Source organism: Protopterus annectens, chromosome 2.part0 (genome assembly GCF_019279795.1).
Source record: "Protopterus annectens isolate FY-2018-M chromosome 2.part0, PAN1.0, whole genome shotgun sequence".
NCBI lineage: Eukaryota > Metazoa > Chordata > Ceratodontiformes > Protopteridae > Protopterus > Protopterus annectens.
This window is the reverse complement of record NC_056728.1, coordinates 136,934,406-137,182,651: the sequence shown is the minus strand read 5'-3', so window position 1 is coordinate 137,182,651 and position 248,246 is coordinate 136,934,406. Positions and strand designations below refer to the sequence as shown.

Below are 248,246 nucleotides of genomic sequence, written 5' to 3'. Positions count from 1 at the left end.
AAACCCCATTTTTTCCTGTTGCAACAATTATTCATGTAACTAGAAGCAGAACATTCTCTCTATACCTGATTAGAAAATTCTCCTATATCGGTCTCTCTCCTCTCTGTTTTTTACTGAAGTTTATGCAATCCATACCAACTTGTGTTTGATTTAAAAATATTATTTTAATGTAAGAAAAGATAACTGGATTCTGCTATATATAGTTTTTTTTTATATTGCTAAATAAAAATTCTCTTCACTTTCTCTGCAGCATTATGGTTTCATAACACTGTTGCAGTAGAGTTTGGAGTGGGTGTTAATGTCTTCTGGAAGAATCTTCCCTCTGAAGTCTATGATCGGACAGATACATATGGTAACAAGGACCCAACTGCTGCCACCCGAGCTATGCAGATAATTGACAGAGCATTAAAAGCATTGGAAGAGCTGCCTGAGGAGTACAGAGATTTTTATGCAAGGCGTATAGTTCTACGAATCCAAAGTAAAGCTTATAGAACCAACTTAGAATAGAACATCTTGCAGAAATCTAGATGCTGTCAGCACGGAACGCCACCAATGGCATTGCAGAACTTTAATTTGATATTAAAATGTGTCTTTAATGTAGCTGCTGTATTCTGAATTCCAGCCTGTCAGAAGCCTGCTTTTATCAGAAGCCATTTCAAAACTAATGAACAGCAAAATGGTTTTACTCAGAGGAAGTAATCAAAGGTTGTATTATGGTGAACATACTTTTTTATATTTAATAAATGACTTTCATACCTGATGAATGCTGTAGTTTAATCCTCCATTCTTGGTGTAGGAAGATATTTGGCACCTTTGCCCCACACTAGCTTCTCTGCTGCTTCAGTTTAGTGTCAGTAGGTTGCAAAACTGTTACCCCGCTCTCTAAAGTTCTTTTTAGTAATAATGATTGCATTGCTTCCATTGTCTAATTCTAAAGTCGTACAGTGACCTTTTTATCTTAACTTGTAACATCCTCCATGCTTTTATTGATGCAAACAAGTGCAGCTTCTGAATGGGTGAAAAGATAAACCTTGCATAGTATTTAAAGGAAATGACAATTGTAATGCTTGTAAAGAGGCTCAGTAAAGATGTATAGTAGATGGGTCACCAGCATCCATGAAGTATATACTGCGACTGAAAAGCACTTCTGAGATCAGAGCTGTAGCAATGCATTTTGGTGCCTTTGGCTATACTATAGTTTGCCCTTCCCCTGCTGTCTAGAGCAGCTTGTAAACAGACATTTAAGGGTATCAACAAGTTGTTATGGAGCAACCTAACAAGATGTACGTTATAATATACCTGAAAATTCTCTACTACAGCTGTCATACATGACCAAGTCCTAAAAGTGCTATCAAAAGGTAAAAGTACTGCATCAGTGGGTCCTGACAACATCCATAGATGTATCTTAAATAGCACAAAGCATAATTTGGCCACACCCTTAACAACACTGTTCAGTCTCTGCCTCCATACAGGTTTTGTAACAAGAGAATGGAGAACAGCTACGATCATTCAATTACATAAAAGAGGAGCTTCACAGACCCAGGCAATTACAGATCCACAAGTTCAACCAGCCTCATATGCAAACCCATGGAAATGCTTATGAAACTAATCGACCAGGACATGGGGAGCCTCCAAACACTGGACCCATCTTAGTTTGAATTCATCAAGGGCAGGTCATGCTTACTCAGCCTTTTGGAATTTCTTTGAAAAGGTTACCAGTGTAACGGATAAAGGTAAAGTGGTACACACTGCATGCCTCGACCTGGTCAAAGGTCTTATTCCCCACTTGGGCATAGTAGCAAAGCCAGGTAAACTTGGAATAAACCCCTGTGTCACCCACTGCCAACTGGCTCAGGATGCAGGAAATCAATATATGTGAAGTTACCTTCACAAAGAGACCAGTCACCAGTGGAGTCCCCCCCCCCCCCCCGGTTCTGTTCTGGGACCTCTCCTGTTTGGCATCTACTTTTCTGAAGTAAAAGCTTCAAACAGCTTTAGCTGACTAAGCTTGCAGATGACTGCAAGCTAGGAGCAGTCATTGAATCTCCAAATGACTTGACCATCCACCATCCTGCAGGAAGGTTTGTCCCAAATAAATAACCAGTGCCAAAATCATGGGTTGAAACTAAAATGCATTTTTTTATCCTTTGGGAGGTCATCTACCCCAGGGAAATACTACATTGACTATATGTTATGAGAATAGTAAGATTCATTTTTAGAATCTTCACCTCACAAGATGCTTTTTTTGTCTATAATGTTTGTTGTGTATATGAAAAATGTGATAGAATATAATTTAATGTTTTGCATTTATAGTATGATATGCTTATTTTGGAAGGCATTAAAATTTACTTAGGTTATTGAGCTGTTGCAGTCTGATTATTCTCCAGTGTGTAAAGAGTACTCATTTAAAATCAATAGATGTGGAACCTCATTCAGGTCTAGGTAAACTTCTCACTCCATGGTTAGCTTGTGGAATAGGTTTTCTCTATATATGCAGTTAGCATATTCATTTAACTGGAGTGTTTGTTGTAATTGATCTTCTGGCCCCCTACATATTTATCTTGAACTGTAAACTACTAGTAATTTGCCACACTTTGCATACATCCACAACTTTATATAAGGCCAAGTCTGTTTCTCTTAAAAGTGTGCCCCTTGTCTGATTATTGCTATTACCACAGACTGTTTTGTCTCTTATAAGCCCATCCTGTAGCTCACCAAATTTAGTCCTTGGCTATGTTCTATAAGTATGTAAAATAAGTATCTATAACTTCCACTGAGTGTTGGCTCTGTATACAAAATAAATGGCAAACAAGTTGATTAGATTTTGTAGGCTGAGATTCTTGAATTATTTTTTCCCATTTGTGTCCTGACAGGTAAAAATATTAAGTATCTGCAAGGTTTCTTCCCCTACTACATGTAGAAACACTACAAACAGTGCCTTTTTCAGGATTCTTGGCTATCCCTGTCACAGTGGGACACTACAGAATTTCTGGATACACATTATCCAGATGTTCTTCGTGTTTCACTGTTGCAGCCATTACATTTGGGTAATCTGCTTGCAGGTTGCCCTCAGTCGGCCTGATTAACAGAGTCTTGGGTCCTGTGTCAATTGCTGTCCCTTCTTCCATGACGTCAGGTCATCAGGGGTATAAAACATGCAGCTGACGCCATTGCATCAGTCTTTCTTGCCATGCGGTGCCCGAAGCAGAAGCAGTTCGCAAGTGCCAGTCGGCCAACTCCTGAAATTTTCGTTTTCGAGTTTCAGAACCAAAGTCTTCAGCTTAAAGCTAAGTATCCCATTGGGGAAACTTTTTCTTGCTACTTACCAATGTCAGTAAAAGTTAATAATTGCATTACTTGTGGAAAGCAAGTACCTCATAAAGATTTTCATTCGTACTGTATTCCTTGCCTAGGCCCTGACCACGACGTACCTTGCTGTCGGTTTTGTGTTTTATTTAATCAGCGCACTATCCATCATCAGTATATTTTTGCCTCTAAATATTTCGGTTCACAGTTTAATTATCCAGAAATGTCGTCTGTTAGCCATCCGACTACCAGGATTCTGAAAAAATGCAAAGATAAAGACAGAGACAGGCAACCGAGGTCCAAAACTGCCGACAACGCTTCTCCTAAGCCAGTCGCCAGTTCGCCGGTACTCAGTGAGCCGCTTTCGCAGCCCCATGATACCAGCTGCTTCTGATTCACAGGCCTCTACTGAGACTCATTCGGAGTCTGGTATGCCGCGAGATACTTCAACTATGGAACCTGCGGATGTCTCTACCTTGGACTGGTCCGGAGCTGCTGTGCAGGTACCGGCTTCTGAGGGTGTATTCAGGCCTATAGACTTGCATATTAAATCCACACCTCCTTCATTACTAAGGCCTAAATCTCGATCCATGTCTAAAAAAAAACGACGACGCTCAGACCACATGTTCAGGCCCCTATGCCTAAAAAACAAATGATAAAAATGGCTGAAGATCTAATAACTCTAATCAGGGGTAGTCAAACCCCCCCCCCCCAAGAGGCCTAGGGCTGAGCTTGATTATGAATCTTCTGATAAGGATTCTGTTTCTTCTGACTACCTGGATTTGTCCATACCTACTTATGAGGATTCTGATGCAGAGGATTCTATTCCCTCTGTTTCCCCTCCTGGGGATTTTTCTTTACGGGAAACTTTACATACTTTAAGGGAGCATTTTCACTGGGAAAGCCAGGAATTTTCTGACTCAAAAAAGAGGCTTGGGGATTTCCTTCTTCTACCTCAGCATAGGCCTTTGGCTATACCTCCTGTACTAGACATTGTTGATGATGTCTTCTCGGAATCCAGTTTGGCCCCTGATTCCCTGCCTTCTGCTCCTAGTAAACCTGACAGATACTACAGGGTTCCTGAGACCCACAAGTTCCTTTTCAAAAAATCCTGTTGCAGATCCAAAGACTATTTCTCAGGGGCCCAAGGGCATTAAGGCATCTACTGCTAAAAATCCTACCCCTTCTGATAGAGACTTCAGGGTGCTGGATAGATGGGGTAAAAGGTTTATACTTCTGCAACCTTGGCAATCAGAGCTTTAAACTGCCAATTTCATATGTTAAAATATCAGCAACATGTTATTGGACTGCTTAAACAGAAAATGATGTTGATTCCTGACTGTGTGGAAAATAAAGATTTACAGGACTTAATGCATTCTGCTGAACAAGTTGGAAAACATACTTTGCAATGTAGTTTTGATTCTTTAGAGACCTCTTGCAGGGCTGCTGTTACTGGGTATGGGCTTAGAAGGCATGCTTGGCTTAAGGAGCAATCTTTGCTTGATCATGTTAAAGCTAAATTGTTGGATACTCCTTTAAATCAGGACCGCATGTTTGGCAACAAGGCTGAAGAAGTTCTTAAAAAGATGGAAGATAAAGCTAAATTTATGCAAACTGTTAAAGATTTTTTACAAGTGCAAACTCCTAGATTTAGTAGGCACTGGCCTCCTGAGAATTGGTCTTTTCCAGTCCCTTCCAGGTCTTCTCAAGCCAAACCCAAACACAGCAAAAACCCCATGTTTCAGTCCCAAAGGACTCTCAGAACTAAGCAGTAGGGGGCCTCCACTTCCAAATCTGGAAATAACAAAACACCCCCCTATGGTAAACAGTCTCAATAACTTCCTTTTAAAATTCCCAAGCACTTATCTTTTGACCGCACCTTTGGGGGGAAAGATTGCTCTCCATGCAAAGAACTGGAAACTCATAACCCAGTACAAATGGGTTTTAAATAGTGTCCCAGGGATACAGATTTCATTTCCAAATGTTGCCAACACCAAATGGGTGGCCAGACCTGCCCCCGAATCATGGGTAGAAGCTCAAAAACAAGTACTTTCCCCTTTAAACATGGGGGCTAGTCAACTAGTACCAGAAGAGGAAAAGGGACCAGGTTTCTACTCCAGACTTTTTCTGATACCCAGAAAAGACAAATCATGGCGTCCAATCCTGGACCTGTCTACTCTAAACACCTTTCTGGAGATTCCAAAATTCAAGATGCTGACTCTTCACCAATTACTTCCTATGCTAGGCAAAGACACCTGGTTGGCAACACTAGATTAAAAAGAAGCATACATGCACATCCCAATCAGGGAATCTTGCAGAAGATACCTACGCTTCAAAGCAGGCTGCACGCATTATCAGTTCTCTGCACTGCCCTTTGGCTTGTCTGCTGCGCTCAGGGTATTCACAAAGTGCCTGGCTCCAGTTATTGCATTTTGCAGGCAAAGAATTATTCAAATATACCCATACCTGGACGATTGTCTAATTCAGGCAGAAAGTCAGGGCATACTTTTGAATAATCTGGCGTTTGTAAAAAGGGTACTAACTTGTCTGGGGTAAACCATAAACGAAAAGAAATCACAACTTGGTACCCTGTCAACAATTTACATTCCTGGGAGCAAGCCTCAATACAACTTCCCAGATGGCTTACCTCACACCAGAAAAGCAAATTCATTGGGTAACCTATTTCAAACAAGTGGCCACAAACAACCCTGCTATCTGCAAGACAAATACTGCAAGCCTTGGGGTTCATGGCCTCCTACATTCTTCTAATTCCATATGCAAGACTGCATATGAGGACACTACAGTGGTATCTAAAAAGCCTATGGAGTCAATTTTCTCGCAGCCTGGAAACAATGCATCTGATATTGTTAATCCTCGTTCATTCCTTACTTATGTTTATCAGTTCCGAGCTCTGAACCGAGCCGACCATTTTCCAAGCTTGCATCAGCGTCAAACTCTCGAGCTAAACTCTTGCCCATAATTCCCCTCTCGCTGTTACCTCAGATTTTGTTGCCGCATTGCCACCCAGTCGTGTCAAGCTACTTCTCTTGAGCTAAGTACAGTCAATTGTTGTTTAATTGCTTTACAAATTACTTTTCTGTCAGAAAAGTTAATATTTTATTGTCTCTTGCCCTATCGCATCTAGCGTTCATATTTTCAGATTTTCTTCTCTGTCCTTTACTTACCCTTTTTACCGCAAGGTAATTTCTCCTTACCATTGTTGGTAATCCCTTTCCTTTCTTTTTCATACCTTCAGGTACTCTCTTGTACCTTTGTTGGTACTTTTCTTTTGTTAATATGGCAGATAAAAAGGGTAGTCCCGGGTTTAAGCGGTGTTCTGATTGTGGACACAAACTGTCTACTTCTGATGCACACTCTATGTGTTTATTGTTTGGGAGCGTCCCATTTATCTGTTGAACCACCTTGTACTATATGTAAAAACTTTTCTAATAGAACTTTGTTAGAAAGGAAAAATAAGCTGATACTGAAGGGACTTCTAAAATCTCCCTTTTCAGAGGCTATTTCTGGGTCAGAGGTCTCAACCCCTCCTAAAGCCCATAAGAAAATGCATGTTTCTACTAAGGCTAAATCCTTGCTCAACAACCAAAGGCTAAAATTTTGGCTCCAGAGCTCTCTGTCAGCCCCAGTGCTTTCGTTGCCCAGACATTCGGCACCAAAGCCTTCTGCTCCATTAGTGATTTTGGCTCTGTCCTCCCCTGCAGCCTTCTACATATCGGCACCGAGGGGCTCCTCAGTTCAGACCTTTACCACCGTATTGGCACCGACTGTTCAGTCGACGCAGACCTTGACCGCGTCGACTCCGAGATCTTCCTCGGAACTGAGGCCTTTATTACTGACTCCAGTTTTGTCAGTTCCAGTTTTGGCACCGACAACCACTTCAGCACTGATCCCTGTGTTGGTGCAGACAATGACGTCGGCACCGATGACTCCTCCGTTGCAGACTTCAGTAGTGCAGTCTTTCTCTGCACCGTTGTGCGATCAGATGAGATGGGCACCAAGTCTGCCTCTTTTGTGGACAGGCCTATTTCCCCACTAGATGTCTTTCTGAACATGATGTGTTGTGTCTTGTGCACCAGGCATTCTTGGCCAGAGGTATTCCACCCCCTAGGAACTTTCCTTCCTTGGGAGGTGATCACCCATCTCCAAAGACACCTTTATATTCTCCTCCTTCATTGCCTTTGAAGTCCATGGATATAGTACAGTCTCCCCCTTCTGCGGTTCCCTCTGTGTGTCTCACTAAGGAACCGCAGTTGCCTTCATGGCAGGAAAGATTTGCTACGACCCAGGATATCAGCTGTGATATGCATAGGTTGCTGCTCCACAGCCATCGAGGGACTCCGAGTTGGCAGGCTGAGTTACTTAGGGGAGGAGTGCCCTCTGTCCTCCACATGCACTCGTCTCCGGGTGGACCAGCCTTCCAACTGATGAGAAGGCTTTCGCTACTGCTGGCGATACTGGACTGTCTATACCTCCACCCTCCTCTGGTACACTGGTTTCACAAGTCGCACCTAGCGGACACCGGGTGCAAGGGCCTCAGGACATATTCCCTCAGGAATCCCTTTTTCCATTGTCCTCCCCAGCTTCTCCCGCTGAGGAGGTCCACCAGAAAAGTTCATGTAAGAGGAAGTACATAGACTCCACAGAAAAGTCTCTCACCGAAGACACAAATTTCGAAGAGGGGGAAGGATCCCTCGGTCACCCTCTGAGGTATCCTTTGGCAATATCCTGGAAATCCTGAAACAGAGAGGTGACTGGCAGCCCTCTATCTGACCCCTGAGGAATCTGTGCTCCTGCAAGTTTTTCACGCCTGGCCCCCTACCTCCTGGGTTACTCCACCTGCCGATGAACTTGTCAGATTCATCGTGCAGCGTGCTTGGAAGGCCCCTGATACTATTGAAGCTATTCCCTAGAGACCTGATGAGATCTTGGCCCATCCTGCTTCAGATCCCCATTGGTCCAAGGGTCTTCCTGTAGATGCTTTGGTGGTGGCGGCCACAACAAAAAAGGATCTGGCAGAAGAAGAAAGCCAGACTGTCCATCCGCCTAACAGAGAGTCCCGGGCCCTGGACAGAATAGGGAAGCACACATTTACTTCAGCGACCTTTGCTATCAGGTCCCTGAATTATATGGCACATTTTACCAGGCTTCAAAGGGATCTGGTCTCTGAGCTCTCTGAAACCTTGGCTGGTGCAGTGTCTGATGAGGTCCATTGCAAAGTGGCCTCTCAGCTAGCTACCCTTGAGTCTGTATCTAACTCCTCTATGTGATTGATATTTCATGCATCAGAAGGAGCAGGTAGAGTGGCAGGTTCAGCTGCGGTCTTGAGATGACACGCCTGGATGCGCTTGTGCAACTTTGCAGAACCTTTTAAGTCTTCCTTTCTTAATGCCCCCATTGAGCCCTCCTCGTTGTTTGGGCCCAAAGTTAAAAGCACACTGGCCAGATGTGAACAAGACGGTAAGACCCTTTCTGCCATAGGTGTCTGTTATTCTTCCCTTCAACGTGCTTTCTCCCAAAACCAAAAGAGTGGGAAGATATGGTTCAAGAAATCTCAGGGTACTTTCCGTGACACACAGGCCGAGGCAGAGGGGGAAACTCAGGGAAGACGCTCCTTTCCGGGGCAGGGGGGGACCGTGTAACCAGGATTCCAGGGATTCTTTCCCTGGTCAATCCTACCAGTGCTCCTGAAGAGTGGCCCAACTCCTTTCCTCTGGAGGTGGTTGGGGGATGTTTCTCCTTGTACCCTTCTGCCTGGCCAACCATCACTACCAATTCTTGGGTACAAAGGTTCATAACCAAAGGTTATCATATCCCCTTCGATATTTGTCCTGTCCCATCAAAATATCTTCCCGACGTTCCACCCAGTCAAGGGGAAGAAGCAGCACTACAGATAGAAAAGCTGCTAAGAAAGAATAGTCCCTCCAGACCAGATAGGATCCGAATTCTACTCGCCTATTTTTGGTGCCAAAGAAAACCGGGGACGGGAGGCCAATTTTGGACCTCAGTGTATTGAACAAGTTTGTGAGAGTACAAAAATTCCAGATGGTCACTATACAGTCTATCCCCCCGCTTTTGGAAAAAGATGATTGGATGTGCTCTATAGATCTTCAAGATGCATACTACCACATAAAGGTAGACAGTCCATCAAGAAGATTTCTGCGCTTCCGTGCGGGAGCCAGTCACTACCAGATGTTCATCGTGCATACAGCTGCAGTCATAACAGATGGGTTCTCCTGCCGTCAGGTCCTCGGTCGGCCGAATTCCAAAGTCTAGGTCCGGTGTCGGTTGTCGTCACTTCTTCCCTGATGTCAGTGCGACAGGGGTATAAAAGAACCAGCCGACGCCATTTTCTTCAGTCTTTCTTGCCGCGCGGTGCCCGAAGCAGAAGCAGTTCGCAAGTGCCAGTCGGCCAGTTCCTGAGATTACGAAAAATTTGGAAACCGAAGTCTTCTTAAAAGCTAAGTATCCCGTTGGGGAAACTTTTCTTGCCTCAGACCGATGTCAGACAAAGTTAATAATTGTATTTCTTGTGGGAAGCAAATACCGCATAAGGCTTTCCATTCCCTCTGTATACCTTGTTTAGGCCCAGACCACGACGTCTCGGTCTGTCGCTTTTGTGCTACATTCAACAAGCTCACTATTAAGTGTCGGGTGGAGTTTGCCCAGCATTTTTTTGGAAAAGCATTTAACTATACCATGTCGTCGGATACTCCGACTCTGGTTTTGTCTAAAAAACGCAAAGACAAGGACCGACACACGAGGTCCGCGGCCTCTACCGACACCACGCCAAAGCCGACTACACGTGGTCCGGTTCTCAGCGAGGCACCTACGCAGCTCCTGATTACCGACGACACATCTTTGGCGGTGTCTCCTGTACCCGAGGTCGCAGGCTCCTCGGCCCACACCCCGTCTACAAATACTGAAGCCACTCTTGGCGTTGAAACACAGAATGTGGACAGGTCCACCTCCACTCAAGGTGTCTTCAGACCTTCCTCTTCTTTCTCCATCAAGGCTTTCACCAAGTCTAAAGCAACCTTGCACCCTAAGAGACCAGCTACACAGGGCCCATCTCCAGGCCCCATGCCTAAGAAACAAATGCTTAAAATGGCTGAGGATTTAATTACTCTAATCAGAGGTTCTCAGCCACCTCTGGACAAAAGGCCCAGAGTGGAGGAAGATTCCCCCTCCTCTGATCAGGGCTCCATTATTTCAGAACACTCTGATGATCAGGAACAGTCTTACTCCCCCTTTGAAGATTCTGATGCAGAGGAGTCTATTCCTTCTGTATTCCCCCCCCCCCCTGAGGATTACTCATTGGGGGAAACTTTGCATACCTTAAGGGAACACTTCCACTGGGAAGGCCAGGATTATTCAGATTCCAAGAAAAGGCTCAGGGAATTTCTTTTGTTACCCCAGCACAGACCTCTGGCTATACCTCCTGTCTTGGACATCCTAGATGATGTTTATTCGGAGGCCTGCCTTAACCCGGACTCTCTACCTCCAGCTCCAGTTAAGCCTGACAGGTACTACAGGGTTCCTGACTCGCACCAATTTCTATACAAAAGCCATGCTGCTGACCTAGAAACCATCTCACAGGGGCCCAAGGGAGTTAAGGCCTCCATTGCCAAAAATCCATTGCCTTCCGAGAGAGATTCCAGATCCTTAGAAAGGTGGGGAAAAAAGGTATATACCTCGGCTACCTTAACCATGAGGGCCTTAAACTGTCAGTTTCATATGCTAAAATGCCAACAGTTTCTGTTATCTCAATTGAAAAGTAAAATGTCACAACCTGAACAACCAGATTTGAAGGAGTTGCAGGATTTGATGCATAGTGCAGAACAAGTGGGTAAACATACCTTACAATGTGGTTTTGATGCTCTAGAGGCCTCATGTAGAGCTGCTGTTACAGGCCCAGTCATACGTAGGCATGCCTGGCTCAAGGAACAAGTATTGCCTGATCATGTCAAAGCTAAATTACTAGATGCCCCTCTTCAAAAGGATGTACTATTTAGGGCAAATGCTGAGGAAGTATTACGGAAAATGGAGGAAAAGGCTAAATCTATGCAAACTGTGAAAGAATTTCTGCAGGTTCAACCCCCACGTTTTAGTAGAAATTGGCCTTCCAAAAACTGGTCCCTTCCTGCCACAGACAGACCCCAAAGAGGCAGATACAGGTGCCCGAGGGGCAGAGGACAATCACAAGGATCGTACAGAGGCAGACATTGGCAAGCTCCTACACAAAGAGGTGGTGAGGACAACTCGCAATCTTTCAGAAAGCAAACCCAATGACTTTCCCCTTTGCATGCCAACCAGGTCTCAAATGGCAGCCCCCTTAGGAGGAAAGCTGGCACTATTCTCAAAAAATTGGCATGTTGTCACAAAGTTGTAACAGCTAGCTTGCTGCTTCATGCAGAAGTACTTGTGAAGGTAGTACATTCCCATCATGTCACTCAAAACTGTATCCTTATCAAGTTGAGCAACTCAGTATTAATACTAGAGAATGTATAAAATGAAAGCATTTGTGCAGGTATTTTCCTCAGAAGGACAGTAGAAAAGCTCTAAATGCAAACAGTAGAATGTGAGGGGAAGAGCAAGCTTCAGGTTGTTTTTGTAGTCGGGGTAAAGTTAAAATTATTTAAGCTGATCTTGACACTGAAGATGTGGCCTGCTGCCCTAGAGAGGGGCTGAAATGGACTGGATTTTAAATGGAGCAGCAGCAAATTCAGGATGTTGTGTTGTTCTGAAGAAGTTTCCATTTTTTTGGAAATGAAAGCGCTTAACCTATGCTCTATGTTTTTCGTTCATTAAATCTTGTGGAAATATATCTTTGGACTGAAGAGTCTGATTTGTTGAACTGGCACTTTGGTGACGTTTTTGGGACAGCCTTCATTGAGTCTGTTACGGGAATACTTTTTTCATTTATGTTGTCACAAAGGACAAATGGATCCTGGACATTATAAACAGAGGCTACACATTCCATTTTCATACCCTTCCAAAAATGAGAGGCATGCCAAACCTGCCGCACAATCAAAGGGCAGAGGCACAAAAGCAAATTTCAGATCTTATAAACATGAAAGCTATTCAAGAGGTGCCTACACACGAACAAGGTCAAGGTTTTTATTCCAGGCTATTTCTGGTGCCAAGGAAGGGAAAAGATTGGAGACCTATTTTGGATCTTTCCATCCTAAACACATTCCTACTGCACTAAAATTCAAGATGCTCACTCTACAGCAACTTCTTCCCATGCTGGGCAAGGAGTCTTGGCTGGTAACATTGGACCTCAAGGAGGCATACCTGCATGTCCCAATCAGACAAAATTGCAGAAGATACCTCAGATTTCTTGCAGGTTCAACCCATTATCAATTCTCTGCATTGCCCTTTGGCTTATCTACTGCGCCCAGAGTATTCATGAAATGCCTGGCATCAGTAATTGCCTACTGCAGACTTCAAGGGATACAAATATACCCTTATTTGGATGACTGCCTGATCCAAGCGGACAGCAAGCACATTCTTCTGAAACATCTGGTTTATGTAATAATGTTATTAAACTCTCTGGGATACACAGGCAACAAAGAGAAATCAAGGCTAATACCCTCTCGGAAGATAATTTTCCTGGGTGCCAATTTGGACACAAACACCCAGATGGCCTACCTCACGCCAGAGAAACAGGGGCAACTAATTCAATATTTCAGAACACTGGCAAATTGCACCAGGCTGACTGCAAGGAAAATCCTGCAGGCTCTGGGATTCATGGCATCTTGCATCTTACTAATCCCATGTGCAAAGCTGCATATGAGAAAACTACAATGGTACCTAAAAAACATATGGTCTCAACACAGCCACAGTTTGGAAACAATAATACCACTAATTCCATGTCTGCAAAAGGAATTTCTGTGGTGGGCTCAAGCATGTCAAACAAACACAGGTCTTCCATTCAGCAAGCCTCAAGCAAATCAAGTCATCACAACAGATGCCTCGGACTACGCCTGGGGGGCGCACATGACAGACCGGTGCATTCAGGGCAAATGGTCCCAAAAAGAAAAGCACCTTCACATCAATCAAAAAGAAATGCTAGCAGTAATAAATGCTATTATAGCTTTCAAGGACCTTCTACAACCAGGTCAACTATTGATAAGAACGGACAACACCACAGTTATGTGGTACATAAACAAGCAGGGAGGAACACATTCTTATCCCCTATGCAGACTGGCCATGTCACTTTGGAACATGGCCATGGAATTACAAATGGAACTACAAGCACAGTACTTGCCAGGCAAGGAAAACACGCTGGCAGACAACCTAAGCAGGAATATGACAGATCCACACGAATGGAAGTTGCATCCAAAAGTTTTTACAGAAATAATCCAAGAATGGGGAAGGCCAGACATAGATCTCTTTGCCTCCCACAAAAATGATCAATTGACAAAATTCTGCTCAAGGATCTTCCATCCAGAGGCCTGGAGAGTGGACACTCTCTCTTTCAGTTGGACATCAATGACAGTTTATGCCTTCCTGCCTCTTCCTCTGCTGCCCAAAGTCCTATTGAAGACCAGAGAAGACAGACCAAAGATGATCCTCATTGCTCCAGACTGGCCAAGGCAACACTGGTACCCACTCCTGAGGAGCCTGACGCATTCCCCACCATGGACCCTGCCTCTAATGCCTCCTCTTCTGACTTGGCACAGCTTCAAAACTCTTCACAGTCAGCTAAAAACACTCAAGCTAGCCGCATGGAAGATTCCTTAGCATCACAGCAGGTCCTACTCCCCAAGGAGGTGCAGGATGTCATTTTGGAGACCAGAAGGCCATCCACTAGAAAAGCTTACTCCGCAAAATGGAAACGTTTTTGTGTCTGGAATGAGAAAAAGGGCCAGAACCCTGGAAAACTGAATTTACCTCAAATACTACAATATTTGGCTGAACTGCTAAGCAGTGGACTTTCGTTCTCCTCCATCAAAATCCATGCCTCAGCCATTTCTGCAGAATACAACACTGATCCACCTTTATTCTCTCACCCTCTATTAAGACAGTTCCTCAGAGGGGCTAAGAATTTAAGACCTCCAAGGAAACAACCAATACCTGCTTGGGATCTTAATTTCATTCTGGAAAAACTGACTTTGCCTCCTTTTGAGCCAGCTGCCTCATCAGATTTGCAATATTTGTCCTGGAAAACAGCTTTCCTTCTGGCTATCACTTCAGCTCGTAGAGTTTCAGAACTACAGGTTCTCATGGCTGTCCAGCCTTTTATCATCTTCCATCAGGACAGAGTTTCACGAACCAACCCGTCCTTTATGCCTAAAGTGGTATCCAGGGTAGCTTTAAATCAGGCCATACATTTACTTACTTTTTATCCTAATCCTCAAAACAAAGGGGAGAGATTACTACATTCCTTGGACATCCACAGACAACTGCGTTATTATTTGGACAGAACAAAACCTTTCAGAAAATCAGAACAGCTCTTTGTGGCCTATGCGGTAGGAGCTCAAGGAAAGCCAATTTCCAAACAGACAATCTCAAAATGGATAGCCCACTGCATACGCTTTTGCTATTCCTTTCATGGCAAAACTGTACCTACAGGCATTAGAACTCATTCCACCAGGGCCACAGCCACCTCTGCAGCCTTCCTCAGAGGAGTTCCTACCAAGGATATTTTGGAAGCAGCCACTTGGAGTTCTGTGCATACCTTCTCCAAGCACTACAACCTACCATTATACTCCAAATCTAGAGCAGGCTTTGCCACTGCAGTCTTGCAGGGCATTTTGGCTCCTCCTAGTTCCACCTAGTGCCTACCACCCCTTTCTTAGCTTTGGGATTCTACCCATCTGTTATGACTGCAGCTGTATGCACGATGAACATAGTACAGTTTTGTACCTACCATAAATGTAGATGTTCAAGTGCTAATACAGCTGCAGTCCAGGTTTCCTCCTCCTTCCCTCTAGGGGTATCCTTTTATGGTGTATTTGCTTGCAACTACTGTTTTTTGATTATATTGCATTGCATTACTACATAATTTTATGTATTGCCTTCCTTCTGGGGGCACCTGACATCTGGGGCAAGAAAAACTGAAGAAAATGGCGTCGGCTGGTTCTTTTATACCCCTGTCGCACTGACGTCAGGGAAGAAGCGACGACAACCGATGCCGGACCTAGACTTTGGAATTCGGCCGACCGAGGACCCGCCTGACGGCAGGAGAACCCCCGACCGAGGACCCGCCTGACGGCAGGAGAACCCATCTGTTATGACTGCAGCTGTATTAGCACTCGAACATCTACATTTATGGTAGGTACAAAACTGTACTTTCAGAGTACTGCCCTTCGGACTCTCTACAGCCTCCAGAGTGTTCACAAAGTGCATGGCAGTTGTCACAGCTCACTTGCGACTTCAAGGATTCCAGGTGTTTCCGTACCTAGACGACTGGCTCATTTCTGCCCCCACCAGACATCTACTGGAAAAAGCCCTGGCATACTCTATCCTCGCTGCTCAAAGGCTAGGCATAACCATAAACTGGCAGAAATCCAATCTCACCCCATCTCAGTCGACAGAATTCATAGGGGTCATCTTGGACACAAACTGCAGAGCCGCTATTCCAGAGCACAGAATTTTAAGGATAAAGCAACAACTAATTCTAATCCTTTCAAAGAAAAAATCCATGGCTCACTCTGTTCTACAGCTGTTGGGTTCCATGGCAGCCTCCATCACCATTGTTCCCCTGGCCAGGTTTCAAATGAGGCTTCTACAATGGCTACTGCTCACCCAATGGTATCCTTTTCAGCATCCCCTTTCAGCCTTGATTCGAGTAACCCACAGGTGCAAACAGGATTTAAATTGGTGGATGACACACAATCTCTCTCAATGGTCTCGCCCTTTTCCCCCCAGCAACCCAAGTCCACAGTGACCAGGGACACCTCCCTGATAGGGTGGGGGGGCTATGTCAGGGACAGACAGTCCAAGGCACTTGGCCCCAACCCGAGGCCCATCTGCATATAAATGTTCTAGGGCTGAGTGTGGTGCTTCTGGCATTGCAAGCATTCCATCCCCTGCTGCCGTCTGGGACAATTGCAATTCAATCAGACAACATGGCGGTGGTCTGGTACATCAAGCAAGGTGGAACCAAATTTTACTCCCTTTGTCGAGAGGCCATGAGGATATGGCAATGGGCGATGGCTACCAACCGTTTTCTTCTAGCAACGCACATTCCCGGGAGTTCCAACGTGATAGCAGACAAACTCAGCAGGTGCATTCTACAACCTCACGAGTGGTCCCTGAATCCCTTGATAGCAGCGGAGATCTTCCACCGTTGGGGCCGTCCTTGCTGTGACCTCTTTGCATCTCTGGCCAACTACAAATGCAGCAACTACTTCGCCCTGATTCCCCACCCGGGACGCCCTAGTTCACGATTGGCCCTCAGGTCTTCTCTACGCATTTCTGCCCTTTCCTCTCATTCCCCAGTTTCTGAAGAAAGCCCGGCGGTTGAAGAGTAAGGTAATCCTCATAGCACCATATTGGCCTCAACAGATTTGGTTCCCATTCCTTTGGCCTCACCTACTAGATCGACCATGGATCCTCCATCCAATCCCGGAGTTGATCTCACACCCAGAGAACCTGATTCATCCCAACCTGAACAGCTTGAAGCTAACGGCTTTGTTACTCCAATTCCCTTGATTGCCAGGCAGAATGATCCATCTTTACCAGTACGTGATATTCTTATTGCTTCTCATAAGTCCTCCATTAGAATTACTTATCTGAGCAAGTGGAAAAGATTTACCTGTTGGCTGAAAGATAAACAAGTAGATCCCTTTTCAGCACCAGTGTCGATAATACTAAACTATCTGGCCAACCTTTTTCAATCAGGTCTTTCGGCCTCTACCATTAGAGTTCATTTGGCTGCAATTTCTAATTTTCATGAGGGTGTCCAAGATTCCTCTCTTATGTCCCATAAATTGTGCAAGACCTTCATAAAAGGTGTGAATCATCTGAAGCCATCTTTTAGAGAACCTATTCAACCATGGGATCTATCATTAATTCTGCAAGCTCTGACAATGGCACCTTTTGAACCAGCCTCTTCTTGTGACCTCAAGTATTTGTCATGGAAAACCTTGTTTTTGGTCGCTATTACTTCTGCCAGACGTATTTCTGAACTTCAAGCTTTATGTATCAAGAGTCCATACTTGATTTTTCATAGAGATAGAGTGTCTCTGAGAACTAATCTGCCATTTATGCTTAAAGTGATCTCTGAAATGTCCATTAATCAAGCCATTGAATTGCCAGTTTTCTTTCCCAACCATTCAAACAGAGGAGAGTATTGTCTACATACCCTTGATATTCACAGGCAAATCCGTTTTTACCTAAACAGGACTAAACCCTTTCGTAAATCTGACCAGTTATTTTTTGCCTTTTCTGGACCTAGATTAGGATCAGCTGTTGCTAAGGTCACATTAGCTAGATGGTTGAAGGACTGTGTGACCTTTATTTACACACAAAATGTAACATTTCGTTGCCTACTACCATGAAAGCTCATTCAACAAGGTCGGTGGCAACTTCTGCTGCCTTCCATGCCAAAGCTTCTTTACATGACATCCGTGCAGCTGCAACTTGGGCTACGCCTTGTACTTTCATCAATCATTACAAATTGGATTTGGCCTCCAGGGGAAGAGCATATTTCGGTTCTATGGTGCTCAGGAATGTCCTTCCATGAGAGCCTCCCAGGAATAGAGGTAGCTGGGGACTCCGTCCCATACATAATGAAGGAATGAGGATTAGCTATATCAGATAAAGAAGTCATGTTCCATCTGTATTGTTGATCCTCGTTCAGTCATTATGACCCTCCCTTCTTCCTCCCTCCTGTGGTTTCTAGTGGATCTCACCATCCAGTTCTCTTAGGTTATTTGACCAGAGGTAGCCTGTACCTTCTTTAACTTGCAAACTCAATCTGAAGTAACAGGGAGAGGGGAATTGTGGGTAAGAGTTTAGCTCGAGAGTTTGAAGCTGACGCAAGCTTGGAAAATGGCCGGCTCTGTTCCGAGCTCGGAACCGATACCCATACGTAATGACTGAACGAGGATCAACAATACAGATGGAACGTTATGGTAAGACGTAACTTCTTTTTCCTATCATAACTTGCCTGCGCGTAGAGTTCCTCTGGTGGGCAGAGGCCTGCCACCAAAACAAGGGACTACCATTTACACTACCCCCTGCCACCCTAACCCTAACAGATGCATCAAACTATGCATGGGGGCTCACCTGGCAGGAAAGTGCATTCAGGGCAAATGGAACCCAAATCAAATGCACCTACATATCAATCAAAAAGAAATGTTAGCTGTACAGAATGCTCTGACAGCCTTCAGGACTACATTCTTCCAGGACAACTAATGGTAAAGGCAGACAACACCATGGTTATGTGGTACATAAGCAGGGGGGTACACATTCCTACCCCCTCTGCAGACTAGCCATGGCATTGTGGAACACAGCCTTGGGCTACCAAGTGCACCTAAAAGTTCAATTCCTGCCAGGAAAATTAAATACACTGGCAGACGGACTAAGCAGAAACCTCATGGACCCACACAAGTGGAAACTGGAACCAAGGGTTTTTAACATGTTGACAAGCGAATGGGGGAGCCCAGACATAGATCTATTTGCCTCACCCCAGAACTACCAGTTGGATAAGTTTTGCACAAGAACTCTCCACAAACAAGCCTGGAAAGTGGATGCTCTGTCCTTCAGCTGTCTACGCCTTCCCCCTGCTGCCTCTGCTCTCCAACGTTCTACTAAAAGTCAAACAGGACAAACCAAGGATGATCTTGATTGCTCCAGACTGGCCGCGCCAACACTGGTACCCCCTCCTGCACAATGTGTCGCAGTTATCTCCATGGCACCTGCCTCAGACCCCTTCCCTGCTGTTTCAGCAGGAGAACCAAATTCTGCACCCTCAGCTTTCAGCATTGAACCTTGCAGCCTGGCTAATCACTTAAATTCACCCTTGACATCCATCACAGGTTTGCTGAGGGATGATATCTTAGATGCAAGGAGACCTAGTACTATAAAATCTTATGCTGAAAAATGGAAAAGATTCTGTGCCTGGAACCAATCTCAAGGGATGAGCACAGCAGCGCCAAATTTACCTCAGATTTTGCAATACTTAACTGGGATGCTTCACAAGGGCCTGTCTTTTTCCTCCATTAAAATTCACGCCTCAGCCATTTCAGCTCATTATAACACAGAACCTCTTCTCTCGTCCTCTGCTCAAGCAGTACCACAAAGGGGCCAAAGATTTGAGCCCACACAGGAGAGCTCCGACCCCTGCCTGGAACCTTAGCTTTGTATTGGAGAAACTCACTCTACCTCTTTTCGAGCCAGCTGTTACTGCAGACTTAAAATTTCTTTCTTGGAAAACAGCTTTCCTTTTAGCAATCACTTCAGCTAGAAGGATATCTGAATTACAGGCCCTTATGGCAGTGGAGCCTTTCATCATCTTTCATGCAGATAAGGTGTCACTCTGGACCAATCCATCCTTCATGCCCAAAGTGGTATCCAGTGTGGCTCTTAATCAGTCCATTCTTTCCCAACCCACAGAACAAAGGGGAATGGATTCTGCCTTCCTTGGATGTACACAGACAACTTAGATTCTACTTGGACAGGACTAAACCTCAAAGAAAATCTGAATAACTGCTGGTAGCATTTGCTGCAGGGGCAGAGGGGAAGGTTATTTCAAAACAAACCATTTCTAAATGGATAAGCCATTGCATTCATTTCTGCTATAAGCACCATGGGAAACCTATCCCCCAGGGGATCAGATCTCACTCCACCAGGTCTGCATCTACTTCTGCAGCCTTCCTCAAAGGTGTTCCTACCAGGGACATCCTAGAAGCTGCTTACCTGGACTTATGTACATACTTTCACCAAGCATGATCATTTGCAAATTTTCTCTAAATCCAGAGTTGGCTTTGCAACTGCTGTCTTGCAGGGCCTTATTGCTGGCCCTAATATTATATAAACTCCTCCTCCCAACCATAGCTTTGGGAATCTACCCAAATGTAATGACTGCAACAGTGAAACATGAAGAACATAGTACAGCTGTGTACACTTACCATAAATGTAGATGTTCGAGTGTATTCACTGTTGCAGTCCTGGTTACCCTCCCTCCAGCCCCCTAATTTCTTCTGGCCATACCTCTACTTTCCTTTACTATGCTTTAAAGCCTTTTTGGTGTATTTGCTTTTTTGTTGGAGGTATATCTTTTTTGCTTTTATGTGTAATTGCTTCCCATTAGGGGGGCACCTGACATCTGGGGCAAGAAAAACTGATGTAATGGCATCAGCTGAATGTTTTATACCCCTGACGACCTGACGTCATGGAAGAAGGGACAGCAACCGATGCAGGACCCAAGACTTTGTTAATCAGGCCAACTTAGGGGAACCTGCAAGCAGATTACCCAAATGTAATGACTGCAACAGTGAATACACTCGAACATCTACATTTAAGGTAAGTGTACACAACAGTACTTTTTCTGCTAAGTTTTCTTGCAGTGAGAATTTTTAGTAGCAGCTGTACAGTCTTCTGTCTGAAAGAGCAAGTCTCTGAGGATTTCTCACAGGTTATACGAGTGAATAATCTCTGAAAACAAAATTGAACTGAAAATTATATTTGAACACTACAGAATGATAAATGACTGAAGAACAACTTGTTCATGTCCAATATTTCTGACAATAGCAATATTTGTAGTGGCTGTTAGTGTGCTGAGTAAAGACATTTGCTGTGATTTCTCACTTTAACCTAATTTTGTCAACTTGGTCATGTAATTTGACACTGATTCAATAAGATTTCTAGTAAGAACTGTATATTGTTATTATCTCACCAGGTTTAGGATTAAAATGATAGTTTACCAGCTGCATACATACTTTAGTTCAGCGTTATACATTGTTAGGATGCTGTTTATGAAACTGCAGATTATATCCCACACGTAATGAAGTATGGCTTTGTCTTAATTTTTACTGTTACAGTAATGTTCTTAGGCTTGGGTGTTCATATGAAATGCACTAATACTCCTCACATTATCTACTGTTATTATTTCCTGCTTTTCAAACTGATGCATCTGTTTAATTTTTGAAAAATTGAGGGTATTCTATACTGACCTTAGAGTCCAAACCCCTTATAAGTGACTTTAGAGGTTTAAAATAAAATGCAAATCCCAGTCTGAAGAGCAGCAGAGCAAACCTAAGTATTTCATAAATACTTTTTTTGGTGCAACTTTGTTCAGGTAACTGATCTAACATGAAGGGAGGAGGTCAGAAAGAGCTTGGATGGAAAGTAACCAAATTTACTTCTCGGCAGAATGTTTACTGAAAATGTGTTTTGCAAGCTTAACTTTTTTTAGTGGTAAGATGCTAAAGCTGCTAAGAAATGGTTTTGATTTTTCAGCACAAACTCCTCTTTAGAATGGCAACATTTGTTGTATTCCAAGCATTAAGGAGTCATAATCTACTTCAGAAATGATTTAGCTAGAAACATTTTACTATCATTTTTGTCCATGCAGATGGGGCTTTCATATGAGGTTTGATTATTCCCAGTGGTACTTTAATGAGATATTTATGGAACTCTGAATGTTATTGCTGTTTATGTAAACAAATTTACAGATTGTACTCCAATTCCTCCCTAGTAGTACTAGCTTGAGGTCAAGTGTTAGTGACGGTATTAGTCACATAAACTTTAAACTAATAGCTTCTAATTTATGTTGTAGTTTTATAAATGTAAGTATGAAATCATTGCAGGTTTTTAAAATAACCATATGCTTATATATTTTTGTTAACTTTAATAAAATTATTTATGAATGGCAGTGACTCCTGCACATAGTCTGTAATGACAGTAGATGCTAGTAGACCATCCCTATGCACCCCCCACATATTCTACCAACTATATTACTCAAACGTAAAGCATCCCTACAACTTAACATAGTAACCCTCCCACCATACCTATTACCCACAGAGAACAATCATAACATTTCCCTTATAAACAAACACATTCAAAAACTGAGAAAACTAATAATCTCATGCATATCAAAACTAGCCCTAAGTGGAGACATCCACCCCAACCCTGGCCCTACCATCTCCAACCCCAATCCTCATAATCAGACTAGAAACCACAACTTCTCCCATATTACAGCCAGTAGAAAGCCAAATGACTTCCTTCTACTAAGCCTAAATATTAGAAGTATATCCAACAAAGTCCATGAACTCCATGCCACCATAGACTTATACTCCCCCAGATATAGTCGTCCTAACAGAAACCTGGCTAAAACCTCACATTACCAGTGAGCAAATACTCCCTACAGGTTACGGCATACTAAGAGTAGACCGGCTAAACAAAAAAGGAGGTGGTGTAGCTATAATATTTAAACAACATCTAAACATCCAGATCTTAAAATCATCAGCTCCACAAATAGGCAATGAAGAAATAATATATACCAACCTCAAAATTAACCGAAACAAAACCATCAACATAATTGGATGCTACTTCCCACCTGGCCAAAACATCCCTCCACTAGAAAACCTCCTCAGCTGGTCTACCCACCATCTCCCCAAGAAACTATCATCTTAGGTGATTTCAATATTGACTGGCAATCCTGTTCTGGCAACAATCCAACCCATCATGTACACCTTCATGGCTTCTAGTCCAGACACCAACAAGGATAAATAAAAACTCCAGCAAGCACTCTACCCTGGATTGGATACTAGTCAGTAAGAACCCCCAGTCATATATAACAGGCTGCTTATCAGATAGCCTCAGTGATCACTCCCCAACATTCCTACTCAAAAAATACCTGTACCAAGCTAAACCTGTCATCTATCGTCAAATACATAAAAAAATAAACTTTAACCCACTCACATTCATCTCATCCCTCAAAGAATGTAACTGGCATGCTCTAAAGTACCTCAGTCTATATGACGCAGTTGAATCTTTTAATACTACCTTCCTGAACATCCTTAATTACCATGCCCCCATAAGATTTTCCAGAACCAAAGCACAACCCTCCCCATGGCTACAGAAAACCACTGTCAGAAATTAAAAACAGGGATAAAACCTGGGAGCACTGGCGCAAAACCAAAACCCCCGCAGCTAGACAGAAATTCCTAGAATTACGCAATAGAGTCAAAAAGCTAATAAAACGGGACAAATTCCAATACTACCAGTCTGCCCTAGACTCCTCACAACACAGCCCCAAACAATTCTGGTCCTCCATAAACTCCATCCTCCACCCAGGTAAAATCAGTACCCCTCCTCCTAACATCCCTCACTCCTCAGAAAATATTGCTACCTCATTCAACACACACTTCACCCAAACCATACTATCACTAGCTAAACAACACAACCCCTCCCTCCAACCCACACCTTCAACTAGTAATCTCCCCACTGCCTTCTCTTTTTCTCCTGTACCTACCTCCAACATAAAAAACTCTTAACTAAACTTAAACCCACCAAATTAGCAGCAGACAACCTCCCAAGTGAATACCTACAAATCGCAGCTGATGCTCTGGCCTACCCAGTATCCATCTTGATTAACCGATCTCTGTCAGAAAGTTACGCTCCCACATTGTGGAAAGTCTCACATATAATTCCCCTCCACAAAGGCGGACCCTCTGCAGAACTAACCAATTATCGCCCCATAGCTATTCTCTCTCCACTCTCCAAAATACTAGAGAGATGTATACACTCTCAGGTCTCACACTACCTCCTTACTAACAACCTCCTTTCCAGTACTCAGCATGGTTTTCGACCAAACCATAGCACCACCACTGCCTTACTCTCCTTTACTAACACTAACCTTCAGCATAATAACAATGGCTATCTCTCCTCTGCTACTTTCCTAGACCTATCTAAAGCATTTGACATGGTCCCACACAAACAACTTATCTCTGCCCTCAATAACCTATCCTTCTCACAATCAGTCACCAACTGGTTTCAGAGTTACCTGTCTGACCGCCAACAATCCGTTGTATGGCAGAATGACATATCTCCCCAACTACCTGTCTCCATAGGGGTTCCCCAAGGATCCATCCTTGGACCCCTACTTTTCTCTGTTTACACCAATAATTTAGCCTCTGCCACCAAACATGGCACACTCATCCAATACGCAGATGACTCTACCATCATCTGCTCAGCCCAGTCCCTACCCAAACTGCAAAAGTCACACAGGAAGCCTTTTCCTCTGTTGAAACATGGTTATCCGATGCCCAATTAATACTCAACCCAAACAAAACTAAACTATTCATCTTCCAACCCACCAAACATACTCAAAACAACTCTCACTTTAACATCACAGCAAAAGACAACACCACTATATACCCAACTGAACACACCAAATTGCTAGGAGTGGAAATAGACAATAAACTAAAATTTGACATTCACATATCCATGACCATAAAAAGTCCACAAAAACTAGGAGCATTATACAGAAATAAACAATTTCTCACCAAAGCAGCAAAGATTTCAATAGCAAATTCCCACCTTATCTCCACCCTACTTTATGCCTCTCCAGTATATACCAACCTAAGGCAATGTGATCTAAACAAGCTAGAGACCTGCTACAACAAAATTGCAAAATTCACCACAGGGCATCCTACCATAGTCACCACTGTCTCTCACTTGCTGAACTGGGCTGGCTTGAACTCCCTCACCTCCTTCAGTGGTATCAACTCTCACTCACCCACAAACTAGTAAACCATCCACTAAATGTCCCATCCCTCCAGAATCTACTCCAACCCTATCGCACCACCAGACCACTAAGATCCAGCAACAAAAATCACTTGCAGATCACTAAAGCCAATAACTCTGCTGGTGAAGCACTATTCTCTTACGCCATAGCCAAATTATGGAACTCACTCCCACCCACAATTACCTCCGTACCATCATGCACCAACTTCAAAACTTTATTAAAAGCGCACCTAAAAACATGCTGGCTATGCCCTTGCAACTCCCACTCTAATATCATCCACCCCATCCAACTACTACCTTTCTTTCACCTCCACTAACTACCTTGATGATAGCAAGCTCAGATGCTCATAAGCCTAGTACTTATTATACAGCAGGAACTTCTCATTGTTACATTTGTTAATGCCTGTTATGTACTTCGCAGATAAAGATTCTAGTTGTCTACTGATGTACTATGTTCTTCATCTGTAAATATGTTGTAAGCAATTTCTATGTTAAATTGTTAATCACTATGCAATCCAATGTAACTACTGTCTGTTTATTTTACTGTGGAGCTTTTCTCCCCGGGCCTCCGCTGAAAATGGACCCACGTCCAGTAGGACACTCACGGTCAATAAATTTAAATAAATAAATAAATGCTGGGAGGTGAGAGGCATGGCAGGAAATGTTATAACTGTATCAGTATGAAATGGTGACAGCCAACATGGACAAAGCATTATAATTGTATTTTCCCTCTGGCAGTATTGCAAAGTGCACAGAAACCATAGCATTTCTTAAAGAGAATACAGGTTATGAATTTTATAATGCATTCAAACTTGGGTTTTCTAGATATGAAATGTTCAGTATTGTTTGATAGTGGTTAACAGGCAGTAATGGCTACTTAGTAACATCTGACTGATTTTACTAAAAGAAATTAATTGCTTTAAAGGAACATGATGGAGACTTGACTGTATCATGAAAAGAAAAATGTGCTCTTTCTTCAAAAGTCAGTTTAAATCAAGAAGGAAGTGGAAAACATCTCAAGAACAGAGGACAGTTGCATCTGGTTAGTGCAGTCAGCTATTAATTGAAAGGCTGCTGGTTCATGTCACAGGAAAGGGTAATTTTTGCTGTAAGGTCAAGGATAGGAGTCATGATCTTTAAGTGAGCTTAAAGTATCAGCAGACATCTAGGTTTTTCACAAAGTCTGCCCCATATTATGAGATTTAGAACATACTCATATAAGCCTATTCAGTGCTATTTGCTAATGCCAGAAAAATAGGCATTTGCATCTAGATCTCACCTGACTGACCAATAGAAAAACAGTGTAAAAGTACAGCAAATTGATACTAAGCAGATAAGGCAGGTCTGATGTATTCTGTTCATCTTTATTGTATTCTAAGTTACACCAGTGATCTATACACAAAATAATCATATATTAAGAACACGTTTCTCATAAATTTGAAGCACAACCTATATACAGATAGATGTGTATATAATATGTATACACACACATACACACACTAAGCATGACTATTTGTAATAGTGAGAAAGAGGCAGCCAGCAACCATATTATAATGTTTTCTATTCTGAGGCACAGAGTTGTGGTTTGGCTATTGGTCCACTAGGAGTTCGTATTGGCACCTTAAATTATCAGTGTGGTGCTTTTTCAGCATTTACATCATCATCATTATTATTAAAAAAAAACTTTATCTTAGGAAAAGAGCTGATTTTAACCTGGGCAGTATAGTCCTTGGAGAAATGGGAAATTGATTTTCAAATGACTCCACAGAAGGAATGAATGAGCCCTTGCACTGTCATAGTATATTCAAAGGTTATGCCCGAAACTAGATGAGATAGGATGTTATTCCTAAAAAAAAATTTAAATACTGTTGCATACAAAAATACAGTTCAGCTTTACTCTGAATTAATATTTTACTGTGAATGTTTGCCTAAGGAGACCACAGATATGAATACATTTCATACATCTTAATTGAGCATGTACATATTTCCATATGGTATGATACATGGGATATTTTGGAAAGGACTGAGTGGAAGATGTGCATTGATATGCATATCTCAATAAAATAATTTGCCTCAGTTTAAGACACTAGGAACCTGTTGAACTCATTTGCATACCTAGAAGTTGTGCTGTCTGGCAGTTGATGCAGAGGATTAAAGCTATGAGCTATTAATGAGCTGGTTTATGTGGTCCAGGGTTGATTCCCTCAGATTCCATTAGCCTACTTTGTAACTGTGAGCAAGTTACTTAACCAGACACTACTGCCAGGCTTAGTCTGAAAAAGGTCCATGTGGATTAGTGCTCAATCCAAATTAACAAATACAACAACAAATAAAATAAAAACACAAATAAGGAAGGGTTAGTACCAAGTCATTAAAAACAGTGGCAGCATTTTAAGTTGCATGCTTTAAGCTGGTGACACAGTAGTCCCTTTGTGTTTGGTGCACATCTGAAGCAACGTTCATTAATGTATGTTTTGCTTAAATGGATAGGTATCTTAGTTTTTCAGTTTTAGAGCCATGTAAATCTTGGTTTCTTACACCCATAATAAAATGTCAGGAACTGTGATCACAGTCTTGTAGAAATTGGTCTTTCCAACACTGTGCTTAGCTGCCCTAGGTTTTCTCCTCTGGCAATTTTTATATTTTCTCTACATGAAGTTAACACTTCAAGGAAGAATGTTATTATATATACAGAATATTATTTTAAATGTATTTTTTCTTTTATTGTTTCATTAGATATTAATCTGTAACAGCAGCACAAACGGTCACAATTTGGGGAAAGATGGAAGACCATTCGTCTGTAAAATATTGAGCACATTTTCCATTTTGAAATTCTTCTTGCGTTTCACTTGATAAGCAGTTGAGATACTGTTGAAACATCTCTCTGCAGAGTTTCAGAAGCTTTTTCTGAGTAAGTGCAGCTGTTTCTGGGTTTTGTTCCAGTAGCTGGTAGTCTAGCATTTCTCCATTCATTCCCTCTTCTGATGTTTGCTGAGCTTTCTTGTACCAATCAGCTAAACTCGCCATTGTCTGTAAATCTGTTGTGGAAGGAGGAGGTTTTGAGGTACGCTTCCCTAAAGTTAAGATGCCAGCAGCATGCTTCCCAGAGCCAAAAAGGAAATCATAGATTTTACAATAGCATCTACGTTGTAGGCAACAGTTTGGAAAGTTCTGACCTTCTGGTAATATGAAAAGTACAAGTACAAGAGACAGAACAAAATTCTTTAGAGCCTGCAGAGAAGGAAAATGCATGTATTAGACTTCTGTTTATCCATTCATTAGTTCAAAGCTCTGTGTTGAAGAGGCAAAAGTTTGCAATACATTTAGGCACAATTTTACCTTGAACCATAAAATTTTAGGATTTTAGTTACCAAGAACCAAATAAAATGATATAGTAATTTCAAAGTAAATCCTGAATATATCTGTATGAAAATACATGTCTTGTTATGTGACTGTTTTTCTTGGTAATTCTTACCTTTATGCATAGAGAATGACAGACACTGGAATGTTGACTAGCATGTGTTGTATACCATCGGTGATGCTGTAAAAGTAAGTAAAACAGAGTAATTTACGGTGGATGGTAAAATGTATATTACCACTGTGGGTGCCTGTATTATTCTGAATTTTGTTTGCTACATACCCTATTCCATGATGCAGTCATGTGTCAGCAGCTGCAGTAGACTAGTCTGTCCTGTAGCAGGATACATTGTTAGCTTAGCTGATGATCCCATAAGAGAGTGAACTTGCATGTCTTCCATGTTGATCTTTGCAGATTTCACTGAGGCACCCTATAATACAGTATAATACTGCTTCTAGCTGAACTGCACATTTTTTCTCATAGGGATCAACAGATGTTTATACTGATGCTGTACATTGTAATACATATTGTTTTTCCTTTAGAATGTTGCTTCCCATCTCTAAGCTAAAATTGGGGTCTTTTAATTTTTAAGTTAGGGTTTTTTGGTCATCACGTTTGCATTAGAAAGAGCATAAACATTGATGGGTTTATTTGTGTGCACAAAATTTTGTAGGATTCTAACATTTTAAGTGACTTTTTTTTTTTTTAGGAAAGGTCAGTGCGACAGTGTGTCAAAGAGTGAAGGAGGGAACAGCAGTAGAGTGCCGTTAAAATGAATAAAACACTTTGCTGACAATAATAGTGGTTTTTTGCATTTTAATGGCACTTTGCCTCTGTTAAAATGAATAAAACATTTCACTGACAGTAAATTAAAACACTAAAACTAGGCAACTCAGAAGTTCATTAGGTTAGTTGCCCTTGTGAGACATTTTAAGACTAGCCAATTTCCCTTTTTGTGCTCAAAATAACCTATTCCTTTTGGTTATAGATTGGTCTTGCCTATCCCTTGGTCTGTAATTGTATATTATCCATAGAGAATGACTGGGATCATAACATAGGTAATTTGAGGGGACCCGTGCATGAGATAAAGTATTTTGGAGATGCCGCTGTCCATTAGCAATCCTGGGGTAAATTTTCTGTTTCACAGCTGTAGATCTAGGTTGTGCTTGAATGTGGACAGGGATGAACTTTATTTTAATGTGGAGGGGGAGTCTGTTCAACAACAGTGTTATCCACTGTGAGTTAGATATTGCAGAAGAGGTTTAGATCCCTAGACCATGTATTTCTGATGCCATTTGACTTGCTGATGTGCAGTAAATCATTCAGTAATGGGTTGCAGGATGCCTTGTGTGCCAGACATAGGTCGCCTCTTTGCAATTTTCAGGATACTGAGTATAGGGACAGGACTTTGAGTCGGTCAGTGTAATTGGTAGTTGGTGTCCTTTTAAAACATTTTTTATCTGTTTCCTACAATAATTTTATAAACTTTTCAAGCTGTCATGCATTTTTCTTTTCTCTTCTTTTTTTTTTTTGCCAACAGTTTACTCATTCATTTAAACAGAAGTTTGCAATGCCTAACTGCAAAAATCTTTTTGCATTTTTGTCAATTGCCACCATGCTTTTCATTTAGCTCAAAAAGTGTTACATATTCAGTATGAAGTAGTATGTAAAAACTAACCCATCACTCGTATTGCATCAGGACGTTGTCTTCCAGTTATATTAAAGTTCTATTACTTAACATGCAGATTTTTTTCTCCCTATTACTTATTGATCATTGGTTTCTATGCTGGGAGAGTAATTTAAGTAGACATAAGGAAGGGGTTCATCTTGGCTCTATCCCTTGTTTTGGAGACTGTCATTACTTTCTAAAGGAATTTGTGTGTAAATACTTGTGACATTTTGTGTAAAATTTTCTGTTTTTAACCAGATTTTTCTTTTGGTCTGGGGTTTGCATGTCTGAGGCAGAATATTGAGCTTGAGGGGGATTGTCAATGGTTTACTTACCTCAGTACTACTTTTTCTCTGTCTTGCATGTTACAAACTCATTCAGCCTCCACTATTCATCTGTGAAGCATTATTTTTTGATTAAGTGACAGAGCAGCCACTGATTTCATTGGGTCTTCCTTCCCCTGTCTGCATGGCAGTGAGTCTTTGGGTGTCAGGCTGGCTTGGCTTCTTAAACTACTCATCTTTTTTTCCATGGTCCCTCTAGTGTTGCACTTACAGCCACTATGGACCAGGAGATAGCTGCATCCTCTGCAGCTGTAGAGATGCCCTTGGTGGTAAGGGAAAGCCCCTCTGGTTGGTGTCAGGAGGAATGGACAGGTGGAGGTTCTTTACATGAGCCTGGAACTAGTATGACTTCCAAGGGTCTGTTATTTTCCAAGGAGTTTTACAGAAAAGTAGACATAAGACATTCTTCCCTTTTCCTGTTTCCATTTCTATGGACAGGAAATATTTGCCTAAGGAACTAATTTCATCCTTTTCTTTGCTTACTCCTTCAGGCAAGAAAAGAGAGTTCCCTCATTTTCGTGCTTGGATTTTCAGTCAAAAGGACAGGCATTGCAGGGAGATGGTTGTACTTCAGGAATTTCTTCTCACACAAAACATTCTGATTCTCAGGAAAGTGTTGCTTCCAATTTCCCTCTTGAAGATCTGTAATCTTTTTCTGTCCTTTTGCACAGAAAATGTATTAGAATTTGTTAAAATCGGATTTACCCAAGTCTGCAACTATTCTTCCTGTTTTGTCTATTTTAAAGAGTGTTTTTCTCACTGCTCCTATTTTATCTGACAGTCCACCTCCTACCCATAGGATGTTTGCCAGGTTATATGAGGTACTTAGTATTTTTTCTCTAACCCTGAAGTACATAGAGCAGTGGTTTCCTTATCCAAAACTGCTTGTGTTAAACAGATTGCTGCTGCTAATCCTATTTGTTCTAACAAGGATGGGAAAGCTTTTGATGCATTAGGTAAGAAAGTACGTTAGTTTTCACTTTTATTTCAAACATGCAAACTTTAATGGTTACCCTTCCTTCTGCTGTAAAAAATACTTGAATGCCTCTTTAAAACAGTTTTAATAACATAAGAAGCAGATGTTAGAGCATGCTTATGATGCTGCTGACATCGTTTCCAGAGCTGCTTCTAGGTCAGTCATAGGAAGATTTGCTTGGTGGTGGTCTCAAAACCTTCTTGGAGATGTTAAGGCTGAAATTTTAAATTCTGCCTTAGACAGTGAAGCTTTTGTTTGGCCCTACTATAGTTGAGGTTCTCAAAAAGATGTCATGAAAGGAGAAAATGGATTCAAGGAGTTACTTTCTTCCTCCTCAGCTTCCTTTTTCAATAAGCAATTCAAGCAGCAAGGAGCTGTCAAACCAGACTGTAAAAGGCAATGGCAAGGACTTCCTATAAAAGAATGGTAAAGCTTCTAAAAACCAAGGGGATTCCTCCCAGTCACCATGTGTTTGCAGCTGTTTAGCTCCCACTACCACCACAATCATCCATCCTAGCAATCTCTCCCTATCAGTTTTCATTTTCCCTTGTGGCACCCGATTGTTTCAGACAAATGGGTTGTAACTGTGATTCAGGAGTACAAATGACAATGAGAACCTTTCCCATGGTATTTCCCTTGCCCAGTAAACAAAGTCATACTGTTCCCTCTGATTCTGCATCAGATGTTTTCTTAGGGAGTAATAACAGTCAGTGCCTCCCTGCTGGATGGGAAAAAAATTTACTCAAGTTTTTTTCTGGTACAAAGAGGGAGGAAACTTGAAGGCCTTTGCTAGACCTTTCCTTTCTAAATCATTTTGTCAAGATTCCAAAGTTCAGAATGTTACCCCTTCAGTGCATTTTGACTCTGCTCCCTTTACTACCTTTCATGGTAAAGCTAGACTTAAAGGATATCTACTGTCACATTCCCATTACCAAGCAGTTCAAATGTCAAGATTTTTTTGTGATTGGCATACATTCAGTTCTCTTTCTTACCATTTGGACTTTTCACTGCACTAAGGATTCATTACAGACTTCATGGCCTTAACATTTTTTCCATATTTGGACAATTGTCTTATCTTTCTTGACATGAGGAAAAAGTCTGCAGTCTTTTGCAGCTGTTCAGAATATTTTGCTTAGTCTGGGTTTTCAAATCATTTTACAGACGGACTCTTCAGTTAACTTCCCAGACCATACAATTTTGATATCCTTTAGGCACCATTTTTCTAAGGACGTGCAGCAGGGACTGAAGGAGAGAAAAAAATTGCTACTAAGAAATCATATATGTGTAAGTAGAAACCAGTTTATGCCAGTCAAAGACTGAGGACTCAGATTGGGCCCCTGCTGCCTCTGATTCTTGATTATTTGTGTGAGCTCCTGCCCTCTAGCTTTTATTATTCCTCTGAAAAGGTTTGTTTGGCATTTTTGCTTGCCTGCCCTTAGATTCCTCTTTCTAAACATCCACAGGCTAAGTAGGTTTTAAAAAGGATATTATGTTTGTCTAGAAAACCGGTGGCGCCGCCTTGGGATCTTAACTTTGTGCTTGGAAAATTCACTCTTTTACCATTTGAATCCACTATCAGGCTGACAAGCTGGTTCAAAAGGGAAAAGAGTGAACCAGCTCACTAGCTTAGGCTGCATTGTGGTTCTTAACATGGAAGACTTTTTCTCATTAGCCTGACTTCTAGGAGAATATCAGAGTTACATTTGCTTCCAGTAAGTCAACTCTACCTCATTTTTCTGAAGGACAGTGTTTATTTGAGAACTCATCTTTCTTTTATGGCTAAAGTTGTTTTTGAGTTCACATTGAGCCAGACTATTAATCTCTCTGTATGTTTTCTTGACCACCCCCCTCCCAAGAACAAAGGAGAAAAGATTCTTCACACTCTAGATGCCTACAGGTAGCTGGTATACCTAGACAAAACACAGACCTTCAGGAAAACTGACCATCTGTTTATTATGAAGTTAAGGGGAAAAGACAACCAGTGTCAAAGCAGACAATTTCCAGAAGGTTGTCTCATAGCATTGTTTTTTGTTATTCTCACCATAATCATCCCCTTCCAGGCAGTGTTATGGCCAATTTCACCAAGACTTTGGCTTATTCTGTGGCTTTCTGGAAAAGGGTGGACATGAAGTATTATAGAGGCAGCAACATGGTCCCCCCGTACATACATTTGCAAAGCACTACAAACTGGAATCACTTTTTCAGGTCCAGAACAGGCTTTGCTATGGCCATTCTCCAGGATTCTTGGTTTACTTTTCCTCCTTGCTTATTTTAAAGTTATGGTAATCAGCTGAAATAGGTTAAGGCTACTGCAACAGTGATCTAAAGAGGAACACAGTACAGCTGTGTAAGTAAACTTACCATAATAGTAGTTTTAATGGATCTCCCTCCAGTCCACTTCTTTTAGTGTGATTTCTTTTATATACTGTGAGGTTGTGGATGCATATACCATTAAGTATATAATTTTACCTTTTGGTATGTTCCATAACATTGTTTCTTTTGGGGCTCTTGCCTCTCTTCTAGGCAAGAAAACATATTATTTTGGTGTCCTTTTATACAGAACTCCAGGCAGAGCATGTGCAATGTGTCTTTTAGCTTTTAAAGCTGACTGGTGAGTGGTGGTAGGACCCAAACAGCTTAGACTACTGCAACATTAATATATTATAATATCTACTGTTATGGTTAAGTTTGCTTCTACAACTGTACTTTTTTCTGTAGCTATAAATTATACTGAGTTTCTAGAAGGAGCTGAGCAGTGTCTTTCCAGCAAATTGGCACAGCAGCTTGTAATGTGTTGGATGTTTTGGGGATTCTGTCATTCTGAAACAGCTTTCGTTGTTATTGTAGTAGCTATAGACTTCATTAGCACCCCATATGCAACAAAACTAATAAGATAGTCTCCGATTTAGTATATGGTATTATCTGTGTAAGAAAAGGGAACTAAGGATAATGGAATGCACCTAATGTGGTCTGGTCTTCTGCACTTGGCAAACATAAAAACCTCCATGAAGCTGACAACACATCTGTAGATTCTGTGCTGATAGTGAGTACCATGCAAATTGTTATATGGTGTCAGAAGTGGATAATAATGTAATTAAACAATGAAAAGTTGAGAAATATAATATGAAAGTCATACTAGTTAATTTCCAAAAATAGTCACCTTTTGTATTTTCCATCACATAGCTTATGAGAAGTTCTCTGACTGTTGTTGTGGAAAGATAGTCCAACTGCAGCCACCTAGAATTATGCCACTGCAAAATAATAGCAGAAATCTGGAATTAGCAATTCTAGAACTATGTTAGTGGTATAGTCAGGAAGCCTGAAAAGGTCAGTGTTTTTCCATGTCTGCATGTTGCAAGGAAAAGAGTACTTGGGGCATTTTAAGAAGAAAAGAACAGAAATGGGAATAGAATTACTATGTACTTGAAAGAGAGCTTGCCTTGTATTAAACATTTATCCTTCAGAAAACAATCTGGGTAGGAACTACTGATGCTTATGCTATTGAGCCAAAGAATGGAACAAAAAACAAATTCAAGGGGTTGCATGATTTGTTAAGACACAATACATACATATATATGTTATTTATTTTTACATTTGTTTACCAGGATAGTTCAACTGGGTTCAAGCCCTTTTTCAGCGACGGCCCAGGGAGAAAAGCTCCACTGGTCATATACAATAGGTTACAATGTAATACAAACTTCAAAAGTTACAAGAAGGTTCACTCAAACATGTTTACAGAGACATAACCAAGTTGCAATAAGGTTCACAGTCATACGGTTGGTAATGTTCACAACCAGTTGGTGTAGAATTATTTTACTTAGTAAAATAAAATATTTGCAGGAGTAGCTATACATACATATAATAAAGAAATTGACTGAATATGTTATGGATTGTTCAAGAAGTTGGGAGATCAATTAAGTAGAAGGGTGAGTTAGACTAGGGTGGGGCTAAGTTTGCAAGGATGGGAGGAATGAGTTGTGGGGGGTAGAATGCAGTTATGCTGGTGTATTGAGAGTGGAAATTGGAGCGGGTGTGTTTCTGGCCAAGTTGTGTAGTTAGGAGATTTAAAGGTTTTGGGAGTTAGCCTAGGCAGATACATGAGCAGATCCTGTTGTTTCACAGGTATTCTCTTAGGAGTTTTTTAAATTGGGGTGAACTGGAAATGTTAACAATATGTCATGGAATAGAGTTCTATATCTTGGAAATATAGTTAGAATAAAAGGAGTTTCCAGCTTTGTTGTTGCTTTTAGTGACATTTAGGAGAGTTTTATAAGAGAATCAGAGTTGTCTGTGGAGTAAGGGAAAAGCAGGAGTTTTTTTCAGGTTGGAATACAATTCTATGGACAGAGATGAGTTGAGATGGGGAAGTTCTAACCATTTTAGATGGTGTAGGGCAGAGCAATGGTGGGATTTGTGAGGGGAATTGCTAGCAAAGTTTGCTATTTTGTTATAGCGGGAGTTAAGTTTGGTGAGGTCAGATTTGCTTTCGTTGGTGAATATAGGGGAGGCATAGAGAAGCGTGGAGAGGAGATGAGTTCTTGCTATATCTTGTTGGGTGTGATTAGTGAGAAAAGGCTTAATTCTATAAAAAGAGCCTAGTTTGATGTGAGTCTTTTTAATGGTCTGAGCCAGATGTAGGCCAATTTTCATTTTATTATCAATTGTGACATCTAATAACTTTGAGAGATGGCTGGTATAGCGGTGGTGGTGGTTGTGGAGTGTATCTGAAAAGTTGGGTGTTTGGTGTTTTGATGGGATGGAAAAGCATTAGCTTGGTTTTGGAGAGATTATGTATAAGTTTGGCTTTGGTTAGCCAGGTTTCTACTTCAGTGAATGACTGCCGAGTGTTTATTTTTAATTGTTTAACAGAAAATCCAGTATAGATGAGGGTCAAATCATCTGTGTATTGGATGACTGAGGCAAAGGGAGTGGACTTTTGTATCTGGTTAGTGAAGATGGAGAATAGTAGGGGCCTAGTATTGGACTTTGGGGAACACCAATGTTGACAGGAAGTAGAGTGGAGAGTTCCTGTTGCCATTTGACAGTTTGCTGTTGGCCAGTAAGGTAGCTGTGGAACCATGTCAGGGAGGAATGGCTGAGGTTAAGATTGGCAAGCTCGATGAGCAGTTTCTGGTGGGAAACTGTATCAAAGACTGGAGAGATCGAGAAAGAAAGATGAGATAAATTTACTTTAGATTCTGTATTGGTTTACGGTGTCAGTGAAACTAAGGAGTGCAGTTGTGGTGTGGGCAAAATCTGTGTTGGGTGTGAGATAGGAGGTTGTTGGCAAGTAGGTGGCTTGAGAGTTGGGTATGAAAACATTTTTGTAAAAATTTTGGAGAGGTGAGAGAATGGCAATGGGTCTATAATTGGTCAGTTCAGTGTTGCTGCCCACTTTGTGCTAGAGAATAATGTATATCTTCCAGTTTACTGGAATGTAGTTTTCAAGGATAGATTGATTAATCAGGATTGAGACTAGGAAGGTGATAGTATCTGCTACTATTTTTAGAAATTCAGCAGGAAAGCTGTTTGCTGCTAGGGTAGTGGGTCTGAGTTTTTTAGTAGTTTTTAATGGTATGAGTTGGAACTTGTTTAAAGGAGAAGGAGTTACTGGCTGGTGTTTTAGTGGTTGGGATAGTTGGAGATAGAGGTGTATTTTGGTGAGAGTTGATTCGGGAGTATATTGAGCTTGTAAAGAAGGTATTAAATGGGGAGGCTATGCTGTCAGTTGATGGTGCTATATTTGGTTTGAGGGTAGTGGTGTTAGCTAGCTGGAGTATTTTTTTTTTTTTAATGGAAGGCCAACATTTTTGGGATTATTGTGGTTTACTTGCTGGGCAGTTGTGTAATACGTTTTTTTTTTTTTTTTGTTAGATTTTATTTGGGATTTTGCTTTGTTTCTTAGTTCCTTGTAGAGTTGTATGCTTCTGAGACTTTTGCGACTTTTCCAGTGTGACCAGGTTGCAGCCCTTTGTCTAAGTAGGATTTTGGTTTCTTTGGTGAGCCGTGGTGTATCTTGGTTTCTTAGGTGAGCAGATCTTCAGGGGGCTAAGCTATTGAGGATGTTTAGAAAGGTGTCATTAAAATGTTGCACAGCTGCATCTAAGGGTAAGGTTTTGAGGGGTGCCCAGTTACATAGTTGTAGCATAAGTATAGTAAGTTTGGAAAATAAACAGGTAGGCCTTTAAGACATGCTGTGGAAGCATGCAAAGTGACTGAAATTTCAAGCATAACTTTGAAGGAATTAAGTAAAGATATAGTGGTTAAATTAAATGCACATCAATAAAGGAAACTTATATCAACAATTCATAAAACAGTTGTGTGGAGTGTTTAGAACTTTAACACAGTTGCAAACCAAGCATTCTGTATTACACTGGGCTAGAAGCACAGCAGGAAGACATTTCCAGCATGTAATCAGTTTTATAGAAGGTACAACAAAGATACTAGACATATAAATGAAGATGTTAAAAATCTGTATATAACTGAATCAGGAGAGGAAAATCAGCTGTTTGTAAGTATTCTAAAAAGGACAGTAGCTGATATAAAGTCAATTAAAGAGACAGTGTATCAAGAAAGTCATAATGTCAAGAAAAGCTTATAATTAATTAAGGTGCAGAATTTAATTTAGATACAGGTGCAGCATGGAGTTTGTTAGAAATACTTGTGAAGAATTGGGGCTGAAAATGACAGATTCCTTTGTGACAAATCTCACAAACCTGAGATGTCACGAACATATACAAAGGCTAGGTATGTTACTCGATTAATAGACAGGCTCTGTGCAGACTCCTTTGACCCATCAGATGTTGTGAGGAGTTGTACGCATGAGAAGGGAATCAAAAGCAACCCCAGTATTATATAGCACTGTCAGCGTATGTCATATCCAGCTGGGCAGGAGTGAGGAGAGCACTGCTACTCACACCACAGGCAGGATATTACCAGTGGGAGTAACACTGTTGATTTGCTAAGTCTACTTTACACACAGAGGGTAGTCCTTAGTGGGACTACCCAAAAATTGTTAGGATGATTGGCCATCCGACCATTATGCAAGCAATGGCAGGTATGTTCAAGGACTAAATGGTGGGAGAGCCTGAGAATACATGGGTTAGAACAACATATGTGTAGGGCCCCTAATGCTCGGGAGAGGGCAATGTGTGGAGGTGTGTCATGGCTGCAATAACAAGTGGGCAATGGATGGTATGCGTGTATTTTGAACATGAGTGGGGTGGAGGAATTATGGGTATGAAATTATGGAGCCAAGCGTGCCAGGGTTGGATGGGCTGGTTCTAATTGGACCACCCCGTGGAGGTCAGCGAGTTCGTTATAAGTATATATGCATACACACATGCAGAAGTACATTCTCTGTAACACGTTCATTTCACTTGCAGACATAAATAACATGAATATGCCCTTACAAACTTTGACAGTGGATAGAATAATAGGTTGCGCAGAAGAGGTACGGGACGAAACTGCTAAAACGCAGAAGTGTGTATAATGTCCGAAGTCAGTGCTATGCTGAAAATAATCAAATGTGAGGACTTTCCCACAATTACTAAACTGGTCTACTTGTAAAAGAAATATGCCGAACACATATATAATTAGGCTCTCATGTGTAACGTGTGCATTACCACATAGTCATGCATATTAATTTATTGTAGTGTCATGTTAACGGGAGTAAGGATGTAATGAAGTATAGAGTCTAATCTTGACATAAACACATGCGTGTCCCATGTGGGACAACCCAAAAAATTGCATATAGTATTCTTTTGGTCGCTCATGTCACCAATGTTTCTGGACGAAACGTTTGGGAGTTCTGAGGATACTTGGAGTGAGTCAGCCGATGGGATGGGTCTATAGGAGTAAGGAGTGGCCAATGTGTAGTGGTGTGGATACACCGCAAATCTGACTGGAGAATGGATGACTGCAGTGTTAGGGAGGCGTTGGGGTGTGTGTTTGGGGAACCAGGAGCCATGGGTATATATGCAAATGAAGCAGCACAGCAATAGTGTATTGGTTAGAGCAACCACCTAATGAACAGACATTCCCGTACTGAATCCCACTGTACCACATACCATTTACCATCGGTAATCTGTACATGAACATATTGTGACATCTGTCTGCTGTATAACCTGCAAAATATCAATTAAAAGTTAACTAGAGTGAAGTGTCAGTGTCATAATGAATAAGGCACTGGTAAGCAGGTCAAGCATATATAAACACTAGTAAGCATGTGTAAGTGCATTTGCGCGGGATATGTATTGCTTTACAGACACACACACACACATATATATATATATATATATATATATATATATATATATAGTTGCAGACATATATGTATACTATATATATATATATGTATATATATATGTGTGTGTGTGCGTAGATATACAGCTATGATAGGAAACAGCACACAAGAATGACATATGTTCACAGGCTATGCCAATGGAAGTGAGGAGCCCAAGCAAGAAACATGAAACATGTAGCATGACCTTCCACCCTCCCAGCCGGACACGGGAAACATTCACACAAACAATGCGTGTGTGCGCGCGCGCGCGTAGATATACAGCTATGATAGGAAACAGCACACAAGAATGACATATGTTCACAGGCTATGCCAATGGAAGTGAGGAGCCCAAGCAAGAAACATGAAACACGTAGCATGACCTTCCACCCTCCCAGCCGGACACGGGAAACATTCACACAAACAATGTAAAGAGCCCACTGCTCCCCAGACTACAGGCAGGATACAACCGGAGGGGTACACAGTGCACCCGTGAATTCTACTCTTGGAACACAGACAGGAGCTTCCCTTGCGGGACACCCCAAAAATTTCCAAGACCAAAAGAAGGTGATAGACTGACCATTCTGGCTGTGGTGTATACATACTCGGAATACAAGGGTGGGAAACCCTGATGACCCATGGGCCGAGACAATTGTATGAAATGGGTCCCATGAAGTGGAGAGTGGGCAGCGTGTAGTGGTGTGTCCAGAACAGACCAGGACCCAGAGTAAGGATGGGTGTTGTTGAGGAGATGCGGGTGGGGGAACTATGGGTAGCTACTTATGGGTCTAGGAGTGCAGGTGTTGGCTGATGTGGGCCTATATGGACAGCCCCAGGGATGTAAGCGAATGTGTTCATTGGGCAAAGGCGTCGCCCAATGAGCAGCCACACCCACTATGAGTCCCACTGCAGCAAAGGGTAATCTATATGGCAAGGAACGGAATAACCAGATGTAGATGTATATATGTAGAGGTATGTGTGTGTATATCCACCCATAGCGACATAGAGATAAGCCTCTCCCTAGTACAAATGTATACATACAGAGACAGAATACGGATACATACCCACATATAAATATATACATATGCAGACACCCATAGACCCATATGTTGAGATATATATATATATATATATATATATATATATATATATATATATATATATATGGTACTTACGTATTATCGCAACCACATTTCCGCGATAATACCACTTGCTTCTCGATGTAGGAACCTGGCTGTTAATGTTGTAGAAATTTCAGGAATTGTCTTTTCTTTCACAGTGAAGGTTGTTTTAAGACGAGGTTGCAGGAGCAGTGGAAAAAATTAGTGTCGCTGTGGCTGTATGCACTTTACTGCCAGCATGTGTGGAGCTGTCTCATTTGTGCATTAACAATGCTTAGAGCCACACCGACGCTAACTTTTGCCATTGTTTTTGATAACCCTTCTTAAAACAACCTTCACTGTGAAAGAAAAATCAATGTAAACATAACCATAGCTGTGCTGCTAATCTCAGTCACCCTTCCCTCTCTAACTTTGTTTGCCTTTTCTTAATGGCTAATCCATACACTTACATGCTTTCTTCCGGGAGCTGCAGTAACCAACACAACGACAATACAGTTCTTGCAAAAAAAAAAAAAAATACAGTACTATCACATCATAAATCATCAAACAGCATTTCATTTAATTTGACTGCAAAACTAAGCAGACACAAATCATGTAAAAGAACAGCTTAAGCTACTTGAAACACTCATTTTCAGGCCATCATGTGTATTATCGCAACCGCGGAAATGTGGTTGCGATAATACGTAAGTACCATATATGTATATATATATATATATATATATATATATATATATATATATATATATGTGTGTGTGTGTGTGTGTGTAGAGAGAAAGAGAGAGACAGCAAAATATAAATATACATGTATATTAACTTCACTCTAAATTCTTAACTATCCTAGACCAACATGCACCTATACGTAACATAAGAATTAGGTCAAAACCAGCCCCATGGCTCACCAAAGATACCAGGCAAAAAGTCCTACTTAGAAACAAAGCCTGGACTAGGTGGCGAACTACCAAAAGCTCATCTACTCAACAGACATTTAGACAAATAAGAAATGCTACTAAAAAAGCCATACTCTTAGACAAAAAAAAAACTTTTACTACAAAATACAGCAAACACACCAAAATAACCTTCAAAGATTCTGGACAAATATCAATAGACTCCTTTATCCAGGACACTCCAGTACACCAACACCAATAGGAGCGAACCATGACACTCCCATCCAAACTGCTAATGACTTTAACTCCTTCTTCACAGATGCCATCCAAACTCTAGCCAGTCAGCTATCTCCTGACACCTCTAGCATTCCCACCCACATAACAAGCACTCTTCCTACCTTCCTATTACAACCTATATCCACTAACTTTATTTTCAAACTCCTAGAAAAACTAAAGCCTTGTACCCCTTCCGCTGACTAAATCCCAGGTGAATACCTACAAAAAGCAGCCAAAGCAGTTGCTTATCCTGTATCCATCCTGATAACAGAACCATCAAAGAAGGATATATCCCTACTAGTTGGAAAGTCTCACACATTATCCCCCTGCACAAAGGTGGCAACTCCAAAGAATATTCTAACTAGACCCATAGCCCTTCTATCCCCCTTAGCAAAAATAATGGAAAAATGCATTCACCATAAGCTAATAGGCCATCTAACTCAACACAACTTACTAGCTAAGAGCCAACATGGCTTTAGGCCATTCTATAGTACCACTTCTGCCCTTCTATCCTTTACAGACACCATTAATAGAAACCACAATAACAATTTACTCTTTTCAGCACTATTTATTGATCTTTCAAAGGCTTTTGATATGTTAAACCACACATTGCTTATCAATATTCTCAAATCGCTTTCCCTGGATATTCAATCTATAAAGTGGTTTACTTCCTACCTGAGCAATAGGCAACAAGCAGTGCGCTGGGAAAATAATCTATCATCCCACCTGCCAGTCACACTGGGAGTTCCCCAAGGCTCCATTCTAGGTTCTCTCTTATTTTCAATTTTTATTAATGATTTCTACTTGGCTGTTCCCACTGCAACTTGTATACAATATGCAGATGACTCTACATTAATCTGCACAGCTAAATCTGCTTCTGAACTGCAATGCCAAACCCAGAAAGTATTTAGCATAGTTGAGACGTGGTTCTTAAAGTGCTGCTTTCTACTGAATCCCAAGAAAACAAAGCTCCTACTCTTTACTCCTACTTGTAGGTCCACACCAATAGATATCTCAGTCATTTCTAACAATGGTACCCTCATTTACCCAGACTCTACCACCAAACTCCTTGGTATTACAATAGACAACAACCTTAACTTCGACACCCACATTAACAACACTATAAAATCAGTTAACAGAAAAATGGGCTGCCTGTACAGAGTCAAACCCTTCCTTACTCCAATAGAAAGAACTACCATTGCCCACTCCCATCTAATCTCTACTCTACTCTATGCCTCACCAATATACACTAACCTATCCAAAAAGAATCTTCTCAAACTTGCTACCTCTTATCATAATATTGCCAGATTTGCCACTGGTAAACCCTTCAGAACCCATCACTGTCAGAATCTTAAGCAACTCGGATGGCTTGAACTTCAAAACCAGCTTCAACTGAACCAACTTACAATTGCCCATAAGGTCCTTTACCAGCCAAACAATACTCCAATACTCTCAGACCTCATAACCCCCTACAAAAATCTTAATGCCTTGCGTTCTTCAAATAAACTCCTAGTTAACATCAACAAGTCTCACAACATGGCTGGGGACTCTATTTTCAAACACAACTGGGAAAAACTGGAACCTTCTACCTATTGAACTTACTTCCCTTCCTTCCTTACCACTCTTCAAACAAAAACTTAAAACCTTCCTCAAAACACACTGGCTATGCCCTTGTACCAACCTTGACTAACCTATCATTAATACTACTAATATATTTTCTAACTGTTCTCTCTCCACTAATTTAATCTTCTTTAGTTCAATGATAAGCATCTAGTAAGAACCTGGATACTATTTTTTAGCCACTAGCATACTTATATTATCTTGCTCTAAACTTTGTATATAGTTTTATGTTATTTTACTGTTAAATGTATATAATATATTCTATATCTACTTATTGTTTTTTTTTATGTAACAATTACTTATTGGCTGTTTGTATCTGTCTTGGAGCTTTTCTCCCCGGGCCTCTACTGAAAATGGACATATATCCAGCTGGACTAGCCCGGTCAACAAATGTAAAATAAATATAAAATAAATAAATGTATGCATACATATACATATATATCTGTATATAGTAATGTAAATAGATATATATATGTGACTAAATACATATATATATATATATATATATATATATATATATATATATATATATATATATATATATATAGCTAGGGTATGATACAGCAGTTACGAGTAACATATGTTCACAGGCCGTGCATATGGGGGTGAGGGGTCCAATAAACAAACATGTAACACGTAGCATCAACCCCCCCCCCACCACCCAGCTAGGCCGGTGAGACATACAGACACACAATGAAGGTAAACACACCACTGCTTCCCAGACCACCGGCAGGATACTACCAGTGGGAGAGACCTGCCAGGTCTAATCTTGAAACATAGACATTGATGTCCCTTGTGGGACACCAAAAATTAATGATTGGAGGCAGACCCGGTAATGACTTATCAAACCAGGCTGGAGATGTACATGGACCAGTAGGCTGTGCAAGCCTGATAACCCATGGGTCGACACAGCATACGACATGTGTCCCGACACAGAGAGAGAGTGGGCAGTATGTAGTGGTGTGTTTATACCCCACCTGCACCCACAGTAAGGATGAGTGCTGTAGAGGAGTGGCAGGTGGGGGAACTATGGGTATGCAATTATGGGCCTAGGCGTGCAGGTGTTGGCTGGTGCAGTTGTATTAGAACCGCCCCAGGGATGGAAGTAATATTCCAAAATGGGCATAGCTGATGCCCATACCTCTCAACCCCTAAGAGCACATCCACTGGACAGGCCATAAACAATTGGGGGAACAAATAGGGACCATACCTCTGAACTGTCCCCGATTTCGACTCAGTTTCTAACTCTGTCCCACTTAAACCCTCCTAATACTAGTGACATTTGGAGGAAAGGTGGTGAATTACATGTAATGAATAATGACAATTAAGAGTTATAAACATCATTTACCTCAGAAAATGTGTATGAATTCATATGCTCTGAGTCTGTCAATGTGTCAGGTTAATAGCACCAATAATTTAAATGTGTCCCTGATGTTGTTATGCCGTGTCCCTGATTCAGTTTGTATTTTCCCCAATCGTATGAGAGGTCTGATAGGGACAGAAAGCACATATTCCACTGACAACCTTAAAAAGATGATAGAATATTAGGTATGCAGTAGCATGACTCGGCTGAAGGCTGTGGGTTCCAAAACCCAATTACTTGTTTGTATTGAAGAGTGTCAGTTCCCATGTATTAGCCAGATGGGTGCAGATTGTAAGAGGAACACACCAGTAATATGAATCAAACTCTGAATAGGCCGTGGATTCCGTACAGTCAAACGGCATGCTGTCTCCTAATGGGCAGCCATTCCAGATACTGTAGGCATGTAATCCGATGTAATAGGCATCACAAGGTAATATCGTAGTCCTCACTCCCACCCAGGGGTGTGAGTGTCAGATGCAAACACCAAATGCAGTGCATTTGCAAGTGTGGGAGCAAGTGGGTGTAAGCCTGTTTGGCCGCCAGTATGCGAATATTACACTGGTAAAGCAATGTAGAGGCTGAGTGTAACAACTGTAACCAGAGATTAGCATTGCTTAGCACCGCGCAACCCCACACACACCTGCTCACAACTGCTTTAATGTGCCTTAATCACTCCTTATCCAATGGCCTTGTTCTGCCCTGCAACAAAATAAATGGCCTCTGGAAGGCTCGAAACCAGGACCCTGCACACACAGCTATTGTGATTTACCACTAAGCCATGGCAGATATAATAAGACCAGACCTTATCACAAACATATCATCCAGCGCAGTCATTCAACAGTATAGGAAATGTATTCCATCATGTAGTTGTATGTGTGAGTGTTTATGTCCAGCATATAGATACATACATATATATATATATATAGATAGATATATCAGGAACATCCCATGTGACAACAAAGCATTACAAAGGAATGAAAAGGGAAACACCAGCAACGCCTGTATTATGTAGTGGTGTTGTCCTATGTAATATCAAGACTCAGACAGACGTGTCATTCATACACGCAAGCATTTGTATATTGGCCATATACATCACTCTGTGCATGTTATTTACATTAACACAACAGTTCCTGTCCAATCATTATGTGAGAACAGTACTCTTGCAAGGTTCTGTGTGCGACATCATCATGATAAAGGTAAATGGGGTAACCATAGAAGGACCGGTAGTGTGTGTACAATGGGGTCGTCCACATCATGTGTACCTGGAACATTTAGGAGTCATGTGCATACTAGGATCATGTGCCTGAGAGACAGGGGTGAGGACAACTGGATTATGTTGTAATGCATATTAAAAGGGTTACATGTGTCCAATGGACAGCTATGTATGGGGCAAATGTTCTAGGAACCGATTGACCTTTTGTATCTGTAGGGTGAGAGTGGGATGTGGGGGAAGGAGAGTAGGTATGCTTGTGGAGGATAGGTAGGGTAGGATGGCAGATAAGACAGCATACAGGGTCAGTATATGACACGTGGGGGGATACACCTCAGACGGGGGTGTTTGGCATTCACAAGCCCATGAGCCCCAGATGGAAACAGTGGGACAGAGGTCACCAGCCATGGGCAACCACCACTGCATCAAAACAGCGGTAAAGGTGGCAGTGCTGGGGGCTGTCTAGGAGTGGCAGCCTCACTCTGTAAATGTGACACTCTGCCCTTCAGCTGGCGTATCTGGCCTCAAAACCCCTTACTGAGCCCCCTACGCACCACGTCCAGGATTGTACGACAGCGGACATGTTCCTGTCTGGACCTGCTCCCAGGGGGGACAAGCCCCATCCTTAGTGGCGGTACCACCAGAAGGTGGTGCAGAGCCAACAGAAGTGGAGGTCCAAGGCTGGGCCCCATATGTGCTGGTGCCCGGTGCCATGGCCAGCCAAAGTGGGACAGGAGTAGTAATAGTCAACAGTATTCAGGATTACTTACAACAGCATGCATAGATATGACCATCAACCCAACACAACAGATGGTATACATTTGCAGAGGGAGCAAAACACATGCATATATACTACATGACATCTGTACAAAGTGTAGAAGACTTGTGACTCCAGCTATGAACAGTGGCCTATTATTGGCATGTCACTGAGAACCCCAGACAATGTATGTCATACCACTGTTTCATGTGACATATGTCAAGTCAGGGATGCAATGGCAGTAACTCATCACTATCACCATGTACTGGCTGCAATCCTCACACTATACTCCTGCTGTTCACAGATGTGTGTTCAGTGAGTAAGACAGGAAACAAATGGTTCCACACACTGACCAGTCCACAGATGGCCCTACAGATGGGGGTCCCTCACAAACAGAGCACTGTCTTGTCAGTTTTAAAACATGCAGAATAGGCATTACCACACACAACTTGTTAAACAGGCAGTAGTCTCAATGAAGCATAGCTACACTTACATGCTGTAGTCATGTCTGGCACATCACCCTCCTGTTTTTAGGCTATTTCCCACTGTGTATGTTGTTTGAAGAACATCCAGATATCATCTGTGATGCCGTTTACCAAACACCAGAACCAGGTACCACACACAGCGACTGTCATGGGCAAACACCAACATGATGTTCCTAGATATTGTACTGTGGTTTTCATGCAAATGGCTATGGGAGCATCATCACAGCTGTTCCACATGCAATCAGCTAGAGGAGGACTGCAATAGGTGCAGAGGCCATCACCTGATCATGACCATCACTTACAATACAAAAGCTGCTGCTGAGCAGGTGTACACCTCCACATCCACCAGAGAGTGTGTGGGAGGGACAGACAGAGGCAAAGTACATCAGAGAAGGGCTTGGAGACTAAAACTAAGCATCATCTGTCACACACCTACCAGTACAGGGGTCAAACCCCTGACTGACTAGTCATTACTATAACAAGTGCATGCAGTTACTCCATGTGCCACAAAGTTGACATGTTGGTGTGCTGTAAGAACATATATGTGTGTTGGTGAGCAACATCTGCAACAGAGATATAGTAGACATACATTAGGTGTAGCACACATGGCTGTCCACATGAACAGATGTCATTGTCAACACAACCATACTCTCTAATGTACTCACATTGACACTTTTTGCCAAGCCCACAAATACACTCCCAAACTACTTAGTTTGCCACACTGCAGTAATGCACAGGTACTACATGCACCACAGGGGATATCCGGAAGTTCTATGGGCTAGGGCATGTGAACGTGTTTGACATCTGTTTGTATGCCAATGGGAGTTATACTGGGAATGACTGTGGTTGGGAGCATCATACTCCACACAAGGTGCCAGTACTGACATGCTTGTGTGCATTGCTTCATGGGTGTGTTGTGGTTGGCTGTGCAAGATGGCTGTACAAGGCTGGGTGAGGGGTAATCCTTGGCATCATGCCACCTGACAATGGTGTGCAGTGTGGTACAGGGGTGTAGTGTCTGCAATGTCCCACACAGATGGGTATTGTATTTACTGCCCTGACATCCTGGTTACCATTGTGTATGGCCATAGCTTTGCAATGCATGCCATGTCTGTGTTTTATAGTCCTTGACATGGACATTGCCTGGGATGTGCATGTCCCACAATAATGTACAGTGACATGTACAGGTGTACCTGGTTTGGCTGGCACATGTTGTGTACACAGACTATTATCCTCTGATATGCCAATACTGGCCTGGTGTGGCAGAACCTGCTTATAGTCAGCAGGTTGACCCTGCACCTGCATTGATAGCATGATAAAGGTATTTCCTGGTGCCAGTGGCATCAGTCCATACAGGGCATATATGTAAGGCATTGTATGTCCTCTGTGGATCACATTTGATGGCACCACATATGTTGCAGGCATCCAGTGGGGAACAGTGTCCACAATTTTGTGCCTATTGTACTGCTGTACAGGGTGCCAAGCCCTCTGCAGCCACACCACCGCACCATGCCTACTATCTGTCATCAATGTGCAGGGATATTCTAGGCAAGTGTGTTTGTGTATGACACATGGGTTCAGGATGTATTCTGGGTAATAGTAGGGTTGCATACTTTGTTCACCAGGCCTTTTGCCAGATGTAGGGGTATGGCTTGCCAACACAGTCCCATGGTTGACTGACATCTGTACTCCTCGTGAGGTGGACATTGTGACATATAAGATGGACACCATATTGGAAAACTACAAAATCTGCTCACCAACATGTTCAGTGGTTAGACACTCACGGCCACCTCCACACAGGCTTTGACAGTTAAACACACACACCTGCCATGTCCTGGAATAGGACCCCTACCTAACTAGTGTATCACACTACAGCAGTACGCAGTTACAGCATGCGCTATGGAGAATACTGGGTTACAGCAGTCCTAGAGGTGTATTCCTAGGTGGGTGACAGCAGGATTGCCAAAGGTGGTCATGTGAATTGTACAGAGTGTGCATACTCTAAAAAGCATTGTTCTTGTCTCAGGCAGACAGAGACACACACACATACAGTTGGTCTCTCTTGGAATGGAACCCCTACCTAACTAGTTTATCCCACTACAGCAGTCCTAGAGGTGTATTTCTAGATGAGTGACATCAGCAGGATTGCCAAAGATGGTCATGTGGGTTGTAAAGAGTGTGCATACTCTAAAAGCATTGTTTCTTCCACAGGCAGACACACACACACACACACACACACACACACACACTTGACCTATCTGGGACTAGAACACTTACCAAACTAGTTTAACACACTACAGCATTACGCAGTTATAGCATGTGTCATGGAGATTACTGGGTACAGCAGTCCCAGAGGTGTATTTGTAGGTGGGTGACATCAGCAGGATTGCCAAAGAAGGGCATTCCAAATGTACTGAGGGTTGCAGATGTCTGGTACCTGTGTGTACCCGCTGCTTACAATCACAAAAACACATTTACACCTGCTTAAAAGTGTCTTCTGCAGTCTTAATTGGCAGTATCAACAAGGCTTGCAGGTCTTGCACCCTAGACCGTGCACACTGAGGTCACGAGATGTACCACTAAGCCATCTGGGTTGTACACATGTTGCATATATCTATAATGCACATCCTACTACAGGTATTCCACAGTACTGAAAACAAATGGGACAATCCCTTTGTATACATATGTACAGTACCCTTGAATGTACTATACTCTGTGAAACAACAAAGACAAGTCTACATCTGTACAACTGTCACAACTATATATATATATATATATATATATATATACCTACGGGATGTGTGCACACACACATATATATATATATATATATATATATATATATATATACATATACAGAGACACAGCCTTAGCCATATATACACACGTCTGAATGCCCTTTGTGACACAGAAGGGTTCCAAAGGAACTGACGTGTACACAAAACAGAGGCATCTCTTGTGTTATAACATTTAAATCATAAGCAGTTCACCAGAGAGGGGATGGTTGTTGTGTATGTAGAGTTTGGGGTGGGGAATGATGGCTAATGTAATCTACCCCGGGGATTGTGGAGTTAGGATGGGGGAATGATGGGTATGGACCTATACCCCGGCGACCACTTCTGTGTCACTGCTCGACAGTGGCACAGGAAAATAACATACCCAACTGTAGTCGTGCTCAACTGTGTATTCTTTACCATTCCTAACTACATAATACTTTGTAGACACCAGTCACCACAGATGGCTACCATGGTGTGCTAAAAGACATTACACGTGTATGCCTGGCTACAGGGTAGTCACACACACAAACATGCACACACTTGCCAGTATTGTGCATACATGTTTTGCCTATGTAAAGGTAACTAGTACAGTGGTATGCAGTTGAGGTATGTGCCACAGAACACATACAATTACACTTATTGATTCCACGTCTAAGCTGGGTGACATCACAGGCCTGATTACCTGCAGTAGGGAGGGGGAAGAGAGAGGTTTAGTGGTTGACAAGGATAAAGGCCAGTACAAAAGGTGGTATCACTTTGGAATGCAGCAAAATTCGCTGCCATGACAGGATGCAGACAGAAATACAACCACACTCAGCCATTTGCTGACACACACATTCAGGCTTTTGCTGAGACACACACACACACACACACACACACACACACACACACACACACACAATCAGCCATTTGCTGACACACACACGCACACAGTTGCCAGTGGTGGGATCAGAACTCCTGCCTATCTAAAGTTCACTATTACAGTACTACACAGTTACGAGACACACCACAGAGATTACACATTCCAAGGCAGTCAGACTGCCCTTCTACAATTGAGGACAACAACAGGGAGACTGACAGTCATGAAGTACATAGCTGTAGACCTGTGTGTTTAAAGTAGGTGTCCATTACAACCTGTATACAAAAACAAGACAAATCATTGGCAGGTAGGCCTGAGAGGTATAGTTGTAGCACAACAGGAACCTGAACTGGAGTATAGCCATCTGCGGAATGGACAACTACTATCACTATACAGGGTTACAGTGGGCATGCTCATAGACTTAGGAGCACTGGGCCATTTAGGATGCACTATGACTCCAACTACACAAGCTTATACTGGGCATGCTCATACACTAAGTCACAAAGGGCTTGTTGGATGCACTGACTCAAATTACACAAGGTGGCAGTGGGTACACTCATACACTTAGTAGCACAGGGCTGTTTGGGATGCACTCCAATTCTGACCACTGAAGGCCACAGTGTGCATGCTCAAACACGTACATGTACAGAACACATTGTAATGGGCTCCTATTATAAACACACAGGTTTACAGCTAGGTACATCTTACCTGTCAGTATATATGCACATCATACTGGTTTACTACCTGATACCTGTATGTGACCTGTAAATAATATATCTGTGTGCTGTGTGATACACATGCATACATGTACATGAAGTGCTGACATATATATGTTACGTATACACATTCATACATGTGTGGACGTGACAGACAATAGGTTACCTGGGTTGCACAGATGGATGCTACCTACAGAATGTGTCACACACCTTGCTGCCCTGAAAGGAATACATTGACAGCAGGTTGTGGACAGTGGCATTATATGTGGAACAGTGGCATGTGCAAGCATAATGGGTGAGCCTCCTTGTGTAATGGTACTTAAGTGCAGGTGTCAAGATGACCTCTCCTGGCTGTGTTAGTAGTTGTCATTATTAGCAGGACTGCTACCCTAAGTATATCTCACATTGGTCATATACACAAGTTCTGCCGCTGTCTGTCACCTTACATGGGGCATTTGCTACCAAGCACATTAATGCCATGTGCAGCGATGTCATGGTATGGGTGACAACTACTAGACCAAAACAATGAGCCAATGTCCTGCTGTTATTATGAGGTTGCCCAGTGTATGTCATTCCGGGCTGTCATGACCGAATGACGAGCCTTCAACACAGAGCAAATGCATCCATGTTACATGTGTGTGTGGATAATACCAAGGTCGCATTTACCCATATAGCTGCATTCCAAGGCAAATGTCCTACACACAGAAGTAACACCCTGACACATACATGACAATTGCATTGGATGCTTATGCTAACCCATGTTAGATGTGTGGCTTTGGTAATCCATTTCCTCAATGTAGAACCTACAATGGGGAATACTGACATCTGTACATTGAGGAACACCTGGCTGAAGGCTCTGTAGTGCACAATTGCACTACAACCATATAACTCAGATCCAGACATGTGGGCCATAACAGTGGTATGGATCATACCAGTTGGTGATGTACACATATTCATAAAGGCTACTCACATGTAAAGACCACTACTCCAGCATAACGCATCACAGATGAGTCAGGTACAGGTGAGAGTGGCAAATGCTGCATTCTAGGTTGCATCCTCATATACATCCACCACCTTTTTCCCAGACTACTAGCACACATCCATATGTGGTATGACATAGTATGGTAGACCACCAGATAACCCTTGATTGGTGGACTGTACCTAGGCCTACATCAACTGTGCAAAGTACCCATGTACAGACACAGCTGCAATGCAATGCAATAATACCACTGCTTGTAACCAGCTCAGTTGTACACATACCAGGGTCCCTCGGATGTTGTCAGCCTTGACACGGTCGACTGTTGCTGTACACCAGTAAACTACACCCTCATGGTTGGATATGACTTAACCGTACCTGCCCTGGATATGTACATCCCACACTCATACAACATAAATTACATTACCATAGCTTTTGATTACCTTTCTACATACAGGTGGCTACAGTCATTACACACATGCACATGGCAGATAGCATGCTAACAGTACATAAGGTTCGATATCTGTGTTGACAGAGGTAATATCCCCTCTCTTCTGGTCACCCATGACACCTATCATATCATACAACACCCCATGTGGCATGTATGTCTTTAGACGTGTACATCTAATGCAATGCCTACAAACATACCCAAATAACAGGACCATAGGACCTACACAAGGCCTGTATTGACAGATGAGGGAAATCCAGCTCTGCACTGTATGTTCCTGAGTAGTCACAGGTGATATGTTCATGACATGTATAGCCATGTGTGGCCACAGCTCCTACATATACCCCATGTCAACAATTGCAAGCCATGCATGCTGTGTACTGTCTGGACATTAGCCTTAGTACCACAATAGCCAGTACATGCTGGGGTGAGATGTTTACAAGCCACAGACCTTGCATATGCTTGAATGAGTGTACTGCCTAGCTCTAACAGAGCACATTACTGGCACTCTTCCAGTACACATGGGGTGTGTGTGTGACAAATATGATGTGCTCACTGTTTACCATTACAGTGCCATGGCTTCATCATGGCACTGTCAAGTAACAGTTTGTAGGAGCATGACATGGAATAATGCTGTGTGTGTCATGCTGATATGTGCTGTTGTAATATATGTACACTTGGCTACTCAGTGAAAGTGGTGGTGTCCTACCAGTACATGAATACAACATCCATTATGGTGTAATGCTTGACTATGTTTCACACATGGCGTGGGGAAGGTGTGGAATTTATCCTCTTGACCTGCTAGTGCATGTACTGATGTAGACCACATATGTGTACATGTATTGCTGTTTGTGTAGATTCCATGTGTGTGCAGTGTCTGATGTCTGAAGGTGACTGTTGTCTTAGTACATCATGCTGTTGCAATTCAGCCTCAACATTGCCACCTGTATATGGTGATATGCTGTAAGTACAGTAAGCCATACATGAGGTATGGACAGATGTTTGGACATGACTACTAAGTGGTGGGGCTTCTTTGAAGATAAATGATTACTGAGGACAACTCACTGGTGTGTTACAACCAGTCTTTCAATAACCTGTTTACCTGCTAAGGTCAGGTTTTGTTAATTGAAGTGGAAGACAGACAATGTAAAATGCTGAAAGGGTGACACCGAAGGCAAACCCCATGACTCCTGTAACAGTAATACCTCCCATGTGCGGGTCCATATTAGAACACCAAACATTTAAAATGTTGAGTGTTCTAATATTGACCCGTTTTCAGCGAACTCTGAAAATATTGAAGAAAAAGATAACCAAATTTTTTCCTAGGGAAAGAATTTGGTTGTCTGTTTCTCTTGCTTTAGTATTTTCAGCACTCTGGTGCAAAGTTACAGGTCGGGTTCAGGTAAGTGTGCGATTGAGTGTGGGTTAGGTTAGTTAGGGTTAGGGCGCGGGTTAGGTATGTGTGCGATTGTGTGGACATGAGGGTTAGGGCAGGTTAAGTAAGTTAGGGTTAGGGTGCGAGTCAGGTAAATGTGCGATTGTGTGGATGTGAGGGTTAGGGTGGGGTAGGTGAGTTAGGGTTAGGGCGCGGGTGAGGTGAGTGTGCGATAGTGATGGACCTTAGGGTTAGGGTTTGGGTTAAGGTAAGTGGATAATTAGTGGTGTGTGTATAGTTTAGTGTAGGGTTAGGTGAGAGTTTAGGTGTATGTGTGTGGATTGCTGTTTGTTTGGTGTGCTTGTGTTGTGTGTATGTGTTTTGGAATAGCAAATTGTTTCCCTAGGAAAAAAATTGTTGTTCTGAATGTACAGTGTTTAGTATTTTCGATTGGTAGGGTTCGATATTAGAACACTCGACATTTTGAATATTCGGTGTTCTAATATAGACCCCCCTGTGCATATATTGTGCATATATCAGCACAGTTGTCAAAGGAAAGATTCCGTAAGCATTGTACCGGATGCGATAGTGCTGTACTGCTGTAGTACCTATCATGAGATAGGCAGGTGTTTGATTCACAGTACTGGCACGTGCGGGTGTGTGTCCATATATGTCACGTATGGTTGGTAATGCATCCCACATGTTATCACTCTCCTGAACACTGTTGTTGACACCAGTACAGAGTGAAGTGTAGAAAGAAAGGCATAGGCAGGTGGTTAAACCTCACACATGTAAAGTGTCTGTATGTGTGTGACATAGGTGTATATCTTTGTGAATGTCAGTGTGTGTGTGTGTGTGTGTGTGTGTGTGTGTGTGTGTGTGTGTGGCTGTCCTGTTCCCCCTGTGGAGGCTGTATTTTTAATGTTAATGCCCCATCCACCCCATCCATCAAGTCAGTCAGTTGATATCACTAATCATATCATCAATATCATAGACCTGCATACTAACCACCTGTTAATGTGTACACCCTGTATGACCTGTAACCTATAGCCTACTAATGGACCCTACTAACACACACACTCACTGCACTGTAACTCCACTGTATATCCTGATCCCATGTCCTCGTCCTTTATCTCAGTCCATTCCTCTACCTGTACATGTGTAATGTAGTCTTATAATGACAGTAATTAGTATTAACTAGTACTATAATGATGATATATAATGATGATACCATCTCTATAGGCATAGGCATAAAAACACTGTGTGTGTGTGTGTGTGTGTGTGTGTGTGTGTGTGTGTGTGTGTGTGTGTGTGGCTGTCCGTGTGTATGGCTGTCTGGTTCCTGGAGTGAGGCTGTATTTTACCATAGTGAAATGTTAATGCCCCATCCACTCAAAGCAGTCTAGCATCCCTGTTGATATCATCAATCATAGACGGGCATACTAACCACCTGTTAACATGTACACCCTGGGGTATGACCTGTAACTGTACTGACCTATAGCCTACTAATGGACCACCCTCCCCACATACACTCACTGCACTGTAGTATCCCTGTTGATGTCCTCGATCTTAGTCCATTCCAGCTACCTGTACATGTGTAATCTCTGTGGCACGTCTTGTAATTGCGTAGTACTATAATGACACGTCTTGTAATTGCGTAGTACTATAATGATGATATGCACATAGGCAGGGGTTCTCATCCGAACACTGGCAACTGTGTGTGTGTGTGTGTGTGTGTGTGTGTGTGTGTGTGTGTGTGTGTGTGTCAGAGTGTGTGTTACTGTGTCTGGAATCCCGGAGTGTGTGGGTGTGTCTGTGTTTGCATGCTGTCATGGCAGTGGGTATTACTGCTTCCCAATGAGAAGCCACTATTTCCACTGGCCTTTACCCTTGCCATCCAGCATACCACTCTTTTACCCACTCTGTGCTCCAGGTAACTATACCTGTGATGTCACCCACTATATATGTGACGGCTCTGAACACAGTAGCTTACTACACAGCTATCATGCTCTTGGATCATTAGAACAGTAAACATAATTGAAATATGGGAGAATATAACTGTGATGTGGAAGCTACAAAGTGCATGCAGGTATTGTCATACTGAACTGTGGATAGTCAACATGTACATATGGGACTCCCACAAACACTAACATCCCCTGGCACATGCAACTACACCTGAAATAAGAAGGCAGAACATCAAGATCAACATGCTGTTAGTGTTGTTACACATGATACATACTGTCAAACTTACAAAATGCATTCTAAAACTGCAATACATGGTATGTCTGCTGCCTGTCAACACTACTCAACAATATTAATCTACAATTGTCTACCTAGTATGTTCACCCTGTGCATCAGACCATATGAACATGTCTCTGCACCGATGGTGTGGATGACAGGGATGCGGCACAGGCATCATCATATGCACAGGGTGATAATGCTTGCCAGAGGCCTAGGCTGTGCCATTGGATGACATCATGCGTGTGTTTTAGGGCCTGTGATATCATTGGGCATGTGTGGATGTTATGCGTGTGTGTGTTGAGGTGCCCTACATTTGTTTCCAGTGTGTGTGTATGCATGCACACAGGCCTGGCATGTGGCTGGCCTACATAGGGGTAATATTGACAGCTGTAGACTGTACAAGGCAGGTTTCCCAGTTCACGGTGTCCGGCCAAGGCCACGTGACCTGCACCTGCTAGGTAGAGGTCCAGATTGGGTACCGTCTGATGACACATGTCCACTGGAATCATGTCCCTGTTGGGACCATCCAGGACCACGTGGCCTGCTGTGTCCTGGTGTGGACTGCACAGTACCAGCAGCACTGCTACTGCTACCACCACTATGGGAGCGGGCATATGCAGTAGCATGTTCACGTAGACCTTCAATAGGTGATGTAGCTGGCCTACATCCATGTGCCCGAAGCCCCACTCCCACCAGATGTTCCAGCAAAGACATTCTACGCTCGAGGATTGACATGCCACGGTCAAGGACTCCCACCATATCACCCAATCATCTATCCAAAACATCTGCAAGATGATGGAGAGCATTTGCAAGTGCCTGGATGTTGTCAGTTAATGAACGGACAGCAACCCTCTGAAGCCTCAGACTGCCTCTGTTGTGTCATTCAGTGCATGCCTGTGCCTCCATTACAGCCCGAAACATGCATCTGGTGACTCCAGCTGATGTGCTTGGTCTTGCAGAGGCATGTTGGCCAGTGGTTCTCCTATGAGCAGTGCTGGGCACATGCCTGTGTGGGACATCACCAGTCTGTTGACTGGGATCATGGCGTGCAGGCACACCTTCCATAGTCACCACACTTCCCTTTTTCATGCTACCACCCGCCAACTGTCCTATGGCCGGTGGTGATGGGATATGTGCAGGCAGGGGAATTGTGTGCGAGGATGAGGGGGAGACAGGTGGAATGGCAAACAATGGCACAGATTCAGCCCCTGACAACCCTGCCTGTGCTTCAATCATACTATCATCATCACTGCTAGAGTCTGTGGGGACACTAACATCAGGTGGACTGCAGGAGGGCAATGGACATACATCAACACCTGTGAGGGGAAGAAAAGAACTGTACATTACAAGTTATACCAGACACAGACAGACAGAGACACAGGCAGACAGACACATACAGACGCACATGCTACTTGCAGGTGATATGGCAGATGGCATTCAGCTTAGACAGTTATAGTTTCAGCTTAGGCAATTATAGTGGTAGTTATACATCCCTGAGTTGCACACAATAGCATGCATGTGGTATAGCAGATGGCATGCACCTTACATAATTATAGTGGTGGTTAGCATACATACCTGTATTGTACCATTTCTGTTAGTAGCCTATGCCCCATACCTGCAACACAATGCATGCACTTTGCACCATTGCACTGCACTGCTATGGTGTGTGCAACATACACCACATGTTAACAGACCATTGCTGACCTTTGTACATCTGCTACTGATGCTTTGTGTTGGCCACTGCCCCTATGTGTGAGGACATGAGCAGTAGGGTATGTCGACTGCATACTATGTTTGCCTGAGCCCTAGCTTGCATATCTCCTCCAAAGCAGTGCATGTCTGTTCAACATTATTCCGCCTACCCCTGAGTTGAGTGTAGACATTGTGCATGTGGCTGTACACACGTTTGACATGGCTGTCCCTACTTTGCAATGGTATCACAGACCAGCACAGGTTTACAGTACACCGGCCTGCTGTGTGGTGTATGACCTTGCCAATCCCATGTAGTATGACATGTCTTCTGCCAACGTGTTGAATTATATGCATACATGTGTAACACAATGGTGTCCTTTCCAATCTACAGTACAGTAATGGTGTCCCAATGCAGGGATGTGTTATACTAACATGGGACTTTAGCTGATGCAATGTTGTCTGTCCACCCTACAAATATGCAGGGACATACTGCACACTGAGCTGATTTGCATAGCCATTGCAGGGCATCATGTGGCTTCACAATTGCTATACAGTGTGAGCTACTGACACAGTTCATAGCCATGACTATGTTCACATACAATACATATCTAATGTGGAATGTGACCCACGTCACCGAGGTGTATACACAATAAACCCTAATGTGGAATGTGTGACACAGGTCACAGAAGGGTATACAGATGACACCCCTGCACATCTGCAACCATATTACTGATACCTGGCAATTATGCCCGCACATGGCTAACTTACAAGTACTCAATGTCTCACATGACATCTGTGTACCTCACACACATGAGGAGCAGGCATGGCAGTGATGTCTGACACCAGCAAGGTGAATATACTGTATCTGTGGTTTGATGTGGATGTATATGTATGTTGTGCAACACATGTATGTATTTCGATACTGTATAGGTGAATGCTTCCATGTCGTGACACACTCCAGATGTTCAAGACATGTTATATGGTGGTTTCATGTTATGCCTACACAAGCTGTGCACAGGCCTGTATGATGTTTAGTGTTTCACATCTCCAATATCACCATTACACAAAGGCCATAGTTGTATTGTGTCGAGCCAATGTACAACAGGGTGTACACACATGTACATCACTTCTACTGTGTGTGTTGCTTCATGTCTCTGGCCATCCTCCATGGCCATGTGTACACATGTTCAGTCCAATGGTTGTGATGGCTATTTTATTTCACATGTCAGTGTTATCCCATATGACATACACCCATAGATGTCATATGCTCCACTGAGGACAGGGTTATGCAGACAAAGGGTGGTATGTATGGGATGTGAGACATGTTTTGCAGAACAGTTGAGCAGTGTTACAGTCAGCCCACTACATGTCATGGACATGTCTGATAGCACATGACATTGTGTGACATTCATAGCAAGGGTATACTCCACAAGGATGTATCCTGTGGGCCGGGCATACTCCAGCTCCAACGCATTTAGTGTGTATGCACACATATGCTCTCTGTACAGTACTGTTCATATTCCCAACATGTGTAATGCTGATATGTAGTACCTGTCCCTACAGTGGAACACACCTCCACCATTGTATTCACTGTTGTTCACACATCTGGCAATGACAGTTTGGAAGGTTTAGTGTAAGTGTTTCATATAGTCTTCAATTGTTTCACATAGGTAAACAGTGTGATGCAGTGCAGGTCTGACCAGTGTCCATTACCAGGACCACCATACATTATGTGTACGTGTGTTATGGCAGATAGCATGCAATTAATATGTTCCGTGCATTATCAAGCCGGTAAATAATAACAATCTCACCTAACACAGGCTGCTGTCACTGCAAAATGCCAGAGGTACCTAAACAGGAGTGTCACAGCAGTAAGATCATTATCCACACCTGTGTGGTAGCTACAGGGTGCAATGTCCATGTTAGCACATAAGCCAGTACAATACACTATACTATGGAGTATGCACATCTGTGCATACATAGAGTAGCAGACTATAGTATGTGGCATGTGTGCATACATGCCTTGCATATGATGTTACATTACATATTGTACAGTAACACACATAACTATGTGATATATAGTTGTGTTTTATGTGCAGTAGTGACTTACCAGGCAACTCAAGGCTCAGTGGTTGAGAGACACACACCTCCACAATACCAGCTAAAGCTTGTGGATGGAGGTTTGCAGGTGTCCCCAGGTTGGCCAGTAGCTCCTCGGTACATGTGAGTGGGGGCTGGGTGAGTGGCCCCCCATCTGTTGCACCTTGTTTCCTGGTGATTGCATTAGCACGCTGTTTCGCCCATCTTATCAGGTTAGTGCAGTGTCGGCGCACCTGCTGATAGGTGCAATTGTGACCGCCAATATCATTTACCCTCCTGCAGAGTTCCTCCCACAGGGCATCCCGCTGCTGTGCATCCTGTGGCACATGACTGAAGAGCGTTGTGTAGTTGTCGAGGAGGTATGGGATGAGGACCTCATCCTCCAAATGGCTGTACAGCGGCAGTCTTCTACATGGCATACCTGGAAGACATAACGATGGAGACAGGTCACAGTAACTCACAGAGAAGTACAGCTGAACATACACGTGTATCACATTTATTAAGATTACAAATACATCTTTGTAAATCTACATGACACTAACACTACTGGCATGTAAAAGTCACACACATTTGACACCTACTGATGATGTGATGTTATCTCCATATATGTGTGTGACATGTGATGACATTGCTCATACACCATGTGGATGTTGTCTTGATGTGGGCATGTCTGTTTGCCTGTAGTGGTGTCTTTACCTACCAGCACATGCCTGGATGTGTTCACATTAATGCAATCGATCTTAATGCTGTGTATATGCCACATATATAGTCATACATAGCAGTTAGGGACATGACCTGTGACTCTGCAGACTTGCAAGCATGTATGTGTTTTGCAAAATACATCAACATGGCACTGTACAGCTGTGTATCATCCTGCCATGTATTGCCTGTGATTCACATGTAACACATGGGACAATAGCTAGCCTGATGGTATTTACAGCATTGGATATCAACTATAGCATGTATGGTCATAGTGATCTAGTAGGCTATATGCCCTGGGCCATTTATGAGCCTAAGCAGACAGGTTACCTAGCTGTAGGCAACAGACAGGTAAGTTTCAGTGTCCAGTTCAAGCAGTGCCACAGAACTGATACACATGGTTACTGATATATTTGGCATGCGGTCATCACACCATGTCACAGAGAGGGGCGATGTGAAGCTTTGCTGGACAGGGATGCATAGTATGGGAAGAGTATGTTAAGTGTGTGGGACAGGGATCTCTCAGGCATGTTGTGATCCTTGTACTAGAAAGGTGGATGTCCATGACATGTGTTTATTTGGGATCAGGATGTGTTAAGTGTAGCATGTCCAACACCTCTGAGTTGGACATGGGTTTATTCAGGGTAGGCTGCATGCTACATAGTGCAGCTAGGGATTTTGAAGGGAAGTGTAGGCCATCTACACATGGGCAATAACCCTTAAAGGAAATATGTGATCTATTATGGGTCACATGAGTGTTGAGTATGGCTGAGCAGTTACCTATATATTCCTGGATGACACCCTGTCATGATTAGGGGTGCCACATATGAGAACCTGTCTTTTGTGGTGACGTAACTCAATGGGAAGTGCTCTCCAGCTGCATCCCATACACACAGTTGCCATTATGTTGACTGCTGCCTAGATGGTAATTAATGGGTGCAGGGTTTGTAACATAGGGGATGACAATGCAATACTTAGCTGTCAGATTGTAGCCATATATCACACACCACACATCTGACACACTAAGGCCCTTCTGTATGTTGAACGCAGCACACAATGAGTCAACTACTGCTCCTAGTTCATAGTCATTTGCAAACATCAGTAGGCTGATGCCTTCTGTGTTAGTCTATGTGGTATAGATAACAAAGAGGGGGAGTACCAGGAATGACCCCTGTATTACTGCGGCTGGCACTGGTTTGATGTGCATGTATTCATCAGACACCTTCTGTAGTGTGGGTTCTGCCAGCAGTCCAGTTGCCAAGCACTCCTGTGACATAGGAATATACACTTAGTTTGCTGAGAGTAGCTGGAACACAGTATGGGTGATGGTGTCCTATGACCTGGCAAGGTCATGATATGCAGTGTGAATCAACCCTACTGTCATCTACATCTGTACCAAGTACATCAATTACTTTGACCATGGTTCATGGCCGTACAGACCAGACTCAGCAGGGTAGTTGTGCACTATGTCCCATTATCAATGGTATCTCCCCCTTTGTGGGGTGTGATAATTGTTGCTGTGCACCATTTGGTGTGTACACAGCCTGACATGGAGCTATGATTGAACATGATGTGTATGTGGATAGCTGAATGTTCTTACATTTGTGTAGGATACACCCTGGGATGTAGACAGGTCCCATGAAAGCTGTATGTATGGCATTAGAGAGTGTAGCTTGTAACTGCATAATCATTAGTACAGGGGCCCTGTAGTGTACATGGATATATTACTAAGTGTACCTGTTGGGGTGGGGGGAGGTGGGAGTGGGTTTAGGTTCTCTGAGACCCTATCTGGATGAACGGGTGCTATTTCTGTAGGTGCAGTACTTCCCATATCATAGTGCTGTGCAGCACAGCAGATCTTGTCATTGCCATTACGATTAATGACACAGCTATAGAATGCTCTGTGCTTGGCTTCATAATATGTGGCTGATTAGTTTCACAGTAGCTTTGCGTGGTTTTATATGGTGTATCTGCATCTTACTGAGGCTGACCAGGGATCACCTACACTCATATGTGTTCACTCTTGCAACAGTTACTACCTTCTGTGGTACAGTTTAAAGCATGGTACCACCAGTTTGTGTTGGGTTGACTCCTGGTTCTATTTCAATGGCACAATCACTGCACATATGTGACTGCTTAAGGTTCATTTGTGTAGGATTCAGCATTTGCACATGCATTGATCATCTGCATGGGTGCCGTGGCACTCACCACTCTGCTCTTAGGAAACATAACATTGGCATTGGAGACTATGTGTAGCATACTGTTAGCCCTGTTTGTGTAACTACTGTGATCCAGGTCAGTGGGGTTGATGGAATCCAACATGCATTGAGTGCAGGTGTTGGTACATGAGGAGTCTTCCCAGTTCATAATGGAATAGTTGAGAGTAGCCAATATTATGGTTCTGTCTCAGACTTAATCTTCCCCATTACAGCACATTATGACAGTTGGGAAGTCCGCGGCCTGGTGGGTGATCTGTCTCAAGGTGCATTTTGAATTCCACTGTGGCACAAAGGTAGTTGCTCAGCATAATGCATCTGATGTTATACAAGTGCAATTAGCATGGAGGTGTACATATCCTTCAGGAATATGGACACACCTGTGGCCCATGTGTTCCAATAAAGGATAATGGGCAAGAGATGAGGTATGAGTTATAACATGGTCATGCAGGTGTGCTCTCTGGAGCATTGAAACATGTCTCAGCCACTGCACAGATATGTTCTCTATGTTAGGGATTAACATATGTATGTCAGTATAGTGTTTCTGACATGTATCATTGTGTAGTAAGACCTGCAGTTTATTGCTTGGCTGTCCCTGTAATAGCAGTGGACCCTCACCTGAACCTTGCATGATGAAGGCACTATAGGGGAAGCATGAGCCCTAGGCAGTATCCAGATTCCCAGGGGTGACAGGTGCAGGCCCTGTCTGGCAAAGCATCATGGTCTGTCAACCATGTTATCCCAGGCAGACAGATACTGGATACCCTTTGACTTGCACTACTACACTAGACAATTGTGGAAAACAATCCTTTTGTCCCTGTACTGCAGTATCATTCTGGCCAATGGCAGAATGCTACCCAGGCCTTGGGACATACCTGCATGGGCTACAAGACCTGATAGTTCCTACATGTGTTTCCATGCAGTCCAGGCTACTCCATCACAGGTCCTGCACAACAACATGGAATATGCCAGAGCCATGTGTATAGTTCAAAAGATGGTCTCAGTGTATGGGTATGTGGCTAATCATGGCAGACAGGCAGCTGATAGAATGTATGCCCTCGTATAGGCTGGTGTGTAACATAGTGCTAGAGTTTGCATTCACAAATGAGTACTGTTGGGCATGTTTCCGGCCAAGTGTTCTGAGGTGTGGCACAATTATGCAAACTATGTCATACAGTTTGTGGATTTCAGTGTCTGTCTCTTCCTGCTTGGGGGGGATGTGTGTGTGATTTCCAGTAGTGTGTGCGGGTGTCCTTACTGTGCTCTGGTAAGGGTATGTGTTGATTGTGTTGATGAGCTGCATGTGTTAACCTACACCTCATGACTGTCCAGTCCAGTCATGGCCATAGACTGGGATGCCTTCCAGCTTACCCCTGTAGCTGCATCCCAAACAATGTGTGGGGCGTGGTGTTAGGTGGGTCTGGCAGTGTACATGGCATAGAGATTACATTCCCCCAGGATGGCCACATACACAAAGCTGACATTAGGAAACACCAGTAGCTGATTAGTGGATATGCCTGTATGAGCAGTCAGTACTACAAGTACCTAGTACTGTATTTAGTTTACGTATTGCCTATGAAGATGTTTTAGGCAGTGATGCTCACATGTAAATATTTGTGTTATGGACATGACAACACTGGCTATTACGGAAGCATTGTAGCTACCTTTACAGCAATCCTCCTCTGAGGAGCACATCACATCCTGTTAGTTGATTACAGATGATGCAAGTGTCTACAGGCCTGTTTCCTTCTCTGGGTATATACTCACATATCCACCAGGACCATGAGCTCTATTGGGCACAGACACCCACTCTCCAAACAGAGTAATGTATCAATAGTCTCTGATGCCACTATCAACATGATCAGGACATAATCAGATAGTGTGAGCCACCACCTATGATGCTGCTATTACACATGGGCAGCTGTCTCCTACATCTTACACTCCTACACTAGAGTTAAAGATGATATGCAACCTGTTTCATTACCAGTGCTGTGCACTACCTTACATACAGTATGTGCAGGCGGCTGTTAGGTTGGCAATGAGAGGTTGGGCTACACAAACATGGTAGTTCAACCAATGTGTCTGTACTCTCAATATCCACTCTATGTAGGTGTGCACATGTAACAAGGGTCACTACACATTTGCATAACATGTACACATGCACAGCTGTTATTGCTTGCAAACGATAGTAGAGAGGTGGATATTACATGTGTTATGTGCATGGATAGTTACCTGGCTCTTCCAATTATCTTTGCTATCATGCTGCTAAACTGTCAGATGAATACTAATGCTATGTATCCTGCCATTGAGTATTGTAATTGCCAATAGACATAACTACTGTTTGCACTATATATATATATATATATATATATGTATTAGTTTGTAACAGTAATACATCTGTAGACTGGAATGTGTTGGTTCACAAACTACAGTACATTACAATGTACTGTACATAAGTATGCAAAGTCACTGTCCCATTTGTGATCATTACAGTGAAATGCATATGGTATAAGGTGTAGTCTCAAGACCATAAAACATGTGTACACCTTGGATGGCTTAGTGGTACATCCCATGACTTTAGTATGCATGGTCCAAGGTTCGATACCTGCGATGCTTTATGAATGTTTTTTTACTGCAGAATAAGACTCATTTATGCAGTTGTAAGCATGTTTAAAAGTGTTTTTGTGACATTATAGCAGCGGTTAAACACAGTTAAACAAGCGTTGTAACGTATAACCTGTGCGTGCAAACACGGCCACATCCGCTAACTACTCCGGATATACACCTGTCAGTGACGTAACATCTCACTATGAGCTGACATGACATTACATTCTCTGTTGGCTGTACTCTCCTGCACTCATGGATTTATATGGGTGATTCACATGTTTATTATACAGATGATTACTACCTATATATGCAAGCTGTGGTTAAGGTACACTTTTGTACATGATAAACATCCCTGCCTTTATCAGGATTGTAAACTCGAATGCACAGATACTATGCAGATGCTGTAGCCATTACACTGCTGACATTAATGTTGCTTCTGCCTATTTCTTATTTAGATGATTTCTATGTATAAGCTAGGCTAAGCAAAGGGCGGGAGCCCCCAAACTCACTGAGCTTCACGTACTCTTGAAATAACAACATATAACAAATGTACTGTGAGACAATACATTATATTCCTAACTACATTAGGCATAGCCCCTCAGTGACACACTTCAAGGGTAACAGACTATACACCCCTGGGATCATGTGTCCCAGAACCATACAGCCAGGGGGTGGGGAAGCCCATCTAGTTTGATAGCTGCAAGACCTGTTGGGGGAATTGAATGGTGTTGAATTGCCACATTAACATGCCCTGTATAGATAACTAAGTGCCCCTATCACCCTCCACAACCCCAGTCTTCAACAGCTTCCAGCAACTCTGCCTGGAATTGCTTCATTGGTTGCTTGACAGAGGCTCAGTTACTTCATCAATGGTGTGGGGAAGGCCAACACACTGTTGCTATGTTTCTAATTGCCCTTGGGCAGATAGATAATAGGCTATCTGTGAACCTCTAACGTGCAGGCCATCACAGCTATAATATGTAAGTAAACAGACCTTCAGATCACAATATACAGTGTGAACTCACCATGTAGTCAGGAAACAGTTGAGTACAGCAAGAACATACAGAACACTGATACATAGTCATGCCAAAAGCCTATCTTGGAAGCTAGAAGACTTGTATAAGTTTAAGGCTTTCTATTGCTTACCACTAGGTTACCTACAGGGGAAATGAAAAACAAGCACAGATGGGAAACATGCATGCAATGATACCATACCGGCCTATGTGTCAGCCTTATGCTTTGGAATACTGGCCAAGGCTATTGGCACCCCCATGATGCCTTATTTAGGAGAGTCTCGAAGGTGAATACCAGCTCTGTAAACAGCACAATAGCAGATTCAATTATATTTATGCTACTCAACACCAGGGGTTGTGATCACAACATGCATGCACTCACAACACTCCTCAGGATGGACAACATCAACATCTGTGCATTAACTGAAATCTGTCTTAAGGCTCCTGAGAGCACACCAGCACTACCAGACTACAACCCATACCACACATTTCAGCCACAGAACATGGACTGACAGACATGGAGAGGCTGTATCCATATTCATCGGGGATACCTACACCTCCAGGTTAGTGGGGCAGCATGATACTTCTGTAATCATCCATGTGAAACATAAATCAGCCACAACTGCAATGTGGAATGTGGCCTGCTACGGATCACCCTCCATGACCCAGGACCTCCACTCCACCTACCTGGAGACAGTGGAGAACATGACAGTCCAAACACACACCCTAGCATTTTTCAATGTCAACTACCATACCATTAACTAGGAAATGTACTCCGGTACTCACTTCCAGGACCAGCGCTTCCTGGAATGTATCACCTCATATGCCCTGTATCAGGTGGTAACCTCCCTAACGTGGGGTGGAAACTACTAGATGTGGTCATCACCAACATGCGCAACAGGCGCACCACAGTGGAGGTTAACCAGTCACTGGTTAGATCTGACCATGAACTATTCACTGTTACATACAGATGTGGTCATCACCAACATGGGCAACAGGTGCACCACAGTGGAGTTTAACCAGTCACTGGTTAGATCTGACCATGAACTATTCACTGTTCCACACCCTAGCATCTCCCCCACCCACGAATACCACAGTGTATACCTTTCCTACAGCTAAATTTACACTACTAGTGACAGGGTGGGGGGTTTCACAGCCCCTATGCTAAGGGGAAACACTGCTCAAGATATAGACAGATTTACAAATGCAGTCTATAAGCACCTACACGGATGTATGGATCGTGCCATCACTGGTAAACCAAGACTCACTCCTCCTAGACAAGGACACCGGTCTGGTGGACCACTTCAATAAACAGGCTATACTACATAGAACAGTGTTCCAGACACACAGCAAATCCAACAAAGGCAGACATCCATGACCACTATTAGTATGATACATAGGTCCCTCATGACATTATTCAAGGCTAACATCAGTGGGAGAATATGCAAGGATTCGAAAGATAACCAGAAAGCCTTCTTTGGCTATGTCAAAGATCTACGTGGTGACACACAGATTTACACTGTGCCGGTGAAATATAGCACATAGTATGCTGACCCTACTGATATCGCCAACATCCTTGCAGATACATTTGGTGCATACTTCACCCCATAAAGAGCCCACAACACTACCCAAAAGGTACAGTATCCCAACCATCAGAGACACACGTGGAAATGGCCCTTTCTAACAGCAGAACACAGCATCAATGGAGGCACATGTTGACCCAGACTGCATCTTGCAAACTGTACAAGACAAACTGCCCCCCACCTAATTAAGCATTCCTACCTGAGTCTCTCCACAGGCTACATGCCCATACAATGGCATGTGGCAACAGTTATTCCATTCCATCACAGTGAAATCACAACTGACCATGGTAACTACCACCCCATAAGCCTGGCAAGCCTGGTCTGCAATGGTATGGTTCACATCCTCATGGCACTCATTAACAATGACATTGGTAACCTTCAAACACATGACCCAACTAAGCTCAGCTTGGTTGAGTGCAGTTCATGCCTACTGAACCTGTTTGACGTCTTACATACAGTCACCAAGACGTTAGATGACAGGGGAGGTGGTTCACACATACTACCTGGACCTCACCAAGGCTTTGGACACCATGCCCCACTCAGGTATTATTGATAAACCCACCAGCCTGTACATTCACCCATACATCATAGGTTGGGTTGCCAACAGACTTACACACAGAACCCACATGTTACGACTAGCGGTCTCCAGGTCCAACTCTTGAACAGTCACGACTGGTGTCCTGGGAGCCCTACTGTTTGGCATATACATCTCAGATGTACAGGCAAACACAGGTGGACTATGGCAGACCATGTTTGGCAATGACTGCAAACTGGGAGCCATGATTGATAGTCCAGCTGACACACACATCCCTCAAGGGGCCTCACAGAGAACATCACAGAATGCCAATGACACGGCCTCCAGCCAAGTGCCACTAACTGCATAGTCATTCCATTGTGCAATTGGCACCCACATATTAACACATGAGTGGCAGCCACTTTAATACAGATGAGGTAATGGGGTATCTGGGGCTAAGGTAGATAGTGATCTCCCCTGTGACAATCATATCTCCACAGTAGTTAGGACATCCTTCTATGTAGGCCATCTGACTACTAAAGGATTCCCTTCTAGACATACTGGGGTTATAGTGCCCCTTTACTCATCACTCATCAGTCCCATCATAGGGTATAATAACCCATGTGTGATGTACCTCAGAGGTCATGTCCAACAGCTGGGGAGTCCACAAATGTACCTCACCAAGGAGAATACTGGCCTCCAACATATGGCCTATGCAGCCGGACTGAATAAACTCCTGCTTTACTCAGTGGCATCTGGTTTACCAAGAGATGATCTCCGCTGGCCAACACAGCCAAGTCAAACTCAGGCTTGATGGATATGCTCCACCTATGGGAATCCATGTCACAGTGAGCCACACATGGTAGTGAGCTGACCTTGCCACAACAATAACTGGAAGATGCTAGAGGGACAGCTTCCTGTCACAGACACTCCCCATACTTTGGAACAACATCCCTAACTACATTATACAGAGCCTCTCACTAACACTCTGCAAGAGAAACCTTGAAGGGTGAATGGGGAACAGTAGATGCACCCCAGGGATCCCTCCATTGGTGCTGCTCCACAGAGGGACAGTTAATGAATCAATGGGGTGGCAAAAGCTGACACATTTTTGGCTGGCCTTATGAATGGCCTCTGGCAGTTGGCCAAGTACCTACCTATGAATCTGTATATATAGTATCTGCATATGCTGATAGCTTAAATTACTGTTCAGGTGTTGACTTACCTTGTGCCAATGGCTGTTGTGTGTGCAATAGTTGAGGGCTGACTATGTTGGATGCACACGGTAGACTGCCTATACATGACAATTTACAGGTAGTCTTGTATGTGTGCCATCCATTTTTACTGTGTGTGCAGGTGGAGAAAGGTGTCAGTCCCTAGGTGCCTACACTGTTAGTGTGTGTGCTATACGTTCCCTCTTTGCCAAGGCATGGGCATACTCCATCTGCCTACTGGAGCTGGCTCAGGGTGCTCGTGGTCTGAGTACTTCTGTGCCTCTGGAGCCCTTGGCAATGGTGGTGGGCTATGAGGGCCTTCACCATTCTGTCCCTGCTGCAGCTATTTCCACAAGACCATATTGTGTAGCATGGCACACACTATGAAGATGTGGGCACATGTGCCTGGAGAGTACTGCAAGGCTCCACCAGATTTGTCCAAGCAACGGAATCATGATTTCAGCATCCCAAACACACGGTCTATGATGATTCTGGTTTGTGCGTGTGTCTCATTATGGCATTCCTGCATGGGTGTATGTTCATTTCTGATGGGAGTCATCATCCACGGTTCCAGTGCATAGCCAGCATCCCCCACCAGGTGGCCATTTGGGATGTCCCACCTGGCAAATAACTGATACAGCTGTGAGGCATGCCAGATGTGGGAGTCGTGATAGCTTCCACGGCTGCCAGCACACACATCCATGATAATGCCCTGGGCATTGCACACAACCTGGTAGTTGATGGAGGGGTATCCCTTGTGGTTTATGTAGTGCCTACCCTGCTCACCGGGTGGTGACTTGATGTGCATGTGCGTGCAGTCTATTGCACCCAGTACCTCCGGGTATTCTCCCACACGGTGGAAGAGACGCATATTGCTGGCCAACTCCTGCTGGGTTCGGGGGAAGTATATGTGCTCATTGGCATGTGGTAACATGGCATCCAGGAACTGGTGTAGTACTCTGGATGCTGATGTGTGTGAGATACCGATGATATCCACAGTTGGTCTTTGAAAGGTACCTGTAGCTAGTAAACACATACCTTTGTATCCACTGGGATGGGTTCCCCTCTGTTTGTTCTGAATCTGAGGCATGGCCGCACAGCTCCACAAGTTGCTGTAGGGTGTCCCTGTCCACCCTGTAATGCTCTACTGTCTCCAGATTATGTAGCCCCTTGGTAGGTTACCCTGGGTCTGAACACTCTCCTCCTCCTCTGGTACCTGCGGTGGTCATGTGCATCATCCTCCACACCACCTTCAGTCTCCAACACATGCTGGTGGATCAAAGTTATGGCAGCCCCTAACATGTACATAATAAAAGTTCCCTGTCTGCATACACCACTGGTGCAGAGTGTATGGGAATACACAAATGTGTGTGAGGTGCCTTCAAACTCTATAGTATTGTGCTATGGATGCTGCTGTAAGTGGGTGTGTATGAACTATTCCAGCTGCTGCATGTCTTAATTATGGGTTTTGCAATGAGTACTGCAAGTGTGGAGCCATTACTGTGGAGATCTACTTACCTGCCTTGATTAATCTGTTACCCTTTAATTCATTTTTAGACCTGGATCCTCTCCCATTATCAGGCATGCATCTACCTGCCATCTTTCTTGTTTTGTACTTACCCTACCCAGTCATGACGAAATGTGTCTTGTAGCTGATATACTGCATATCGCCTTTGTTCTGCATTGACACTTTGCTGTTTTCTTTGCAGTACAGCCCCTCCCTTTCCCTGTTCTGCAGGTAGCTGCTTGCCACCTTGTTAGCTGTTGTTAATGGCCCACTATAGGCTCCTAGGTGTTAATTAGTCATTTGTACTCCAATTTCACTGCTGCAGCATTTTCTTATTTCTTTCCTATATCCTTCCTGTTTCAGCTGCAGTGCGCGATGCACATACCCATTTACCGGGTTTACGCGCTTTTCATCTCCGTTCACATGCATACTCGGTTACCTTGTGTACTCTCAGCTAAGCATAGCTGTGGGCAATTTGACACACCCCTATCCTGCAGCTTTGCCTAACTAGAGGCAGACCGGTTTAGCAATGCTCCAATGTGCTTACAGCAATGGTGACATAACCCTCTCTTGATGTCATCTTTATCTCAAGGGCTCACCTCAGTGTTATAACGCTACGCTGTGAAGTGCATCCTTACACCAGTGGGGAATCTGTGATTCACTATTACTCCTTTCATTTGCATGGCATTGCCTACTAATTCCTAGCTACTGCGCATAACACTGTCACTGCCCCTTAGCAACCCTTGCGCCATGAGTATGGTGTAGCATGCCTGCCATTGACTATTATGGGGAAATCGTGATATGTGTTTCATTGCAGTTTTATTCTATATTTTTATATATTCCTTGCGATCCCCTTTGTGCACCGCTGCCCTGCGCTTCCACGTCGCGATAGTGCGACTATATATATTAAATGTTAATTTTACATTTTGTACATGTTTTTTATGCCAATAGCTATATATTTAGCCATTGGCATATATTAACATTATAATACATGTGTTTGGTCGGCTGTCATGGCTCTGATTTTATGTTTGCAAAAATGTAAACCATTTTCTACGGTTTACATTTCTGCATGCTTACACTACGCCTGCACCACTTCCTGAATTGCTACATACCTTCATTTGCATGTTACACTGCTGCTCATGGGGTAATTAGCATACAAGGCTCAGGAGTTGTGCGGGCGTAGCGTACGCAGGTAGTGCACTTGGAAACAGCTGGTACCTGAATCGCTCTGCAGCCATATTTGGTGTTAGAACGCCGATGCTATGCCTGCACCTGATGCAAGCTTCATGTATCCTGGGGAAGGTCTTTACACCTAGTTGATGTCCATAACCATTAAAGTGTCTGCAAAATATCCCAACTAACAGCCAAACCAAAGAGTAAAAAAGTCACACTGACAAACCAATTAGTAAAAACCTACAAGAAAAACTAACTAAGCTAGAGTTTTCACTGTGTGATACCTTAAACCTCCTGTAATAGCAGTCCAAGGGATATATGCAAATGGCCCCTTAAGTAAAAATAAAAAGTCAGGGAGATTCAGAAGCCATACAGCTGAAACATTTGATGTCCTTAAGAGGTCATTTGCATATATCTCATGGGCCTTTATTACAGGAGGTTAAAGATTCAAAAGAAACTTTGTCATTTTGGAAACACAAGTGCTACCTAAACGAAATTACAAGTGTCAGCTCTTTTACAGGAAAAAAAATGACAAGACATGATGAGTATTAAAGAATAAACAATAACTGTAGTACAAAAGTAAATTTCTAGGTAGCTGATGCACATGCTTGTACACTATATGCACTAGACACTACTACTAGATGACTTACATGAAAAAAAGCACACTATACACAGAGGTGAGACTGGGTGATACTGTACATATGAAAGTAATTGGAATTGCACTTGAATGAGAATATATTAAATGCAAAGTTGTTCTATCTTGCCGTTCATTCTTTACTGATGGGTTTGGAGCCAATCCCCGGCTCCGACTCAGCCAACTGCAAAAGCTCAAGGTCTTCAACCAGCTCAAGGCCAATTCCCTATCCCATGATACACCCTGATCTTCCCTCAGATGTCATTTGACGCTGCAACTTAATCGGATGTTCACCAGCTCTGGCCAGTGAATACTTTTCTTCTTCAATATTATAGCTTTAGTTTTTGGCAAACATTTAGTAAATTAGCATTAATAATAGTTAGGGTGTGTAGGCTTGTCCTTATAGTTACATTTGCATTAGATATTTAGTCTTTAAGGCCGTTTTTCTGTGGTTAGCCCTTCTATTCTCCCTATCTCTCTTGAATTAGCATAGTTAGTATGTTTAAGAGGAATTAGTGGCCGCGTTTTTCTTTTAGGCCCTTTAATTCTTCTTTCTCTTAGTTTAAAGTGTGTGTTAGCTCTTTCGTAGAGCATATACATAGGTATTATAGCATAATTAGTGTGTTTAATAGAGTTAGCCCATAGTTTTTATAGGGCGCAGAGGTTCTTCTCTATCAGAGTGTGTATTAGCCCTTTCTTTTTTACAGGGCATATACTTACATTTTCTTCCTATTTAGTAAGGTAGTGGCCGTTTTTTTAAGCCATTAGATTTCTATTTCTTACTAGTGTTAGCGTGGTGTGTCAGAGTACAATTGCAACCCTTCTTTTTACAGAGGGCGTATAAATAATTTCTGTGTTTTTTGATTAGTTTAAGCCCTTTTATTACAAGGCTTGAATAGCTGTTGTGTAAATTGCTTGTGGAAGATGTCACACCAGGAGAAAGAGATAGCCAAGTCTGGCTTTAAGAAGTGCCCTAGATATGGGCAAAAGATGTCCATAACAGATGGACATATTGAATGTGTTTACTGCTTGGGTGAGGTTCACCTGCAAGAAAGCTGCTCTGTGTGCCACTCCTTCAGCTCAAGAGTGTTGCATGAGAGGAAGAGAAAGTTGATGGATAAAGGTCTGCTTAAATCATCTATTCAGGAATCCTTGGATAAGCCAGACAAACACTCAAAGAAAACGGACCCATCAAAATCTCCATCTACATTACAGTCATCTTCCAGTAAAGCATCAACATTCATTCCATAGCCTTCAGAACTGACTGTCATTATGGTTCAGAGCCAGTCCTCGATCTGGATGTGGACCGTGTGGTGAAGAAGCTCCTACAGATACCAGCGCTAGCAAAAATTTTATCGGCACCGACCCAGGGGGATTCGGAGCCGATCTTAGTTCCTCCAACAACTTGCATGGACGTTTTGGAGCCAGAGAGCGTAGAACTGATGATCATGGACCCTTCGGGTCTGACACCTTCTATAGGTTTGTCGGCCCCGACTGCCCAGATACCCTCAGTGCCAACCGAGGAATATCGGGGCCGACACTCACCGGTTGGGTCCGGGGAGGATAGTCAGACCGACTTGTCGGTGCTGACTTTACATCCGGGAATGGGTGAGCTTGGCCCTGACCTCTGGCTTGGAGTGCTCTGTACCAGCACAGAGAATTTCCATCGGATCTGAGGGATTCTTCTCTTCAGAACCGAGGGGCCTTAGAAGCTATGAGGAGGACTTTGTCTGCCCCGACAACCACTCCATCAGTTTGAGCAGCTCCCTCCCTGAAAGCATCAGTGTCTGCCTTTTCATCACACGCTCCTTTGAAGAGTAGAGATCCTGAGCTTAAGGAAGCTCCACTGGGTGAGCCATGTTTTTCCGAGATCTCTCCAGAAGCCCCCACTGAAGAACTGCCTAGGAAGAGACTCTGCAAGAGGAAGCATTTGGACTCCCCACAGGAGTCAGTCACTTCAGATACTGACTTAGATGAATCAGAAGGGTCCCCACAGTCCCCCTCAGAAGATATTTCCTTTGCAGATATCTTTGAGATTCTTAAACAGGGGTGGCTGGAAATCCCTTAACCCTTCTGATAATGAAGCAGTTCTCCTGAGGGCTTTCGGATCTCAACCCTCCAGCTCTTGGGTGTCTCCACCCTTCGATGAGTTGCTGGAATTACTCACTCGAAGGGTGTGGGAGTCCCCAGACACCATGAAGCCTGTCCCTAGGAGGCCTAACAAATTTATTACCAGCCCACAAGACAGGCTTTACCTTACCAAAGGAGTACCGGTTGATGCTTTGGTGGTGGCGGCAGCCACCAAGAAGGAATTATCGGAGACGACTTCTGTTCATCCTCCTAATAGGGAATCTAGGATTATGGACAGATACGGGAAGCGTATGTTCAGTTCAGTGACCTTTGTCCTTCGATCACTGAACCACCTCACACATTTTACCAGATTGCAAAGGGATCTCCTGAATGTGCTAGGAGATACCCTACAGAGTTCAGTAGCTGCGGGAGTTTTGGACAAAGTAACTTCCCAGCTCTCCACTCTTAATTCAATAGTGAACTCTTCCATGCATCTGTTGTCTTATGCAGCTGATGGTATGAGCAGGGCAGCGGGTACAGGAATCACTCTCAGGAGACATTTCTGGATGCACTTATGTTCCTTTGTGGAACCCTTTAAGTCTTTTTTCATTAACACCCCCTTTGACGGTTCATCCCTTTTTGGACCAAAGGTTAAGTAAACTCTTACCAGGAGAGAGAAAGATGGAAAGACATTCCCCCGGATTCACGAATCCTCTGTGTAAGACTTAATAAGTCTTACTCAGAGGCTGCAGTTGAACGGTATGATGTCAGTGTGCCATGAATATTCATGAGGGCACGCTGACTCAACCGTAACTCTTACACGGACTGAGTATGAAAGCAGGGGGCATGTCCGACTGCCAAGCAGTCTAAATGTTCACTCCCCTGCAAGTTAGTAAAAGCAAAATGTCAACACACAAGAGCGAGTTCTCTCAAATGTACTTGCACCCAACACCACACTCCCTGACACTGTAAACCCCCATCACAGTTATAAAAAGTAAAATATTTATTATTTTTTTTAAAATCCACGATATAGCTGCCCGTATTTGCACGTGTGTGCACGGGTGTGCCCATTGCTTAGCTATAGTTAGCAATTCCGACATGGAAGAGCATAAGAAAGAATGCTTATGCAAATCACACCAAATTGCAATAGCGTAATGGTAGAGCATATGCACAAAGAAGAGACATTCACGGTTCGAGTCCCACCACTCCCCTTCTTATTTATGTTTTAAAGCAGTATTTGAAATAATACCAGACATATATATGATGAAAATATTATTAAAAGCAGTGAAATGGCCAATGTATCAGTGAACAAAATATATATTTTTAAAGGATTCAGATATATAATAGCCTGCCATTAAGCAATGCTTTACCCAGCTAAACAGAGGTGCCCATAGTTTAATAGCGTTTTACCCAGCTAAACAGAGGTGCCCATAGTTTAATAGTGCTTTACCCAGCTAAACAGAGGTGCCCATAGTTTAATAGCGCTTTACCCAGCTAAACAGAGTTGCCCATAGTTTAATAGCGCTTTACCCCGCGCAATGTGTTTGCGCGGACGTGCGTGCCGCGCCTACCTGGGCACAATAGGGCACCGGGGAGCAATGTAGAGTAAAGTTGCTTAAACGCAGCCACACCCCCTAGCCTGTCTAGACAGTATTAAAATAAAAGAATGACAAGGTTCGAACCCAGGACTCTGTGCATCAGAAGCGAAGTACAGAGCCACTAAGCCATGACAACATAGGGGAAACATCCACTGTTAACATTCATATACTTATGAATGATAGTTTAACCATTACTAAGCAGGTCTGCAGTCAGCCGAGAATTTTACAAAACAGCCAATCACAAAAAAGTGCAGGAAATGAGGCATATTTAAGCCCCACAGGCGGGAATACACACCATAACTGATTGTAGCTCACATCTGCAGTTAGAATGTCTGGTGTCGGAGAGGGAACACGCTTCTGAGTGCAACGTTGGGGCATCGAGGAGTCCAAATACATGGTTTGGCTCCTTGTCCATCTTCACGAGACAAGACTCCTGCAGTGCCAGTTCCAAGGGACAAGAGTACAAGGCAGAGGCTTGGAACCGGTTAGCTCATGACCTTACCAGTGCCACAGGCGTTCCTCGGACTGGTGAGCAGGTCCATCACCACCATGCAGACCTGAAGAGATGAAAGCAGGACCACCTGAACCAGTGGATACAGGGGGCCCATGGGATGCGGGATGCCCCACAACTGAGTATGTAGCCATGGAATGCAGTATGTAAGAATTGATAATGGAGTATGTATAACGGATAGGTATGTCTCAATATCCCTTCATTTACTTTACAGCTGCAGGTGACCATGCTATGAATCAGCAAGCCTATGCTGATAGGCTGCTAAGGCTGCGCCACCAGGCAGGTTAGTGATTATTTTGCATGTATTGTTATATAAAATATGGGAGAGAGCATGAAAGAAAGTGTTGTAGTCTAATAAAACAGCCATAAAATTACCTGAATAAGTCCTCTGCATGTACTGTCAGATAAAAACGTCAGAGAGGCAGAAAAAGAGTGTAGTAACCCATTAAGAAAGGTAACATATGTCTGGAATAATATCTCTGCAGGCACTGTCATATAACATAAGTGAGTGAGCCTGAAAAAAGATTGTTCTAACCTATTAATAAAGGTATAATATGTCTTGAACATGTCTGCCATATACACCGTTAAAACAAATAAAGGAGTGAGCCTGTGGAAAAGTGTGTAATGTCATTAATAAAGGTCTAAAACCCAGAGTGTGTCTGTGTCACAAAGTCTGAAATGTTGTTGTACCCTTGCATTATACAAACAGTACTGTTTGAAAAGGTGCTGGAAACCCAGAGTTATGCAGTCCCATATAAAGTGGGTGATGGAAGTCCTAGTAGCTGTGAAACATATATACAGTCCAAAATAGTCAGTTACTGGCTGGCATGAATAAGTAAACCTGGCACACATGTAGCATGTAATTTTTCCCCAGAAATGTGAGTGTGTGTCAAGAAATGCAGGGTTCTGTACAAATCAAAGTGAAAATGTCATGTGAAAACATTCCAGATATGTAGATAAAGAAATATAAATGCAATCAAGAAATATGTAGCAGTAACATCTGCATCCTGGACAGTTAGTATGTCAGATATAGGTCAGGCATACATTGAATTAGCCAAACCCATGACACAACCTAATGTATGGTGGCAAGTGTAATAATACAGGTAGGGAATATACACTTGCAGTCACTAGGAATGTAGTGTAGACTAAAAGGTCATTATAAGATGTTAACCAAGGTTTTTTCTACACTCTACTGTATGTGCATAAACCATGCAATTCCACACCTCAATGGGTATGTGTAATATTAAATATTTGTTGTGACATATGTCCTATTGTTCTATAAATATTTGCATTCATGTTGCTGCATGTGCCCTGTTTAAACACCACAATCATGCTGATGGAATAACCACTGTGGTTCAATATATGCATGAGTTATGCTTGCTGTTCAACTGTTGTACCCTTGGTGTGTTGGGTTAATGGGAATATTATTACATGCTGTTACAACTAATCTGGAATGCTGTTTTGCTTCTGTTGTAATTAAACACACCTAATCACAGAACGTATGGGAAGGCCGGTCCCAGTGGACCCACCTGTCCCTCCTCAGCCGGCGAGTGCACCTGGCACCAGCAGGTCTGGTGCCCAGCCCGGGCTCCCCTCCTCCGTTGGTCCTGTGCCACCTTTGGGTGGAAGCGCTGCAGAGGATGGGGCTCATCTCCCCGTGCAAGCGTGGGCAGAGAAGGGCCACCTGTCACCTTTCAAAGGGTCCGGGCTGTGGTGCGTAGGGAGATCCAGCGTTCAGTCGCTGATCCCCTACACCAGCTTGAGGCAAGAGTGTCACATCTCTCGGGTGAGCCTGCCCGTCCTACTCAGCCCCCAGCACAGCCACCCTCGGGGCTGTGAAGGTGCAGTGGTGACTGCCCATGGGTGGGGATCTCAGTTCCACTGTTACCATCTGTGGGCTCATGGGCTTGCGATTTCCAAACAACCTTCCCCGTCAATTGTGTTCACCCACCCCATGTGTCAAATTCTACCCTTGTATGCGTCTTGTTTGTCTTGTCTGTTTACCTCCCCAACCTACTTCCCCAAATATATCTACATCCCCTACCTCACATTCCACTCTCACCTGAAAAAAAAAATAAAAAAAAAGGGCAATCTGTTCCCACAAAAAAATTACGTCCCATACATAGCTGCCCATTTCGCACACATGTCCGCCAGACATGTAAACTGATAATTATAATTGGCAGTACAACATACTCTGTTGTCCTCACCCCTCTCTCAGGGGTGGAAGGTTGCAAATTTCATACCAAATTACGAACATATGCACAGCTGTTGCTGGTAAAGAAATGGGCAGCTATGGGCCTTCCCTACACCCTTCCTGCACATCCCAGCTGGTTTCCCTGCTGTCTCTCCCTCTTTGTGCCCCCTTTTTCACCACTTTCCTATCTCCCCATTTTCTTTTCTTTCAAAGAAATTAGCGCAGGGGTTAGTGGGAGTAAACACTTTTAAGCAGTAGTTAGCAGGGGTACGCGAGTGTGAGCTTGTGTGCTCTTAGCTAAGCATCACTAAGCATCGCGCAAACCCGCGCAAACCCGCTTACAACTGCTTAAAAGTGCCTTAGTCACTCTGTATGACAGGGCCCTTGTACTGCTCAGCAGCAAAATAAAATACCCTTGTCAGTCTCAAACCCACACCTTGTACTCTCCAGTCTGCATGACGTACCACTAAGCCACAGCAGATATACAATAACTTGGTGCTGAAAGAAATATAACATGCATTACAATGAGTGAATGTAAAGGGAAAATAGGAAAGCCATAGGAATACATTGCAATAACTACTGTTTTATTCCAGTTAATTCTCTAATTCAGAAAGAAAGTACATACTCCCATGTATCCAGTGTTAGCATTAGGAGGTGTGAGTAAACCTACACATTCAGAAGAGTGTACTGGAAGAAGCAACAGTCAGGTTTCAGTACAACATGCTTTTCACTGGCTACAACCCAGCTTCAGATATGAGACATATACCAACCTACTGACTGCGACAAGTGTCCACAGCAAACAAGCATGGTCCCCACCTTGCAAAACTGAGAGGGCTATGCCTACCTAACCTATCATTTTATAGCAGTGTCCTGAAATCACAGTGAGAACTGCAATTACCACACAGCAGGCTGCATGCAATTACTAAATGGTGGGCACCAATTGGTGCAGAGGCCATCACATGCACATATGCAGATACCTAGAAAAGCAGCCTGTATCTGCTGTCCAGACATGTAATAATATCATTGCAACAACTGGGAGATAGAGAAAACACAAGCGAGAGAAACAGACAGAGACAGACAGATGGATACAAACAGGCAGTAAGAGACAGACACTGAAAACAAACAGCAACACACAGAGGAAACCAAAACCAAAAAAAAAAAATTAAATACAACACCTACAACAGACCGAGGTGAGGAATACAAAGGTAAGGTATGTAACAGATATGTATTTGCTGACATCCAAGAGATGTGTCTGAAGGGTACTCTACATACTGTGAATCATCCATATGTGGCAGCAGTCCGTATCTATATGTACATGCCCATTTGCATAGGGCAAGGGACATACTGCAACTGTTAGTGAAGGCTGGACATATGTATGTTGTTGAAGGCTGCTATGTGCACATATGTATGTAGGTTGTGGTGTGTGGCATTGCAGAAAGTAAGCAGTGCCAGTATATGTCATGTGGTGATTAAATGCTGTGGGACTGAGCTACAGGCAGTGAGGCCGGCTACAGCTATACGGCCTGAGGACAGCAGAATGCATTCTGCACAACATTGTGCAACAGTATTACATAACCGTATGTCTCACAACTGTTGCATAATTGACATCCCCACCATGAAAGGTGGGCAGTATATGTGCCAATATGTGCAGCTATATGTACAGCAATGGATGTTTAGATGTATGTGTATATATATATATATATATATATATATATATACATGTATAGATATATAGAATTATAGATATATAGATCTATATATAGATATATACATATATATATATTATTTATTTTATTTATTTATTTATATTTCTTGACTGGGAGTGTCCAACTGGACGTAGGTCCATTTTCAGTGGAGGCCTGGGGAGAAAAGCTCCACAGTTAAAATAAACAGACAGTAGTTACATTGGATTACATAACGATTAACAATTTACATAGCAATTACTTACAACATATTTACAGATGAAGAACATAGTACATCAGTAGACAACTAGAATCTTTATCTGTGAAGTACATAACAGACATTAACAAATGTTAAAATAAGAAGTTCCTGCTGTATAAGTACTAGGCTTATGAGCATCTGAGCTTGCTATAATCAAGGTAGTTAGTGGAGTGGAAAGAAAGGTAGTGGTTGGATGGGGTGGGTGATATTAGAGTGGGAGTTGCAAGGGCATAGCCAGCATGTTTTTAGGTGCGCTTTTAGTAAAGTTTTGAAGTGGGTGCATGATGGTACGGAGGTAATTGTGGGTGGGAGGGAGTTCCATAATTTGGCTACGGTGCAAGAGAATAGTGCTTCACCAGCAGAGTTATTGGCTTTAGTGATCTGCAAGTGATTTTTTTGCTGGATCTTAGTGGTCTGGTGGTGCGATAGGGTTGGAATAGATTCTGGAGGGATGGGACATTTAGTCGATGGTTTTCTAGTTTGTGGGCGAGTGAGAGTTGATACCATTGAAGGAGGTGAGGGAGTACAAGCCAGCCCAGTTCAGCAAGTGAGAGACAGTAATGACTATGGTAGGATGCCCCTGTGGCGAATTTGACAATTTTGTTGTAGCAGGTCTCTAGCTTGTTTAGATTGCATTACCTTAGGTTGGTATATATTGGAGAGGCATAAAGTAGGGTGGAGATAAGGTGGGAATTTGCTATTGAAATCTTTGCTGCTTTGGTGAGAAGACGCTTATTTCTGTGTAATGCTCCTAGTTTTTTTGTGGACTTTTTTTATGGTCAAGGATATGTGAATGTCAAATTTTAGTTTATTGTCTATTTCCACTCCTAGCAATTTGGTGTGTTCAGTTGGGTATATAGTGGTGTTGTCATTTGCTGTGATGTTAAAGTGAGAGTTGTTTTGAGTATGTTTGGTGGGTTGGAAGATGAGTAGTTTAGTTTTGTTTGGGTTGAGTATTAATTGGGCATCGGATAACCATGTTCCAGCAGAGGAAAAGGCTTCCTGTGTAACTTTTTGCAGTTTGGGTAGGGACTGGGCTGAGCAGATGATGGTCGAGTCATCTGCGTATCGTATGAGTGTGCCATGTGTGGTGGCAGAGGCTAGATTATTTGTGAAAATAGAGAAGAGTCGGGGTCCAAGGATGGATCCTTGGGGAAACCCTTATGGAGACAGGTAGTTGGGGAAATATGTCATTCTGCCATACAACGGATTGTTGGTGGTCAGACAGGTAACTCTGAAACCAGTTGGTGACTGATTGTGAGAAGGATAGGTTATTGAGGACAGAGATAAGTTGTTTGTGTGGGACCATGTCAAATGCTTTAGATAGATATAGATATATGTAGATATATATATGGATATATATATAAATATAGATATATATCAATATATATGGATATATAGATATATATAAATATATATTTATATATATGGATATATATAGATATATATAGATATATATGGATATGTATAGATATGTATAGATATGGATAGATATGGATAGATATGGATAGATATTATATATATATATATATATATATATATATATATATATATATATATATATATATATATATATATATAAAGAGAGAGAGAGAGGGAGACACAGAGTCATATGTACTGCAACAGGTGCCTGTTGTCCAAGGCATGGACTGAACACCAGTGTTGATACTGCAGTGCCATACCCCATTCCAAAACACCTTACGCAGTAACTGCCACATAGGTGGTAGCCTGCCTAACACTGAAGGTGTCAGAAGGGTACACAGGACACAGGTGGCCAGTAGGCTCCCCTTTGATAATCACAGTGCCACAGTAGTCATGTAATCTGTCTATGTGGTACGTGTCATCACAAAAGGTGTGTCATCTAGGGAAATATAGGTCGGTGTTCCCCTCTACTCATCACAATGCCCTATGTGGTATGTACCTCACATGACAACTACAGCAAGTGGAAAGGCCACAGACATACCTAACAAAGACTAATACTGCCCTCAAACACATGCCCTATGCAGACTGACTCACAAAACCACAGCTAGAGTGCGTTGCATACCGCCCACCCAGAGGTTACCACTGCCGGACATACAGAGGTATGTCACACCCATAGCAGTCGGCCAACTACCATGACAACACCTCACAATCCCTCCAGATACATGACCTAGGGCCCTAATCCTTGTCACCTCACTAAACAACACATGCTGGAGGTGCAGGTTCCTATCCACAAATATGCCATACTCTGGACTAAACCACCCAGCATTAACAAACAAGGTTCCTCATTAGCAGATGTCATACATACCCCTGATGATCGTTATGTAGATAGGTAATATGCCTTGGGAGTCACCTATGTGTATCCGGTTGACAGGAGCAAGTGAAATCACATTACATGTGTGTCAAAGGGCAGGGTAGCATATGGCTAGGCTGCTGTAGGCCCTAGGGCCAATAGTGTATTACCTACTTATGACACAATGCACACACACATGTATTCGGTGCAATACCTGCTATGTGAGGTGGAATGAGTGTGACAGTCACTGTGTGCAAGGTTTGTAAAGGTGTGATAGCTTAGTGTGAGGTTGTGTCTGTCATGGTAGTTTGTGTCCTAGGTGTGAGGCTAGAGAAAGATGTGTCAGTTATTGGGATGCAGACATAGTAGGATGGCATATTTTGTGACGTAGTTCCTTGTGTACGACTGTGGTGTCCCATTGTAGGCTGAAGCAATACATGTATGCTCAGTAAGTGGTACTGCTGGTGAATCCAGCTCACATATGAACTGTAGTACTACCTGAAGCTGTAGGCCTAAACAGCACAGTATGATGTACGTTCACAGTCCCTGGTAACACAGTCTTGTATGTTTCCTGTAGTCTGCACAGATTACAAACCTCAGGCATAGGTATCTGTAAGTAGGGGCACACAGTACTATAAGGTACACAGGTAATGCTCATCTGTGTCAGCATACATCTGTGTGTTGTATGTATGTCTGATGTGTGTGTAATGATGCCTGTACCATGCCCGCAATCACATGTGTGTTACAGGGTATGTGTGTGTACCTAGCAACATGTATTCTCTGTTACAACAGTATGCCAGCTATATTAACAACCGTGCACATATGTTAGGTAGGGGTATGGCATCAAAGACTAGGGTGGTTTACTGGTAATACTGTAAATGTACATTACATTCATTGCATTGGATGACATATTCCTTCATGCATTAGCTTGATATATACCCCTGCGGCGAGGTTGTGCATTGTATCCCAAACAGTGTGCCGAATACTGGTGTATACTGGTTTGTTATATGGAGTGTGGCAGGCACTGTCAGCCAGTTGTGGGCTGAGCACTGATATGTGGTATTGAACATGTGTATCCTCTGATAGACAGATAGATGCTATATATGGCAGTTAAGTGATATCTGTACTTCATAATGTTGTGTGCCACATGACTTGCTCACACATATCGTTTAATTGTCTTCCAGGGTTATGGCTCATCAACGTAATCCATCGTATACAGCTGCAGAGGAGCAGGAAATTCAGAACAGCCTGGTGCAGCACTATAACCTTCTTTTTTCCAGTGCCAGCCAGCACCAGTATGAGAGTACTGCACTGTGGCAAGTCCTTGTTTGCCAGGTAAATGACGTAGGCATGCATAACCGGACATATGAGCAGGTACGCCATCACTGCAGTGATTTAATTAGACATGTCCAGCGGTGTGCATCTGATATTCATAGGTAACAGCTTACAGTTGGCATTGACCAGGAGAGTGTGGTACCCATGGCACTTACATCCCCTCACAGCAGCCATAGCCATATTCCTGGAACGGTACCACATAGGCAGGGGTCCAGTGGTTCTCGGGGGAGCACCGCTGGTTTTATTGCCCCTGGCAGGCGTGCCCTCACAGGTCTTACAACGTCCAGTATGTTCCAGGCTGTAATGCAGGCTCAGGCATGTATGAAATGGTACACCGCGCAGGGACTTAGGGTGCAGAGGGCACATTACACCGCTATCAATGACAGCATCCGTGACCTTACCGGTGCCATCCGGACTTACACCGAGGTCATTGATAGACATTGGGGGGAGACATTAGATGCCCTTCACAATATGTCTTCCATGAGCCAGGATGTGCGGGATGGTTGCGATGTCGACATGGACGCATGCCAACAACAGCAACAGCTAGCAGTGGTCGTGGACAGCCTCAGTTCACAGCCGCTCCCGTAGTGGCAGTACAAGCCCCGGCAATGCTGGGGCTGGCCTGTCCATTGACCGTCCCAGTAGACCACATGCACGTGGCTCTGGCCAGTCCCAGCAGGGACATGGGTCCAGTCATCATATCTCTGCCTCTGATGACCGTACCCAGTCAGGGTTGTTACCCGATACTGTCTGTAGCGCCCCTGCCAGGCGTAGGTACTGTGTCCGTGGCTGGAGACAGTGATCTGTACAGCCTAGCAGGTACAGTCTGTGGCTGTCCCACAAACTACCGTATATGGCAGCCACATGGTGAAGCTGTGTGCATGCAGACACACACACATTAACCAAACAACTAGGGCTCACACATACACACACACATTACATCAACATTGGCCCATGTTGTACTGTTGTCCCTCACACACACACACACACACACACACACACACACACACACACACACACACACACACACACAGACATGTCGATTGGATGGGTCAATGTCAGGCTCTGGCAAACAACAAAACGCCCTGTGCATATGATGATACCTGTGTCGCCTCCTGTCATCTGTAACATTGACGGAGGAACAGGCTAACATGGTGCTGATGCACAGGGTGACGCTATAGCAGTGTAGCAATATTAGCAAGTTGTCAACAGGAAAGTGTAATGACATCCTTGTAGGTATATCTCAGCAGACATTATGCATCAAAGCTTTGATTGTCAATGTAGCATTGTTTACACCACTGTTAGGTCTGAGTATGTATTGTCCACCCATGTGCCACTTGGCTGAAGTGTAATGTGTTGCCAGCATGTGTTAGTGAGTGGACAGTACGTGTGTGATTTGTGCAGTACAGATTAGCAAGTGTACATCTGTGAACATGGTGGGTGCGCACTGTCTGCATGTACGTGCATAGTGGAAACATGGGACGTGTGGCATACCCTGTTGTACACATTGTTAACATCTCATAGTATCTTTCAATGGACAGTATGCATTCTACTACAGTTATGTACCAACATGGGTAGACATGTGTGTATGACATGGGTTGACACCATGCTGTGGGTGATACCATTAATATCTGTCAATGATTTGCGGTCTGGTAGTATACACAACCTCAACAGCATAACTATAAGCAATCATTGGATGATGTCCTGACAAATGACACACAGTCGTAGGGAGCTCAGTAACAGTTGGATCCTTCCGGTGCTACACTATAACACTGACCAGTGGTAATGACCACCACCCATTCCTGTGACCACACCTGTTTGGCATATAGCCCCCTTAGGTACATGCAAACACACTAGGGATGTGTCCATCCATATCTGGAAATGCATGCATTGGCCTACAATGCATTCCCTGGATGGGACGCATATCCTACACAAGGGTATAATACAGACAGATACCTGTTGTCTGATACATGCTGTATAGTAGTAAGCCGACTATGGCATAGTCATCCACATATACTATACATACTATCTCGTCAGTACCACACAGGTGGTAGCCCTCAACATGTATGTTGGGTACCCATGTGTACATACAGCCACATGTTATGTCATGTGTCCCTTGGTATCCACATATCCATAGGTATTGTGGAGTCCCAAGGTGTATCACATAAGACATTAGAGGCCTGAATGCATATCCACAAGGCAGTTGTACACCTATAAAGACTATCCATTATTGGCAGTCGTTGTTGTGTATGAACATGTCTGACATATACCCCAGGCATATACCCTCACTCACACTACTCTTAGGTAACTGTCATGGGTGTGTGTGACACAGATGACCTTGGCCACAGATCACGACAGTGGATGGCCTTGTCACATACATACATATGTGACCTACGATCTGAGAAGCAGCGGCACAACCTGTCAATGGAAACAAATGTATTCATGTAGTATGCAGGCTTCACAGCTATGTACTGATTGAGGGGACATGTACACACATATTTTTGCACTGCAGATACCTGATGTGTGCAATGCACTTACTATTGCAATCATAATATGTCATACCATAGTAAAAGCAAAACCCACACTGCATTGACCAACAGTGACACACACACAGTCAGCGTTTGCAGGATTCAAACCCCTAACTAACTATGTTATGATACCAGAGAGAGATGCATTAACACAGCGCGCTATTTGTTTTACTGGGTGGTTTCACTTCTCCTGCTGTATTTATAGGATGGTGACATCATCAGTCTTTCCAAAGAGGAATGCACCTCTTTCAGTGTGTTTTCCCAGTCTCCAAAAAGGGCACTCCTTTCAAAGACAATTGCACACATACACACACCCCACCCACACACAGTCAGTATTTGCAAGATTGAAACCCCTACCTAACTATGTTATGATACTAAACAGAGATGCATTAACATGGTGCGCTATTTGCTTTACTGGGTGGTTTCACTTCTCCTGCTGTATTTATAGGATGGTGACATCATCAGTCTTTCCAAAGAGGAATGTACCTCTTTCAGTGTGTTTTCCCAGTCTCTAAAAAGGGCACTCCTTTCAAAGATAATTGCATACATACACCCCACCCACACAGTCAGCATTTGAAGGATTCAAACCCCTACCTAATTCTGTTATGATACTAGAGAAAGATGCATTACTATGGCACATTATTTGCTTTAGTGGGTGGTTTCACTTCTCCTGCTGTATTTATAGGATGGTGACATCATCAGTCTTTCCAAAGAGGAATGTACCTCTTTCAGTGTGTTTTTCCAGTCCCCAACAAGGGCACTCCTTTCAAAGACAATTGCACACATACACCACAGTCAGCATTTTCAAGATTCAAACCCCTACCTAGGTTATGATACTTGAGAGAGATGCATTAACACGGCTCGCTATTTGCTTTACTGGGTGGTTTTACTTCTCCTGCTATATTTATAGGATGGTGACATCATCAGTCTTTCCAAAGAGGAATGTACCTCTTTCAGTGTGTTTTCCCAGTCTCCAAAAAGGGCACTCCTTTCAAAGACAATTGCACACATACACACACCCCACAGTCAGCATTTTCAGGATTCAAACCCCTACCTAGCTATGTTATGATACTAGAGAGAGATGCACTAACACGGCTCACTATTTGCTTTACTGGGTGGTTTTACTTCTCCTGCTGTATTTATAGGATGGTGACATCATCAGTCTTTCCAAAGAGGAATGTACTTCTTTCAGTGTGTTTTCCCAGTCTCCAAAAAGGGCACTCCTTTTAAAGACAATTGCACACATACACACACCCCACCCACACACAGTCAGTATTTGCAGGATTGAAACCCCTACCTAACTATGTTATGATACTAGAGAGAGAGATGCATCAACACGGCTCACTATTTGCTTTACTGGGTGGTTTCACTTCTTCTGCTGTATTTATAGGATGGTGACATCATCAGTCTTCCCAAAGTGGAATGTACCTCTTTTAGTGTGTTTTCCAAGTCTCCAAAAAGGGTACTTGTTTCAAAGACAATTGCACACATACACACATCCCACCCACACACAGTCAGTATTTGCAGGATTCAAACCCCTACCTATGTTATGATACTAGAGAGAGATGCATTACTACGGCATGCTATTTGCTTTACTAGGTGGTTTCACTTCTCCTGCTGTATTTATAGGATGGTGACATCATCAGTCTTTCCAAAGAGGAATGGACCTCCTTCAGTGTGTTTTCCCAGTCCCCAAAAAGGGCACTCCTTTCAAAGACAATTGCACACATACACACACCCCACAGTCAGCATTTTCAGGATTCAAACCTCTACCTAGCTATGTTATGATACTAGAGAGAGAGATGCATTAACACGACTCGCTATTTGCTTTACTGGGTGGTTTTACTTCTCCTGCTGTATTTATAGGATGGTGACATCATCAGTCTTTCCAAAGAGGAATGTACCTCTTTCAGTGTGTTTTCCCAGTCTCCAAAAAGGGCACTCTTTTCAAAGACAATTGTATACATACACCCCACCCACACAGTCAGCATTTGCAGGATTCAAACCCCTACCTAACTCTGTTATGATACTAGAGAGAGATACATTACTATGGCACGCTATTTGCTTTACTGGTGGTTTCACTTCTCCTGCTGTATTTATAGGATGGTGGCATCATCAGTCTTTCCAAAGAGGAATGTACCTCTTTCAGTGTGTTTTCCCAGTCCCCAAAAAGGGCAATGCTTTCAAAGACAATTGCACACAGTCAGCATTTTCAGGATTCAAACCCCTACCTAGCTATGTTATGATACTAGAGAGCGATGCATTAACACGGCTCGCTATTTGCTTTATTGGGTGGTTTTACTTCTCCTGCTGTATTTATAGGATGGTGACATCATCAGTCTTTCCAAAGAGGAATGTACCTCTTTCAGTGTGTTTTCCCAGTCTCCAAAAAGGGCACTCCTTTCAAAGACAATTGCACACATACAAACACCACACAGTCAGCATTTTCAGGATTCAAACCCCTACTTAACTATATTATGATACTAGAGAGATATAACGGCTCGCTATTTGCTTTACTGGGTGGTTTTACTTCTCCTGCTGTATTTATAGGATGGTGACATCATCAGTCTTTCCAAAGAGGAATGTATCTCTTTCAGTGTGTTTTCCCAGTCTCCAAAAAGGGCACTCCTTTCAAAGACAATTGCACACATACACCCCACCCACACAGTCAGTATTTGCAGGATTCAAACCCCTACCTAACTCTGTTACGATACTAGAGAGAGATGCACGATTACGGCACGCTATTTGCTTTACTGGGTGGTTTTATTTCTCCTGCTGTATTTATAGGATGGTGACATCATCAGTCTTTCCAAAGAGGAATGTATCTCTTTCAGTGTGTTTTCCCAGTCCCCAAAAAGGGCACTCCTTTCAAAGACAATTGCACACATACACCCCACAGTCAGCATTTTCAGGATTCAAACCCCTATCTAGCTATGTTATCATACTAGAGAGAAATACATTAACACGGCTCACTATTTGCTTTACTGGGTGGTTTTATTTCTCCTGCTGTATTTATAGGATGGTGACATCATCAGTCTTTCCAAAGAGGAATGTACCTCTTTCAGTGTGTTTTCCCAGTCTCCAAAAAGGGAACTCCTTTCAAAGACAATTGCACACATATACACACCCAACAGTAAGCATTTTCAGGATTTAAACCCCTACCTAGCTATGTTATGATACTAGAGAGAGATGTATTAACACGGCTCGCTATTTGCTTTACTGGGTGGTTTTACTTCTCCTGCTGTATTTATAGGATGGTGACATCATCAGTCTTTGCAAAGAGGAATGTACCTCTTTCAGTGTGTTTTCCCAGTTTTCAAAAAGGGCACTCCTTTCAAAGACAATTGCACACATACACACACCCCACAATCAGCATTTTCAGGATTCAAACCCCTACCTAGCTATGTTATGATACTAGAGAGAGATGCATTAACACGGCTCACTATTTGCTTTACTGGGTGGTTTTATTTCTCCTGCTGTATTTATAGGATGGTGACATCATCAGTCTTTCCAAAGAGGAATGCACCTCTTTCAGTGTGTTTTCCCAGTCTCCAAAAAGGGCACTCTTTTCAAAGACAATTGCACACATACACCCCACCCACACAATCAGCATTTGCAGGATTCAAACCCCTACTTAACTCTGTTATGATACTAGAGAGAGATGCATTACTACGGCACGCTATTTGCTTTACTGGGTGGTTTCACTTCTCCTGCTGTATTTATAGGATGGTGACATCATCAGTCTTTCCAAACAGGAATGTACCTCTTTCAGTGTGTTTTCCCAGTCTCCAAAAAGGGCACTCCTTTCAAAGACAATTGCACATATACACACACCCCACAGTCAGCATTTTCAGGCTTCAAACCCCTACCTAGCTATGTTATGATACTACAGAGAGATGCATTAACATGGCTCGCTATTTGCTTTACTGGGTGGTTTTACTTCTCCTGCTGTATTTATAGGATGGTGACATCATCAGTCTTTCCAAAGGGGAATGTACCTCTTTCAGTGTGTTTCCCAGTCTCCAAAAAGGGCACTCCTTTCAAAGACAATTGCAAACATACACACACCCCACAGTCAGCATTTTCAGGATTCAAAGCCCTACCTAGCTATGTTATGATACTAGAGAGAGATGCATTAACACAGCTCACTATTTGCTTTATTGGGTGGTTTTACTTCTCCTGCTGTATTTATAGGATGGTGACATCATCAGTCTTTCCAAAGAGGAATGTACCTCTTTCAGTGTGTTTTCCCAGTCTCCAAAAAGGGCACTCCTTTCAAAGACAGTTGCACACATACACACACCCCACAGTCAGCATTTTCAGGATTCAAAGCCCTACCTAGCTATGTTATGATACTAGAGAGAGATGCATTAACATGGTGCAGTTTGCTTTACTGGGTGGTTTCACTTCTCCTGCAGTGTTTATAGGATGGTAACATCATCAGACTGGGCATGGTAATGTGTGTACACTTTGTTTTATGCCATTTCAGGAATGGTCCATGTGGGTCATCGGGTGTCAATAGCTTGAACAGGAACTCATAATCCTTACCTTGTGTGATCTATCTGTGGACACAATGACATTCCTTCATATGTCAATGCATATTTATGCACAGCTTGTTGGTTTTGTGGGTACTACATGTGTCTGGGATGTTGATAACGGGCTATTCAAAGTCTATTTGAGATATGTGTAACTGTGTTCAGTGATGTATGTCCTGGGTGGCTGCCTTGCAAACAGTCTAGCATGTTTGGGAACCATGATCCGCACATGAACATACCACAGTTAGTGGGGTTGTGTGTATGTCAGCTTCCAATAGCTCTGTTTATGACTTCAACCATGATGGACTATATGGCCTTGCAGATCAGACTTCATAGGCGTACTGGACTGTAATTACCATGGTGTGTTGTGCACCAACACTTGTGTGTAATGTCATATGTTGCTGTAACACATTCAACGGTTCCACATCCTGTGTAGGGGGGCAGGCTCAGCTGACTGTTCATGTTCAGAATCGGTTTGTTCTGTAGTTTATGCATGACACATATTGTGAATCAATGTATTCCACTTGCTGCCATGCTTTTGGCATTGGGGGTAGCTGTTCATCCATTCTACATGTGATATCTCCTGGTATGTTGATATGGACTATCGTCAGTGGGAGGTGGGTCTGTATATATGGGCCTGTCTGTCAGGATGTCAGCATTGTCAGTCAGGTACAGTTGGCCCTGACTCATGACATATATGGGTGTACATTGCTATATATGACATAGCTGTCGGAGGTGTCATGATTCAGTCTGGACTCCTTCTCAGCTACTCTTTACAGAACACCAACGAACCTGAGCACTAATCCCTGTTATACTCTTTTACACACTTGACACCCTGCTGATCCTTTGTGATCTGGCTACAGTGTATGTCATCATAATATCCCGGCATGTCCAGGGGTCAGTTTCGTGTGCACTTTCCAGTCCAGCTCGTGAATATTGTGATGTTGACACAATGTCACATCTGCCTCATGTACACAGACAACCCTCTCCTCCTCCTGGCAAACTCAGCTATATGTGTGAGATGCACCTATAGAAACATACAGGGTGCTGAACTCTCTCGACCCATGACTGGCACAGTCTATCAGGTGGTGAAGGTAACCACACACAACACATATCAGTCTCACATATCCTCCGGCGACAGCACTCAAACCACATTATCACACATAGACATACTCTGATGCTGTGAATTAACTGTGCCTAAGCAGCAGAGACCTCCACAGCAGGCACACACACAACTGCTACCCCACTACAATACCCACATATCACATAGTTCACAATGTCAGTGTGCCACACAGTCACTGCCCTTCAGGGTAGACAACTCACCTAGTACACTTGTAATAGGCGACACTTATTGTCAGACACACTGACATACCACTCACCAGCCCAAACATGGGAATAGTCACTTTGGGCTGTCTGTCGGGTGCCAAGATCTGCCACATAACACATGCAGTCAGGTCACTCCAAAACAAGTACAGGACTGGCACCATCATTGTCCATGCTGGTGCATAAAACATCGGACGTTACTCCCAGGACCACATGACATGGTACATGGAGGAACACTCTGATCATGTAGCCCAGGCCAGTATTACCCTGACCTTGTCTAGCATCTTACACCCACCAATTATGATGTCAAAGTATACAGACAAACATATCACGTTTAACAGTTGGCTAACAAATTGATGTCATTCATAGGGGATACAGTGTCTGTCAGCCTGTGGTGACATGCTCGACATGCCACGTAGCTTCAGTATGGACAGCTTGCACCTGTCACACTTGGACCTTCGAATGCTGGCTAAGGCTCTTGCTACCACCATAGTGCATTTGTTGAGCAGGGCTCAATAGACAAACCCACCTCCATAGACATTACAGGTTATATGACACTAAGGGTAATTCTGCTCAACACCAGATGTGTTACCCTCCTATTGCGGCCACTCAGGACTCTCCTCAGTATGGAGGATAGCGATATCTGCGCACTAACAGATGCCTAGTTCAGGCTCACATATGCACACCAGCACTACCAGGTTATGTTTCATACCATGCTTTCTGGCCACAGGACTTGGAACGGTCAACACAACTAGGGGGAGTATCCATATACATCACAGATACTCACACCTCCGGGTTAGTAGCACTGCACAAAGCATCACAGACCATGCATATACAACTACCATTGTGCAGAACTGCGTTTCAGTTTGTTGCCTGCTACTGACCCCCCTCCCATACTCAGGAACCACACTCGGCATTCCTGGGAACAGTGGGGAATATGGAGGTCTCCACAAACCACATTATATTGGGTGACTTCAAATAAACTAATATTGACTGGGGATACTACTCAAGCCCCAACACCCTCGCCCTACAGTCGCTACAATTTGTTAATTTATATGCTATGGCACAACCAGTCACCACAGCCACAAGGGGGAATACATATTGGACCTGATCATCACCAACATGGGGACTCTATGTTCCACACCAGCAATATACCCCTCATTCGTAAGGTCAGAACATACATATATCTCACTGGACATACATATACCCTCCACACACCCATCCTGAGTATTCTTGGTGAACGTCTCATGAGCCAACATCTTACTTCACCAAAGCAAGGTGGCATCCTTCAGAAACCCTGAGACAGTGGCAAATATGGCTCTGACTGCTGAATCCTTAACATACACATTCTATGGACACCTAGTGGACTGCATGGATTGTGCTATCCCAAATAACAACAGGACTCACTCCTCCAATGGCAGGGGACCTGTCTGGTAGACCCCAGCCATTAATAAGCTGTTCAACATCAGGAGGAAGCTACTACATGATAGAGCACAATCCCAGACAGGGAAAGCATCTGTGATCTGTACTAGCAGACAGCTACAATCACTCATGAACTTATCTAATGGCTACTTCTCACGGACAATTGCACCAGACATGTAGGACTGTCACAAGGCCTTCTTCAGTTATGTCAGGAACCTGGGTGGACACTCACTGATATGCTGTGTGTTACTGCATACTGACTAAACTTACCCTGAACCCACTGGCATTGCCAACATCCTGGCAAACAGGTTCAGTGCAGATGTCCCCCCCATCCCTAGGAGCAACTATCCATCCCAACAGAGTGTAACCTCCCTGACATCACACAGTAACAGGTGAGTGCTGCCCTCCCCAAAGCATACATCACAGCATCAATGGGACCAGATGGTGTCCCGGCATGCATCTTACACGAGCTTCATGACAGACGTAACCCTCACATTACATCACTGTGCAATATCGGAGTTACTACAGGATATGTACCCATGGAATGGCGTACAGTGACAGTGGTCCCACTACCCAGAGTTAGTGCCACAATGGACCACAGACAATATTGCCCTTTAAGCCTAACTAGCCTGTTCTGCAACACTATGGAGGGTATTGTCATGGGTCTCTTACACATACATATCGGGAACTTACAGACACTGTGTCCTACACATTTCAGCGTTGTTCTGGGTAGATCTTGCTTCTTGAACATGTTTGTATTCTTTACACGGTTAACAGGTTCATCGAGATAGGGACAGTTGTCCACATAGCCTACATGAACCTTGCAAACCCCTTCCACACAATAACCCACTGGGCCATTATGCATAGGCTCACCAGTGTCGATATGGATACATATCTCACATGGTGGATTGCTACCTGGATCAGGGTTAGCACCCACATGGTCAGAATTGCAGGTGCCATGTCTGACTATACACCAGTTACATGTGGCATTCCACATGGCTTGGTCCTGGGACCTCTCTTGTTCAGTATATATTTGTCTGACGTACAGGCTACCACAGGGGGAATATGGCTGACCTTGTTCGCACTTGACTGCAAACTGGGTGCCATAATTAACTCTCCGGCTGCCACATGCATACTCAAACAGGGTCTCACAGAGATGGATGACTGGTGCCTGAGCCATGGCCTACAGCTAAATGCCATTGGTTGCATAGTCATCCCCTTTGGGAATAGCAACATGACCACACATTACCACATTGGTAGTACTCCATTACATACGGTAGGAGTTGTTAGGTGATTGGGGACATGACTTTTTTGTACTGTCGCCTTTGACATTCACGTTGCCAAAGTGGTTGGACAGACCTTCTATATAAGCCACCTTATACCATATGGTTTCACATGTAGATCGAGTGAGGTCATTGTGCCCCTATACTCATCACAACCATGCTTGGTTACAATGCCACGTTTGGGGTGTACCTTACTCAACACCTGCAGCAACTGTACTGGCCATGGAAGTTCCTCACCAGGCAGATGTAGGGACTCACATAGATGACCTGCTCAGTTCGGATGCAGTAACTCCAGCTATACTCAATCGCTTACCACCTACTCAGATATGATGCGTGCCTGTTGTTTACGGAAACACCCAACCCAGAATTACTGGACATGCTCCATCTCAGGATATCCGACTCCCTTGGAGCTACACACTCCAGGGACATATACCTCAGCACAGATGTTAATTGGACATGCTGGAGGGACAGATTCTTATCCCAGGGCCTCCACTCACTCCGGATTGTGATCACAGTTTCACATAGGCAGAGCCACCCACTGACCACCTACAGGGGACATCTTGACGGCTGTATGGGCGATCATATGTTTACCCCTGGGATATCTTGTGTGTCCCTGCTAGACAGAGGCACACTAGCCTAGATGTACATGGGCTATCTTGTGTGACCTACTATTCACTGGCACAGTGTAGTAATCTGACAGGGTTGCAAAAGCCAAACACACTCTGGCTAGGCTTGTACATGCCCTAGGGTAGATAGCCTAGTATCGACCTCTGAACCTATACTTATGTTCGGAATGCACAATAGTTATTGCTGATAGTGTTTGCAGGTCTTTATTGACTTTGCTTTCCCAGTTTCTATGAACAACTTAGGTATCTGCTGAACATATTTGATTATGACAGGGTTCCACTATATTATATATGTGTCTGTTGTCATGTAACTGTGTGCATAGGGCAGATTGATGGATAATGAGAGGTTCCTGGGTTTACACATGCAACTGCCTGATATGTGTGGCCCACTGCTGTACTCAGACATGGCCTAAGTGTGTGAGCATGCCCAGTTCAGGCTTTCCATGTTTTGTTGCCTGACATTTGTCTCATTTATTCGTGTGTGAGCATGCCCAGTGTGACCTTTCAGTATGTTGCGATCTGAGGTCCACTACATTTGTGGATGTGTGTGAACATGACCAATATTAACATTTATACTGTGTGTGTGTATGTTGGAAGTCAAGTTCTGTTCTTACTGCAGGACTCACCTTTGTGTCATAATTCAACAGGGATTATGCTGTGCCTGCAGGGTTTCCATGAGATACTTTGCATAGACCTATCAACATTCCTTCATACTGGCTGACCAGTGCAGTACTGTCATGGTTTAGTGGTTCAGTACTTTAACTATAGTGCACAGTATCCTGGGTTTGAGGCCCATCACTGCTTTATATTTTAATACTGAGCAGACCAGAGTGCGGGCCAGTTAAGCAAATATGAGCATGTTGGCTATTGTTCAGCTATGCCCTACTTAGACCAGACTTGTCCAACATTGCTGAATATTCACCAGCTTTGCTGGACGTTGCCCAATATTACTCAACATTGACCACAGTTGCACTAGTTGGTGTGTGCGATTCTGTTTGCAGAAACTACATGGTGGTAAATGCTGTTTAGCACTGATTTACATTGCTTAATACATGGCAATCATGCCTCAGGTGGTGCTGCAGGGCTGGCTATGTCGGATGCACATACTACACTCCCTGTACATGTTTGAAAGCAGGTCGTGTCAACTTAGGCATCCCTTTTACTATATGTGCGAGTCAGAGAGAGGTATCATTTCCAGAGTTCCTACTGAGCCAGTGTATGTGCTATGCGTTGCCTCTTTGCCAAGGCCAAAGCATACTGGGCACGCCTTCTTCTGCCTACTGGGGCAGGCTCAGGTTGTTCCTCCTCCGAGTCACCCTGTGCCTGTGCAGGCCTTGGCAATGGTGGGGGGCTGTTTGGCCTGCCCCATGCTGGTCCTGCTGCAGCTGTTTTCGCAGGATCATATTATGTAGCATAGAACATACCATGACAATTTGGGTACATGTAGTTGGTGAGTACTGCAAGGCTCCACCAGATGTGTCCAGGCACCGGAACCATGACTTGAGCATCCCAAACACACACTCGATTACATTTCGTGTTTGTGCGTGTGCCTCATTATGGCATTCCTGTTCAGGTGTGTGTGCTTGATGGGTGTCATCAGCCATGGCTCCAGTGCATAGCCAGCATCCCCCACTAGGTGACCATGTGGGATGTCCCCATTGGCAAATGTCTGGTACAGCTGCATCAGATGCCAGATATGGGAATCATGGTAGCTTCCAGGGCAGCCAGCACACACATTCAGTATTATGCCCTGGGCATCACACACGACCTGGCAGTTGATGGAGGGGAAGCCCTTGCGGTTGAAGTAGACCCGACCCCGCTCACCGGCTGGTGCTTTGATGTGTATGTGCGTGCAGTCTATTGCACCTACTATCTCAGGGTATTCCGCTATTTGCTGGAAGAGACGCATATTGCTGGCCAGTACCTCAAGGGAATTGGGGAAATATACATGATCACCGACATGTGCTGACATGGCATCCAGGAACTGGTGCAGTACCCTGGATTCTGATGCCTGTGATATCCCCATCATATCACCAGTTGGTCTCTGGAAGGTACCTGTTGCTAATATTCTTAGGCCAACACATACCTTGGTTTCCACTGGGATGGGTACCCCTCTGTTGGTTCTGTGTGTGAGGAGTGGCCTGCACAGCTCAACAATTTGCTGCAGGAGGTCTCTGTCCACTCTATAGCACTCCACTATCTCCTGCTCATCTAGCCCTTGGTAGGTTACCCTGGGCCTATACACTCTTCTCCATCTCCTCACTGTGGGTTTTCCAGCAGCATTTCCATTGTCACCACCCTCAGCATGTTGCATATGTCGCCTTATAACAGCAATGGCAGCCCCTAACATTTCTGTCTCAGTAAAGAATTTATCTTTTATAAGTATCAGTCCTGCTTCCTAGAAAATCTCTTGTGAGAAACATTATAGACTGTTGTTTGCAGAGTTTTAATTGCCATTCCCTCTGGGCTAGTGTACTGCCTGTGTAATTGTCTGATTCTGATTGTTTTCATCTGATAGCTCTGCTAGTACTCCCATCGGATTGTCATACAAATTGTGCTAAGAAGAACCTTCAATGGTGGCTGACATCTCAACATGTATCTCAGGGACATCCATTTTTTCTACCCAATCCCATTGCCACAGTGACCACGGACGCTTCCTTGATTGGGTGGGGGGCATTTTCAGGGAAGAACAGTGCAAACATGAAAGAAACACTTTCAACTGCCATATAAATGTCCTCTGGATGAGAGCAGTACTTCTAAGCGCCACAAGACACTGTCTTACTGGTTTACAGGAGCACATTACAATTCAGCAAGACAACTTTGGTGTTATTCATGGTACATCAACAAACAAGGAGGAACCTAGCTTACCTGTTGACACACCATGAGAGTATGGCAGTGTGCAATCTCCTCCCAGCGCTTTCTGTTAGCAATGCACATCCCGGGGAAATCCAACGTGCTAGCAGACAAGCTGAGCAGGGCAATCTTACTGCCTCATGAGTGGTCCCTAAAGCAACAAGTGGGGCCAGCCTTGCTATGATCTTTTTGCAACCTCAACAAACATGAAATGCAGCAGCTACTTTGCTCTAATTCCCCAGCTGGGGAAAGCCCCAAGGGATGTACTGGTGCACAATTGGCTCCTGGGTCTCCTTTATGCATTTCCCCCCTTCCCTCTGATTCCCAAGGTATTACAGAAAGCAAAACTACTGGGAAGAACCATGATACTAATAGCCCCTTATTGGCCTCTACAAATTTGGTTTCCCTTCCTCCAGCCTCATCTTTTGGAAGAATCCTGGATCCTGGACCCAGTTCCGGATCTGTTGACCCATTCATTGGGGGCTCTTCATCCTTCACTTCATTCCCTCAAACTGACAGCTTGGCTACTCCAATTCCCACAATAGCCAGGATTTACAACCTCTCAACTGAGGCCCAACATATTATAACATCCTCTAATAAATCATCCACCAGAAAGTTATATTTTAGCAAATGGAAGAGATTTTCTTTATGGGCCTCTCAGAATGATGTTGATCCTTACCTAGCTCTGATCCCATCTATACTGGAATTCCTAACTAAACTTTTCAACGAAGGAGCAGCTGCAGCTACCATCAGAGTTCAATTATCAGTGATATCAAATTTTCATTTTGGTTTCCAAGGCTCTAATGTCATGTCACATCAACTTGCTAAAGCCTTTCTTAAAGGTGCCATTCATTTGAGGCCACCAGTCAGAGCTCCAGTCATGCCATGGAATCTAAATTTTGTTCTATCCAGTATCATACTACCCCCCCTTTCAAACCAGCCTCATCCTGTTCTTTGAAATTCCTTTCATGGAAGACTATTTTTCTGACAGCCATTACTTCTGCTTGGCAGATTTCTGAACTGCAAGCCCTAACCATCAAACCTCCTTATCTGATTTTCCATAATGACAAGAGTTTTGCTCAGAACTAATCCATCCTTTTTACCAAAAGTTTGTTCAGAGGCAAATCTTAACCAATCTATTGAGTTGCCAGTTTTCTTTCCCCAATACACAAATAGGATGGAACACATGCTGCACAAACATGATGTTCATAGACAACTATGATTTTTATCTAGGCAGAACAAAACAATTCAGGTAAACGGATCAACTATTCATTTCCTTTTCAGAGTCAAAGAAGGGAGTCTCAGTGACAAAAGTAACCTTTTCAAGGTGGCTATCAGATTGCATTTCCTTCATGCCCCTTGCAACAAAAAGTAAAGGCCTACTCTACTATTGCTATTTCAACCTCATTAGCCTTTTCTGCGAGGTTACCATTAGACTCTATTTGTGCAGCAGCTACCTGGTCAACACCTCATACCTTTATCACTCATTATAAAGTAAACAGGGCCTCCTTTGGTTCTACAGTTCTGAGGAATATACTCCCGTGAGCCACCCAAGAACATGGTGCTTGGGACACCACCCATCAGTAAAGAATGAACGGCGAGATAGAACAACTTCACATAAAGAAGTTATGTACTCACCATAACGTTCTATGTGAGTTGTTCATCTCGCCTTCATTCTTAGGTCCCACCCTCCAACCCCCATCCAGTTTACTTGAGGTCCATATAGTGTGCTTTATCTCTTATCCAACTCTCTGAGTAGCATACTTACACTACTAAGTAGTCACACAGCAAACAAGAGCTGAGGGAAGATCAGGGTGCATCATGGGATAGGGAGTTGGACTCGAGCTGGTTAAAGACCTTGAGCTTTTGCAGTTTGGCTCTGAACCCATCAGTATAGAATGAAGGCGAGATGAATAACTCACATGGAGCGTTATGGTGAGTATATAACTTCTTTTTTAGTATGCAATAAGTAAATAGAATTACTGTAAGGAAAAAAGGAAAAGAATGAGATCATAACTATTAGAGTTTAATACATCCAGGTTTATGTCTGCATTAATGAGTCTTATTGCAGTTGGATAAAAACTGTTCATGAATCTGCAGGTCCTGCAGTGGATACTCCATAACCTTCTACCAGATGCAAGTTTAGTGAACCAACCATATGCTAGATGAGAACTGTTGTGCAGAATTTTGTGAAACTATCTCTTTTCAAAGAGCTCCTGTAAGGTAGGAAGACTAGTTCCCACAATCCTTTCTGCTATTCTTATTATTCTTTGCAGCTTCTTCTTTTGCCCATTGTGCTGTTACTGAACCATACAGTGCAGTTGCTGGTGATAATAATCTTGATGGCTCCTCTGTAGAAGGTATTTAGAGCATTCAGTAAGCTTTCTTAGGAAATGCAGTTGCTGGTGGGCTTTTTTTTTAATTAGCTGGCTTGTGTTTGTACTCCAAGATCATCTGATATATGTAGACCCTCCAGGAACGTTGTGGTTTGGATTCTCTTCACTTCTTCACCATTGATCTTGAGGGGCAGGTGCATGGCAGAACTTTTTCTGAAGTCAATAATGATTTCTTTTGTTTTACTGGTGTTCAGGCCCAAATTGTTGTTGCATCATTCAATCAGGGAGTTGACCTAATTCCTATACCTACTTTTGTCATCACCACTTATTAGTCCCACTACTGTGGTGTCATTTACAAATTTGATGACATAGTTCTTGCTAGCTTTCACAGAGCAGTCATGGGTAAGGATTGTGAACAGCATAAGACTCAGTACATAACACTGGGGCACTCCTGTGTTGATTGTAATACTCCCTGAAGTGCTGTTACCAGCACAAGTCTTTTGTGGTCTTCCAGTTAGGAAATCAAGGATCCAGTTGCACAGCCCTTTATTTATGCCAAGGTTGATTAGCTTTTCTACAAGATGCATTGGAATCACTGTATTGAATGCTGAGCTGAAATCTTTGCACAACAACCTGACACAGTTGTTCTTTTCAAGATGCTCCAATGTGAGATGAAGTGCCTCTGAAATGGCATCAGCAGTTGGGTCAAAGGATTGGGGTAGTACTGTAGGCAAGTGCCTTTTAAAGCATTTCATTACATTTGATGGAAAGGCCACTGGCCCTGTAATCATTTAGGCAGGTAGGGTTGCCTTTTTTGGGCAGAGGGATTATGTTGGTAACTTTGAAGCATACTGGTACTTTTTCCTGGACAAGTGAGGTATTGAAGATGTCCATTAGGACTATGCCAAGTTGGTCTGCACAACCTTTCAATACTTTCCCCAGAATGTTATCAAGGCCAGCAGCCTTTCTGGGGTCACTTTCCATAGTTGGTTCCTTACATTCATACCATTGAAGTTGAGTACTGCTTCCTTTTGGTCATTGAGAAGCTTTACAGCCTCCATGTTGTTTTTCTCTTTAAACCTGCCATACAATGTCTTTAGACTGATCAGGAAATCAGTGCTATCATCCCTCTAAGCTGACTCTAGCTGGGCTATGTTTTTTTTTTTTTTTTTGTAGATTTTTTTCTAATTGGTTTGTCTGTGTAACTTTTTTTTACTCTTTGTTTATGATGATCTTTGTGGTATACTATATCCTTTTGGCCAAAACACAGAAGTTATGAAACTGTGAAAGTGATATATGCACCTGAATCAATAGCTATTGATGTGAATAAAAATATATATAATGCAAGATTTTGTTCCCTGTCACAGCACCAATTAACAAAGTTAATTCACCTAATATTTTTTTCTTGGCTTGTAAAAACTTATAGTGAAATATTTTTGTAGTGTATAGTCACAGATTTAATATTGTACAGAGCCATTGCAAAGATGTTGATTTTTTTTTTTGTCTTTGCCACCCTCTGATGGCCATTGGCAGTTCTTCCTCCATCGCCCAGTTAGCCCATTTATTCTCATTTAGCTGCCAGGAGAGTCAAGTTATTCAGAGAGCATCATAATGTAGACAGGTGAATTAGGCTCTTACATGGCCACCATCAAGGAGTTAATAGTGCACTAAGAGGTCACAATCCTTCTCCTCTGTGGTAGCTTTACCTCCACTGTCGTCCCTCCCTTTTCTTGACCTGTTTTTTACTTTGCTTTGCTGTCTGGCAAACACTGGCAAAATGGCAGCCACACTCCTCCCTGCATGTTATCCCCATCCTTCCACCAACTGATGAGCAGGCATAGGACATTCGTTCCTATCCCAACATTTGTCAGCTCCTCCGGAGCCAGGGTGACTAACCACATAAACATTCAGTATTTTTTTACATACATTTGTGCTTAATTTACATTTAACACTTCATTTAATTATAAGTTTCTCTTGTTGCACAGCCTACTCCCTACTTTATCAATGCCTACAAACAAGTTGGTTTCCTCTCCTGCCTTAGTTGCATACAGATTTTTTTTTTATTTTATTTTTGAAAAGGGATGAAAACCACTGTTGCCTAGGCCAAAAAGGAGTTTTCAGCTGTATCACACACTGAGATGACTATTATGTTATTTTTTTTTAAACAGACTTGGAAGCCCGATAGAAAAATATCATTTTCAGATAAGTCCAGGTGATGTCAATATTACATGCTACAAGGAAAGTACTAGTAGCTTTCGGAAGTGGAAATTAGCAAGAATTTATGTGAATGGGAGTGTAGGTGTCAGAAAGAAGCAGCCTGCACCAGCAGAATACATAAGTAGTATGACGGTGTATCATGAAGGAGAACAAGATTTGCTTATGCATTGCTCTACAAGATCTGAATAAAAAGATTAAAAGAAAATATGTATTTGTTATAGCTGAGGAAGTAGTCTCAACTACATCACATGCCAAGTTATTTTAAGTATTACATGCAAAATGGGAACCTTGGCAGACAAACTTGATGAAAAGTACCAAGCTGTGCACATTTAATATTCTGATATGAATTTTTTTTTAATTCCTGAGATATCCATTTGCTATCAAAACATCACCACATATATTTTGCAGAGGCATTGACCATTCAGCTGAAGGCTTACAATGTATTGTGAACCCAGTTGCTCTGTGATCAGCCCTAACAATATGAGTGTACTGTTACACCTACTGAATACAATAAGACAGTGAAGTTTTGAATTAAGAATGCGTGAAAAGTAATAGTGACACAGGTTATTTTTGTAATGTCAGGTGGACTGAGATCAGACAGAAATTCAGTTTTAGTGGGAATGCCAAAGTTGGAAAACAAGCAAACATGAGATTATTAGAAATACAAGTCTGAGATAACTGGTTGGTGGAACATGGAAATCCAGCCAATAGCAGGAAATACTGAAATGCTCAATAAACTAGTGACAGAAGCACATGCATTGAAACCTCATGATGTGAGTAAGCCACATGTGTTACAGGTAGATTCAGTTGTTTAGAAACTGTGATCGTAGAAGAAAATGGACTAGTTGCCTAGAAGTCAAAAGTATTTTCAGATGCATAGAAAAAAAGATGTTCAAAGAATCATTAGCAAAAGGATATGGATGTTAGAAATTTTATTATATTTGTGACTGAGAAGTACATGGTGAGATAGACAATAAACATTCCTGGGAATTTAATAAAATCCCTGTAGGCATAGTGTAAAGCCTACATGGAAGGTACCATGGCTGTGTATGTGGTACCACCTCGGTAGCACGCCATGCATATTAATGAAGGCACATTACTCTAGGGGAGCCGTGTAACACAGTTCTTGAATCAGTGTAGGGAGTGTGTTACTGTGTCGGGGGATGACTGTCAAAGTGCCGGATATCAATGTATGCATATGTAATAACATTTTTTTTTATTTTTATTTTTTTGTGTGATTGAGCGGCATGCAATAATGGACACGTGCCACACATCTAAAAATAGAAACTGGATACATTTAATTATGAAAGCAAAGGACAAGTTTAAGCATAGCTGAGCAGGTTGCGTCCCGTGCTGTGGTGCTCAGTGGTGCCTAAACTTAGTGGAGAGCTATATCTAAAAGTATAGCAGCAGTCTACACCGCCATATAGCCAAATGGTTAGAATGACAGCCTTATGTGCAGTAAGTGCAAGGTTCAAGTACAGAAACAGATTATTTTGTAAATACACATTATGAGAATAATGTTAAATACTGATTACATTTTGTATGATTACAGAGACAAGTTATTAAATTTATTTTGCAAATGCACATTTATGAGAAGTACTATTAAATCATGATTGAATTTTGTATGAATTCACAGACAGGTTACTAATCATTTATGTTGTGAATACACATTATGGGATGTATGTTTAAACCATTGACTGCATATTGTATGTATGCACAGACATGTTATTAAGCATTTATGTGGCAAATACACACATGAGATGTATTTTTAAATCCTGCTTTGCTGTGCTTAGCTAAGTTCCACTAAGCACAGCCAAGCCTTGCCAAGCACTGCTTAAACAATGACTGTGCTTAGCTGGTTTGCGCACCGCTAAGCATTGCCAGTTTAAGCACTGCTCAGCTGAGCTCAGCAGGTTTGCATGGTGCTAAGTGAAGCACTGCATTTCCAAAAATTGCCCAGTGGCAGAAAAACAGGCTTATTTAAATGCAACAGGTGGGAATTCATCAGAACCAACTGGAGTTTGAACTTGGCAAGAACTATGGAAGGTGTTGGAGAGGGTGCGTGCTTCTGGGTGCAGGGTTGGGGCATTCTGGAGTCCAAGATCATGGTTGGACTCATCGTTAAATACCATGATGTCCAGCTGCTGCAGGGCCAGTTCTAGGGGTTGGAGTACAAGTTGGAGGCCTGTGATCAGCTGGCATGTGATCTCACCAGTGCAACTGGTATCCCCGCACAGGTGAGCAGGTGCATCATTATCATGGCCTGAAGCATTGTAAGGGGGATCTCCTGGCCACCTGGGTCCAAGATGCTTGGAATTGGAATGCCCCACAAGTTTGTAAGTACTGTTTGCATTGTTTTACCAATACCTAATCTGAATGTGTGATAGGTACACATAATGGTGTGCTTATTTCCCTATAGCTGCAGAGGAGACAGTTCATAACGTAGAGGCCCATACAGGCTGCCAGGCCAGGTTGCACCATGAGTATGGTGAGTACAGATGTACCTTGCAATCTATAGTCATATAAGCAAGAATGACTAATGTATTAACTGCCATTAGGTATATACAGTTTCGATTGTACTGCAATGAATGTGATCATAGAGCTGGACTGCAATAAGTGAGTAATGCCAGGTATAGTTCAATAAAAATGAATGCATGAAAACTGAGAATGTTAAGGAAATAAAGTTTCTACTGCATTAATTGTGAAATGACAGCTGTATTGCAATACCTGCATTATATGAACTGTTCTGCAATAAAAACTGGAAAAATTATACCACTCACTGCATGAAGTCACCCCTAATAAAGCTGTGTTTTGCAATATGTGTGTATTTTGGGATGTTATTCATTAAATCGAACTAAAAACACAATACCACTAAGTGACTGATGGTTAGCTAATCAAGACTGTTCTGTTAAACTGTAGATTTGGAGATTTTCTAAAATATATAATGCATTATGATATTTGTTCACCACTAAGATATGAAGCAATAATACAAATGCCCAAGGTATACTGTGTATATCAGGATTGTATTGTGTTAACTATTGCATTTCAGCTATATGCATTCCTACTCTTAGGTATGCTGCTACAGGCAAGTATGAAACTGTAGACTGCAAATATACCATCTGCAAGTGTATATGGGTCAGGTAGTCAACCCAGCACTTTGATATGGTTCGTACACATCACAGATATTTCCACTCACTAGGGGTATATTGTCTACACCTGCATTCCATATATTATTGCACAGTTCGCCTACTAACTCAGTGATGCATGAATTTAATGATGTGTGTTCAAGTGTCACTGCAGTCTTGTATAACACTCTACCTCTGTTACCAGGTGAACTCTAGGCACATATCACTGAATCAAAATACAGCAGTGGCTCAGTAGCTCAGTTTGATAAATGCTAGGTGTGATGTACATTTTGTTACACACTGACCAGGGTTCAAATCCAGTGACCAGTACTACTAAATATTATTGATTCAGTTATGTATTGTTAACAGATGTTCTCCCCACAGGAATTACAGGTAAATAAATGGCTGTAGTAGCAGTTAGAATGGGTTAATAATTTGTGTATTCAGCCTGTACCAGAGTGTTAACTGCATTCATAGGCAATGGGATAAGACATCAGAAAATAAAGGTAATAAGTACAATACTAATAAAAGTTAATGCAATAAATAAAATGCATCATCTTAGTATGGCTGTATGCCTGGTGTGTCTGTGAATGTCTACTGATAATCTAACCCCATGCCTGCCAAGGACAGCATGATAGTTGTAAACTCTCTGTGCTGTGCACAATACGTGTCACTCAAGTGTCATGCTGTCATGGACTGCGATCACTGTTGCCTAATCTCTCAGTCACAGATCTATCATCGACATGATTTATGTCAATAGCACAGTCACACTACATCAGTCCACAGTACACATTGGTAGTCATATATGTCCCCCTGACATGTAATAGTCCCCTGTAGTTATGTACCTGTAGATGTTACAGCTTGGCCCATACTGTCCCATGCGGCTAGCTTGAGAGGTATGTACATACTACAGAAGCTATAGGGCATAAAGTAAGGGCAAACTTGTAGAGTATATAAGAGTTGCAAACAATATAGCCTATACTGGTATTAATGGACTGTATTTCTCTCTCTCCCCCCCATCCCTTATATGCATCATAATCTATTATTGTTACACATTGGTTATGGTTTACTATTAACATATGTTGTTCTCAAAATGTTATGTTGGGCCTTGTGTTTTATTATTGTTATGTACTACGATGTTTGTATGCTAACATACCTTGTTGAATTACCTGTGTTGGCCTTTTGCTGTAACTGTTACTGGCATGCTGTTATATACTGACTTACCTCACTTATTGTTGTGTTCCACATGTGGTGCTATGTTATGTTACTGAGTTATTTGCAATGTTCTGGCATGCTGTTATAACTAAATGTTCTGTTCATTACAAACCTATAGCTTGACTGGGTAGGCAGGTTCCTGGCGATCTGCCAACCTTACCTCAGCTGGCCATGGCACTGGGTCCCAACACGTCTGAGACCCAAGTCAGTGGTGCCCCTCTGCTGGCCCTGTACCACCTATGGGTGGAACCGCCTCAGGGGATGGGGCCTGTCCCCCCTGGGAGTGGGCGTGGAGGGGGGTTTGTCACCTGAAAACAGCTACCGGTGATGGTGTGCAGGATTGTACATTGTAGCTATGAGGATCACCTGTGCCGGATTGAGGGCACACTCACCAACCTGGATGAGCAAGGTGGCCCCAATGCCCAGCCCCCAGCACAGCCACCTTCTGGGCAGTGAAGGAAAAGTGTTGACTGCCCATGGGTGGGGATCTCAGTCTCACTGCTGCCATCTGGGGGCACATGGCTCTCTGATTCCACAACACTCTCCTCGTCCAAGGTGTTAACCCCATCATGTGTCACACACTGCCCCTGTAGGCTGTCTTGTCTGTTTGCAAATGCAACCTCTCCTACCCACCTTACCTCCCCACACATACCTATATCCCTTCCCTAACATTCCACTCTCTCCTTAAAAAAAAGGCATCTGTCCCCCAAAAATAATGTTACCCCATACATAGATCTCCAATATTCACCTACATTCACTGGACGCAATCAATTATTACAATAATTAATTCACACAATTATGTTTCCCCCACCCCTTTCTCTGGTGTGTGAGGCTCCAAATTCTCTACAACCTGCACTACTGTTGCTGTACAAGAAATGGAGTCTGTGGTCCTTTCCTACACATCCCTACCAGCCTTTCTGTATGTCTTTCCCCCTGCTTGCCCCCATTTCACCACTTTCCTATCAACTCTTTTTTCTATTCTTGTTTTACAATTAGTGCAGGTTTAAGTGGAGCTAAGGAGTGCTGTGTGCAGTGCCACACCGCCCAAACCCACTTAAAACTGCCTTAGTCACCTCCTTCTCTGTTTCTGACACTGTTAAGCACATCTGCAAAATAATCACTCCTGCAAAGTCTCGAACCTGTGACCCTGTCAACTACAGCACACTACATTAGCCCACTAGGCCACTCAGCTCTGAAACAAAATAGGTGTTTCCATAAACATATCCTGATTACCAATAACACACTGCTTATACATATGTGAAAGTTGATAGTGTACTTGGCACTGTGATGCAGACACCAAACCAGTACACAGCCAAATAAATAATGCTGGATGTACGTGAGGCCTGGGATAGCAGGTATAGCTGTCAACTGCACAGATTGTTACAGAATGTCCACAATTGTGCCATCTACTTTTGGCACAGTTTCCACAAAACCTGTTCTGTGTGCTGAAGTACTGGCAAGTCAGTGTAGACTGAGGTTAGAAAGTCATGACAGACAGTTCAGTGTCACATGTCATATCCAGTTGAACACACATGCTTATGCAAATCCTGTGTAACAGACTGTATGCATGCACATATATCTTGCAAATACACCTCCTGTAGTATTAACTCAGTATCTCAGTTTGTTAAATTCCTAGCATGCTGTACATTTTGCCACCCACAGTCCTGGGTTTGAATCCAATGTGTTGCATTTTAGTGACATGCTTGTGAATACAACAAATAATGACTGAGTCTTGCAATTTTAAAAAGAACAGGTTGCTGCTACTGCATTCACTGCTACCCATGTTAGCATGTCAAAGGCCTGTAGGAGGGACACACTGCACACATATGTATAGGCTTCCTAAATGTTGTCTATCACTCTCTGAATGGTGCTACTGCATAACATATGTACCTTAAGCACGTGCCTCACCTGGAGTGTTATGGTTACCCTCAACTTGGCTTTGCTGTAACAATGGAGTTGACACATACAGCTTCCTGTCCTCCAATGTGTACACACTCCCCAGTATGACTTCTGAGCAAAACCCAGAAGCTGCAGACTGCAACATATGCAGCAGTATGTTCAGCTACCTGCTACAGACCTACCATACCTCACAACCCCCTAGAACAAGGGAGCCACACACCCTTAAATAAAGGGGTGGGGTCAAGTGACAGGGACATGTGTCACAGTCTTCCCCTACAAACATACACAGCTGATAGACCAGCAAGCATATTCTGATGCATATAATGGATGACACATCTGTCTTCCCCCTTACTGACCTCAACCCACATTGTGTAACACTGAACTGCCACATAATCAGAAGGTCATTTCACAATGGCCAAACATAGCATGCAAACTGTGGCCATACCACATAAATCCCAACAGTGAACAGTATTTGTACCTACCCTCTACAATATCTCCACACCTCGATAATGTCCATCTCACAGACTAGGAAAGGGGCCAAGGCCTACATGAAGGCTTTAAATATAGCACTGTTGTGCCATGCCATTGGCTAATGAAAGTGCAGTCCAGCTGTTCTGGATGCAATTAGCAGGTCTGAGCCACAGACTGGTGCACAGGCAATCACCAAAAGGCAAGCAGCTGCAAATGGTAAACAGATCTGTGACTTGCTTTACCAGGACAGACTGCAATTTCAGAAGCATTTCTCTTCAGGACTGCTGCACAAAAAAAGAGTACAGCACTCTACCAGGTATGTAATAGAAGTCCCCATTTAATGGGACACAGATGGGAGGATGCAGTTATGGGGAATAGGGATTACAACAGTAGGCCTGTAGTACATCTCTGGGAATGACATGTTGGTGATAGTCTGCTGTCCAGCACCTACAGGCATGCCTTTCAACTCTGCCTGCTGTGACACAGATCACAGCTCTGGCCGTGTCAGTCCCTCCTGTATGAATGCTACTGGATTGTCTGTTAGACAATAGTGACAGTACATAATGGTGGATACAGCTGGATTATCACACAATGTACTATCATTAAGCTCCTCTCAGCATGTGAATGTCACAAAGGAATAGTTCAAACATTGTACAGGTGCCCTGACTGTCTCTGATGTACTCTGACTAGGTACTGTTTAGTCAACATTCGTATCTCATCGCATGAGAGCTATGGCTAGCATACCTGGCAATCCCCTACAGCAGGCCTTCAGGTCATAGCTAGTAGTAGTGGGGGGACACAGGCCCAACCTCAGTGATAGAGTGTACATACTGATCATACAAATTAAGGGAATGAATACAGTAACAGATATTACTGTAGCATAACTGTTTTCTGAGGGTTCTGGTGTGTGACAGCCAGATTTCCCACATTCTGAGATCAGCCATTAAGTATTGTCCAACCATTTTCCAGACATCCACATGTTTCTGGAAAAGGGTCCACATATATCAGGCACGCATACACATTCCACAAACATCTGTGCACTCCAGAAGTTGGACACCTACAGGGAAGATACCCTACAGCATGTTTACAGTGCTGTCATTGCATCACATGGATGTTGCTGGACTCTCCCCATATACGTGTAGTAACACTCAGCTATTTGTTGGACAGTGGCTGTATGACTTGGTACTGGGATGTTGCCCATAGGGGACACACCACAGTAGATGGCATTGATGGGTGTGGAGACATACAACCCACTCCATCACAGCACACAGGGACATAACCGGTATTGCCATTATGTTGCTGATAGCCACATACTGTGTTGATAGATAGTGGGGTATGATGTGGGAGTTAGTGGAGGACAGTGCAGGCTAATTTGGATGTGCAGAGTGTGTACATAGTGGAGAGCAATGTATTTGGTCCTGTGATGTGTTCCCCTCTTCTTGTCTCTCAGAAAGGATATATAGACAGAGGCACCCACCATTTTCAACTGCGGAAAATGATGTGATCCTGGATGGCCTCAGACTGCATCACAACACACCACTGTCCAGGAGTCACCAGAATCGTGACCAATGTGCTGTACTATGGGCTGACCTCATCACAGCCGTAAACCAAGTAGGGCTACAGGAAAGAAACTATGAGCAGGTCCAACACTGGGCGACAGATCTGATAAATGCTGCATAGCAAAGGGCTGCTGCTGTGGACAGGGACCGTGCTGCCACCACAAGAGGGTCTGCAGCAGAAAGTACAGTTGTGTACACTTACCATAAATGTAGATGTTCAAGTGTATTCACTGTTGCAGTCATCACCTGTGGGTGTTATCCCTGCTGTGGTAACCCTCGGCTGGCCCAAATACCAGAGTCAATGTTTTTGTGCATTGGCTGCAGTCGCCTGTAGTCTGATGTCAGGTTATCAGTGCTATAAATCAAGGCAACCGACGTCATTACTTCAGTTTTTCCTGCCCTAACCCATCAGAAGCACAAGGAATTAAGGTAAAGTGGCCCTGGTGGCTAAAAGCCACTGTGGGAAGCTAATGTCCCCTAGGGGAAGAGGATATAAGGGGGATGGAGGGAGGGAAACCAGGACTGCAACAGTGAATACACTCAAACATCTACATTTATAGTAAGTGTACACAACTGTGCTATGTTCTTCATGTTTCACTGTTGCAGTCATCACCTGTGGGAGGATTTCCAAAGCTGAGGAGAGGGGCAGAAGGATAGGTTAGATCCCTAGGCATGGGTCAGCAAGCCCTGCAGAACTGCAGAGGCAAACCTTGCCCTAGACTTAGAAAAAAGAGGTAGGTGATAATGCTTTGTAAAGGTATAGACAGAGGTCTAGGTGGCAGTTTCCAAGAAGTCCCTGTTAGGGACTCCTCTGAGGAAGGCTGTGGAAGTGGAGGCTGCCCTTGTGGAATGGGTACGAATAGACTTGGGGAGGTTCCCATGAAGTCTGTAGCAGAAATGGATACAGTGTGATATCCATTTGGAAATTGTTTGCTTGGAAATTGGCTTACCCTCTGCCCCTGGGACAAAGCTGACAAGCAGCTGGTCTGTTTTTCTGAAGGGTTTAGTATGGTCCAGATAGTATCTGAGTTGTCTGTGCATGTCTAGTGAGTGCAGAATTCTTTCCCCCTGGTTTTGTGGGTTGGGGAAGAAGATGGGTAGGTGTATGGACTGGTTGAGAGTCACATCCGGTACCACCTTGGGCATAGAGGAGGGGTTAGTCCTCAGGGGGACCCTGTTTGCATGGAAAATGATGAAGGGCTCAACAGCCATGAGTGACTGAAGTTCTGGAACCCTTTTGGCTGTGGTGATAGCTAGTAGGAAGGCAGTCTTCCAGGAGAGAAATTTCAATTCTGTTGAAGCAGCAGGTTCAAAAGGAGGTAAGGTTAGTTTTTCTAAAACATAGTTCAGGTCGCAGGTTGACATGGGAGGCCTTCTGGGAGGTCAGATATTAGAAGCCCCACTGAGGAATTGTTTAATCACAGGATGAGAGAAGAGGGGTAGGTCTGAATCATAATGGGCTGAAATGGCTGAGGCATGGATTTTAAGAGAAGAGAAGGAGAGGTCACTTTTGAGTAACTCGGCTAGGTAATCCAAGATAAGAGGGATGGAAGGATGTGAGGTACTGGCTCCTCTGGACTGGCTCCAGGAGCAGAATCTTTTCCATTTCCCTGCATAAGATTTTCTGGTGCTGGGCCTTCTGGCCTCTGTGATAATGTCTAGGACCTGTTTGCTTAACAGGGGCTCTTTGTTAGCTCTTAAAGTATAAGCCATGTTGAAAGACTGAGAGTCTGCAAGTCTTGGTGCAGTATCTCCCCCCCCACCTGGGTCAAGAGGTCTGTAATCAGGGGAAGCTGCTTGAGAGGCTGTAATGTCAGGCTGCACAGTAAGGGGTACCAATGCTGTCTGGGCCAATCTGGAGCAATGAGGATGGCCTTTGGTCTCTCCTCCCTCATTTTGATCAGTACCTTGGGAATAAGAGGCAGAGGAGGGAACGCATACACAAAGATGGAGTTCCAGAGGAAGGTCAAGGCATCCACCTTCCACACTAGGAGGTGATACTCCCTAGTTGAGGTGCAAAGTAAAGAGATCCACCTCCGGAGTCCCCCACTCCTGAGTGATTTGCAGAAAGATTTCCCTGTGGAGCTGCCATTCATGGGGGTCCAGTAATTTTCTGCTTACGTGGTCTGCCAGAGTGTTGTTAACTCCTGGTAGGTATTGGGCAATTAGATGTAGACCCATGGAGGCGGCAGTCAGCCAGAGCTTCATGGCTAGCCTGGGTCCCCCCTGTTTGTTGATATACCACATTACTGTGGTGTTGTCTGATTTTATAAGGAGAACCCCTGGTCTGAGATGGGGTTTGAAGGATGTTAGGGCCTTTTGTACTGCCATCATTTCTTTCTAATTGATGTGTAAGGGAAGGTGCTGGACATCCCAAAGACCTTGAGTGCACCTGCCTGCTAGGTGTGCGCCCCAAACAATGTCTGAGGCGTCGGTGGTGATGGTCTAGCCGGTAGGGTGGAGGATGAAGGGAAGACCCTTATTCTTGGTACAGGCCTCTACCCACCAGAGAATCTTGGCCCTTATACATGGGATCAGAGGAAGAGAGGTCTCTAGAGACTGAGAGTGCTGACACCAGAGGTTCTTTAGATACCACTGAAGTTTTCTCATGTGAAGCGTGGTCAGAGGAATTAGAAGGATGCAAGATGCCATGTATCTCAGGGCTTGCAGGAACTTTCTCACAGTGAGGTGACTTCTGGAAACCAGCGGGGCAAAGTAGAGATGCAGGAAGCTCTGCTTTTCTCTGGATAGGAAGGCCATTTGGGATAATGTGTCTAGCAGAGCTCCCAAGAAAATGATCTTCCTGGTAGGAGTTTGCTTTGATTTCTTCTCGTTGATGGTGAACCCTAGGGAAGTCAGGAGGGATTTGACAAAGAGAAGGTCCTGGAGCAACTTTTCTTTGCACTCTGCCTGAATGAGGCAGGCATCCAGGTAAGGGTAAATCTGTATATCTCTTTGTCTGCAAAATGCTATAGCCAGGGCTAAGCATTTGGTGAATACTCTGGGTGCAGTAGATAAGCCAAAGAGCAGTGCAGAGAACTGAAAGTGTTGTGATCCTGCTCTGAAACACAATAATTTCCTGCAGGATTCCCTTATGGGGATGTGGAGGTAGGCATCTTTTAAATCTAGGGTCACTACCCAGGCATTTTTTGTTAGCATAGGCAGCAGCTGCTGCAAGGTTAGTATTTTGAATCTGGGGACCACTAGGGAGGTGTTCAGAATGGATAGATCCAGGATGGGGAGCCAAGTGCCCTCTTTTCTGGGAACAAGGAACAGTCTGGAATAAAAGCCTTTTCCTGTTTAATCTGAGGGGACAGGTTCTACTGCCCTCTGGGATATGAGAGTTTGGACCTGTTTCAATGCCTCTACCCACTGATTTGGAGGTAAGTCTGGGTACCCTCTTGGAATTTGGAATTTGCTGAAATAATTTGTATCCCTGAAATATGATTCTTTCAGACTTACTAGTCCTTTGTTACAGAAAGTCAAATTTCTTTGAAGAGGGAGAGCCTTCCTCCTAGCTTTTGGTGAGTGAAGGGAGGGCAGAGGGGGGAGGGGGAGTCATTGTGAGTTTTTGCCATAAAAGGGTGGCTTAGAACTCCCTGCCTTTGGGGTGGAAGTGGTCCACTGTTTGCTTCTCTGCTGGCCCTGGGATAGGGGCCTGGATGGTCTGTCCCTGCGGGGCTTACCTTGGCCCTGTCTGTTAGGTGCAGGGAAGGACCGGTGCTTAGAGGGAAAGTTCCTGCTGAGCCTGGGAGGTTGAACCTGAAAGAAATCTTTTACTGTTTGCATAGATTTTGCATAATCTTCCATATTTTTAAGCACCTCTTCTGCTTTTACTCCAAACAAGAGATCCTTATCCAGGGGTGCATCGATAAGTTTAGACTTGACATGATCAGGGGGAAGTTGTTCCTTCAGCCATGCATGTCTACTAACGACAGATCCTGACACTGCTGCACTGCTAGAGGCTTCTAGGGTGTCATATCCAAAGTGTAAATAGTTTTTTGCCACTTGACAAGCAGAGTGCAGTAAATCTGCTATTTTTAATTGGCACAGTCAGGAAAGGTAGAAATCTTTTATTTTAATAGTTCCAAAGTGTTTTGCTAATATGTTAAAGTATGGAACTGACAACTGAGTGCTCTGATAGCTAAGGTTGAAGAGGTGTATACTTTTTTTTACCACATCTGTCAGAGCTCTAGAGTCCTTCACAGAAGGAATAGGATTCTTGGCAGAACTAGTCTTAGCGCCTTTAGGTCCCTGAGTAATGACCTTTGGGTCTGCAGCAGTATTTCTGTACAGGTATTTGTGAGAATTTGGTACTCTGTAATACCTGTCAGGTTTACTGGGAGCAGGTGGGAGGGCAACAGGGGCTAAGCTGTATTCATGGAAAATATCATCCACAACTTCTAAAATAGGGGGGATATCCAAGGATCTGTGCTGGGGCAGGTCCAGAAACTCTCTAAGTTTTTCTTAGACTGGGGAAGTCCTGAGATTCCCATTGGAAATGTTCCCTGAGGGTGTGAAGGGTTTCCCCAAAGGAAAGGTCCTCTGAAGGGGAGGCAAAAGGGATGGATTCCTCTGCATCAGAATTCTCATAAGCAGTCAGAGGTTGCTGTTCCTCTTCAAAATCTGAATAGTCAGATTCATCAGAATCCTATTCTGTCATAATTTGTAGAGAAGGGTCCCTTTTCCTTTTAGAAGTTGTGGCCTGACTATCCCGGATAAGGGAGATGAGATCCTCTGCCATTTTGAGCATTTGTGCTTGGGGTGGTGGAGCAGGAGCAAGATGGCAGCTAGAAGCAAATTTTCTAGGAGTGGCCTGGCTTCTTGGCCTGAGAGAATCCATCAGTCTGAGAGAAATGGTAGTCAGATGAGAAGACGGTTTTTGTCTAGATTCAGTAGTGCAAAAGGCCTCCTCGGAAGCCGGTGCCTGCACTGCGGCTCCGGACCCAACCGAGGCAGAGACAGCCAAAGGCTCAGAAGATGAAGAAGATTTCTGTGGCATACCAGACTCCAAAAGGGTCTCAGTAGAGGCCTGCATAGATATTGAATTGGGCATCAGGGGCTGTGAAAGCACCTCAGTGAATTCTGACAACTTGTGGTCGAGTCTTCGGAAGGCTTAGCCTTGTGTGGTCTGTCTCTATCTTTATCTCTGCGTTTTTTCAGAATGTCCACGGATTGTTGGCTGATGGATGCCATATCAGAATGTGAAGACAGAACATGAAAATAACTGTCTACAATAAGAGCTCTATGGCGAATTGTTCTCACATTAAAGAGGGCACAGAACCGGCAACGGGGGGACATCGTGGTCTGGGCCTAAACAAGTGACACAGTAAGAATGGAAGTCTTGGTGTGGGATCTGCTCTCCACAGGTGAGAAAATTGTTAACTTTTTCAGACATCGGTTAGTGCATGAAAAAGGGTCCCCAATGGGGTACTTAGCTTTAGATGTTTTCAGCTGAAATTAAACTCTGGTAGCGGATGACCGGTACTCGTGCGAACTGCTTCTGCTATGGGCTCCACGGCAAGAAGGACTGATGTAATGACATTGGCTGCCTTGCTTTATAGCACTGACAACCTGATGTCAGATTACAGGCGACTGCAGCCGACACACAAAAACATTGACTCTGGCATTCGGGCCGGCCGAGGGCTACCACAGCAGGGATAACCCCTACAGGTGATGACTGCAACAGTGAAACACGAAAAACATCAACCACTCTCAGCCACAGAGGAATTCCTGGTGAACCTGGGATCAACCACCAGCTCAAGAACATCCATCACCCCATACATTATGGAGGGTGGGTGCCACAGCTTCTACAGCAGAGCAGTGTCCAGGTAAGCCTCCTGTGCTCATCACTGTAATATTGTATCAGCCTCTGCATACCAGTACATGGATGTCAGGTCAATCTGCATTGGGGGGTTCTTTGTAATGCACACTTCTGCACACATACTCAGAATGTCAGCAATGTGGGCATTATCACATTTCCTACTGTACATGTTGATATATGCACATACTATTGTGTAACAATGCTACATTTGTTTTGCTGATAATACCCCTCCCTCACATTTCCATAGGTACATCAGGTGTGGCCAGAGTCCAACATCCTGTTGCCAGGGAGTGTGAAACTGTTTTTGTATGAATCATATATACCCTAAGGGTTGCCATTTTGCTGTAGACACAACTGATATGCTTAGCCAGAGTACAATACCTGTATGTACAGTTCAGAGGGTTTAACTGACGCGAATTGAATCAGTAATCAGAGTAGTATATTTGCAGGAGCAGTAACATATTTGCACTTAGTTTTGTGAAGGTCTATGCAGTCTGATATACAAGGTCCAACAGTATGGTCAAGATGGACGCACTGTGTTTTAGGTGTAGGTCTTTCACACACACTGACATATCTCTTATCTCACAGGTGTATAGTAGTAGCAACATTAACCTGACATAGCTGCAGTGCATGCTATAAAGGGCCTGTTTTGGCTGTGTATGTTGTAATCTGCTTGAGTGTTGCCCTTGTGATCAGAAATATGATGTGGTATGTGTAATGGAGTTGTGGCACCACACGTGTGTGTGTGTGTGTGTGTGTGTGTGTGTGTGTGTGTGTGTGTGTGTGTGTGTGTGTGTGTGTGTGTGTGTGTGTGTGTCACCAAAGGGTTCCTATCACGTAGTCAAACTTTTAAAGTTCGAACCTCATATGTTCAAGACCATAAGTTCGAATTTGTAAATGTTCGAGCGTTTGAATGGAAATCCCCATAAGCGGAGGTTTCCATTTTGTTCAATGGGGTGCGATTTTGGAGTTGGTATATTTAAGTAATGGGGGATGTGGGGGGTCCAGGGGGGGGCTTACCTCCCTGCTTAAAACAGTTTATTTTGTTTTCCTTTTTTTTTATCCATAGTCGAAGTTTTGTAACTTCGAACATAATGTTTCAGACATTACATGTTCGAAGTTATAAGACTTCAACTATGTGATATAGACCCATAATCAGACATAATAATGCAGGTATTAAAGTACTTATGTTGTCTTCCTCCTCACAGGTGACTGTGGGGGTTGGAGTGTGTCCTTCTGACAACCTGATGTCAGTGTCTCATCAGACTCTGATGATGATGGTGGCCATAGTGAGACACAGGTGGGGTTGTTGGGGGCTGAATCTGTCCCATGGGTTGACATCTGACTTCCTCCCTCATTGTCCCCACACACAGTCTGTATGCCCACACATACCCAGTCCCCTGCAGCCACAGATATCGGACAGAGTGTGGCAACTATGGCATCACTGAGTGTAGACACTAGCCATTGCCAGAGAGCTGGTGAGGTTCTACACAGGCAGAACAACAGGGGTGCTCAAAGGAGGGCTGCTGCCCATCCACCACCTGTCTCAGTCATCACATCATGAGTGACTCGATGCATGTTCCCATTCATCATGGAGGCACAGGCACATTCCGAATGCAACACCAGATGAATGCTCAGTATCATAGATGCATCACTGTCTGATATCTGTGACTCCCTCCACCACATTGGTGATGCCATGCATTGTTTCACTGATGTAGTGGACAGACGGTGGGGTGAGACATTGTCAGTCATTGACTGCACATTATCTGTGCTAGAACAAGTAATGGGAGTAGGGCAGACACATGGCCATAGGTCAGCAGCAACATCCGCTGAGAATCCACGTGGTCATAAAGACTTAACAATCCTGTAGTGGCAGTACCTCCAGCACTACAGAAAGGAGGATGCTGTCCACATCATGATGTGGCAGGCCATGGGAATGTGGTCCTGGGCTGTCCCATGAGGGACACGGGCACAGCAGACACCAGTCACTGTCAGTGACTAGTACCGCATCTGATTCTGGGCATGGTGGTGCCAGTGCCACTCCTGGCAGAGCCAGTTTCCATGTTCGTGGCTGGAGATGGTGAACTGTCCATTCTGCCATGTACGGCATGTACGGCCCACTGCTATCTAACATACCCATGTGTAGAGCTAGCACATGGCTTGACTGTGTACAAGCACACAAGCATCACTCTCACATGCAGGTCACCAACAGACACACATGACACCCCTTCATTGCCCAGCTGACCAGCAGCCCTTCCTGACTCACATACACACAATGTCAACTGCTTGGCACAGCCTAAGCCTCTGGCACCCCCACACCACACCCTGTGCATGTGATGATACCTGTGCCACATCCCTGCCATCCATACGACTGATGCAGGGACATGCAAATATGTGTCTGATGCACAGGGTGAATATAGTACATTACATGACATTTTGTAGTGTGGTAGTGTTATGCCATGACAGGTGCTGTATGCTGGCATGTGTCATGAGTACACATCAAAGTATTTGTACATTTGTTGCATGATGTCACATTGGCAGTTGTGTTGCAAACTGACAGGTGTCTCTCAGTCCTTTGTATATTTCTGTTCGAGGGGTCTGCGTGGCTACTCTGTGGAGACTTGGTGGCAATACAGCGGCTGAGGATGGCATGGTAGCAAAGCAGAAATATGACATCAGCAAGGTACAGCTATATATGTGCTTGGTTACCTAGGGGCGTATGTATAGAACAGTGTGTCAGGGATAATGGGAGCAGACAGCATAATCCTGCATGTGTACTGCATGGCAAGGCATGCTACCATTGATATGTGTCACCTGGGTGTCCTGTACCTACAAATGTAGGTGTTGGCAGATAGCATGTATGCGTACATACATGTAGGGTATTTAGGGCCATCAGCAACTCACAGGGCCTTAAACTGTACAACCATTGCACACAGGTGAGGCAGGCACACTGGTGCAGGGGGATATATTTACACACACACACACACACACACACACACACACACACACACACACACACACACATAGTTTCCCTTTCTGAGATTAGATTCCCTACGTATCTAGTAGTATATACTCTAGCACTAAGTACTTATCGCATGTGATACACAGCTTATGTGTTTTGAGAGTGTCTGCCAGTGCTGTTAAGGTGGATGACATCAGCAGTCACTATAAAGGAGGTCAGTGGGGGGGTTGACAGGTAGGCACAGGGCCTTAAAATGTATAACCATTGCAGATGTGAGACAGGCACACTGGTGGAAGCAGATATATTTACACACACACACTCCCACACTCAGAGTTGCCCTTTCTGAGATTAGAACCCCTACCTATCTAATAGTATATACTATAGTACTAAGTACTTACCGCATGCACCAATGAGCTTGGTGGATGACACCAGCAGGGCCTGTAAAGGAGGCTAATGGAGGCCTTGACAGGTAGGCACAGGGCCTTAAAATGTATAACCATTGTAGACAGGTAAGACAGGCACACTTGTGCAAGGGGATATATTCACCCACACTCACAGAGTTGCCCTTTCTTAGATTAGAACCCCCACCTATCTAGTATTATATACTATAACACTACATACTTATCACATGCTCCACGGAGCTGATGTGCTTTGAGAGTGTCTGCCAGTGCTGTTAAGGTGGATGATGTCAGCAGCTGTTAACAGGGAGGCCACTGTTGTGGAGGACGCTAGTCACAGGGTCATAAAATGACTGGATTGGCCATTGCACAAACATAGGCCTGATGGGCATGTCTGTACTGCTGTATGGGACAAATCTACACACACACACACACACACACACACACACACACACACACACACACACACACACACACACACACACACACACACACACAAGGTGGCTGATGTCAGAATAAAACCCCTACCTACCTAGTATTACACACTACAGCTCACAGTACTAGTTGCACATGCCACCAGTTACATTTGGTGTACAAGTGGCTGCAGAACTACATCACTCTACACCTTTATGTGACTATAAACATATATATATATATATATATATATATATATATATATATATATATACATACACACACACACACACACACACACACACACACACACACACACACATGCCACATACTGATAGATAAGGGTAATCATGTCTGAGGGGGATAGGGAGAGACAGATACATACACATAGTTGTCTGTATGCACAGAGATATAATACACAACTCAGTTCTTTAGGCAGATGAGGCATCAGACATGGGCCAAAATTAGCTAAGTGTAGGAGCATGCCCAGTGTGACCATCAGTACTTCCAAGGTGAGTTCAGGCCAGACCTATCTGTACTCCAGTCCAGGATTTTGTGTGCTATAGTAATTGGCTGCTGCACCTGATTCAACAGTCCAGCACTTTCCTCATATTATGTCCAAGGGATTCCCTGACTGTGAGCTGAACATAATATCCGAGTCATAACTAGGGTGTGTTCAGATGTAATAGACTGTACAGGGTTTTGCATCATATGTCTGGTACGTTTTACACAGCATTGTGATTTTCTGGTACATCACTGGCACATCATTATAGCTTGACATTAGGAACTAATGAGAGACATTTGAGGTACTGACTCTATACACAGCAGGGAACCCATGCTACTGTACAACCTGTTATTCTCTGCACTTTTTACATTCATCTGGCCACTGGTTAATCCTTCTGCTTATATGTGGGCCTTTGTCCCACTCCTGTTTATTTATTTATTATTTATTTAAATTTGTTGACTGGGAGTGTCCGACTGGACGTGGGTCCATTTTCAGCGGAGGCCCGGGGAGAAAAGCTCCACAGTAAAATAAACAGACAGTAGTTACATTGGATTACATAGTGATTAACAATTTAACACAGAAATTACTTACAACATATTTACAGATGAAGAACATAGTACATCAGTAGACAACTAGAATCTTTATCTGTGAAGTACATAACAGGCATTAACAAATGTAACAATGAGAAGTTCCTGCTGTATAATAAAGTACTAGGCTTATGAGCATCTGAGCTTGCTATCGTCAAGGTAGTTAGTGGAGGTGAAAGAAAGGTAGTGGTTGGATGGGTAGGGTGATATTAGAGTGGGAGTTGCAAGGGCATAGCCAGCATGTTTTTAGGTGCGCTTTTAATAAAGTTTTGAAGTTGGTGCATGATGGTACGGAGGTAATTGTGGGTTGGAGTGAGTTCCATAATTTGGCTATGGCGCAAGAGAATAGTGCTTCACCAGCAGAGTTATTGGCTTTAGTGATCTGCAAGTGATTTTTGTTGCTGGATCTTAGTGGTCTGGTGGTGCGATAGGGTTGGAGTAGATTCTGGAGGGATGGGACATTTAGTGGATGGTTTACTAGTTTGTGGGTGAGTGAGAGTTGATACCATTGAAGGAGGTGAGGGAGTTCAAGCCAGCCCAGTTCAGCAAGTGAGAGACAGTGGTGACTACGGTAGGATGCCCCTGTGGCAATTTTGCGATTTTGTTGTAGCAGGTCTCTAGCTTGTTTAGATCACATTGCCTTAGGTTGGTATATACTGGAGAGGCATAAAGTAGGGTGGAGATAAGGTGGGAATTTGCTATTGAAATCTTTGCTGCTTTGGTGAGAAATTGTTTATTTCTGTATAATGCTCCTAGTTTTTTGTGGACTTTTTTTATGGTCATGGATATGTGAATGTCAAATTTTAGTTTATTGTCTATTTCCACTCCTAGCAATTTGGTGTGTTCAGTTGGGTATTTAGTGGTGTTGTCTTTTGCTGTGATGTTAAAGTGAGAGTTCATGCCATTGTCCATATTTCCTGCTCTAAGTAGTTGTAGGTTTGCTGTGACTGGGGTACATGATGTAACACCACACACAGAGTTACAGACTTCACACCTCTGACTGTACATGTTTAGCAGGATGTCCAGCAGTCCACCCCATATGTCTGCTCTGCTCCTCAGATAGTTGTGTATGTTTGGTAATATACTACTACATGGTGGCCACTGACTTGTTCTAGGTACTGACAGAGTTACATGATGGCCTTTACATCCTGCTGCTACTCTGACTTGTTACAATCTCCTTTTGTACTAGCCACCTTCTGGGTTATTAAGAGCATGTGTAATGACCATAGCTGTGGCCCCCTGTCCCTCCATTGTCTCTGGCTTTGTCCAGCTTTCTTGCAGTAACAAATAGTGATATATTGACAGTCTGTGGGAATCCTACCATAGGAGTACCTCACATGCAAAATTGTAGCTACAGATAGCTTTGAACCATGAACACCATCAACCATGCTAATGTACCTAGCCCACTGAGCCACACCATTCACCAGACAGTTAAGTTTAATTCCTGCCACTATCAACATCAGGCAGACATACACTTTGACCCCGCATATTGAGGAAATATAACATGTCACTAGGTTGTTTGGGACAGCCCTGGGATTGTGTGGTCTGCTGCTATAACCTTGCAAACATACTATTACTGCAGTTGTATGGGGACATGGCTGTGTTGGGGGTAGGGGACTCTAACATTGACAGTCATGCGCCTGTCTATGACCCCGCTGTTTGACATTTCCATCGCATACTGCAGTTGGTTTTGCTGCCTTGTGGCCTACTGCATATTATGGGGCAGCCAGTATTGGACAGAGAGTTCCTGTTGTCCCACATTGCTGTTAGTTCTCTGCAGGTAGTCCAGTAGCACACACTATTCCCTTGCATAAATGCAGCAGGTCCATACATATGCTACCATAGTCTAGTACCCCATACATTTGTTGTGAAGAAGAGTGACTTACCTTGTGAATGCAGCAGTTGAGATAACAGTGTTTCAGGGCTGACTGTGTCTGATGCACACAGTATACAGCCAATACATGGTAAGGTACAGGTTGTGTGGTGTGGCTGGCATTATTTTACTATGTATGTGAGTCAGAGTGAGGTGTCAGTCCCTAGGACCCTAGGTTGTCAGTGCATGTGCTATGCATTGCCTCTTTGCCAAGGCCAGGGCATACTGGGCATGCCTATGTCTGCCTACAAGGACAGGCTCAGGGTATTCCTCCTTAGAGTCCCCCTGAGGGTGTGGCTGTGGGGACCTTGGCACTGGTGGGGGGTTGTGTATCCCTTCCCTGTGATGATCCTGCCACAGCTGTTTCTGCAGGATCATATTGTGTAACATGGCACATACTGTGAACATCTGTGTACATGTGGCTGGAAAATACTGCAGGGCTCCACCAGATATATCAAGACAGTGGAACTGTGACTTGAACAGTCCAAACACACACACTATGATGTTCCTAGTTTGTGTATGTGCCTCATTATGGCATTCTTCGGTAGGTGTGTGTGCATTTCTGATGGGTGTCATCATCCACAGTAAATGGCTGTAAGGGATGTCCCTCCTGGCAAACATCTGGCACAGCTATGATGCATGCCAGATATGGGAGTCATGATAACTGCCAGGGCTACCAGTACAAACACTCATGATAATGCCCTGAACATTGCACATGACCTGGCAGCTGATGGAGTGATACCCCTTGCAGTTGAAGCAGACTCTACCCTCCTCACCAGGCAGTGCTTTGATGTGGACATGAGTGCAGTCTATGGCACCCAGTACCTCAGGGTAGAGTGCTACACAGTGGAAGAGATGCATACCACTGGCCCTCTTGTCAGGGGTGCAGGGTAAATAAATGTGCTCACTGGCATGTATTTGCATTGCAGCCAGGAACTGGTGGAATATCCTGGATGCAGATGCCTGTGAGACCCCCATCATGTCCCCAGTTGGTCTTTGAAAAGTACCTGTAGATAATATTCTGAGGACTACACATACCTTTGTTTCCACTGGGATGGGTTCCCCTCTGTTGGCTCTGGGTCTCAGTTGAGGATGGCAAAGCTCAGTGAGTTCTTGTAGCATGTCCCTATCCACCTTGTAGTGCTGTACAATCTCCAGCTCATGTAGCTCCTGGAAGGTTGCACTGGGCCTGAACACTTTTCTTCTTCTCAGTCTAGTCCTATTGTCAGCAGCAGCATCAGCACTGCCCTCAGCCTCTAGCACATACAGATGTAGCAGAGCAGCAGCAGCCATTAGCATTTTGTCAGCTAAAATTCCCAAGTTTGCACTCCAATGGTGCAGAGCATGAGGGGAAAAATCAGATTGTAGGGTGTATGCATACTTTATAGTGGTATGCTGCAGATGCAGCCTGTATGATTGGCTAACTATGATGCATTCCACCTGCCAGGTATATCACTGGGGGTTTAAATGGCCCAGTGTCAGTGGAACAGGGCTTATCAGTAATTTATACATGATTAGCTTCCCCAGGCTATTTCCTTTTTTTTTTTTTTTTAAATGCTTTCCTCGCTAAGAACTGCGGTGCAGTAAACAAGCTAGCAGCGCTGATGTAAACAGTGCTCAGCAGTCTGGACACACCCCTATGTACAGGCACGCTTAACATAATTTAAACCAGCTAAAGCACATGCCCCACAGCTAAGCAATGCTTAGCAGCTCTAGTCACACACCCCTGCTTAGCTAAGTGGCTCACCACACAAATGGGCACCGCTGAGCACCAATCCACTTAAACATATAGTGACACACATCCTTCTCATGTCAGCTAGCTTTTCTGCGGACACCAACAGGGTTCTGGGGCTACACAGGTTTCATCTGCAGACACAGTGGCCCATTTTTGCTATTCAGTAACCCCAGCTTATTTGCATACAGATCCTTGCACATAACCTGGATACTTCACTATTCTACAGCCTGCCTCCTTATTAACCACTGAAACCTACCATTGTTCCTACTTCATGCAGGGACCTATAATGCATTATTTTCAAGTCTTATTTTTAGTTTTTAAACATTTTAATATATATATATATATATATATATATATATATATATATATATATATATATATATACACATTTTTTGCATAATGGCATGATTGCGCGTTGCTGCTCACCCTACAAACATAATATGGGTATTAAAAAATTAGTTTTTGGACTCACAGGGCATAGTTTTGCATATATCTGTGCCTACTATGACAATTTTGACCTTTTAATTGGCCTTTTCCAGCTCCTGTTCAATTTTTACATTTCTGTACATGGAAATTTTCTGTGTACACTTCTAACACCAACACAAGTGCTGCACTGATACCTATCTGCTTCCTGGATCACAAAACACCCTCATCTGCATGCATTTCTCCTGCTTATGAGGTGATTTGCATGCAATGGAGATGTCTGTGTCTGCATGCTCGTGCATGCCCCTCTGCTCTGTTTCCTGGATCGCACGGCTGCTAGATTCCATGTTAGCACTGTGCCACTTTGCCTACATGGAAAATCACTCCTTGTAGGTTTTATTGAATTCCTCCATTAAGTATATTCAAAAGTGTTTTGTATAATTCATTTTGTATATTATAAAAGATGTTTCTTACGCTATAGAAGTATGATCTGAAAGCTAAATATAGACCAGGCAATGAACTACATACAGTACATATTCAGAGTAGATCACATTCACTAGAGCTGTATAAAGACTTGCTAGAAAAAGAACCAGATATTTTTGAATGATAATTTACAAATGGTAGATGAAAAAGTGTAAGAATATCAAAGATGTACTGACAGTAACTTTGAAAATGTACTTACTGGAATAAGTCACAACAATAAGTTTTCCAGTGCAGAACTCAACCAGGAAGATATTAGTCTTCATTCAAGGAAAATGTATGTTGTGGCTAGTGTTTATTGTCCTATGCTGGTGAGAATATAGTACCAAACCATTTGAAAAAAAGTGCTTTAGAGAATAAGGAAGTATTGGAAGCGTGACATACAGTAAAGAGATTAGAGTTGTAATGTATTGGCCCAGGATGTCAGTTCAGTTATATAATAATAAAAGTACTAGAAAAGAAATGCTAGTCTGGCTAATACCAGTGTGTCACTGGAGCAGAATGAGTCCAGAATTGTTATGTTCAATGTAGCAAGTCAGTTGATATATGTAGTTTTTTTTATTCCAAGTACTCTGAAATAATTAAGTTGAAAGATACGCGGGCCAGCTTTTTTAAGTGCACTGAAGTCTATACTTTCAAGTCATGGCATACCTGATGTTGCATTGGTTGGTGTCCACAGTATATGAACTAAGAAACAAGACTGAGAGTTTTAAACACTGTTATGAGTTGAATGGACAGGGCAGGTATGAGGAACCATTCATAATGCAAAAATTCAGATGAAAAACAGTGAAAGCAATAGCTATGGCTAATAATCTTCACCTAGCATTTTTGGAACATAGAGTATTATTCATTGCATGGACTCTAGACAAGGCTACACACTGTAGATTTAGATTCATTGTTGATGCCCATGGATCAAGGTGTAGTCAAAGAAATGCTGAAGGAGGACAACAGAGACAAATGTTTAATTATGATCTACATTCCAGGAAATTACCTGATCTGAAGGCAGGAGTCATGAGAAGGTCAAAAAGTAGAAGTAATAATGATCACTAAAGAAGAACTTGAATCATTTATTGTCCATAGAGAAGATGGAAAAATGTACAGGAGGAATTTATTTACTATATTTAAGCATTATTTGTTGAACCATAGCTCCTCAAATATTAAACAATGAAGAAAAACAGAAGACAAATCTTGACAGTATATGAAGAAGACAGATGCTGGAAGGATAGCTATACAATGAGAACTAGGGTAGATCATTTACTGAATTTAAGAGTACCTAATACAACTGTACTATAACACTTCTTCAATCTTCCTCATACATTCTTGTATGACTATAAACAATTCTGAGCAGTGAATCCAATGAAAGGGTAAAGGTCCAATCTAACATATCTTAGCTGTAGCAGACACTATGGCAAGCTTTAGAAAAATAATTTGTAATGTTTGGTGAAAGTCTGGATCATAGACCAAACAGCTGTGTTAAAAACATCAGTTGAAACTTCTTGAGAGAAGGTTTTGTTTGTCCCAACATTTTTGTAGAACACATTCTGACAGAAATCTGCAAGGTTTTCTGTGTAGAATCATAAAAATCTAAGGCAACTCCTGATCCAGTTTGAAATAACATGTTCCACAACAATAACACTTAGCCTAACAAGTGCAAAAGGAACTAGATTTCAAAAGAAAAATTTCATAGAACTAAAAAGACAAGACCTTCTCAGAGTGGGACTTCTGTCTTGTTTAAAATTACTTTTGTACAGAGCTGCTGAGGATTAGGAATCAAAGTCACAGTCTTGTGAGATGCAGGGTGATGAATGCCAAATGGAAGATTATTTTTCTCCCCCAAACACACACACAGCTGACAATCATCTATTGTCCTCAATTACTGGGTCTATTAAACCTGCATTAGCCTCCTTGGGGCTCAATGTGACCCACATCAAGAACAACTGAGGAGATTAAGGACACCGGTGATGAAGAGTGATGGAAGATAGCTACACAATGACAACTTTTGGGGCTATATCAGTAGATGCATGTGCTCAACCTCTGACCAGTCCGTAAACCTGTTTTGCAGCATGGAGCTTGCTAGGCTCGTAACACTGCAGTAAGCCTAGGCTGCCTCCTTTCCCCCAGGATGGGAGAGCCACCACTAGCCATTCAGTCCTATGCTGACTTATATGGCTCCTTAAGTACGTGAACAGGTCTGAACTTCAGTAAGGGTTCATCCCAGTTTGCCATAGAGCCATTCTGATCATTTTATTTTGGCTCAGAAGATCATCTGTGAATGGTAGACAGAAAACCTGCATTACCATTTCCCTTAAAAGGTGAACCATAAATGTCCTGATCAGAATATAGCTTGATTCTTTGAGAATTTAATATTTTTGCTTATCACAGTTGGACAGGAAATTACTAGCAGTTAACATAAAGATAACATCCTATATAATAAAGATTTCTTAGTGATAATCTCTCTTGTGTTAAAAATACCATCTGGTGGGCAGTGTCCAACTCTCTCTCTCCTCCTCCTCCCCAAAATGTTTTTGTCTGGTCAGATAAGTCTGCTTCTTTCCTCAATGATCATAAAACTGAGAGAGTCAAGATGTGAATAACAGTCTTTATATCAACCAGTAAAAGTTACTGGAAAGACCAGGCAGTAGTAAAGTTAGAGATAAATCATTTCAGTTTTGTGCCATGATTGCCGAAACAGGGGAATTTGAAGAACACCTACAGCTCCACTAGCATGCCACAAATGATAACAAATAAACTACAGTGTAGTTTCCGATCTGAAACCAAGAAACCCACAAGAGTAGAGCAATGAAACATGGTATTGTCTTCAGGTTTGTAGTGGCCATCCTTGCTTTCTAATCCATAAAAGTAAGATATCTTTTAATGTCACTATTATGAATTATTTTTTGACCTTGAGATGTTTACTTTGATTGGACAAATCCAAAACATGTCTCCAGAAATTCTTTCTTGTGTATTAGAACCTGGAATAATTTCCTTCCATTATGTTGGGAGAAGACGCTCTCTCTTAAGAGCCTCTTCTTTAAAATTTTGCAAAGAATAGTTGCTGCTTTGCTACTAACAAGTTTTTGATGCAGTTGGTATTAGTTTATAATGAGACACATGCACCCCACACACACACAGGTGCACACATACAGTCTTTTTTTCCAAATGTAAAATTCTATAACCAAGTCTATGTTACACTTTCTGTCCTAGATTCTGAATACATATAAGGTAAAATTCTGCCCCATTCTGAGAGTGTTATTGGAATAAGAAGAAAAAGAGAAGATACTAAAGGAGCTACATATACTGCTAACCATTATTGCAGGGGTGAAATGTGTAGTTTAAATAACTACCCCTGCTGAATGGGAAGTAGGAAATGTATCATTTAAATGTCAAACTGATCAGTATGCAACATGGAAACTGCAGATTAGCTTGTAGCCTATATTATTTTTGTTTTATTTAGACTGCCTCAAGAATGAATGTACTGCATTGTATGCAGTTCCTAATGGCCAAGGATCAGCATACATAAAGATATGCAGTCCTTCTAGTATGTCCTCATTTTAAAAGGATGCTATAATAAATAAATATTTAATTCTTCAGTATCATGATAAAGTCTTCCACTCCCCTTATTTCTGTCTGGTTTCTTCAGTGGTCTTCCAAATCTGGAATTTGTAATAGGACCATCTGATTTTTAATGTATTTTATATATTTATTTGACAGTTCTTACCCCACTGCAGCTTTTCTTTGAGCTATGACTAGAGGGTTCCCTTTCTGTATGTTTTTATCAATGTTCTGACAGTTTCAATGTTCTGTTTCAGGCTTCATTTTATTTCGTACTTGCCAGTCTTATTTGCTGTTATTTAAACTGAAATTTGCTATCTTCATATACTTACTGCCCATGCTAGTCTCTTGTCATGTTTTTCTTGTGTCAAACTCCATACTGTTAGATCATCAGTTTTACTTGTGCAACAACTCTTTGAAATTCTTTTGGTGTTGCTGAAACACCAAATGGATGTTAAAGGAGTCTGTATCTTCATAATAGTGAGTTAAATATACACAGTTTTGACCTTTCCTCAACAAGCTGTATGAGACAGAATTTCCTGGTGTGTATCTAACGCTGAAAATAACTTTATCATTGCTGAGATTTCTGATGAAAGCAATACATAATTCTCACTTTTCACTTTTAATCGCTTTATTCAGATATTACAGATCAATACAAATGCAAGTGTCCTATTTTAATCAGTTTATTCAAATCTTGCAGATCAGTACAAATGCCAAACTTGTTTTCCTTACACTAGAAGATATAGCATTTACCAAATTCTGTTGTCCTTGTTACCTTTTTAATGATACATTAACTTTCCATTCATTTCAGTTCTTGTTCTATTCTGTTCTTGACATCCACTGGTACTTTCCTAGCACAACTGGTCAGTGACTTAGTATCAATGTTTATTTTAAATGGGCTTCTACTGGCAAGACATCCACTGGTACTTTCCTAGCAGAATTGATCAGTGACTTAGTATCAATGTTTATTTTAAATGGGCTTCTGTTGGCAAGCTTTCCAAGCCAAATAAATCAGCAGTAGCACATATAAAATAAATGTCAATAAAGAAGATAAGGTTGTCACTTTATTTCTCATTGTATACAACACACTTTAATTTTCTCAGTAAATATATTAACTGTGTACTAGGAATGTTGCTTGCTGTTTATACATCCACCAAAATCAACAGCAGGCCCAGTGTAACCAAACACCAAACTATTAAAACAGAAGGTTACAACTCAGTGTCCTGGTAGCAGTCAGCCCAACACAAGACTGTGCATATACAGATGAGCAGTCTGCACTACTAATTGATGATAAATAATTTATTCCACAAAATCTGATAAAAAATACAAATCACTTAAGTATTGGTCAAGTGCTTTAGTCCCTTATACCTGGAACTTCTTTAGAACCATGTATCAGAACAATTAGCCCCTGCTTATATAAAACTTGGTTCAATTAATTAAGTAATCCGCCTCTCATTCATAAAATTAAGCTATTGAAATGTCTTAAAGAAATAGTGCATCATGTTAAATATATACCTTATAAAAATATTAAACACACTCCTTTATTCTCTAAAAGCAGTGTTAAAATCAAAAGACGGCATTTTGAAAAGAAAACATTTTAAGTTGTACAAATTAAAACAATATTTTAATAATTTTCACCCCACCTTTCCCAATTCTCTTTCCTCTGGGGGAATAAAAAAGAAAATGTTTGCTTCCTATAATTCCATATTTTCTACATTGTGCTCTCAATTTAAGAATGGGAAGAATGGATTCTCAGATTTGAGGGATGAAAGCGCTTGACCAATACTCAAGTGATTTGTATTTTTTATCAGATTTTGTGGAATGAATTGTTATTTATCATCAATCAGTAGTACAGACTGTTCATCTGTATATGCACAGTCTTGTGTTGGGTTGACCGCTACCAGGACACTGAGTTGTAACCTGCTGTTTATACATTAGCAGCTTTTAATAAGATCAGCAGTAGATCATTGTGATAATTTGCTATACCACAGGATATTCTATTTCTTGAATGAATCATATGTATATCAGTTCATTTTCCAGCAACCTTTATAATTAATGATACCATGGGAATGATAGAGTCTATCATGAACAACCAGTACATACAGTACCTTGAAGCTTGTTCTGGCCAGTAAGCTGATCTATCACAGAACACACACCCATAGGCAATTTAAAAGATTGCCAGTCAGTCTACTCACATATCTTTAGGAAGAAAATAGAAAATTCAAAGAAACCCATATGTACACAGGGAGTAGATGGCATGCACACAGAAAGCACCCTCACCTAGGAACTGAACCAGAGACCCTCTTGCTGTGAGATGGCAACACCACGTACTGTGTTTTCATTCACCCCAACTGACAGTCTTTTCCTCTACTCTTCAGCTCAGTAACATAAGCATTTAAGGTTTTTATGGGACCTTGTACTTGTAAAGAATAAATTGTGAAAAAATAGCATATTCTTTTTAATTTATTTTTTTCATCAAAAATGTTAGAAAGAGACATTAAGGGCATTTTATTAAGTAACACATTGTACCTTTTCAGACTTCTCAGCTGATTCACTGATATTAATGAACAAATCAAATTTCCAAATCATAAGCCTGGCTGCATGACCCAGTGAACATATTCCTAACTGTGGTTCAACTAGTACTGGATGACCCAGGAAGGGGAAGTAAAGTGGCATGGCCAACTCACCTCTCATAGATATGTACGTACCCAAATACACACTGTATTGGATTAACTTCCTGGTGCATATTGGGAAGCTCCTTGAGAATGAAGCAGGGATGTTTGGAGAGAATGTCTATTGCATTGTATGCTCCTCCTCTGTCTCATTAGATGCATCTGTTAGAAAAAACTGAAAAGCAAAAAATAAATAAATAACTACAAAAATAATCTCTCACCCTGGTGATTAGGAATGAATTGGACAATTTGTCATGGAGGGGGTTGATGATCAATAGATAGTGATAGTGGTGGAAAAAAATAATGGAGCCAAAGTATCCAGAGTTTTCCTAAGTTACTTTGTAATGAGAGAATTCCATGTGGTAGTATTTGGAGTATTTTCCACTACAAATTATAATTATTTATTTCCAGATATACAAATTCTTGACAACAGATCTAACTTCTTTTCTTTTTGTTGACATATTTATTCACTTCTCCAAATACTACTACAGCTCTAATTCCAGTATTAATATTAACAAAAAAACACACAATGGATAAGACTTTTGGCTCAATGGGGTGTGTATTCAAGCTGTCATCTCAAAAGTATGTGCATCACATGCTATGTAGCTCCTTGCATCTAGGTGCTGGCATATTTCCAGCTATACACCCCTTATACTCTAGGTTGAAGGGATGTCTGTACTCTGCTGTACTAATTTCATATCTTGAAAATCCTTAACCACTTGAGCAAATTTAGATTGAAAAGACTTCTCTCTCCATTACAGCTTTGATCTCAAATTTGTTTTTTCTTGAAAACAAAAGTCTTGGCTTCCCCTACAGATAAAGCAGGAGAACTGTATGACTTGTAGAGAATTAGATAACATATCTTTTATACTTTTGTATTCCTGCTACCTTTTGAACTGAATATCATAGCTTTTGTTTCATGCTTTTTAACAATGCATCAAATATTTTAAGGTCATTCCTATGATTTATATGTCAGAGGGAGTGAGGCTGTATCATTAAACATGCATGCTATTTGCACAGAAAGTTGGTAGTTTAGGTAAATCTGAGGATAATTTATTAATAAACATGGAACATAGAAGGGATAAAACTGAGTTTTGTGGTACTCCTTGGTTGAAGTGGAGATTTATGATACTGAGGTACCCATTTTATATAGAATGATTAGTTTGGCATATATTATTTGGACCAGAAGTGGCATTAGTATCAAGGCCAGCAACTGGCAGCAAGTCAAAGAGTAGACTGTGATCTAAAAGCTGAAAAACTTTAGTTGGGTCTAGTAGTGTGGATCTGATTAGGTTGTTCGTGAGGATAAAATCTATCAGTGCTCAGAGTGTGGTGCCTGTGCTTTACTCAGCTCAGAAGACATGTCAGTGTCTACAGAGATGTAGGAGGGCAGATGGGAGTATAAAACTTTTCTGGCATGTTTCCAGGAAATGGGAATATGGACATGATTCTATAGTTGGTTGTGAGAGTAGATTGTTTGCACTTCAGTATGAGATTCAGCTATGCCCCCCCCCCCAATGCCTGGGCATAATTTTATGACAGATTTATAGGCAAAGTTGTCATTAATGCTGGGGAAGGTAAAATAATATTTTCAGAGTTTAATGAATCATGGTTAAAAATAATCTTATTTGCTTGGGCACTATTGGAAACAATGTTGACAGTGGGTTATATTTACTTCCTTTAAATATATTAGAAGTGGCAGGAAGGAATGTGAGGGGGAATATCAGTGCCTGTGGGAATTGTTCATAGGTGGTAAAGTGTTTAGGGGAGGAACTAAGACATCCAAAATTAAGTCATTTGAAGACAAGAAGTTACTGGTTTGGATAGTATATTAACTTTCATGGCTGGACTTGAATGCATGTTCTGTTACAAGATTAACCTCTCTCTGGAAGTGTTTTGGCTAGGAGAAGAGAGTGCATTGCTAGAGTTGCTGTTTGGAAACTTGACAGTGCTGCACAGGTGGCTAGTGACAACTAACTGTGTTTCTAATTGGAGACATTTTGGGAGATCCAGATCTAAAGGATATTTACAGCTGTTAAGTTTTGGTATCTAGGGTAGTGATGAAAAAATAAAAGGAGAATGGTTATTCAGGATTGGGAAGGTGACTAGAAATAGAAGATAAATTGTTTTGGGTGTTAGTAATAACTATGTTTAGAAGTGAGTGGTTGCTTACTTTAAAGTTTATCCCTTGGACATAAAAAGTTTACACACCCCTGTTAAAATGCCAGGTTTTTGTGATATAAAATAATGAGACCACAATAAATAATTTCAAAACTTTTCCCACCTTTAATGTGACCTATAACCTGTACAATTCAATTGAAAAACAAATATATTAGGGGAAAAATATAAAAAATAAAAAACATACAATACACTGGTTGCATACATGTGCAAACCCTTAAACTAATACTTTGTTGAAGCATCTTTTGATTTAATTACAGCATTCAGTTTTCTTAGTTATACACCTACCATCAATTAAAGAGATTAATTAAGACACTGATTAACCGCAAATAAAGTTCAGCTGTCCTAGTAGGATTTTCCTGACATTTACTCAGTTGCCTGCTACAGCAAAAGCCATGGTTTGCAAAGATCTTACAAAGCATCAAAGGGATCTCATTGATGAAAAGTATCAGTCAGGAGAAGGGTACAAAAAAAATGTCCATGGCATTGGATATACCATGGAGCACAGTGAAGACAGTTATCAAAAAGTGGAGAAAACATGGGACAACAGTGGCATTGCAAAGAACTGGACAGCCCTCCAAAATTGATGGAAAGTGGTCAGGGAGGCTGCCAAGAGGCCTACAGCAACACTGAAGGAGCTGCAGGAATTTCTGGCAAGTACTGGTTGTGTACTGCATGTGATAACAATCTCCCATATTCTCCATATGTCTGGGCTATGGGGTAGGGTTGCAAGTTGGAAGCCTTTTCTTACACAGAAAAACATCCAGGCCCAGCTAAAATTTGCAAAACAATACATCAAGTCTCCCAAAAGCATGGGGAAAATGTGTTATGGTCTAATGAGACCAAGGTTTAACTTTTTGGCCACAATTGCAAAAGATATGTTTGGCACAAAAACAACACTTTGCATCACCAAAAGAACACCATCCCCACGGTGAAGTATGGTGGTGGTAGTATCATGCTTTGGGGTTGCTTTTCTTCAGCTGGAACTGGAGCTTTAGTCAAGGTGGAGGGAATTATGAATAGTTCCAAATACCAGTCACTTTTGGCCCAAAACCTTCAGGCATCTGTTAGAAAGCTGAAGTGGAATTTCACCATTTAACACGACAATGTCCCCAAGCATACATCCAAATCAAAAAAAGAATGGCTTCACCAGAAAAAAATTATTGGAATGGCCCAGCCAGAGCCCAGACGTAAATACAATAGAAAATCTGTGGGGTGACCTGACGAGGGCTTTGCACAAGAGATGCCCTCGCAATCGGACATATTTGGAGCGCTTCTGCAAGGAAGAGTGGGCAGAAAATTGCCAAGCCAATATGTGCCATGCTGATAGACTCCTACCCAAGAATGAATGCTGTAATTAAATCAAAAGGTGCTACAACAAAGTATTAGTTTAAGGGTGTGCACACTTATGCAACCAGCTTATTGTATGTTTTTTATTTTTTATATTTTTCCCCTAACAGATTTGTTTGTTTTTCAATTGAATTGTATAGGTCATATGTCACATTAAAGGTGGGAAAAGTTTTGAAATTATTTATTGTGGTCTCATTTTCTTATATCACAAAACACTGACATTTTAACAGGGGTGTGTAAACTTTTTATATCCACTATATATATATATATATATATATATATATATATATATATATATATATATATATATATGTTACTTAAGTTCTCAAAATATTGTGCAAAAAATACACAGCTGGTGCAGTAGTAATGGTAGTCGTAACACAAATGAGATTTGGAAAAGTACTTAAATCATGATTACAATATACCATAGATGAATTGGCAGTCCTCCAAATTGCCCCTAGGTCTGCATGCCATGTGAGAGTCCTGCAACAGGTTGGTACCCCATTCAGGGATAGTTTACAACCTTTGTGCACAGTGAGTGGAAGGTTAACAGACAGCCCTCCTGCATCTTTGAACAATATTAATCAGATTATCATGAAATGAATTGATTAAAAATCCAGGCACAGTGCAAAATGATAATTTGACCAGTGTGTATCAGCCAAAGTCAGGGAGGCATATTATGTAATCCATTTAATTCTGAAAGGAATGTCTAGTGACTCTGAGGAGAGCATTGTGTCACTTTCTGTCTCACTGATCTGACCGATTATTGAATACAGTATTACATTTGTAGTCTTTTACTAGATGCGTGAAAGAAGTTACAAAGGTTTTATTTAGAAAGAATTTATGAACTGCCACTAGATTCTTGCATAGAAGTAACATCTACATATCTACAGGTAATGGCTAATCCAGTTTTACTTGAAAGTCTACACCTGGAATGTACCACTGGAGGAGTTCTACCAGACTAAGGTACAAAACATTAAACATGTACGTAAAGAATAACCAAAACACTACACACCACCTTCCAAAATTATGGTATAAGCTTTGCCTTACTCTGAGAAGTCAATCATTAACTTCTTTCAAACATAATATTGCCACTTTTGCAGTGTCAGTGTGGCATAACAGGTTGTAGATTCACCTTTGTTGCAGAAGGCTTTGAGTTCTGTTCCACACAAGGTAGATGAATTGCAGACAGTACAGTGCAGTATAAGGGGGTGCTGCACTCCGTGTGTCATCCTTCGGATGAGATGTTAAACTGAGGTTCCAGCTGCCTTATTGGTAACTTAGGTGGATTTGCAAGAACCCATGACACCCATTGAAAAGACTAGGGGAATTTCCCTGATTCCCTGGTCAAATTTCCCCTAGTAGTAAAAATACCACCTCAGGTCAACCCTAAAAAGACACCATTTGCCTAGTGGGACTAAGCTAGTCAACAAAGAATAAAACAAATGTGTACATGTTAAGTAAAAAAAAAATATCAACATGGGTTTACAGCAGTTGAGCTTCTTGAAGGCCAGTAGGTGGTAAGATTGTGAACTTAATTCAGTGAATGATTGTAGTGCTTGCGAAGCTTAATGTAGGATGACTGAATGCAAAACAAAAATATCAGTAAGGCAACTTTGAGTTGAGAGTGCTGTTAGGTAAACACTAAGTCAACCACAAGGACTCTCCATATCCATACGGCACAAAATGAGAAGGAGACTAGGGAAGAGAGGGCTTGGCTCCCTGACAAGTTACCTCCTTACATGTCAGCTTTGGAAGCTGGGAAGGCTGCTGCTATTTTATCCTCAATAGATGCTATCCTTCATTTCTGTGGGTCACTATTGTTTCTTATCCCTGCAGATTAGTTTCGTACTTAGCTAAATCTTGTAGTTTGGCAGTAATTAAGGTGTATGTTTATGAACTTACCTTACTTCTCAGACAGCATTGAATTATCAAGCTTGTTAAGCTGAATAACTGCCAAAATGCTCTTTGTCTAAAATGTGTTATCTTACAGAACATTTGTAATAGTTTAGGGTGAAGGAAATGAGGCTTCCTGATTGTAGGCTGTGTCAAAGGGGAGGGGGACTTGCCACTACATAAGAAATTTTTCAAAAAGCATCTTTTTGATTGAATGGGTTTGAGGCTTCATGTTTTGCAACATATTGACTTTATTGACCATATCAGGTCTAGGTTTGGGAATTTCACCTGTCCCCTCATCCTGCTTATCCACATGGATACCATTCATTTAAAAGCTATGGAAGGGAATGAGCTATGAACAGGGCAAAGTTAAGTTAGTTTGATGTATTTTATTTATTTATTTATTTTACTTTTGAATGAGTTACTTAAAGAATTTGTTGGTTCGCATTGTTACAACTTTTGGTTGGCATTTCAGATTCTTAAGACCTTTGGGTTAGTTTATTGTGCAGTGATTAGAACTGTAGAGGTTGTAGATTTAACTTTTGTTATATACTTGGTATACAACATTTGAACATGAATATATTTAAGGGTTATTATTATATATAACATACATTTGTGCAGAGGCCATTTACTGTATTGACAGCCCGACAAACTATTTTGAAACAAAATCATGTTGCTGCTCAATGTGCTACATATTAACATGCAGCATTCTGGGTGCTGGTATATCAGCTTTGGGGATTGAGGGGTTGGCAAGGCAAACAACATAGCATGGCACCCCATAATGTCTTCAACACTGCTGCACATGGAAGTCTTGGGTGAAATGGTGTACAGAAGGGCAACTTGTACACCTTCTATCTGGATAAGTGTACTTGTGTGAAGGGTGTGAATTAAGAGTGCAGCACAGCAGACTGTAAACCCTTCACTGATGTAGCATCCTAGGCACTAAGGCAGCTTCATGCCTTACTTTAAGGGTACACAGCCTGTGTAACCAAAATGTCTACTATACATGCTGTGCACCGAGCACCCTGGAAGAATTTTCTGTAATTCTGTCCAGGTGTTTTGTACATACCCAACAGGTCATTAAATCATATGTGACTCTTGACCCCCCCCCCCCACTCTCAGTGCCTGCATTCCAAGTCAATAATCTAGCACTGCCATAAGTTCAGAAACCATCCATGTTCCAAAAGCAATGAACAGTAATTTCTTTCACACTCTTTTAGCCCTTACGCAAATGTATATTTTCTTCTATAACTTTATACTTAATTTCTTTCCTCCGATGATGAAGTTGCCAAATGAGGTCCCTTAACATCCCATCCTGGAACCCCCCCCCCCATTTCCACTGAAACAAACAGCCTTTCCTCCTCCCAGTATGTCACTAAACTATGTTTTCTATTGTCTGTGAAGGCTACAGCTTTCTTTCCATACATTTGTCCTGAAATCAGATCTGCCAATGTACTGTTTTTAAAAAATAATTTCATACTACTTGCCATTGCATTATACTTTGATCTTTCACCTCCTCTCCATTTTCCAACAGGACAGATAAAATGTTTTAGAATATGACCTAGTACATCTCCAAAAATGTATTTTTTCCAAGGAAATTATTAAATGCATTGGACTTTTGAAATAAATCAGAAGATACATCATCCCAACCCGTGTGTGTGCGTGTGTGTGTATGAGGGTTTACCTTGAAAATGTTGAAAGGAATCCCTAAGAATGGCCACAACATGAACCTACATGTCAAAATTAAAAATATGTGCCCCTCACCCCACACACACAGCTCCTACATATTATATATACAAACTCTGAGATCGCACTATAGTGAGGAAAAGTGTATATTTCCCAATCCCCACTGTAGTGCGATCTCCAATCAAAAGGTCAACCTCAGATGTGTGAAGGCACACTGACATTCACTATAATGGTTGCAGCCAATGCTCTATTCAGTGTTCCAGGAACCTGGACAGCCCATTCATGTTTCAAACAGATGCCTTTCAACAGTGTGTGAAGTGCGTGTGCGCGTGTGCGTGTGTGCGTGTGTGTGTGTGTGTGTGTGTGTGTGTGTGTGTGTGTGTGTGTGTGTGTGTGTATTATATAAATCCTTTCACAATAGTTTAACCTTGTATCCAAAAACAAAATCAAAATATAATTTCCATTGTTAATAGCTCTGGGACCACAAAAACAAATTTTATATCTGTGCAACCTAACTATAATCTTGGATTTCTAATCTCAATGTTAATATATCACGAGTATAATTGTTTGACCGTCAAGGAGATTGTGCTCATAAATACCAAATCAGTACTTTTCAACACCAACAGCTGTGTCCAAGATGATGTAGAATGAAGACAACAAAGTTCTTTTCCTACATGTAAAGAGGTATTTGGCTCTTTAACTTATATGTCTGCCTTTTCCAACAAATTTCCTCCATGTTCAGTCTTATCCTAATTGCATGATGCCTGCACTTGCTGTTCCTAAAATCATTTCCTCAACTAGTAACACACTCCACACTGTCCACCACCTCCATTCTCCTTCCTTTTCACATGCATGCCTATCCCTACAACCCATCCTGCAAAATATGTTCCAATTTCCTTACGGTTGCCTATCCAAATCTGTGAGACTCACACCATCTGCATAGGATAAAATCTGCAAAAACAGTGTCAAGCTTCAAAGTTACTGTATTCTTTTCCACTCATTACTTTGTACCCAAGCTTGTACATTCATATCCAGGCTAGATAATGCTGTGCTTAAAGAGCAACTCAGCTTAATCCCACTTCAGATCTGGACACACACAACTCCAGCCATTCACTCCCTTTAACCTAAAAAGCAGTATGATTGTACATCTCTTCTAATATGTGAAGCATATCCAGAATTGCAGATAACAGTTACACAGCATGCCATATAATATCAGAGGCCTTCTGAATCTAAGCTTACTTCACCCAACTTACTGACCAAGCTTGGCAGCCATGTTTTAATACAAAAGCTGACAGCATCTAGAAAAATCCCAAACTGTAACCTTAAAGATATCCTATCCTAGTACAGTACCTGAAATCTCTTCTGTTACCAAAGTTAAAACATGACTTTAACAATTTAGCCATAAACTTGGCATTCATATACAATAAAATTAAAGGCATTCAACTTCTAAAATACTGTTTACCAGACACTTCCAAAAAAATTTGTAAGAGCATCATGGAACCTCTCATCCATATCTTCCTGTATATATTTCAACAAAGACTTCCATGCTTCATTGCTTCCATAACATTACATAGCACAGCAAATGGTAAAATACAGAATCACATGTAGCTCTGGGGACCCATTATTGCACCTGTACTAACCCTTTAGAAGTTCCTAGAGTTGAATTTGGTCAGGACAGTGACTACAAGGGTTTGCAATTCTTTCACAACTTGGATCAACTTTGATGCAGGCCAATGAAAAAGGCAGGGCCAGTAAATTAGAACAAAACAGTTGTTTAAATGGAAGGAAAAAATAAGCTTAACGATAGTCCAAGCAATCATAAAATAAAATGAAAGCACGAAATTTGATGTTGAACTGTATCCTCTTACCCTCTTTGGGGAATGAATAATCCTATATACAATGGGCTCACTCAGAACTTATATTTTTAGCACTTTTCATTTGTAACTGCACAAATAATTATACTTGTTATTGCAAAACATTACATACTTTATAATTATGGATTTATTTTTCTGTACATTTTCCTTCAGAAAGAGAAAAATACAATGTTCTATATTCTATTTTTTATTTGTAACCCAACTTTCTAGTTGAACTCTAATACAAATATTTTTTAAACTATTCATTTTTTCCTTCAAGTCAAAGAGGTGTCTACTAGCCATGTTTATCTGCAGAACAAGGGACATATACCAATTGGTAGACTAATGATATACAACTCAGAACATAAGGTATCCACAGTAGCATTAGTACGATGTGGTCTTTTTTTGCTGACTGAAAAATCACTTTTTAAAATATGTTTTGCCATTCCAACAGTCTTACTGATGGTATCCCCACACTTGATTTGTTGAATGCACAATTACATACTTCCAAAAAGATACTGAAAGACATAGTGAGACGCAAGTACACAAGGCCAGCCTTATTGAAAACACAGGAAAAACAAATTAGCATTTTATCTGAAAGATTACCACTCTCTCCCAGGATGGTACAGTTTGATGGTTGTTACAGCACTTATCAGATATTTGAATATTGCATCTTTACATGGAATATATGGAGAAAAGGAAAAAGAGATTTTGTGGATTGTTCCAGAGAGTTTTTTCAGGAAATAGAGCATTTGATATAAGTCAGTTATGGTCATTTTGAATATGGCACCTTTGATAACCTGCATTATGTCACTTAAATGTTCTGTGTAACCTGTGGAGTCAAATGCTTTGATTAGTACTGTAGCTGAAACCAAACACTTGTGAGTGATGTTGCCAGTTATCTTTAAGTTATTTATTTCCTGTGGCAAATGTGATCTTACGAAAAAAAAAAAATAAAACTTGCAATTTGAACCAGGAAGTAGTGGGGGGGGCAAAGGACATGATGGATAGAGTGTGTAAAAGTAGGTTATGCGAGACCATATCAAACACTTTAGTGATTTATTTAGAAAATCTACATATTGTAACAGTCTCTTACATTACCAAAGTAACCACCCAGATCATGTAAAGAGGGGTTTGGTGAAAGGACAATATGTCCGTATTTCACGTATGGTGACCAGGGACAAGGACTTTGAGCATCAAAGTGATATATTGAAGAACATGTTGTTGGCTAGAGGGTACCCCTCAAGCCTTATAGTTCCAATTTTTGAGGAAGTTTCTGTTAAAAGGAGGGGAGGTGTTTTTTGATCCCTGGTTAATGTGGAATGTTCCCCATATGATCAAGCCCTCCAAAAGCAAAGGAAGGAAGGGGTCCCCACTCAAAGTTACAATTTTTCCTTTGTTACCAGATTTTCCCAGGATCATGAACAGATTTATGACATTATTAAGAAAAACTGGTATATTTTTCATTCCCAAATGGATATCTTGGAAAAAATAGGGCCTAGTCCACATATTATTTTTAGAAGAGGAGTTACTTTTAAAAATTTGTTGGAACAAGCCAATACTGGGGTATGTATACAGGAAGGGGGTACAAAAAAGTGTGGATTTTGTACCCAATGCCCCATGACTTGTACTAAAACCAGGATCAAAATTAATCAAATTCATATCCAACCCCAAGGGAAACATTGTTGTACCACAAGAGGAGTGGTATATGTGGCTTTGCGTTGCAACTGTCAGGGATTTTATATAGGGAACACCAAGAGATGTCTGAAAGAAAGGATTTATGAGCATGTCAGAGACATCAGGATTGGCAATAGTAATAACGCCTTATTTAAACACACTACCCAATTCTCTGGACATGAATTCAAGTTTTTGGTTATAGAGAAGGTACTGCAGGACCCACGTGGTGGTCCATGGGAGGACTATTTGGAGTTCAAGGAATTGTTTTGGCAGATTAAACTGAATGACATCAAATTCCCTGGACTCAATGAAGCTCTTAGTATCAATAGTTTTTTTAAGATTGAGATCTTATTAGAGCTAGTAGTGGACTCCGATTCAGGGGGATAATTAAAAGTGTTAGGAGAGGTTGCTGCCATATTTTAATATAGATTTAAAAATTATGTTGTTATACTGGTATGAGTTTATTAGCTACTTGTATTTTTATTTTTAGTTTGTATTAAGTTTTCCATGTTCATGGGTTTAGAGGGAGCACTTAGTTGATATGTATACACAGAGATGTTTCATATATTTTGTTTTTTATAGTGCATTGGTGCTTTAAATGGCATTTTACAGTTTCTAATGATGATTAACTTTGAAGTCATGTGACTTTTTTTTTTTTATATAAAATAGTCTTAATTCAAATGTGGATTTTATTCTGAAGAAGTCAGCTGATTGATGCTGATGAAAGCGCTCAATAAATTGGATTTTACTGGTGCCTGGAAAGTCTCTTCTTGGTTTTCATTGTAAGTTTGCTCTGGTGTTTGTTTTTTGTATACTAAAGAATTCCCACAAAACTCCAGCCCTAAACTAACTACTAAACCAATATTCAGCAAACTGTGCTCTACGCTCATCCAACAAAACCCTGCTCTGTATATCCAAAGCCAACAATACTTCAGGGAAAGCTCTTTTCTCTCGTACCATGGTTAGGAAATGGAATAACCTCCCCCAAAATATCTCTTCAGAACCATCTATCTCACTGTTCAAAAAGTTACTTAAGTCACACCTCTTGCAATCCTGTCTCTGTCCTTGCATCACATAAATGCTTTCCTGCTGTCCTCCAATTCTTGCTACCTTCCTCTCCTCACTTCTTACTATCTCTATTATATACAGTACTCGAATACTCCCACTCCCTACTATGTGCAAATTATTACGTCTTGTGTGATGTGTCTTTTGATTGAATCAGTTAATGTGAGTCTTTTCTCCCAAATACTGCCATCCAGAGTCTTGTATCTTTTGGCTTTTCCCGGTTAGGGGTCACCACAGTGGAACTCCGGTCCGCTAATGATTGGCAGTAGATTTTTACGTACCGAGTTTCCAGCCCTGATGCACAACCTTCAACTAAGGTACGCCCATTCACGCATGTCTCCACACAGAAGATGCTTTAGCTGAGAATCGAACAGGACAACGTCTTACTGAGAGGCGACAACGCTACCGCAGCACCACCACCACAGTTACTGTCATCCAGAGTCTACTATGTGTAAATTAAACTTGTTTGGAACAAACCATTGTATGATATATCTTTTTTGATTGTACATTTACCGCTGCATATATTGTTTGATGTGGAGCTTTTTTCCCCAGGCCTCCACTGTAAATGGACCTCGTTCCAGTCGGACTTTCCTGGTAAACAAATGTAAAATAAATAAATAAATAAAACAAACATTTGTTAGTCACCACCTTTTCTTTTAGCAGGTGTCCCTACCAAGGTAATGTGCCCTCAGAATCAGTTATATTTAGCAAAGAATGAAGCACTGAAATCTGAAGCTTTGCCGCCACAGAAAGCTACCAATTGTTTTCAGAACTACTGATGACAGTTGAGATTTGTTTTTAGCTATTTTTCCTGGTGTAGGTTTAGTGGTGGTTGTGAAGACTGATGAATGCATTTTTAGTCTTATAATTAGAAGCCTGCACTAACATAGGACACATCCAAAACACAGTCTTAAAATACTTTTCACTTATTAATAAAGATATACATAGTTTATTATGTAAATCAAATAAATGTATGGGTAGTCTATCGTAATCTTTGGAAACTGACCTAGAATTGTTTATGATAAATTGTTCTGGCTGAAATGAATTTAAAACATCAAGAGTCTGCCTAACCACAGCCAACATTGTCACATCTTGTATAGGTTATAGGGAATCAATGTGATTTATCTTCTCAGAATAACAGTCTGACTGTATGTAATCTTACAAGTGAGATGCAGGGCTACACACAAAGTTGCAATTACATAACGTCTTTCTACAGAATTTCTTTTGGTGTAAGATGAGCATCTACCATGATTCTCGTTAGATGTGAGTATTATGAAAGTGAGGCTTAGCGATCTACTTCCATTCCATATTTGTCTAGAGAACTCTGTGGGTGACATTTCATTCTTATGGGGGTTGCTCTAGAAGTCAAATGTGACTCAACAGCTACAAGACAGCATGTTCAAGACCTGTTATCATGACCATGTGAATTAAATCAGTCTGCACATTTTGCACACACAGCCAACTCTCACATCCTTATAAAATGGCTTAGAAAGGACAGTATAGTTCTTATCATTCATTTTTCCTAATATGAAATAAACGAACAGCACAGTTGTTACCAAGAACCTCACAGTATGGTTACAATGTGCTTTGTACTTGGACTATGTTTTGTTGACAAAACTATACAATCTGGTACCATTTAATGTGGACTTTTTTGCTTAGAAATCTTAACACAGAATGTTTGAAAACTCTTTCAGTAGGCAGCCTCAATATGAGGTATATTTGAAAAGTTTATAGGGGACAGGAGGACAACCTACGGTGGAGTGCATACAATGTGCATCTTTGTGCTAAACTGGGCTTATTTTGGTTGACAAGTATGCATGTGTAACCAGGTACATTTCTTCTGAATAAAGTCTGAGTAAGAAACTAAACTTGCTTCATTTTAATATCCACGCATTGTTACCTATTAAGCCTAGGCCCACCGATGGTACACATCAAAACATACTTTGCTCATATTTTTCTTTTTTCGTCTTATGGTGAACTGTGCAAGGTAAATTATTCATGGAGAAGCAAACAGTGGAGTTGCATTTTCTAAATGCTATGGTGGTACTGCCCTGCAGCATGAGAACAGATTAAAAATCAACTGCTAATGAAAGAAAATGGATAAATAAGTTTTTTTCTATGCAGAACTACTTCCCCTCTGATAAATAAAAGTATATGCACTATCCTGCAAGATCTGATTTATGTTTATAGATTGTGTATGTCTGTTAAAGTGGTAATCCTATAGAGTAATGACAGTCTAGTAATACTGGAGCAGGTAATGCCATAAGCAGCATATTATAAGACTGCATAAGGACTGTAAACCAGAAATGGGTACACTTTTAGGGTATAAGAGTCTTTCTTTTTTCTGAGTATCACCACAGTAACAAGTAAGAGGAAAACATGCAAATAATATAAGATGCAATCAGACTTTGGAAACATATAATATGTAAGGAATTCTCAGTGATTAACAGCAAAATAAGTAATTATCTTGAACAACTATATGTATGTATAATTTAGAGGGCTAAGGATATTGGTAAATGGTACAAATTTTGTATTATCCTAGTGTTTTTGGGTTTGACTCCTACATAGTCTCTTTACTTACATGCAATTTGAATGAACAAGTCACTTAACCAAATGACACTCATGGTTTGCCCTTGAAAAGGGGTATCTGTGTCAAGCAGGCTTACCTATTTAACAACAAAGAAAAGTACAAGTAAATAAAAACAGGAGTCCAATTTCTACCAGTTAGACAAAATGAAATAAAGCTCAATTTGTTTAAGTTGCTGAATGCTGAAAAATATTTGTACTTGGTTTGCTATATTTGATTTTCATTTTGAATTATTCACCCGTGAATATAGGAACACTTTTCTTTATTCTTTCCTAGTAAAAAGTAACTGCACATTCATATATAAAACCCTACTTATTTTTTAAAGATAATGTTATGCTGAAAATGCTCAAAGTATCCTTATTTTAAAGCCATTCCTATTTGTAGATATTAGGAAAATTATATTTTCTGCTTTATTGTTATAAGTTAAATGGCATGTATAAGCAAAGTACCATTTACTTTCTGTAAATGCTTTCACTTTGAGCAACTTGTGTGTTTGCAATGCTGTAGTTTTAAAGTTATTCATATTTGCTGTAAATGCAAAAGAATGTTTTTCTTTCCAGATTTACAAACACTTAAACGGAGTTTGTAAATAAGTACCACTTATTCTGTAGTTACACATTTGTGTTACATGTTGCCTTTCTAAAGTTGACTGAATTTGAATACGGTTAGCATTAATTATAGGGTCTACTTCACCCTGTCGAAGGCTGACAATATCGAAGCTGATATTGTCGGCACCAAAATGTCGAAAGCGAAAGTCATCGCGTGTGTAAACGGAAATCTCCATATGGGAAGATTTCCGTCTACTGCAATGTAGTGCAATCTCATTGTTGGTATATTTAAGTAGTGGGGGGTGTGGGGGGTGTAGGGGGGCCTGTCCCCCTGCACAAAGCAATTTGTGTTGTGTTTGGGTGTTTTTTTTGTGTGTGTTCAATGTTCAGGGGTTTTGACATTTTCATGTCGATTATTACGCTGTCGATAGTTTGAGTTTTTGACAGCATAATATAAACGCTTAATTATAAGACTATTTTTTAGTGAATTTTAAAAACTGCGACAGACACTGTTTATAAGCAGATGGCCTAGAAAAGTAAGGATATATATTTTATCTACACAGTAGTTCAGGTAGCAGCATTTTTACTTCCCATAATATATACATTATTTCGGAGTCTGCATGTCCTCCCTGTGTTTGCTTGGGTTTCCTACGGGTGCTCCCATTTCCTTCCACATTCCCAAGACATGCTGAAGGTGGATTGGACATTCTAAACTGGCCCTAGGTGGGAATGTGTGCATGTCTATGCCTTCTGATGAAGGTTGGGCACCAGGCTGGAACTCAACAGCATAAAACTCTACTGCCACTCGTTTTGTGGACCAATAATCTGCTGTGATGACCCCTAATGGCAGCAGCTGAAAGGAGACGAAGAATATATACATTCTGAGATACTCACTTCACCTTATAATTGGTTATGGGATAGCCAGAACCTAACAAGGCAAGTAGTCGCCCCAAGGCATAGAACTAGGCTGGAATAAGCTGCTGGTCTATGGCATGATGCTTGCAAACAAACACTGTATGCATACTGACAGGTAGGTTAGTGAAAAGCCAATTCACCTCTAACTGCAAGTGTTTGAGATGGGGGAAGATACTGGAACATGAGAGGAAAAATCCCATACAGACCAGGGTGGATGTGAGGACTATCCAAAGAATGCACCCCAGCTAAGAACCAAACCACAGAAGCAAGAGTTTGGATACATCAACACTAGCCTCTGTCCCACTATGTTGCTCTAATGTGTATATATACTGAAAAAATGTACTTAATAGCAGTGAAATAAGATGTTAAGACACTTCTGTAGGCACCAGAAAGAGAGGTCTTTCCTCATTTTCTCAGTATTGTTAATTGCCACATTCAAAGCAAGATAACCTAAAACCTACAACAGGCAAAGCTGTATTATAAATACCAAGTTATACAGCACAAACATCTCTACAAAATGAGTGGTTTGTTTAATCAAATACGTCTGTTAGTTATTTGTTTACTGGCAGGGAAAGGTATAAAATACTGTTTCACTTTCTAACAAATGAGGATAACCTTAAAACCAAGTAAGTGTTGTTTCCGGACATAAAGAAGGCAATGAGAAGCATTATTTTTCACAGTGCTTGGCTCACCTTTTTGGTTCCTGCCAGAAGATGACTAACTTTGTGTAGAATGTATATGTCCTACCTGTATCTGTTTGGATTTTTCTTGGAACTTTATTTATACAATAATCCCCAAAATATGTGGGTATGCAGAATGGTGAAGTTTAAATGGCCTCAAAGACTATGTGTATGAATGGTGTGTAACTGACTGACATTCCATCCAGGCCGGATTCTTGGAGGGATAGGCTTTGGCTCCCTTTAACACCGACTTGGACCAAGGGAAAATAAATAGAGAAGAGTTGTTTCCCTGCGTTTCTTAAATTGTGAACAGTTTCAAAACAAAATAGGATAGTTTATGCTGTAGCAATGAGGGCAGAAACATCAGATCCTGCAACACTGAAAAAGACATTTTAAAAAAATGCATCTAACCATAAATAATGAAAATAATACATGTTTTTCTTTCTAGAGTGCAAGCCCTGCTGTTCCCCTCTTACTTAAATATATTAACTCCATAACTGCACAACTCTGGAGAAAGGAAGAACGCACTTCAGTGTTTACATCCCCTTTCTGTGCAAAACAGTAAGCTCCATGCTTCCACAATTCAAAAGTTAACACAAACCACAAAACTCCTTACTCCCTTGTATCATATCCCTTTAAATACCAGTGTCCTCCAAAAATGACGCCCCCCCCAATTTATAGATAAGAATAAAATGTATGTGAACAAGTTAAATCCTTCTGCAGAAGGGCACCAAAAGTGTAAGTCTTTCACCAAGACGTTATGTATAAAATAAGTGGAATTTGTTATAGATATGCTCTTTGTTTTTTTCTGTAAGTAAGCTAATCAAATTTCACCTATTTTATACAACAATGAATGTAAAAACAAAAGCAAATACCAAGACAGTATAACTGTAAAACATGTTCCATCTACAAACAAGCATCAAATTGCTCTGCTTTCAGTTTACAGCAACATTTTAAAGTATTTTTTAATTTGAAAAAAAAATATAATTAAAGATGTTTGTATTTTACAAATAATGTATGTGTTTAACAATGCTGAACTATAAATCCCTAAGAAAAGACCTGCTGGACAAAGGAGTATCTGGGGCACTAGAAGTACATATAAAGATCTGTACAGTCAGGTCTGCCCATATATACTGTATAAAGATACTACTGTATAAAGTGTTCATTATGTGTAATGTCTGGATTGACATAGTTCATAGTTTGTCTGCACTTTAACATGCTATTAGAAATGTAGATCAGTCTGCTCCAAGAACTTCCAAGGGAGTTTTGAAATATGCAGATTTAACAAAGTCAGCACTTGTGAAGAAAACAAATGAAAAGTACTTGTATTCCTAAACATACAGATTTAAAAATTATCCACAACAGAGCTTGTACATTTCCCCAGTACAAATTACAGTATAAGCAAACACTTATTTAAACTATGGTGCATAGTTATTTAAACATCAAGTTCAAGCAAATCTACTCCAGAAGATTTTACCATGTTTCTTGCTTCCACTGGAATTCTGCAAAGATGAATGCAAATATTTCTCTCCTGGGGCTGTTGAGCTTCAGCTGTTGCATATTAGGCAGCAAGAAATCTGCACGACTTTTATCAATCCCAAGCAACCAATCCAGTGAGCATTAAGATCTACGTCCAACATACGCAATGCACGTATATAGCAAGCATAACATCCTTTTGTAGTGCCCTTGCTCAAAGCTAATACTGAAACATTTATTAAAGTTTCAGTCTACCAGCGGTATCAATTTATGCACACTCCCATGAAGCCATTTTATTTTTCCCTCAAAGTTCTCAATCCAGAGCCCAGTATGGTGCTTTGGTTTAATCAGTACAGCAAGCACAAAAAGCCAGCATTCCCACAGTGCTATAAAGAATCATCAATAATGTAAAAGTCTAAGCAGATGCTACCAATGAGCTAATTAAGTTAATCCCTCATATAAATCTTACATGCAGTTATTTGGGTATGTGTGAAACTAAATTAGAAGTACACATATTCAACAACCCTAAGGTGTACATAAACTCTGTTAACTTTATTTATTGGAAAAAAAAACAATTAACTTTGGTACACACAAAACTGGCTTTCACATATCAGCATCTGGATAATTAAAATATTCCTGTATATTTAGTTTTAATCAGGATCCCCAGTGATGTGGATATCTTCCTTTAAACAATGATTATTGGGTGCTCTTGCCATTAATCAAGCCAAACTATGCAACTAAATTAAACAATATTCCTGCACAAAATTAGGATAATTAGTCAATGACCAACACCTCTGATCATTACCAGGTATAAACATTTCCTAATGACTTTGGTTTCATGATGATCCAGATATTGATTCAAGGTAAATAGGTTCTCATTACTATAGTTTACATTTGAAAAAGGGGCTGGAGACACACCAATCCCTACCGAACAATATGCCACAGGGGAAAAGGAAGGTAAATGGAGAGCCCAGTAGGTGTGCCTACTCCAGCATAAAATTCATGTACCAAGACTGAAAGCCTTTACTGAACCTGACATTTCTTTGTCCCTTTCCATGGGTAACCAGAGAGCAGTGTCTGGTTAAGTGACTTGCTTAGAGTCATACAGTAGGCAGAAGTAGGTGGCAGGAATCAAGCCCTGTACCATGGACACTGGTAGCAGATCATTACCAGTTCATAGCTTTAGTTCTGTACTTCCTCCAACAGCAAATGCATATCCTACACCAACCTAGACATTTTGTTAGGGTAACTATATTACATCAAAAATATTAAAAAATATATACACTAATAATAAAACATACAAAACAACTTAACAGTTGGCCCATTTTCTAAATGTAGTAATGCCTCATAGGATGGACATTACAGGGACACTGTTGGTGTGAAGGCCTCAGAATATCACTGAACTGTTCCTTATTTCCCTGTAACATACACTCTGTCAGGCGTTATTGCTTGCTTAATATGCATACTCTAGATTTTATTCTGCCTGCCTGTTAAAACTGCAGTTGAGATAGTACACTCAATGTTTTCAGAAGTAGTTTGTATCCTTCTGCCCAGTTTCACAGCTATGTTACAAGAGTAGACAGAAAAGGTATATGTGACATTTGCTGAACTTGTGCAAACTTGCTAAGGCTCCTGGTTTCTAACCTCATTGAAATTGTTTTGGTGACAGGAGTGAGAATGCACTAGTTTGGGATGGTGCATTGTGGATACATTCATTCTGTGTGGGCTACTTACTATAGTACAACAAAAGATAAGTGAACCAGCATGCAGGCAAATCGAGTGATACACCAGCAGAGTCCAAAATGAAAAAAGAAATCACTGGAAACCAGGGCAAAGGGAGCTAAAATTCTTTAATAATTCCAAACAATTTTTCCAGGTGCTCAGAGTGAACTGAAGTCCTTTAATGATTCCAAGCAATTTCAGGATATGCAGCGTATCTTGAAATTGCTTGGAATCATTAAAGGACTTCAGTTCAGGGCCCTGACACAATTAGTGCAGCTTTTTGGGATTTAGGTCTCTGATTTTAAGTGAGAAAGCACTGTAGTCTCTTGAGTTGTGTCAGGTTTTTGGACAGGTACATACCAAAGGGGCACTGTATTCAGTGCTAGGCCTAATGAGTGCAGAATACAGTGGAATAATCACCTTTATGAACCTGGATGCCATACCCTTACTAATAAGATGCTCAATGAAAAAGGATTTCCTAACAATAGTAGATACATTATGGTTGAACAATAACTCATTTACTAATTTTTTACACAGGTCCCTTTCTACTGTGTCATTTTTCAGGAGAGTGCTGTGAACATGGTAGTTGCTGGGGACATCATGTTTGCTTAAGGATACAATTATGCATTACTTGGCATTTAGTTTTAGGGAATGGTTTTGACAGCAGCTGTTTGCTTGTGTAAGGCCTTCTTGGAGGATCTTGGTGTCTTAGGGTGAGTATATGCTCGCATAAATTCTACAGTTATCTGCAAAGTTGGTCTTCCATAAGCCCTTTACATTAGATTTTGTGACGCCCCCACTCTAGGGCAGTAATCAAGGAACCTGAATCCTTACCACTGGTACTGGAGAGAGGCGTTCACTTGGAAAAAAATGGATACACCTAGTATTTCCAGATGCAGCTCTCTGCATCAAGCACAACTTCCCTTAAGAGCACACAGGGAACATGCTCTGTCCGGGGTCTGAGTTTCTTTATCTGTCTCCCTCTAGGTCCCCAGTCAGACATCCCACTGGCACAGTTATAGAGTTGAGACTTCAGCTGAGTGTCCATGCCAAGTTCTCCACCATTCTGTCTGTAAAACCAGTGCGTTGTGCCCCTGCTCCAAGCAGCTGACACACACACATACACTTTGGCATTTGATTTTCACATACACATACACACACACACACACACACACACACACACACACACACACACACACACACACACACACAAAACACACACACACACACAGTAAAGGCTGGCACAGATTTACTAGCTATGCTCCCTTCTTCCCAGACTGTAAGGTAGTTACACCACCAACAGACACTCCAAAGCCAGCTACTCCAAACCTCTTACAAGGGTACCCAATTATACTGAGTGAAATTAATATTAATACAAACGGTAGTGTTTGGCCAAAGCAGTAAGGCTTCCAGGAGTGGCCAGAGCTGTAATTTATATATAATTATTCCCAGAGATTAAACTATTCTCTAAAAGACCAGCCACAATAAAAAGTTTAAATATATTTAGTAATAAATGATAAAATAACAAGAACATGCTAAATATCTATTCAAAATAAACAGAATTTCAATCACAGGAAATATTAAAAATAACACAGGTGGGCAGGTTCATACAGTCACACGAAAACAATACTTAACTAATTTCATTATATTTTTCCGACTGATCTAAAGAATTATTATTCCCTGGTTACTTAATAGAACAATGCAAGATGAAGTAGGTGAGTGGTTATTCATTGTAAGGTTAAAAAAAGAGAGTGCTATGAGACTTCAGTCTCACCTAGTATTAAATATTATTTTTAGTGATGGATTACAGAATAACATCACATACATCTCATCATCTGACTTCTGGTTCCCATGCTTCCCCCTTGGCTAGAAGCTGGCAGGATTTAGCACATATGTGGCAATAACACACACACACACACACACACACACACACACACACACACACACACACACACACACACACACACACACACACACCTTTGCTAAGATCTGCTACATCTCCTAGAAGTCATAAAACAATTTCAAACCTCCACTCTTCCAGATCATCAATTAGTTCACCTCAGTGGCAATGCAGGAAGCCTCCTAGTACAGACTTTTTGTCTCTGGCTGCATTGAGAACTGTATGATACAATCTTTATGGCCTTATGGCCTAAGCCAGGTAATGTAATTTCAAACAATTTTCAAAGTTTGAGATTAACCTCTTCTCTTCCAGTATCCTGTGTTAAAACATATACATTTAAACAGTTACAAAAATGCATGTATATTTCTTTTTCTGTCCAGCAGGGTACACTGTTGGTACACTTTTAACACAAGCAGCTTTACAAATACATTTTTTTCAACACAAACATCTGTACAAATCAGGTTGATATATGGATGACATAATTCTTTACAAGATTCCAGCTAGCTGTGCTGGCATATGTTACAGATCCACTACCATACTTCTCCTGGCATAGCTGGCAATACCTGACATTATCACATCTCTCCCCCACTTTGAAGAATCAAGCTAGTTTTTCAAGTGACCCTTGAGAAATGTTTGAGAGGAATGGGCCTGTCTGGAAATACATTAACCCATATCCTGTCTTGAGAACCCATCTGCAGTGGCATTGCTGACCCCACTACAGTGCTGAACTGTTATGTGATATGCCTGCAAACCTAGGCTCCACCTTAGTAACTTGGAATTTTGCTGGCTGGCTCCATGTAGCCATAGATCCCCTCAGACTCCTCCTGCCTCCTACTGCAAATACTAAGCACCAGGGCCTTCCTATCATGCTAAGGTTTCATCATGTCAACAGGGTACAATCTGTGTCCCTGCCTTCCACCTAGCCGTTCTATGATATAGTTAACATCACTGACCTTCCCTACCACTTTGAAGGGTCCCTCGCAAACTGCCTGTAGCTTACTGTGTCTGACAGGAATGAGAACCATAACCTGCTGTCCCACAGCATACTCTTGGACTCGAGCATACCTGTCATACCAGATCTTTTTCTGCTGTTGTGCTCTGCCAGGTTTTCCTGGGCCAAGTCCATAAGCTCCCTAAGCCTTGTCCTGAGGTTTAGGACATATGCCACAATAGACTCCTTGTGGGAGTCACACTCGCCCTCCCATTCATCACAAATCAAATCTAAAGCCCCCCCCCCCTCAGCCTATGCCTATACAGCAACTCAAAGGGTGAAAATCCTATGGATTCCTGGTGTACCACTCTGTATGTAAACAGCAGATGGGGCAAATATTTGTCCCACTCTCTCCTAAACTTGTCTGCAAATGCCTGTAGCATGGTCTTTAGTGGAGAGTTTAACCTCTCCATAAGACCATTAGTCTGGGGATGGTAAGAGGTGATGTTTAGGTCCTTCACCCCACAGTGTTTCCACAGACAAGCCAGCAGGTCTGACATGAAATTGGCACCCATGTCAGTATTTCACTCAGGTAACCTACCCTGCTGAAACTTTTTAAGAAAAGCAGCTGCCATCTTCTCTGCCTCAATGGGCATCTAGTAGCATAATCTACTACCATAACTTAAACTTCTTCCCTGTGGAACTTGGGGTACTCAGAGGCCCCACAATATCCAGAGCTAACCTCTGGAATGACTCCTCAGTCACAGCCAAAGGCATCAAAGGAGCTTTGACCTTGTTTCCTGCCTTGCCTACTTTTTTGGAATTGCTCAGAGGTCCTTTAGTACCCTGTAACATCCCTTGCATTCCCAGGCCAGTAAAGGTTCTGCATAATATGTCTCTTGGTATGCTTTATGCCCGTATGACCTGCAAAAGGAAAGTCATGGGCTATGGCTAGAAGTGCCAAATGGTAGGCTTTAGGCAGTACCAACTGCTGCATTATCTCACCCTCTAGCCCTCCCTCAGTGGTCCATTCTCTATACAATAACCCTTTGTTCCAGTATACAGACTCCCCTTTTCCTTGAGAATCAGGTGCCACTCTAGCTACCTCCCTCACACCTCTTAGTGTAGGGTCCGAGAGCTGAGCCTGTCTCAACCCTATCTTTGTAACTCTTCCCAGCATCCCTTCCACAGGAAGTCAGGTATCCTCTGACAGTGGTGCCTCACTGTCAGCCTGGGTACTACTACTCACCTCTGCCCTTGCAGTCATTCTGTCCAAAGGAACATCAGTACCTACCAGCAGCTGTGGCTCACCTTCAGGCTCACTGCTACAGGGTAGCTCCCTCCCTGAAATAGCCACCTCATCAGCAATGGCTTCAGGTGTGAGGTCAGTCTAGGTCTCCCCCAGGCTACCAGGCCCACATGCCTGTCTGCAAGCCTGACTGCATGCAACTTCATGCACATAAGGCATTTCATTATCAAAATCATTCCTACCAGGAAATCTGCAGGGATATCCTCATACACACTTATTTGCTTGCTTCCATTTCCACCCTCCCAATCAAGGTGAACCTTGAACCAAAGGCATTTGGAATGTGGTCCCTCCTAAAGCTCTGACTGGAGTGGACTGTCCAAGCAAGTACTGCTCCCTCTTTAACCACTGCAAGTTTCACAATGGTATATCAGAGGCTGTCTGTCTCTTAGCAGTGGGCTGTTTTCCATCTGCTAAAATAGGATATAACCTCTGGTAATAGCTTTGTACCACTGTTGTCTCCAGAAAACTTATCTCTGACATACTGTTATTCCAACTCGCTGGCTCCCCACCTTGCCTCTGTGGACATCAATATAATATATGGCCCCACTGCTTACATTTAAAACATTTAACCCTTGATCCTGGCCATGTACATGCTCTAGCGGCTTCTTCTGTTACTGGTATATTCTGTTGAGGTGGTTTAAGCTGTCCACCATGGGTTCCCTTATATCCATGTACAGCACTGGGTATCCCCTTCCTGTGCAGTGATGCCCTGCTTTATAAGTATAGATACCCTTTTTTCCCCAGCTCATCTGCAGAGTTACATTTGCAGTCTGCCAATCAGATTCTCATCTCCTCAGACAAAATACTAAGGGCTTATTCCCTCACCAAGAGGTCTGCCATCCCTTCAAATGTGGCCACCTGACACCCACTCACCCATCTATAAAAATAAGTGCTTAACTCTGCAATATAATCACACACACTTTCATCTGCCTTGCGTCTATGCTCATGAAACTTTTTTCTGTAAGCTTCAGGTGTTATCTTAAAGCATTTAAGTAAACATTGCTTTACTCTATCATAGTTTAAACAATATCAGTCAATTTAGAAACAGAAGTTACAGCTTTACCATGGAGTAAGGGGGTCAGGAACCGTACTCAGAGCCCTTGGTCAACATTATACTGTCTACATACTCAAATATATGACTAAAACTATCACTATTATCACCCTCTGTAAATTGTGAAAGAAATGGACCAATCTTTATTGCTTTTGGGGTTCAGTTATTCCCTTCTTCATTACCTTCATGACCCTGGCAAAAAGTCAACATCTCCCTTTCATGTTAAAGCTGCTTCTCATTTTCTTCAGCCTCCAAACACTACAGCCTCTCATTTCTTCAGCCTCCAAACACCACAGTCTCTGCTTATTCTAATTCCACCTGTCTTGCCTGCCACAGTTTCTCTGCTGATTCTAAGTCCAAACATTTGGCTTCCAGTTCAAGTCTCTAACTCTAGATGGATTTTTAAGTCTTCTGAGGAAAAAGTAAACTGTTCTGTTTCTGAGGGCTGCAAATTCCCATCACCAGATTGGTTATCCTCCTGGTTGGTGGTCTGAGCTGTGACTAAGGTTGAATTCATTTCTGTTTAGTCAGGTTGGCATGCACCAGTCCTTTGGCTTCACACACCTTGGCCAACTGGTTCTTTGTCAGCTTGCCATAATCCTCTGCTGACATCTTTGCCTGCTTTGTCTGACTAAACTAAACTAACAAACAATAAATAAAACTGTTGTGAAATGAAACTCTGAAGGTTTACATTGTAGCTGCTGAGAGCACACGCCTTTAGTAACAACTGCCTACAGGCTACAGATGTTCAATTAATATCCCACCACTGCTCACCAATATGTGACCAGTAATCAAGGAGCCTGAATCCTCACCACTGGCACTGGAGAGGGATGTTCACTTGGAACAAAAATGGATGCACCCAGTATTTCCAGATGCAGTTCTCTGCATCAAGCACACTTTCCCTTAAGAGTACACAAGGAACACACTCAGTCTGGGGTCTGGGTTTCTCTGTCTCCCTCTGGGTCCCCAGTCAGACTTCCCACTGGCACAGCTATAGAGTTGAGACCTCAGCTGAGTGTTGAGACCTCAGCTGAGTGTCCAAACCAAGTTCTCCACCACTCTCTCTCTGAAACCAGTGCTTCATGCCCCTGCTCAACCAGTTGCCCACACACTCTGAGATTTGATTTTCACACATACATCTGGGAAAGACTGGCACAGATTTACTAGCTATGCCCCCTTCTGACCAGACTATAAGGTACTTACACAGCTACTAGACATTCCAAAGCCAGCTACTCCAAGGCACTTTCAATGGTACCAAAGTATAGTGAGTGAAATTAATATGTATACAAGTGGTAGTGTTTGGCCAATGCAGTAAGACTTTCAGGAGTGGCCAGAGCTGTCACCAAATTATATATATATATATATATATATATATATATATATATATAAGGAATCTCAGAGATTAAAATAGTCTCTAAAAGACTAGCCACAATGAAAATTTAAAATATATTTAATAATAAATAAAAGAACATGAAAATACTAAATATCTATTTGCAATAAACAATAGAGTTTCAATCACAGGAAATATTAAAAATAACACAGGTGGACAGGTTCACATAGTTGCAGAAAAACAATACTTAACCAGCCTCACTATATTTTCCTGACTGATCTAAAGAATTATTATTCCCTGGTTATTTACTAGAGTAAGGTGTGATGAAGTAGGTGAGGGGTCTTTCCTTGTAAGGTTCCAAAACCAGAGTGCTCTGACTTCAGTCTCAGTGGTATTAAACATTATTTTTAGTGATGGATTACAGAATGATATCACATACATCTGGTCATCTGACTTATAGTCACCGTGCTTCCCCCCTTGGCTAGAAGCTGTCAGGATTTAGCATGTGTGTGTCAATAATACACTCACACAGAGCAGAGCCTTGCTAAGATCTGCTGCATCTCCTGGAAGTCAGAAAACAATTTCAAACCTCCACCCTTCCACAGTAGCAATTAGTTAACCCATATGGCAATGCAGGAAGCTTCCTAGTACAAACTATTTGTCTCTGGCTGCATTGAGGACTGTAAGATATAATCTTTATGGCCTGAGCCAGGTAACTTAATTTCAAACAATTTTCAAAGTTTGAGATTAACCTCTTCTCTTCCAGTATCCTCTGTTAAAACATATACATTTAAACAGTTACAATAATGCATGTATATTTCTTTTTCTGCCCAGCAAGGCACACTGTTGGTAATTTTTTAATACAAGCAGCTTTAGAAATACATTTCTCAACACAAGCATATGTACAAATCAGTTTGATATATGAATGGCATATAATTCTTTACAAAATTCCAGCTAGCTGTGTTGGCATATGTTACTCATCCACTGACCTTCTTCTCCTGGCATAGCTGGCAATACCTTACACTGTCACAGTTTAGACCTCTGAGAAGTAGATGTCAATGAGGAGTACCCTAGGGATGCAACCCTGAGGACACCACAAGTGACAAGCCTTTTGAAGGATGTAGATCCACCCAATTTCCTTGGATCTGTTTTGAAGCAGTTTACTATCCAGTGAGTTACACAGGGATTTACTTTGAGTTGTAGAAGTTTGTCAACTAAGCCAGAGTATGGAATGGTATCAAATGCCATTGTGAGAGATAGATATGCAAAGTTTGCAGATTCTCCCACAGCCTTCTCAAATAAGTCTACCAGGTTAAGTAAACAGGGTCTGCCCTTGACAAAGTCAAACTGGCATAGATCATTCGTAGGTTGCTTGTTCCATAATTATCCTTTTTAAAGCTTAACAGATTTGTCTGGTCCAGTTATAAGTCTACAGCTGCCTGAGTTAATTGATGTCGAACCTTTATACAAGGGGCACGACTGTTGCAGTGCTCCATTTATTTGGTACAAACCCTGTTTGGAGGCTAATGTTGCAAAGTGTCTGTAGAGGATTTGATAGGTCATGTTTTTAAGCTGACTAGTAGGCATCCTGGTACGTTATCTGGACCCACAGAAACTGTGTTGTTGGCCTTGGATAGAGCTTTGAGTACTTGCTCCTTAGAGAGGGTTGTGTGGATTCTGGTATGTGTTCTGGGACTGTGGGGGAGAGAGAGGGGATTGAAGCTGGTGCTAAATTTATCTACTAGTAGATTGGCAATGTCCCCAAGATTTGAATAGGTGATGTCGCTAACTATTAGCTCTGTGCAGGTTTGTGTATTGTTTCTAACACATTGCAGATGGTTTTGTGGATATCTTTGTCTAGGTGGCTATTTTTAACTTGTATCTAGTTATGTTAGATTTAATCAGGGTCAAGAGTACTTTGTTGAGTTTGTCCAGAGTGTTTTTGACTTTTGGGGAGTTGCATTTATTTCTAGGTGCTATGAGCTTCTCCCTCCTATTCAAAAATGTTTATATTTCAGTTCCACCGAAGTGGTTTATTTCTAAATTTGGCACTTTATTCATTTTGTAAGGGAATGGATGCTTCTTTGCAGTTTCCTACATAGAATTTGGCAGTGATGGATTTCACATGCATAAAGGAGTCATCAGAGTAGAAGGGAGTGTTGAATTTCATAACATCATCACTCAGTTTTAGGAGATCAGCTTTAGCATAATCCATACTTTTCAGCTGTACAGATTTTCACAGCATGTCCAGAATTCTGCCTCTTATTTTTGGTCTCTCATAAAATTTTGGTTTTCTTGCAAATCATTGGCAAATTTTAGAGGAGTGAAGTCAGAAAATAATGACAAGACATTTGAGATCCAGACTTTCTACTTTTCCAAAAATTCATGCTAATGCAAAAGCTGTTATTCTATCAACTTTATAAGTTTGTAAGAGCAATATTTAAAATTGTCCCTATTTTTGAGCCTTTGTCCCCCCATTATTTATGGTTTGTCCAGATTTCTTGCTCTAAGTAGTTGAGAGGTATGTCATAATCTCTGAATACTGAATTATTTGAGGTTGCTTCTGTCGTCAATCTTATGGTGAATGTGAAAAATCTGTGGTCAGATTTGACTAGGGAGGAAGTTACTACTGGTGGGGAGCAGAGTTGCCCCAGATTAATGAGAACTAAGTCCAGGATTTTGTCTCCCCTATTTGGTCTGATGAGTTTGTATTTATAATGTCCAGAAAGGGGTTCTATGAATCTTTTATGCTATTATGTAAAATATTTTTCTACAAACTGTAGTATGGGGCAATGGAATGTCCCTCTGTCTTCAAAAGTTACAGTTTGGTTATACATGACTTTAGCTCAATATGCCCATATAGCTTTGCAGGAGAATCTAAATAACTGAGGATGATATCTTGGCACCTAGCAATGTAAGAAAACAGTAAGGAAGGCTAGCAGAACACAAATGTTCTGGAAGAGTCATCAGCAGTAGAAAATAAGCCAACATTCCTCCCTGTAGGCTACTGTTAAAATTCCACCAGACAGTTCTGGGGACCTTACGTAAATATCAATATGAAAGCAGCAGATCAAAGGATGGCAACACAGATGATGCATGGTCTGCAAGGGAAGCTACATAGAAACACAAGAAGAGCTTAACAGTTATAGCTTTTAAACCAGAAAAAGGGCATAAATCCTAACAGAAATACCAACTCTCTCTAGTTTAAAGTATCATCTTATGCTTATGACCCAGCTGAAGAAAACTTTTAAACTCTTTAATCTGACAGTTACTAAATGCCTCATCTGTTGCAGCATTATTTCTGGCATCCTTCAGGTGCTCACCTTTCAAAAAACAAGTAAGTGGAGATCCATTCCTGCAACAGCAATGTAAATCTTCTGTTCATATTTCATGAAGGCTGCACTTCAACACAACCACCACTGCAGTAAGCCATGATCCTTGTGATTTCTTGGCTGAGAGTCAACAAAAAAGGCTGCAGCAGATTTGAGTGATGAGGGCTCTTATTTGTTACTAGCATGCTAGACAGCCTACAATCACCACTTCTAGCTGCAACACCTTACAGCCCAGTGAACCCTGACACCACGGCACTTTCAAACAAACAGTTATGAGGGAACAGAACACCAGAAATACCTGGCTAAATGTAAATGAGAAGAGGATTGTCTTTCCCAGCCTGATATAACAAACAGTTCAAGCAACTAGAATAATGTAAACAAAAATGCATTTTCTGTTTTAACATTACAATTTCTTCATATGTGAGTAACATTAACAACTTAGAAGCTTGTGTGAGCTGTATGGCAGTCAGTGAAGCATTATAAAATAATCAATGCCAGTTGCAAAAACAAAATTAAAGTTTCTAAATTAAAGAAAAAATGTGAGAGTCTTTGCAATACAGGGGAGTGGCAGAAAGTTAGATGGGCTACAACATCAGCCACATCTGTCCATGACTTATGGTTTATCTGCACCACAGTGTAAAAGGACAAACCCCTAAGTCCAGGTGACCCGAGTTTGATTACCAGCTCGGGTGTCTGAGGCATGGCAGGGGAAGGGTGGATGTGTCTATCCTTAGTGCCTTGATGCTCCTAGCATTGCATTCCTGGTAGGGTTTGGGGACATGGGTGGAGGGGGCTTTTTTTTAAAACACCTTTATTGAATTATCACTTGTGACACAGGCACATTTAAATTTATATAAAATTAATCAAACTGTATTAAATTAAAATAAACATTGTGTTTCAATATATTACTATATACCACATAACCTAGCAAAATTATATAAATTATTTAATTCCTGCCCTTTTTTTAAACATCTTTATTAAACCATCACTTGCTATATAAGCAATCATACATTCATATACATGAAAATAAATGACACTGACACAATCCTTGTTACAGACATTTTAGATCACAAACCACACTGACACACTCCCAGTTGCAAACATTATACATCACTTATAAACTACCCAATCATTTTCAGTCAAACATCACATAGTTCATTAAGTCCTGCCTTCTTTTAAACCTCATTCCCCCTCTTGTAAGTATTCTTCCCACATTTCCATTTTTTCCTATGTAGTTTGCACCTACCTTTTTCCTAAATATCTCACTTCCAGTTGTTTTATCTCTGTTACTATATTTCCTACTTCTAATATAGCTGGTTTAGATTTTGATTTCCGTTTTCTAGTAATTGCTTTTTTGGCAGCCACCATAATTAGACTTCAAGACCTTGGGACATGGGGGCAGGTACTGTCCTAAATGGGAATAAATGGGGAAAATTGGCTGAGTAACTGTGGAAGAGGGATAAAACAATGCACATACCACTGACCGCTAATAGGCAACCAAGTGCAATGGGCAAGTTATGGCTTAAGTTAAAATAATCCTTGTTATCTGTATAACACTGTACTGGGATGTCTTATTTTTCTCACTGGCCCTGAATATGGTTTGCAGCAAGACCAGCTGTGAAACAGGAGAGTTCACTGGATGGGGACAGGCAACTGTGCCAAGTGATAGTCAGCTTTAGAGTGGAAAAAGAATTTCATGGTTTCATCGCTCTTTATAGAAGCTTTCCCTAAACGTACAGTACAAGATACTTCAGGCAGCACATACCAGCTCCCCATGTACTGCATACATAGAGTTCCCTGCAAGTCAGGCAAGAAACAGCACCTGCTGGCTAGTGGGGCATGCCCAAGAACAGGAAGACAGTAGAAGAAGTATCCAAGCAAAGGATTTTCTCACCAATAACCTGATATGGGAGTACATATTTGTTATAGAAACAAAAAAAAAATAAAGAACAATACTAAGCAAGCAATCACAGGGACTACAACTGGCCTAGCCAAGCAGGGAAAGTTAAACCTTGCTGGAGTCAGAGCCTGAGCCACAGCAAGTCCAAAAGGCAAAAACTCAAGAAAACTAAATCCTGTGACACCGAAGTGCTAGTTAGAAGGGTGGGTACCTTTAAACAGACAAACTTAAAAGTTCTTGCTTTGTCTTTGTGAATACTTACTAAAGCCCACCTCCCATCCAAACAGGGCCATATATAACCCTGGTGTAAATTTGTGTCTACCCATCCAATTATAAAGGCAGAAAAAGTAGTACTTTGCTTGACTTGTAGTGGTAACTTATTTTAAAGGCTGGGAGTCTTGCTTAGTTGTTGGTATAAATTACGTCTGAAGTATGTGTGTTTCTAGAGCCACTCGTTTTGCACAGAAACAGGAGGTTATATAAGAATGGTCTTTGATGGCTTTGAAAAATGAGACCCAGGTCACTTCAGAGCAACCAGTAAGCTACTGAGTATTAAGAGAGTTGGACTAATCTATCAGCAAGAATTTAGTAAAGTTAAAATCACTGGGACATTTCCCAGTTGAATGATATACTTGGATCTGTATATACCACAGCGGGCACTGTATTTAATAATGGATCTAATAAAGGAAGAGTACAGTAGTAAGATGACTTCTCTGGATCTTAAAGATACTCCCTTGGAAATTAATTGGGCTAAACAGAAGGATTTCCTGACTGTGATGGAAACACAGGGATGATTGTTTTTATCTTACTGTGAATACCTGTGTATACCTCACTATAACATCTCTTCCTTCAATGTCTATACCTTGCTAGCTCTTCTACTTACCTGCTGACTCTGACTGTGTGCTCCTTACTGTTTCCCTCATGGCCTGCTGATTGCTTTTTGTGGTGACTGTCATTTCCTGGCCCAACCTGCTCTATTCACCCTTGCTACACTTAGGCTCACTCCGCTCTCCTACCCACCCCATATCATTTCCTTTATACTCCTCTCCATTGCACAATCCCATCATCTGCTTCCCACCCTTTCCTGTTTTTTTGCCACACCCCACTTCTGCAACCTCCCTCCTCTCCTTCTGCAAACCCTTGACACCAACCACTCCTTTCTCTGTACTGACCCCCCTTACTGGTTACCTATCCCTAACTGCCCTACAACCTTTCTTCTAGGCTCAACTTTTACCTCCCTCTTAACTAATGACCTCTTTACTAACACGCCTTTCTCAATCCAAGCTTGTCTTCTATTGCCTCCCCTTCTCCTCCTATACACTCTTACCTCATATAACTCTCACCTAACTCCAACCTACTTTCATCCTGAAAATACTAATGCCAAAATCTTCACACATCCTCTGCAATGTTTCCCTATCTGCTCATCTATCCTTCTTCTAAATACTATCCTCCACAGAATCAAAATACCCCCTTCCCCTACCACCTATTTAGAAAATAAAATAAAGCACATACTATTTAAACATTTCCTCCTCAGGTCTCTACTACTATCAGGTGACATTCACCCAAACCCTCCTCCCAGTGAATAAAGCTAACTCCACTAACCAACCCTACATTACTCCTCTAAAAAAGCAAGGATCTTTTTACTCCATGAATCTTAGAAGCATCCTAAACAAAATTATTGAATTCCATGCCTGGATGGCTAACCACACCCTGATATAGTTGCCCTGACTGAAACCTGGCTGAAGCCACAAAACCGTGACAGTGACATCCTCCCCCCTGGATATAATATTCTTAGATTAGATAGACAAAAGAAACAAGTGGGTGGAGTGGCCATTGTATATTCAAACCATCTTGCTCCTTCAAGTCTAAGACAACCCTCTCCCTCCTTCTCACCTGCTGAACTCCTGACAGCTAACTTTAAACTTACCAATTACACCACTATAACAGTTGTAGCTCTCTACATCCCCCCTGGGGATAACATTACCCTTCTAAAAAACATTCTCTCTTACATTTCTCAAAACATCCACAATGAAACTATTCTTCTTGGGGATGTAAATATTAACTGGCTAACTCTTTAGTCCCCAAACACTACTTCATGCATCAACTTACATGGCTTTGTACAACTTATATCAATCCCCACCCATACAAACAGTTCACATACCCCCAGCTCTCTCACTGATTGGATTTTAGTCACAGATCCCCACAAATACCATAACCCTGAGACCCTACCAGTCTTCCTAATTGATCACTCCCCTGTGAAAGTTCTTGGATACACTCCTCATTTCACTAGGCTACTGATACATAACCTGTCACAAACTATCCACCTTCTGTTCTGAGACTTAATGCCCTCCTCTCCAGGATAAACTGAGCACATCTAACCTATCTCCCCCTTGATGAAGCTATACACTCTTTCAGCTCTACTTTCCTTAACATTCTTAACTCTCTTGCTCCACCCCACACTTTTCACATCAAATCTAATATATCCCCTTGGATTACCAATGCTACCTGCATCCTAATGAAAACTAGAGACAGGGCATGGAAAAGGTAGGAGGAAACTAAGCTCCCTTCCCATTTGCAAAGATATAAAGATTAAGAAATCAGGTAAAAAAACACATCCACAATGACAAAAAGAACTTCTACTTTATCCCCCCTACTGCCCAAAAAATAGATCCCAAGAAATTTTGGAACTCTATAAACCAAATGCTGCACCCTGGTAACCCTTCCTCCACCAACCTCTGCCCAAACAACTCACCAGAAGAAACAGCTACCTCATTCAATTCCTATTTCATTGAATCCATATCTAAGTTGATAAATTCTTTCCCCTCTACTACCAACTCAACTAACATTTCAAAATCCTCTCCTACTCTCAACTCCTCTACCACTTTCTCTCTTACAACTGTACCCACTAACTATATAAAAGCCTTCATCTCTAAACTTAAATCCTGCTCTGCTTCTGCTGACAACCCGCCTCCCTATTTCCTACAAATTGCTGCTGAATCCCTTGCCCTCCCTGTATCAATCCTAATAAATCACTCCATCTCAGAATCTAAGGTCCCATCTATCAGGAAAAAATTATACACCATACCCATTCACAAAGGAGGTAACTCCACTGACATTACAAACTTCAGACCCATCACGATCCTCTCACCACTCTCAAAAATACTGGAAAAATGCATACACAAGCAAATCATGAAATACCTTCTACAGGAAAACTTGCTCATTCTACACAGCAATGCTTTCACCCTAAACATAGGACTACAACTGCCCTTATATCCTTCATTAATACTATTTCTCTAGCCAGAGACAATACGTTGGTCTCCTGCCTATTCCTCAACCTTTCAAAAGCCTTTGATATGGTCTCTCACCCTCTTCTGCTGAACAAACTGGCTAACCTAAACTTCTCTGCCTCTACCACAACTTGGTTTTTCAGCTATCTCACTGACCATCTACAATCAGTGAAATGGCTCTCAGGTCTCTCCCCTCCTCTTCCTGTCAAAATGGGAGTCCCCCAAGGATCTCTCCTTGGCCCATTACTATTCAATATATTCACTAATCTACTCTACATCTCCTATCCACAGTCATCCCTTGTACAATATGCAGATGACTCCACCAGGTCATCACCATCGCAGATACTTTCTCTGATCTTATCTCTGCAACTCAAGCATCTTTTAACTCAGTCAAATCCGGCTCTGTGACAACCAGCTAATTCTTAACCCTAAAAAGACAAAACTCTTACTGTTTCTCTCAAAGACCTTCACCCACCTTAAATCTACATTTTCTGTACTGTCGCTCACCCCCATTAATGTTGAACCTAGTACAAAACAACTAAGAATAACAATAGATGACCAACTCAAGTTTGATTTACATGTAAACAACTGCATCAAAAAGAGACACCAAAAACTTGGCATTTTTCGAAAAAAGAAGTTATGTTCTTACCATAACGTTCGATCTGTGTTGTTCATCTTCATTCATTCATTATGGATGGATGTCGGTTTCGTCCTTGGAACCATGTCAGCCTTATAACAAGCTCGTGCCAGGCAAAAAACTCTTGAGCTATGCTTTTACCCATAGTGCCCCTCTCCCTGTTACCTCAGATCGAGTTTGTCCATGACAAGGAAAGTAGAGGCTTTTTCTGAGCAGAAACCCTAAAGCAGAATTAGGACCCAATCCGATCCTCCAGGAGCCTCTGGAGAGGGAAGGTGGATGGAATGTAATTAATGAAGGAAGATGAACAACACAGATGGAACGTTATGGTAAGAATATAATTTCTTTATCTGATGTTGTTAATCTTCATTCATTCCTTACTTTATGTCCTGGGAGGCCCTTATGGAAGAATGTTCCTGAGTACCATTGAACCAAAGGATGCTCTTCCCCTGGAGACCAGGTCCAGTTTGTAATGAGTAATGAAGGTATGGGGGGTAGGACCAGGTTGCAGCTGTACATATATCAAACATTGAAGCCCTCGAATGAAAAGCCACAGAAGTTGCCACAGATCTGGTTGAGTGTGCTTTGATCTTGCTCAGTAAAGGAATTTTATTATGTTGGTAGATGAAGTATATAGTTTCTCAACCACTTGGATAAGGTCACTTTAGAAACAGGATCTCCCAATTTTGGGCAGGAGAAATATACAAACAACTGGTCTGATTTACACATTGGTTTTGTTCTGTGCAGATAAAACGTAATTGTCTATGTACATCCAGTAAATGAAGGCAGTATTCCCCTTTATTTGAATAATTTGGAAGAGAGACAGGTAGGTCAATCATCTGGTTAATTGTCAATGCTGAGATAACTTTTGGAAGGAAGGGTTAGAATGGAGTGATACTCTGTCTAAGGCTGCCACCCATCCCATTGTCAGTGGGACACTCACGGGTTAAGCCACCTTATCCCGTTGCCCGCTGTATCAAGTAGTGGGACCTGAAAAGTCCCGCTTTTGTGATCGCACTGAATTGCCATGGAAATGTCGCAATTACTTCCGGCTTTTTCACAGCAATTCAGTTACGTCACCAACCCGGACCTGCAGGCAAAGCTGCTGCCTGTTAGGTCCGGGTGCTTTAATTCATGCAGCAATTGGCTGCAATTCATGAAAGGGGTGGGGATTGGGGCAAGAAGAGCCCTGCAAAGATCGTGGCTGTAGGAGCACTTTGTTTTAAGCGCTTCTACAGCCGCTAAAAAAACGACCAAGATTTTTTTTTTTTTATAACAAGTGATTCAGCCAGCCAGCCATCCTCCTCAATCCAGCCAGCCAGCCAGCCATCCTCCTCCTCCATCCAGCCAGCCAGCCATCCTTCTCCATCCATCCAGCCAGCCAGCCAGACAGCCATCCTCCTCCTCCATCCATCCAGCCAGCCAGCCAGCCAGCCATCCTCCTCCAGCCAGCCAGCCATCCTCCTCCTCCATCCAGCCACCCAGCCATCCTCCATCCATCCATCCATCCATGCAGCCAGCCATCCATCCATTCATGCAGCCAGTCATCCATCCATCAAGACATCCATCCAGCAGCTACTCCCACCAACCAGCTAGCCACTCCAGCCAGCCATCCATCCAGCCCCCAGCCATTCATGCAGCCACCCATCCATCTATTCATGCAGCCAGCCATCCATCCAGCCATGCATCCATTCATTCAGCCATCCATCCAGTCATTCATCCATCCAGCTGCTACTCCCACCAACCAGCTAGCCACTCCAGCAGCCATCCGTCATACCCATAACAGCATCTCCTTCACCACTCTGGTGGTGAAGTCATCCCCATGTCCCACTTTGGCCCGCTTAAAAGGTGGCAACCTTAACTCTGTCCCTATGAAAAATCATACAAGGACATTTAATGCATAAGGCCTGGTGTTCGGATATGCATCTAGCTGAAGTTATGGCTACTAAAAACAGCGACTTCCAGGACAAGAACTTCATATCACAAGAATTCACAGGTTCAAAAGGTGGTTGTGTCAGGGATTGCAGTACTAGCATTAAATTCCAAGGGTCAATTGGTTCTTTGAAAGATGGTCTGATGTGCGAGACCCCTTTTAAAAAGGTTTTGCAGAGGCAATGTGAGATTAAGGATGAATCTTGGAAACCATCATGAAAGTTTAAGATTGCAGCCAAATGGACTCGAATTGTGGAGGCTGCCACTCCTAACTGTAGAAGGGATGACAGATAATCCAAAACCACAGTAAGAGGAGCTGAGCAAGGATCCATTTTTTTTTGTTGGGACCAAATAAGGAATCTCTTCCATTTGTTGAGATAGATTCTTCTGGTGGATGGTTTATGTGAAGCAAGAAGAATATTACGTACAGGGGAGGTAAGGTTAATCTGCCTGGCTATTACAGGAAGTGGAGAAACCAAGCTGTCAGCTTGAGATTGGGAAGGTTGGGGTGCATCAACCCTTGCAGATGCGAGATCAGTTCTGGAGTTCTGGAGTTGGATCCAGAATCCAGGGCTGGTGTAGTAGATGAGGCCAAAGCAAGGGAAACCAAATTTGTTGTGGCCAGTAAGGGGTAATGAGGATTACCTTGGTTCTCAGATGAAGGGACTTCTTTAGAAAATGGAGAATCAAGGGGAAGGGAGGGAAGGCATATAGAAGTTCCATGGGCCAATCGTGTATCAGAGTGTCCCTCGGGGATTCCGCCCATGGGGAAATTAGGGCAAAGTAGCTGCTGCATTTGTTGTTTAGTGGGGAGGCAAAAAGATCACAGTAGGGCTGACCCCAGTGGCTGAAAATCTTTGCCGCCATGACTGGATTGAGGGACCACTCATGAGGCAGTAGGATACATCTGCTCAGCTTGTCTACAATCATGTTTGAAAGCCCAGGAATATGCACTGGTATCAGACAGCAGTCAGAAGCTATCACCCATTGCCAAATTCTCATGGCCTCTCGACATAATGGGTAGGACTTGGTTCTTCCTTGTTTGCTGATGTACCAGACTGCCAATGTGTTGTCGGACTGTATAGCAATTGTCCCTGATGGAAGGGTGGGTTGAAATGCTTGCAACACTAGAAACACTGCCCTCATTTCTAGGACACTGATATGCAGATTGGCTAACAGGTGCCTTGGACAGTCTTTCCCTGGTAAAGCCCCCCCCCCCATCCTGTCAGGGAAGCATCCATGGTCACTGTGGTCCTGGGATGAAGTGGGCAGAAGGGGCAATTCCACAGCTCTTTGTCTGACTTCACCACATTAAATTCTGTTTGCATTGTTGGGTTATATGTATTTGAAAGATCACAGGATGATGCAAGGGATACCACTGTCTCAGTAGGAGCCATTGGAGAATTCTCATGTGTACTCTTGCTAAGAGCACTATGGTAACTGATGCTGCCATGGAGCCCAGAAGTTGAAGAACCACCTGAGCTGAGACTAGGTTTTGACAGAATATCACCTGGATTTGAGACCTTATCCTGTATAATCTGTGGTCCGGAAGAGAGACTAGGCAAGCATGCATATTGAAAATTGTCCCTATAAATTCCAAGGTTTGAGAGGGGATCAAGTTGCATTTTCCCCAGTTTATTGAGATTCCTAGGGATTCTGCTAGTTTGTGTGTGTAGTTTAGAGGTATCTGTAGTAGATGCTTGGTGGGAGAGGTGAGGAACCAATCGTCTAAATATAAAAACACCCAGAATCCTTGAAGTCTCAAGTGAGCTCTTACCACTGGCATGCACTTGGTGAACACTCTGGGGGCTGTAGAGAGTCCAAAGGGCAGCATGCAGAATTGGAAATGATTGGCTCCTACCCATAAGCAAAGGCATTTTCTGGAGCACTTGTCCATTCTTATGTGGTAATATGCATCCTGAAGATCTATTGAGCACATCCAATCATCTTTCTCCAAGAATAGAAGGACAGACTGAACCGTGACCATCCAGAATTTTTCCTGTTTGACAAATTTGTTCAGGATGCTGAGATCCAGGATCAGTCTCCAGTCCTCTCTCTTTTTTGGCATTAAAAAGAAAGTAGAATCTGGATCCTATCTGGCCTGATGGGACTGTTTGGATGATTCTTTTTTGAAGCAGCTTTTGTATTTCTTGAGCTGCTGTTTCCCTTTGACTGGGTGGGACATCAGGGATTCGTCTTGATGACTTTGGGTAAAGATCGAATGGGATGTAATAACCTCTGGTTATGATCCTCTTCACCCAAGAATTTGTAGTTATTGTTAGCCAGGTAGAAAGGTGCAGGGAAAAACATCTCCTGACTGCTTCCAAAGGAAAGCAATCGGGCTGCTCCTGAGGAGCACTGATAGCATTGTCCAGAGAAGGAATCTCTGGATCCCTGGTTACACTGACCCCTTCTGCCTCTGTAGGAATGCCTTCTGGATGAGTTACCCCCTCTGCCCCGGGAGTAAACTCACCATGTGTGTCACGAAAAGGACCCTGAGATTTTTTGTGCCACATCTTTCCACTCCTCTGGTTCCTAGAGTAGGGATGTTGAAGGGTGGAAAAATGTACACTCATGGCAGAATGGGTCTTGCCATCCTTCTTACACCTGTCCAATGTGTCGTTTACTTTTGGGCTGAAACATGAAGAAGCTTCCACTGGAACATTAAGAAAGGAAGACTTAAAAGGCTCCACAAAGTCACAGAGGTCATCCAGGCATGACATCTCATGACAACACCTAAACCCACCGCTCTAGCCGCTCCTTCAGTAGCATGGGAAATCAAATGCATGGAGGAGATGGATATGGATTCCAGGGTAGCAAGCTGCTAAGCAAACTTGTCACGTACCTCATCAGAGACTGCTCCTGCTAAGGTTTTGGAGAGTTCAGAGACTAGGTCTCTCTGAAGCCTAGCAAAATGTGCCAGGTAGTTCAAGGACCTAACAGCAAAGGTCAATAATGCAAAGACTCACTTTTCTAACCTGTCCACTGCCCAAGACTCTCTGTTTGGTGGGTGGACAGTCTGGCTTTCCTCGGCAAGCTCCTTCCTCATGGTAGCCACCACCATAGCATCTACAAAAAGACCCTTGGACCAGTGTGGATGCTGTTTGGGAGGGGATAAAAACTTGTCTAGTCTCCATGGGATTGGTTCAATAATATCAGGGCTCTTCCATGCATGCTGCATGATGAGTTGAACCAGCTCATCTGCAGGCGGAGTCACCTATGAAGTAGAGTGTCAAGCACTAAAGGCCTGCAGGAATACGGACTCCTCAGAGGAGGGGTTGGTGGACTTCCAGTCACCCCTCTGTTTCAGGATTTCCAGGATGTCTCCAAAGGAGACATCAGGGGTGACCATGGGGACCCCTTCCCTTCATCATAGTCCATGTCCTTGGTGAGGGACTCTTCGGGAGAGTCCATGTGCTTCCTCTTGCACATCCCTTTATGTGGTACCTCTTCAGTGTGCATTTCTGATGAGGACCCTGAAGAGAGGGCACCCTGTGGGAAGGTATCCTGAGGCTCTTGTGCTCGATGTCCCGATGAAGTGGTCTGTGTCAGCTGCAGCTCAGAGGGAGAACATATTTGGAATTCTGACACCAATGGTTTGCCTACAGAGGCAAGAGCCTTCTCTATCACCTGGAAAGCAGGTCCACTTGAAGAGGGATAGCCTGGAACAGAGGACAACCTCAGAACCGGGGTCACACCCCGCTCAGATGAACCCACTCCCAAGGACGGAGCCCCAAGGGAACTCGGTACCATCAAGACTCCTGGAAGCATGTTAGATAAAACCGTAGAAAAATCTGCACTGTACCAGGCACCCTGGAGCCTGCAGTCCAGTCCTGATCCTGTAAATGACCCAGCTCCAAAGAAGTTGAAGGCCAAAGGGTTGTCTCTGGAGCCACAGTGAGATCCACCAGTGGAAGAGAAGGAATAGGAACCGTAAAGGGCACTGGTACCGAAAACTTCAATGCCTGCAAGGAGGTCAAAGGAGGAAAATAAGTTGGAGTCCTTGGAGATAGACTCCCAAGTCCAGATGGGAAGGGAGTCTTTGAAGGTGTAGCAATCCCTCTGGCCATCAGCAGCTGGTCCACAAGACACACCACATCTAATTCCGAGAGGCTCCTGGTCAATCTTGTTGATATCCCCGATGGGGAGTCAGGCCATTCTAAGAAAGGGCTAAACTGTTGCCCCAAGAAAGGATCCACTGTAGGGGAGTATTGGGTCATTTGACTGTCTCTATTGGCACCACTGTCTCAATACTAGAAACCTGAATGGAAGGGATGTCTGGTATTGGAACTGACAGGGCAGGCACTGTAGACAAGCTTGGAGCCATGGATATAGTCGGTGCCGTAATTAGTGTCGAAGTAAGAATTTTTAAAGATGGCACTGAGGTAGAAATTTGCAATTTAGGCAAGATTGGGTGCCATAGACATTTTTGGTGCCATAACAGGTGCTGACGACATAATTTCTGTGGACAGTACCGAAGATTGTGTCATAGAAGTCAGTTTCGGCTCTGGAGCCGACAAAGTCAATTTTGTTACTTTTTGTCTTCGTTCCTGTTTTCTGTCAGCTGAGAGTGAAGAAGGAACCAAATGCGGTCTCTTTTTATGCTCTTTTCTAGGAGGTGTTAAGCGCTCCGATGCAGAAATAGCCTCTAACAAGGGCGACTTTAGGAGGCCCTTCAAAATCAACTTTTTTTTTATTATTAAAGGTTTGAGAACTGAACCCTTGGTAAATGGTACAAGGAGGTTGGACTGAAAGATGAGGAACCCCCAAACAATATACACAAGATATGTGCAAGTCACAATTTGGCATTTTGCGGCCACACTGGTCACACTGTTTAAAACCCGAAGTTCCTTTTTTCTCTGACATAGTACAATAATAACCATTAACAACAAACAGTAAAGAAATAGAGGAAAGGTTTTTTTTTTGTTTTTTTTAATTATAGAAAAAGGAAAGAAAAAAGGGAGGGAGAAATACCAAAATGGTATTAAAAATTTACTTCAGAGGGTAAAGGAAAGGCCGTACCACCAATGGTACTTAAGGATTACCGAGACAGTAGTTGAAGAAAAGGAGTTCAAGAATGGGTAAGCTAGCGATAGACTATAGAAATAGTATAAGATTGAAAAGACAAGGAAACTATTCAGAAAAATGTTTTTAAAGATGAAAAGCTTGCACTTAGCTGAGAGATGGCTTGACATGGCTTTTTGGCTATGTGGCAAATGAGATCTGAGGTAACAGGGAGAGGGGGACTATGGGTAAAAGCTTAGCTCGAGAGTTTTTTGGTTGCCATGAGCTTGTTATAAGGCTGACTCAGTTCTGAGGATGTAACCGACATCCGAGGATGGAACTAACACCCATCAGTAAGGAATGAATGAAGATTAACAAAATCAGATCAAAAAGTTTCTAACAAAGCAAAAGTAACTCTCTCTCATGCATACCTCCTACCTAGCCTTCTATATAGTTGCCAAATTCTTACCAATTTTAACTCCACACTACTAACTAAACCACAGCCTACCTACAACAAGGTTGCCAAATTCGCTGCTTACCAAACTTATAAATCACATCATTGTCTTTCACTATGATACCTAAACTAGCTGGAATTACCTCACCAGCTTCTACTTTTATAACTACAAATAATTCACTCTGTACTCTACCTGAAATCCTTCTGCCCTAGCCTATCCCCCCTCATCTCTCAATATTCCCCCACTAGGTCCCTACATAGCTCTGACCTTAACCTACTACAGATATACAAACCTGAGACTAAAAGCGGCTACAGCCTCTACAGCTACAATCCTACCATATCATGGAACAAATTACCACTAGAAATCAGTTCCTCAAACATACAAATCAATTCAAAACTGCCACTAGAGGGTACCTCCGAACTCACTGGTCCGGCCTCTGCACTCATCCTCCCTGGTCTAGCCCCTTAATTCATATGTAATCACCAAAACATCATTAGCTCGTAAACCTCTTCAAAGTATCGATTTTCTTCTCCATCTTATCTCCATTTCTAATGTCACGTATCTCAAGAAATAACTACATACAATATGAACTTTTTTCACTGTTTACTGAAAATGTCTGTATCAAATAATTTCTCTTATGTCTGCTCATTATGTTTTTTCCACTATTATTTTTCTGATAAAATGTATTTCACTGTATATAACCCACTGACACTATTAACACTAAAACTGTAAAACTGTGGTGCTTTTCTCCACGGGCCTCTGCTGAAAAAGAGCTAATTAGCTCAGTCGGACTAACCCGGTCAACAAATGTAAAATAAAATAAAAGTGTGGGTACTTGCAAGGCAGAAATGGCCTCAAGGCTCAGTTCCCTTTTATCTTCTATGATCCTACAAATATCTGTCATGGTAACATTCATAACGGTAAATCCCAATTCAGTTAGCAGTCCACTTAGGGGATGGTTTACTTAGCCTTTTCAAATCCTTCTCTGAGGCAAGCGGACTAACAGCTTTTATACATTCCAAAACTCATGCACCTTCTTCACAGATAAATAAATATTAGACTCTTCAATATTCTGTGAGTAGAGGAGGATAACCACCAGTAAGAGCATCTTCTAAAGAGGAGATAGGTATTTGGTGTTCAGCACCATTGCATATACTGTTTGTACTATGTGTAGTAAAATGATGCATTTAGCACTATTTTATATTTCCCTGGTACCCTAAGTTACAGACAGGTACCCTGTTCCTCCCCTAACTGTAATCCTCCATACTTCCAGTGTTTACAGGCTTTACCTGAGCTTTTGTCACACCTGCTGTTTGCTGAATAATATAGTGAAACATGCTGGATTGCTGCTCTTTACCTTTCAACTCTGTGCAATATGGGTGTGAACTTCTGCACATGCACAAGCTGACAGTTTCCATTATAAAACAATCAGAATATACTACAACACACTGACTACCTTTACAAATCAAAATATGTTTTCATTATTCTTCTATCATGGCAAAAATAAAATGTACTCTGAACCTCCCAGAAATGGCTAAGCATGAAAAACCAATATCAATTATAACCTCAGACTAAAACTTGAACCCAAAAACTTTTCTTCAGCATTATTTTTAGTAGCCATACTACTAATAATTTCAGGGGACCTTCAGCTAAACCCATACCTAGATGCTAGCTTTGCCTACAAATATAACTACCAACTATTCCAACTTCTGTAACAAATTCTCAACAATAACTACACCCTACTTCACAGCCAACTTCACACCTAAATATTCTTTCTACCTCACTTCACATCCACTTTTTGCACACGTTAAATAATTCTATTAAACCATACTCTAGCTTATTAATTTCAACCAAATCTATTCTAGAAAACTTGGAACAGCATGCATTAGACCTAACATTTAGTTATAAATTGTAGTGTGTCAAGCCTTGAAGGTCACATCAAAGCAGAGATTATGGTGTACATCACTATGCCCATTGACCTACCTAATAAAGACTCCAAGGTTGGCCTGTTCTGAACAGATAGTGACCACACTACTATTCTGCTACTGTCTTGTAGATGCTGCCTGCTATTGGTCCAATTTGACCTTCACAAGCTCCTAAAAGTCTTTCTTTGACTGGCTCTGTAATTGAGTCTATGAAGCAAATCAAAGCAGAGTGGTCTACGATTAAATTAGAGTTGTGGAGCAGACAATGTTTAAGGTTAGAAATGATGTGGTTGAGAGGTATGAATTATTATATAACCTTGCTGTAGCAAAATGAATAACTGCACATTTATTATGGTTAACAGTTAATCCATTATTCCTGAAGCAAGAACTAATAGATGACAGCTGTTAAACTGTATAGTTAAAAAACAGTTAAATAATATTATACCAAATACTGATTGCTAGGGACAACATGACAACAGGAAACTAGTTAGAAATTTGTTTTTGTAGCTTAACACACTGTGATTTTACACTAACAATTGTTTACCCCACTCAGTTATTTAGTTATTGATATGCAGCTTAATCAAACTTCCAAATGCCTTGGACACATCACTAAAGACAATATGTGTACTCTAACACTCTCATCAAAGACCTGACTGACCCTTTGTTAAACCGTACTGGTTGACATTTGTATTATTTCCTTGATTCTTATCTATCCATAGTATTCTGATTAAGCATCTTTCAAATGTTTTACCAAGCAGTGACTTACCCAGTCTATAATTACATACTGAATCATATCAGCCACACTTATATACATGAGCTAACTTCCATGTTCCATTGTTTGGTACTGCATTAAATAATGTAGCTAATATTGCCAGCAGGACCTTTGTAAAACTAGTAATCAAGTTTAGTAAACAACAAAAAACTAAATGTAAAATAAAACAAGGCCATGACACTTATTAATAAAACACAAATGATAGAAAACTCTAGCTCCTCGGCTCTTAAGCCTTCATGGAGTAAAAACACAAACTCCAAGCTTCTTAAGTAGTGCCTTCAATTTACTCTAACCATTCAATTAAACAATTAAAATCAATAACATCAAATAAAAAAAACTTTAAGGAAGAGACTGCCAGTTACACTCTTGATTCAATCCATCAGGTGACAAAGTTCCAAATTTCAAAAAGAACAAAGCTTCTTTACATAGCAGTTTCTTTTTTATATCAGGACTGTTTTCACCAACTTTTACTTTTTCTAAAATTGGCTTTATGTCCTGTTGGATCAGTTGCATGACAGAATTTAAAATGTAAAGCAAGTGGGCTTTCCAACTTAACATTCTTAATATCTCTGATATGTTCCTGCAATCTACGTCCTCTTGCTTTTCCCTATATAGTACATCTTGCAAGGACATTCCAGAGCATAAACAACAGCCTCAGAGTAACAATATTTGTCAACGGGCATAAATAAAATCCCATTAATATCAGCAAAACTCCTCACTATGAACTTGCAAGTGATGCAACTATTACATGGGAAAGTACCTGTCACACTAGGTTGAACAACCATTCTAACCATAGGAAGCCTAAACCTAATATGAACTACAAAGTCTCTAATATTACGGCCTCTTTTATACAAAAACCTAGGATTATACTTCAATGCATCTGCAAACATAAAAAAACGCCCAATAATATTTAATATGTTTACCACCTCCTTACTTCCAATGTTATACATAGTAACTACATAAACATTCTTATTACCTTCCTCAAACACCATCCTTGTCTTCATCTCACTGCCAGTAAATTTCCTCATCTGACCATCAGTCCCATTTAGGTTACTATCAGCTCTATATAGAGCCCTTTCCACTACTTGTCTATCATGAACCCTTTCACAAAACATAGTTACTGTTCTTTCCAGCTCATACTTCAATATTATCATCATTACATCATTTTGAAATATGCAAATATTCACCATGGGGCAATGTCTCTATGGTATGTGGTGGATGACAACTTGTACCATACAAGAACTGGTTCACAGTATCAAACTTTCTATTAACTTTAGTTTTAATACTCCCATCTTGTTTCCCTTCCAACACAATATCTAGAAATACTATACTATTACCATACTGTAAACCATCAAACTTTATACCATATTTGTTCTTATGTAAATCTTCCACAAATTGTTGAACATATTCTATCCCACCTTGACAAACAAAAACAAAATCATCTATGAAGCTGTAGTATTTTAAAACAAACTTCTGAAAAAAAATAATGTTTATAAATGGTTCTACCTCACTTCAACGACACGCCGGAACATCGACAGGGAAATCGCGAGCCCCAGAAGATCGACAGCGCAGAAGACCGACGCGATGGGACCAAGAAGATCGACAAGCAGAAGACCGACCCGACGGATGAAAGCACCGGCCGAGGATGCGAAATGGGAAAAGGCTGTGTAAGTATGCGGTGGTGACGGACGTAGGGGTCTGAGTAAGGTAAGTGGGGATAGGGGTGGGTTAGGAGCGGGTCAGGTAAGTGTGCGGTAGTGATTGTGTTTGGGTTAGGGCGGGATAAGTGAGTTAGGGTTAGGGGCCGTGTCAGGTAAGTGTGTGTAGTGATTGTGTTTGGGTTAGATAAGTGAGTTAGGGTTAGGGAGGTCAGTCAGGTGTGTAGTGATTGTGTTTGGGTTAGATAAGTGAGTTAAGGTAAGTGTGCGGTAGTGGTGGACCTTAGGGTTAGGGTTTGGGTCAGGGTTGTAGGTAGTTGTGTATGTGTGGTTTAGTGTGGGTTTGTAGGGATTTTGGTGTGCTTGTGTTGTGTATGGTGTTTTGGTTGTTGATTGTGGTGTGTGAAGTGTATGAGGTTTCGTGTTTGTGTACCGTCGGGTTATTTCGTCGGGCATGTGGGATTTCGTGTTTTTGTACTGTCGGTTATGTGGTGTCGGTGATTGCGTTGTCGGTGTTGTGGTGTTTCGTTTATGTGAGGTAGAACCTTATAAATATATTGCTGCTCAAACATACCCATAAATAAATTAGCATACATGGGGGCAAAAGATGCCCCACATGGCAGTACCTTGTATTTGTTTGTATATCACTTGATTGAACTCAAAATAATTATGGGTTACACTAAAATGAACTACATCTACAATATAATTTGACAATGGGCTTTCCCCCTAAAAACATTTTTAAGGCTTCTATGCCAAATTCATGTTGCATGTTAATATACAGACTAGTAACATTAATAGTGATCAAATGCATCACAGTATTCCATTTAATATCAACTATTTTATTAAGAAAGTCAAACAAATTTTTTATATACGATGGTAATTTCACCACCACATCCAGTAATTGCCTATGCAGTTGTATTCCCACATTATGTAAAAAAATAGCTGCAAGCTGCAACTATAGGCCTCCCTGGCAGTTCACACATATTCTTATGAATTTTAGGCAAACAATAAAAGTGAGCTATTTCACAAAATAGCTTACTATCTACTTCATTACTTTGGAAATAGCTTAATCAAACACCCTTATTTAATAAATCTCTAAACGACAATGCCTCATCAGGCTTAAAATGGCTCGTAAGGGCAGTTAGCTTAGTACTAACCTATTAATTAATATTCTATCCGTTCTACCTCATGGTACACTAATGCATCCTTTAGTAATTTGTAACACATATTTAAGTACTGTGAGAAATGCATCACCACAATTTTACTGCCTTTATCAGATGGTTTCACAACTAATTCATTTTGTGTACTTAAATAATTCCAGGCTTTCCATTCTGCTACAGTTATATTATAACAAATTCTCCCAGCATTCTTATCTATAATAAATTGAGAGAAAGCTTTCTCAATGGGAAAAATCACCATTACATGACATTTTTGAACTCTTTCATGCCTAATAGGAGGCAAAACATTACTTTTGTAAGGTATGCGGCTTGTATCTAGGTGGCAATAAGCATTACATTCTGTTTCATCATCTATACTAGTTGCACATGAAAAAAACATTTCATCTGACTCACTTTCCATCATAAATGAATTATTTGCTTCACTATCTTTAGAAACTAAATCATCTTCAACATTCTTATCACTAAAAACATCAATTAAATATAACTTTCAAATTAATTGAAACACTTCAATTTTAAGCATATGAAGCTTTGGCAGTACAGAAGGAACAAACTTTAAGCCATATTGTAATACAGCAATCTGTGAATCATTCAAAAGAGAATTAGAAATATTCACTATTAAGTTCTCAGTTTAGTAATTAAGTTTCCAGGTAAATCCTCAGGACCAGTCTTTCGACCTTTCCTTATATTCTTTAAGAATGTTCAACCATGGCAAGTAATAGAAAATAAATAATTTTCAGGTAGTGGAATATTTGTACTTGATCTTATAGTTTCATAGCTGTTTACTAGGCTAATGACCACATGGGCCTTTTTAAGACTAGCCATGCATCCCAAATCTCTGACAAGTTCTAATACCCTTGATAAGTATAAGCAGGGGTTTCAGAGAGGAAGCATTTACAAGCAGGGACCTGGGAGCTGAATCATTTACAGGTTTCCTGTGTTCATTGGACATATAGGTGCCAAACCAGGGTTGAATGTATTGCTCCCCATCCAATTGTCCACGTTGCACTTAAATTGGGTTAGCGAGAACTCTGCTTCACATGGATGGGGAGCCTGTTCCATAGAGGGGGCAGTCTCTGGGATACATACCTGTGTCTCCAGAAGGCCCTATTTATATCACAGGCAAGGTTTAAGTCTTTAGAATGGGTAATTCTGGTGCTGTTTGTTTGGTGGATATGCAGGAGGTCCATCAGAGTGGGGTATGACAATGCCCTGTATGCCAGGCATAGACCTTCCCTCAAATGCCTGTAGGAGACAGAATATAGGGATAGGCCCTTGAGGCGGTCTGCATAGGACATTTTACTTATGTCCTTTATTCTTTTAGTGAGGAACCTCTGTGGACATTCCAGTTGTAGAATATGCCAAAGGGGGCGTTGTACTCAATGATAGGTCTGATGAATGTCGAATACAGTGGAACAATGACTTAGCTAATATTCAAAAGCCTAGAGGAGAGAGAGGTGCAGATCATCCCTGGCAAAGCAGCATGATCTTCTCCTTCCATGCTGACAAATATTGCACCCCCTTAGAATGACACCTGAATGAAACTAAACCAATTATTAAAGTCAATCATCTTTTGTTGGTATTGTGGCATCATCTGTGGAGAAGGTAAAATGTTGCTCAATGCTAGGTTCATACCAGCCTTAGACACATATCCCAAGAGCTCTAAGATGTCTCTCTTCATATAGTCTAGGGCGGTACATCTCAGGTCATTTACTCCCACATGGACTATGATTGAGTCATATTGTTACATGTGTTCCAATCACCTGAGTGCATGCATAATGAGGCAAATCCTAGCCCCTGATAAGCAAATGACCATGACTTTCTCCTTACTCAGCCTGGTGAGAGGGACATCAGTGTGTCTCATGATGGAGTCTCCAATGACTAGCATGTTGGATTGTGTGGTGACTTGCCTTATGGGTTTAGAGGTAGATGCCCCATGAGACATAGCTCTATATGTTAGATTTGGGTGTGAAGAGTGCATTCAGGACTGCTGAGGGTATTTGTTATATGTACTACATCTAGGTCTTTGTGGTTTAGGAAGGTTACATTTAAGTGCCTCAGCATATGTGAATCGATATGTGTTCTTTGAATTGTGTGATGGGTGCAGCATGTGTACTGCTGACAACCTTATTAACATTAGGAGTACTTTTATGTGAGAGCTTTACCTCCAGTGACATTGTGTAAATGCATCTCTCACATACCATATCAGTTTGTTTGAGAATTAACTGGTTGTCAGTAAACATTAGGCAATTTCTACATTGACTCAAGATGCCCATATCCACCAAGCTGGTAACGGAGACAGTGGGGAAGTTCATATGCATTGTAACAGACCCTTTTTATTGAATAGACAGTTGGAGTAAGAATATCAACCAATGTCAGGAGTATCTGATTTGCAACTATGGGGTCAGTGCTTATCACTGCAAACTAGTTGTCCTGTGTATATCTAGGCAATGGAGAAATGTTAATCATGCTTTTACAGGAAAAATGTCACTTAAGGTGTCCAAGTCTGTAAAGATCACTGCCAAACACTTGAGGGGAAACTAACACATAGACCCTGAAAATTTAAGGATGAAGTATTTAGGCAGATATTCTGAGTTAGAAACAAATCAAACAGTACTTCCTGAAAACAAAGCGTGTCAAGAATGATGAAAAAGAAGAGAGTCAGATGAATGGCTACTGCTTTGCTACTACTAGCGGTAGTCTCACCACAGCTTCACTCTGCTGGGATACAATGCTTCTTTGCTTTTTCTCTCACCAGAAGCAAAACGTTAGCACCAATCCCAAGAGAAGCAGGCCATAGCCTGTTTGATGATCCACAGTCCTGTCCCAGTTGACGTAAGGGTCTGTAGGTTTGTTGTAGCCTTTTCCTGGTAGCTGCCTTGAACAGCAACCAGACCAATCAAAACGTTAAGCACAGATACTCACTGTCCAACCAGAAACAGTCAGGAATCAATGCACTCTGATCCTTTTATCACCAGGAACAGAATATAAGCACAAATTTCAAGCTGTCACCTATAAAGCAGGTATTAGCCTTTCTGATAATCAGCAGTCTCCAGGAAATAATGTCCCTGTGCTCCTTCTCTCACCAGCAGAGAACAGAAGCACTAATCTCAAAATAACTACTGAGAGGCAGAATGTGTGCTCTTCAGTAACCTGTGGTCTTGCAATAGATGTTTAAAGGAAAGATGAAAAAAATGGGTTAATATCCTAAACACTGCAGTGTGCACTACGCAGTTAGATATGAAAGGGGGTAACTTAAGATCTGACATTGTCAATCTTCATGTAATCCTTGACTGTGGGCTCGGTTCAGAGACTCAGAACCGACTGACGTTTATTTCAGCTCACACCTCCCAGACACTCGAGCTAGGCTCTACCCATAATGCTCATCTCTAAATTACCTCAGATCTCGTTTGCTGCTTCAAAGTGTCAGACACATCCTTTCCTATCTCTAAGTTTTTCTATTACTGTTATTAATCTTTTATCCTTTTAGTCTCTCTCTTTCCTTCTACTACCCACTCCTCTAGAGCTCCATGTGCATGTGAGTTCTCTCTCCACTACTCTCATTTTACTGTCAAGTAGTTCTTCCCAGTACCATGGTTGTTACTTGCTTTCTTCTCTATATTTACCATTAATAGTATTTCTTAGCTTACCATTGCTGGTATCTCTCTCTCTTTCCTCTGTCCCTTCTATTAACTGTCTTCAAAATTGGAAAAACAGTCTTCGGTGCCAACAGTTTCTTTGGCACCAATGGGCTTGCATGATTCAATTATGACTAAAACCTCGGATCAGGCATCTGTGGCTTTGGTACCAGTAGCTGAATTGGTACCAAAACAAACTTCACTTAAAATTTTACCGAGGGCCACTTATTCACCGTCTGTGGATCCTTTTGTTAAGAGGCCACCCAGTCCATTTTTGGAACAGTGGCCTTCCAGGTCTCCATCCATTTCATCCATTTGGTCCACCAAGAGTCTGTTGGAATTGGAGACCATGAGAATGGTTGATCAGCTCCTGACAGTGAGTGGATTGCATCCACCTTTGGTTCTGAGCCATCTTGGCACTGGAACAGTTCCTTCACCAGCAGAGATGCAATTTCTTCCTCCAACTCTTACTGAGGCACTGGGGCCCCTTTGCACCGACTGGGCTCAGCATTATTTCACAGCTGTCCATGCCCCTCAGTGCCTCAGCATTTGTAATTCTGACCCTCGCTTCTGCTTCAGAGGCAGCTTCCTCAGCGCAGGGTGGAACCACTGTTCTGAAGGAGTCTATTTCGGTTCCAGCCTCCAATCCTCTCTATGGGGGGAGGGGGCAGCTTTCTGGATCATGGAGAAAGCTTTGCCCATTGTGGAAAACCAATCCTTTCCACCCCGGTCAAGCCAAAGATCATCCCTATCCTCTCAGCTGGAGCTCCCTCCAGTCTTATCCATGTGACAGGGGGCACAAAAGCCAGAGGAATGACTCACCCTGGTGGTTTCCCCTTTGGATACTTCCCCAGACCATCCCACCATGGAAGTTTTTGCAAAGAAAAAGTGCAAAAGGAAGCATTTAGACTCAGAAAAGTCTTTCACTGAGGACATCGATTTCAATGAAGGAAATGTTTTCCCTAAGTCTCCCCCTGATGATGTTTCCTTCAGAGACATCCTTGAAATCCTTAAACAGAGGGGTGGCTGGATCTCCCTCCAGACTTCCTCAGAGGAATCTTTTACCTGGAGGCTTTTTGTGCCCAGCCCTCTACTTCTTGGATCTCTTCACCTGCTGACAAGCTTATTAAACTTATTGCTCAGCAGGCCTGGAATATTCTGGACTTCACTGAACCAATCCTCAAGAGACCTGACAAAATGTTATCAGCACCAAAGGATGAACAGCACTGGGCCAAGAGCATCCCAGTTGATAACAGGATGATAACGGCATCCACAAAAAAGGAACTTGCAGAAGACAGTCCTACTATCCATCCTCCTAACAAGGAGTCTAGGACTATGGATAGATTTGGGAAGCACGTTTATGTTTCATCAACCTTCGCTCTCATGTCTTTGAATTATATGGTGCACTTCACTAGACTACAGAGAGATCTAATCAAAGAACTTTCAGATACACTTGCAGGAGCAGTAGCTGACGGGCCCGAGAGAGTTACCTCTCAGCTTGCCACCCTTGAATCGATTTCCAACTCGTCCATGAGACTTATCACTCATACAGCTGAAGGGAAGACAAGAGCAGTGGGTTCAGCTGTAGCCATCAAGAGATATGCCTGGATACTCTTGTGTGACTTTGTGGAGCCATTTAAATCTTCATTCATCAATGCTCTGTTTGATGGAACATCCCTGTTTGAACCCAAAATGTAAGGCACTCTAGCCAAATGCGAGAAAAATGGGAAGACCCTTTCTGCCTTGGGCATACGCTTCTCCACTCCTCAACAGCCTTACTCTAGAAACCAGAGAAGTGGGAAGCTATGGTTCAAAAAGTCCCAAGAGCCTTTTCAGGACTCACGTGCCAAAGATTTATCTTGGGGCAGAGGGGAAGGTAACAAAGGAAGACATCATTCCAGAGGCAGAAGTGGCCCACAAAACCAGGGATCCAGGGATTCTTTTTCTGTTAACTCCTACCAGCGCTCCTGAATGGAGGCCCAATTGCCTTCCTCTGGAGGCAGTCGGGGGCGGTGATTATCCCTGCATCATTTGCCCTGGCTACAGATGACTTCAGACAAATAGGTGTACAAAAAAGACTCCCAGACATTCCACCTAGTCACAGGGAGACAGCAGTCTTAGAAATACAAAAACTGCTCAACAAAAGTGTCATCAAAGAAGTCTCCACAGACCAGAAAGGATCTGGATTTTACTCAAGATTCTTTTTACTGCTCAAAAAGACAGGGGACTGGAGGCCAATTTTGGATCTCAGCCAGTTGAACAAGGTGGTTCAACAAACCAATTTCCAGATGGTCTCGGTACAGTCAATACTTCCTTTCTTGGAAAAAGATTATTGGATGTGCTCAATAGATCTTCAGGATGCGTTATTACTACATAAAAATGGACAAATGCTCCAGAAAATTGATGTGCTTCTGTCTGGGAGCCAGTCATTATCAGTTTAGAGCACTGCCCTTTGGTAGCAGCTCATCTCAGACTGCTAGATTTTTTACTTTTTCCTTATATTGACGACTGGCTCCTCACCACTACTACCAGGTGTGAACTCCTAAGGGCAAGAGATTACACCCTTCATCTTTGTACTACCCATAGGCATCATAGTAAATTTCAAAAAATCAAATCTAGGACCTACTCAACAGTTAGAATTTATTGGAGTCTGATTAAACACCATGACAAAAATAGTATCACTCCTGTTAGAAAGACTCCAGAAAATCAGATCACATGTAAATCACATTATCCACAACAGAACTGTTTCAGCAAGACTCATTCTGCAAGCTCTAGGATCCATGGCAGCCTCCATTATTTTAGTTCCCTTGGCCAAGTATCACATGTGGATTCTTCGATGACTTCTAGCCTCATAATGGTCATTAATGAATCAACCAATGTCCCATCACATCTTGATCACCAATCGTTAAAAACAGGATCTCTTGTGGTGGATTCAGCCCAACGCGATCCTTTCAAGCTGTCCATTCCTCCTTCCACAGCCCCAAGCCATAGTGATCACGGATGCTCCCCAGATAGGGTGGGGGGCATTATCTGGGAAGGAGTGTCCAAGCTACGTGGTCCCAAATAGAGGCCAATTTGCACATCAATGTTCTAATGTGGAGAGTGGTGCTCCTAGGATTGCAAGCATTTCAAGATACCCACCCCTTTGGAATGGCGGCATTTCAGACAGACATGTCGTTAGTCTGGTATAGCAACAAACAAGGGGAACCAGATCTTATCTACTTTGTCGATAAACCTTCAGAGATTGGCAATGGGTGATTTCTTCCAACTGATTTCCAGGGGATCTCTAATATGGTACCGGACAAGCTGAGCAGAAATATACTGATGCCTCATAAGTGGTCTCTCAATCCGACAGTGGTGGAAAAGATTTTCCGACACTGGATCCAACCTTGCTGCGACCTGTTTGCATCCCCCCTGAACAAGTAAAGCAGTTACTTTGCTCTAATCACACCTCAGGGGGAATCACCCAGAGACAGTCTTCTCCATGATTGGCTCCCAGTCTTCTGTATGCCCTTCCTCTGACTCCTCTGATAAGTGAGTTTCTAAAAAAAGCCAAGAGGTCAAAGAACACATTAATCCTCATCGCCCCTTTTAGGCCTTGACAGGTGTGGTTTGCCTTTATTTGGCCTCATCTTCTTCGGAAACCTTGGATTTTGGACCCAGTTCCAGATCTCCTATCTTGCCTAGAAGGAATGGTTCATCTGAATCTCCATCTCAAGCTCACTGTATAGCTCTTCCAATTCCCATGATTGCCAGGCTTTTCTCTCTTACATCACCAGGCTGACAAATCATTCTAGCTCATCACAAGCTTTCAACTAGAAAATTGTACCATAGTAAATGGGAACATTTCACCAGATAGGGTCTTAACAAGGATATTGACCCTTATTCAGCTCCTCTGGATAAGGTTCTAGAATTTCTGCCCTATCTTTATCAGTCTGGCTCTTCAGCTTCTACCATTTGAGTACACTTAGCTAGAATTTCAAACTTTCATATTGGTTTTGATGAGTCTACTCTGATGTCCCATAAACTGTGTAAGGCCTTTTTAAAAGGAACCCTTATGTTAAGGCCACCATTTAAGGAACCCAGCATCAGTGCCTCACCATATCCCCTGTTAAACCATCGGCTACCTGTGAATTAAAAAATTTGACCTGGAAAACTGTGTTTTTAATAGCAATCACTTCGGCCAGAAGAGTATCAGGAAATTAAAGCCTTGTCCTGCAACCCTCCCCATCTGATATTTCATAAGGGCAGGGTTTCTCTCAGGACTAATCTTTCCTTTGTACTGAAGGTTGTTTTGGAATCTAATATCAATCAAGCCTTACACCTACCAGTCTTCTTCCCTAATTTCTCCAGTAAGGGAGAGTACTGTCTACACTTATTAGACATCCACAGACAACTGCGTTTTTACCTTCATAGAACAAAATACATCAGGAAATCAGAAAACAAATTGTTTGTTGCTTTTTCCTCACTTTCACTAGGTAACTCAGTGTCTAAGGTTACATTAGCTAAACAGCTTAGAGATTGCATTACTTTTGTTTATAATTCAAAGGGATTTCAACCACCAAGTCCTGTGAAAGCTCATTCGATGAGAGCAGCTTCCACAGTTTTTCATGCCCGAGCTTCTTTAGATGACATTTGTGAGGCAGCTATATGGGCATCACTCATTACAAATTGGACCAAGTCTCTAGGGGACGTGCATCTTTCGGTTCAATGGTCCTCGAGAATATCCTTCCATGAGACCTCCCAAGATTTAGGTAGCTAGGGACTCTGTCCTACAGCCAAGAATTACGTGACGTTTGACATCATCAGATAAAGAAGTTGTGTCTTACCATAATGTTCCATCTGTGTTGTCGATCTTCACTAATCCTTGACATCCTCTCCCTCCTTTCCCCTGCCTGAGACTCTTAGCAGACCAAATATTCCTAAAGACTGGCTTCATAATAGGGACACAGATTTGGTTTCTTATTTGTTGCTTTTTGTCTGTCTGTGACTATTATAGGCACACTCAATCTGAGGTAATTTAGAGAGAAACATTATGGGTAGAGCCTAGCTCAAGAGTCTGGGAGGCGTGAGCTGAAATACACAGCCGAGTTGGTTCCAAGGCTCAGAACTGAGCCTATACAGTCAAGGATTAGTGAAGATCAACAACACAGATGGAATATTATGGTAAGACATAACTTGTGCAGAACCACTAATTTTAAAAGAGCAAGATAGATTGGAAGGGGGTGGGCACTCTTGTCCCTATTAACACCAGTTCAGAAAAGTACCAAGCCTGTTAGCAATTTCCCTAGTCATATTTTCAACTAAAGAGTCAACAGATCCTATCTCATGTCATGTCTTAATCTCACAATTGTAGAACTTTTTGCTATTAAAGTAAGACACTAGTTTCATTTCATAATTTGCCTTAGCTTTAGATAGCTCAAACTTTGGTTTCTTTTTGAAAAAAAACATGGTAAATCTTGTTTTAGGCAGCCTAGATCTATAGTTTTAAAAGTATTCTAATGTGTTTTATTCTTGGTGGTGGTGGTGAGAATTCCACCAAGATTGACATTGACACTAATCTACGTTCTGGGTTGACTTACACCTCTCACAAATATTGACTCAAATAGGTCATAGCTATTACCATTTATAAAACTAGCAGTATTAAATTTGTTGCACTCTAAATCTTTTTATCAACTAATTATGAGTTATAACAGGTTTAGATGTAAAGGTGTTTCTTAAGAAAGTAAAGATGCAACTCTGAATTTCTTAAGGAAGACATATGTAATGTCTAATACCCTTTTTTCCTATATTAGTGAATAACAAATTCCGAGTAGTGTGGCTTTTTGTCAGAAAGGGGTTCATCTGGATGTAATGTTTCAAAACCATAATGCCATAAAGGTCCCACTCCATAATGGATTTGCACTGTCTGGCACACCAATCAAAACAAGGATAGCGAAAAATCATCCAATCCTACATCTTTATTATTAGTATTTGTAATAAATGGCCTAATCTCAGTGCCTGTGTCCATCAGTACCAAGCCCCACTATCCTACAACTGAAACATGGATTAGAGAGATTGAGCTATGTGCCTCAAACTACATTAAGCAAAAGTATTTCACCTCTGATAACAAGCCAGGTCCTCAAATAGGAATCATCTTACTAGTAATTAATGAGAACACCTCCCTTCAAGAAACTGTAGTTCAAAGGACTAACCAAAGTGGTTAACTACCAAAATTACAATATCCAAGTCATTAAAATTCTATACAGCATTTTTATATCCCTCCTCCATCTTCAGTACACCAAACAGAGCACTTCATTAATACTTTCTAATCTACAGTTAAGGGGAGGAGGTGGGACTAAATGTACTAGACCTTATCTTAACTACTGGACGGGAAGCACTAAATCACATGTAAACAGACAATTTACTTATACTAGTTTAAAATAATTACACTTCCCCACTCCATCAAAATCCATACAAAAATCCTCCCTGCAAGACATATCCCAAGATTCATAAAGCTTGCGCCAGGTGCAGGCATAGCGTCAGCATTGTAACACCAAATATGGCCGCAAAACAATCCAGGTACGAGCTGTTCCCACGTGCACTACCTGCGTGCGCTATGCCCGCACAACTCCCGGGCCCTGTATGCTAATTACCCCATGTGCAGCAGTGTAGCATGCAAATGAAGATATGTAGCGATCCAGGAAGTGGTGCAGGCGTAGTGTAAGCATGCAGAAATGTAAACCGTAGAAAATGGTTTACATTTTTGCAAACATAAAATCGGAGCCATGACAGCCGGCCAAACACATGTATTATATTGTTATATATGCCAGTGGCTAAATATATAGCCATTGGCATAAAAAAAATGTACAAAATATAAAATTAACATTTAATATATATAGTCGCACTATAGCGACATGGAAGCACAGGGCAGCGGTGCACAAAGGGGATCGCAAGAAAAATATAAACGCATAGAATAAAACTGCAATGTAACACATATCATGATTTCCCCATAATAGTCAATGGCAGGCATGCTACACCATACTATGGCACAAGGGTTGCTAAGGGGCTGTGACAGTGTTATGCGTGGTAGCTAGGAATTAGTAGGCAATGCCATGCAAATGAGAGGAGTAATAGTGAATCACAGATTCCCCGCTGGTGTAAGGATGCACCTCACAGTGTAGCGTTATAACACCGAGGTGTGCCCTTGAGATAAAGATGACATCAAGAGAGGGGTGTGCCGCCATTGCTGTAAGCACATTGGAGCATTGCTAAACCGGTTTGCCCCTAGCTAGGCAAAGCTGCAGGATAGGGGTGTGTTGAACTGGCCATAGCTTTGCTTAGCTGAGAGTGCACAAAGTAACAGAGTATGCATGTGAACGGAGATGAAAACTCGCGTAAACCCGGTAAACGGGTTTGCACGACAAGCACTGCAGCTGAAACAGGAAGGATATAGGAAAGAAATAAGGAAATGCTACAGCAGAAATTGAAGTACACAGGACTAATTAACACCTAGGAGCCTACAGTGAGCCATTGACAACAGCTAACAAGGCTGCAAGCAGCTACCTGCAGAACAGGAAAGGGGAGGGGCTGTACTGCAAAGAAAACAGTAAAGTGTCAAAGCAGAACAAAGGTGATTTGCAGTATATCAGCTACAAGACACATTTTGCCATGACTGGGTAGGGAAAGTACAAAACAAGAAAGACGGCAGGTGGATGCATGCCTGATAATGGGAGGGGATCCAGGTTTAAAAGTGAATTAAAGGGCAACAGATTAATCAAGGCAGGCAAGCATAACTCCACAGTAAAGGCCCCGCACTTGTAGTACTCATTGTAAGACCCATAATTAAGATACTCTGCAGTGGGAATAGCTCATACACACCCAATGACATCAGCAGCATCCATAGCACAATAGTATAAAGTGTGAAAGCACCTCACACACATTTGTGTATTCCCATACACTCTGTATCAGTGGTGTATACAGACAGGGAACTTTTAGTAAGGACATGTTAGGGGCTGCCATAGCTTTGATCCACCAGCATGTGTTGGAGACTGAAGGTGGTGTGGAGGATGATGCACATGACCATCTCAGGCACCAGAGGAAGAGAGTGTTCAGACCCAGGGTAACCTACCAGAGGCTACATTATCTGAATATAGTAGAGCATTACAGGGTGGACAGGGACATCTTACAGCAACTTGTGGAGCTGTGCCGGCCACGCCTCAGAGCCAGAACAAACAGAGGGGTACCCATCCCAGTGGGTGAAGGTATGTGTAAGCCTGAGAATACTAGCTACAGGTACCTTTCAAAGACCAACTGGGAACATTATGGGTATCTCACAGGCATCAGCATTCAGGGTACTACACCAGTTCCTGGATGCCATGTTAACACATGCCAATGAGCACATATACTTCCCCCGAACACAGGAGGAGTTGGCCAGCAATATGCATCACTTCCACCGTGTGGCAGAATACCCAGAGGTACTGGGTGCAATAGACTGCATGCACATACACATCAAGTCACTAACCGGTGAGTAGGGTAGGTGCTACATAAACTGCAAGGGATACCCCTCCATCAACTGCCAGGTTGTGTGCAGTGCCAGGGCATTATCATGGATGTGTGTGCTGGCAGCCCTGGAAGCTATCACGACTCCCACATCTGGCATGCCTCACAGCTGTATCAGGTATTTGCCAGGGGGGACATCCCAAATGGCCACCTGGTGGGGGATGCTGGCTATGCACTGGAACTGTGGCTGATGACTCCCATCAGAAATGCACACACACCCATGCAGGAACGCCATAATGAGGCACATGCACAAACCAGAATCATCATAGAGCGTGTGTTTGGGATGCTGAAATCACGGTTCCATTGCTTGGACATATCTGGTGGAGCCATGCAGTACTCTGCAGGCACGTGTTCCCACATCTACATAGTATGTGCCATGCTACACAATATGATCCTGCGGAAACAGCTGCAAAAGGGACAGAATGATGAAGGCCCTCACAGCCCACCACCATTGCGAAGGGCCCCACAGGCACAGAAGTAGTCAGACCACGAACACCATGAGCCAGCCCCAGTAGGCAGACAGAGGCGTGCCCAGTATGCTCATGCCTTGGCATGCAGGGAACGTATAGCACACACACACCGACAGTGTAGGCACCTAGGGACTAACACCTTTCTCCACCTGCACACAGTAAAAATGGATGGCACACACAAGACTACCTGTAAATTGTCATGTATAGACAGTCTACTGTGTGCATCCAACATAGGCAGCCCTCAACTATTGTACACACAACTGCCATTGGCACAAGGTAATTCAACACCTGAACAGTAAATTAAGCTATCAGCATGTGCTGATACTGTATGTATAGGTTTATAGGTAGGTACGTGGCCAACTGCCCGAGGCCATTCATAAGCCTAACCAAAATGTGTCAGCTTTTGCCACCCCATTGACTCATTAACTGTCCCTCTGTGGAGCAGAGCCAATGGTGGGATCCCTGGAGTGCATCTACTGTTCCCCAGCCACTCTTCAAGGTTTCTCTTGAAGAGTGTTAGTGAGGGGCTCTGTATAATGTAGTTAGGGATGTTGCTCCAAAGTATGGGGAGTGTCTGTGACAGGAATCTGTCCTTCCAGCATCTTCCAGTTATTGTTGTGACAAGGTTCAGCTCACTACAGTGTTTGGCTCACTGTGACATGGATTCCCATAGATGGAGCATATCCATTAAGCCTGAGTTTGACATGGCTGTGTTGGCCAGCAGAGATCATCTCTGGGTAAATGAGATGCCACTGAGTAAAGCAGGAGTTTATTCAGTCTGGCTGCATAGGGCATATGTTTGAGGCCAGTAATCCCCTTGGCAAGGTATATCTGTGGACCTTCCAGCTGTTGGAAGTGTCTTCTGAGGTACATCCCAAATGGCTTATTATACCCTATGATGGGACTGATGAGTGTTGAGTAAAGGGACACTATAACCCCAGTATGTCTAGATGGGAACCCTTTAGTAATCATATGGCCTACATAGAAGGATGTCCTAACTACTTTGGAGATATGATTGTCAAAAGGAGAGATCACTATCTACCTTAGTCCCCAGATACCCCATTACCTCGTCCATATTAAAGTGGCTGCCACTTATGTGTTAATATGTGGGTTCTTAATATTCCATAATGGAATGACCATGCAGTTAGTGGCACTTAGCTAGAGGCCATGGCTTTGACACCCTTTGTCAGTCTCTGTGAGGCAGCTTGAGGGATGTCTGTGTCAGCTGGACTATCAATCATGGCTCCCAGTTCGCAGTCATTGCCAAACATGGTCTGCCGTAGTCCACCTGTGTTTGCCTGTACCTCTGAGAAGTATATGCCAAACAGTAGGGCTCCCAAGACTGAATCCTGTGGGACACCAGTTGTGACTGGTCAAGAGTTGGACCTGGAGATATGCCAAACAGTAGGGCTCCCAAGACTGAAACCTGTGGGACACCAGTTGTGACTGGTCAAGAGTTGGACCTGGAGACTGATAGTCATACCATATGGGCTCTGTGTGTAAGCCCATTGGCAACCCAACCTGTGATGTATGGGTGTATGTACAGGCTGGTGTGTTTATCAATAATACCTAAGTGGAGCATGGTGTCAAAAGCCTTAGCGAGGTCCAGGTAGTATGTGTGAACCACCTCTCCCCTCATCTAATGTCTTGGTGACGTATGTAAGATGTCAAACAGGTTCAGTAGGCATGAACTGCACTCAACCAAGCAGACCTGGGTTGGGTCACGTGTTTTGAGGTTACCAATGTCTTTGTTAATGAGTGCCATGAGGATGCACTCCAGACCAGGCTAGTCAGGCTTATGGGGTGGTAGTTACCATGGTCAGTTGTGATTCCACCTTGATGGAGTGGAATAAGCATTGTCATGTGCCTTTGTATGGGCATGTAGCCTGTGGAGAGGCTGAGGTTGAAAAGCTTAATTAGGTGGGGGGTCAGGCTGTCTTGTATTGTTTGCAAGATGCAGTCTGGGACATCTGTCTCCATTGATGCTGTGTTCTACTGTTAGAGAGGGCCATTTCCACCTGTGTGTCCCTGATGTGTGGGATACTCTACCTTTCAGGTAGTGTTGTGGTCTCTTTAGGGGGTGAAGTATGCACTGAATGTATCTGCAAGGATGTTGGCAATATCAGTAGGGTCAGCATATTTTGTGCTATATTTCACCGGCACAGTGCAAATCTGTGTGTCACCACTTAGATCCTTGACATAGCCAATGAAGGCTTTGTGGTTATCTTTTGAATCGTTGCGTATTTTCCTGCTGATGTTAGCCTTGGATGATTTCATGAGGGACCTACGTATCATACTAATAGTCGTCATGGATGTCTGCCCTTCGTGGGATTTGCTGTTTGTCTGGAACACTGTCCTACTTCTGTATTATAGCCTGTTTATTACAGGGGTCCACCAGTCTGGTGTCCTTGTCTAGGAGGAGTGAGTCTTGGTTTACCAATGATGGCATGATCCATACATCCATGTAGGTGCTTATAGATTGCATTTGTAAATCTGTCTGTATTTTGAGCCGTGTTTCCCCTTAGCGTGGGGGCTGCAAAACCCCCCACCCCTGTCTCTAGCAGTGTAAATTTAGCTGTAGGAAAGGTATACACTGTGGTTTCCATGGGTGAGGGAGATGTTTGGGTGTCGAAACAGTGAATAGTTCATGGTCAGATCTAACCAGTGACCGGTTAACCTCTGCTGTGTTGCACCTGTTGCCCATGTTGGTGATGACCACTTCTAGTATGTTTCCACCCCTCGTTAGGGAGGTTACCACCTGATACAGGGCATATGAGGTGATAAATTCCAAGAAGCACTGGGCCTGGAACTGAGTACTTGAGTAAGTTTCCCAGTTAATGGTACGGTAGTTGACATCAACCAATGCCAGGGTGTGCGTTAGGACTGTCATGTTCTCCACTGTAGCCAGGTAGATGGAGTGGTGGTCCTGGGTCATGGAGGGTGATCTGTAGCAGGACACAGTTTACATTGCAGTTGTGGCTGATGTTAACTGCACATGGATGATCTCAGAGGTATCATGCTGCCCCACTAACCTGGAGGTGTAGGTATCCCTGATGAATATGTATACACCCCCTCCATGTCTGTGTCAGTCCATGTTCTGTGGCTGAAATGTGTGGTATGGGTTGTAGTCTGGTAGTGCTGGTGTGCTCTAAGGAGCCTTAAGACAGGTCTCAGTTACTGCACAGATGTTGACGTTGTCCATCCTGAGGAGAGCTGTGAGTGCATGCAAGTTGTGATCACAACCCCTGGTGCTGAGTAGCATAACCCTCATTGATTCTGCCATTGTGCTGTTTACAGAGCTGGTATTCACCTTTGAGACTCTCCTAAAAAAGGCACCATGAGGACGCCAATAGCCTTGGCCAGTATTCTAAAGCCTAAGGCTGACACATAAGCCAGTATGGTATTGTTGCACGCATGTTTCCCATCTGTGCTTATTTCTCATCTCTCCTGTAGGTAATCTACTGGTAAGCAATAGAAAGCCTTAAACTTATACAAGTCTTCTAGCTTCCAAGATAGGCTTTTGGAGTGACTAAGTATCGGTGTTCTATATGTTCTTGCTGTACTTAACTGTTTCCTGACTACATGGTGATTTCTCACTGTATATTGTGATCTGAAAGTATGTTTATTCACATATTATGGCTGTGATGGCTTGCACTTTAGAGGTTCACAGATAGCCTACTACCTATCTGCCCAAGGGCAATTACAAGCATAGCTACAGTGTGTTGGCTTTCTCTGCACCACTGATGAAGTAACTGAGCCTCTGTCAAGCATAGCTAATGAAGCAATTCCAGGCAGAGTTGCCAGAAGCTGTGGAGGGCTGGGGTGGGGGAGGGTGATAGGGGCACTTAGTGATCTAAAGAGGGCATGTTAATGTGACAATTCAGCACCATTCAATTTCCCCAACAGGTCTTGCAGCTATCAAACTGGACGGGCTCCCCCACCCCCTGCCTGTATCGTTCTGGGACACATGATCCCAGGGGTGTATATTCTGTTACCCATTCACACAAGGTTTCCCTTGAAGTGTGTCAGTGAGGGGCTATGCCTAATGTAGTTAGGAATGTAATTTATTGTCTCACATTACATTTGTTATATGTTATTTCAAGAGTAAGTGAAGCTCAGTGGGTTTGGGGGCCTCCGCCCTTTGCTTAGATTAGCTTACACATAGAAATCATCTAAATAGGAAATAGGCAAAAGCAATGTTTATGTCAATAGTGTAATGGTTACAGCATCTGCATAGTATCTGTGCATTCGAGGTCCCAATCCCAATAAAGTCAGGGATGTTTATCATGTTAAGAAGTATACCTTAACCACAGGTAGTAATCGTCTGTATAATAAACATTCGAAACACCCATATAAACCCATGTGTGCTGAAGAGTAAAGTCAACAGAGAATGTAATGTTATGTAAGCACATAGTGAGATGTTACTTCACTGAAATGTATATATCCTGAGTAGTTAGCGGATGTGGCCGTGTTTGCACGCACAGGTTATACGTTACAAAGTTTGTTTAATTGTGTTTAACCACTGTTATAATTAAACACAAATACTTTTAAACATGCTTACAACTGCTTAAATGAGCCTTATTCTGGAGTAGAAAAACAATTTTAAAGCATCGCAGGTGTTGAACCCTGGACCATGCACACTATAGTCATGGGACTTACCACTAAGCCATCTGAGGTGTATACATGTTTCACAGTCTTTAGACTACATCTTATACCATATGCATTCCACTGTAATGACCACAAATGGGACAGTCACTTTGTGTACATATGTACAGTACATTATAATGTACTGTAGTTTGTGAACCAACACATACAAGTCTACATATGAATTACTGTTACAAATTAATACGAAATATATATATATATATATATATATATATATATATATATATATACATGTCAGTGATGTCTGCACATATATATATATATATATATATATATATATATATATATATATATATATATATATATATATATACAGTCACATCAATAGCCATATATATAAACATCTATAAACACACTTCGTGACACAGAAGCAATCCAAAGGAATTGAAGTGTACACAAAACACATGCAGCTCTCGTATTATAACTATTAATATTAACCTAATTCACCATGGAAGTGATGGTTGTTGTGTATGTGAAGATTGGGGTGGGGGAGGAATGATGGGTAATGAAATCATGCATCAAGGAGAGCCTGGGTCGGATGTTCAATAAGTGAACTGGAGGGGTATACATGGAGTATGGAGACAATATAAAAAGGACACAAAACAAGAACCTTTCTCATCGATAATACACCCTGTCATGTCACAATGCAACACCTAATTTCACAAACATATGAACATTAACATGTATCAGACATATGTACACCAACTGACTGTCACATTTGTTTTCAGTAGTGAGGAATGCCTATAGTAAAATGTATATTCTAAACATCATAACATTTGTACATATCTCAGATGCCTTGGTGGTAAAGTCAGTGACTGTGGTGTTCATGGTCCCGGGTTCAAGGGCTGTTAAGTTAGTTTGAGGGTCAGAATAAGGGCTGTTGGATGCAGGTGGATTAAAGCACTTTTAAGCAGTTGTATGAGGGTTTCCACGGGTTTGCGCTACGGTAAGCAGCGCTTAAACATGGTTAAACAGAGAAGTGCTTCACAGGTTTAACCCTTGCTTAATATTGCGCAGACCACGGGCAAACCTGCTTAAATGTGCGTTATTCACACTTTCCCTACCAGTGCCTACTCTGAGAGGTAAAATGATAACACCTCCCAGGATTAGAACCCGCAACCATGTACTCCATCCTCAGAGTAATCTACCACTAAGCTACCTGAGATGTACCTATGCCAGGTGTGTATGCAGGCAGGTTAAAACACAAAAGGGAGGAATGTGTTGAAATAGGACAACCTGCCATGTACCCAGTGAAAGGTGAATGCTCATATACACACACACACACACATATATATATATATATATATATATATATATATATATATATATATATATATATATCTACACACACACACACACATATATATATATATATATATATATATATATACACACACACACATAGAGAGAGAGATACATAGAGACATGTTGATATATACAGATCTATTACCCCCCAAAAAAAAATTTTCTTTTTACTGCTCAAAAAGACAGGGGACTGGAGGCCAATTTTGGATCTCAGCCAGTTGAACAAGGTGGTTCAACAAACCAATTTCCAGATGGTCTCGGTACAGTCAATACTTCCTTTCTTGGAAAAAGATTATTGGATGTGCTCAATAGATCTTCAGGATGCATTATTACTACATAAAAATGGACAAATGCTCCAGAAAATTGATGCGCTTCTGTCTGGGAGCCAGTCATTATCAGTTTAGAGCACTGCCCTTTGGTAGCAGCTCATCTCAGACTGCTAGATTTTTTACTTTTTCCTTATATTGACGACTGGCTCCTCACCACTACTACCAGGTGTGAACTCCTAAGGGCAAGAGATTACACCCTTCATCTTTGTACTACCCATAGGCATCATAGTAAATTTCAAAAAATCAAATCTAGGACCTACTCAACAGTTAGAATTTATTGGAGTCTGATTAAACCCCATGACAAAAATAGTATCACTCCTGTTAGAAAGACTCCAGAAAATCAGATCACATGTAAATCACATTATCCACAACAGAACTGTTTCAGCAAGACTCATTCTGCAAGCTCTAGGATCCATGGCAGCCTCCATTACCTTAGTTCCCTTGGCCAAGTATCACATGTGGATTCTTCGATGACTTCTAGCCTCATAACGGTCATTAATGAATCAACCAATGTCCCATCACATCTTGATCACCAATCGTTAAAAACAGGATCTCTTGTGGTGGATTCAGCCCAACGCGATCCTTTCAAGCTGTCCATTCCTCCTTCCACAGCCCCAAGCCATAGTGATCACGGATGCTCCCCAGATAGGGTGGGGGGCATTATCTGGGAAGGAGAGTCCAAGCTACGTGGTCCCAAATAGAGGCCAATTTGCACATCAATGTTCTAATGTGGAGAGTGGTGCTCCTAGGATTGCAAGCATTTCAAGATACCCACCCCTTTGGAATGGCGGCATTTCAGACAGACATGTCGTTAGTCTGGTATAGCAACAAACAAGGGGAACCAGATCTTATCTACTTTGTCGATAAACCTTCAGAGATTGGCAATGGGCGATTTCTTCCAACTGATTTCCAGGGGATCTCTAATATGGTACCGGACAAGCTGAGCAGAAATATACTGATGCCTCATAAGTGGTCTCTCAATCCGACAGTGGTGGAAAAGATTTTCAGTCACTGGATCCAACCTTGCTGCGACCTGTTTGCATCCCCCCTGAACAAGTAAAGCAGTTACTTTGCTCTAATCACACCTCAGGGGGAATTACCCAGAGACAGTCTTCTCCATGATTGGCTCCCAGTCTTCTGTATGCCCTTCCTCTGACTCCTCTGATAAGTGAGTTTCTAAAGAAAGCCAAGAGGTCAAAGAACACATTAATCCTCATCGCCCCTTTTAGGCCTTGACAGGTGTGGTTTGCCTTTATTTGGCCTCATCTTCTTCGGAAACCTTGGATTTTGGACCCAGTTCCAGATCTCCTATCTTGCCTAGAAGGAATGGTTCATCTGAATCTCCATCTCAAGCTCACTGTATAGCTCTTCCAATTCCCATGATTGCCAGGCTTTTCTCTCTTACATCACCAGGCTGGCAAATCATTCTAGCTCATCACAAGCTTTCAACTAGAAAATTGTACCATAGTAAATGGGAACATTTCACCAGATAGGGTCTTAATATGATATTGACCTTATTCAGCTCCTCTGGATAAGGTTCTAGAATTTCTGCCCTATCTTTATCAGTCTGGCTCTTCAGCTTCTACCATTTGAGTACACTTAGCTAGAATTTCAAACTTTCATATTGGTTTTGATGAGTCTACTCTATTGTCCCATAAACTGTGTAAGGCCTTTTTAAAAGGAACCCTTATGTTAAGACCACCATTTAAGGAACCCAGCATCAGTGCCTCACCATATCCCCTGTTAAACCATCGGCTACCTGTGAATTAAAAAATTTGACCTGGAAAACTGTGTTTTTAATAGCAATCACTTCGGCCAGAAGAGTATCAGGAAATTAAAGCCTTATCCTGCAACCCTCCCCATCTGATATTTCATAAGGGCAGGGTTTCTCTCAGGACTAATCTTTCTTTTGTACTGAAGGTTGTTTTGGAATCTAATATCAATCAAGCCTTACACCTACCAGTCTTCTTCCCTAATTTCTCCAATAAGGGAGAGTACTGTCTACACTTATTAGACATCCACAGACAACTGCGTTTTTACCTTCATAGAACAAAATACATCAGGAAATCAGAAAACAAATTGTTTGTTGCTTTTTCCTCACTTTCACTAGGTAACTCAGTGTCTAAGGTTACATTAGCTAAACAGCTTAGAGATTGCATTACTTTTGTTTATAATTCAAAGGGATTTCAACCACCAAGTCCTGTGAAAGCTCATTCGATGACAGCAGCTTCCACAGTTTTTCATGCCCGAGCTTCTTTAGATGACATTTGTGAGGCAGCTATATGGGCATCACTCATTACAAATTGGACCAAGTCTCTAGGGGACGTGCATCTTTCGGTTCAATGGTCCTCGAGAATATCCTTCCATGAGACCTCCCAAGATTTAGGTAGCTAGGGACTCTGTCCTACAGCCAAGAATTACGTGACGTTTGACATCATCAGATAAAGAAGTTGTGTCTTACCATAATGTTCCATCTGTGTTGTCGATCTTCACTAATCCTTGACATCCTCTCCCTCCTTTCCCCTGCCTGAGACTCTTAGCAGACCAAATATTCCTAAAGACTGGCTTCATAATAGGGACACAGATTTGGTTTCTTATTTGTTGCTTTTTGTCTGTCTGTGACTATTATAGGCACACTCAATCTGAGGTAATTTAGAGAGAAACATTATGGGTAGAGCCTAGCTCAAGAGTCTGGGAGGCGTGAGCTGAAATACACAGCCGAGTTGGTTCCAAGGCTCAGAACTGAGCCTATACAGTCAAGGATTAGTGAAGATCAACAACACAGATAGACTATTATGGTAAGACATAACTTGTGCAGAACCACTAATTTTAAAAGAGCAAGATAGATTGGAAGGGGGTGGGCACTCTTGTCCCTATTAACACCAGTTCAGAAAAGTACCAAGCCTGTTAGCAATTTCCCTAGTCATATTTTCAACTAAAGAGTCAACAGATCCTATCTCATGTCATGTCTTAATCTCACAATTGTAGAACTTTTTGCTATTAAAGTAAGACGCTAGTTTCATTTCATAATTTGCCTTAGCTTTAGATAGCTCAAACTTTGGTTTCTTTTTGAAAAAAAACATGGTAAATCTTGTTTTAGGCAGCCTAGATCTATAGTTTTAAAAGTATTCTAATGTGTTTTATTCTTGGTGGTGGTGGTGAGAATTCCACCAAGATTGACATTGACACTAATCTATGTTCTGGGTTGACTTACACCTCTCACAAATATTGACTCAAATAGGTCATAGCTATTACCATTTATAAAACTAGCAGTATTAAATTTGTTGCACTCTAAATCTTTTTATCAACTAATTATGAGTTATAACAGGTTTAGATGTAAAGGTGTTTCTTAAGAAAGTAAAGATGCAACTCTGAATTTCTTAAGGAAGACATATGTAATGTCTAATACCCTTTTTTCCTATATTAGTGAATAACAAATTCCGAGTAGTGTGGCTTTTTGTCAGAAAGTGGTTCATCTGGATGTAATGTTTCAAAACCATAATGCCATAAAGGTCCCACTCCATAATGGATTTGCACTGTCTGGCACACCAATCAAAACAAGGATAGCGAAAAATCATCCAATCCTACATCTTTATTATTAGTATTTGTAATAAATGGCCTAATCTCAGTGCCTGTGTCCATCAGTACCAAGCCCCACTATCCTACAACTGAAACATGGATTAGAGAGATGAGCTATGTGCCTCAAACTACATTAAGCAAAAGTATTTCACCTCTGATAACAAGCCAGGTCCTCAAATAGGAATCATCTTACTAGTAATTAATGAGAACACCTCCCTTCAAGAAACTGTAGTTCAAAGGACTAACCAAAGTGGTTAACTACCAAAATTACAATATCCAAGTCATTAAAATTCTATACAGCATTTTTATATCCCTCCTCCATCTTCAGTACACCAAACAGAGCACTTCATTAATACTTTCTAATCTACAGTTAAGGGGAGGAGGTGGGACTAAATGTACTAGACCTCATCTTAACTACTGGACGGGAAGCACTAAATCACATGTAAACAGACAATTTACTTATACTAGTTTAAAATAATTACACTTCCCCACTCCATCAAAATCCATACAAAAATCCTCCCTGCAAGACATATCCCAAGATTCATAAAGCTTGCGCCAGGTGCAGGCATAGCGTCAGCGTTCTAACACCAAATATGGCCGCAAAGCAATCCAGGTACGAGCTGTTCCCACGTGCACTACCTGCGTACGCTATGCCCACACAACTCCCGGGCCCTGTATGCTAATTACCCCATGTGCAGCAGTGTAGCATGCAAATGAAGATATGTAGCGATCCAGGAAGTGGTGCAGGCGAGGTAAGCATGCAGAAATGTAAACCGTAGAAAATGGTTTACATTTTTGCAAACATAAAATCGGAGCCATGACAGCCAACCAAACACATGTATTATATTGTTATATATGCCAATGGCTAAATATATAACCATCGGCATAAAATAATGTACAAAATATAAAATTAACATTAAATATACAGTCGCACTATAGCGACATGGAAGCACAGGGCAGCAGTGCGCAAAGGGGATCGCAAGAAAAATATAAACGCATAGAATAAAACTGCAATGTAACACATATCATGATTTCCCCATAATAGTCAATGGCAGGCATGCTACACCATACTATGGCACAAGGGTTGCTAAGGGGCTGTGACAGTGTTATGCGTGGTAGCTAGGAATTAGTAGGCAATGCCATGCAAATGAGAGGAGTAATAGTGAATCACAGATTCCCCGCTGGTGTAAGGATGCACCTCACAGCGTAGCGATATAACACCGAGGTGTGCCCTTGAGATAAAGATGACATCAAGAGAGGGGTGTGCCGCCATTGCTGTAAGCACATTGGAGCATTGCTAAACCGGTTTGCCCCTAGCTAGGCAAAGCTGCAGGATAGGGGTGTGTTGAACTGGCCATAGCTTTGCTTAGCTGAGAGTGCACAAAGTAACAGAGTATGCATGTGAACGGAGATGAAAACGCACGTAAACCCGGTAAACGGGTTTGCACGGCAAGCACTGCAGCTGAAACAGGAAGGATATAGGAAAGAAATAAGGAAATGCTACAGCAGAAATTGAAGTACACATGACTAATTAACACCTAGGAGCCTACAGTGAGCCATTGACAACAGCTAACAAGGCTGCAAGCAGCTACCTGCAGAACAGGAAAGGGGAGGGGCTGTACTGCAAAGAAAACAGTAAAGTGTCAAAGCAGAACAAAGGTGATTTGCAGTATATCAGCTACAAGACACATTTTGCCATGACTGGGTAGGGAAAGTACAAAACAAGAAAGACGGCAGGTGGATGCATGCCTGATAATGGGAGGGGATCCAGGTTTAAAAGTGAATTAAAGGGCAACAGATTAATCAAGGCAGGCAAGCATAACTCCACAGTAAAGGCCCCGCACTTGTAGTACTCATTGTAAGACCCATAATTAAGATACTCTGCAGTGGGAATAGCTCATACACACCCAATGACATCAGCAGCATCCATAGCACAATAGTATAAAGTGTGAAAGCACCTCACACACATTTGTGTATTCCCATACACTCTGTATCAGTGGTGTATACAGACGGGGAACTTTTAGTAAGGACATGTTAGGGGCTGCCATAGCTTTGATCCACCAGCATGTGTTGGAGACTGAAGGTGGTGTGGAGGATGATGCACATGACCATCTCAGGCACCAGAGGAAGAGAGTGTTCAGACCCAGGGTAACCTACCAGAGGCTACATTATCTGAATATAGTAGAGCATTACAGGGTGGACAGGGACATCTTACAGCAACTTGTGGAGCTGTGCCGGCCACGCCTCAGAGCCAGAACAAACAGAGGGGTACCCATCCCAGTGGATGAAGGTATGTGTAAGCCTGAGAATACTAGCTACAGGTACCTTTCAAAGACCAACTGGGAACATCATGGGTATCTCACAGGCATCAGCATTCAGGGTACTACACCAGTTCCTGGATGCCATGTTAACACATGCCAATGAGCACATATACTTCCCCCGAACACAGGAGGAGTTGGCCAGCAATATGCATCACTTCCACCGTGTGGCAGAATACCCAGAGGTACTGGGTGCAATAGACTGCATGCACATACACATCAAGTCACTAACCGGTGAGCAGGGTAGGTGCTACATAAACTGCAAGGGATACCCCTCCATCAACTGCCAGGTTGTGTGCAGTGCCAGGGCATTATCATGGATGTGTGTGCTGGCAGCCCTGGAAGCTATCACGACTCCCACATCTGGCATGCCTCACAGCTGTATCAGGTATTTGCCAGGGGGGACATCCCAAATGGCCACCTGGTGGGGGATGCTGGCTATGCACTGGAACTGTGGCTGATGACTCCCATCAGAAATGCACACACACCCATGCAGGAACGCCATAATGAGGCACATGCACAAACCAGAATCATCATAGAGCGTGTGTTTGGGATGCTGAAATCACGGTTCCATTGCTTGGACATATCTGGTGGAGCCATGCAGTACTCTGCAGGCACGTGTTCCCACATCTACATAGTATGTGCCATGCTACACAATATGATCCTGCGGAAACAGCTGCAAAAGGGACAGAATGATGAAGGCCCTCACAGCCCACCACCATTGCGAAGGGCCCCACAGGCACAGAAGTAGTCAGACCACGAACACCATGAGCCAGCCCCAGTAGGCAGACAGAGGCGTGCCCAGTATGCTCATGCCTTGGCATGCAGGGAACGTATAGCACACACACTGACAGTGTAGGCACCTAGGGACTGACACCTTTCTCCACCTGCACACAGTAAAAATGGATGGCACACACAAGACTACCTGTAAATTGTCATGTATAGACAGTCTACTGTGTGCATCCAACATAGGCAGCCCTCAACTATTGTACACACAACTGCCATTGGCACAAGGTAATTCAACACCTGAACAGTAAATTAAGCTATCAGCATGTGCTGATACTGTATGTATAGGTTTATAGGTAGGTATGTGGCCAACTGCCAGAGGCCATTCATAAGCCTAACCAAAATGTGTCAGCTTTTGCCACCCCATTGACTCATTAACTGTCCCTCTATGGAGCAGAGCCAATGGTGGGATCCCTGAGTGCATCTACTGTTCCCCAGCCACTCTTCAAGGTTTCTCTTGAAGAGTGTTAGTGAGGGGCTCTGTATAATGTAGTTAGGGATGTTGCTCCAAAGTATGGGGAGTGTCTGTGACAGGAATCTGTCCTTCCAGCATCTTCCAGTTATTGTTGTGACAAGGTTCAGCTCACTACAGTGTTTGGCTCACTGTGACATGGATTCCCATAGATGGAGCATATCCATTAAGCCTGAGTTTGACATGGCTGTGTTGGCCAGCAGAGATCATCTCTGGGTAAATGAGATGCCACTGAGTAAAGCAGGAGTTTATTCAGTCTGGCTGCATAGGGCATATGTTTGAGGCCAGTAATCCCCTTGGCAAGGTATATTTGTGGACCTTCCAGCTGTTGGAAGTGTCTTCTGAGGTACATCCCAAATGGCTTATTATACCCTATGATGGGACTGATGAGTGATGAGTAAAGGGACACTATAACCCCAGTATGTCTAGATGGGAACCCTTTAGTAATCATATGGCCTACATAGAAGGATGTCCTAACTACTTTGGAGATATGATTGTCAAAAGGAGAGATCACTATCTACCTTAGTCCCCAGATACCCCATTACCTCGTCCATATTAAAGTGGCTGCCACTTATGTGTTAATATGTGGGTTCTTAATATTCCACAATGGAATGACCATGCAGTTAGTGGCACTTAGCTAGAGGCCATGGCTTTGACACCCTGTGTCGGTCTCTGTGAGGCAGCTTGAGGGATGTCTGTGTCAGCTGGACTATCAATCATGGCTCCCAGTTCGCAGTCATTGCCAAACATGGTCTGCCGTAGTCCACCTGTGTTTGCCTGTACCTCTGAGAAGTATATGCCAAACAGTAGGGCTCCCAAGACTGAATCCTGTGGGACACCAGTTGTGACTGGTCAAGAGTTGGACCTGGAGATATGCCAAACAGTAGGGCTCCCAAGACTGAAACCTGTGGGACACCAGTTGTGACTGGTCAAGAGTTGGACCTGGAGACTGATAGTCATACCATGTGGGTTCTGTGTGTAAGCCCATTGGCAACCCAACCTGTGATGTATGGGTGTATGTACAGGCTGGTGTGTTTATCAATAATACCTAAGTGGAGCATGGTGTCAAAAGCCTTAGCGAGGTCCAGGTAGTATGTGTGAACCACCTCTCCCCTCATCTAATGTCTTGGTGACGTATGTAAGATGTCAAACAGGTTCAGTAGGCATGAACTGCACTCAACCAAGCAGACCTGGGTTGGGTCACGTGTTTGGAGGTTACCAATGTCTTTGTTAATGAGTGCCATGAGGATGCACTCCAGACCAGGCTAGTCAGGCTTATGGGGTGGTAGTTACCATGGTCAGTTGTGATTCCACCTTGATGGAGTGGAATAAGCATTGTCATGTGCCTTTGTATGGGCATGTAGCCTGTGGAGAGGCTGAGGCTGAAAAGCTTAATTAGGTGGGGGGTCAGGCTGTCTTGTATTGTTTGCAAGATGCAGTCTGGGACATCTGTCTCCATTGATGCTGTGTTCTACTGTTAGAGAGGCCATTTCCACCTGTGTGTCCCTGATGTGTGGGATACTCTACCTTCAGGTAGTGTTGTGGTCTCTTTAGGGGGTGAAGTATGCACTGAATGTATCTGCAAGGATGTTGGCAATATCAGTAGGGTCAGCATATTTTGTGCTATATTTCACTGGCACAGTGCAAATCTGTGTGTCACCACTTAGATCCTTGACATAGCCAATGAAGGCTTTGTGGTTATCTTTTGAATCGTTGCGTATTTTCCTGCTGATGTTAGCCTTGGATGATTTCATGAGGGACCTACATATCATACTAATAGTCGTCATGGATGTCTGCCCTTCATGGGATTTGCTGTTTGTCTGGAACACTGTCCTACTTCTGTATTATAGCCTGTTTATTACAGGGGTCCACCAGTCTGGTGTCCTTGTCTAGGAGGAGTGAGTCTTGGTTTACCAATGATGGCACGATCCATACATCCATGTAGGTGCTTATAGATTGCATTTGTAAATCTGTCTGTATTTTGAGCCGTGTTTCCCCTTAGCGTGGGGGCTGCAAAACCCCCCACCCCTGTCTCTAGCAGTGTAAATTTAGCTGTAGGAAAGGTATACACTGTGGTTTCCATGGGTGAGGGAGATGTTTGGGTGTGGAAACAGTGAATAGTTCATGGTCAGATCTAACCAGTGACCGGTTAACCTCTGCTGTGTTGCACCTGTTGCCCATGTTGGTGATGACCACTTCTAGTATGTTTCCACCCCTCGTTAGGGAGGTTACCACCTGATACAGGGCATATGAGGTGATAAATTCCAAGAAGCACTGGGCCTGGAACTGAGTACTTGAGTAAGTTCCCCAGTTAATGGTACGGTAGTTGACATCAACCAATGCCAGGGTGTGCGTTAGGACTGTCATGTTCTCCACTGTAGCCAGGTAGATGGAGTGGTGGTCCTGGGTCATGGAGGGTGATCTGTAGCAGGACACAGTTTACATTGCAGTTGTGGCTGATGTTAACTGCACATGGATGATCTCAGAGGTATCATGCTGCCCCACTAACCTGGAGGTGTAGGTATCCCTGATGAATATATATACACCCCCTCCATGTCTGTGTCAGTCCATGTACTGTGGCTGAAATGTGTGGTATGGGTTGTAGTCTGGTAGTGCTGGTGTGCTCTAAGGAGCCTTAAGACAGGTCTCAGTTACTGCACAGATGTTGACGTTGTCCATCCTGAGGAGAGCTGTGAGTGCATGCAAGTTGTGATCACAACCCCTGGTGCTGAGTAGCATAACCCTCATTGATTCTGCTATTGTGCTGTTTACAGAGCTGGTATTCACCTTTGAGACTCTCCTAAAAAAGGCACCATGGGGACGCCAATAGCCTTGGCCAGTATTCTAAAGCCTAAGGCTGACACATAAGCCAGTATGGTATTGTTGCACGCATGTTTCCCATCTGTGCTTGTTTCTCATCTCTCCTGTAGGTAATCTACTGGTAAGCAATAGAAAGCCTTAAACTTATACAAGTCTTCTAGCTTCCAAGATAGGCTTTTGGAGTGACTAAGTATCGGTGTTCTATATGTTCTTGCTGTACTTAACTGTTTCCTGACTACATGGTGATTTCTCACTGTATATTGTGATCTGAAAGTATGTTTATTCACATATTATGGCTGTGATGGCTTGCACTTTAGAGGTTCACAGATAGCCTACTACCTGTCTGCCCAAGGGCAATTACAAGCATAGCTACAGTGTGTTGGCTTTCTCTGCACCACTGATGAAGTAACTGAGCCTCTGTCAAGCATAGCCAATGAAGCAATTCCAGGCAGAGTTGCCAGAAGCTGTGGAGGGCTGGGGTGGTGGAGGGTGATAGGGGCACTTAGTGATCTAAAGAGGGCATGTTAATGTGAATTCAGCACCATCCAATTTCCCCAACAGGTCTTGCAGCTATCAAACTGGACGGGCTCCCCCACCCCCTGGCTGTATGGTTCTGGGACACATGATCCCAGGGGTGTATATTCTGTTACCCATTCACACAAGGTTTCCCTTGAAGTGTGTCAGTGAGGGGTTATGCCTAATGTAGTTAAGAATGCAATTTATTGTGTCACATTACATTTGTTATATGTTATTTCAAGAGTAAGTGAAGCTCAGTGGATTTGGGGGGCCTCCGCCCTTTGCTTAGCCTAGCTTACACATAAAAATCATCTAAATAGGAAATAGGCAAAAGCAATGTTTATGTCAATAGTGTAATGGTTACAGCATCTGCATAGTATCTGTGCATTCGAGGTCCCAATCCCAATAAAGTCAAGGATGTTTATCATGTTAAGAAGTATACCTTAACCACAGGTAGTAATCGTCTGTATAATAAACATTCGAAACACCCATATAAACCCATGTGTGCTGAAGAGTAAAGTCAACAGAGAATGTAATGTTATGTAAGCACATAGTGAGATGTTACTTCACTGAAATGTATATATCCTGAGTAGTTAGCGGATGTGGCCGTGTTTGCACGCACAGGTTATACGTTACAAAGTTTGTTTAATTGTGTTTAACCACTGTTATAATTAAACACAAATACTTTTAAACATGCTTACAACTGCTTAAATGAGCCTTATTCTGGAGTAAAAAACAATTTTAAAGCATCGCAGGTGTTGAACCCTGGACCATGCACACTATAGTCATGGGACTTACCACTAAGCCATCTGAGGTGTATACATGTTTCACAGTCTTTAGACTACATCTTATACCATATGCATTCCACTGTAATGACCACAAATGGGACAGTCACTTTGCGTACATATGTACAGTGCATTATAATGTACTGTAGTTTGTGAACCAACACATACAAGTCTACATATGAATTACTGTTACAAATTAATATGATATATATATATATATATATATATATATATATATATATATATATACATGTCAGTGATGTCTGCACATATATATATATATATATATATATATATATATATATATATATATATATATATATATACAGTCACATCAATAGCCATATATATAAACATCTATAAACACACTTCGTGACACAGAAGCAATCCAAAGGAATTGAAGTGTACACAAAACACATGCAGCTCTCGTATTATAACTATTAATATTAACCTAATTCACCATGGAAGTGATGGTTGTTGTGTATGTGAAGATTGGGGTGAGGGAGGAATGATGGGTAATGAAATCATGCATCAAGGAGGGCCTGGGTCTGATGTTCAATAAGTGAACTGGAGGGGTATACATGGAGTATGGGGACAATATAAAAAGGACACAAAACAAGAACCTTTCTCATTCATAATACACCCTGTCATGTCACAATGCAACACCTAATTTCACAAACATATGAACATTAACATGTATCAGACATATGTACACCAACTGACTGTCACATTTGTTTTCAGTAGTGAGGAATGCCTGTAGTAAAATGTATATTCTAAACATCATAACAGTTGTACATATCTCAGATGCCTTGGTGGTAAAGTCAGTGACTGTGGTGTTCATGGTCCCGGGTTCAAGGGCTGTTAAGTTATTTTGAGGGCCAGAATAAGGGCTGTTGGATGCAGGTGGATTAAAGCACTTTTAAGCAGTTGTATGAGGGTTTCCACGGGTTTGCGCTACGGTAAGCAGCGCTTAAACATGGTTAAACAGAGAAGTGCTTCACAGGTTTAACCCTTGCTTAATATTGCACAGACCACGGGCAAACCTGCTTAAATGTGCATTATTCACACTTTCCCTACCAGTGCCTACTCTGAGAGGTAAAATGATAACACCTCCCAGGATTAGAACCCGCAACCATGTACTCCATCCTCAGAGTAATCTACCACTAAGCTACCTGAGATGTACCTATGCCAGGTGTGTATGCAGACAGGTTAAAACACAAAAGGGAGGAATGTGTTGAAATAGGACAACCCGCCATGTACCCAGTGAAAGGTGAATGCTCATATACACACACACACACACATATATATATATATATATATATATATATATATATATATATATATATATATATATATATATATATATATATATATATATATATATATATACACACACACATAGAGAGAGAGATACATAGAGACATGTTGATATATACAGATCTACATATATATGTAGATATATAGAGAGGTTAAAAACATCTACACATCTATGGAGGTACAGATAAACATATTCAATAATATATATTATATATTATATCTATATACATATACACACACACACACACACACACACATATATATATATATATATATATACATACATACATACAAACGTGTGTAGACAGCATCTGAAGTGTTCATATCTGAGTATAACATGGACCATAGCAATCACACCCCCCCCAAACAATATGAACATAACATATGAAGAGTATATGCCAATACACTATTATAAATATGTTCTATGGACACAGTCACCAACACAACTGCAATGACTGCAAATATCCAAGACAGAAATACACAGACAGCTTTCATTCAGCAAAACTTTATTACATTCCGATGTACTGCCAAAAGGATTCAAGGACTAACAGTACCTGCATGCTATACAGGAAGCATTTAACAGTGCCTTAATGAATCAGCCTGCAATTACCATAGTATTAGTCCACTAAGGGATAGGTGTTCACATAGGGAAAGAACACTCACACACATATAGAAGTTGTATAAAAGGGGTTCCTACACACCTGCATGTGCTATATACACCCACCAACATCTACCCTACAACCAAAATAATTACATCAATACATATTGTCATACCATAACCAATTATTCATCTACTGTACAACATCTGCTGAAACCTTAACATACCTGGACACAGACACACTAACATGGCCTTATTTGAAATAGTTGCTGTTATACAATTAAACAGCTGCTGATGTTACAGGGTTTGTATGAACTAATCCCGTTTCAGAGGGCTGAAAGGTTCGTACACCAGGAAGTGTTACCAAGTACTGATTATCAGCACAGTATGATACACTTTAACACCAAACTAAAGATGTCTGGTAAGCATATTGTAAACCCCCTAACATTATATGCATAGCTATGCAGCCTTGAACTGGTCAAACATCCTGGCCAGACTGAAACATATGCAGAAGGATTAGGTGCAGACAAACCCTGCACAAGTAGCAATGTTCAGAAATATGACAGCAGTACTCACATTTAGACCAAATCCTCTAGGCATTACACACAATATATTACTGTTCGTCTCCATACAGCTGTTGCAATAGATTTCAAACAACACTTCTAGGCTGTATTCCTCACAAGTAAGGCAAAGAGACAATGCCCAAGTGGAGTACTCAGTTATACTCCACTGTTGCCATGGTATTGGCTAAGGCAGTAGCAGTACAGCTGATGTGCATGTAATTAGTTACTAAGGAAAACGAACTGGTTATGGGGATAGCACGTGTTACTGATCTGTAACTATAAAAGGTTGCCTTGTCACAGATTCAAACCATCTGTATCTACCTGTAGGACAGTAGAAAACACTGAAAGACAAACCAAAAACAAGTATTATACTAGTCAATAACATCTCCAATTACTAAGAAGGTATGAATAACGTAGCATGTCTGTGTATGTAGTACCTGTTCTGTAAGAATTACAGTGTAATAAATACATACAGTGGAAATAGCTATCTTGTAGCGATGTATTCTTGAGCAATAGTAATGCTTGTAGTATTCTATGTGTGTACTGCTGTAGGTAACAAGGCAAACTCCTCATACACCACAAGGGATGATATGGGCTTGGAACTTACCAATTCGCTTCCAGCCACTGTCAGTGTCAGGGTTGGTCCAACAAGTATGTGCTATAACAGGGGATAGTATATGTCCATATAGTGTAACAGTAGACATATGTATGGGTGTATAAGTAAGATGAACATGTCAAAGGTGGGCTTACTGTGCAAATATGGTTTGCATTGTGTGGGATATTGTGCCAATAACTGTGTAATGTACAGTATTTTAGGCAGATCTGTATTCCATTCTACATAGCATTTCTGTTATGTTATACAAACAGTAGTTATTGTAACAGTAGACATATGTATGGGTGTATAAGTAAGATGAACATGTCAAAGGTGGGTTTACTGTGTAAATATGGTTTGCCTTGTGGGATATTGTGCCAATAATTGTGTAATGTACAGTATTTTAGGTAGATCTGTATTCCATTCTATATAGCATTTCTGTTATGTTTTTCAAACAGTAGTTGTGTCTATTGGCAATTACAATACACAATAACAGGATACATATCACCTGTATTCATCTGACAGTTTAGCAGCATGATAGCAAAGATAATTGGAAGAGCTAGGTAACTATCCATGCACATAACACATGTAATATCCACCTCCCTAGCATTGTTTGCAAGCAATAACAGCTGTGCATGTGTACATGTTATGCAAATGTGTAGTGACCCTTGTTACAGGGCTGGGCCAAATGGCTATGTGCACACCTACATACAGTGGATATTGAGAGTAGAGACACACTGGTTGAACTACCAGGTTTGTGTAGCCTAACCTGTCATTGCCAATCTAACAGCCACTTGCACATACTGTATGTAAGGTAGTGCACAGTATTGGTAATGAAACAGGTTGCATATCATCTTTAACTACAGTGTAACATCTGCAGTAGGAGTGTAAGATGTAGGAGACTGCTGCCCATGTGTAATAGCCGCTTCATAGGTGATAGCTTACACTATCTGATTATATGCTGATCATGTTGATAGTGGCATCAGAGTCTATTGATACATGACTCTGTTTGGGGAGTGGGTGTCTGTGCCCAACAGAGCTCATGGTCCTGGTGGATATGTGAGTATATACCCAGAAAAGGAAACAGACCTGTAGACACTTGCATCATCTGTAATCAACTATCAGGATGTGATGTGCTCCTCAGAGGAGGATTGCTGCTAAAGGTAGCTACAATGTTTCCGTAATAGCCAGTGTTGTCACGTCCATAACACAAATATTTACATGTGAGCATCACTGTCTAAAACATCTTCATAAGCAATAAGTAAACTAAATACAGTACTTGGTACTTGTAGTACTGAATGCTCATACAGGCATGTCCACTAGTCAGCTACTGGTGTTTACTAATGTCAGCTTTGTGTATGTGGCCATCCTGGGGGAATGTAATCTCTATGCCATGTACACTGCCAAACCCACCTAACACCACACCCCACACATTGTGTCTGGGATGCAGCTACAGGGGTAAGCTGGAAGGCAGTCCAGTCTACAGCCATTACTGGACTGGACAGTCATGAGGTGTAGGCTAACACTTGCATCTCATCATCACAACCAACACATACCCTTACCAGAACACAGTAAGGACACCCACACACACTACCAGAAATCACACACATTCACAGATGCTTCTAAGTATCTGGCCAAACAAGTGACCTCCCAAGCTGGAAGAGACAGACAGCGAAATACACAAACTGTATGACATAGTTTGCATGTAGCTGAAAATATGCCCAACAGTACTCATTTGTGAATGCAAACTCTAGCACTATCTTACACACCAACCTATACAAGGGCATACATTCTGTCAGCTGTCTATCTGCCATGATTAGCCACATACTCAGACCACCTTTTGAACTATACACATGGCCCTGGCATATTCCATGTTGTTGTGCAGGACCTGTGATGGAGTAGCCTGGACTGCATGGAAACACATGTAGGAACTGTCAGGTCTTGTAGCCCATGCAGGTATGTCCCAAGGCCTGGGTAGCATTCTGCCATTGGCCAGAATGATACTGCAGTACCAGGACAAAAGGATTGTATTCCACAATTGTCTAATGTAGTGGTGCAAGTCAAAGGGTATTCAGTATTTGTTTGCCTGGGATAATATGGTTGACAGACCATGATGCTTTGCCAGACAGGGCCTGCACCTGTCACCCCTGGGAATCTGGATACTGCCTAGGGCTCATGCTTTCCCTATAGTGCCTTCATCATGCAAAGTTCAAGTGAAAGTCCACTGCTGTAACAGGGACAGCCAAGCAATAAACTGCGGGTCTCGCTACTCAGTGATACATATCAGAAACACTATATGGACTCACATATGTCAATCCCTAACATGGAGATCATATCTGTGCAGTGGCTGAGACATGTTTCAATGCTCCGGAGAGCACACCTGTATGACCATGTTATAACACATACCTCATCTCTTGCCCATTATCCTTTATTGGAACACACGGGCCACAGGTGTGTCCATATTCCTGAAGGATATGTACACCCCCACGCTAGTTGCACTTGCATAACATCAGATGCATTATGCTGAGCAACTACCTTTGTGCCAAAGTAGAATTCAAATTGCACCTTGCAACAGATCACCCATCATCCCGCGGATTTACCAACTGTCATAATGTGCTGTAATGGAGAAGATTAGGTTTGACACAGAAAACCATAATAATGGCTACTCTCAACTATTCCATTATGAACTGATAAGACTCCTCATGTACCAACACCTGCGCTCAATGCATGTTGGATTCCATCAACCCCAATGACCCAGATCACAGTAATCACACAAACGGGGCTAACAGTATGCTACACATAGTCAGTCTCCAAAGCCAATGTTATGCTTCCTAAGAGCAAAGTGGTGACTGTCATGGCACCCATGCAGATGGACAATGCATATGCAAATGCTGAATCCTATACAAATGAACCTGAAGGAGTCACATACGTGCAGTGATTGTGCCATTGAAACAGAACCAACATTCAACCAAACAAACAAGAAGGCAAACTGGTGGTGCCATGCTTTAAACTATACCACAGAAGGTAGTAACTGTTGCAAGAGTGAACACACGAGTGTAGGTGATCCCTGGTCAACCTCAGTAAGATGGAGATACACCATATAAAACCACACAAAGCTACTGTGAAACTAATCAGCCACATATTATGAGGCCAACCACAGAGCATTCCATAGCTGTGTCATTTATCGTAATGGCAACGACTAGACCTGCCATGCTGCACGGGACTATGGCATGGGAAGTATTGCACCTACAGAGATAGCACCTGTTCATCCAGATAGGGTCTTGGAGAACCTAAACCCACTCCCACCTCCCTCTCAACAGGTACACATAGTTATATATCCATGTACAATACAGAGCCTTTGTAATAACAACTATGCAAGTATAAGCTGCACTCTCTAAAGCCATACATACAGCTTTCATGGGACCTGTCAACATCCCAGGGTGTATCCTACACAAATGTAAGAACAATCAGCTCTCCACATACACATCATGTTCAATCATAGCTCCATGTCAGGCTGTGTACACACTGAATGGTGCACAGCAACAGTCATCACACCCCACAAAGGGGGAGACACCACTGATAATGGGAAACAGTGCACTACTACCTGGCTGAGTCTGGTCTGTAAGGCCATGAACTGTGATAAACATATTTGATGTACTCAGTACAGATGTAGATGGCAGTAAGGTTGATTCACACAGCATATCATGACCTTGCCAGGTCTTAGGACACCATCACCCATACTGTGTTCCAGCTACACTCAGTAACCTAGGTGTATATTCCTATGTCATAGGAGTGGTTGGCAACTGGACTGCTGGCAGAACCAACACTAGAGAAGGTGTCTGACTAATACACACACATCAAACCAGTGCCAGCCACAGTAATACAGGGTTCATTCCTGGTACTCCCCCTCTTTGTTATCTATACCACACAGACTAACACAGAAGGCATCTGCCTATTGATGTTTACAAATGACTATGAACTAGGAGCAATAGTCGACTCAATGTGAGCTGGGTTAGACATACAGAAGGACCTTTGTGTGTCAGATGTGTGGTGTGTGACATATGGCCACAATCTGACAGCTAAATATTGCATTGTCATCCCCTATGTTAAAAACCCTGTACCCATGAACTACCATCTAGGCAGCGGTCAATGTAATGGCAACTGTGTGTGTGTAAGGGATGCAGCTGGACAGTAGTCTTTCCTTTGATATTTACTTCACCACATCAGTCAGGTAGTCATATGTGGCACCCCTAATCATGACAGGGTGCCATCCATGAATATAGAGATAATTGTTCAGCCATACTCAACACTCATGTGACCCATAATAGATCACATATTTCCTTTAAGGGTTATTGCCCATGTGTAGATGGCCTACACTGCCCTTCCCAATCCCTAGCTCCACTATGTAGCATGCAGCCTACCCTGAATAAAGCCGTGTCCAACCCAGAGATGTTGGACATGCTACACTTAACACATCCTAATCCCATATAAACACATAGGTTAATAGGTTCAGAGTTTGGTACTAAGCTAACTGCCTTTGCGAGCCATTTTAAGCCTAGCTAATTATCCCTTGTGAAACTCAAACCCTGCACCTTGTGTTTGTAAGGCAAACACCTTAGCCATTAAGCCACCCTCCCAACTTCATGGACATCCACCTTTAAAGTACAAGGATTGCAACATGCCAGACAGATCTCTGTCCCATACACTTTACATACTCTTGCCATACTATTCATCCCTGTCCAGCGAAGCTGCACATCGCCCCTTTCTGTGACATGGTGTGATGACCACATGCCAAATATATCAGTAACCCTGTGGATCAGTTCTGTGGCACTGCTTGAACTGGCCACTGAAACTTACCTGTCTGTTGCCTACAGCTAGGTAACCTTTCTGCCTAGGCTCATAAATGGCCCAGGGCATATAGCCTACTAGTTCACTATGACAATACATGCTATAGTTGATATCCAACCATGCAAATACCATCAGGCTAGCTATTGTCCCATGTGTTTCACATGTGCAACACATGCAATACATGGCAGGATGCTACACAGCTGTACAGTGCCATGTAGATGTATATGGCAAAACACATACATGTAAAACATTCTGTGAGCAAGACTGAAGGGTCACAGGTCACGTCCCTAAAGGCTGTGTATGACTATATGTGTGACATATGCACAGCATTAAGGTCTATTGCATTAATGTGAACACATCCAGGCTTGTGCTGATAGGTAAAGACACCAGTACAGGCAAACAGACATGCCCACGTCAAGACAACATCCACATATACAGTGATAACATATGGTGATAACATCACATCACCAGTAAGAGTCAAATGTGTGTGACTTAAACATGTCAGTAGTTCATAGGTTGATACTAGGCTATCTGCCCTAGGGCATTTATAAGCCTAGCCAGAGTGTGTTTGGCTTTCTCCAACCTTTTAGATTAGTTGACAGTGCCTCTGTATAGTAGGTCACAGAAGATAGCCCTTTTGATGTTAGTTTACTGTGCCTCTGTCTAGTAGGGACACAGAAGAGATCCCAGGGGTAAACCTACGATCTCCCATCCACTCGTCAAGATTTCTCTTGAAGGGGGTCATCGAGGGACTCTGCCTAACATGGATTGGGATTTTGTTCCAGAGTGAGGGGAGCCTCTGGGATGTGAATCTGTCCCTCCAGCATGTCCTATTTATTTCTGTGCTGAGGTTTAAATCCCTGGAGCATGAAGCTCTAAAGGATTTGGATTTCCTGAGGTGGAGCATGTCCATTAATTCTGGGTTGGACATGGCTTTATACGTCAGGCACAGATTGCCTCTGAGTAGGTGGTAAGCAACTGAGTAGAGCTGGAGTTTCTTTAGCCTAACTGCGTAGGGCATCTGTTTGAGTCCCTTGATCCTCTTGGTGAGGTACTTTTGGGGTCTTTCCAGTTGCTGAATGTGTCTGGTAAGGTACATCCCAAATGGGGCATTGTATTCAATTATGGGCCTGATGAGTGATGAGTAGAGGGGCACAATGACCTCTCTTGATCTAGATGTGAACCCTTTTGTGATAAGGTGGGCTATATAGAAGGTCTTTCTAACCACTTTGGCAACATGATTGTCAAAGGAGAGATTGCTATCTACTTGGGTCCCCAAATCCCTAATTACTTCTTCCGTACTTAATGGATTACCACCTATGTGGTAATTTGTGGGCACTTTGTTTTTCCCAAAGGGGATGACTATGCACTTTTTGGCATCTAGCTTTAGGCCATGGCTCTGGCACCAGTTATCTGTCTCTGTGAGACCCTTTTGGAGGATGCTTGTGTCAGTCGGTGAGTCGATTATGGCACACAGTTTGCAGTCATCTGCGAACTTGGTCAGCCATAGTCCTCCCATGTTAGCCTGTACCTCAGAGAAATATATACCGAACAAAAGAGGTCCCAGGACTGAGCCTTGTGGGATGCCACTTGTAACTGGTTTAGAGTCTGACATGGCACCTGCAATTCTGACCATGTGGGTTCTATCCCTGAGCCAGTTTGCAGCCAATCTTGTGACATAGGGGTTGATATTTAAGCTGGTGAGCTTATTTATGATGCCCGAGTGGGGTATTGTGTCAAAGGCTTTTGCGAGGTCCAGGTAAGCTGTGTGGACTACCTTCCCTTCATCTATGGCCTTGGTGACTGTTTCAAAGAAGTCGACCAGGTTCAAGAGGCAAGATCTGCCCTTAACAAAGGCGAATTGGGTAGGATCCAGTGTTTGGAGGTTCCAAATGTCTTTGTTTATGAGTTTCATGATGATACGCTCCATAACTTTGCAGACCAGGCTAGTCAGGCTTATAGGGCGATAGTTTCCGGGGTCCGTTGTGGCACCACCTTTGTGGAGTGGGACCGCTGTTGCTGTACGCCATTCCTTGGGTACATATCCTGTAGTAAGGCTGAGACTGAACAGTGATTTTATGTGAGGGTTCAGTTCTTCTTGGAGTTCATGTAAGACGCAGCCCGGGACACCGTCCGGACCCATCAATGCTGTGTTTTTTGCTTTGGAAAGGGCAGCTCTCACCTGTGCATCTGTGATGTCAGGGAGGCTACACGCTGTTGGGATAGACATTTGCTCTTTTGGGGTGGAGGGGGGGGAGTTTGCACTGAAACTGTCTGCCAGGATGTTGGCAATGTCTGTGGGTTCAATGTATTTTTTGTCATCTTGAACTAACTCAGAGCATATCTGGGAGTTGCCACCCAGGTTCCTGACATAACTAAAGAATGCCTTGTGATTATCTTTAGCATCTTGTGCAATTTTTCTTTCGAAGCTGGCCTTAGATGATTTTATGAGGGATCGTAGTTTCTTGCTAGTACTGATCAGAGATGCTTTCCCTTTTTAGGATTTTGCTCTATCATGTAGTAGCTTCCTCCTTCTGTTGTACAGCTTATTTATGGCTGGGGTCCACCAGACAGGTCTCCTACCTTTGGAGGAATGAGTCTTGGTTTCATTTGGGATAGCACGATCCATGCATTCCTATAGGTGTCCATAGAAAGCATTTGTAAAGGATTCTACCGCTTGGGCTGTATTTTCCACTGGCCTGGGGGCTTTGAAGGATTCCACCTCGGTTTTGAGAAGTGTGAAGTTTGCTTTTGAGAAGTTCTTCACCGTGGTTTCCTTGGCTGGGGGTGGGGACGGGATATGGATGTCCAGTGAGATTAATTTATGGTCAGATCTTACCAATGAGGGGTATACCTCTGGTATGGAACATAGAGTCCCCATGTTGGTGATGATCAGGTCCAATATGTTTTCCCCTCTTGTGGGAGTGGTGATCAGTTGTTCCATAGCATTTGAGTTTATAAATTCTAGGACCTGTTGGGCGAGGGTGTTGGGGCTTGAGTAGTGCTCCCAGTCTATGTTTGGGTAGTTGAAGTTACCCAATATAATGATGTTTTGAGAGACCTTCATATTCTCCAGTGTTCTCAGGAAAGCCGAGTGGGGTTCCTGAGTTTGGGAGGGTGGTCTTGTAGCAGGCTACAAACTGAAAGGCAGTTTTGCCCACTGTTAGTTGCACATGGATGGTCTCCGATGCTTCATTCAGTGCCACTAACCTGGAGGTGTGGGTATCTTTGATGAATATGGATACTCCCCCTCCTTTTGTGGTTCGGTCCGAGTTTTGGGGCCAAAAAGCATGTTATGAGGTATAACCTGGTAGTGCTGGGGTGCTCTCGGGAGCCTTGAACTAGGTTTCTGTTACTGCACAGATATCGATATTCTCCATATTGAGGAGAGCCTCGAGTGTGTGCATCTTGAGGTTTAGACTTCTGGCGTTGAGCAGCATTACCCTTAGTTCCTTTTACTTTGTGTTGTCTATGGAGGTGGGTTTGTCTTTTGAGCCTTGCCTAAAAAAGGCACTATAGGGGTGGCAAGAGCCTTAGCCAGTATTCGAAAGCCCAGGGGTGACAGGTACAAGCCGTCCCTAATGAAGCAACGTGGCTTTTTGAGCTTGTCATCCCAGGCTGACTGACACTGGATCCCCTTTGAATGACACCAATACTTTAGCCAGTTGTTAAAATTGATCATTTTGTCTTTACACTGTGGCATCATTCTTGGTGAGGGTAAGATGCTACTCAAGGTCAGGGTCATACCGGCCTGGGCTACATGATCAGAGAGCTCCTCTATGTCTCTTTTCATGTAGTCCAGGGAGGTAAGTCTCAGGTCATTCACACCAGCATGGACAATGACCGAGTCATATTTGTACTTGCTTTGGAGTGACCTGAGTGCTTGTGTTATGTGGCGGATCCTGGCACCCGACAGGCAGCTTACAGTGACCTTCTCCTTGTTCAGCCTGGTGAGTGGGACGTCAGTGTGTCTGACAATAGAGTCACCTATTACAAGTGCATTAGCTGTGTTGCTTAGCCTTAAGGGCTGTAACTGTGTGGCACACTGACTGTGAACTATGTGATACGTGGGTATTGTTGTGGGGTAGCAATTGCTTGGATGTCTGCTTTGGAGGTTTCTGCTGCTTGGGCAGATTTTTATTTAGAGCCTCCGAGTATGTTTTTGTGTGTTTATGTGTTTGGTTTTCTGTTGCGATAGGTCTATGTGAGACTGGATTTGTGGTGTGTGTGGTTACCTTCTCCTCCTGACTGACTGCACCAGTATTGGGTTGAGAGAGCTCAGCCTCCAGTTTGGCTATATAGTTGCATCTCTCACATATATTTGAGCTTGTTGGGAGGAGGAGAGGGTGGTCTGTGTACATAAGGCAGTTGTAACATTGCCTCAAGATTCCCAGATTCACCAGCTGGACTGGAGAGTAAACCCGAAACTGAGTTTTGGACATGCCAGAATAGTATAAGGAACTACTTTTTGACTGATCAGAAAGAACCAATAGGGAGCCAAGTACTTAAAGGGAGTATAAAAGGGTGTAGTGCTTTAGTTTATTAGTGCTTACTTATAAGATTACTTATACAAGCAACTGCAGGGCTTTATAATGAAAATAGAGTGCTTACTTTGAGATTTAGAACAGTTGTAAGGGGAAAAAGTGAAGAGCAGACTTTGTGGAGCCAGGAACCAGTTTAAGCAGCGCTGCGCTATGCGCAAAATCGTGCAAAACTGCACAAATGCGGGTTCTAAAGCAGGGAAGCTGAAAGAGATAGGAATTGACCCAGAGCGGCCAATAAGCTACTAGTTTCAGGGCTGAGACCACTCCTCCAGGGACAGATAGGTTGCTCAAAGCTCCCCACTCTCACTGGTGAACAGAGAAGCTTCTTCCTATCCAAGTAAGGATATGGGCAATACAGGAAACTATACCACAGTCTGGAATTCAGCAAAACCTGAAATCTGGACTAATCTAGTTCAGCAAAAGAGGGAAAAGAGAATATGTTTTTGTTTTTTTCAGGAAACAGCAGAAAAACACACAGAGAGCACTGTAAATGCTATAAACAGGCTAGTGCACTTTAGTGTGTAGCCTACAACAGTTATACAATACAAAAACGACTTAAATTGATATAAAACAAGTGCAAAAACTGTAAAAAGCAGAAGACAAATGCAATTTAAACTTTTTAAAGCACAGATCAGTTAGAAATTCACTTTTTAGGCTGGAAAAGGCAGTTGGAGCAAAAAAACAGAGAAAAAAATACTTAAATCTGGAAAAGTCTCTCTTGGGTCCCTCAGCATACACCCGCTTAGAGGATGAGGTCCTCATCCCATACCTCCTCGCCAACCATTCAACACTCTTCAGCCATGTGCCATATGATGCACAGCAGCAGACTGCCCTGTTGGAGGAACTCCGCAGGAGGGTAAATGATGTTGGCGGTCACAATCACACCTATCAGCAGGTGTGCTGACACTGCACCGACCTCATAAGATGGGCAAAGCAGCGTGCTAATGCAATCGCCAGGGGAACAAGGTGCAACAGGTGGGGGGCACTCAGCCAGCCCCCACTCACACGTACCGAGGAGCTACTGGCCAACCTGGGGACACTTGCAGACCTCCATCCACAAGCTTTAGCTGGTATTGTGGAGGTGGGTGTCTCTCAACCACCAAGCCTGGAGTTGCCTGTTAAGTCAGTACTGCACATATAACACAACTATATTTCACATAGTTACATGTGTTACTGTACAATATGTAATGTAACACCATATGCAAGGCATCTATGCTCACATGCCACATACTATAGTCTGCTACTCTAAGTATGCACAGATGTGCATACTCCATAGTATAGTGTATTGTACTGGCTTATGTGCTAACATGGACACTGCACCCTGTAGCTATCACACAGGTGTGGATAATGATCTTTATGCTGTGACACTCATGTTTAGGTACCGCTGGCATTTTGCAGTGACAGCAGCCTGTGTCAGGTGAGATTGTTATTATTTACCAAGCTTGATAATGCACAGATCTTATTAATTGCATGCTATCTGCCATAACACACGTACACATAATGTATGGTGGTCCTGTCAATAGACACTGGTTAGACCTGCAATGCATCACAGTGGTTACCCATGTAAAACAACTGAAGACTATATGAAACACCTACACTAAACCTTCCAAACTGTCATTGCCAGATGTGTGGACAGCTGTGAATACAATGGTGGAGGTGTGTTTCACTGTAGGGACAGGTACTACATATCAACATTGCACATGTTGGGAATACAAACAGTACTGTACAGAGAGCATATGTGTGCACACACTCTAAATGTGTTGGAGCTGGAGTATGACTGGCCTACAGGATACACTCTTGTGGATTACACCCTCACTATGAATGTCACACAATGTCATGTGCTATCGGACATGTCCATGACATGTAGTGGGCTGACTGCAACACTGCTCAACTATCCTGCAAAACATTATATCTCACATCCCATACATACCACCCTTTGTCTGCATAACCCTGTCCTCAGTGGAGCATATGACATCTATGGGTGTATGTCATATGGGATAACACTGATATGTGAAATAGAGGGACATCACAACCATTGGACAGAACATGTGTACACATGGCCATGGAGTATGGCCAGAGACATGAAGAAATACAGTAGAAGTGATTTACATGTGTGTACACCCTGTTGTACATTGGCTCGACACAATACAACTATGGCCTTTGTGTAATGGTGATATTGCAGATGTGAAACACTAAACATCATACAGACATGTGCACAGCTTGTGTAGGCATAACATGAAACCATCACATAACATGTCTTGAACATCTTGAGTGTGACGACATGAAAGCATTCACCTATACAGTATCCAAATACATACATGTGTTGCACAGCATACACATACAACCACATCAGGCCACAGATACAGTACATTCACCTTGCTGGTGTCAGACATCACTGTCATGCCTGCTCCTCATGTGTGTGAGGTACACAGATGGCATGTGGGACATAGAGTACTGCTAAGTTAGCCATGTGTGGGCATAGTTGCCAGGTATCGGTAATATGGTTGCAGATGTGCAGGGGTATCATCTGTATACACTTTTGTGACCTGTGTCATACATTCCACATTAGGGTTTAGTGTGTATACACCTCAGTGACGTGGGTCACATTCCACATTAGATATGTATTGTACGTGAACACAGTCATGGCTATGAACTATGTCAGTAACTCATGCTGTTTAGCAATAGTGAAGCCACATAATGCCCTGCAATGGCTATGCACATCAGCTCAATGTGCAGTATGTCACTGCATATTTGTAGGGCGGACAGACAACATTAAGGCCGGTTCAGTGTTCATGCTGTCTCTTATCTATCAACATTCTATTACTAACGTTCTTGTCACTATTGAAAACTTTTAAACAAACTCCTTAATCTCACATTCCAGTATTTCTTTAATGTCTTAAGTATTTTTGTGCTTGAAATATTATATATTGTGTTTATATTTTTACCATGTATTAGATAGAGTTTTTCTCCTCGGGCCTCCACTGAAAATGGACATGTATCCAGTTGGACTAGCCCGGTTAACAAATGTAAAATAAATAATATAAATAAATAAAATAAAGGCCCATGTTAGTATAACACATCCCTGCATTGGGACACCATTACCGTACTGTAGATTGAAAGGACACCATGTCATTCAACACGTCAGCAGAAGACATGTCATACTACATGTGATTGGCAAGGTCATACACAACACATCAGGCTGGTGTACTGTAAACCTGTGCAGGTCTGTGGCACCATTGCAAAGTAGGGACAGCCATGTCAAACATGTATACAGCCACATGCACAATGTCTGTAGACCCAGCTCAGGGGTAGGCAGAATAATGTTGAACAGACATGCACTGCTTTGGGGGAGATATGCAAGCTAGGGCTCAGGCAAACTTAGTATTCATTCGACATACCCTTCTGCTCATGTCCTCACACATAGGGGCAGTGGCCAACACAAAGCATCAGTGGCAGATGTACAAAGGTCAGCGATGGTCTGTTAACATGTGGTGTATGTTGCACACACCATGGCAGTGTGGTGCAATGGTGCATAGTGCATGCATTGTGTTGCATGTAGGGGGCATAAGCTACTAATGCAAATGGTGCAATACAGGTATGTAGCTAACCACCACTATAATTGTGTAAGGTGCAAGCCGTCTGCTATAACACATGCATGCTGTTGTGTGCAACTCAGGGATGTATAACTACCACTATAATTGTCTAAGCTGAATGCCATCTGCCATATCACCTGCATGTTGCATGCCATTGGGTGCCATCGCATGTGTCTGTGTTGTATAACTTGTAATGTACAGTTCTTGTCTGCCCCTCACAGGTGTTGATGTAGGTGTGTTGCCCTCCTACGGTCCACCTGATGTTAGTGTCCCCACAGACTCTAGCAGTGATGATGAAAGTATGATTGAGGCACAGGCAGGGTTGTCAGGGGATATGTGCCATTGGTTGCCATTCCACCTGTATCCCTCTCATCCTTGCACACAGTTCCCCTGCCTACACATACCCCATCACCACTGGCCATAGAGAAAGGACAGTTGGCAGGTGGTAGCATGGAACAGAGAAGTGTGGAGACTATGGAAGGTGTGCCTGCACACCATGATGCCAGTCAACTGACTGGTGGTGCCCAGTGCTGCTCGTAGGAGGACCACTGGCCAACATGCCCCTGTGAGACAAAGCACATCAGCTGGAGTCACCAGATGCATGTTTTGGCCTGTAATGGAGGCACAGGCACATGCTGAATGGCACAACAGAGAAGGTCTGAGGCTTCGGAGGTCTGCTGTCCATTCATTAACTGTCAACATCCATGCAATTGCAAATGCTCACCATCATCTTGCAGATGTTTTGGATAGATAATTGGGTGACATGGTGGGAGTCCTTGACCGTGGCATGTCAATCCTCGAGTGTGGAATGTCTGTGCTGGAACATCTGGTGGGAGTGAGGCATTGGGCAAGTGGACGTAGGTCAGCTACATCACCTGTTGAAGGTCTTTGTGAACATGCTACTGCACATGCCCACTCCCATAGTGGTGGTAGCAGCAGCAGTGCAGCTGGTGCTGTGCAGTCTACACCAGGACACAGCTAGCCATGTGCACATGGTCCTGGATGGTCCCAAAAGGTTCCAGTGGACATGTGTCATCAGACAGTACCCAATCTGGACCTCGGCCTGGTAGTGCCCGTGCAACCCCTGGCAGGTGCAGGTCACGTGTCCATGGCCGGACACTGTGAACTGTGAAACCTGCCTTGTACAGTCTGCAGCTGTCAATAATAGCCCAGTGTAGGCCAGCCACATGCCAGACCTGTGTGCACACACACACACACCAGAAACAAATGCAGGGAACCTCAACATAGACACCCATAACATCCACACACACCCAATGATATCACAGACCCTAACACACACGCATGATGTCATCCAATGGTGCAGCCTAGGCCTCTGGAAAACATTATCACCCTGTGCATATGATGATGCATGCGCCACATCCCTGTCATCCACACCATCGGTGCAGGGACATGTTCATATGGTCTGATGCACAGGATGAACATACTAGGTAGACAATTGGAGATTAACATTGTTGAGTAGTGTTGACAGGCAGCAGACATACCATGTATTACAGTTTTAGAATGCATTTTGTACGTTTGACAGTATGTATCATGTGTAACAACACTAACAGCATGTTGATCTTGATGTTCTGCCTTCCTCTTTCAGGTGTAGTTGCACATTGCAGTTAGTGTCCCATATGTACATGTTGACTACTCACATGTCTGTATGACATTACCTGCATGCACTTTGTAAGCTTCCACATCACAGATATAATCTCCCATGTTTCAATTATGTTTACTGTTCTAAGGATCCAAGAACATGATAGCTGTGTAGTAAGCTACTGTGTTCAGAGCAGTCACATCCATGGTGGGTGACATCACAGGTATAGTTACCTGGAGCGGGGAGGAGGTAAAAGAGTGGTATAGCAGATGACAAGGGTAAAGGCCAGTGGAAATACTGACTTCTCATTTGGAAGCAGTAATACCCGCTGCCATGACAGGATGCAAACACAGACACACCCACGCACTCAGGGATTCTTAGACACAGTAACACACACTCTGACACACATACATAGTTGCCAGTGTTCAGATGAGAACCCGTGCCTATGTGCAAATCATCATTACAGTACTACGCAATTACAAGATGCGCCACAGAGATTACACATGTACAGGTTGTCGGAATGGCCTAAGACAGAGGACATTGACAGGGATACTACAGTGCAGTGAGTGTATGTGGGGAGGGGGGTTCATCAGTAGGATATGTAACAACAAGCCACACCCCAGGGTGTACATGTTAACAGGCGGTTAGAATTCCCATCTAAGACTGATGATATCAACAGGGATACTAGATTACACTGAGTGGATGGGGGAGGGAGCATTAACATTTCACTATGGTAAAATACAGCCTCACTCCAGGGGAGACCGGACAGCCATACACGCACACACACTGTGGCATTCACAAAGATATACACGTATGTCACATACATACAGACACTTGACATGTGTGAGGTTCAACCACCTGCCTATGCCTTTCTTTCTACACTTCACTCTGTACTGATGTAAACAACAGTGTTCAGGAGAGTGAAAAACATGTGGGATGTATTTCCAACCATACGTGACATATATGGACACACACACCTACACGTGCCAGTACTGTGAATCAAACACCTGCCTATCTCATGATAGGTATTACAGAGGTACAGCACTATCACATTCACTACAAAGCATACTGACTCTTTCCTTTGCCAACTGTGCTGATATATGCACAATATATGTACAGGGGAGGTATTACTGTTACAGGTGTCAAGAGGTTTGCCTTCAGTGTCACCCTTACTGCATTCTACATTGTCTGTCTTCCACTTCAGTTAACAAAACCAGACCTTAGCAGTTACACATATTATTGTAGGAATGGCTGTAACACACCAGTGAGCTGTCCTCAGTAATCATACATCTGCAAAGTAGCCCCACCACTTAGTAGTTATGTCCAAACATCTGTCCATACCTCGTGTACAGCTTATTGTACTTTGAGCATATCATCATATACAGTTGGCAATGTTGAGGCTGTATTGCAAGAGCATGATGTACTAAGACAACTGTCACCTTCAAACATCAGACACTGCACACATATGGAATAAAAACAAACATCAATACATGTACACATATACAGTCTACATCAATAAGTGGACTAGCAGGTCAAGAGGAAACATTCCACACCTTCCTCATGCCATGTGTGAAACATAGCCGAGCATTACACCATAATGGGTGTTGTATTCATGTAGTGGTAGGACACAACCACCTTCACCGAAGAGCCAAGTGTACATATATGACAACAGCACTTATCAGCAAGACACATACAGCATTATTCCATGTCATGCTCCTACAAACTGTTACTTGACAGTTCCATGGTGATGCCAGGGCTCTGTAATGGTCAACAGTGAGCACATCATATTTGACACACACACCTCATGTTTACAGGAAGAGTGCCAGCAATGTGCTCTGATAGAGCTAGGCAGTACACTCATTCAAGTATGTCCGATGTCTATGGCTTCTAAACATCTCACCCCAGTACGTACTGGCTATTGTGGTACTAAGGCTAATGTCCAGACAGCACACAGCATGCATGGCTTGCAATTGTTGACATGGGGTATATGTAGGAGCTGTGGGCACACATGGCTGTACATGTCATGGACATATCACCTGTGACTACTCAGGAACATAAAGAGCAGAGCTGGATTTCCCTGAGTCTGTCAATACAGGCCTTATGTAGGTCCTATGATCCTGTTATTTGAGTATGTTTGTAGACATTGCATTAGGTAGACATGTCTAATGACATACATGCCATATAGGTTGTTGTATGATATGATAGGTGTCATGGGTGACCAACAGAGAGGGAATATTACCTCTGTTAACATAGATATTAAACCTTATGTACTGTTAGCATGCTATCTGCCATATGCATGTGTGTAATGACTGCAGCCACCTGTATTTAGAAAGGATAACGAAAGCTATGGTAATGTCATTTATGTTGTATGAGTGTGGGATGTACATATCCAGGTATCCAGGGCAGGTACATTTAGGTCATATCCAACCATGAGGGTGCTGTTTACTGGTGTACAGCAACAGTCGACCGTGTTAAAGCAGACAAGATCCGAGGGACCCTGGCATGTGCACAACTGAGCTGCAGTGGTATTATTCCACTGCATAACACATTATGCAGCTGTGTCTGTACATGGGTACTTTGCACAGTTGATGTAGGCCTAGGTACAGTCCACCAATCGAAGGTTATCTAGTGGTCTACCATACTATGTCATACCACATATGGATGTGTGTTGGTAGTCTGGGGACAAGGTGATGGATGTATATAAGGATACAACCTAGAATGCAGTGTTTGCCACTGTCACCTGTACCTGACTCATCTGTGATGAGTTATGTCAGAGTAGTGGTCTTTACATGAGAGTAGCCTTTATGAATATGTGGAAACCACCACCTGGAATAGTCCGTACCAGTGTTATGGCCCACATGTCTGGATCTGAGTTATATGGTGGTAGTGCAATTGTGCACTACAGAGCCTTCAGCCAGGTGTTCCTCACTGCACAGATGTCAGTATTCCCCATTTTACATTCTACATTGAGCAAATGGATTACAAAAGCCACACATCTAGCACTGGTTAGCATAAGCATCCAATACAATTGTCTTGTAGGTGTCAGGGTGTTACTTCTGTGTGTAGGACTTTTGCCTTGAAATGAGACTATATGGGTAAATGCGGCCTAGGTATTATCCACACTCACTTGAAACATGGATGCATGTGCTCTGTGTCGAAGGCTTGTCATTCAGTCATGACAGCCCAAGATGACAGACACTGGACAACCTCATAATAACAGCAGGACATTAGCTCATTGTTTTGGTCTAGCAGTTGCCACTTGTACCATGACATCACTGCAAGTGGCAGTAATGTGCTTGGTAGCAAATGCTACATGTAAGGTGATGGACAGCAGCAGACATTGTGTATATAACCAATGTGTAGCAGTCCTGCTAATAATGACAACTACTAACACAGCCGGGAGAGGTCATCTTGACACCTGCACCTCAGTACCATTACACAGTGAGGCTTGCACATGCCACTGTTCCAAGTATAATGCCACTGTCCACAACCTATCAATTTATGCCTTTCAGGGCAGCAAGGTGTGTGACACATGCTGTAGGTAGCATCCACCTGTGTGTCCCAGTTAACCTATTGTCTGTCATGTCCAAACATGCATTATTGTGTATACTTAACATATATATGTCAATACTTCATGTACATGTATGCATGTGTATCACACAGCACAGACACAGATGTATCATTTACGGGCCACATACAGGTATCTGGTAGTAATCCAGTATGATGTGCATATATACTGACAGGTAAGATGTACATAGCTGTAAACCTGTGTGTTTACAATAGGAGTCCATTACAACATGTTCTGTACATGTAAGTGTATGAGCATGCACACTGTGGCCTTCTGTGGTTAGAATCGGAGTGCATCCCAAACAGCCATGTGCTACTAAGTGTATGAGTGTATCCACTGCCACCTTGTGTAATTTGAGTCAGATCATCCAAACAAGCCCTTTGTTTCTAAGTGTACGAGCATGCCCAGTATAACCTTGTGTAGTTGTAGTCATAGTGCATCCCAAACGGCCTTGTGCTACTAAGTGTATGAGCATGCCCACTGTCACCTTGTGTAATTGGAGTCAATGCATCCAAACAAGTTCTGTGAGTCTATGTGTATGAGCATGACCACTGTAACCCTGTACAGTGATAGTAGTTGTCCATTCCATAGATGGACATACTCCAGTTCAGGGCTTGTGGTGCTACAACTGTACCTCTCAGGCCTACCTATGTCTTACCTACAGGTGATGTGTCTTGTTTGTGCATACAGGTTGCAATGGACACCTACTTTAAACACACAGGTGTACAGCTATGTACATCTTGACTGTCAGTATCCCTGTTGTTGTCCTCAATCTTAGAAGGGCATTCTGACTGCCTTGGAATGTGTAATCTCTGTGGTGCATCTTGTAACTTCGTAGTACTATAATAGTGATTTGTATATAGGCAGGAGTTCTGATCCCAACACTGGCAACTGTGTGTGTGTGTGTGTGTGTGTGTGTGTGTGTGTGTGTGTGTGTGCAAATGGCTGTGTGTGGTTGTGTGTGTATTTGTGTCTGCATCCTGTTATGACAGTGGGTTTTGCTGCATTCCAAAGAGATACCCACCTTTTGCACTGGCCTTTATCCTTCTTGACTGCTAAACCTCTCTTCCCCCCCCCTCCCTCCTCCCCACTGCAAATAATCAGTCCTGGGATGTCATCCAGCTCAGAAGTGGAATCAGAGTAAGTGTAATTGTATGTGTTCTGTGGCACATATCACTGTACTAGTTACCTTTACATAGGCAAGACGTGTATGCACAATACTGGCAAGTGTGTGCATTTTTGTGTGTGTGACTACCCTGTAGGCAGGCATACACGTGTGTAATGTCTTTTAACATGCTGCACACCATGGTAGCCATCTGTGGTGACTGGAGTCTACAAAGTATTACATAGTTAGGAATGGAAAAGAATACACAGTCAAGAACGACTACAGTTGGGTATGTTATTTTCCTGTGCCACTGTCGAGCAGTGACACAGAAGTGGTCACCGAGGTGTAAGTCCATACCCATCATTGCCCCACCCAAACTCCGCAATCCCTGGGTTAGATTACATTAGCCATCATTGCCCCACCCCAACCTCCACATACACAACAACCATCCCTTTTCTGGTGAACTGATTAAGATTTAAATGTTATAAAACAAGAGATGCCTCTGTTATGTGTACATGTCAGTTCCTTTGGAACCCTTCAGTGTCACAAAGGGTGTTTAGACATATATATATATATATATATATATATATATATATATATATATATGTGTGTGTGTGTGTGTGTGTATATACATCCCATATATGTGTGTGTGTGTGTGTGTGTGTGTATATATATATATATATATATATATAGTTATGACAGTTGTACAGATGTAGACTTGTCTTTGTTGTTTCACACAGTACAGTACATTCAAGGGTACTGTACATATGTACACAAAGGGACTGTCCCATTTGTTTTCAGTACTGTGGAATACCTGTAGTAAGATGTGCATTATAAAATCCATGAAACATGTATACAACTCAGCTGGCTTAGTGGTAAGTCCACTGACCTCAGTGTGCATGGTCCAGGGGGTCAAGACCTGCAAGCCTTGTTGATACTGTCAATTAGGACTGAATAAGACAGTTGTAAACAGGTGTAAATGTGTTTTTGTGACAGTAAGCAGTGGGTACATGCAGGTAACAGACCTGTACAACTCGCAGTACACTTGAAATGCCCTTCTTTGGCAATCCTGCTGATGTCACCCACCTACGAATACACCTCTGAGACTGTTGTAACCTAATAATCTCCGTAGTATGTGCTGTAACTGCATAATGCTGTAGTGAGATAAACTAGTTTGGACGGTATTTTGATTCCAGACAGGCCAACTGTGTGTGTGTGTGTCTGCCTGCCTGAGAAAGAAACAACGCTTTTTAGAGTATGCAAACTCTTTACAATTCACATACTCACTTTTGGCAATCCTGCTGATGTTACCCACCTAGAAATACACCTCTGGGACAGCTGTAACCCAGTAATCTCCGTAGCACGTGCTGTAACTGCGTAATGCTGTAGTGTGATGTTTATAGGAATGTTTATATTGATAAACAAGTTGATAAACAAGTTTGGTAGGGGTTGTATTCCAAGACAGGCCAACTGTGTGTGTTTCTGCCTGAGAAAGAAACAATGCTTTTTAGAGTATGCACACACTTTACAATTCACATATTCACCTTTGGCAATCCTGCTGATGTCACCCACCTAGAAATACACCTCTGGGACTGCTGTAACCCAATAATCTCCGTAGCATGTATTGTAACTGCATAATGCTGTAGTGTGATAAACTAGTTAGATAGGGGTTCTATTCCAAGACAGGGCAGGTGTGTGTGTGTTTGACAGTCGGTGGCTGTGACTGTCTAACCACTGGACATGTTGGGGAGCGTTTTTTTGTAGTTTTCCTATATGGTGTCCGTATTATATGTCAGAATGTCCACCTCATGAGGAGTGCAGATGTCAATCAGCCAAGGGACTGTATTGGCAAGCCATACCCCTACATCTGGCAAAAGGCCTGGTGAACAAAGTATGCAACCCTACTATTACCCGGAATACATTCTGAACCCATGTGTCATACACAAACACACTTGCCTTGAATATCCCACTATGTTGCTAGTACCCTGCACATTGATGACAGATAGTAGGCATGGTGTGATTGCAGAGGGCATGGCACCCTGTCCAGCAGTACAATAGGCACATAATTGTGGACAATGTGCCTTCACTACATTCCCCACTGGATGCCTGCAACAAATGTGGTGCCATCAAATGTGATCCACAAAGGACATACAATGCCTTACAAACATACCCTGTATGGACAGATGCCACTGACACCAGGGAATACCTGTATCATGCTATCAATGCAGGTGCAGGGTCAACCTGCTGTCTATTAGCAGGTCCTGCCACACCAGGCCAGTATTGGAATATCAGATAACAGTCTGTGTAAACATGTGCCAGCCAAACAAGGTACACTTGTATATGTCACTGTACATTATCGTGGGACATGCACATCCCAGGCAATGTCCATGTCAAGGACTATCATATCAAACACAGACATGGCATGTATTTCAAAGTAATGGCCATACACAATGGTAACCAGGATGACAGGACAGTTCATACAATACCCATCTCTGTGGGACATTGCAGACACTACACCCCTGAACCACACTGCACACCATTGTTGGGTGGCATGATGCCAAGGATTACCCCATCACCCAGCCTTGTACAGCCATCTTGTACAGCCGATCACTACACACCCATGAAGCAATGCACACATGCATGTCAGTACTGGCACCTTGTGTCTGCGTGTGGGGTATGATGCTCCTAACCACAGTCACACCCAGTATAACTCCCATTGGCATACTGACTGATGTCAAACATGTTCACATGCCCTAGTCCATAGAACCTCAGGATATCCCCTGTGGTGATTGTAGTACCTTTGCATTACTGCAGTGTGGCAAACTAAGTAGTTAGGAAGTGTATTTGTGAGCCTGGCAAAGTGTGGTAATGTGTCTGAGTCCCTTAGAGAGTGTGGCTGTGTTGACAATGACATCTGTTCATGTGGACATGCATATGTGCTACATCTAATGTATGTCTACTATATTTATGTTGCAGATGTTGCTTACCAGCACACACATATGTTCTTACAGCACGCCAACATGTCAGCTATGTGGCACATGAGTAACTGCATGCAATTGTAATAGCAATGGCTAGTCAGTCAGGGGTTTAAACCCCTGTACTGGTAGGTGTGTGACAGACAATGCTTAGGTTTTAGTCTTCAAGCCCTTCTCTGATGTACTTTGCCTCTGTCTGTCCCTCCCACACACACTCTGGTGGATGTGGAGTTGTACACCTGCTCAGCAGCAGCTTGTGTTTTGTAAGTGCTGGTTATGATCAGGTGATGGCCTCAGCATCTATTGCAGTCTTTCTCTAGCTGATTGCATGTGGAACAGCTGTGGTGACGTTCCCATAGTCAATTGCATGGACACAGTACAATATCTAGGAACATCATGTTGGTGTTTGCCCATGACAGACACTGTGAGTGGAACCTGGATCTGGTGTTTGGTAAACAGCATCACAGATGATATCTGGATATTCCTCAAACAACATACACAGTGGAAAATAGCCTAAAGACAGGAGGGTGATGTGCCAGACATGACTACAGCATGTAAGTGTAGCTATGTTTCATTGAGACTACTGCCAGTTTAACAAGTTTTGTGTGGTAATGGCTATTCTGCATGTTTTAAAACTGACAAGACAGTGCTCTGTTTGTGAGAGAACCCCCATCTGTAGGGCCATCTGTGGACTGGTCAGTGTGTGGAATCATTTGTTTCTTGTGTTACTCACTGAACACACATCTGTGAACTGCAGAAGCATAGTGTGAGGATTGCAGTCAGTACATGGTGATAGTGATGAGAGTTACTGTCATTGCATCCCTGATTGGACATATGCCACATGAAATAGTAGTATGACAGTCACTGTCTGAGGTTCTCACAGTGACATGCCAATAATGGGCTACTGTTCATAGCTGCAGTCACAAGTCTTCTACACTTTGTACAGATGTCATACAGTATATATGCATGTGTTGTGCTCCCTCTGCAAATGTATGCTCTCTGTTGTGTTGGGTTGATGGTCATATCTATGCATGCTGTTATAAGTAATCCTAAATGCTGTTGACTATTACTAAGCCATATTTGTGTTAAAACTGTAACACCATAGGCTGTATGGGATTGGAGGTCCCGGCGGAACCTCCTGCCCCACTTCAGCTGGCCATGGCACCGGGCACCAGCACATCTGGGGCCCAGCCTTGGATCTCCACCTTTGTTGGCTCTGCACCACCTTCTGGTGGAACCGCCACTGAGGATGGGGCTTGTCTCCCTGGGAGCAGGTCCAGACAGGAACTTATCTGCCGTCGTACAGTACTGAATGTGGTGCATATGGGGCTCAATAAGGGGTTTCAAGGCCAGATACACCAGCTGAAGGGCAGAGTGTCACATTTAGTGGGTTAGCCTGCCCCTCCTAGACAGCCCCCAGCACAGCCACCTTTGCGGCTGTTTTTGGTGCAGTGGTGGCTGCCCATGAGTGGGGACCTCTGTCCCACTGTTTCCATCTGGGGGCTCATGGGCTTGTGACTGCCGAACACCCCCATCCAAGGTGTATCCCCCATGTGTCATATACTGACCCTGTATGCTGTCTTGTCTGTCATCCTACCCAACCTATCCTCCACAAGCATACCTACTTTCCTTCCCCCACATGCCACTCTCACCTTATGGAAACAAAAGGCCAATCTGTTCCTAGAACAACATTTGCCCCATACATAGCTGTCCATTTCACACACGTGTCCACTGGACACATGTAACCTTTTTAATTTGCATCACAACATACTACAGTTGTCCTTACCCCTGTCTCTCAGGCACACAATCCTGGTATGCACGACTGCTAAAGGTTCCAGGTACACATGATGCAGACGACCCCATTGTACACACGACACTACCGGTCCCTCTGTGGTTACCCCATTTACCTTTTTCATGATGATGATGTTGCACACAGCACCTTGCAAGAGTACTGTTCTCACATAATGATTGGACAGGAATTGTTGTGTTACTGTAAATAAAATGCACAGAGTAATGTATCTGGTCAACGTACAAATGTTTGCATGTATTAATGACACATGTCTGTCTGAGGGAGTCTTGATATTACATAGGACAACACCACTACATAACACAGGCCTTGCTGATGTTTCCCTTTTCATTCCTTTTTAATGCTTTGTTGTCACATGGGATGTTCTTGATATATATATATATATCTATATCTGGACATACATCTACATGATGGAATACATTTCCTATACTGTTGAGTGACTGTGCTGGATGATATGTTTGTGATAACATCCAATGTCTATCTGCCATGGCTTAGTGGTAAATCACATTGGCTGCGGTGTGCAGGGTCCTGGTTTCGAGCCTTGCAGAGGCAGTTTATTTTGTTGCTGAGCAGAACAAGGCCATTGGATACGGAGTGATTAAGGCACTTTTAAGCAGTTGTGAGCTGGTGTGCATGGCTTTGCATGACGGCAAGCAGTGGTTACTTTTCGTTACACTTCCTTACACTCAGTTACCTTTTTGATTGCTTAACCTGTGTAGGCAGTGCTTACCCCTGCGCAACAGGCTGAAACCCGCTCACTGCTGCTTAAAAGTGCTTACTCCCGCTTATCCAAGTGCTAATTTCTTTAAAAGAAAAGAAAAAAGGGGTGATAGAAAAGTGGTAAAAAAGGTGCACAAAGATGGACAGACTATAGGCAAGGTAGCTAGGGATGTGCAGGAAGGGTGTAGGGAAGGTCCATAGCTGTCCATTTCTTCTACAGCAACAGCTGTGCATATGCAATAAATTTGGCAGGACATTTGGACACTCACAACCTTGAGAGAGGAGTGAGGACAACAATAGTATGTTGTGATGCCAATCAGAAACATTTACGTGTCCAGTGGACATGTGTGCGAAATGGACAGCTATGTATGGGGTGTGCATTTTTTGTGGGAACAGATTGCTCTTCTTTTCTTTTATGTTTAGGTGAGAGTGGAATGTTGGGAAAGGAGAGTAGGTATGATCAGGGAGGATAGGTTGGGTAGGATGACAGACAAATCAAGATGCGTACAGGGGCGGTATATGACATGTGGGGGGAACACCTTGGATGGGGAGGGGTGTTTGGACGTTGCAAGCCTATGAGCCCACCAATGGATACAGTGGGACTGAGGTCCCCACCCATGGGCAGTCACCACTGCACCTTCACAGCCCAGAAGGTGGCTGTGCTTGGGGCCGTGTAGGAGGGGCAGGCTTACCCTCTAGTTACGCCGCTCGGCCCTCAAGCTGGCATAGGCGGTCTCGAATCTCCTTGTCAAGCTCCCTACACACCACGGCCCGGACTGTACCATGGGTGACAGGTTCCTGTCTGCTCCCGCTCCCGGGGGTGGCGTGCCCCATCCCCTGTGGCGGTTCCACCCAAAGGTTGTGCAGGACCAATGGAGGAGGAGATCTCAGGCTGGGCCCCAGATGTGCTGGTGCCCGGTGCCATGGCCAGCTGAGGTGGGACAGGTGGGTCAGCTGGGACTGGCCTTCCCATACAAGCTATGTTGTAGTATGTTAAAGGCAGATATTGGTTAGTATTAGTCAACAGCATTCATGATTAGTTATAACAGCATGCATAGATATTCCCATTACCCAGGGCACCGGATATAAAATAGTTGCACAGCAGACAGAACACATGCATATTTGGGTAAACAGTGGCCATTACAACAACATGCAGGTTTCATTGATGGCAACAGGCCACCAATATGGGTGTATTTTAACATGGTACATGCATAGAAACAGATGTGAATATTTATAAACCAATAGGACATATGTCCCAACAAAGGGTAGGAGTGTAGACTTACCAAATGAGTTGTGTAAAATGGTTATGTTTGCACATATGGTAGGGGTGAAACAGACTTCAATTAACAACTAATGCATCCTTGTAGTTTTCACGACATTCGTAGTCACTGCAGTGGTCTGTCCCTTACATGTATTACTACACTACCCAATGGCGTTATATTGTACAATGGTATGTTTGTAGATTAGTATGTACCGGACCTGTGTCTTATGTACAGGTTTGCCAAGATGCAAGTGTTAATGCAACATGTTTTGAGACTGCTGTCATACACTTTGGTTGAGATGCTGGGATGACAGTTATGTCTGCATGTGCATTCTCTGACGTACAAGTCTATCAGTTATATGTCATTAACAGCTGCCTAAATTTCTGGTGATATGGGCCATTTATCAGGACATACTGGGCAGATTGGGAACAGTTGAGGGGTACGAATATCCATACCACTCTCTATTTAAGCATTGTAGCAAAATCTGTACAGTTGTTAAGTGTAAATAGGCATACAGCTTTCTCTCTGAACATTATAACAGACTGTGTGCAGTTGTTTGGAATGATTATGCATACAACTTACTAGCGCTCCTGGGATCCAAAGCTCTGCTGTGTGTGACAAAAGCATTACAGTTAAGATCACTGTACACTATGCTATCAGGCAATTGTGAAGCTTTGCAATGTATTTTGTGTAATATGACTGACCTGTTTGCACTTCCAACATTGCTATACAGCACTTCATACACATTGTATCTGCATACCACAGTGTGGGTAATACTGCTTACAACAGTACTATTTAATAACTGCAACAGTACAACAATGTATGATTGCAGAGTAAACAGAAGCAATGCAGGGGTTACACCTTTATTCGCAGCATATTACACTATTCTGTATACTGGTACAACACTTTCTTAGGCTCTTACATTTATTTGTTATGACAGTACGTGCAGGTTATTTACTAACCTGCCTCGCGATGCATCCTTTGCAGCATAGCATCATAGACTTGCTGGTTCACAGCACGCTCATCTGCAGCTGTCAGGGAAGTACAGTGATATTTATCCATAGTATACACAAGCTAAGCAATTATTAACTACATAGTGGAAGGAGTACTTACTCAGTTCTGGGTCATTCTGCATCTGCCTTGATTCCTGGATCCACTGTTCCAGGACATCCCCCCCTCCGCTGCTTCAGGTCTGCATGGTGGTGCCTGACCTGCTCACCAGTCTGAGAAATACTTGTGACACTAGTGAGGTCACAGGCGAGACTGTCCCAGGCCTCCATTTTGTACTGCGAGCCCTGGTACTGGCCCTGCAGTAGTCTCCTGTCATGGTGCTTTACCAGGAGCCATACCATGAATTTGGACTCCTGGATGCCCTGGCTCTGCGCTCTAAAGTGGGTGACTTCTCCCACTCCAGCCATTCTGCCTGTAGGGGGATGCTACAACCAGTTATGAGCCGTATTCCTGCCTCTTCGGTTTAAGTAGGGCCAGGTGCCCGCACGTTTAAGTAATTGGCAGGTTTTGAAAAGACTAAGCTATGGGCACACATGCTTACTTCAGGTTGGCACTGCTTAAAGAGGTGTACCTGTGGGCATATTGTATCAGCTTCCCTACACATTGCTTACAATTACTTAGTTGGGCTGTGCGGTGGTTAGCATTGCTTATTGGTTATCTAGCATGATATTTGACCTTTGTCAATGATGTCTTACTCATTACAGGCTATATATGTGTCTGAAATCCATCATTCATGTGTACATGCACTGCATGGGGTCCTGGGGACTCCTAGACCTTATTACAGTGACACCTCAACTCTATGTTTATTGCAATACTCCAATTCACATATTTATGGTCTGTGGCAGGTTATAGAACATTACACTGTACATAGATTCAGTTCACATACTTGATTTGTTTCCCTGTTGTAAGGATTAGCTTGCTGATACCTCCTTTATATGTATTGCTATCATGGCGTAATGGTTTACTACTATGACTGTGATGTACAGGGGCTTGCGTTCTAGCCTTGCAGAAGCTGGTTCTTTTGTTGCTGGCCAGAACATGAGCTGTTGGGTACAGAGTGATTACGGCACTTTAAAGCAGTTGTGAGCGGGTGTGCGTGGGTTTACACTCAGCCTGTACATTGCTTCACCAGTGTGATACTCGCATACCGGCGACCAAACAGGCTTACAGCCGCTTGCTCCCGCACTTGCTAATGCACTGCGTTTGGTGTTTGCATCTGACACTCACACCCCTGGGTGGGAGTGAGGACTACGATATTACCTTGTGATGCCTATTACATTGGATTACATGCCTACAGTATTGGGAATGGCTGCCCATTAGGCGTAAGCATGCCGTTCGATTGTACGGAATCCATGACCTGTCCAGAGTTTGATTCATACTACTGGTGTGTTCCTCTTACAATCTGCACCTGTCTGGCTAATACATGGGAACTGACACCATTCAATACAAACAAGTAATTGGGTTTTGGAACCCACATCCTTCAGCCGAGTCATGTTACTGCATACCTATTATTCTATCATCTTTCTAAGGTTGAAAGTGGAATATGTGCTTTCTGTCCCTATCAGACCTCTCAAACGATTGGGGACAAATATCAACTGAATCAGGAACACATTTAAAATATTAGTGCTATTAACTTGACAGATTGACAGACTCAGAGCATATGAATTAATACACATTTTCTGAGGTAAATGAAGTTTATAACTCTTAATTGTTGTCATTATTCATTATGTGTAATTCACCACCTTTCCTCCAAAAGTCACTAGTTTTAGGAGGGATTAAGTGGGACAGAATTAGAATTTGAGTCAAAATCAGGGACAGTTGAGAGGTATGGTCCCTATTTGTTCCCCCAAAGGTTTATGTCCTGTCCAGTGGATTTGCTCTTAGGGGTTGAAAGGTATGGGTGTAAGCTATGCCCATTTTGGAATATTACTTACAACCCCGCGGCCATCCTAATACGACTGCGCCAGCCAACACCTGCACTCCTAGGTCCATTGTATACCCATTGTTCCCCCACCTGTCCCTCCTCTACAGCACTCATCCTTACTGTGGGTGCAGATGGGGTATAAAAACACCACTACACACTGGCCACTCTCTGCATGTTGAAACACATGTCGTACATTGTGTCGACCCATGGGTTATCAAGCTTGCACAACCTACTGGTCCGTGTACGTCTACAGCCTGGTTTGATGAATCATTACAGGGACGGACTCTGATGATAAGTAATTTTTGGGGTGTCCCACAAGGGACATTGATGTCTTTGTTTCAAGATTAGACCTGTCAGGTCTCTCCCACTGGTAGTATCCTCCCGGTGGTCTGGGAAGCAGTGGTGTGTTTACTTTTATTGTGTGTCTGTATGTCTCACCGGCCTAACTGGGGGGGGTGATGCTACATGTTACAGGTTTGTTGATTGGACCCCCTCACCCCCATATGCACAGCCTGTGAACATATGTAATTCGTAACTGCTGTATCATATCCTAGCTATATACATGTGTATATTTGCAGTCATAGATATATATATATATATTACTATATACAGATATATCTGTATATGTATGCATACATGTATAATTTATATATTGCTGTCTATATATATCTAACGATATATGGGTCTATGGGTGTCTGTATATGTGGGTATGTATATGTATTCTGTCTCTGTATGTATACATTTGTACTATGGAGAGAGAGAGGTATATCTCTATGTCACTATGGGTAGATATACACACATACCTCTACATATATACATCTACATCTGGTTATTCCATTCCTTGCCATGTAGATTACACTTTGCTGCAGTGGGACTTGTAGTGGGTGTGGCTGCGCATTGGGCGATGCCTCTGCCCAATGAACATTTTTGCTTACATTCCTGGGGCTGTCCATATAGGCCAACATCAGCCAACACCTGCACGCCTAGACCCATAACTAGCTACCCATAGTTCCCCCACCTGCACCTCCTCTACAGCACTCATCCTTACTCTGGGTCCTGGTCGGGTCTGAACACATCACTACACGCTGCCCACTCTCCACTTCACGGGACCCATGTCATACATTGTCTCGACCCATGGGTCATCAGGCTTTCCCACCCTTATATTCCGGGTATGTACACACCCCAGCCAAAATGGTCAACGTATCACCTTCCTTTGGTCTTATGTCAATTTTTGGGGCATCCCACAAGGGACGCTCCTGTCTGTGTTCCAAGATTAGATTTCACGGGTGCACTGTGTACCCCCCTGGTTGTATCCTGCTTGTGGTCTGGGTAGCAGTGTACTATTTACATTGTTTGTGTGTATGTTTCCTGTGTCCGGCTGGGAGGGGGTGGAATGTCATGCTACCTGTTTCATGTTTCTTGCTTGGGCCCCTCACTTCCATTGGCATAACCTGTGAACATATGTCATTCTTGTGTGCTGTTTCCTATCATAGCTGTATATCTGTGTATATCTATACACACACACACACATATATATATATATATATATATATATATATATATACACACACACACACACACACATATATATATATATATATATATGTCTGCAACCATATATATATATATATATATATATATATATATATATATATATGTGTGTGTGTGTGTCTGTAAAGCCATGCATACCCCGTGCAAACACACTTAAACACGTTTACTGGTGTTTATATATGCTTAAACCTGCTTACTAGTGCCTTATTCATAATGACACTGACACTTCGCTCCAGTTCACTTTTAATTGTTATTTTGCAGGTTATACAGTGGGCAGATGTCAAAATATGTTTATATATAGATTACCAATGGTATGTGCTGCAGTGGGATTCAGAACGGGAATGTCTGTTCGTTAGGCGGATGCTCTAACCAATACACTATTGCTGTGCTGCTTCATTTGCATATATATCCATATACCCATGACTCCTGGATCCCCTAACACCTCACTAACACTGCAGTCATCCATTCTCCAGTTGGATTCGCGGTGTATCCACACTACTACAAATTGGCCACTCCCTACTCCTGTAGACCCATCCCATCCGTTGACTCACTCCATGTATCCTCAGAAATCCCAAACTTTTAGTCCACAAACATTGGTGACATGAGCGACCAAAAGGACACTATTCACAATTTTTGGGTTGTCCCACATGGGACACGCGTCTTTATTTCAAGATTAAACTCTACTTCATTACACCCTTACTCCCATTAACATGACACTACAATAAATTAATAAGTATGACTATGTGGTGGTAACGCACGTTACACATGACAGCTAATTATGTACGAGTTTGGTGTAATTCTTTTACAAATAGACCGGTTTAGTAATTGGTGTTGCCATAGCAGGCAGATCACAGGAATGATTCCATGTGTGAGAAAGTCCTCACATTTGATTTTTTTCAGCACAGCACTGACTTCGGACATTGTACACACTTCTGCATTTTAGCAGTTTCGTCCCTTCCCTCTTATGCACAACCTATTACTCTATCTACTGTCGTGGTTTGTAAGGGCACATTCATGTTATTTATGTCTGTATATGGAATGAATATGTTACAGAGAATGTACTTCTACATATAGATGTATGCATATATACTTATAACAAACTCGATAACCTCTACGAGGTGATCCAATTAGACCCAGCCCATCCAACCCTGACATGCCTGGATCCATAATTTCATACCCATAGTTCCTCCACCTCACCAGAGTTCAACATACACGCATACCATCCATTGTCCAGTTGCTATCGCAGCCATGACCCACCTCCACACATTGCCCTCTCCCGAGCATTAGGGGCCCTACACATATGTTGTCCCAACCCATATATTCTCAGGCTCTCCCACCATTTAGTCCTTGAACATACCTGCCCTTGCTTGTGTAATGGTTGGATGGCCAAACAGCCTATCAATTTTTGGGTAGTCCCACCAGGGACTACCCTCTGATTGTAAAGTAGACTTAGCAGATCAACAATGTTACTCCCACTGGTAATATCCTGCCTGTGGTGTGAGTAGCAGTGCTTTGCTCACTCCTGCCCAGCTTGATATGACATACGCTGACAGCGCTATATAATACTGGGGTTGCTGTTGATTCCCTTCTCATTCCTTTTGTATGCTTTATTGTTACAATGTTCATTCTTCAAAAACATATATATATATATATATATATATTATATATTTGTACATACTTATATACATTTCCTATGCTGGGCACTGCTTACACCCACGCAAGCGCACTCAGACTTGCTTACTGGTACTTATA

At 42.4% G+C, this 248,246-nt stretch overlaps 1 protein-coding gene and 1 long non-coding RNA gene across 4 annotated transcripts in view; one reads left to right on the top strand and one right to left on the bottom strand.

Moving 5' to 3' along the window:
- The window catches only part of TYW5 (tRNA-yW synthesizing protein 5), a 200,064-nt gene extending 199,304 nt beyond the window's left edge, over window positions 1-760 (top strand). For all 3 annotated transcript variants that reach the window (XM_044060626.1, XM_044060627.1, XM_044060628.1), the window contains exon 8: window positions 251-760. In XM_044060626.1, the coding sequence (XP_043916561.1) occupies window positions 251-507 (257 nt within the window). In that variant the 3' untranslated portion in view covers window positions 508-760. The remainder of the gene's footprint in view (window positions 1-250) is intronic.
- A 25,617-nt stretch (window positions 761-26,377) lies between these two features.
- On the bottom strand, window positions 26,378-152,707 carry LOC122793000. The gene is made up of 2 exons (XR_006363439.1): window positions 152,374-152,707; window positions 26,378-28,263 (listed from the first exon to the last, which is right to left on the bottom strand). It is a non-coding gene; the product is annotated as an uncharacterized LOC122793000 (long non-coding RNA).
- Between the last annotated feature and the right edge of the window lie 95,539 nt (window positions 152,708-248,246).